This window comes from Xyrauchen texanus, chromosome 8 (assembly GCF_025860055.1).
Source record: "Xyrauchen texanus isolate HMW12.3.18 chromosome 8, RBS_HiC_50CHRs, whole genome shotgun sequence".
NCBI classification, from domain to species: Eukaryota; Metazoa; Chordata; class Actinopteri; order Cypriniformes; family Catostomidae; genus Xyrauchen; species Xyrauchen texanus.
The window spans coordinates 1,875,204-2,152,253 of record NC_068283.1 but is presented as its reverse complement, the minus strand read 5'-3'; the positions used below and the strand labels follow the sequence as shown (position 1 = coordinate 2,152,253).

At 39.7% G+C, this 277,050-nt stretch overlaps 6 protein-coding genes and 2 long non-coding RNA genes across 14 annotated transcripts; 3 read left to right on the top strand and 5 right to left on the bottom strand.

Annotated features, from left to right (window-relative positions):
• Positions 1–10,183: 10,183 nt before the first annotated feature.
• Positions 10,184–11,045, top strand: LOC127647483 (neuropeptide B-like). Its single transcript, XM_052131743.1, has 2 exons — positions 10,184–10,576; positions 10,920–11,045. The coding sequence occupies exons 1-2, from the start codon at positions 10,184–10,186 to the stop codon at positions 11,043–11,045; spliced, it is 519 nt and encodes a 172-aa protein (XP_051987703.1).
• A 1,366-nt stretch (positions 11,046–12,411) lies between these two features.
• LOC127647482 (guanine nucleotide-binding protein G(o) subunit alpha-like) lies at positions 12,412–42,399 on the bottom strand. Its single transcript, XM_052131742.1, has 9 exons — positions 42,267–42,399; positions 40,207–40,298; positions 39,756–39,848; positions 36,386–36,546; positions 27,846–27,974; positions 19,118–19,247; positions 17,891–17,962; positions 15,535–15,622; positions 12,412–12,602 (listed from the first exon to the last, which is right to left on the bottom strand). The coding sequence occupies exons 1-9, from the start codon at positions 42,397–42,399 to the stop codon at positions 12,412–12,414; spliced, it is 1,089 nt and encodes a 362-aa protein (XP_051987702.1).
• Positions 42,400–43,029: 630 nt separating this feature from the next.
• LOC127648390 (ethanolamine-phosphate cytidylyltransferase-like) lies at positions 43,030–86,406 on the bottom strand. Of its 2 annotated transcripts, none has more exons than XM_052133055.1 (13): positions 86,143–86,406; positions 71,630–71,718; positions 66,730–66,891; positions 63,257–63,323; positions 63,085–63,169; positions 62,622–62,663; positions 59,661–59,799; positions 54,525–54,607; positions 54,317–54,394; positions 48,021–48,086; positions 47,843–47,908; positions 46,500–46,588; positions 43,030–45,309 (listed from the first exon to the last, which is right to left on the bottom strand). In XM_052133055.1, the coding sequence occupies exons 1-13, from the start codon at positions 86,238–86,240 to the stop codon at positions 45,207–45,209; spliced, it is 1,167 nt and encodes a 388-aa protein (XP_051989015.1). In that variant the 5' UTR covers positions 86,241–86,406; the 3' UTR covers positions 43,030–45,206. The 2 variants fall into 2 exon arrangements, with proteins under 2 accessions (XP_051989015.1, XP_051989014.1); XM_052133054.1 differs by lacking the exon at positions 86,143–86,406 and adding an exon at positions 72,557–72,884.
• Positions 79,202–88,212, top strand: LOC127648391 (uncharacterized). The gene is made up of 3 exons (XR_007971166.1): positions 79,202–79,411; positions 80,441–80,548; positions 88,001–88,212. It is a non-coding gene; the product is annotated as an uncharacterized LOC127648391 (long non-coding RNA).
• Positions 88,213–111,298: 23,086 nt separating this feature from the next.
• Positions 111,299–136,651, bottom strand: LOC127648369 (transcription factor MafG). Its single transcript, XM_052133026.1, has 3 exons — positions 136,534–136,651; positions 113,931–114,004; positions 111,299–111,739 (listed from the first exon to the last, which is right to left on the bottom strand). Exons 2-3 carry the CDS (start codon positions 113,964–113,966, stop codon positions 111,299–111,301), a joined length of 477 nt encoding a protein of 158 aa, XP_051988986.1. The 5' UTR covers positions 113,967–114,004; positions 136,534–136,651.
• A 1,341-nt stretch (positions 136,652–137,992) lies between these two features.
• On the top strand, positions 137,993–151,416 carry LOC127648238 (uncharacterized). The gene is made up of 3 exons (XR_007971147.1): positions 137,993–138,165; positions 143,326–143,388; positions 150,685–151,416. It is a non-coding gene; the product is annotated as an uncharacterized LOC127648238 (long non-coding RNA).
• On the bottom strand, positions 138,209–171,403 carry samd9l (sterile alpha motif domain containing 9 like). 6 transcript variants are annotated; one of them, XM_052132822.1, is made up of 6 exons: positions 171,332–171,378; positions 171,158–171,217; positions 155,021–155,261; positions 154,778–154,874; positions 144,880–144,929; positions 138,209–143,474 (listed from the first exon to the last, which is right to left on the bottom strand). In XM_052132822.1, exons 5-6 carry the CDS (start codon positions 144,881–144,883, stop codon positions 138,847–138,849), a joined length of 4,632 nt encoding a protein of 1,543 aa, XP_051988782.1. In that variant the 5' UTR covers positions 144,884–144,929; positions 154,778–154,874; positions 155,021–155,261; positions 171,158–171,217; positions 171,332–171,378; the 3' UTR covers positions 138,209–138,846. The 6 variants fall into 6 exon arrangements, 5 of the variants coding, with proteins under 5 accessions (XP_051988782.1, XP_051988778.1, XP_051988779.1 ...); XM_052132818.1 differs by having other exon boundaries at positions 154,778–155,261; XM_052132819.1 differs by having other exon boundaries at positions 154,778–155,261; positions 171,325–171,364.
• A 1,614-nt stretch (positions 171,404–173,017) lies between these two features.
• Positions 173,018–270,415, bottom strand: LOC127647465 (serine/threonine-protein kinase/endoribonuclease IRE1-like). Its single transcript, XM_052131725.1, has 22 exons — positions 270,213–270,415; positions 234,044–234,164; positions 218,606–218,639; positions 216,975–217,047; positions 216,526–216,598; positions 213,550–213,672; positions 213,091–213,192; positions 212,747–213,008; positions 210,290–210,368; positions 209,074–209,239; positions 208,686–208,801; positions 189,281–189,469; positions 188,919–189,177; positions 188,557–188,647; positions 188,269–188,458; positions 187,901–188,000; positions 180,500–180,699; positions 178,541–178,688; positions 178,329–178,456; positions 176,158–176,281; positions 175,966–176,033; positions 173,018–175,013 (listed from the first exon to the last, which is right to left on the bottom strand). The coding sequence occupies exons 1-22, from the start codon at positions 270,282–270,284 to the stop codon at positions 174,657–174,659; spliced, it is 3,075 nt and encodes a 1,024-aa protein (XP_051987685.1). The 5' UTR covers positions 270,285–270,415; the 3' UTR covers positions 173,018–174,656.
• Between the last annotated feature and the right edge of the window lie 6,635 nt (positions 270,416–277,050).

Sequence of the window (277,050 nt, the reverse complement as noted above, 5' to 3'; positions counted from 1 at the left end):
GGTGAACTCAATTTTCACACAGTGGAAATTATAATTATGTGGATGATTTAAATATTCAGTTATAACATGTACAGTAGGTTATGATACTTTGGTGGAATGAGGGCATGATGCACCCAGAAATGCTACCCATTTTGTCTTGGAGTTTAAAGATACAAAAGTGTAGCAAATAAATACAATAATGTACATTTGATTAAATGTGTTTACTCTTTACATTAACATTATATTAAAAATGACAAACAAGAAGATTAATTTGATTATTATTTAATAAGAATAACATGTCCCAAATATTTTAAAAGTACATTGTTACGTTGTTTCTGCGACAGCCACAGAGCTCCGACGATCAGTGTATATGTCAGCATCCAAATTCACTCACTCATTTCGTTCACTCACTGCTGAGATTTAGCGCACTCACTGCCATTCACTATATAGGAAATAGTGAACGAGTTCGGACACAGCCACTCTCCATGCCATATGATCACTGATATGCTGTCTGTTCATACTCCAGTTGTCAATCACGCAAATGGTAGAGCAAAAGGGATTTACACTTAACTTGGATGTTTACATGGATTTATACAGTTAATCAGCCCTTAGCTGCCATAGTTTCCAGTACCCCCATAAATAAATCATATATTAATTAATGATTTATTTGTCCATTCCCTCTGATAAGATTTCCTTTATCCAGTGTACACCGGTGCCTCAAAGCACATTCATCTGAGCAGAGCCGAAGCACAACTTACGTCATTACCAAAACAACATTCTTCCACAAGACACATGTGTTTTATTATTTAACCACTTGAGGGCCAAAAGTTGCATAGGCTGTCCGACATTTGGAAGTCCTTTCAACTTACTTCAGTGAGCGAGGTAAGTTTCTGTTGACAGACCCTGAACCCCTCGATTTTGACAGAGGGAGCGAGCCTACTCTGATGTATGCTTCAGGCAGCTCCATATCCCACAATGCAACTCGATTGTGACGTGACAGCAGATCACGCATCATCAAGCCCACCCCCACACAACTCTAATAATGAAAGTGAAGTTAGGTCAATTAATCAGTTTAGAAAAGTTATATTGTGACAGCATAATACTTGTAGCTAGTTTAAACTGTTTATCACAAAGTTATAGCCTATGTGTTCATTGTTATGTTACCATTTTCATTTTTGTAAACCTTGATCCTTCTAACATTTAATTATAATATTATATATATGAGATTTATGCATTTATACATACATACTAAATAATTCCACAAATTGACATCAGCTTTCAATGTGCTCCAAGTGATCAAGGGTTAAGGTTGTTCCAGTTAAACCCATTGCACAGGATCCACCAGTAGTGGACACTCGCGCCATGTAAGCAATGACGTACATCCTAGTCTGTGACACAGAGGGAAGTTAGCTTAGCGAGGGAAGGGCATACAAATTTGAAGTTGAACGCAGCCATAATGTAGCTTAAACGTATGCACAAACTATGGCTATATTCAGACTGCAGGCAAATCAGATTTTTTCTCAAATCAGATTTTTTCAGGCAGACTGTCCATACTATTAATTGCAAGTGATCAAATCAGATTATCGTGTTCAGACATAACCAACCTATCTGCATGGGTTGCTTTGGTAACGACGTAAGCGTACCCACGTGATGATGCTCTCAAAACAGTACTAGTACTCTGTCCAGTTGTGGTGCACAAGAAAAACTTGTGAATATTCGTAATATTGTGATGTTCTGTGCTGCAGGCACAGTCGTACAGTTTTACGTCGTAATTGTGCGTCAAATTCAAAATGTAAGACTGGCTCAGGAAGGAACTGAGACACAATTATCATTTTTTTTCACCGTTTTATTTTTTTCTCGATCATGCGGTTCAGGGCTTCCGTAGGATACTATCTGGATATGCAAAAAAAATCAGATTTTTAGTGGCAGTCTGAAGAAGGCCTAAATTCCCTTAGTAACGCAACTACGCCAGCAGGTGGAGATATTTGTCAGGTCTAATTCAGGAGGTCAAGGTTTTTTAACAGAATGTAAATGCAAAAAGGCAACCATATATTTTATCTCCAAGTAACATTTACATACAGTGCATCTAGTCTTTCATGGTATGATCAAGCAGTGTTGGAGTAACAGCCTGGAATATAATTACTAGACCAAATACAGTAACACTTTTTCTTTTTGCATTACAGCACAAACACTGACCACATGCCATTTTTCACATGAGATGCCTTTACCTGTCTAAAGACAAAATGCATGTAAAAATCCTGCAAACACCGTTTATATTTTCCACAAATAGTATGTGCCCTTACACACGTACATCTCCAAGATGTCTGTTTTAGATCTTTTCATTTGGAAAACATCACATTTTAATAAAGATCTATCTTAAAAAGATCTGATTTACAAACATTCTAAAACATAAATGTCACAAACTTATTGGCATCCAAGAGGAAATGTATTACAGACATATTGAAGATGAGCAAACAACATAAAAAAAATTATTCCAGATGTAAACACACTCTTTAAATAGACGACTGTGTGATTTACGTGTGCTATCAGGGTGAAGACAAGGATATATCTATCGTTCTACCAATTCATTAATTCATGTATTGTCTTGCTTATCTAAGCTTTCTGACTGAATAAAACTAACAAATCTCTAGGAGCGTTTTCTATAGTGTCACATCTGTCCTGTTCCCTGCCGATCACTTGCACAGGGGCAGGTTTACAGGTCTAAATGGGCAGGTTGCCGGGGTAGATTTTTAAAATTTTTGTTTTTAAAAAATGATATATCATAATTCTAAATTCTTCCTATCAAGGATTGTAGCTAAGTACATTCAAAATGTTTACTGAAATAAACATCTAGATAATCAATGCATTTATTTATTTTTTTTACAGTTTTTTCACAATATAGTAATAAAAAAAGCGATATTTACCTACATATATATATATATATATATATTATATATATATATAACAATTTGAACAGGGTGTGCAAAACCTTCTTCACCCAGTAACATATTGGAATTCATTTGTTATTTATTAATATTATAACCCACCAATTCTTTATTTTTGTCCAGTTTGTCATTATACTATTATACAGAAGGCTATTATTATTATTATTATTACTTTGAGGATTTGTTATATACAATAGTAATATATTCCTGTCATATTTACTTTACATTCACCTGGAGTTTATATTCTGACGCTGAGGTTGTTTTTTATGTAATCATCGTAGGCAAAATTAATAACTAACAATAAACATACACAGCATGGCGCCCCTCAGCACACTAGAGCAGAAGGGGCAAAAAACATTGCCGTTTATCAAGCGCTGAAATGTGCATGTTGCAGAACAAACTGGAATAATTGTAACAGTCCCCTCTTTGCAACCACAAAATCTGTGACACCTGTGCTAAAAAAAATCTACAAATAAAAAATCTAGACACCGTTCAAAGACTGAAACAGAACGCAGGTATCTCGGCATGCATTTTTGAAACCTGAAGCTCTTATTAACTTGACAGTGTCTAAAAATGTGCCGGTCCTGTGAGACACTGAAGAAACAGCGATATGCGGTGCAGCAGGTATGGACGGTCATCCATCGCGTTTACACAGGAAAACACTGGCAATACAGAGCAGACGCAGGAAAAAAAACATTCGGTGTGAACAGCCCCTAACGACTCGTTAGGAGGAGGGAACGAGTATTGCGTAAGTAGCTTACGCTAAGGGAAAACTCAGTTTCTCCAGAAATATTGAAGTCTTTATGTAAAACGCATTGCAGCTGCACAGCAGACAGCAATGAGCGAGGCAGCTCGGTCATTGGCTGTGCTGCGGCAACTTGCTCGAACCAATGACGGGGCGACTCTGAACGCGCGACCAATGGGCGCGCGCTTCGCGCTCGCGCGCTCAGAGCCCGCCAAGACGGGCGTGGCTTAGGGCTATATATTAGGCGCCCCGTCATGAGAGTTCTTTAGGTTCAATAGACTGAAGCGAACTGACCGAGCACAGGCACGGCAGCTTACGCAATACTCGTTCCCTCCTCTCAGGGAACCGAGGTTACGTTAGTAACCGAGTCGTTCCCTCTCGAGAGGTCTCTCCTATTGCGTAAGTAGCTTACGCTATGGGAACACCATGCAAAACGCAGTGTGTGCTGACTTCGCTCTATAAAGCCAGAGGCAGATGCCTGAGCCTTAAAGCAAAGTGATTATTCAACAAGCCGGCCAACAGCGAGCTATATAATGGAGTAATACAGAGCGCCTTTGCCCCATGGTGGGGCGCTCGTTGTAAAACCACAAGCACATATCTTATGTACTGATTTTTCTATGTACTGATATGCATGAAAAATCCTCTAAGTCAGTCAGAGACAGACCTTATAAGGGAGGAGATAATGCTCAGCATATACATACCCTAGTCCATTCTATAGTCAGGCTGATAGAATGTTGGAATGCAATGAGGGGACCTGTAGGTTATAAAACCTGATAAATGTTGAAGGCGAGGCCCAGCCTGCCGCCGCACAAATATCTTCAATGGGTATCCCACTCGACCACGCCCATGAGGAGGCCATGCTCCTCGTAGAGTGAGCTCTGATGCCTAAGGGGCATTGAAGGCCCTTGGCTTCATAAGCCAGTGCTATAGCATCCACTATCCAGCGCGATATTCTTTGCTTTGAAACTGCGAGACCTTTAGTGCGGCCGCCAAAGCATACGAATAATTGTTCCGTCTGTCTGAACGGGGCAGAACGTTCCAAATATACTCTGAGCGCCCTGACCGGGCAGAGTAAATTAGCGTCGCTTTCGTCTGCTGGAGACGATAGCGCTGCCAGAGTTATAACCTGTACTCTGAAGGGTGTAGAGAGCACTTTAGGAATATACCCGTGCTTTGGCCTAAGGACAACTCTGCAGTCGTTAGGTCCAAATTCCAGGCAAGCGGCGCTTGATGACAGCGCGTGCAGGTCGCCCACTCTCTTGATTGAGGCGAGCGCCAGCAAGAGCGCAGTTTTGAGCGAGAGCTGTTTAAGGTGCACGGTTCGGAGAGGTTCGAACGGGGCACTCTTGAGTGCATCCAGGACCATGGCCGGGTCCCAGATCGGCACCGAGGGGGGGCGAGGAGGGTTCATCCTCCTAGCGCCTCTTAGGAAACGAATGATTAGGTCGTTTTTCCCTAATGAGCGTCCCTTGTCAGGATTGTGTGACGCCGCTATGGCAGCCACATAGACTTTGAGCGTGGAGGGTGTGCGGCCAGCCTCCAGCAGCTCTTGCAAGAAGGCGAGTACACTTGGTATCTCGCACGATTTGGGGTTCAAGCTCTTGGTATCACACCAGTCACTGAACACTTTCCACTTTTGGGCATATAAGCGCTCAGAGGGCGCCACGCCTCAGTGATGGTTCTCAAAACTCCACTGGGGAGGTTCTCGGGAACCCGTTGAGGGGCCATGCATGGAGGGCCCACAGATCGGGGTGGGGATGAAGAATCATCCCGTTGGCCTGCCTGAGGAGGTCTAGCCTCAACGGAATCGGCCATGGGGCAGATTGCATCATCTGCATCAGTTCTGGAAACCACGTCTGGTTTTTCCAGAGCGGGGCTACCAGGAGCACTGCACATTTCACTTCCCTGATCCGACTGATGACCTGAGGTAGCATCGCGATCGGGGGAAAAGCATACAAGGGGCGGCTCGGCCAGATTTGGGCGAGCGCGTCCATGCTCTTTGAGAAGAAAAGGGGGCAGTGCGCATTTTACCTGGAGGTGAAGAGGTCGACCTCTGCCTCACCAAAGGTTTGCCATAACCACTGAACCGTCAGGGGGTGGAGAGACCATTCTCCTGGGAGAACCTTGTCTCTGGACAGCATGTCCGCTCCCTGGTTCAGGGCGCCTGGCACATGCGCTGCTCTCAGCGAGCGCAGGTGGTGCTGTGACCATAAGATGAGCTCCCTGGCCATAGAGTGCAGGGAGCTCGACCTGAGTCCACCCTGGCGATTTATATACGAAACTACCGTCATGTTGTCCGTTCGGACCAGGACGTGTTCGTTTTTCAGGTATGGAAGCAGGGCTCTGAGAGCCAAGGTGACCGCTTTCATTTCCACAGTTTATATGTAGGCGCTTTTCCGGGTTTGACCAAAAGCCGGAGACAGGCCTGCCCTCGTAAAGGGCCCCCCATCCTATTTTGGAGGCATCTGTCGTGATCATTTTTCTCCGTGTATTCATGCCCAGACTCACGCCGGTTTGATACCAGTTGACGGCTTTCCAGGGCGTCAGGGCTTTTATACAGCCGTGATTCGCTCTGATCAAAAAGTGGCCCGAGCGCCACGCGTGAGTGGGGACACGGCTCTTGAGCCAGCGCTGGAGAAGATGCATGTGCAACAATCCTAGCTGGAGTACAGCTGACGCCGAGGCCATGAGACCGAGCATTCTTTGAAATCGTTTCACAGGGGCGCGCGCGCCCGTTCTGAATGATGTTGCAAGGCGTCGAATAGAGAGCACGCGCTCTGATGAGAGGCGCGCTGTCATCTGCACTGAGTCTAGCACTATTCCCAGAAAAGAGATATTCTGGCTGGGGCACGCTCTTTGCAAAATTGATTCTCAGACCCAGGCATTCTAGATGGCTGATAATCCAAGATCTGTGCGTTGTTAACTGACCCTCTGATTGTGCTATGATTAGCCAATCGTCGAGGTAATTCAGTATTCACACTCCCCGCTGTCTCAGGGGGGAAAGTGCCGCGTCCATACATTTCGTGAATGTACGGGGGGCCAATGATAGGCCGAATGGTAGTACTATGTACTGGTATGACTGTCCCTCGAAAGTGAATCTCAGAAAAGGCCTGTGATGAGGCTTATCGAATGTGAAAGTAAGCGGCTTTCAAATCCACTGACAGAAACCAATCCCGGGCGAACTTGCGCGAGGATATGTTTGGTTGTTAACATTCTGAACGAGCGAATCATTAAAGCTTTGTTCAGATGTCTGAGATCTAGGATGGGGCGGAGGCCACCGTCCTTTTCGGACGAGAAAATAGCGGCTGTAAAAACCCGCCGGCTCATAGAGGGAGGAACAGTTTCTATAGCGCCCTTCTCTATCAGTTTGAGCACCTCGGTGCGTAGAACATGTGACACATCTTTCCTCACTTTCGTCTCGACCACCGCTGAAAAGCGGGGTGGTCTGCGAGCGAATTGAAGTGAGTAACCGTGTTTTATTATGTTCAAAACCCATTTCGGCATGTCGGGGATTTTTTCCCAGGCTTTTGCTCGCACAGATATGGGCTGAATGCCGGCTGGGGGCGTGTCGCAGTGACATATGGGCCCCACTGGCAAATTGCCTTGTGCTAACACTGAGTTTACAGCTCTCAGAGTTTACAGCTCTCGCAGGTGCGCGCTGAGCAGCCGTGTTGAGTGCCGAGTGCAGGGGTGCGTGTGAGAGTACAGGCACGCACGCTCTCTCCGAAATGCTTGCAGCATGAGTCGGAGACATGCTTGAAACTGTATGGACAGAGTTTTCGGGTGGGGGTGCATACATCGTAATAGGCACGCGCGCCACATTCATAAAGCTTCCCGCTCTTAGCGGGGAGTCTCTTGGCTCGTGCATCGCATCTGTGATGCTTGCGGCATGAGACAGAGAGCTGTTTGAAACTGTATGGGCAGCGCTTATGGGTGGGGGTGCATATACTGTAGTAGGCACGCGCACCACTTTCATAAAGTCTTCCGCTCGCGGCGGGGGTTTTTTGGCTATGCATACAGTGTTTGTGTGTAGGGGTGCATGCAGGACAGCAGGCATGCACGCTACATTTATAGTATTTCCCGCTTTTACTGGGGAAGTGTTTATAACTGTGGGAACAGTGCTTGTGTGTAGTGGTGCATACATGACAATAGGCACACGATCTACATTTATGGGATGTCCAGCTTGAGCTGGGGAAGTATTTGGCACTGTTTGGACAGTATTGATATGTGGGAATGCGCACTTTAGTGTGGACATGTGAACCCTTAGTGACACAGGCAGAAAATGACTCTTTTTCGTGATTTCTGTGTGTCGCCGTTAAAACGGCGTTTGATTGCAGGTGAGCGAGTTCTGTGACTGGCCCATTGACTGCTGTACAGACATTTCCAGCCGCCTGTAAGGGGACTGGGTAATGTTTTACATGTTTTAGAGAGAGTGGTCCGGCCTTTGCGAGACACGTACTCTCTCTTTTTCCATGGCCCGGCCGATGGATTGGCCGGTCGCCTTCGTGGCTCGCAGGGCTACGTCAGTGGCGCTGCGCAGGTCCTTGAAAGCCTCAGGTTCAGGTCCAGACTCGTCCATGGTGCGGAGAAGTTTGGCCTGATAAACTTGTAAAACCGCCATTGAATGAAGCGCTGACGCAGCTTGGCCGGCGGCGGCGTATGCGCGACCAGCGAGAGCTGAGGTGGATCTGCAGGGCTTCGAGGGATGAGAAGCTTTGACTTTCCATCCAGCGGTGGAGGGTGGGCACAGATGGTTGGCCACAGACTCCTCGAGGGGCGGAGTTCCCTCGTAGCCTCTTTCTCTCGCGCCGTCCACTGAGGAGAGCGAGGAAGAAAAAGACGGCTTCAGGCGAGCAGAGTGCAGGGCTTTCCACGACTTCGTGAGTTCGTCGTGAACTTCGGGGAAGAAAGGAGAGGGTCTCTGTCTAGGGGCCTGCCGGCGCCCCTGCAGGAACCACTCGTCCAGCCGGCTGCGGGCGGGTTCTTCCAGAGAAGACCAGTCGAGCCCGAGGTCTTCCACGGCCTTGGACAGGATGCGGACAATCTCAGAGTCCATGCTGGTGCCCGTGCTCGTGTCCGCTGATGTCGATGGCACGGGGTCGAAAGCCGAGCCCGGCCAGTCGTCGGATGCAGCGTCAATAGAGAGGCTGTCATCTTTTTCATCGTCGTCCCCTGACGCGCCGAACGAGACGAGACCCACCGCTCTGTTGGAGGGGTGCTGGTCCGCCTTCGTGAAATGGACTGGCAGCGGGGAGATCTCTGGTAGCGGTGAAGCACGCGGGGACTGGGCCGGCGTGACGTCACTGAAGTCTACATGCTCTGGCAGCCTCTGTGAGTGGCGCTTTTTCTTGCGCGGCTCGAACGGAGGGGGCGGCAGCACGGTGGAAGCAGGCTCGTTTGCGGCGAAAGAGGCAAAGCGAGCGCGCAGCTCGGCGAGGCCCAAGGAGTCACATTCGGGGCATCCGCCCTGAATGAGAGCAGCTTCTGCGTGGTCCGGTCCCAGGCAGCGAGTGCAAATGATGTGACGATCCCCGTCAGGAAGAGGCGCAGGCTGAAGGTATTTGCAACAACGCCTTGAAAATTGCGAGCGCTTGCAGTAAAGGGATATAGCGATGCGCGCCGGATGGCGTAGCAGAAGGCTCCGAAGGCGGCTGAAGGCGCCGGCGTCCTCTTAGCGGTCCTGCTGTAGGCTTTTCGACGGCGGGCGAAAGACTCCAACAATCCGGAGGGATCCAGCGAAGAGAAGGTCTTTGCTGAAGGAGATTAAATCTAAAGAACTCTCATGACGGGGCGCCTAATATATAGCCCTAAGCCACGCCCGTCTTGGCAGGCTCTGAGCGCGCGAGCGCGAAGCGCGCGACCAATTCAGAGTCGCCCCGTCATTGATTCGAGCATGTTGCCGCAGCACAGCCAATGACCGAGCTGCCTCGCTCATTGCTGTCTGCTGTGCAGCTGCAATGCGTTTTACATAAAGACTTCAATAGTTCTCGAGAAACGGAGTTTTCCCTTAGCATAAGCTACTTACGCAATAGGAGAGCCCTCTCGAGAGGGAACTCATCCGTTTGCGCGTATATGTGAGTGAGAGCGCATGCGCGAAACTATTTCGGACGGCCTTCTCCCAAACAGCTACTGCACATGCCTGCCTGATTTTCTCAGTGGCCTACCGTGCATCCTATCTTTTCCCATATCATGTTCATTTTAAAGAAGTTCTTCAATAAGCAAGAAAAAAAATCCTTTCGTGGACTGTCAGGAATACTAATTTATTACAATGAAAATGGCATAAGAATTTTTTTTTCTTTTTTTTTTATAGAAAAGTTTACTAACTTTCCTCAAGTGAATTTGCACACAATAACAGAACTTGCACTAGAAGGGGAATATTCACAGTGTTACTGCTCGCTCTAACCTACTGTACATATAAGGCAAGCATTAATACAATTAATATTTTTAAAGATAAATACAAAGCAATAACTAAGGTAAAGCTCTGCTTGTGGCGTCAAACAGAGCCAATACTCTGATGTATGAATCATCACTGATGCTGATGATCATACCTATGAGCGTTACCACAGGGATCTCCATATTTAAGCGTCCACAGACAGCTGAACACAACAGAGGAAGATCTTCAGCGAACACTGACAGAATAAACCCGTCATCATCACCAGTTATGGAGAGATTTGACAGACTCACACTTCTGCTCGTTTCTGCACTTGTCACTTGTAATTCAGTGGACGCGTGGTACAAGCAAGCGGCGGGACCAAGTTATTACTCCGTGGGCAGAGCGTCAGGATTGCTGTCATGGATCAGAAGATCTTCCCTCAAGAGATCAGAAGATGCAGAACCCGCTGACCCTCAGAAAAACATCAATGTGCTCTCACAGACACACATACCTCGAAAGTTCCTCAAAAATGTGGTGAGACTCGCATGTTCTTTACAATAGGCTACTAGTTGCCTTAGCTTTGATCTATCCTTTCAATCTATCATAGGCCTACAGTAATGGGAATGAAATGAGTCATTTAGAATAATAGATATTACAATGCTTGTCATGAAAATCATAATGAAAAAAAACGTAATTGTCTCAAAAAGGCTTTACTTTAAACAAACAAAATTATATATAATAACTGTAATATAATATAATATATATATATATATATATATATATATATATATATATATATATATATATATATATATATATATATATATATATATATATATATATATATATCATTAACTGATTTGATTTCTCTATTCAGCCTATTTGTGTGAAGGACATTTCTCCAAATCTTCAGAGCTGTGAGTTTGTGCAGGACAGCAGCTCATTTCAGTGTGAAGCTCGTGTGATCTTCAGCATGAACTCCAGAGACTGTCTCAATGCCTGAACATGGACACATTTATACTGCACATGGACATTATTTACTTTACATCTCCGTTAAGTTGTTTAATATACATTTGTGAGCAAGGAGAAAACAACAACTGTGGTCCCAATTCCTTAGTTTTTGATTCCAGCCAGAGCAACTTACATCTTGGAATAACATGGACAATCCCCAAAAGTATTTGGACAATTAAGTCACTTATAATGGCATTACAGTAGATCATTTAATATTGTGTTAAGTGTCTTTTCTCAGAATAACTTTACTCTTATTTAAAGGGATAGTTCACCCAAAAATCTAAATTCACTCATCTCATCCCAGATGTGTAACTTTCTTCTGCTGAACACAGAGTTTTATAATAATTTCAGCTCTGTTGGTCCAGTCAATGCAAGTAAATGGTAACCAGAACTCAGATGGTCCAAAAAGCACAAAGTGGTTTACTCCAGTGGTGAAAGCCATATATTCAGAAGTGAATAATAGGTGTGAGAGTGAGAAACAGATGAATATTAAGAACTTTTATTTTTTTTTTACAATCAATCTCCACTTTCACATTCATGCATATCGCCCCATACAGGGCAGAAAGGAGAATCTGTAGTAAATAAGGACCTATTGATCCATTTCTTACCCACACCTACCATATCACCTACAGAAGACATGGAATTAACCACTAGTCTCTTATGGATTACCTTTATGCTGACTTAGTCCTTTTTGGAGCTTCAGATTTCCCAATTCACTTGCATGGTGAGGACCAACTGAGCAGAGATATTGTTCTAAAAATCTTAATTTGTCTTCATCACTAGAAAGTCATACATATCTGGGATGGCATGAGGGTGAGTAAATGATAAATTTTTGGGTGAACTATCCCTTTAAGCACCTTGTCAAAGTCATTTTCCCTTTAAAATTCACTTTTTTGTTGTCATTCTGAACGGTATATCTATGGCCTTATTTATTTCAAACCTAACAAACTCCTTTGTGTAAAGTGTGCTTGTCTAAATAAATGTATACTTTATCACTAACATTCAGACATCTTTTCAGTGGAACTTCATTTGAGAGACATGTCAGCAGTAAGCAATCGGAGCAGGATCTGCCACATTTCCACCAGTAGTTTATTGCTTAATGGGACGATAAAAGCATGTGAAAAACTAAATATTGTACATGCATGAATTTAACCTGCATCTCAGCACAGTTTTACTGTGCTGTAGTTACAATGTTGCATTTAAAGTTGGGAAGTATATATAAAAAATAATAAAAAAAAAGTATACAAATATATTTAAAGTTTAAAAATATTTATTGTATAAAAATATTGATGACTAATAATCCACTAAAACATTTTTGACAGTCACGTACACAGAAAAAGCAGATACTTAAAATAAAGTTATAAAAGTGAGACTGTTTGAATGTTGTGTTTAGTAATGATGCTTGCGGCGATTTGAAAAGCATCATGCATGCGGTCTGTGTCTGTGGCGTTGGTGAAGTGAGGGTACACCATCTTGCCTGAGGTGGTGGCACATGACACAAACTGATCTGTCACATATCGCGCAGCAGAGTTCACATCACAGTCAGGACCTGCAGCCCGCAGAGAAACACAAACATATCAATCACTTATAAACAGTTTGTCATTTCAAAACTCTTGAATGTCATTTTAAAAAAAAAAAACACACACACACACACACACACACACACACACACACACACACACACACACACACACACACACACACACAACACTGCATTATAAACACAAGGTATTTATCACTGGGGTGTTGTGTAGAATTCTGAGTGGCAAGCATACTCTATACATGTAAAGTCACTTTACATGACCTCAACAGCTGCAAGACGTTGTGGTTGTGAAAATTCTACAGAGATTCAGTTATTTTTTTAAATCTTGTTTAAAACACAGTAATGTTTTGGTAGAGAAAAGACTGAAAGTATAAAAAAAACAATGCAGACATTTAACCAAACTGCTAATGATCAAAGACGATGCTACACTACTAAATAAAAAAACAAATTAGACGGGAAATAACTGGTGAATGTCATAACAAATCAGTAAAATAAATAAATATAAAAATCTCTCTCTCCAATATATATATATATATATATATATATATATATATATATATAAATATAATCACACATCACAATTTAAATACCAATTTATTTTGTACAAAAGACAATGATATATAAACATCTGATTTACCAGTAATAAGAATGAGATCTTTTCAGTACAAAAATTTTAATTTGGGGGTTTTAAATGTGCTTAATTGCCATGAAAACATCACAATGCAAATAGAGTGGCAAGTAGTAGTATGTGAACTCTTTGGAATTTCCTGCATATAAACTCAGCAAAAAAGATAATTTTGTAAAAAATCCAAATAAGTTTACAGATCTTTATTGTAAAGAGTTTAATCCGCAATAGGCCGCCGAGAGGCTGGACTGAGGGCTTGTAGGCCTGTTGTAAGGCAAGTCCTTACCAGACATCACCGGCAACAATGTCGCCTATGGGCACAAACCCACCTTCGCTGGACCAAACAGGACTGGCAAAAAGTGCTCTTCACTGACAAGTCATGGTTGTCTCACCAGGGGTGACGTTTCGTCGAAGGAATGAGCGTTACACCAAGGCCTGTACTCTGTAGCAGGATCGATTTTGAGGTTGAGGGTCCGTCATGGTCTGGGGCGGAGCGTCACAGCATCATCGGACTGAGCTTGTTGTCATTGCAGGCAATCACAACGCTGTGCGTTACAGGGAAGACATCCTCCTCCCTAATGTGGTACCCTTCCTGCAGGCTCATCCTGACATGACCCTCCAGCATGACAATGCCACCAGCCATACTGCTCGTTCTGTGCATGATTTCCTGCAAGACAGGAATGTCAGTGTTCTGCAATGGCCAGCGAAGAGCCTGGATCTCAATCCCATTAAGCATGTCTGGGAACTGTTGGATTGGAGGGTGGAGGCTAGGGCCATTCCCCCTCAGAAATGTCCGGGAACTTGCAAGTGCCTTAGTGGAAGAGAGGGGTAACATCTCACAGCAAGAACAGTCATATTTGGTGCGGTCCATGAGGACGAGATGCTTGATCCAAGTTACAATAATGAACAATCCGTTTTAACTAATAAAACGCAAACTACATTTTATTATTGTCCATATTGAAAATATAATTAAAACATTGACAGTGTAGATTTTAATAACATCAACAAAAGCTAATTATCCAGGAGTTGGCAAACCTAGTATCCAATTGAAGAAGTTGGAGGTTAGAGCTACTTGACAGAGGAAAAAAAAAAAATGATATCAGAAGACTTACAAATCAAGAATTGTTGCTTTGCATAAATGTTTACAAATTTATCTTGAAGAGCTTAACAGATGAATATTCTATAAATGGAGACGATTTTGTACCGCGCACACCACAGAATGCTTAAAAAGGGAGGTAAAAAAAAAAAAGAACCCAAGAGTGATGGCTAAAGATTTTAAGGAATCATTGGAACTGGTTAATATCTCAGTTCATGAGTCTACTATTTGGAAAACATTAAACAGGCATGGTATCCATGGCAGGACACCACAAAGGAAGGTTGCTTTCCAACTAAAACATTGCTACGTGCCTGTAGTTTGCCAAAGGCCAACTTGACACTCCACAACGCTACTAGTAAAATGTTTTGTGGACCGATGAAACCAAGGTTGAATAGTTTAAAAACAAGCAGCACTACGTATGGCATTAAAAGGGCACCGCATGCAAAGATAAAAACATCATCCCAACGGTGAAGTATAATGGAGGGAGCATCAGGATTTGGGGCTGCTTCAGGGTTTATCTCCTACAAGATAATGTCAGGGTGGTTGTGTGCCAGCTGAAGCTCCGTAGAAGTTGGGTGATGCAACAGAACAATGACCCTAAACATTGAAGTAAATTCACTACAGAATGGCTTCTAAAAACTAAAATCCACTTTTGAAGGGGCCCATTCAGAGCCCAGACCTTTACCCAATAGAGATGCTGTGAAATGACCTCAAGAGAGCAGTTCACACAAGATATCCCAACAACATGGCTGAGTGGAGGCAGTTCTGTGAGGAGACTGGTCAAATTCTTTCTGAACGTTGTGCAAGTCTAATTCGCAGCTACCGGAAACATTTGTTTGAGGTTATTGCTGCCAGAAGAGGATCGACTGGTTATTAAATACAAGGGTTCACTTACTTTTTCCACAGCAATGTGAATGTTTAATGGGACATGTTCAGTAAAAACATGAAAGATTGTAATTGTGTTGTTGAATGCAACATTGTGTTTGTCTTGTGACTGATGAAGATTAGATCACATTTTCTGACCAATTAATGCAGAAAAATATTTGATTTCATAGGTCTAACACACTTTCTTGCAACTGTATCTTAATGATTTTAAAAAATATGCTAAATTCTCACATAAAATAGCATTTATTTTTGGTTTTGGATGTTGTAGTATATTATGACCCAGACATTTTCTTAAAGTGTGAAATAAATGTGGGATAAATACAAGTGTTTACCTTTAAAGTCTGGCAAATAAAGTCGCAGGTGTCTCCCAGAATGCAAAATTTTCTCACCAAAGAGATCAATTTTGTTCATAAATAAAACCTGAGAATACAATTAAAAGGTTAAGAGTATAAAAACGGATAACATCTGAAACCATCCAATTTCTCATCACTTAATGCAGGACAAACATCTTCAAAAGTTTTGTAATATATTCAGACAAATACTTAATGACAAGCATAGACTAAATGCATTTCTCTTGAAATCCTACACCTGATTTTTAATAACGTACATGAATGTAAAAATTGTATCACGAAAATGACAAGGAAAGCTATAAAAATTGTATAGACCGGTTTAACCCTGTTCTACTGACGCACTGCATGTATCATATGATGGCATTGACGCATACCCCACACTTAATCTCAACGAGTCCAATTAAACAGGTTTGCTTCAAGAGCTCTTTGAAATAACTCTCCCCAGTGCATCACACTTAATATAGATACCACAGGCAATTATGTGATGTTCTGCTGAGGGCAAAAGGAGGGGTTTATGGATCCAGATCCTTTTAATGGATTAACAGAACGCAGGAGGATTCAAACTATATATATTTACACAAATACATTCAAGCTTAAAAACAGTTCTACAATTGTTTTGGTAGAAAAAAAAATACTTGGGTTATCCACATTTTGAATAACACATGATTATATAAACACAGGGTTAAGCATTGACATTTCATATACTCCGCATTAGTCATTCATCTGGGCTTGACGGGTTACAAGATTTCACGCTACTAATACAGTATAAAATTACAAAATACAGAACACTGTAAACATTATTTACAAGATTAATAAATTGTGAAATGCAGATTTCAGATTTTGGACTCTTTTTAGGCAACCTACTTCAATAATTTTATAAAATGTACACAACTATTGCAAAGTGTTGAAAGTAACAATGCTATGAGAAGTGTCACAATACTATACAGTGCATTCAGACCCCTTCATTTCACATTTTGCTATGTTGCAGCCTTATGCTAAAATTAGTTTCACATCAATCTACACTCCATAATGACAAAGCAAAAACAGATTTTTGCTAATTTAGCTAACATAAAAATGCAATATCACATAAATATTCAGACCTTTTTCCTATGGCACAAGATATTTAGCTCAGGTGCATCATTTCTCTGGGATCATCTTTGAAATGTTTCTACATTGTGATTGTGTCAATGGAATTTGCCACAGGTGGAACGAACACACACACACACACACACACACACTTCCAAGAGCACAGTGGCCTCCATAATTCTTAAATGGAAGTTTGGAACAACCAGGACTCTTTCTAGAGCTGGACGCCCAGACAAACTGAGCAATCAGGGGAGAAGGGCCTTGGTAAGAGAAATGACCAAGAACCCGATGGTCACTCTGGTTGAGATTCAGGAGATCATGCGTGGAGATGGGAGTAAATTGCAGAAGGACAACCATCACTGCAACACTTCACTGATCTGGGCTAAAAAGCACCTAAATGACTCAAGAATGTGAGAAACAAGATTCTCTGGTCTGATAAAATGAAGATTAAACTGCTTGGCCTCAATTCAAAGCATCATGTCTGGAGGAAACCAGGCATTGCTCATCCCCTGCACAATACCATCCCAACGGTTAAGCATTGTGGTGGTAGCATCATGCTGTGGGGGTGTTTTTCAGCAGCAGGGACTGGGGGACAGATCTGGTCAGGGTTATAAATCCAGATATATCCTTAATGAAAACCTGGTCCAGAGCGCTCCAGTCCTCAGACTAGGCTGAAAGTTAATCTTCCAACAGGACAATGACCCCAAGCACACAGCCAAGACAATGCAAGAGTGGCTTCGGGACAACTTGGTGAATGTTCTTTGAGTGGCCCAGCCAGAGCCCGGACTTGAAACAATCAAACATCTCAGGAAGAGACCAGAAAATGTCTGTCCACCGACAGTCCCCATACAACACAACAGAGCTTGAGGATTTGCAGAGAAGAATGGCAGCATACCAAAAAGACTTGAGGCTGTAATCGCTTCCAAAAGTGCTTCAACCAAGTATGAAGTTAAGGGTCTGAATACTAATCTTGTTTTTGCTTTGCCATTATGGGGTATGGAGTGTAGATTGATGTGTGAAAAAAAAAAAAAAAAGAATTTACAAGCATTTTAGCAGAAGGCTGCACCATAATGTGAGGAAAATGAAGGGGTCTGAATACTTCATGAATGCACTGTATAAATATGGATGTATTCAATTTACAGGGATTCAACAACAACAACAACATTATTAACCCAGGGTTAAGCATAGTTTGAAAAGACTTCATGTTACATTTTGTAGGTTTTACAGGCCTGATAACAAAAGTGCAGCTCACCAGTGAAGCTCTTTTGAAGAAAGTACTGTTACATATAGAGCTGAAGAACTCCATGCTTTCACGCAGACTGTTCTGTTGAAGGAGAGATAACGACAGCATTCAACAAGTGTAAAATCCCTCAAGCACAAAAAACAATACTTTAGCAAATATGGAATAACTGACTGTAAATGCCTGAGCCACAATCAAACTGCATAGAAACTAGTGTCAAACACTATATAGCCACAAAAGAAATCAGGGTCCAAGCGCATGTGAATAGATGATCAAAATGGCCAAATTTGCCAATAGATCTTGTGGATGTTTTTCTATATAAACTTAAACTGCTTTTATACAGTTGTCACATTTATACAGTTTTAGTGGCCCCTACTCTAGCATTAGAAAAATAATTTGGCACATTAGTCAAATGTTTTGTTGTCCGTTTGTACCAATTTTAAAGTTTGCAATATGAATTTGCTAATTACAGTATAGTGCCACTTTGTGGTCAATACTCACAACATTTGGTATACAGCTTCTTGTGAACTCCTTATCAAAAGGAGACTACAAGCTGTATACCAAATGTTGTGAGTATAAACAACAAGGTGGCACTAGAAGACAAATTCCTTGTAAGTGTATTTTACTTGGCTAATAAATTGATTACAATCAAATTGACTGATTGATTGTGAACTCATTGCTTTTGTACACAAAGTTTCATGACATCAACCATTTGCAATTACATTTTTTTGGTGCTGGAATATGATATGCTCCTGGCAGTAATTTTTTTGTTGATTTATCAAACCAATATTTTAAGGATATGTTAGAACTTGAAACAAATAAGATGCATGCCAATTCTAACTTCCTTGATTAAATGGTTATGGAGTAGTGACCTTTTAGTTATATTTCCCCCTATAGAATTGGATGAAATTTGGTATGCATTTTCAAAATATCTACATCTCAAAGCTTACCAAGTTTAGATATGTTTGGTCGATAAGTGAATATGGGGTCACACTTGGGAAACAATTCTTTTCTCAAAGTTCTTTTAATTGACAAATGAAATCCATGAAATGGAATATAAATTTTGTTCCGAGTCGAATGTGTGTATGCCGGAGTAGCAGTTGGGATTTGGGACCATCCTGCCAAGTGTGGGGTCTGACTTCCCATCTCTGACACACAAACACCATTAGGGCTTAAAGAGAATAATAAAATCAGTACAAACACAATAGTATTAGTGGAAGAATACACAATGCTACTCACCGTGGAGTGGTTTTCAGCAATGTTTTGATCATATCCACTAAGAGCCACCATAAACAGCACTGCCTGGACATTGTCGAAATGACTGAACCACTTCTTTCTTTCAGAGTGCCGAGCACCCACGTCATAAAGTCTATAAACAAAGGATTATTCATATAGACATTCATATAAAAGGCCACTTTACCCTAATAACATAAGACTAAAGCAGTATGTGGTAGAGGCATTGTGGTAATCAAATGTAAAAGGATTGGGCTTGCTTTTAAAAGGAGAGCATCTGTTTCTTTAAGAAGTGGTATGGCATGAAGTAATGCCACCAATGCACAATAAACTCAATTTGTGAAAATATCTTCCATGACAACCATTCGCTACATACATATTCCACTCAGAGCAGAGAACTTTTGATGGCAATTTGGTTTCAATGCCAATTTTATATTTACAAATCTGAACCAAACCACCCTTGTGATATGGGGGGGGGGGGGATATGGTTTGTGATATATTATGATCTTTCATTCATGGACATATTTAGAACATAAAAAGGCAAGCAAATGACAATTTTATTTTTTTGGATGAACTAACCTTGTTTGTTGAAAACTGTGGTCATTTGGAAGAATCTTAAAACAGGCCTATATTCATTTTGACTGCACAGTTGTTTTGGATGTGCTATGACAACATCAACACCTTACAATTACGATGCCAACTTTAAGCCAATCAAGATCCATTAAAAAGATGCCCAATTCAATAGGATTTCAAATGCATCTCAGGGGACTTTTTAATTTTGCATAAATACTGTTAATTATGCTCCCAGCAACTGCATGGCAGTGAACACCAAAAGGTCAATATGTTGGTGCTCTGGAACAACTGAATCCTGCAAGGAAAGAGACAATGATGGAAGATCTTCATTTGTCAACCTCTTCTTTTGCAAGAGAACGAAAGAGGAAATGCGAGCAATCAATATTTAATAACTTGAGCCATGATTCATATTCCCCCTCTCCAGCTGAGTGGAGACATCACGGCTGCCCCCCCCCCGTAGTGCCTGTCCAGTCTCACATGGTGCTCTGGATGAGATCAGACATTTAAATAGATGCATGAACCAGATCCAATATTTATTATTATATGAAGTATTTTATCAACACACATCAGATTTTACTGGGTAATTTGACTTACCTGCCCTGTACTGGATTTTAGCAGACCTAAAGTCTACATTGAAGCTATTAAATAATGTTTGTAATACTAGAACTATTTAATTCTACCATTAATCTAATATAAATTCTACACAATTTATCTGGCACAAAGTCAGTGAGTATCTCAATTAGGGTGACATTAAAACAAGTAGGATGGCAACATAAATAAATTACACTAACTTGAACAATTTACAAATCAATACAACTTGTAAAACCCTAGTTTACATTGCAGGGTCGAAAACAGACATTAACCGCTCGAGCGCCAAAATATTTATATATAAAATATATATATATATTTTTTTTAAAAAGTATCGTTTTTAAAACGATAACACCGTGATTTCTATGCAGAGGCTGATGTGAATCAGTAAAACGTTTATTTGAACTGGTTCATAACAGTCCCAACAAACCGATTCACTAAAATGATTGGGACTTGGAAATGATTTAAATAGTATTAAATGGGAATTAGCTTAATTTTAAATGTTACTTACAAATGAAAGTGCTAGCCCATGTCAAGTTTTAATTTGGATAATCTGAAATCTTTATCTAGGATGCCTTGAGTTTGTTTTTTTAAATATTTTTATCCAGAACTCTGTAAAATACATGTGGAATATTCCTCTCTTTAAGCCACCAAAAGAACATGCGAGGAACAAAATAATGATGATATATGCGGTTTCACTTTACTGACACAATATGTCAGTAAAATCCTGAAACCTGTGTTGTGTGTGTGTGTGTGTGTAACTGATATGCAAGGGGAACAAAAACGGCAAAAAAAAAAAAAAAAAAAAAAAAAAGGGGGGCCCATGGAAAGATAATTCTGTGTCCGTGCGCTGCACGGAACATGATCTCCGTTGCACACCCTCTACGCGTTTACATTTGCGATTCCTGCTCACTTGGTCTGGCAAACTTTGACGAGAAATTATGCTACAGATACCCATTCCATTGCAGTCAAGGGTTCCGAGGCTTCAGGCCAGTTAAGTCTGGTGTGCGGACATGTCAAGTCTACTGTGTTTTGTGGTTGTACAGATACTGTTCCACCTCTTAAAAACAAAACCGTGCCCAATTAGTGTTAATGCAGCCTAAAAAGCATAAATACAGAATCTGCTTTAACTCTATTCAGCAGAAGATGCAACAAATTAATCATAACAGGATCACAACTAGCCCATGGGAACACAAATTTTACCCATGATAACTAAAAATAAACCATTGTCATAACATAAAACGACATCAACATTAAACGGATTACCCAATTACGTTCAAATGTTATTTAACAACACCCCTTAACAGTCCCCAAAACCGGCACAGACCTACTTCATTGATTAAGTGAACAAGTCCCCAAGCAAAACCCACAACAGATGTTACAATATTTTTTCTATGAGGTTCAGTTTCACTTTCCTGACAGAATTAATAACCAGTGTTGTTAGTCACTGATTTGCAAGAAAACAATTAGCAAAATAATTACACTGTCACATTGACAAAAATACATTTAAATAACAATAATGCCAAATTAATTTGCATGACTTGTAAGAATTCATTTTTTTATAAATAATTTGATAGTTATAAATATTATAATTAGGTTAATAATTTATTTTGGACCCTAAATGTCTGTTAGCAATTTATGAATTGCTAAAACAACCGGAGACCTCATTTCCTGGCACCCCTCTCATTTCAGAGATCTTATGGTGACTTTGCCAACACAAGAACTTGTAAATTATTAATGTATGACATGAAACATTTTATATGCGTTTTTTTTTTTTTTTCACTAATTTATTGCTAGATTCAAATAATGTTGGTTTAAAAAAAAATAAAAATAATAATAAATAGTAGTGAGTAGCATAAATATAACAGTATACAAACCCCAAATTAATTAGGGGGCCCTAAAATAGTTCCGTTTCCGGGGCCCAACGTTTGGTGCTACGCCTCTGTATACAGTAACTGTGCTCGTCGACCTCAATGTGTAGGACACACGAGTTACTGAATGTTATATATTTTAATTGGAAAAATAAAACCTGACTGTTGAGCTCTACAAACGCCTTTACCATGCAAGGGAGAATTGCACACGTCAATACCAAAAAAAACAATAAGACAAAGCTGGAAAGTAATAGTACACAGAGCCTGCGGTCACAGGAGATGTGTAAGAAATGGCCCAATTACACAATCTAAAAAAAGCAGAGAAAACTTTCCACTGCATCGCAACACACACACACACACACACACACACACACACACACACACACACACACACACACACACACACACACACAGAATTTTGTTAAAAAAAAAAATCTAAATAACTTTACAGATCTTTATTGTAAAGGGTTTTTGTACAAGTTAATATGAATCTTTAGGGTCTAAATGAAAACTTTGTAATATACTTTTATTAAAAATTCTCATTAGTATTTTAAGACAACACTAATTTTACCTGCTCAAAAACAGCTCTGTTTTCAGCACGCCGTTTCAGTGCATATGACTTTAAATGATAATGAGCTTTGGTCACCCCGCCCCTCCGTTCTCTAATATAAAGGTTAATAAAACGTTACACTTACTTCTTCTGGAGGTGCAGAGGGAATATAAATAGTTGGTACCAAATCTTTTTTCAGCAGCAGCTTCTTAGCAAAACCAGCTTTATACTGACCCTCGTTTATAAAGCAGTCTGGTGAAAAATGATTCGCGCAAACATGAACGCATTGACGTTGCTCGTGGGGAATATTCCCATCATAAACAAAACTCAGCCACTGCGTCTTCAGCGGTTCAGATTTAGGAACATCAAAATGACTGCTGTGTTCGTTATTACACCGAAGAACAGAAAACCACAATCGCTTAGGCGCCATTCTGCTCCAGTGTATCAACAATGATGACGGACTATGATTGACAGCTCGCTCACGAGCGAGGGCGGGTCTGTGTTGAAACACTGCTGTCAATCAACAATCCTGGGAGGGGCGTCCGACCGTGTGACGTCACACGGTCGAACGGCTCGATTTGAGGCAGGGGAAAATATATAAGGAGATTAAAACAAAAACACTGGATGGATTTTTATCATAATAGGATGGTTGTGTACAGGCACAGCCAACACACATTTCAGTACAATCAACTTGAAAAAGTGCATGTACCATTATATGACCCCTTTAAACAATGTTTTCCATGTTTGTTCAATGAACCATAAACAATTAATGAGCCTGCGGAACGGTCGTTAAGTCATTAACAGCTTACAGACGATAGGGAATTAAGGTCACTTAGGACACTAAAGAGACCTTTCTACGGACTCTGGGTGAAAAAAATAAATAAATAAAAAAATTAATGATGCCCAGGGTGGTCCCTGCTCATCTGCGTGAATGTGCCTTAGGCATGCTGCATGAAGGCATGAGGACTGCAGATGTGGCCAGGGCAATAAATTGCAATGTCCGTACTGTGAGACACCCAAGACAGCGCTACAGGGAGACTGGAAGGACAGCTGATTGGCCTCGAAGTGGCAGACCACGTGTAACACCTGCACAGGATCGGTACAACCGAATATCATACCTGCGTGACAGGTACAGGATGGCACCAGAGTTACACCAGGAACGCACAATCCCTCCATCAGTGCTCAGACTGTCCACAATCGGCTGAGAGAGGCTGGACTGATGGCTTGTAGGCCTGTTGTAAGGCAGGTCCTTGCCAGACATCACCGGCAACAAATGTCGCCTATGGGCACAAACCCACCTTCGCTGGACCAAACAGGACTGGCAAAAAGTGCTCTTCACTGACGAGTTGCGGTTTTGTCTCACCAGAGGCGACTCTCGTTTATGGACGGAATGAGTGTTACACCGAGGCCTGTACCCTGGAGTGGGATCGATTTTGAGGTGGAGGTCCCATCATGGTCTGGGGCGGAGCATCACAGAATCATCGGACTGAGCTTTTTGTTATTGCAGGCAATCTCAACGCTGTGTGTTACAGGGAAGGCATCCTCTTCCCTAATGTGGTAGCCTTCCTGCAGGCTCATCCTGATATGACCTTCCAGCACGACAATGCCACCAGCCATACTGCTCGTTCTGTGCATGATTTCCTGCAAGACAGGAATGTCAGTGTTCTGCCATGGCCAGCAAAGAGCCCGGATCTCAATCCAATTGAGCACGTTGGGGACCTGTTGGATCGGAGGGTGAGGGCTAGGGCCAGGGCCATTCCCCTCAGAAATGTCTGGGAACTTGCAATTGCCTTGGAAGTGTGGGGTAACCTCTCACAGCAAGAACTGGTGTGGTCCATGAGGAGATGCACTGCAGTACTTAATGCAGCAAGTGGCCACACCAGATACTGACTGATACTTCTGATTTTGACCCCACCTTTGTTCAGGGACACATTATTCAATTTCTGTTAGTCACATGTCTGTGAAACTTGTTCAGTTTATTCCTTATGCCTCCTACACACTACACAATGTGCAAACACATTGGATCGTGGTACCGTTCATATTACACAACTGTCTCTTGTCATGGAAGTCGTAGAGTTTTCAAATTACACAAGGAATCGCGTCAGGGGAGAACATTACAAAACATTTCACTATTGACGAATCCCCAACGACTCTCCCTGGACTCCAAATTACATTTCACAGAGTAATGACAAGTGTGAAAAGTTTTTGAAATCTTTGCAAATGTATAAAAAAAAACTAAAAAACACACATCAGTATTCAGATTTTGCTCAATACTTTAAGCACCTTTGGCACAAACTACAGCCTCAAGTTTGGTGTATGATGCTACAAGCTTGGCACACCTATTTTTGGCCAGTTTCTCCCATTATTCTTTGAAGGACCTCTCAAGCTCCCATCAGGTTGGATGGGGAGCGTCGGTGCACAGCCATTTTCAGATCTATCCAGAGACGTTCAATCGGGTTCAAGTCTGGGCTCTGGCTGGGCCACTCAAGGACATTTACAGAGTTGTCCCATAGCCACTCCTTTGTTATCTTGGCTGTGTTATCTTGGGGTCGTTGTCCTGTTGGAAGATGAAACTTTGTCTCAGGTCCAGAGCGCTCGAGCAGGTTTTCATCAAGGATGTCTCTGTACATTGCTCCATTCATCGATCCTGACTAGTCTACCAGTTCCTGCTACTGAAAAACATCCCCACAGCATGCTGCTGCCACCACCATGCGTCACTGTAGGGATGGTATTGGCCAGGTAATGAGTGGTGCCTGGTTTCCTCCAGACATGAAGCTTGCCATTCAGGCCAAAGAGTTCAAGCTTAGTCTCATGGTCTGAGAGTGCTTCAGGTGCCTTTGGCAAACTCCAGGAAGGCGATCATGTGCCTTTTACTGAGGAGTGGCTTCTGTCTGGCCACTCTACCATACAGGCCTGATTGGTGGAGTCAAGTCAAGTTGTTTTTATTGTCGTTCAACCATATACAGTTAGTACAGTACACAGTGAAACGAGACAACGTTCCTCCAGGACCATGGTGCTACATAAAACATAGGACAAACACAAAAATCATATGAGACTATGTAGAAATATTATTTAGTCTGTGTGAAGTGCACGTGCAAACGTGTACCAAAAAAAAAAAAAAAAAAAAAAAAGTATGGGACAGTACAATAAATTACTAAAAGGAACAGGACAATAGACACAGTAAGAGACAGTGCAGTGCCGACCAGTACACATTTGTAATGAATAGTGCAAAAAGATGGCACTTTCAAAAAAAATGCCAAAATGTAAACATGGACATAGCAGTTATTGAGGTAGCAGCCAGGTAAAGTGACAATGAATTAAAGTGCAACTCTGGACATGTGCAAAAGTTGGAAGGTGTACAGGTGTGCGTGTGTGTGCATGTGCATGTGTGTGTGTCAGTCCAGTCTCCGGTAAGGAGTCTGATGGCTTGGGGAAAGAAGCTGTTACACAGTCTGGCCGTGAAGGCCCGAATGCGTCGTACCGCTTGCCAGATGGCAGGAGGGAGAAGAGTTTGTGGGGTCATCCACAATACTGGTTGCTTTGTGGATGCAGTGTTTTTTTGTAAATGTCTTTGATGGAGGGAAGAGACCCCGATGATCTTCTCAGCTGTCTTCACCATCCTCTGTAGGTCTTTGGGGTTCAAAACGGTGCAAGTCCCAAACCAGGCAGAGATGCAGTTGCTCAGGATGCTCTCAATAGTCCCTCTATAGAATCTAGTGAGGATGGGGGGTGGGAGATGTGCTTTCCTCAGCCTTCGAAGAAAATAGAGACGCTGCTGGGCTTTCTTGGTAATAGAGCTGGTGTTGAGGGACCAGATGAGGTTCACCGCCAGGGTAAGACCAAGGAATTTGGTGCTCTTGACGATCTCCACAGAGGAGCCGTCAATGTTCAGCGGAGAGTGGTCACTCTAAGCTCTCCTAAATTCAACAACCATCTCTTTTGTTTTGTCCACATTCAGAGACAGGTTGTTGGCTCTACACCAGTTCGTCAGCCGCTGCACCTCCTCGCTGTATGCGGACTCGTCGTTCTTGCTGATGAGACCCACCACGGTCGCGTCATCGGCAAACTTGAAATGGATGTGGTTAGAGCTGTGCATTGCTGCCCAGTCGTGAGTCAGCAGAGTGAACAGCAGTGGACTCAGCACACAGCCCTGGGGGCCCCAGTGCTCAGCGTGGTGGAGATGCGGTACCCGATCCCGACTGACTGAGGTCTCCCAGTCTGGAAGTCCAGGATCCAGTTGCAGAGGGAGGTGTCCAGGCCCAGTAGATTTAGCTTTCCAATCAGGTGCAGAGGAATTATTGTGTTGAATGCTGAGCTGAAGTCCATGAACAGCATTCGAACAGGAGTCCTTTTTATCTAGGTGGGTGAGAGCCAGATGGAGGGTGGTGGCAATGGCGTTGTCTGTTGAACGGTTTGGACGATACGTGAACTGCAGTCTAGTGAGGGGGGCAGCTGGGTCATAATGTGCCTCATGACGAGCCTCTTGAAGCACTTCATGATGATTGGTGCGAGTGCGACGGTAGTCAATGAGGCAGGACTCTGAAGACTTCTTTGGCATGGGGACAATGGTGGTGGCCTTGAAGCACATTGGAACGACGGCTCTGCTCAGAGAGAGGTTGAAGACGTTGGTAAGAACATCTGCCAGCTGGTCTGCACATCCTCTGAGCACTCTGCCAGGAAAGTTGTCTGGTCCAGCAACCTTCCGTGTGTTGACTATGTAGAGCTTCTCACATCTGCCGTGGTAAGACAGAGCACCCGGTCGTTGGGAGGAGGGGTGATCTTCCTCACCACAATGTCGTTCTGCGCCTCAAACAGAGCGTAGAAATAATTCAGCGCATCTGGGAGGCATCTTTGTTGTTCTGTAGTTGGTGATGGCCTGGATGCCCTGCAACATGCGCTGCTGTCCTGGAAGTGACTGGATTCTCTGGGCGTGTGAGCGCTTTGCCTCCGATGGTCCGGGACATTTTGGCTCTCGCTGTTCTTCGGGCCGCCTTGTCGCCTGCTGTGAAGGCAGAGTCTCGGGTCCGCAGCGCGCGCACGCACGCACGCACGCACGCAGTTTATATGGACATGGTTGGCACATAAAACAGAAGAACATAAGCATGACAGTAGTTCTTGTACACTAAAACAGTGTCAAGCATCATGGTGTTACCTGTATAGAGAGTCGTTGACTCTGAACTGGGTTTCGATGACTCCAGTGGTCCTCACTCGAACTCTCAGCACATCAGTTTCAGTCGGGATGTAGTTTGGGGCGATGATACGGCTTATATTCTCAAAGAAACTAGGTGTACAAGGAGGAAACTACTGATCAAAACATATCATTTCTCAGACAGACAGAACAAACTGCCTATTAATTTATCTTCAACAATAAATAAACTGTTAGAATATAAAAGGCAATAAAAAAAAAAATAATATATATATCTCCCGCAACAGTCATAACACTTGAAAATGGGAGTGCAACAGTCTGATTTCTCCATCTGACCATGAGCTCTGAGGTTGTTAATCAGTGGCATATGCTTCAGTTGAACCCATCAGTTCGCATTTAATTAACGCATTTAAATGGTGAAAATCCAGGTGAAAAACTACACCAACCATGATCCTGCAGAGGTCTCACTATACACTTAAACTACTTCTACATTTGCAAATAACGAAATATTAAATCATTTGTTATTGGATGATAAAAACTAAATGAATATTTATAAATTACTAAATACTTCTATACTTAAAATGAGAAAAGTTCCAACATTGTCAGTCAAGCAACATTTCATACAGGAAGATTGTTTACCCTATCAGAATAAATAACTAATCCACACCCACGAACAACCCTGAGATGAACCACGGAGAGAGAGAGAGAGAGAGAGAGAGATAATTGCACACTCACAAATTGGTGCATTTCTAGTGCAACGGAGAGGTCTGAATGACTATTGTATCATTTGTACCAAAGGACAAACATCATATAACACACTTCACATCATCCACAATCATTCTGACTACCATAATGAATGACCCCAAAAATATTGAAGAATTTTTACTGCAATGAATATGCCAAAAGACATAATACATGCAAAACGGGGAAAAGGGGGAACAAAATGGAGAATGATGTGAAGCAGGGAGACAGTGTCAGACTGTCAGAAGCAGGGTTTGATTTAATAAATCACAACAAGCAATTACAACCCCCCAATATTTATAGCATGATCAATGGAAACATGTAAATGCTTCACTTCACGTGAGAGACTCAGCAGGATTCACAGTACTATGCAAAAGTTTTAGGCACTTAAGATGTTTCACAAAAGCATTTGCAGGGCTTGACAAAAAGGACTGCCCGATGGCACGGGGCCAGTGTGAGAGAAATTCAGGCCAGCGCTGCCTTTATAACATTAGTGCGAGCAAACAAGCGAGAGAGCACAAAAAATACACGGAGCGAATAAAGTCTTCTAACCGAGGAGCGAGCGCAAGTATATTTATCTCGCAAAGTTGTGCAAATGCATAATGTACTGGACGTGCCAAGACAGTCGTTTGCATGCACAAGATCATGCAGACACTGAGCGCACTCTCCTAGCAATGTCCTCACTCTTTTCCAAGTGTCATATCATCAGATATTACCAATGTGTAGAAAATAGCAGGAAAAACCCAACTTAATGAATTTCGCATTGGGATTTAACGTGTTTTGCAACATTAAGTATCCCCGCATATTTCCTGTTCACAATGCCCCACATTTTTCATTTTACATGTTGGTGAAAATGAGTAATCCCCACATTGGAACACAAATAATCAACAGTTTCTTTCTATAGGACTGAAAATCCATGTCTCTCCATGCATAATGTCTCATCATCATCTCTCTCCGTGCAGCGTAGTCTGTTTAACATGCTTGTGCTCTCATAAAGGGACAGAGCGCTAGTTTTATTCCCACTGTAAAAAACTAATTTTCTCTCATTGATTCGCCTTTAGAGATGAAGCGACGAATGAGATATAATAAACTTTGTTAAACCCCAGTTATACACGTGTCTGGAAATCACAAGCACCTCAATATCCAAAATATAAGTATACATTTAATTAGGCAATATTTAAAACGTGAACATTAATTCGACATGATAATGGCGTTTGATATGAAATCAAGCAAGATCACTATGGCTATTAGGCTATAATTATCAGAGCTGTTCAGCTGCAGGGTGAAGATGAATATTTGAAACAGTCTACTTCATATCATTCTCATAAAACACCTGTTACATGTGTCATTTCTGGGCCATACAGGTACTTTTGTTCTTTGTATACAAGTCAGTGTTGGTCTTGTCTGATTTCATGTTATATAGACATTATTAATTCACAGATTAGTCCTGATATCTACCTACTGTACATTACACATCACAACCGATTTAGTAGCAAGTCTGTTCTCTCAGCCAATAATCACTTTGACTAAATCTTTGATCCTTCTTGTGAAAACATGTACACATGGGCAAAAGTTGAATGACTAAACGGGTGACCGAAAACCATCATCTCCTCCACAGAACTCTTGGCTTAGAAGCACATGTGTAAATGGCAGGACAGCGGAGGTTAATATGATGCATTTATATCTGTAAAAGCGCATAAATCACATCTTGCAAATTATAAACGAGTTTAAATTTTGGTGGACATTGCATTTAAAAAAAAAAAAAAAAGTGTGTCTGGAGGCTTCACGCTATTCTCTGCGGTATCCACGCACAATTCACCACACGCCCCACAGAGTGTGAACCACATTATAGTGACCACTAGGAGGTTACCAAATGTAACTCTCCCCCCCCTAGCAACTGGCCAATTTGGTTGCTTAGGAGACCTAGCAGGAGTCACTCACAGCCCTGATTCGAACTCACGACTCTAGGGGTGGTAGTCGGCATCTTTAGACACAGAGCTACCCAGGCCCATGGGGGACATTGCATTAAAAACACAAGATATGTAAAAAAATGCTTATCTTCTGACACATTTTTTAAAGCCATGATGGTAAAAACAGCTTTGTCATTTTGGTGTTGGGGCCAGTGAAAATTTGGCCATGGCCAGTAAAAATCTGAAGCACTGGCCCAACCAGTCCAGTACAAAATATCATTAGCTTTGAGCCCCGATTTGTCTTAATCGTCACAAGTGCCTAAAACATTTGCACAGTAATGTATCTCTCTGCTGAAAGCTGATGATTATGAAAATAAGAATTTAAAATTCATTTAAACTGTGCACAAAACATTGTTTTAAAATGTATTTACACTGCTCAAGAGTTGAGCATGAAATCATGAAGACTTAAAACACATGATTTATAGCTCAAGAGGACTGCTGCAAACAAATTCTTAATGTGATTTAAAAAAAAATGTCTGGTATATCAATGCCTAAGTGAACAATTATTTAAAATATTTTGTATTTATTTGAATTGAAAACTAATAAATAAATAAAATATATAATTAAAAACAATTACAAATAAATATAGGCTATTGATTACAAAACTATGAGGGACTATAAAGAATATTCTCCCAAGTTAATTTTCCTTTATCAAACTCTACCAGTTAGTAGTATATCAAAATTGTTTTTAGACAATTAAATAAACTACTTTGTAAACATACATGGGATAATAAGAAACCTAAAATTATTCTTAAAATTCTTAAGTTGTCAAAAAGGCTAGGAGGACTAGAATTCACAAATTGTATAAATTAAAGTTTTTCAAAATTCCTGACATTTAATCATAGAAAATATTCCCATCTTAGGTCAGTTAGGATCACTACATCATTTTAAGAATGTGAAATGTCAAAGAGTAGGGAATTATTTGTTTCAGATTTCATTTTTCATCACATTCACAGTGGATCAGAAGTTTACATGGGCTGGGCGATATGGCAAAAAATATTATCACGATATGCTTTCATATAATTCGATATTTAAATCAAATTATTTTGAATTTCCAAAAGCGAAAACTAAATCCTAAACAGTCTAAATAATCATTACAATACTGCATTGGGGCCCAGACACAGCCAATGCAGTGGTGTCTGAGGAATCTTCTAGGAACATATTACAATATTTGATAGAGTTTATCAATTGAGTGCAGTTGGATACAGTTTACATGTATTTGTATTGTTGTAATAAGTGCACTTATTACAGGGACAATCCCCCCCGGAGCATCCTGGAGTTAAGTACCTTGCTCAAGGACACAATGGCGATGAATGTGAGGATCGAACCGACAACCTTCTGCTTACCAGTTCAGTGCTTTAGCCCACTACACCACCATTTAACATAATTATTTTCATATTTCTTTACATACAGATATCCAGGTATAGGGGCATAGAAGCCCTTGTGACTGAGGAATGATACTGTATGGGTTTCAGTGGCATCTCCACAGAGAAACTTTTGAAAATGTAAAAAGGTCTGAATGGACCATTTTTCTACTTTCATTAAAGCGAGAAAGACTAGGCTACAAACTAGTAATTTTGTCTTTTATCCTTGTCAGAGATGAAGAAATCTGAATAATTTCACAAAATTAGAACAGAAATCTATGTTTATTATTAATGGCTTGGAATATGCTGATTAATAAAACTAAATTTTGAAAGAAAAGACTTTATGGTCTAAAAGGCGCTCTGGAAACACGCACCTCACGTTTACTAACATGTGGGGAAAAGAGGATGCGGGTGCAGACCGGGACAGGGCATCAGTGAAGCGTGTTTCAGTGCTAGAGAAAAATATTCAAGAATGCAGCGCAGAAAGATCAGCTATGATGTAACCGGCACTGTTGTTTCGTCACGCTGCTCACTAGAGACGATGAGAGGGCGTAACCATCGTCATGATGTCTTGCAGTCAAGATGGAATCAATCTGGGATCCAGAACGCGGTGACCCGCGTAGCGGGGGCAATAGCAACTGCATCCAGTCTGAGGGTGCGTTTCCACTGACCACTGAAGAAATCCGCACAAAGCCACTCCTAACGCTAGGGAACTGCTTGCCCCGTGCTGCTGTCAATTTTACAATCCACCTCATGAGCTAGATGCTCGGCTTCCATAGGAAGGAATTGAAAGCGCTCGCTCACATTTGCTCACTACGCGCCAGTGGAAACATAAGAAAGCCAAACTGCTAGTGTTTTAGCAACACTCATGTCTAGATGTAGAACAAAGGCTAAATATCGAAAATTACTTAAGCTTATCGTCGATATCATGGAGGTTTATCGCGATAAATATTGATATCGTTTTATCGCCCAGTCCTAAATACACTGTTAGTATTTGGTAGCATTGCCTTTAATTTGTTTAACTTGGGTTAAACTATTTGGGTAGCCTTCCATAAGAGTCTCACAATAAGTTGCTGGAATTTTGGCCCATTCCTCCAGACAGAACTGGTGTAACCGAGTCAGGTTTGTAGGCCTCCTTGCTCACACATGCTTTTTTTTCAGATTGAGGTCAGGACTTTGTGATGGCAACGCCAATGCCTTTCACTTCCTGGCTGATGTCTTGAGATGTTGCATCATTATATCTACATAAATTTCCTTCCTCATGATGCCAACTACTTTGTGAAGTGCAACGGTCCCTCCTGCTTCACTGTTGGGATGGTGTTCTTCAGCTTGCAAGTCTCACCCTTTTTCCTCCAAACATAACAATGGTCATTATGGCAAAACTTCCATTTTTGTTTCATCAGACCAGAGGAAATTTCACCAGAAAGTAAGATCTTTGTCCCCATGTGCACTTGCAAACTGTAGTTTGGCTATTTTTATGGCAGTTTTGGATCATGGGCTTCTTCATGGCTGGAGGAGCCTTTCAGGTTATGTCGATAAAGGACTTGTTTTACTGTAGGTATAGATACTTATCTACCAGTTTCCTCCAGCATCTTCAAAAAGTCCATTGATGTTGTTCTGGGATAGAGTTGCACTTTTCACACCAAACTACGTTCATCTCTAGGAGACAAAATGCATCTCCTTCCTGAGCAGTATGACAGCTGCGTGGTCCCATGGCGTTTATATTTGTGTACTATTGTTTGTACAGATGAACATGGTGCCTTCAGTCATTTGGAAATTGCTCCCCCAAGTGTGAACCAGACATGTGTTTTTTTTTTTTTCCCCTGAGGTCTTGGCTGATTTCTTTAGATTTTCTCATGATGTCAAGCAAAGAGGCACTGAGTTTGAAGGTAGGCCTTAAAATACATCCACAGGTACAACTCAGTTCAGTACACCTCCTATCACAAGCTAATTGTCTAAAGGCTTAACATCATTCTCTGGAATTTTTAAGTTGCTTAAAGACACAGTTAACTTGGTGTATGTAAACTTCTGACCCAAGACTTCAGACTGGAATTGTGATAGTCAATTAAAAGTGAAAATCAGTCTGTAAATAATTGTTGGAAAAATTACATGCACAAATGTAGATGTCCTAAATTATTTGCCAAAACCATAGTTTGCAAATATGAAACCTGTGGAGTGATTAAAAAATTTGTTTTAATGACTACCTACACTTATTTTTAAGTGTGTTGAATCGCAGCATGCAAGGGACTTCGGCGACGCAATGCAAGTGCAACGTTTTCATCAATTTAACGGTGAAGAGCTGCTAAGCAGTCAGTTTTTAATCATTTTCTCTCTTGTAAATGCGGGGGCGTAGATTCCGAAGCGGATGGGGTGGAGGTACCCTCCCAATAATGAAAATAAGCAATTACAGCTGAACAATTGTAAACTTCTAACTTCAACTGTAATATTTGTATTAAATGGTAGTTTTAAAATTTGGTTCGAGAGAGGAAAAAAAAAAAAAAAAAAAAGTTAAACTTAGAATGATAAAGTTAATTTACAAGTTACTAAAGATTCTGATTTCATGCCAAATAGATTAGAAAATACATTGAAGTTTTGGGCAGATAGGAGGTCTGAAAATATATCACCAACTGTTCACTGATTAAGGAATTGATACCTTTTCAAACACGGCAACAAATAGGAGCTTCAAAATTCACAATTATTTAAATTCACAGGTAAGATTATATTTATTAACAGAAATAAAAATATGGAAATGCATCCATTCATAAACTATATAATTGATACAATACAACTATTCCAATAAAATGTTATGAATTTTAAAGAGTGCACTTGAAAGAGATCCGAATACAATTATATGTAGGTGGGAGGATGAATTAAAAATAAAAATTAGTCAGCAAGACTGAAGAAATATCATATAATACATGCCATACTACTCCATCCAGTGTTTGGAGGGAATATGCTTGGAAGATACAAATTTGATTTGTTTTCCATTATTCAAAGTAAATAAAATAGCTGGTAAAAACAGTTTGTTGGAGAAATTATGGAGAAAAAAAAAAGGCACATTACAGATAAATTCTACAAGAGTGCTCTAAATTGACAACTTATTGGAATTAAAGTTATTAGACAGGTTTTAACTGCACAATAGAAATACATCCAGAAAACCTTATTTTGGGTCAAATGTCCTTATCCTTAATTTTTGTATAGGCTCAGTCTCAAAGACACACCCATCTGCTGGTGATGCCAATCTGAGGATGGAGATACGGCCCATGTTTTTTTGGTGGTGTGTTGAGATCCAGGGGTTTTGGATGAAGGTTCAGAGTGTTGTGTGTGAAGTGTTGGGCACTGATTCGGTTTTGCCCCAGACTCTGTTTTGGGCATGTCATTGATATGGGGAACAAGTGTGATGTTTTCCAGACAGACTGATTTGAGGGGATGGAAGTCAACCGGAGCGCCCCCATTTCAGGAGTGGAGTGCAGAGATGGGGAGGGTGGTAGCATATGAGATTATGATGATGATGATATTTTGTAGATTGGGTCATTAGATTTGTTTGTTGGGAAGTGGGGCAAGTGGATGTAATTCTTGGAGGGTTCTTGGGGAGAGGTAGCGGAGAGTGAGGTTTAGCTGTGGATGTGTCACATACACGCACACTTTTTGTGTGTAATATGAGCCAGTGAGGTGATGTGAATCTGCATCAGTTAGATTTGACATAAAACAGCTCTTTGAGATTGCTTGCATTACTACTAAAGCTAGAAAATACCTTTTAACGAACAACTTCAACATTACGGCTCATCACAGCTGAGAGACACAACAGACTGATTCATTACACAATGGTGTGGTTTAAAATGGTGGAGGCCATTGCAGTTTCTATAGTGATAGACTCTTGCGCAATGGCTACCGCTAAATAGGGAGAAATACCTCCGCTTGTATGCTATTGAGAAAGCTGACAGCATCTCTGCTTGGGAGTGGACACACACACACACACACACACACACTTTTGGGGGGTTGCGGTGGGGATTAAATGTTAATTCCATGTATTTATGTTTAGTTTTTTTGTGTCTTCTTTGGAATCAATAAAAATGTTCCAAAAAGCACATGTTAATTTTTTTTCACCACTAGAGGTTTACTTGGCATTCCGACCCCAGAAATGTAGAAAAGTATCCATGACTGCCATTTGTCAACTTGCATGTGATAAAAGCAGATATATCTGATTGTGCATGTCACTCATGAAGTCCTTCTGCTCAAAAGACTCACATGCACACACACACACCACATGGTGACGCTGTCATTTTGCCCACTTTATCCACACCACCTCTGTTGGGCAAGAAAATTATTTTTTTAAAGAGGTGGAAATGACGGCATCACGTCAATGTCATGTAGTAATTTCCTGGAAGTGGTGTTGTTCTAGAGAAACCACAGCCCAATAATACAGTACATCCACACATGACTGAGGGAGTCTGAATAAAAGGTTACTCACTAGAGTGCAGAATCATTGAGGCAGAAGTCGTGCCCTCTGGCTGCTGCCACCCTGATGCCCACATCTCCCCACAAACTACAGATGGCATGAGCCACGAACGGCAGCAGCTCCAGATCCTCTCCTACACAACACTCACACGACAGAATGGCACGTGCATGGGCCTAATGAACATTTAAAGAAAGCAAACAAAATGTAAACATTAAAAGACTGAATCGTTGCAAAACAGAAGCATCTGCAAATTTCTGAACCAATGAATAGCTCGACCAAAAATGAAAATTGTTATTATTTGATCAATTTCATGTTGTTCCAAACAGGTATGCCGATCACAAAACACACAAATTAAATTTTTTGGCTTCAAATAAGCCAAACCCCTGCATATTCTTCTCTACTGTGTTCTTCTACATTGAATTCTTTTGAAATCAGAACGATTTTTTTTTTGTGCAGATCCGAGTGGGAGAAAACTGACCAGGTCCCGAAACAAATGTTTAAAATTAGCTAGGTGTAAAAATGCCCTCTGCGAATAACGATTTCCATTTCGGTCGGTTACTCGCACAAAGCCGTCGTATGACTTCAGAAGAATAAAAAGTGCACTACTGATACTGACTGCGTTTATTACTACACTAATTTTATTAGTGCTTTAATGAGCTTGACATTCTTAAGACATGAAAAAAAAAAAATATGTCTTGTGAACTAGGAATGTTTATTAATAATAAATTATTAGTCATTAATAATTTGATCGATTAAAAGGAATATTGCGGGTTCAATACAATATAAGCTCAATTGCTAGCATGTGGCATAATATTGATTATCCCAAAAATTTATTTTACGATATGAATTAATTCATCCCCAGAGGGAAATTGAGACTTGCCCCTTTTCTTTAAAAAAGGAAAAATGTGTGTTCCACTTACAATAGAAGTTAATGGGGTCAATTTTAGAACATTAATATACTCACTGTCTCAAAGGTATATAGACACAAGACAAAGAATATGTGTAAATTATTCGTGACAAAATCACTTACTAACATTTTCTGTAAAAATTATTTTGTACAACTTTACAAAATGATGTAATGTCAACAAACCCCAAAACAACTGTAAAAAATTACAATTTAAACTTTACAGCTCAAATAATTCATGAGATTTAACAGAAGAATTAATGCAAGCACATTTATAAAATTATAAACTTCACATTTCGGTCTTTAAATCCTAAAAAAATTAGCCACATTCACTGCCATTGTAAGTGCCTTATTACAACCTTTTATAAAGGTTTTTTTTTAAAGAGGGACGAGTCTAAATTTTGTTTTGTGGTAATCAATATTATACAGTCGATTGAGCTTAACTTGTATTGAACTGGGATTATTCCTTTAAGCTTATCGCTCCTCAAATAATAATTTTCAGTACAAATTCGTTCAGTATCGTGCTGACAGCAGAAAGAGAAAAGACCATCTATACGGTCATCTGGTGTCACGTCCTTTCAGCAACACAGAATAATAACAAAATAATTTAAAAACGCTCATATTCCAGTTCCTTCCTTGTGCAGATTAAGTGCTCAACGGGAATTTTATCTATAGATTAACATTACATTTACAGCATAATCCATGGTAATGTGTTAAAGTACAATATGACAAGCATTGTTGACTTGCTGGACTCCCTATATCATCTACATTGATCATGTCAGTTTTGGCCGGAAAGCATGTAGGTACATTTAGCTGAAATCTCACAGTCACCAGTGTGGAAGTATTCTATAAACGAGGGATGTGCATGGTTACGGTTTTTAAACAATCGGTTACCCGCGGGGTTTTGTGGACGATTAATCTGTCTTTCGTTGGGAGAATAAAATAAATAAAATTATTGCAAATAGAATTTCCTCAAACACTTCTCAAAACAGCAGCAAATAAAGTGCACAGTGAGCTATCATAACAGAGTACATAGATCTTCAAATGTAAAATCTCACAAATGTAAAATCTCACATCAAACAAAAATCATATTGTCACTGAATGCCATGTAGTATATGCGCTCAGTCCGGAAAGGCGGACATCTCCGTGATGCAGAGAATGCAAATGTTATCATGCTCTGAGTGCTTTGATTTTTAAAATTTTTAAAAACAAAATTACATTGAACTTGTCAAATTATTGTATGTTAATATGCACACCAGGGCAAAAGGAAAAACACAGTCTTCCCGTTTATAAAGCGCTGAAACTTTCCTTAGTGGAAAAACAACCTGGAATCATGTTTAATGGTGTAACTGTCACAAAATACTCTTCTTCAGAATGCAGCACAATGAATGAAACGCAGGCGTTACCAGATGCGTTTATCTGTAAAGTAATTTTTCTTGGGGTCTAAAAATGTGGTAATCTTGCTCAAGATTCAGTGCAACAGTCAATTCTGTCCCACGTGTGTTAACAGTACATAGTAAAACAGCACAGACAGAAAACCCGATCTCAATGAAAATTTGTGCATAGTTTACGAGTTGGCTGCTTCCTATGCTCACGCACAATTTTGTTTGCATAAACACCTACGACTTAATCACGTTCAAATTCCAGGTTGTGTATTGCGGAATTTGCGAGAGTTTGGCGCACCAGGTGTTACTGACATGCTTAATATTATGCCCTTACCCAAACTTAACCAATCAGTAGAGTGTGTACTAGGAATGGAAGCATGATAGGAAGCTGTTGTGTGTGACAGAAGTAATTGTTGCATATTAGATGGAAAAGATGCCTAGCATTGTCATTGGCTGTAGTGAAAGTCGTTGGAATTCAAACGAATGCAGTCGGACAATATCAAACGAATTAGCCAAATTTAGAAAAGATGTACGAATCCTGACGGTTTCACTGCGAGTGTTGGACGCACAGAAAAGCATGTTTGAACAGCCCCTTGCTCGCCCTATACTTGAAAAACTGACCCAAAAGCATCAGTTTGTCAGAACTCGTAGAGTTGAGGACCTCTATTACACATGTAGAATAACAGAATAGTGATTTTAATATTCGAATAATGGCACAGAGCAGTTAACTGAATGTCGACCATTCATGCACATCCCTATTATAAACCGTACTCACACAACATGTAATTAATATTACTTCCATTTCAAATACAAAAAGGTCTGAAATATCCTATGTCTACAATAACAGCACAGGGTTTGGAACAACAGGAGCGTGTGTAAATAAGTTCACATTTCATTTTTATGTGACAGTTACACCATTAAACCTTGAATTCATATGGTTCAACAATGCAGGGTTGCTGATCTCAGCCAGGTTTGAGTGAAACTACGTTGTTTTGTTTTTTCCCAGGTGAATCAGGAATTGTATTTGGGTATAACAGAGCTCGTGTCTGGATCATACGGTGTCAGTATGAAGAGAAAAATCCACACGCCTCACCTTGTTTTTCCTGTTGGACAGATTGATACGCAGCATACCCATGCCATGCAGAACATACTTCATAGATGACAATAGGTTATCCAACACCGCAGGCTGTGCAATTGGAAGAAACCAAAGAAACCATTAAACCAATTGAATCTTGAAGCAATTCTGTGCTGCTTGGAGTCTGATGCAACTTCAAAATATAGGAATAATGCTTTGTGCACTACTCCTTTGGCTGATGGCTGCATTAGACTCAGCAGGGATGCCAAGAATTCAGGGATTCCCTGAAAGGAAATTTTGCACAAGAGAGCAGACTCTAGAGAAAACATTTATCACCACAAGACTCTGATGGCAGCATATAAATCACAAGGATGCAACAATACAAACCTTCCGGCACGATTCTGAATGGCCTGTACGCTACCGTATATGCAAGGCAAACAGCTGTCTATCACATAAAAGCTGACTGCACCTTGAAGCTGAGGAGTTCTTGTTTGGTAAAGCCATGACTGTAGATGATCTTCATTTGTTTCACTAATGTGCTTTTGCCGCTCTCTGGAGTACCTGCAGGTTTGGAAGAAAACACTCGTGCATTTCAGGATATTTGACTTTGAATTTGAGAACAAGTCTCCAACTGATGAAAAGTTATAAAAAAGCATTGCTTTGAAATACCAGCATTTACAAATTCATTATATGTATATAGTGTAAATGGATAGAATTTGAGGCATGGTATAGATTACCATACAAAATAATTTTGACTTGTCTCTCAGTATGCAAAACACGGTCACAGTAGTACAAAATACACATACCTTTGAAGTACAGGATTTAAAAGCAGAACTGTGAAGCTTGTAATGTTGTTAAGGTGCATTCATTCTTCAGTAATTCTTCAGTGTTTATTTTTTGTTTGTTTTTTTTTTAACCTAAAGTTGTCATTTTAGGTTATTGTTAGGTCACATCCCTAGCAAACATTCTTAAACAGGTACCATGTGAAGTAACCAGATTTACGTTTTTATCTGGTCATGACGAGATGAAAAATTGCGTATTTATTGCTTAAACGATGACTTGACTTGCTTGAAGTGCAGTACAACCATAATATGTGAACAAAATGTTTAAGTCTTCAATTCACCAGAAAGGTTTGAAATCACGAGACCCATACAAATGTTCAAAACTGACATTAGAATCTCTCCTGTATGGAGGCCCAGGGGTGCAGAACACAAAGATAGAAGCAGAAAACACAACGTAAATTATTTTTAAAAAAAATAAGAAAAACAAAATGGAAATAAGCCACAACAAGATGGCCCCTTTTCATAATTTTAAATTCTGTGCCATGACAACAAAATTAGCACATGTTTCCATTTAATTCCCTTGATAATATGTAGGATGATGCACCATCATACTGTACATGCTAAAAGTTTCTATATCTGTTACAATTTATAAGTAAATAAACATGTTCTTAAGGAGGGCGTCTTACACCATCTTACCCTAAAAAAAAAAAAACATTTAAGAGATACAAAACTAGAATTTCATATTTGAACTGTATCCCTCACTCATTCTCTTAAATGTACTGAAAAGGAGCATAACATTTTCATGTTAGTTATGCTAGTTGGAAGCTTTAAAAGACATAGCAAAAATAGGCCTACATGTTTGCTACTGTGGGTCGACATAAGTTTTCACTGTTCCAATCAACTTGGAAAATCGTATTTTCCAACTTCCTACTGGGAAAATTGCTATGGCACGCCACTTGAAGTCGTAATTCAGATTTGGTAAGTCCAATTCTGCCACAATTGATGTCACAATCATGTTGGCACCCAGGAAGATGTACAAAGTAAGTAATAAACGTTCATAAACGTTAAACAAACATTAGCAGAGTAGCATGTAGCCTAATCACACCACCCCAATTAGTTACACAATGATCAATGTTCAAGATACTGATCCCACCCAGTGTTCAAGACAAATCTACGCCCTTGGTAAATTATACACTCTTTTGATAATCCTACACCTGTAGAACAAATGCTAGTGTTGCAAAATAGTTTCGGAGTTGGGTTGCTAAAAAGATCAATTATATAAGAAGGCAACCTTCCTAACAGCGGAACACCAAGACCAGCTTCATAAGAAAGATCATGCTAGTCATCCGTCTTCAGCAGCTAGATTTTGCTGGTGAAAACAATGCTAGTACACCAGCTAGACCAACACCAAACCAGCCTAAACCATTATGGTCTTGTGGTAGGGTATCACAATTATCACAACATTATTTAACAATTATTTGGGTTGCTAGGAGAAATCTCTGATAACAGTCAAACACCGGCTTTAAAAGACGTAGCAAAAATACACATTTGTTACAATGGTCGACATATGTTGTGCAAGGTCGTGAGGTAGGATATACAGTACACTAGTTTTCAAGACTAACTGTTTTAAAGTTGTAGAACTGTGGAGCTGGGAAGGAAAGTTTTAAATAACCCAGTAAATTAGTTCACTACAGAAAAAAAAATCTGGGGAAAAAAAAAATGTGTGTTAATGATGAATAATAATTACCTAGTAGGAGTATTTTTTGCGCGTGCGGCTCGCGCTCTATTCGAGCATTCTGATTGGAGGCTCGTTTCTGTTCGTCGTGCGGATTCACACGCTTCTGCACAGCCGAGAGACATGCCTTCACCGCAGCAAACATTAACTGTCAGCGTATGGACAACATTTGAACCACAACTGTCAGCATTTCTGTTTTAAGTATATACTTACATGCAGGGATGTTGCAAGGTCCAAACACCTAAACATGTCTAAAACTATAAAACAAGTTAAATCTTTTTTTAAGACGCACACGCTTGATATTTGAATTATTTCATCACACGTGTCCTAAAAGCCGAGGCGTGACATCGGGGTTTAATTAGGCTCATGACTTTTTTAATTAAATGTGCTCTGTAATTAGCGCTGCCAAGACCTTATAATAAACTGGTGTGCAAAGTGCACTGCTTGAAAAATAAACAAGAATGGAATTTGCTTACTATTTGACATTTGTCAGATGTAAAAAGTCCAATATTCATATAGGTACTTAAATATTTAAGACACATTTGATCTCAAATATATATATATATATATATATATATATATATATATATATATATATATTAATGTTTAGATCTATGTGTGTGTGTGTGTAGGTTCAGACATGACTGCAATCCTTTTAGAAATAAAATAGACAATGATATGTTGTACAAAAAAATCTTCAATTAACCTGCACTTTTAAATGGTTACTATAAAACATGAATTTAAGAAAATGAAATGACACAAAATGTGATGTAGCTATTGCGGATTATATTTGCACAATTATGAAAGTGATTTGTAATTTACAGTATTTAATTTACAAGGACATACACAAAATATACATTTAAAGACAAGTGTGCCCTTGAAAGCACACTTATCTTTCTGATAATAACAGTAGCCTACATGGAGAATTACCAAAACTTTTCATTTTAATAATAATCCATAACCAGCCAGCATCATGTTATAGTGTTTCACATAATGAAGAATATTTCAGAAAAAAACTTTCAGTTCTGTTATCTTACAAAAAGTGAATGTAGTCCCTAAACAAGGATATTCGTTATCAATAAAATAAAAAAAAATGAAACGTTAAAATAAACGCAATACAATTTCATAAAGATTAGCTCAAAGTTCACTAACAACACTGTAATCCCTGAAAACATTAGAGATTTTACACTGACAATTGTATTAGTTCAATTAAAATTCTTCTTTCAAATATTACCCAGTAATTCATTATAACGCATTTGATATGATTGCCAAGAATTGATCTATGACAGCCAACCACATCTAAACAGAGTTAGTTGGTTGCTTTCAGTCCACTGTAGCTAACATCATTGGTTAATAAATATTGGAAAATTCCAACATCAGATTTTCATTGTCAAGAGACGGACCTCTTGTGGCTATAATTGGTAGCATACACTGCATATTCAGAGGAAATAATTACCATCTTTCTGTTTTAGGACATCTAAAATGTGATCATAATGTCTCAAGAAATATTTAGACATTTAAAAACATGTTCCAAGGATGGCTTACACACACAACATATGGTAAGTAAACACAGAAGCCTACCTTATGTGCAGACAGTATACTGGTATGACCATTAGGGAAATCCATGTGAATAACGTGCCTCAGATTAATAACACTTCAGTTTCTTCAGTCTAAATACAATATAAAACAATGAACAACTAAAACTGCATCAGCACTTTACCTCTGAGGGCTAGCATTATTCCTTTCAATCCATTTAAAACAATAAAGACATTAAAGATCTCAAGTTAATCATAGGAAAGTGACAGAGGGAAATCAAATCTATCTAACAAAAGAGCCATCCTGAAACACGTTCCTTCATAAGTGTGACCAGTTACATTGTACACAATATCCTTTCTTAAAGAACAAAGTTCACTTTGATGGAGTGCTTTAAATTGAGAAAAATATTTGATATTATAAGTAGCAGATTATAACTGATTAATATTAACATTATATTTTTATAATTTGACATCCAAAACTGCCTGGCTTGATGCTACGGTTGTTCGCTGTCAATGTTTGCCAAAGCATTGTCTATTGGGTTTTTGCCTATTTTATTGTTTGTCAGGTATATAGAAATCATAAATTTGATTGCTTAAAAAAATAGCCAACCTCTCACCAACAATTCAAGGTATCCTTCATTTCTTTATCACAAATGTTGCAGGATGATTTATGCATTGCATTTTCCAGGAACCCAGATTTTTGCTCTTTTTCTTCTTTTTCTTTTTTTACATTATGCCACATACTCTGTGGATTGAGCTGAACTTGTATTGAACCCAGAATATTCCTTTCATACTACAGTGGTTAGGGGTTTTGTTCAAATCACTAACCCAAAGTATGAACAGTAAATATAGTAATGCTTGCCTTAGCAAACACCACTAATTATAATGAATATACCGTATGGGGGAAGAAGACTGTAACACTCTTCCAGTTGATTGAGATCTTGAGGAGTGTTGGTTTCTCAGGAGTGATTAACATGTGGAGGTAAAGATATAGTTGATCACCTATGTCATCACAGTATGTAACAACATCCTGTACACTAGCACAGTCTAGCACAAACAACCCCCCCCTTTAAAACCTGCAGTGGACAGATCTGATGGGAATGGTCCTCTACTTTGAGATGGTACTGATGTAGAGGTACAAGTTGTATCAAGAGTCCATGGAAGTACCATTGAGAAGCACTTCTCCACTCTTCTTCTTTTCCGTTAGATGGGGGCTGTGGAGAATTGAAGAGGTTTCTGAAATCAGATGCCATTTAATTGGACACAAATCTCCCAAAACACAGGCTAATTAATTTTCAACAGCTATAAAAGATCTCCTGATTGCTGGTGATTCTGACAAACAGTATGTGAATCCAGTATGTGGACATCTATTGGGTTTTATCAGTCTCCGATTATGTATTCTTTTCTACAGCACAGTCTATGCTCTCTCTTTTGCCTTCTCCTCTTCTCGTCTCTTCATGGCCTGGATCACAGCCATCTCTTTAGCCTCTTTTTTCAGATTCCTCGCCTCAAAGAGCAACCTGGCAGACACAGGAAGGAAAAATGTTAGAATTACATTGCGGTCATTTACAAAGAAATACACAGATAGCTCCCTTCATCAGCTCGTTTAAAAAATCAGACAAAGCAAGAAAACGGTGTTTACATGAGCTTTGAAATAATCTATGGTCTAATGGTTATTCTTTGCTTTAAACATCAAACCTTGATGAGGTGCCGTGAACTTCGTACACTGGATAAGCCTATAAAAACATCGGTTAAGGTGTTTACATGCAACACAGAATTGGGGTAATGGGCAAAAATCTTTTTTTAGTAAGCCTTTTTTGACCTTGCACCAAAAAATTAAAGGCATTTAATATGTTTACATGACCACACATGTCATCGGTTTATTGAGCATAATTCTTGTATAATTTTATGCCATAAGTTTATTAAGAATGTGCATGCAAAAGCGCTCATTGATTTCATAGACAATGAGAACGTTTACATGCAAACCAATACACTGATTACTCTCTAAAATCAGCATATTTAAAAAATCAAAGAAAGAAATCCAAGTTTACATGACATTTGAAATTATTGTGTTATTCTCGTGTTTGACATCAAATCATAAAGAGGTGTGGGCTCAACATGTACATTGGATAAGCCGGTAAGAGCATTGGTTAAGGTATTTACCGGCCACGCAAAATTGGCGTAATGGGCAAAAATCTACCTGTGTCGATCGGTTTATTCTTACACCATTTATGACTTTACAACCAAGAGCGTAGCCAGGAAAATACTTTTGGGTGGGCCTCAATAAAAATGGATGGGTTAAGTTAGTGGCCAATTTGTTTTTTACCAAATTGTCTTTAACAGAAAAGCGGCACATTCAATCAGTTCTTTCACACTTTCAGAAATCAGAATTTGTTCTTTTTTTTACAATTTCATAAATATATATTTAAAGTCAAAGAATATTCTCTAATATTCTGGGTGGGCCTTGGTCTAATCTGGGTGGGTCTAGGCCTACTAAGGCCCAACATTGTCTACGGCACTGTTTACAATGATAAAGGAATGCTATTTATTGCATTTACATACCCACACACATTGTCGGCTTATTAAGCATAATCGTGTCAGAACGTACATGTAAACACCCTCAATGATGCTAGGTATGTCCATTTCAATTTACTTTCTAGGACACCCAATCAAACATTCAAACACAATTAATCAGAGTAAATTGCAACACCTGTTTTTGATGATCCTCTGTACAATGTCGTCAGTGGTGAGAATGTTTCCGCTGTCCACTGTTTGCAATATCCCCATTCTCCTGGGCACCTGTGAGTAGAAAACATGAACATGATCAAACCATCACACAGAAGCAGGTCTCAACAATTAGGTTGGCCGGAGGCAAGTGCTGCAGTTATGCTGTCAATTCAGTTTGTGCAAGCAAGGGTGTAGGTTTGGTTTGAAAGTTGGTTGGAACATATTGCGAGAGGATAACATTCAAAATGTAGGTATTGAGAAAATGCAAGTAAAATCAGTCTGGTAATCTAGCCAAAATGACATTTACTTCCATATATAACAAGTCTAATTTCCTATTTTTTTTCTATTATTCTGAGGAATAATGTGGTTTTAGAAATGACCACTATGGACTGCACGATATGGAGGAAAAATGTGATATGCCTCAAACTTGTTTTATAATGTGACGTACATAAAACGTAAATTTGCTTAAATAAATTAACTTCAAGGATTGGACATAAGATACAAATGGAAATCCGCCCATCTAATCTCCAGAAAATTATTTTTGAAAAATATTTCATAAGTATTTAATATTTCAAAAAGGACTGTGATTGTTGCATCCTGAACAGCGCTGAAAAAAGTAACAGGTGCCAAAACCTAGCTGCTGAAGATGGATGACTAGCATGGTCTTACTTATGAAGCTGGTCAATGCTGGTCTTGGTGTTTCCGCTGTTAGGAAGGTCGCCTTCTTATATAATTGATCTATTGTCACACATTATACATAATTGTTTTTTGCATATATACAGTGAAATCATTTTTTTCACATATCCCAGCTAAGCTGGGGTCAGAGTGCAGGGTCAGCCATGATATGGCGTCCCTGGAGCAGAAGGGTCAAGGGCCTTGCTCAAGGGCCCAACAGTGGTGTCTTGTTGGGGCTTGAAACCCTGACCTTCTGGTCAGTAACCCAGAGCCTTAACCGCTGAGCCAATATTCCCTTCAGGAAATGTCAAATGTCACTATGGTTACAGGCGTTATTCATGACTATGACAAAAATAGAATAAGGGATTGATTATTTATTCATACAGATAATATTTGATCCCCTACTGTAAAACTTGAGTCACGCCTGTTAGTAAATACTGTTTTCCAAACACTGAGTGAACGTAGCCTGTGACTGAATGGCGGTTCCAATATTCCTCTGTCAGCAATATTAGCTCAACCAATAGTGTGAGTTTGGGACTGTAGAAAGTAAAACTCTGAACTACTAGCCCAACCGGAAGCAGAACAATCCTTATTGTTGAGTCCTGAAAAGTGTATTGTGCTGCACTTAAAGAGGAGGTGAAATGTACTCACGGCATAAGGGTCTGATCCATCTCTGTCTGGAAACACTTCTGTTTTCCCATGGCACACCAGATCCACCTGCACCATGGAGACAGTAAGTGAGTTACTCACTATGTTGGACAGACAAATATCATCTGTCAACAGTTCTGCCAAAAGAATCAGGAATGTAAATCAATATGAGAATGTATACCTTGAAATGGTCCAGTAAGTCTTTAGTGACTGCGTATGGTGCCCCGATCACAACCTCAGAAACATACTGAAAGTGAAAGTTCAAATTCCATTGTTTATACATTCATATAATATAAAGACTTGAGACAGAATCAGTTCTATATGTTTTGTCTCTGCCCAAAAAAATTGATTTGACCTTTGTATATATTTCCCCTTCTGTCGCTCTCTCCACGTTGTGTCAGAGAAGCGACACTAGGGGTCTCTCTTGAGCGCCGATATCCACCTCTGATCTATGAAAAAAGGCCAATGAGAGTTGGCAACCAGTATTTGCATGTCCCGCCCCCGGACATAACGGGTATTTAAGCGGCGCAAATACGGGAGTTCATTCAGAAAATTTCTTCGGAGCCGATGGTCGTGTTTGCAGACTGCTGCGTATTACACACCGAGCTGTTGGCATGCTGTTGGATTCTACGGCGCACAACAGCGGCTTTCTCCTGTTTGCACGGCTGTGCACTTCCTGCCCCTGAGCGCATCGACAGTTGCAGATAAGAAAGATCTCTCACGAGTCTTTCATTCATAAAAGAGTGATTTTATTTAAAAGAGTAATTTCCTCAAAAGAGCAAAAACACAGCGGTGTTGAACGTCCTTTTAAGGACGCGTCTTTTTAAAGATGCCTTTCCGCCCCTGTGTTGTTTCTGGATGCGGTAGAGTACTCTCCGCTTCCGACGGCCACAGGCGTTGTCTCATGTGTCTGGGCAGTGATCACACCGAGGCTGCGTTTGTGGATGGTTCATGTTCTCATTGCGAGAACCGGACGCGCCGCTTCCGCCCAGCATGCCATGGCTCTCCTGCAGGTCCACCAAGCCAAGGCACTTCGCAACATGCACGGGGGTGGCCCTGATCCCGACACGCTGCAGGAACTGCGCTCAGCGACCGACCTCGCCCTGAGAGCGACGAAGGTCACAGCGCAGGTTCTCGGGCAGGCGATGGCCACCCTGGTGGTCCAGGAACGTCAGCAATGGCTGGACTTGGTTGAGATGCGTGAAGCCGACAAGACTCGCTTCCTCAACGCCCCTGTCTCCCAGTTCGGCCTCTTCGGCGACACCGTTGAGGACTTTGCCCAGCAGTTCTCCCTGGTGAAGAAGCAGACGGAGGCCATTTCGCACATCATGCCACGCTGCAAGCTTGCCGCCACGGCCCAGGCCCCACCTGCTCGCCGAGGGCGTCCTCCCGCGGCCAGAAGACCTTCTGCTCCGCCCCAACCTGGGCCCAGCTCTCAGCCCCGGCGTCGAGCAAACCGCAGGAAGCGTACGCCCCCTGCCTCACGGACCCCGTCGAGGACCCGGAAGGCTCCCAGGCGTCCCTGAGACAGCGGACCCAGAGGACGAGAAGTTAGCTCCGGAGATGGTAAGACCGCTCCGTCCCCCGGTGGAGGGCCGGGAGGAGAATCTTTTATTTTTTCATTTGCCGCACCCCCTGACGGGGCTGCGGTACCCAAATTCTCAATAAAAGAGCTATTTCCTTTACCTATGGGTCACATGGCCCGCAAATGCCGTTCTCACGGCACCTTGCTTTCAGGCCTCAACATTCTCGGCGCCCAGGATGCGGTGCTTCCGCCCTCAGCCCCACGACTGTTCCCTGGCTGGCCGGTTCAGACGAGTACAGAGGACGCCAGCATCAGACCTCCTCCTCAGTCACGAACCCGCCCACTGCCGGGTGCGCGGAACAAGGTAAGTGCTTTGAGTTTATTCTCAGCACCAGAGCCTCGGGACGCCACAGCGCCTCCCGACGCCGCGTTACCTGTTCTGCACCGCTGCGAAGCCCCGCCGGGTACATCCAAAATACTCGTCCCCTTGATGCCCCTAGCACGGAGCTTAGAGGCATGGCTTTCACTGCCCAGCTCGTCACGGTGGCTGCACTGGACCATCCGACTCGGTTACGCAATTCAGTTTGCCAGGTCTCCGCCCCCTTCGTGGGCGTTCGTTCCTCCGCAGTGCACGGCGAACATGCCCACTCCCTGCGCGAGGAAATCGCCTCCCTTCTAATCAAGGACGCGATAGAGCCTGTCCCTCCGACCGAAACGAAGAAGGGTTTCTACAGCCCTTACTTCGTTGTACCCAAGAAAGGCGGCGGCATACGACCGATCTTGGACCTGCGAGTTTTCAATCGGACCTTGTCCAAACTCCCGTTCAAAATGCTTACCCAGAAACAAATTCTGTCTGGTGTCCGGCATCTAGATTGGTTCACAGCGGTAGACCTGAAGGACGCGTACTTCCACGTCTCAATTCGCCCTCGACATCGACCCTTTCTACGGTTCGCGTTCGACGGCCAGGCGTATCAGTACAAGGTCCTCCCCTTCGGCCTGTCTCTGTCCCCTCGCGTCTTTACGAAGGAGCGGGCATACGCATACTCAATTACCTCGACGATTGGCTCATTCTGGCCTCCTCGCAGGAATTACTACGCGCACACAGAGACCAGGTGCTCGAGCACCTCGGCCGTTTAGGGTTTCAGGTCAACTGGGAAAAGAGCAAGCTCACCCCGGTCCAGAGCATCTCTTTTCTCGGTTTGGAGTTAGACTCAGTCTCAATGACAGCAGTCTCTCCAACGAGCGTGCTCAGTCAGTGCTGGAATGCCTCGCTTCTTTCGAACCAGGCACCGTGGTCCCTCTGAAACGTTTCCAACAGCTCCTGGGGCATATGGCATCCTCCGCGGCAGCCGTGCCACTGGGGTTGATGCATATGAGACCACTTCAGCATTGGCTCCAGACTCGAGTCCCGAGACGAGCATGGCGCCACGGCACCACGGCACGCACGGCGTGGAAGTTACCACTGCCTGCCTCCAAACCTTCAAACCCTGGACAGACCTCTGCTTTCTACGGGCAGGAGTACCCTTGCAGCAGGTGTCCCATCGCGTTCTGGTTACAACCGACGCCTCCAAGTTGGGTTGGGGCGCCGTGTGCAACGGGCGCGCAGCCGCAGGCCGGTGGAACCAAGGCCCGCTGCGCTGGCACATCAACTGCCTAGAGCTGCTGGCCGTTTTTCTTGCCCTGAAGAAATTTCTTCCATTGATTCGTCGCAAGCATGTCCTAGTCAGGACAGACAGCACCATGGTGGTGGCCTACATAAACCGCCAAGGCGGAGTACGCTCCCTCCATATGTCACAGCTTGCCCGTCGTCTCCTCCTTTGGAATCAGCAGCGACTGGAGTCACTGCGCGCCACTCACATCCCCGGCAACCTCAATGTGATAGCGGACACGCTGTCAAGACACACCTTGCCTGGCGGAGAGTGGAGGCTCCACCCCAATCGGTCCAGCTGATTTGGGACAGGTTCGGCAAGGCCCAGGTAGACCTATTTGCCTCCCAGGAAACCTCCCACTGTCCGCTCTGGTATGCCCTCACAGAGTCTCCCCTTGGGACAGATGCTCTGGCACACAGCTGGCCCACGGGGCTGCGCAAGTACGCTTTTCCCCCAGTGAGCCTTCTTGCACAGGTGCTATGCAAGGTCAGGGAGGACAAGGAGCAAGTCACTCTGGTGGCCCCCTACTGGCCCAACCGGACGTGGTTTTCGGATCTCACGCTCCTCATGACAGCCCCTCCCTGGCGAATTCCCCTGAGGAAGGACCTTCTTTGTCAGGGACGGGGCACGCTCTGGCATCCGCATCCAGACCTCTGGAATCTCCACGTGTGGTCCCTGGACGGGACGCGGAGGATCTAGCCGGCCTACCTTCGGCCGTCATAGACACTGTTAACCAAGCCAGAGCCCCTTCGACCAGGCATCTTTACGCCCTGAAGTGGCGTCTGTTCGCGGACTGGTGTTCTTCCCGAGCCAAAGACCCGCAGAAGTGCGCAGTTAGGTCAGTGCTCGTGTTTCTTCAGGAGAGGCTGGAGAGGAGGCTGTCCCCCTCCACCCTCAAGGTGTATGTTGCCGCTATCAAGGCCCACCACGACACGGTAGACGGCAAGTCTCTTGGTAAGCACGACTTAATCGTCGGGTTCCTAAAACGTGCCCAGAGGATGACTCCCTCCCGGCCTAACCTGTTTCCCTCCTGGGATCTCTCGGTCGTCCTTATGGGACTCCGGAGACCCCCCTTCGAACCGCTTGACTCAGTTGGACTCAGGGCCCTCTCTCTCAAGACCGCCCTGCTGATCGCGCTCGCTTCCATCAAGAGGGTCGGGGACCTGCATGCGTTCTCTGTTAGCGACACTTGCCTGGAGTTCGGTCCGGCAGACACTTTCGTGATCTTAAGACCGCGACCGGGCTACGTGCCCAAGGTTCCTACCACACCCTTCAGGGATCAGGTGGTGAACCTGCAAGCGCTGCCCCGGGAGGAGGCAGACCCAGCCCTTTCACTGCTGTGTCCAGTACGTGCCTTACTTATTTACCTGGACCGCACACAGAGCACCAGACGCTCTGAGCAGCTCTTTGTCTGCTTTGGGGGACAGCAGAAAGGAAATGCTGTCTCCAAGCCGAGACTCGCCCACTGGGTTGTCGACGCCATTTCCCTGGCTTATCACACCCAGGCCGTGCCCCCCCTTTGCGGGTCCGAGCCCACTCCACCAGGAGTGTTGCGTCCTCGTGGGCACTGGCTAGGGGCACTGCCCTAGCAGACATTTGTAAAGCAGCGGGCTGGGCAACACCTAACACTTTTGCGAGATTCTACAATCTCCGAGTTGAGTCAGTATCGTCCCGTGTTCTCTCAGGTACCGAGCCCGTAGAACTCGGTGGCACGTCCACGATCTGACCGGGTGAATCGCTTCCACCCAGCGCCCTTCCCCCTAACCAGGGGAAACAGTGTGCCTTCTTTCCCAGGAGATCCCAGGTTTGGGACACTGGTTGACTCCTCCCTAGCCCTCGTGGGTCGCAGTTCTGCGGAGGAACTCGCCGACCCAAACCACTGCGGGTACCACTAACTACCCTGTACTGGTATAGGTGCCCCACAGGTAAGGCCTCCTGTTCGGACTCCCCCTGTGTGTAAAACCACGGTTCTGTCCCCTCACGAGAGTTGACTCTTAGGCAGTTACAGCTGCCTCGGGTGCCGTGCTGTATGCTTCCCCCCTCTGCGAGGCTGGATCTACCACCGCACTACTGTTCCGCATAAGACCTAAGTATAGGCCATGCGATGTATTTGCCACTCAAAATTTGCCTCCCCTCCCGAGGTGTGGCCTCCGCAGGGTCTTCTCCGCCCTACTAAGGGCTAAGACCCCCTTCCTTTAATGCGTGTAAGGGCCCCGGCCGTAGTTGCTCTATGCGAGAAACATAGAGAGAAAAGAGGCCCAGCCAGGCTGGCCCGTTCCCATGTTGGCGGCCGTCACCTTGTTCCCCCCTCTAGGGTAATAATAAGGAATCCTGATGGCTTAAATGGGGCATTGGGGAAGGGTACGTGCAGCCTGATACAGTTGGTCGTTCTGCACGTAGGAATGGCTCGCTCCTGTATCAGCAGATCACGTACACGGCTCAGCGCATGGCTCTTTTTAAGTGGACCCCTAGTGTCGCTTCTCTGACACAACGTGGAGAGAGCGACAGAAGGGGAACGTCTAGGTTACGTATGTAACCTCCGTTCCCGATGGAGGAACGAGACGTTGTGTCTCCCCTGCCACGTCGCTGAGCCGAGCCCCTGTTGTGGCCGGACCATTTCCGGCTCCTCAGAAAAATCCTGAATGAACTCCCGTATTTGCGCCGCTTAAATACCCGTATGTCCAGGGGCGGGACATGCAAATACTGGTTGCCAACTCTCATTGGCCTTTTTTCATAGATCAGAGGTGGATATCGGCGCTCAAGAGAGACCCCTAGTGTCGCTTCTCTGACACAACGTCTCGTTCCCTCCATCAGGGAACGGCGGTTACATACGTAACCTAGACGTTTTATTTACATTTTTTTTCGCAGGGATTGCCCTCCACTGTATGAGCTCAGTTCAATTAATCCTTCTCTCTATAAAAAAAGGAGTACAAACCCATAATTCCTGTATAATTAATAAAGGGCACAACAAAAGTGTTAAAGAAAAACTTGATGTGTGAAAAACTGAATTGTCTGCATTTTGAGTGAGTTTGATACATGCGTAAATAATTGTTCATCATGTTCATGATATACATTTGCAGCAATTTATAAGCAAAGCTTTCCCCTGTAGAATGATTTAGCGGGCAAGAAAACTGAATCCTTTTCAAAATAAAATGAAATCTTATTTTCCCTAGCAACACATCTAATTTATTATCAGATTTTCAGTTGTGCAGCCCACCATTAACGTTAAAGCATTCAGTATAGGAACGCCTACAATCAATCAACAGATTGTGAACAAGATCAAAAGAGAAATGGAGTACTCACTCGGCAGGCCAGCACACTCAGTGTTCTCTCATGGATGTTCATGATAGGATAGTTTTTCCCTTTGTAACGATTCACCTCCTACAGTGATAACAGAATCAAACAATATAGATCTCTTCTTTCTATTCTATAATAATAAGAGGTATGTCCAATCAAGAAAATTACATTTGAAATATATTTCAAAGAGTCCAGCATCCAGCTTCCAGCTTACCTGATCGAAGTGTAACCCAACTATAACATATGGCTTGTCAGAAAGCTTGGACACTGCCTCCAGGAAATCCACATGACCAATGTCTGATGTATGTCTGGTCAAGGAGGACAACATTAACAGTATCACAAGAGACGTACACAAATAATGCTTTCATACAGTATTAGACGATGTCTGTTATTGGCTTTCGCCGATACTGAGGTGAATGGGAAATGCAGAGAAGCGATTAATCGGCAGATACTTTTAAATTAAATTCATTAGAAAAAAATCCATTGCTCGGATAACCTGGTCATTCAGTACATTCAGGTAGTCAGCTGAGTTTTTTGCCGTATAACGTTGCTGAGCCTAGACCTGACCAATTGAAGCAACCCCAGATCATAACACTTCTTTAAATCCAAACGGCGACTTCGTTTTTGGCCAGGAAGTGTTTCTTAGGATGCAAATAATCTGGATTCAAAGAACAACTTTTGTGTTGTTCTCTAACAAGTCAACTGTACCTGGGTAAAATGTTGTGCACTTAAGAAAAGAATCAATGTTACAGCATTTGGAACTCTGGTGGCTTTTATTGATCCAATTTTCCAAAAACCTCTTCTAGCAAGAAATTTAGGTGTTTTTTAAATGTTAAAACGCAAACATATCAATATTTCTTAAGCTTCTTTCAAGCTTGTTTGGACTGCCTTTTTTTTGATCAAATATGGATCAGAACACGCTAGATATCCAACCTTACGATCCAACGCATCTATGATCGTCGAGTCACATGACCAGATGTGGTATGCTACTGGCCACCTTTGCGTGTGATTGCATGTGCGTATGAGGTATAGTTCAAGATGTTGTATTTGGGCTTGTTTGAATCGGGATCACCTACTGCATGTTACAATGTGCCAAGTAATAAGTGAAAAACATGACAAAATGCAACATCATTTTATTATATACTTGTGAATTTGTGTGGATTTCATACACAAATACTTTCTGTAGTTTGGTCAGATGATTTTAAACAAATATGCTTTCCAATGTTATATAACATATTGCTATCTTTGTTTAATGACTTTACAGATTGTAAATTATATTTTTATGATCACTAATTTGTAAATTATGAAAACAAATGAAAAATTAAAGTATTATCTAAGAATCGGTTGCATCAATGACACAACTTTCGAACAACACCTATTTTATGAAGATCAAGCAAGTGGTTATTGGATTTATTTAAAGCATCTTAATGATTAAAGAACAAAGCAAGAATACAAAATAGAACAGAGATATGCAGGAAAGGATAGAAACCATTTTCTCACCTTTTCAATAACAAACATTTAACTCAATATAAAAAGAAAAATAGAAATAACATAATAAAATATATATATTTTTCCACATTCAGCCAAAAAGTATTTTGGACACTCAAGTCTGTTAGGAATTCCTTGTCTTGTTTCACTGTTGCCCTCTGTCTGCCATTTTTGTCACCTTGCATTCCATAGTTTTCACTTTTGTCCCTTGTTTAGCTCCACTGTCTCACTTGTCATTGTTTAGAACTACACTTCCCAGAATCCACCTGCCATCATCACTGCCATTTTGTTCATTGTTTTCACCTGTGTCTCATTCTGTCATCACTCACTGTATTTAAGCCCTGCTTTTTGTTCACTCCTTGTCGTTCGTTGAATGTTGTTGTTAGCCTGGTATGTGTTCCCTGCCCGTGTTTTCTAGTTTTATGTTTATTTCCCCATTGAGGGTTTTCCTTTGTGTTTTTTCTTGCTTGTTTACTTAATAAAGTTGAACTGCGATTGGATCCGCATCTCCTCGTCTGCTTCGCTGCCTCCATTCGTAACAGAACGAACAAACTAAACATGGATCCAGCGGTTTGTAAAGCGAGCTGTCAGCTGCTCAGCCTTAGTCAAGGAAATCGTCCGGTGGAGGACCACATCCGCGATTTCCTCGCGATTGCGAGTGCCACCGAATTCCCTGACTCTGACCTGGTGGGGTTTTTCCGGGCGAGCCTGAACAGTGCGCTCAAGGAGCGGTTGCCACAGGCAACGCGCGGCTGGACGCTCCACGCGTTCGTGGAGGAGACTCTGCTGGCCTGCGGTTCATCGTTTACTGTGGGCATCATCGAGGAGAACCCTGCCACTCCTCCCACAGTGGTAACTCTCCCTTCTCCCGTGGTTCGTCCCTTCATGCCTACCACGGCCAACGAGCCAGCGTTGCCAGCTTCGTCCGCCCGGCGGAGGAGGAGAAGAGGAAAGGCTTCTGCTCCCCAGTCTCCGCCTGCCACGGTCAGCGAGCCAGAGCCCTCGTCAGTACGGTCAGCGAGCCAGAGCCCTCGCCTGCCCCGGTCTGCGAGCCAGAGCCCTCGTCAGCTATGGTTAGCGAGCCAGAGCCCTCGCCTGCCCCGGTCTGCGAGCCAGAGCCCTCGTCAGCTACGGTCAGCGAGCCAGAACCCTCGCCTGCCCCGGTCTGCGAGCCAGAGCCCTCGTCAGCCACGGTCAGCAAACCCAAGCCAGCGCGTACCACAGTCACCCAGCCAGAGCCTGTCGCCTCAGAGGTCAGTGAGCCAGTACCTGTCGCCTCAGAGGTCAGTGAGCCAGTACCTGTCGCCTCAGAGGTCAGTGAGCCAGTACCTGTCGCCTCAGAAGTCAGTGAGCCAGCGCATACCACAGTCAGTGAGCCAGTGCCTGTCACCTCAGAGGTCAGTGAGCCAGCGCCTGTAGACTCGACCGTCCCTGAGCCAGCGCCTGTAGCCTCGACCGTCCCTGAGCCAGCGCCTGTAGCCTCGACCGTCCCTGAGCCAGCGCCTGTAGCCTCGACCGTTCCCGGGCTAATGCCAATAGCCTGGACTGACCAAAAGCCAGCGCCAATGGTCATGCCCGTCCTAGAGCCTGTGCCCCTCGAGCCTCCCGAGCTTCCCAGAGCTCCGCCTCCCGAGCTTTCCAGAGCTCCGCCTTCCGAGCCTCCCGAGCTTTCCAGAGCTCCGCCTCCCGAGCTTCCTAGAGCTCCGCCTTCCGAGCCTCCCGAGCTTTCCAGAGCTCCGCCTTCCGAGCCTCCCGAGCTTTCCAGAGCTCCGCCTCCTGAGCTTTCCAGAGCTCCGCCTCCCGAGCTTTCCAGAGCTCCGCCTCTCAAGCCTCCCAGGGCTCCGCCTCTCAAGCCTCCCAGGGCTCCGCCTCTCAAGCCTCTCGAGCCTCCCAGGGCTCCGCCTCTCGAGTCTTCCAGGGCTCCTCTTGAGCCTTCCAGGGCTCCGCCTCTCAAGTCTCCCGAGCCTCCCAGGGCTCCGCCTCTCAAGTCTCCCGAGCCTCCCAGGGCTCCGCCTCTCAAGTCTCCCGAGCCACCCAGGGCTCCTCCTCCCAAGCCTCCTAGGGCTCCGCCTCCCAGGGCTCCATCTCTCAAGTCTCTCGGGTCTGCCAGGGCTCCTCCTCCCGAGATTCCCAGGGCTCCGCCTCTCGAGCCTCCCTCGGCTCTGCCTCCTGAGCCTCCCACGGCTCCGCCCCCTGAGGCCTCTGAGCCTCCCTCAGCTCCGCCTCCAGAGCCTCCCTCAGCTGAGCCTCCCGAGCCTCCTGCGGCTCCGCCCCCTGAGCCTCCCAAGCTTTCCATGGTTCCTCCTCCCTCGGCTCTGCCTCCTGAGCCTCCCACGGCTCCGCCCCCTGAGGCCTCTGAGCCTCCAGAGCCTCCCTCAGCTCCGCCTCCAGAGCCTCCCTCAGCTGAGCCTCCCTCGGCTCCGCCTCCCGAGCCTCCTGCGGCTCCGCCTCCCGAGCCTCCTGCGGCTTCACCGCCAGAGCCTTCCAGGTCACCGCCTTTGTGGCCTCCTCCCAGGCCTCCTGACCCTGTTCCCGTCCTGTGGCCTTCCCCCAGGCCTCCTGACCCGGTCCCTGTCCTGTGGCCTCCTCCCAGGCCTCCTGACCCAGTGCCTGTCCTGTGGCCTCCTCCCAGGCCTCCTGACCCTGTTCCCGTCCTGTGGCCTCTTCCAAGGCCCCCTGACCCAGTCCCTGTCCTGTGGCCTCCTCCCAGGCCCCCTGACCCAGTCCCTGTCCTGTGGCCTCCTCCCAGGCCTCCTGACCCTGTTCCCGTCCTGTGGCCTCCTCCCAGGCCCCCAGACCCAGTCCCTGTCCTGTGGCCTCCTCCCAGGTTCCCCAAACCTGTCCTTGCCCGGTGGCCAGCTCCCTGACCACCTGAACTTGCCCTTTGTGCCCCCTTGGACTTCCTGCCTGCTATCTGTGCCCCCTTGGACTTCCTGCCTGCCATCTGTGCCCCCTTGGACTTCCTGCCTGCCCTTTGTGCCCCCTTGGACTTCCTGCCTGCCCTTTGTGCCCCCTGGACTGTCTGTCTGCCCCTCGTTGCCCCCTGGACTGTCTGTCTGCCCCTCGTTGCCCTCTTGGTCTGTCTGCCCACCTCAAGCTCCCCCCCAGTCATGGACATTTTTTGTTTTGTTTTATGTCACTGTGATCATCTGGAATCCGATCCTTGAGGGGGGGCTATGTTAGGAATTCCTTGTCTTGTTTCACTGTTGCCCTCTGTCTGCCATTTTTGTCACCTTGCATTCCATAGTTTCAATTTTGTCCCTTGTTTAGCTCCACTGTCTCACTTGTCATTGTTTAGAACTACACTTCCCAGAATCCACCTGCCATCATCACTGCCATTTTGTTCATTGTTTTCACCTGTGTCTCATTCTGTCATCACTCACTGTATTTAAGCCCTGCTTTTTGTTCACTCCTTGTCGTTCGTTGAATGTTGTTGTTAGCCTGGTATGTGTTCCCTGCCCGTGTTTTCTAGTTTTATGTTTATTTCCCCATTGAGGGTTTTCCTTTGTGTTTTTTCTTGCTTGTTTACTTAATAAAGTTGAACTGCGATTGGATCCGCATCTCCTCGTCTGCTTCGCTGCCTCCATTCGTAACATAGTCAAACTTAATGTCTGTATATCATGACATTAGATTACATAATGTCAAAGCAAGTGGCATTTGCAATAAATAAATAAATGCTGCTAGAGCTTTTCTCAGAACTACTTCACATTTCTGAGTCATTATTGAAGTGCACTACTTTTATGGTGCTTTTTTGTCAGCCCCTGTCCTTATTATGGAAAAAATTGTAAGAAAATTATGACAGAATTTTCATGTTTTGGGTGAACTATTGTTAATCTGTATAATCTTAAGCGTGAAAGGATACGGAATAGGTCAAAAGCTCCAGCCACATAGATGATGGTGTCTCCTGGCTGTGGCTCCTGCCCTGAGGCAAACTGGATGATTTTTTGGGACGTCTGCAGGAATTGTGACACTCCTGTCCAGGGACTGTGGCCCTTTGGACCCTGTGTAGCAGTACAGAAATGATAAACTTCACAGCAATAAATTAAAAGGCAACATGATATCAAAATTGATACTATTTATTTTCTTAGTACATGTTCCTGGTCTTATTGTGAATGATTCATAAGTGCACATTAGTCTAAAGAAAAAAACATTAGTCTTCGTGATGTCACAGTTTGCACCTCTTATTATTCAACCAGCTGTCATACTGAGACCACTTTTCACCATCGAGTCTATCTATAAATCCTACCCAAATAGTTTTTCTTGTTGAATGTCCTGTTTCACACAGAAATGCTTCACATTATGGAAGTAATATGGATTGTAAACCTACTTTTATGTTGATGTTTCACTGGCAACCCATTGAGGGAACCAAACAGCATGGCAATAATTTATTACTGTCAAGTGTACACAAAACTTTCTTGTGTAACTGAGGCCATCACAGCACTGCTCTTTCTTCATTTGGAGGCGCTGAGTGGGAAGTGCTTAGTCAATGTTAAACTCAGGCACAGAGGTACCATTCATGGCTTTGATTATGGACTGGGACCACAATAAAGCTTTTCATGTGCCAACTTGGCAGATTCGCGTGAGGGCAGCACTAGCCGCAGGAGGACAAGAGAGCAAAGCAGAAAAAACAAGTGGGAACCCTAAATAGAGAAATCTGAGAATGACATTGCAATTTTCTGATCCATTTACCTTTATGCATTTGGCAGACGCTTTGACCCAAAGTGACTTACAGTGCACTTATTACAGGGACAATCCCCCCGGAGCAACCTGGAGTTAAGTGTCTTACTCAAGGACACAATGGTGGTGACTGTGGGGATCGAACCGAAAACCTTCTGCTTAACAGTTATGTGCTTTAGCCCACTATGCAACCACCACTCTATATCCATGTTAATCCATCTCAGCCGATTACGGACAGTCTGAGCACTGATGGAGGGATTGTGTGTTCCTGGTGTAACTCGGGCAGTTGTTGTTGCCATACTGTACCTGTCCCGCAGGTGTGATATTCAGATGTACCGATCCTGTGCAGGTGTTGTTACACGTGGTCTGCCACTTCAAGGCCAATCAGCTGTCCTTCCTGTCTCCCTGTAGCGCTGTCTTAGGTGTCTCACAGTACGGACATTGCAATTTACTGCCCTGGCCACATCTGCAGTACTCATGCCTTCATGCAGCATGCCTAATGCACATTCACGCAGATGAGCAGGGACCCTGGGCATCATTCTTTTGGTGTTTTTTCAGAGTCTGTAGAAAGGTCTCTTTAGTGTCCTAAGTGACCTTAATTCCCTATCGTCTGTAAGCTGTTAATGACTTACGACCGTTCCACAGGTGCATGCTCATTAATTGTTTATGGTTCATTGAACAAACATGGAAAACATTGTTTAAACCCTTTACAATAAAGATCTGTAAAGGTATTTGTATTTTTACAGTTATCTTTAAAATACTGTGTCCTGAAAAAGGGACGTTTCTTTTTTGAGTTTATATACACACACACAATATAAATATATATTAAATGTAATGTGGTGTAACTATCAAGTAAATTGTATTAAAATACATTTATTGCAGCTTAAATACAGGAAAATGTATGCAACTTAATCATTAATTTAAAAAAAGGGTTTTTAAACATATCTTTCTTATAAAAAATGTTCTTTTACTAATATCAGGAATTTTTTAGTCACAAGTAATAAGACATTTTATTGGTGTTACCCCATTTGACCTGAACAAAATTTGCCTTTTCATAAAATAAATGCAAATATCTGATTTTTTTTAACAGAAACAGATTTTAAGGAGTCCGCTCTGTTTTATGCTTTTTTTTTCTTTCTTTCTTGTCACATAACAAAATGGCTACCTACATGTTGGTTACACCACAAGACTTTTGGTGAACAAAATATTTTAAAAATAAATATTATTCTGCACTATTCCAGCCAAAATTTCTTTTTTCAATTTACAATATTTTTTTTTACTGTCTCTGGATGGTTACACTAGAAAACATGTTCATAATATTAGAGGTGCATTCAATTGATTGTCTAGTCTTAATTTTAGTTTTAATGTATTTTAAGATTGTATTTAAGACTTTGTATTCACGTCACTGACCCTTAAAAGTTTTACAGTGACAAATAATTCATGGAATGTCTCAATTAATATATGGCCATAGAAACTGTTTACACAATTATAATACAAACATTTTATAACTGCTATTTAAAGCAGTTATAGATGCAGTTCAAGATCAGGACAGATCAAGTTTCCAATAGATACACTCCCATAAGCTGCAGCCACACAAATAAGTGCAGATTTGACTTATTTTATGCATATTAATGCTGAAAATCACTTGTTACGTGGAGGTGTCACACTTCAGGGCTCAATAAATGAACATTTCAAATTTAATTGGAGGTAAAACTCTAACTTGAAAATAACTTTTTTCCTTTTTGTTGAGGTCCTGATTAGCAACATTTTCAATGATCCACAAGAGATTGGCCATTTATAAATACTGTGCAAAATAGAGTAAACTTTGTCCAGTCCAGTTCAAAATGTCCAGTCATTTTTCAAAATAGACCCAATTACATAATGTCAACATATTTAAACAGTATTTCCATCCACATGTTTCTCTATTTCAAAGTTCAGTCATACGTCAGGACAACACATTTGACTTAAAATTGCTGAACAAATTCAAACACAATTTTATTAGTTAAGTAAATGACCTTTTTGTTGTCCACCCAAATGATAAGAATGAGAGAGAAAAAGATTGACCGTTTCTGTAAAGTCATAAAATGACTTGTCATGTCAACTGCCCTGCTACAGATAAGAACAGCGGAGGGAAAATAGTACTCACTCTTCCAAAGTTGTCTGTGTGTTGTTGATAGTCTGAACTGCCCTGAGGAAGGAAGATAAAGAAATCAATGTCCAATTTGACATCGAGTGAGTAAATAAAAACAGAGAATTAGGTCAGAAACATACTCGACACAAGTACACACACAGAACTGACTGTCTATGCCATTATAGCGGATGTGTTTTTATTCAGGTCGCTAGCCAAAAACATGCCGACAGTTTAACTAACTTTAACTCGCTCAGCAAGATCTTCAAACTGTTGCTCTGCCGTGACAGTTGACCTGAACAGAAAACTGACCATAAAAGACAGTTTATAATAATGTCCACCACTGCGCCCCTTGTGTCATCGCTGAGAATGCAACGTGTATTTGCGGTTATGATTTACAATCGGAAACATTTCAGAATGCAACAATTATTATCTGGAAGCATTTGCATGCGTACAGTATGTTTTGACGACAGCGTCTTACCATGTTGCTGTGATGAGCTTTAGTCATGAGCAGCATGCGGCCGACTAGGTCTGTGGTGGACACACCTTGCGTTCTCTTACACTCTCTGTGAACATATCCACTCTGAGTGAGAACCAAATTAAACAAATGAACAATATTAGCATCATGAAAGTCTGGGGTGTTTTGGGCTTACCTGTACCTACCCGACTCTTTCACTTCCTCATACGTGTCTTTTCCATCCACAGTGAGTGTGATGTCATCTGAGTAGATCAGACCAAAGGTATGGTTATGAAGATAAAAACATGCATCAAAGTCGGCCCAATGTTGCTTCCAAATCAAGAGATAAATGAATGTGACATTTCAAGCTACATGCTCTTCATCAGATGAAGATGTGTGATGAAGAGGATGTAGCTCGAAACGTCAGCTCTCTCAATTGATTTGGGAGTGAACCGTCAGTGTGCCGACTTCGATGCATATTTTTTGGTTGTGCACCTGGATACATACTTTTTATGATTTTGGATGGTTATGAAGGTGTCAACAATGAACTATAGTGCCAAAAAACTTCAATCTAAAGTCAGAGATTGCAATATGAACTAAATTCTTCCAAGACCAAATGATCTGAGCTATGCTATCTACATATTTTCGTTTTATATTACTCTATAATCTTACTGTCACGGTTCCAACGGTCAAGGAAAACCAGGAAATATCTGGGAATTTTAAAACTGTGATTTCCAGGCCTGGAAGAGTCATGGAAATTAATAAAATCTTCAAAGTCATGGAAAAGTTGTGGATTTTTTTTTTTAAATTGTTAATATATTTTTATTTATTATGCTCCTAAATTATTTCATCGGGGTGTTACATTGCACTGGATTAAAAACACATGGTGAAGAGTTTAAATATATCATCTTTAGAATTCCTGACCGATTAGAGACAATGATGTATACGATTAATAGCCTTTGCGATGATCTTTAGCCTCAGAGGAAGTTCTGACATTGTCGAAAATGTAGCATCGCAGCCGTATAGTCATAGTATGACTGTCAGTTGAGGAAGTCCGCTCCTCTCTCGCACCCCAATTCACTGTTTTCAGCTAATCCCTCTGAGTATGCGCCTTGGAAAGAAACCTGCTCCACATTTGCACCCCATAGCAACCTTTTACTTTTAATAAATTTACTTTAAACGTCTGTAAACTTCTTTAGTTAAGATTCACATCAATCCAAGTTTTAATCCAAATCAGCATTTACAGTTTGATACAATTATAGAAATCTATGTCATTCTAACACAACCCACCTATTTAGTTTTCTCCAATGTGAACACAGAACTTTGTCATTTTTCACACCACAAGTCTTTTTATTTCCACAATAAATCTTTGCTGGTAGAATTGTGGCTACCTCCCCCACTCACGTTCATTCTCAGCATCAGTCATTTTCTGTATTTGTGATCAGTCTGTCTTAATATATAGACCTATTTAACAAAATCCATCGTTCTTTTTGTGTTATGCTCGTGATGAAGTTTAAAATTAATTAAAATTAATCCCATTTAAACTGACTTCCATATCAGATTAAATATATTTACATGTTCTCAAATAGATACATATTTTTAGCAAAGGCTTTCTTTAATCTCATTCTTAGTTTCATAGATGGAGGGTAAGGCTATATGCAACCACCTTAGAGGTTAGTAAAAATTAAGAAAATTCTTGCCATCTGCAGCCATACATTGAATACAAAAGATTTTTCAAAGTAATAATTCTTTTGGCGACTCAAGACTAGAGCAATGCGTGATTTACAGTAATAAGCACTGTCATTCCAAAAGCAGCTAAATATGATTAAAACGGTTAAAGCACTTAAAGCACCATCATAATCATAAACGGTCCAAACCAACAATGTCATACAGTGATAACTTAGTTAATGGGTTAGTTCACCAAAAAAAAATTCTCTCATCATTTACTCACCCTCATGCCATCCCAGATGTGTATGGCTTTCTTTCATCTGCTGAACAACAAAACGAAGATTTTTAGAAGAATATTTCAGCTCTGTAGGTCCATATAATGAAAGTGAATGTGACAAAATTCCACTTAAGGGCAACTTAAAAGTACTCCTGACAACTCTGGAGGTCAAATCCATATCTTCTAAAGTGACATGATAGATGTGGGTGAGAAACAATATTTAAGTCCTTTTTCTTCACTTTCACTTTCACATTCTCCTTCTTCTGTTTTTGGTGATTCACATATTGGTGTGTATCGCACCCTACTGGGCAGGGAGAAGAATTTATGATAAAAAATTACTTAAATATTTATATTTTTCTCACCCACACTAATGGTATCATGCCAGAATACATTAAATTAACCACTGGAGTCTTATGGATTACTTTTATGCTCCCTTTATGTAGATTTTGGGGCTTCAAAGTTTGGTCACCGTTCAGTTGCATAGTTTGGACCTACAGAGCTGAAATATTCTTCTAAAAATCTTCATTTGTTTTCTGAAGAAATGCACAGCTGGGATGCCAGGAGGGTGAGTAAATCATGAGAGAATTTTCATTTTTAGGTGAACTATCAGTTTAAGATAATATCCAGTGGAGTGAGTCTGCTTCATATGTTTAAGGATTGTGTCATCTCAGAGCTGGCTCATTTTGAGTTTGATTGGGACGCTTAAATCTTTTGATTTAAACGTGAATGGATTTCAAGAAAAAAGGAACATTACAAACTTGGATGAACTCGTTTTCAGTGCAACCACGATCTAATAAATACGTTTTAATCCAAGAATTACACTTCTTTCATTAATATTTGTTTTAAAAATAAGAATTGAAGATACCTTGCGCATTGATGCAGCGGCCGCTGCCACTCAAACAATGTAAGGTGAATGTGGCCGCAGCCACTGATCTAGAGTCAGCTTTTCCCTTCTCACTACTGTGGTATTCCCAAAGCAGTAATCGTAATTCCATATAGATACCTGTATCCATTAATCAATGCATCATGCCCACGGCCAAGGGAAGGCTAAGCCTATGCTAACTTTCTTAAAAGGAATTTACCAGGACAGGTAGTGAGAATAAACTATTTTTGCAAAGCTAGGCCTTAGTCACCAAAAAGAGGCTCCTAACAAAACTTCTTATGCTAGTAAAGTATAAATCTGAATTCACATACTTTTAGAGTATGTACTACATTTTATGTTGAACTTATTTCTTGTCCATTAATAAATTACATTCTTTAGGTATGCAGGTGAACAGTATAAATACATACCCGGAGATACTTCATCCAGGAACGTGGACATTGTCTCGTAACCCCAATATATGATGTAATAACAACAACTGCAAAAATAATCTACTCTGGTTTTGTTAAACATGCACCATTTCACTACAAGGAACAACTTTCAGTTTAGCCATTACAGTTAAAGGAGGCTTCTGACTAACAGTTTCCGGAATTTTTTCCCTTCAATTTAGCGTTTTAAATCCGATGGCTACTTACGTCTTATAACTTACATGCCATACTGTTTTAGGCATACTTCTGTATATACTAGGGAAGTGGGCATATTTGGACGTGGGGCTAGCGTGCTAATTGCTACAACACATATTGATTAATACCTAAAACTGACCCTTTAAAAGACATCAAGGACATTGTGAATTGTTGTCTCAGTATGATTGTTTTTGCACAGGTTATCATGTTAAAGGTCTGACCTCCATGAACACAGAAGTCACAGCAGTATTTGTCCAGCGTCTCAAGCGTGGTGACGTATGGAGCTCCTTCCACGATCTCATCCACCCACTTGATGGCTCGCACCATCTTGTATCTCTCTACTTGCGTGAACACTGGAGGACCTTTGTGTTTAGAGATCTCATCTGCAGGAGGAGAGAGACTACATTAGCATCAATCTCAGAATATTTAATTTTTAACTTCTAACATTTGTTGGATTATTTTATTTACAATTAACACTTTTTATTGATTCACACTATATATATATATATATATATATATATATATATATATATATATATATATATATTGTGGCAACGGGAGTGTGGTCAAGCGTCCGTCCAGAGAGAGAGAAATAAAGAGCCTTACTTGACTGCATCATTGCTCTCCATCTCCTCCCTTCCATCTCCGAACATGGAGTTCCTACACTGGTGCCGAAACCCGGGATCTGGAAGTACGCCCCATGGAGTCCTACCAGTTGGCCGAGGACCTCCAGTCCCTCACCGGCCGACATCAGAGCCACCAACAATCCCTGCTTGAGCTGTGCCAGGACCAGGATCGCAGATTCTTTGAGATCTTGCGAGCTCAAGCAGAGGACCGGAATTCGATCCGGAGACTTCTTGGCCAGGAGAGAGCCCCAACTGTGACCCCGGACAACCACAGCCCCCTGCCCCCACCCACACTCCTGAAGATAAGGGCAGAAAATGATGCGGAGGCGATCTGTTCAAGCAGACCGCTGAGATCTGGAGCTGGCCACGTGACCAGTGGGCGGCCCGGCTCCTTACGCTCTTGTCCGGGGAAGCCCAGCATGCTGCTCAACAACTACCGGCGGCTAACCTCCTGGCCTATGCGACCTGAAAAAGGCCATCCTACAGCGGGTGGGTCGGAATTTGGAGAAGTACTGGCAGTTCTTCCGGTCCCTGAAGCTGGGGAGGTCCGACCGCACATTTGCCTTCACCCAATGGCTCCGAGACGCGTGCCAGAAATGACTGCTGGCGGTCAGTTGGTACTGGAGCAGCTAATCCTTCGTCTGCCAAAAGGAACGGCGGAGTGGGTCCAGTGCCACCACCCAGCATCGCTGGAGGAAGCTGTCCAGCTTGCGGAGGACCATATGGCGGCATACCCGAGGACGGAAGAGCCCTCTTCTTCTCTCCCTCTCTCTCTCTTCCCCCTCCCCCTGTGTGTTTCCCCTCTCCTCTCACTCTGCTCTCTCCACAGGGCCTGTTCCTGCCCCCAGGAGGCGAGGAGCTCCGCCACCACGGCTAGTTCCCCGCGCAAGGTGATGGGCACACCCCTCCGCATTTACAGTGCCCCGTCACTCTCCCCCTCAGGTGGAAGTGTCCGCCGATGCAGGTGCGGGCATGGCGTCTGGGCCGGCTTGCTGGAGTTGCAAGGATCCAGGGTACTTCCAGGATCAATGCCCCATGATGGAGCTGGGGACAGTGGTCTGGTTCCCCAACACCCCACAGGCTGCCCCCCAACCGAGCCGGAGCATACCAAATACCAGTAAGAATCAAGGGGGTATTCGCCAAGCTTTGGTGGACACTTGTTGTAATCAAACCACTATCCACCAACACTTGTTTCAACCGAGGCATTGGGCAAAGATAAAATGGTGAGGGTGAAGTGTGTGCATGAATTTTTGACAATATTTTTACATTTAGCTGGATCAGGGAAATTGGATGGCTTACACTCCATTGGATCTTTGTCCTTTGTGGCCTATGTAGCTTAGCAAGTAAAAACACTTACCACCACACCAGGAGTCGACATCTAAGATGTGGAGGCAACTGAGATTCGTCCTCCGCCACCCGGAGTGAGGCAAGTCACTACGCCACCATGAGGAATTGGGCATTCCAAATTGGGGAGAAAAGGTGAAAAAATACCCCCCAAAAAAACTAAGAAAAAAGAATCAGATTGATCCGGGCTTGTGTTGTGGTTGGCGGAAGCTTTCCACTCTTTAATGATTCCGTATAAACTTCTAGCAAAAGTGGAGCCAGTTCTGTAGCATAAGATCTAAAAAAATTCAGTGGCAAAGCCATCTGGCCCCAGAGCCTTGCCATGTAGGCAAGGCTTTAATTACCTCGCAACCTCCTCCAAGGTAATCTTAGAATTAAGAGAATTTGTTTGCTCAAATGGCAGTTTAGGAAGTTCTAATGCTTTCACAAAGTTTCTAATATCTTCTTCAATATTCAAAGATGTGGAAAAACATCCATTGTTAATACCAGCGGTCGAGATAAATATTTCACCACCAGCAGATTTCAATGAGGAAATGGTAGAAAAAGACTCTCTCTGTTTTATTTATCTAGCCAGAAGCTTCCCTGCTTTGTCCCCCCAACTCAAAGTATGACTTGTCCTGATAAGTCTTGCCCTGATTAGCCAAAACTCCACCTTCCTTGACGAAATAGTATTATATCTGTGTTTCAATCGGGTCAGTTTTCTGAGGCCATTAGACGACATTCGGTGCTTCAGCTCTGCGTCGGCATATTCCCATTTGAATATTTTATTTTAATATTCCCTTCCAATTCCACAAGTTCTTTTGGTGAATGCAGCATAATGTACAATCTGGCCACTAAGAACTGCCTTAAGTGCCTCCCAAGCCACACCACAGAGGATACTGAGGACCAATTGGTCCACCAATTAGATATTGATTTCAACCTTCAGCATTCGTTGGAATTCTGGATTTTGCAAAAGGGATCCATTAAAGCGCAAATTATATGATTTCCTTTTCTTCATATGTGGCATCACCTCTAAAGACACAGGGTGAGATCTGAGACTAAAATGCTGCATTAACCCCGCGCATGACAGCGCCAACTGACATCCATCCCTCCAAACTCCAGCCAGTAGCAGAATAAGCACAAAGAGTGTGTAGCTTTATCCATAAAACTGTCCTGAAGGTGTGACACTCTACAAAGTAAACTCCAGCTGCTATATGGAACCAGCACAAAAAGAGCATGCTGAAACCTCAAACAGTCAAGCAACTTTTCAGTAAGCCGTGCCACTCAGCTGCAATGGGAGTACGACAAGATGACCCACTCACTCCATTGACTTTGCCAAAAATGCTCCACATAACAAATTCCAGCCAACAGGAGGAACAAGCACAAAGAGCGTGTAGGTTCATCCATAAAATTGTCCTGAAAGTGTGTTACTCTACAAAATAAAATCTAGCCGCTAGGCAGAACCAGCACAAAAAGAATCATTCCTTTACTCCTCGCGTAACACAAGATCTTTATTTAATCGATCGGGGCCTGTCTCCCTCTGCAGATCGACGAGCAGGAACCCTGTGAGCTTGCCCTTATGGCCTGCTATGTCGAGCAGATTTGGAAAGAGCCCATCCAGGAATTTCACCATATCCTGTCCCTCAGCTCCCTCAGGGATTCCAATGATACGGACGTTATTCCGCCTGCTATGGTTCTCCATGTCTTCCAATTTCTCCAGACACGCTCCAAATCCACCTTGGTCACTTGCGGATTAGCAGATAATTCCCTCTCCGATGACTCCAGGTAATCAATTCATTTCTCAACATCCCCCACTCTTGTAACCACATCAGTGAACTTCACCTCCTTGGCAGTGATCGATTGACATATCACAGCAAGATCCTCCAAGTCAGCAACGACCTTCTTTAGCATTGCTGACATGTTCAGTATCTCTTGCCGCATTTTCCGCACTTCTCCATCTAAATCGACTTCCAGGCCTGCGGCCTGCTTGGGGGCATCAGCTTGTGCACTTAAGTGTCTTTTAATGACTCCAGAGCCCAAGGATTTTGAATTCTTTGACATATTGTCCTCCTAGAACAGTTATGGAACAGTGTATCGAATCTCACCGGTTTATGTAATTAAAAAAAAAAAGTATAAAAACTACCAGAGTACGCAGAGCTCGCCATTCACACATCTGATCCTTGCATGCCGTCACGTGATCTCCTATTTGTTGGATTATTAAACGAATGTTCATATCTTTGATCAAATTGGAAACATGGTTACATCCATGTGATACCATTACTGAAATATAAAGCTCTAAATAGTCTAGGCCTTTAGTGATCTTCTACAGTACAATCCATTAAGAAGTTCAGGTCGTAGGCAGAGCCTACATGTCTTTTAAACTTTTGCTTTCCTGCAACGATTTGCTTTCCTGCCAATGTTACAAATTCAGACATGTAAATTCTATTTCTCATGACATTACAAACCCGTATGATAATAAATATCAATAAATATTTTGGTCCAGGTTTTCAGTACAATGGTAATTGATAGTGACTCACTCCAAAGCTTTGAAAAGCACTCAAAAGTATCGTAAAAGTTCTGAAGGCAAATCGTGTCATTTTTCAGTGAAAATCTTGACGTAATCAGAGAAACTTCACACCAGAACCTGCATTGTTTAGCGCTATTAAAAGTATCAAAAGTATGAAATACTTTTATAATTTTTTGGGTCCTTTTTTAAGCTTTAAAATGAGTCTCTATGAACTGCCATTGTATTGAAATTTATAAAAATTATCCTTTTGTGTTCCATATAAAAAAGAAAGTCATGTAGGTTTAAAACAACATGAGGGTGAGTAAATTAAGACAAAGTTAGTAGATTAAAGATAAACAGCTTGTAGTTGTAAGGCACTGATGTCTGTAAAGGTGCTTGGGGACAATCTGCATTGTGAAAAGTGCTATAGAAATTGAACTGATTTGTAGTTTTTATCTGAAAGCTCAATTAAATATCTATTGTGATTTCTATATAATTATAGTTAGTGAATGTGAGTGCTTCTCAGATTCAAAAAGAGAGTGTGTCTGGTTTTTGAAAGAGCTCTTGGTCTCAAACATGTTCATCTAATCTAAATGGGATGAACTGATAGAGACATTGTATTGATAAAGCAGCACTGTCACTTCTATTTTGTGTGTCTATCCTCACCATCAGTGTGCACTCCAACAATGAGGTAGTCTCCCATCGCCTTGGCTTGTCGAAGCTGATTGGAATGACCGTAATGGACCATGTCATAACTAAAAGTAGAGTGTAAAGAAGATAAAGACAATTATTAAAACAGGGAGGAGCATTAAAACAATGGTAACCAGCTAACCATATGAGCTTTAATTGGAGTCTATTGCATAATAATTAGCTGATAATACATCTTACGTGTGTGGAAACATGTATAACCCTTTATTAATGTGAAACCTTTATAAACGTGAACATATATATATATATATTCCCAGTAAATTCACATATACATTTTTATTTATAGTGGCCACAGAAAGTATGTGAACACATAAAGGGACAGTTTGTCCACTTGTTGATGTTGTATTTTGTTGTATTTGTGTATGATCTTCGTGTCTTGTCTAGTCTTTGTGAAAGTGCATGGCTCGTCCTTTAAACGCTGTCATGCATTCTATTGTCTTGTTGGTTATTGGCACGAGTACATTGCTCTTATGTCATTCTTGCAGCATGCGAGTCAATTGTTTTGTGTTTGTCTCTTGTGACCTCGGGCGTGCTTCACGTGGCACTCCGGGTTGCGATCCATTGTCATTTGTGCTGGTGTTCGGCCGCTTCGTCTTGGTTGCCTGTGTGGCAGCGGGGGCGTGGTCAAGCGCCAGTCCGGGAGAGAAAGCGGTAAGGGCGCTTACACCTGAGCTAGACTGTGTCTAACACCTGTGTCTAATTTCAGTAAGCCTGGGGAGAGCGGCATAAAAAGGCAGCAGCCACAGAGCCTCGAGAGAGAGTGTGACACATCAGTCCAGTGTTGGCGTGTTCCCTGAAGTTAGAGAACTTTGTGTTTACTGTGTTACTGAGAGTTTTGTTATTTGTGAAGCTGTGAGCACTGCTGTGTGTCAATTAAAGCCTTACCTCTGTTTTGGAAGCCCTGTTCCCAGTGTCCTCCTTCCCTCCTTAAAGACGAGCTTTACACTGGTGCCGAAACCCGGGATCATATTATCCACTTCATGGAAGGAAGTCGCCCCATAGAGTCCTCCCAGCTGGCGGAGGTCCTCCAGTCCCTGGCTGCAGTACATCAGAGCCACCAACAGTCCCTGCTTGAGCTCCGGCAGGACCAAGATCGTCGATTCTTCGAGGTCATGCGGGCTCAAGCAGAGGACCGGCATGCGATCCGGAGTCTTCTCAGCCAGGGGGCCACTCCAGCCACAGCTGCGACCCCGGACCCCCGCGCCTCTTTGCCCCCACCCGCGTTACAGAAGATGGGGCGGCAGAGTACCGCCGAGATTTGGGGCTGGCCGCACGACCAATGGGCAGCTCGCCTTGTTCCTCTTTTGCCCGGGGAAGCCCAACTCGCGGCTCAACAACTGCCGGCAACGAGCCTCCTGGCCTATAAAGACCTAAAGAGAGCCATCCTGCAACGGGTTGGTCGGAGCCCGGAAGAGAACCATCAACTCTTCCGGGCTATGAAGCTTGAGAAGACCGACCGCCCGTTCGCCTTTGCCCAACGGCTCCGGGACGCCTGCCGGAGGTGGCTGCTAGTGGGGGACCACGATATTGAGGGACTAATCGACCAGGTGGTGCTGGAGCAGTTCACATAACGCTTGCCCAGAAGAACAGCGGAGTGGGTCCAGTGCCACCGCCCAGCGTCGCTGGAGGCAGCCGTCCGGCTCGCGGAGGACCACATGGCGCCGATCCCGAGGGCGGAGGAGCCCTCTCTCTCTCTTTCTCTTCCCCCTTCCCCTGTCTTCCCCTGTTCCCTCCCCCTCCCCCCTGCCCTTTCGTTCTGCTCTCTCTCCAGGGCCCATTCCTGCCCCGTGCAGGCGAGGAGGGTTCCAGAGACCAGCTTCCCGGCCATGGGAGTCTACACATTCCCTGTCCTTCAGCCGCCCTCCCCCTCAGGTGGGGGCACCCACCGACACAGGTACGGGCGTAGCACCTGGACCGGCATGTTGGAGATGCGGAGACCCGGACCACTTCCAGGATCAGTGTCCGCTGATGGAGGTGGGGACGGTGGTGTCCCCGATATCCAGCAGGCTGCCCCCGATCGGGCTGGAGCGTACCGGATTCCGGTAAGAATCAAGGGGGGTACTTACCAAGCATTGCTGGATACAGGGTGTAATCAGACCACTATCCACCAATGCTTGGTTTAACCCGGGGCTTTGGGCACAGCTAAACTGGTGTGGGTGAGGTGTGTGCATGGGGATGTTCACAAGTATCCTATGGTGACCTTGGTGATCAAATTCTGGTGGGAAAAACATAGAATGGAGGCAGCAGTTAGTTCCAGCCTCACTCATCCACTGATTTTGGGGACTGATGGGCTGGGCTTAAGAAATGTATTAGAGGGAATTTGTGCGGATGGGTCCTGCACTAAAATAGGGAGATGTGCGATGCTTTTGCAGGGGAGGCGGAGTCGGGGCCGTCCTCGACCACTTCAAGTCGGAATGACGAGGGAAGGGGCAGGGCTACCACCCCTCCCCTCAGGGACGAAACCCTTAAGCACGCCTTTGACCAAGTGAGAGTAATCGATGGTCAACAACTCCAGCCGGGCATCGCCATTTCATACCCTTATTTTACCATTATAAGTGACCGGTTATATAGAGTGACACAGGATGCTCAAACAAAGGAAAATGTAACACAGCTGTTGATTCCACGGAACCGCCGGGAAATGGTTTTCTAGGCGGCTCACTATAATCCCATGGCAGGTAACCTAGGAGAAAGGAAGACACTGCTCTGTCTAATAGCCCGTTTCTATTGGCCGGGCATTGGCGGCGACGTCCGCAGGTGGTGTGCGGCATGCTGCGAATGTCAGCTGGTAAACCCACCGGCCACCCCAAAAGCGCCATTGCGCCCCCTTCCACTGATCGAGGTCCCCTTCAAAAGAATTGGGATGGACCTCGTCGGGCCATTAGAACGGACAGCACGCAGACATCGCTTTGTATTAGTCCTGGTGGATTATGCAACGCGATATCCGGAAGCAGTGCCTCTGAGCAACATCTCAGCATGTAGTGTTGCAGGGGCACTTTTCAAGATAATCTCCCGGGTGGGGATTCCGAAAGAAATCCTCACCGATCAGGGCACAACGTTTATGTCATGTACACTTCGCGAGCTTTACGAACTGTTGGGCATTAAGTTGATTCGCACTAGCGTGTACCATCCACAGACCGATGGCCTAGTGGAGCGATTTAATAAAACGCTCAAAAATATGATTCGTAAATTCGTACACGAAGACACTAGGAATTGGGATAAGTGGCTCGACCCCCTGTTATTCGCAGTACGAGAGGTCCTGCAAGCCTCCACTGGCTTCTCACCATTCGAGCTGCTGTATGGACGGCGCCCGCGCGGAGTGCTTGACATCATCCGCGAAGCTTGGGAGGAGGGACCTTCCAGTAGTAAGAATGAAATTCAGTACGTTCTTGATCTTCGAGCAAAACTCCACACACTGGGGCAATTAACACAGGAGAATTTGCTCCAGGCTCAAGAATGCCAACGCCGGCTGTATGACAGGGGTACTCGGCTAAGGGAATTTGCACCGGGAGATAAGGTACTCGTATTACTCCCAACATCGAGCTCTAAATTACTCGCCAAGTGGCAAGGGCCCTTTGAGGTCACACGACGAGTAGGTGAACTCGATTATGAGGTTAAATGTACCGATAGAGCACGTCAAATATACCATCTCAACCTCCTGAAATTGTGGAGGGAAGAGGCGGTCTCTGTGACGTTGGCTATGGTAGTTCCAGAGAGGGCGGAGCTCGGACCAGAGGTAAACAAAAGCCGCAATCTTAACACCCCGGTTACTTGTGGAGACCACCTCTCACCGCGTCAACTCACAGAGGTTTCCGAATTACAAAAGGAATTTGTAGATGTGTTTTCCCCTCTACCGGGCTGTACAAACATCATACAGCACCACATCGAGACCGAACCGGGAGTGGTGGTACGTAGCCACCCCTATCGCTTACCCGAACATAAAAAGAAAATAGTGCGGGAGGAATTGGATGCGATGCTCAATATGGGCGTAATAGAGGAATCCCACAGTGATTGGTCCAGCCCGGTTGTTCTTGTTCCCAAGAGCAACGGATCTGTACGATTCTGTGTGGATTATAGAAAAGTCAACGCGGTGTCTAAATTTGACACGTACCCAATTCCCCGTGTTGATGAACTGCTTGATCGGTTGGGTACTGCTCGGTTTTATTCGACCTTGGATTTAACGAAGGGTTATTGGCAGATCCCCTTGACACCAATGTCCCGTGAGAAAACAGCCTTCACTACGCTATTCGGGTTACACCAGTTCGTGACGCTTCCTTTCGGTTTGTTTGGGGCCCCAGCCACGTTTCAATGCCTCATGGATAGGATCCTCAGACCTCACGCAGCTTATGCCGCTGCCTATTTAGATGATATCATTATCTATAGCAATGACTGGCAGCGGCACATGCAACATCTGAGGGCCGTCCTGAGATCGCTGCGGCAGGCGGGGCGGGTGCAATTAAACAATACAATTAAACAATACAATACTTTATCATTTAAATAAAATATAATTACTTTTTACATTAAGGTAATTGGAATGACATTTTAGTATCAGGGTAGAAATGACATTGTTGTGGAAACAATATAACAATGCAAAAAATATTTAGTGTTACAATTATTAACTTCTAAAAAGTTTTTTTTATTTCTGTTGATTTTGGGGTGAAATATGAGCCGGAAAATGAGATGTCTTTCCCCCTATAATATACTGCTTTGTCAAATCAATGCAAAGTTAGTTTTGGTTTTAAGTTTGGGTTGTATAAAACCCACTAGAATGTTATTAGGATGTTTTAGATCAAATGGACAGCCAGTACTAGATTCTAGCTTCTACTGTTTGATTTTACATGACGTGCTTGCCTCAAGGAAACTTTCCATTTTGCCTTGTAATACAGGGCCATAGCTAGTGGGGTGAAAGGTGGTAATGATTCTAGGGGCCCAAAGGTACAGGGGGTCCCACAACAATTTCTAAACTGTATTTTTTAATAGGAAAGGGGCCCAGAGTAATATCAGAAGTCAGGGGGCCCAGATTACCTTGTTACGGCCCTGATAAAGGGCCTAATGTTACACTAACAGTCATATGATCGGACACTGATATTGTAGAACAAGAGGGTTTGTGGAGCAGAGCTACAGACGAGAGGGGATTGATCGGCCATACGGCTTACATAACACAACAAGACAGGCACTTTGTCTGTGCATCTGCTTTTACTGGTTAAAATGTTGAAGCCATTCCTGGCTCTGCTGCATCTTTAAGAGGATAGAATAACAACAGCACTGCCGAGGAGCATGAAATATTTACTACTCGAGCTGCTTTGCATTTTGCTGGCACCCAAACTGCAACTGAGCTCTGCATCTACTTGACCGGGGAAAACAATATCACATGCATGCGCCAACATGTGATGTTGTGCACTTATATGGGTGAAACAAATTCTGAATGTCATGAAAATTCCCATCACAGCGGGACCAGTAGATGTGCTGGAAGCGATTCCAGCACATCTCAAATTCTGTATTGTGTTTAACAGAACTCGGTGCTGGAAATGATTTTTTATGTTTTTGAAATAAAATGGCTGACTTGAGACTAATTTTATGGCTAACATTTAATGTATCCTAAGTACACACAATTAAATAATATTTATAACACTTTTTGCATAATTTGTCAAACTTACAGCTTGATTGAAAATGATACCCAGTAAAACTCTTCTGCTCACATGTGATATTTTCTTCAAATAAAACTTGCGGAAATGCGGAATCAAATTATATCATATTAAACCCTCATATTAAACCCAAATCTTGGGTAAGTCTAGCCCACATTTGTCAATCGGCCTATGTAACTTAATGAAAAGTAATCTGGGACATTTACCATTACAAATGAAGGACTTCGCTATGCTATCAAATAGTTGACATCTATAGGGAGAGACTGTAGCAGGTAGTTGAATTTTGGAATACAGTTCATTTTAATAACATTAATCTTCCCAATCATCGATAAATGTAATGAAGTCCATCAGTCCACATTGCTCGAAAACCTTTTTATTAAAGGGTAAAAATGAACTAAATCACACTAATTTTCTGCATTGGGTTTAGACCAATTCACTCTTTATCATGAGAACTTAGATATTTAATTAATAATTCTGTGGAAGCAAGGCATAGATCTAGTGGAGTCGGAGACAAATAATAAAATATCGTCTGCGTAAAGCAAAAGCTTATGCGCCACACCTCCCACCACTACCCCTGGAAAATCAATTCTTTAAAAGCATTATTAAAATCAATGGCCGAGGTAAATATTTCACTACCAGCCGATTTCACTGAGGGAATGGTAGAAAAAGACTCACTCTGTTTTATTTATCTAGCCAGCAGTTTCCCTGCCTTGTCCCCCAACTCAAAGTATGACTGTCTTGCACTGAGGCAATTCAACGTCATTTAGTGCTTCAGATCTGCCTCGGCACTTTTAATATTCCCTTCCAAGTTCTTGTGCTTGAATTTTTTGGTGAATGAGGCATACTGTATGATCCGACCCCTAAGAAATTGCCTCTCAAGCTACGCCCACAGAGGATACGGAGGACCAGATGGTCTCAATATAAACATTGATTTCAGCCTTCAGCATTTGTTGGAATTCAGGATTTTTTAAAAAGGGATACATTAAAGCGGCAACAATATGATTTCTTTTTCTCCATATGTGACAACACCCCTAAACATACCAGGGCGTGATCTGAGACCAAGATGTTTCAAAGATCAAAACCTGAACATCCCTCAGAATCATTTAAACAGAAAAAAGAAAAATGTGCGCATTAACCCTGTGCATGACAGCACCAACTGGCATCCATCCCTCCGAACTCAAACAGTCCATGCACGCTTACGAGAACCCCCGCGACAACTTTGTCATCGGACTGCTCAAGTCCAGTGTTTCTATACAAATTTTGTTATACAGAATTACACAACAAAAGATCATTTATAAAACATACTCCACTGTAATACTGTAATACAGTAAAAGAAATATATATAATACTGCTTTGCAGTAATGAGAATAAAATATAAATAATCATTAAGTCATTGAGTATGGCAATGCAGTGAGAAAAAAATGAAACGTAAAAAGTTATACATCTGGGCATATTATGGTAATGAGATTAAGATTTTATATTTTGTATTTTTGCATTACGGTAAAGAAACTTTTGAGTGAAATGTTTTTAAAAATGTTCATGGTCTTAAAAATAGGCTTAATTTTCTTTACGCAAAATAAAATATGGCCTGTAAATATTTTTTCCAGGGTTTCACCCGTATGATTTAGGTGCATGTTATATAAACTGAGATTCTCAGTGAAGCACGTTACACATTTTAGATTTAGTGATTGATTGACCAAGCGTCAGCTGATCAAGCCTGCCTTCTAACCGTGTCATGTGGTTCATCCGTCAGAGGTTAATCAGACCATGTTATATCTGTTCTGCTCTGTATGGCTGCATTAACCCTTCTGTCATGAGATACACAACACTGGCCTTCAGTTTACCGTAATATCATGCCTGGAATATTCATCCTCCTAAAGGATTTCACTGTTCATCTCAAGTGGAATCCACTCTGACGATTGCTCAATGTTGACATGACGGGTTGTTGGCCTGCAAACATCACATCCTGTTGCCATCTGCCCTCATCACAACATGTCACGGAAGAGTTACATGACATGGTAATGGACTTTGACATGGACGTCATAATGTTTCAAGGCTGATGAGGGACTTTGATCACAACATTCAGCAAGCATTAAAGGTACAAATATGGCAATACGCAGTACAACAAATACAACTAGATTTGTATATTTTCAGAAGAAAGTGAGAGTAGTGTTTGCCCATTCAAAACTCAATGCCACAATGCAACACTGTTGTGGTTGGTTGCCAGGACGTTCCCATGTGGTTGCTAAGGTGTTTTTTAGTACATTGCTATGCAGTTACTTAGATAAGTTACTTGATATAGCTCCAGACTTTTAGGCCATGTCTATTAGTTTAAGGTCATCTATATGCTATGTACTTCTAAATGTTGACTAAATTCGCTTTTAGCAGATAAATGCTTCGAAGAGAGCACAAGCCTTGCTGTATGGTCATCCCAAACAGATATTTCAACAAGAATCACTTGAAAAGTTAGTTGTGAATGACAGTTATCACCTATCAGTCCTCAAAAGCTCTCACAGAGGATGATTATTGTCTTCGAAGGGAATAGAGAAAATCACTTCTGAATGGAACGCGGGAGTCGGATGTGAAGAAAGTGGCTGCAGTTTATTCATGTTTTCAAACAGACATTTTTTGGGATGTACAGCACAAGTTAGTGTTCTTTATTTTGCATGTTTAGTGTTTTGTGATTCAAAACATTGATATATTGAGATGTGAATCTGAATTGGAATGCACAATGGCTCCAGCCTCTTAATTTTACCTGTCCTAAATAATTCTTCATCATACTGTTAAAAACAGCACATGATGGCTTAAAGACACTGAATTATATGACTTAAAATGATGTTCTCAAAACTCACAAGACAGCATTTTTGCTTTCTCTATCCGTCTAACACTAAATATTATTTACAAATACCATATGTGTGAAATGATTTACATGAATTTTATTCATTACAACGTTTGACGGTTGCATCAAAACCAGGTTGTAAAACCATAAGGACGGCAAACTGAAAATTACTTTGGATACTAAGCTGTTTTAAAACTTGTAAGAGTGGTAAACAAAGACCACTTTGTGCTGTTTGTTTGTGGGCTGGTTATGTAGTAACATGGTCATAATCACTGTTTTGTTCTCAAGTCAGTGGAAAAGCGGCCCGGTACTGAGAATGCCTCTCAGTTTCCCCGGCTAAACACGAGAGAACACAGCTCTGGTGCGAGAAGCAGCACTATTTCTGTCGAAAAAGAGGTATGTGTATGTGTGTAGCTGTGATGTGAACTACATTTACATTTACAATTATACATTTGGCAGACGCTTTTATCCAAAGTGACTTACAGAGCACTTATTACAGGGACAATCCCCCCACTTTGCTCAAGGACACAAGGGTGGTGGCTGTGGGGATGCTTTAGCCCACTACGCCACCACCACTCCGGTCTAAAGCCTACTGGCTATTTTTAAAAAAGGGGACAAGCAATTTAACATGTCCTGACTCAAATTCCTGTTTCAGTAGGAAATACATCAAAACACCAAAGAAAACTTAGCTTGTCAAGGCACTTCAATGGGACATTAAAGGCATATTCTGGGTTCAATACAAGTTAAGCTGAATCGAGAGTGTTTGTGGCATTATACTGATTACCACTCATTTTGGGTTGTCCCTCATTTAAAAAAAAAAAAGCAAATAATAATAATAATACATTTTATTTAACAGCGCCTTTCTAAGCACTCAAGGTCGCTTTACAGATAATAAAACAAGTACAGGGAACATAAAAGTATAAACAAACAATTATAAAAAAGGACAAGAACAGTGCATTTACAAATAAGCAAGCTGGAACAGGTGGGTTTTGAGTCTGGTTTTGAACAGGGGGAGAGAGTCGATACTGTGGAGGTCAGGTGGGAGTGAGTTCCAAAGCTGGGGAGCAGAGTGGCTAAATGCTCTGCTCCCCATAGTGACAAGTCGAGCAGAGGGTACAGTGAGGTGAATAGAAGAGGAGGATCTAAGGGAGCGGGAGGAGGTGGCGATGTGAAGGAGGGCAGATAGATATGAAGGAGCAAGGTTATGGATAGCTTTGAAAGTATGCAGAAGGATTTTAAATTGTATTCTGAATTGAACTGGGAGCCAATGGAGCTGCTGAAGGACAGGGGTTATATGATGAAAAGAGGGGGTTCTGGTGATGACACGAGCTGCTGAATTCTGGAGAAGTTGGAGTTTATGAAGAGATTTCTGAGGGACACCAAAAAGAAGGGAGTTGCAGTAATCAAGGCGGGAGGTGATGAGGCTGTGGAAAGGATGGAGGCAGTGTGAGTGGTAAGGGAGGGTCGGAGGTGGTTAATGTTGCGTAGGTGGAAGTATGCAGACCGGCTAACATTATTTATGTGTGACTGAAAGGATAGGGAGGAATCGAGGATTACACCCAGACTCTTGACCTGAGGGGAGGGGTAGACCAAGGAATTATCAATGGGTAGTGTGAAACTATTGATTTTGGAAATGGTGGATTTGGTGGCTACGAGGAGGAGTTCAGATTTATCACTGTTAAGTTTAAGGAAGTTGAGTCTTTAATTTCAAATAAGCAGTTGGTAAGGGACAGGGGGGGGGGGAGCGAGGAAGTGAGTTTGCTGGATAAATAGAGCTGGGTGTCATCAGCGTAACAATGAAAATGAATATTGAATTTACGGAAATATTGCCAAGGGGCGATATAGGTGATGAAAAGGAGGGGGCCAAGAACTGAACCTTGAGGGACACCAGTAGTGACAGGGGAAGAGTGAGATGTGAAAGATTTGAGTTGAATAAACTGAGTGCGGTATGAGAGATATGAGCGGAACCAATCAAGAGGGGTGTGTGAGATGCCAAGAGAGGATAGTCTATTCAGGAAATAGAGTGAGAAATGGTATCAAAGGCCGCACTAAGATCAAGGAGGATGAGGATGGAGATGAGTCCGGAATCAGCAGCTATGAGTAAATCATTGGTGATTTTTATTAGGGCAGTTTCAGTACTATGGGAGGGGCGAAAACCTGACTGGAAAGGTTCGTAAAGACTGGAGTTGCATGGAGTTGCGCAGACACTATTTTTTTCAAGTATTTTAGAGATAAAGGGAAGATTTGAAATGGGATGAAGATTTTTATAGTTAGTGGGATCTAAGCCAGGTTTTTTTAGAATCGGGGAGACAGATGCAGTTTTGAAAAGTGAGGGGACAATACCAGAGGAAAGAGAGGAATGAATAATGGAAGTTATGAAGGGGAGGAGGGAAGTGAAATATATACAATTATAAGCTTCACAATTCTGCCTTTAAACCATCCAGAAATTGACCCCATTGACTACCATTGTAACGCCCGTTTCACACATACTCCGTTTGCAGTGCGTATGCGGTACGTATATGGTACAGGAGTAGCACGCGCTATAGTGCTTTCACATATGCTGCGTTTGCAGTGCGCTACTGATCCGCAGTTTCTGTGTGCGACAAAATCAAAAATGTGTTAGTAATTTTGATTTTAAATCCAAATGTTAAATTTGAGATTGTTTAAGGCATTGAAACAGTATGAAAATTTATTTTAATAATTGTGATTCTTTGTTTTACATGTAGTTCGAGTTGTTGACAGAAGAAAACCTATCGCGCTATATCTGTTGCTAAGAAGGAGAACAACGAGACGCATTTGGGTTCACTCTGTCTCTTTTTAGGGTAAAAAATTTTTGGGACTATAATCATACTTTTTTGTTTTTCTTGACCCTGTAATTTAGTAACTGTAGAACACATTAACTGAAATTATGCGTATATGATGAAATTATTACAGTTTCTTGTCAATTTATGTCTATTTTAATGTGAACAATGCGCTGCCACTTTAATTCAGTGCGGTGCAGCACAGCAAAAATAGACTCGTGCGGAAACCATCGCTGCACTGCTGTATACGCACCGCAACTGGAACGGATCGACAGACTGCATCCGCGTGCAGTGTAAAAGCTCTAACCTGTTAACATGGGGATGGAAAAAAATACGCACTGCATATGCACTGCAAACGGAGTATGTGTGAAACGGGCATAAGTGCCTCATTGTAACCTCAATTTTTGCATTTAAAAAATTAAATAAGGGATGAGTCAAAATGACTTTTTATGGTAATCAACATTATACCACAAATCCTGTCGATTATACTTAACTTGTATTGAACTCGGAATTTTCCTTTATGAGGAGTGGTTTTCTGAACCAATGAGAGTTCACAATGGACGGGGCTAACTGATGCATTTATATATATAAACAAAACGGTTCCCAAAATATCCTGTCCCTCGTCGCAGCTGGTTAGGACAAAAACTCTGATGAACATGAAGTGTTCCCAGATAGCACACATAAATCTCCGAGGTATCTGTTCTAGATCTTTTCATCTAGAAAACATCACAACCTCAGTAACATTTGCTAAACATCTTAAAAAGATCAGATTTACGTGACTCCAGTCAGGCTTCCTCAGCAACCAATTGTCCCGGTTGCTATGGAGGGTAGAGTCACAGGGGGTAACCTCCTCGTGGTCGCTATATTGTGGTTCTCGCTCTTAGTGGCGTGTGGTAAGTTGTGCATGGATGCCGCATAGCATGAGCCTCCATATGCGCTAGGTCTCCGTGGTAACACGCTCAACAAGCCAAGTGATAAGATGCACGGATTGACGGTCTCAGATGCAGAGAAAATCAACACAAAAAAGATCAGATTTACAAACATTCTAAATTAGAAACGTCTCAAACTCATGCGCTGAATGTCTTATTGACATCTGAGATGAATTATCTCATAGAAATATTGTAGATGAGCAAACAACTTATGTCTTCCACATGTAAACACACGCATCAAACAGACGTCTGGGTGATGTACGAATGCTATCAGGGTTAGCTTTTAACTCTTGACGCTTTCTCGCATTGCATCTGGTTAGAACATTGTATACGTTTGAGCAATAGTAATAGTGATGCTTGTAGTTTGAGGGTCAGACATTGTCTCATAATGCCGCAGGGTGTGTTAGTGGAAGACTAATGAATGGGCAGGTGTGGGCGCAGGGTTTGAGGTGTGTGTAGGGGGGGTTTACTGAGTGCTCTGTGTTTACACTGTTCACTCCACTTGACTAATATACTGGCATCGAAAATATTACGCTCTATGTACTCCACGTACAATTCAAACACATTTTTTAGCCACGTACACATCAGAAAGTCTGACGTTTCTTACATCAGAATTAAACAATACTAATGTCCACTAATCATAGGTCAACCCAAACTTATTCCCACAATAATGGCCAACTTATTAGCACTCCATCTGTGTCTATTAGCACAAAGTCAACCCTGCTCAGTGAATAACAGTGAAGAAAGGCTAAATCTTAGGGAGTTTTTCCATGCAAATGTCACCTTTGGCTTGCTCACTAGGGTTTTATTTTTTTTGGCCACTATTTGAAAAGCTGCTTTGGAACAATAGGCCTATGTATTGTGAAGAGCGCTATACAAATAAACTGAATTGATGTGAAATTGAGAGCACAGTGATAAATAACAGATGGTATTCAGGAGTCAAAGCAGATGATAATGTATTTCAAGGATGGTGTGCATGTTTACGAGATGTAAAACAGAGCAGCATATTTAACAAGGATATTTCGAAACTGACTAAAAATAATTTTGCTAACTAGCACCGAAATACCTTTTCAAACACATTTGTGCAGTGCAGATGGCCATGCAGCTTTTCCGGTCTGTGCACTCACTGATATCTTACAGTACCGCCCTCCAAAGGTTTAAGTTTGGTTTGAGGGCAAAGAAAAGTACATGAAGACAGCAGATATTATTAAAGTAGAGAAATTATTCTCTAGAAATTCAGGAAATAGTTGGGTGATTCTCCTGAAACCTTTCAAGTAAATTTCCTGGTCATATTTAACCCCAAATCAATAAATAAAATAAAAAAAACTATTTAAAAAAAAAGTAAACTATATTATGAATTAAGGGAATGAAGCCTAAATTTGGACCATTAAGATTTTTTGCATTGTAACATTATTTTCAGGACACCTTTTACCCACTAATTCTCAAGCACCCGGACATTTGACCTTTATTGTTACTATTGTTTTCCATAATGATTCATCAGCAAAAATGAAGTGCAGTACCAGGGAAGCACTACTATAATGTATAATACTTTACAATTTAAATACTATATATTTTTTTATCACATTGCAGTAATGAAAATATCATAATATCATTAATGAATCCTTAATGAGGATTAGGGAGTAAAATGTGTGTAACTGTCATGAAAATAGTCACAATGTTAAAAAATTTATTTGAAAATAAATAGGTTTCATTTTGAATACGCAAAATGTTATTTGTTATGTGTTTGTTTTTTGTTGTTGTTTTTTTATTTATGTTTTTTTTTTTTTTTTTTAGTAAGGCCATTTTCTTTTCGTTTCTTGAGAATCACCCTGTTATTGTCAGGACTCCTCTCCTGGAAACTACTCATAAACACCCCAAAGAAACTAAACCTTCATCTTCAAATGAAATAAATAAATAAATATACTATTACTGTTAGAATTACGTTTACGTTTAAAATAATAATAATAATAATAATAATAATAATAATAATAATAGGTGCTGACCATTGCTGACCATGGTTGTTGTTATTATTATTATTATTATTATTATCATCATTATTATTATTAATGTGTATATTATTAGTAGTATTACTATTATCTGGAAAGAACTTGAGCAGTCCAGTCCAGCTGTCCAGTCTATAGTCCATTACAGCGTTATTCTTATGATCTCATGTTCATTTAAATAGGGTTCTATTAGCAATTGTCGAGAATTCCCATTTTGATGGCAATGTCGTGAAAAGCGTTGTGGTGTGTGCACTCACCATCCATCGCACCAGACGCGGACAGTGCGCCTCCTCTTCTCCGGACTGCAGGCAGCGGAGGCCGGTGCGCTGCTCACATGATGCCCATTCTTTATCATTTTATCCACTCCGATTCACAAGCACTGAAGCACAAAGCGGCGTGAAGACGCTTATATTCACATGTATTTAGCGTGAAGGAGAACACGTCTGTCCTTTTGCAGGGAAGCCGGTTTCTGCATTGGATGAAGGTGACGCTGTAATGCGGGACAACGCCTCCTCTGCCGGCCAGCGAATTTACGAATCCTATACTTGTGAAGGCTATGCTCATTAATATTAATGACGTAGCGGAACTTTCGGCCCATGAGCCTAACCAAAGATTTTTTATCAAGTCATTCCACTCGGCAGCCAACTTTAGAACGCTCCCGTGCAGCTATTTTTCTACTTTAAGAAGCGGCGTACAAGTGCAGCTCCTATCTACTTGAATGGGGAAAGACCGATATCTCCAAAACGGTTGGTCAAGATTACGATCAAAGAAAATAGTTCAAATTAACAGTAAAATCTGACAACAATGGTTTAATAAATTAAGCTTCGTTGATTCAAATATCGCTAAAAACGACATTTTCCTAGCTTGTATGGCTAATGCGCATGCGCATTTTCGAGTTGATTGAAAGACGATATCTGTATCTAAAAGGTGATTGGCTCTTTTACCTTAAGGATGGGACTTCCTTTCCATATACGTTGACCGTTCCAATTTCTCCCATTTATTTTAATAGAAGTGACCAGTCTCTGCTAATTAGTCTCTAGCCTAACTGATATACTGAAAGGCGGGCGTTAGTAAGAAGGCGTTGAGAACAATTTCTCCTCCTACTGGTCATGGTATGGCTTGTAAATATTAAGTAGGGTGGCGTGCTGGAATCTCTGGCTATACTATGAACGTTACCGAACAACGTCAACTTGATCAAATTAATATTTATGAGCCAAGCCTTTCCCATAGTAGGATTGGTAAACTCGCTTCCGGGGAAGTGTCGTCATGTGGTATAAGTTGTCCGAAGAGCGCTGATGGCGGACTGTTACATAACCACAGCTGAAGCATTGCGTTCCACAAGGCATGAATGATGTCTTTACAGGACACTATGAAGGGAGAGCTGTCTTGTCAGCGGAGTTACAGAGTCGTTCCAGACCGAAGTGTTAACTTTAACAATTAAATGCACGGGCGTTTCGACAAACATTATTACTCTGGTATTTAGAGACTTCGCACGTATATCTATCACAAATAAATCTACAAAATGTCTTGATAATTTCACATTTTCAAAATATTTTCAAGACAATTAAAAAATAACAGAATAATGCTCTATATTATGTTATACTTTGATGTTTTATTTTTCATATATAAAATAGATGATGCAACAAATATAAAACAGGATTTATTCCTTCCACACTGAAATGTCATGAGACACAAGTGGCTGTCAAACACATACTGAGCGACACATAACACATAAGAACACATAAGATACGCATATGTATTTTCTCAGGCACATATTGAGTCAAAACAGATGTACAACTTATATCATTTTAGTAGTACGTGCAAGTGACAATAGCCAAATCACACTGTTCATGTGTTAAACTTGCTATAGTTTACATCCATGTTGAGTCTTCATCAAATAGCAGCCACCTTGAGTATGAAAAAGCATGTATAATATGTATGTGTAAAAGCATATGGAATACTTATTATTTACTACTGTCACACAAGAAAATCAATGTAATATAGTAATCATTTGTATGAATATACACTTGTACTCATACTTGTCTTGTAATCCAATTTCTTGAGCAACCACTGGGTGGCGCCATGATGATTCTAATTGCCTGTTTTCTGTTTTAGGTCTCAAGAAGCAATGTTAAAAACTATCAAAACCAGCGGTCCAGATGAAGAACAAAAACTATTTACATATTGGTGTAAAAATGAATTTCAGGCTGAACTTCGTGTCACTAAAGACCCGAGGTAGAAAAGGGTTGAGAATATATTCTGTAAAATCATTAGAGTCATTAGAACGATTTAATCTGGACATTCACTAAAGTTGTTCCTATATTTAACAAAAGGAAAAGGAAATAGAAATATAAAAAGGAAAAGGAGATAACCTTTTTTTAATGCCCTTATTCATCTTCCATTTGACATGAAATGTCTCAATTTAAGGATGAAAATGAAAATAAATTTATCCCTAAATGTCTCAATCGTTTTATTTTATTGTTATGAATATCTTATTTAAAAGAGAAAAATATAGGATACATTATTGATCTGTTTTTGTTACTAGGAAAATATTATATTCATCAGACTATAATGTGCAGCAATTTGAAACCCAAGCTTTCCCATTTCAGTACTGAGATAACAACGTGGTTCTATCATTGGAGAGAGCGTAACGGATAGTAACGTCAACTACCATGTTACGACAGTGAGTTACTGTGTCTGAAATCGCCCCCTATCCACTATATAGTGCACTATTTTGGGTGTCGGCTATTTTGTAGTAGTGTACGAATTAGTTCCCTATATTTGTTCACTCATTCTTACCCATAGTGCAATCTGATTTCAAGTTTACAGTCGAGATGCTTTCCAATCGACAGTTAGGGTCCTCCGAAGTGGACTTCACATGGTATTCAGCCATCTTAAGGAAGATTCCAATCCAAAGGGAACATTTATGTTCAGTTGGAAGCATTGGCCATATCCACATATATGCCGTATTAATACTTTTTCCCAGGGCTGTTTGTGTATAATGAATTCTAAGAATCAATATTTGCGTATACCCTCGGTATACCCACTTGTTTTGCTGCTTCAGAAGTCTATTATCTACTGTCATGTTAGTTTCCCTTTAACTTTATTGGATGCTGTTTTGTGAAACTGGAGATTCTTTGTTGTAATTGCTGCATTATCACTTGAATTCTGCCATACCCCGCCCATGGCAACCGTTGTCCCACCATCATCGACTAATTTATGGCAGTGAGTGGAGAGAGAGTCACCCTTACGCTGAAGCAGTATCAGGTCAAATTAATTAACAAAATAAGCCAAACTCCTGTAAAATAATGAATTGCCCCGTAATTAAGGGAAAAAATTACGTTCCGTCAGGGGTGGAAAGAGTACAGAAAAATAATACCCAAGTACTGTTAATTCTTAAAAAAATAAAAAAGTATCTGTCCTAAAAACTACTGAATTAAGAGCAAAAGAGTAAATGAATGACTTCCGGTTTAAAGAGTTGTGAAAGCTATGCCCCTTTATAATAAAAATCTGATGCCGCAATTTAAAAATGTTGCACACATACCATAATGTACATTCCCTTTTATGGCTATTTTCTATTATAGGTTGGGTGAGAAACAGATCAATATTTAAGTCAATTTTTACTATAAATTCTCCTCCCTGCTCAGTCAATCTCCACATTAACTTTCACTTTTCTTCTTTTGTTTTTGGTAATTCACATTTTTCATGGATATCGCCATCTACTGGACAGAGAGAAGAATTTCTATCAAAATTGGACAAATATTAATATTAATCACCACACCTATCATACATTTCTGAAGACATGGATTAAACCACTGGATTCATATGGATTACTTTTGTGCTGCCTTTATGTGCTTTTGGAGTGTCCAAATTTTGGCATCCATTCACTTGCATTGTGTGGACCAACAGAGCTGAAATATTCTTCTAAAAATCTCTGTTTGTATTCTGCAGAAGAAAAAAGTTAATGATAAGAGAATTTTAATTTTTGAGTGAACTATTTCTTTAAGTAACACATGGGGGGGCCACATTGCCCTCCTTTTGAGATACAATGTTCCACATTGATTTAGTTATTGTATATTTTAAGCCCAGAAATAGTTGTGTACTCATTCTAATGCATGATGCACAATTTCTGAAGTTTGTGACCGGTGGAATGTTCTGCTGAAACAACTGTACAGTTGTTGATACTTTTCTATCAGGCATTAGAAAAAACATGAAGAAGGCTAAGCATAATTATAAATTAATTTATCATCTCTACTTTCCCGGTACTTTATTATACCAGACACTCTCTACATCTGGGGTTTGGTATTATTAAAAAATATTATTATTAAAAATGTCACTGTTTTATTCTATTACATGAATACTTTTAAAGCTACTCAAGTTATTCGGACAAAAGTAGTGATTGATTTTCTCGTTTCCTTGTTATTATTGTTTGATTAATAGTCTTTATTTGACATAGCCTACGAATAGTGCTCAATTCGGTTACAAGTACTCTTCAAGTCCAATATTTTAATGCAAATACGCTTTTTGTCCCACTATTTCAATTCACTTTTGACATAAACGACTGTGTTTACATTAAATCCTCATCAAGACGGGCATTGGCGGAATTATGAAGTGTATTTGATCATTTGGGCAATAGCGCTCAAACATTAGCACCTGTCAATCAAACATTAGCACCTGTCAATCAATCAGCGCGCAGCTATACATCAGGAAATAAAAAGTCAATCTTTTATATTTTATCTAGATCAACCAACCAGTGGTTGTCTTGCTACCGCGATCGATGTAATAAACATCCCTGTTCTAGATGTTGAACATAGGCTCAGTAAAGAAGATTACTCAAAAGTGTATCATCGATATTGCGGACATCTCTCCTTTTTTTTTCAGATAAACATCAAGATTGTTTTATTGCCCAGCCCTATTGATAACATTGCCTTAATCTCTCACATCAATCCAATAATCTCAGTGATAGATAGTTAAATTACAGGCTACATTATTCTAACATGGACTCATGGTTGAGTGGGATCCATGTGTGGCTTTATTAAACACAACAAACTCAGTACAGACAGGCAAGTGTCGAATAATCCAGGCAAACATTAATATCAGAGGCAGGACAGAATCTTAGTGAGACAGGCAGAGGTTCAGGGCAGGCAGCAAACAGCAATTTCAGAAATCCAGGCAAACACAATACAAATAAATACGCAAACAATCGTAAACGGTGGGATATAGGCAGAGTCAAACATGGGTAAACAATACAGGGAATGATATACGTTCAGAAATGTAGCCCGGGCAAACAAGACTCGCAATGACAGAGAGTGAGTGTGAGATTTAAATAGCTGGCAGGATTAGAAACAGGTGAACAGGTAATGAGAGTCAGTACAGGGGTTATGGGAAATGTAGTTCCAGGTAGAAGTTCAATACTCGGGTGAAGGCGACCTCCGGTGGCTGATCGAGGGATCTTCACCGGCGTTCGTGACAATTATAGGCACACAGAATCTAGTAAGAAGTAATCTAAAATTTACCTCGATATGTTTCTTAGAATTAGAATCAGGATTAATGCTGATATCTGGCTTGAGCAAGTTAAACTCACTTGACACGATCAAGCAATTGGCCTTTTTCACTGCGAAAAGCCCTTCCAGGTGCAGCCGAGATGTTCAGGTGATGAACTGTGTTTGAGGCATCCTGCACACACATAATAGATGGCGCCTATCTGCAGCTGCCGTTCAAGTTTTTACGTGTGATTTGATGGGATGGGAGTCACAAGACTCTCTCTAGCCAATCATGTTGATAGATAAAAATAAAATCAGGACAAGGAAGTTGCGAACATAGACGGTGGGAAAATAGCGCATTAAAAGTAGTTACAGCACATAAAATGTACTCAAGTAAAAGTATACAATTTTAAAACTACTTTAAAAAGTACTGTAAAGGGATAATGGAAAGGAGGAGGCAAGAACCGGCTTGACAATATAAATAATAGTTTTAATATAAAACTGAAACATTTAAGACAAACACACAAAGGTGTCGGGCAGCTGTCCGTAAATCTCTCCCTCTCTCGCACTGCAGCTTCCAGTCGGCCTTTATCCCTCTCTAACCGTGCGTTCAGACCAGAGGCGTCGAGAGCGTCAAATCGGAAGTCATTCATTTTCTATGGCAGCCAGCGTCTCTCGGCGGCGAGAAGCGGTGCAGCGAGTCTTGGGCGGTGTGGGCGTCAGAGGAAAGTTCAAGTGCAGCCAACATTATGGTAATGAGCTTTGACGCGGTTCGGCGGCAACCTATTGGAATATAGAAGTGCTCCGCTCTAGCGAAGTCTAGAGAACACAACCGTGTAAACTTTAGTTCCATCCAAACATTAGTTCCGAAGACAAAATGGAGGAGAAACTGATTATTGCCGTGGCGGGTTTTCCCATAATATATGTATGATCTGTCACTGTTTGCTTACAGGTATATAAATAAAATTAAAAAACAATGCGTGGACAAAGGTGTCTGAAACTGTTGGTGTGCCGGGTGAGTTGATGAAGTGGATATTATGGTTTATATAATATTATATTAAAATATTTCATGAGGATAAACACTACTTGTGATATGTCATCAAAAAGATACTCGACATGTCTGGATGTTTTGAGGCCCCTTTAAATATAGTCCACAAAACCATGCATTCTCAACAAACGTTGCCGCCTATTTCAAATACGTCAGAGTGTCCACGAATTTTCGATAGCGTTGTTGGCAGGGCAGCCAGAGCGAATTTTGACGCTCTCGCCGCCTCTGGTCTGTACGCACGGTAAGGCTTGATTAGCTTGATTAGGGGCCGGGTGTGCAGAATCACGACCCCCCAGCCTGAGAGAACGAGGTCCCTGATCAGGCTAATTAGCCCTCGAGAGGGATAAAGGCCGACCGAAGATGGCAGTGCGACAGAGAGAAAGATTTACGGACTGCTGTCCGAAACCTGTATGAGTGTTTGTCTTTTTGGTTAAGTTTATAATTAAAATATTATTTATATTGTCAAGCTGGTTCTCGCCTCCTCCTTTCCATTAATCCTTTTACATCCCATCTTTTAGTGTCACACATCCAAACTGCTGAGAATGTTTCACAAATCGAGAGAAATTGACCTGAAACACACACCTTTCGCATGAGTTGTGTGAGATATTGGCTGTTGCTTTACACAGATGATCAGTGACAATCAGCACGTGTTTTCTGCCAGAAGCAAGATCATTTAGTCAAAATCATATAGCATTCGAGTGCATGTTAATTGTTTCCCCCATTTGGATTTTAAAACACCAGTAAAGGCACCTATTCATGACATAAAATGTTATTGCATATGTCAGAGCTTGTTTACATTTATGCATTTGGCAGACGCTTTTATCCAAAGCGACTGTGGCAGGGCGGAGGGCGGGGCCGGGTCGTGATCCTACACACCTGGTCCCGTATTAGGCTAATTATGCCTCCGTGAGGGTTAAAGGTCGACTGCAGAGGATCGTGCGGAAGAGAGAGATTGTTAATGGACATGTCCGTCATGTGCGTGTTTATGTTGTCTTTTGAGTTTATCATTCAACTATTATTTATATTGAAAAGCCGGTTCTCCCCTCCTCCAGCGACTTACAGTGCACTTATTACAGGGACAATCCCCCCTGGAGCAACGTGCCTTGCTCAAGGACACAATGGTGGTGGCTGTGGGGATCGAACCAGGGACCTTCTGATTAACAGTTATGTGCTTTAGCCCACTATGCCACCACCACGTTCTGGTAGAGAGAGAGAAAGGTAATTAATGCATTAATTCAAAATAAATGTTCAGTAGTACAGGTGTAGTTAAAACACTTAACATGATTTTCTTACATTTCTCTTATGATAAACACTATTTACTGCCAAAACAAACTAATCCAATGAGAAATACACTATTTTCATGTTAAGCCTTTCTCTCCCTTTCTCTCTTCTTCCTGGTCATTGTATTAAAGCATTTTTTATTTTAAGTTTAGTAGGGGTCGTTCACAATGTAGTATTATACATGCAGAAGAACTGAAACGATATGACTTGAATCTAGGGTTTTTAACCTTTGCAATCCTGGAATTCTTCACCGTCATTAATCAAAGGCCCAGGCATCTTCATTGGTCAGAAAAACACCTCCGCAGCCTGACCTCCTGATCTTCCACACAGAGTTAAAGCAGACTTCTCTTTGAAAGGCTTCCAAAAGACCATCAGATTTGCACGACTCGAATACCAAGACATTTCATCTTAATCCAGGAACATTTTACAGTCACAATACTTTACCGATTTAGCCCTCTAGAATGTACAGAAAGCATTTAAATCCATGATTTATACAAGACCTAGTCTTGCTAGGTAATTCTGAAATTGCTTTGAATTGTGGTAACTTGTATAACTGACAAATGAATGATTATAGACTGATATACCTTTTTAAAATGTGTGTAATGTTTCATCAATGTTGCATAACCAGTTAATTAACCAGTATTATTTTGTAACCAGGGATTTTCATGTTTTATTACCTACACGTATAACATCCATGAAAAAAATGTCATGTTTAGTATGTGAGCGTTCACTGGCGTATGCAGAGAAAGCTGATGATAATGAATATCATGTCTCTTGTACCATTCTCAAGATATAAAAGCTCATGATTAAATATGCACTATTTTGAGTGGGAATTTTGTTAAAGAATCTGAAACAAAGGACCATAAATCAACTGTTGGAAAAGACAGCCCAGTTGACCATGTGACTCTGAAAAGACACCTTTGGGGATGCGGCCAATTTCAGTTCAAATATTTCCAAATAGGAAGAACACGCTCTCTTCATCCTCTCTTCTCTTGCCTCCTTCGGCTCTGCACACGCCACGCCAATCATGCCATGCTCCAAATCACTGAGATCACATTTTTCCCCATTGTGATGGTTGATATGAACATTAGCTGAAGTTCCTGACCCGTATCTGCATGATTTTATGCACTGCACTGCTGCCACATTATTGGCCGATTAGATAATCACATGGATGATTATTGGTGCCAGAGTGAGGGTCAGTTCTGTGGACAGAAATGTCTTGTTGATGAGAGAGGTTGAATTGACAACGTCTACGGTAACTCAGATAACCACTCTGCACAATTGTAATGAGAAGTATATCATATGATCTCGCCCATAATCCAACATGGGGAGGACTGACGTGCAGAGAGAAAGTGGGGAATTTTTTATTTCACGCCGGCTGTAGTGTTTTACATTTTGACATATAAAACCTGATAAAATATAACATGATAAAGTATAGCGATCCAAAATCGTAAAGATAAATGTAACAATTTATCATTTCTTTGTATAGATGAAATATTTTACTTTTTTTTTTTTTTTTATCATTTTGCCATTAAAATGCTGAGTGATTTCTTCACTAATTCACTGAGGTGATATTATTGTTAACTCAGAAGACTGCATACAGTTGAGACATTATTCATATATTCGGTTCTCACATGTATGTATTTGTCTAATAATCAATGGATTTTGTTATTAATAACTTAAGAACTGTCTTACAGTCGCATGAGGGCACTATGCGCACATGTCCATCTCTTCTCGGTGCTCAGAAATGCTGCCGAGTTTGGATGGGAGAGTGTCAAGATGGTAAAGAACTTAAAAATATAAATACAATAATGTATGCTTATACAAATATTTGTATACTTGTTGGCAGTTTTTAGCAGTATTTATATTTTAATCACTATGGAAATATATATCAATGAGTTAAACAGAATCAGGCACTCACAGATATCTACTATATAGGAAATAGTGAATGAATGAACAAGTGAGCAATTTTGGATGCAGCATTTGGGGATACCATACTAATGAATGGGGAGAGCCGTAAAGTGACACCTACCTGTCGCAAAATCATCTGTGACTTCTCTTATAAAACATCAATGTATAGTAGGAAACTCCACACATAGTTCTCTCCAAAAGGATTGGTTAGAGTAAAACATGTTGAAGATTAGCTGAAAGACAGCCAATTCATCAAATGTGAAGCATCTCCTCCACAGACATCAATTCAAAAAGAACAGCCTCTTGTTCTCTTTCATCATCTTGTGTTTGATCCACCTATGCGAAGGACATACTCATCTGACATCTGCCGAAGCATCCAATTGCACAAAGTCAGGCTTGACAGCCAGGAGCGCTTGTTCAATGCTGCTGTAAGGTCCCGCACTTACCCGAGGGCATAAAAGGACCTATACGCACTACTTTCCTCAGTTGACAATAGCTTCTTGCTACCTCTATGCGGATTACTATTCAGCCTGCAAGCCACTAATGCTGGCTAGCCTTTGTGTTTCTTTAAAGCTGCCCGCCTTTCCTCGTCTCCATTTTCCGGAGTGCTTATCACAGAGATTCTCATTCTTTCTGCATTGTGTGCAAAGGATTCATGGTTGCAGTCCAAGTGGAGTGGTGGTGGTGTAGTGGACTAAAGCACATAACTGTTAATCAAAATGCTGCTGGTTCGATCCCCATGGCCACCACCATTGTGTCCTTGAGCAAGGCACTTAACTCCAGGTTGCTCCGGGGGGGATTGTCCCTGTAATAAGTGCTCTGTAAGTCGCTTTGGATAAAAGCGTCTGCCAAATGCATAAATGTAAATGTAAATGTAAATGGATTCAAACACAGGGAGGAGGCTCTCTTTGTAGCCATTGTATGTCCTTGCCAAGGAAACTCCTGCACCGTAGGCTCAAAGTAGCTGCTACCCACGGCAGCGAACTCAAGTATGACGACTTGGACAGGGGAAATGGTGACGATGTTGCAACTCTGGGGGCCCCGCCAGATGCACAAGCACACCCATGGCCCAATGTGCTGCTTTATGCGTTTCCCCCACTCAGCTTGATTTTTCCCACTCTGGCCAGAGTGAAGGAGCAGAGCTTGACACTAATTCTCATAGTGCCCAAATGGCCCAAAGCAACGTGGCAGGCAGAGATAATTCATCTCCTTTATGCCCAGCCATGCCTGCTTCTGTTTCTCATGGACCTTTTGTCTCAGGCGAAAAGAGAAATATACCACCCTCACCCAGGCAGAGTGGCACCATGGGCCTGGCCCGTGAGAGGTCCAACCTGAACACATTGGGGATTCCCCCTGGGGTGGTTGCCACCATACAAAATGCCAGGGCCTCGTCCATGTGGTCTTTGAATGACTGTAAGTGGCAAGTGTTTGAGAAATGGTGTAATACACATAATTTGGTGTCATAACAGTGTTCAGTCACTGACATACTATGCTTTCTACAAAAACTTCTGGACAAGGGTAAATCCTAACGCCTAGCGCTGCATCAGCCAGGCATGTCAGTGATCTGCATGCCTTATCTGTTCATTATTCTTGTACAAGATTTTGCCCAGGCATGGAGAATGTTTCTCTATGCATAAGTGCTTCCCTAAATTTACAGGGGAGGTGTTAGAGCTCAGCGCTTTCCACCCACCTCTCCTTTCACCTCTCTGGAACATGAGAGGCTGAATGCTTTGTGTCCTGTGTGTGCACTCCACATGTATTTGCGGAGGACTGAGAATATCAGAAAGAGCAACCAACTCTTTGTCTCATGGGCTTCCCCCCACACCGGTAAACTTATATCAAAACAATGTTTTTCCCATTGGCTTGTGGAAGCAATATCTATGGTATATAGCTCTAAGGGGCTTCAGCCCCCCTTAGGCCTTAGAACCCACTCCACGAGATGCATGACTGCTTGCTGGGCCCTGTTCGGGGAGTCTCGCTGCAAAACATTTGTTCAGCTGCATGTTGGGCTTCCCTCTACACTTTTGTCAGGTACTACCAACTTGATGTCACCAGAACCCCAGTAGCACACGCGGTTTTGGGTGTGGGTTCTTCATAATGGGTTTACCCATATCCCTTTCTCCCTCTCACTGTGTACGTGTCACCCCATAGGTTTCACATCAAGAAATATGCACTGCCTCTTCGCCCTTCTTTGTAATGTGTATGGGTTATAGAGACCATCCTTTTTGGCTGACATCATCTCCCTGTAAGTGTATAGGGCAACATGAGATCTCGAACATGAAATGATGAAAGAGAACGATTGGTTACTATTCTGTAACCCCGGTTCTTTGAAACATCAAGTGGAGAGATCCACCAAGCTTGCCCCGTTTGCATCACGAGAAGTGAATATGCTCACTGAGGAAAGTAGCGCTTACAGGTCCCATTATGCCATCGGGTAAGGGTGGAGCCTTACAACGGCACTGGACACGCACTCCTGTCTGTCAATCCAGACTTAGTGCAATTGGATACTTCTGCAGAGGTCAGATGCGTATGCCCTTCCCATAGGTGGATCTCTTCACTCTATGTTTCAGAGAATGGGGTTACAGAATAGGTAACCTGTCATCTCCTTGCCTGTGTACCACCCATAGAATATTTATGGAATGGCTGCGTTACACTATTCGATGCTGCTAACCTTGTAGGCTTCCCAATCAGAAGGGCTTTAGGTGCGTACCAAGCCGTACACTTCTGCAGTATTCTACGACATTTTGTAGTGAAAGTAGTGCAAGTAGTACGTTTACACTGAAAATGCAGCAAAAATAAGTGTACTTTAAGTACCCAGATGATGCACTTTTTCATCCATTAAAACAGAATGTGGAATGCCACCTTACAAATGTGAGTTGAATGCTTTACCGTCACCCCAAGCTGTGTGAATATGTTAGATGTTTTAGGTGCAAGTGTTGAGCTGATGTTGGTTAACGTGCTAAAGCTTGCAGCAACACATCACATGCGTTTGAAACGTCACTTCCATCAGCTATTAAACAGCGAATGCTTCCGTGTAGTAAACATTTTTTAAGTGTTCTATTTGGGACAATACTACACTTTGAAAATTCATACACTACATGGCTGATATGACACTGCATATATGCATAGTATATATTTTATTTAGTGCATATATTTTTCATTTGTGACACAGCTTTTTTGGAACATCCAATATGCGGACAGTATAAATTTACTGTCATTCTCTCAACAGCTCTAATTGAAACCCCCTCTGTGTTCTGCTAAAGTGAGAAATTCATACACATCCAGGATGACATATGGGTGAGTAAATGATGAGATATTTATTTATTTATTATTATTATTTTTTTCATTTTGGGGTGAATTATTCCCAGTGTAAAGCCCAATGTGGCCCCTGTACCAAACAACTTTCCCACCCCAGCTCTACCTCCTCTATTCTGTGGGACATGACAAGCCACGTGACCCTGTTTTTTAAGCATTCTTAGCATTGTTTTGAACATGATTTACGTGCAACAATAACTCGCTTTGTCTGCATTAAGGGCATTTTAGACCCTACACATAAATGTTTGAATGCCAGGGGACACACAGAAGAGGTGCTTATGACAAAACCTGTAAATCATGAAGAAAACAAAAACAAGCACAGAAAGACAGCTAAATCTGCTCCAGAACTTACTGATAGAAACTTCCTCGAAATGTGACTATCTTTAGTGGCACTCTGTATTGCAAACAAAGCATTTTTTCTGTTTTCAGAATGAACATTTATACCGAAGTGCCTATTCACTAGTGAGTGAATGATCCTCACCTCACATACAGTCTTGTTCGTCAGTTTTTGATGCCGCCTTCTGGAGATGTATAATAGTGTAGTTGCATGTCTACCCTTTATCCAGCAGAGGGCGCCACACTACTCTTTATGTGAAGCACATCATCTGTTTCTCTCATTACATTTCATTGTTGGAAAAATACTGATGTAAAAGCGAACCAAGAGCGCTACATGAATCATACATGCTATGTATTCTAATCTGCTTCAAGCTAATATTTGCTTAGCATACTCCTGTTTCTAAGTAATAGAATATATACCTAGGGTCCTTAATAGCGTAGACATCATTTGACCCCAAATCAATTCAAATGAACAGCAAACTACCAATATTGCCGAGTTCATTAAATAGTTGACCCATGCCTTAGTGGTATGGTTTTATTGTGTTCACACGTTAACCCAACAGTTATTACACAAACATGATGAAATTGTATTTTGGAGGTCAGAATTCACAAAAACATATTATCTGAGAGAGTTTAGAGGAAGGTGCGAAACCAAACTACAAAACCACTGCTTGAGAAAACACACATTCTGTATTACTTGACTTTAACTCAGAATCTCATATTTCTGTCCTGTGCCCCTTGTGACAACTTCCCTGTGTGACATCTAGCCCCAGTCTCCACTAAACTGTGCAGTAGGTCCATTTACTAAATAATTAAGATAGTATTGCATTCTGAACGCACACACACACATGTTGTGTTTCCATGTTTTATGGGGACTTTCCATAGACATAATGGTTTTTATAGTGTACAACTATATATTCTATCCCCTAACCCTCACAGAAAACTTTCTGTATTTATTTTTACATTTTCAAAAAACATAATTTATAAGCCGTTTACCTCATGGGGACCGACAAAATGTCCCCACAAGGTCAAAAATGTCGGGTTTTACAATCCTTATGGGGACATTTGGTCCCCACAAAGTGATAAATACACATACAAACAAACACACACACACACACACACACACACACACACACACACACACACTATATTCCTCCCCTTACAGTTCAGCTAATATCTTGTGAGATATGAGAGACGTTGTAGAGTGAATGTTTCATAGATGGCGTATGAGCTCCATTAATTGTGCGGCTGGCTCCAGGCTGAGTGATCTGGGGCGAGCACCTGCTGCAGAAGTGGGTGAGAATGACGAATGCTGTCCTAAATCCACCATCCGCTCACCTCGTCCTTCCATGAGCCAAATTACTCACATCCCGAGGGCACACAGAGCAGTCTGGAGCAGAGTGCATTACGGAGGACGTCCTGATGGTTTGCAGCCAGTTCAGGCACTCTGAGTGAGTGTGTATCTGTGTGTATTAGAGATGTAGGGTAAATGGATACATGGATAAAGTAATAATTAACAAAATGATGAAGTGAGAGACTTATTTCTTATTTCTATGAAAGATGGTTGTCTGGATTATGGGTTACACATTACTATTATATTCCTACAAAAAAATGAATGTGGTGTTGGCACTACAATGTTATAGATACAAACGTGATGCCATGGGTAATTCCTGTTATGTAGTTCCTTTTCAACTTTTTTACCAAAAACAAAACATCAATATACATGTGTTGTAATTTAAGGATGTATGGCTGCAGAAAGGTTCTCTGGATGAATAATCTGTGTTGGGAAAAACTATTGATTACCAATTCAATTGTATATAATATTATATATATAATAATATTATTAAGAAAATGTATTTGAAACATTTCTACTAGAAAAAAGGGAACAGAATGTAGAAACACCTGGATTATTTCTTAATTAAATTCCTTTTTTTCTATTATTATTTAAAACAGTACATAGAACAAAAAAAAAGCAACATCAGTTCAAATAAGTAATGTTAATGATTAATCAATAATCGATTAATCATCGTAAATATTTTGATTAATATTTTAATCAATTATGCTTATTTAACATTCGTTAATTAATTTCAGGACAAAGGCATACAGTAACCATGCCCAGCAGACTTTGATAAGGCAGGCTATACAGTCATCCGCTGTAACAGGGTGCATGTCATGTCTTGTCCGCATGACAGATGAAGAAAGGCACAGATGAAGAAAATGTAATCATTGTTGCACCATTTCTCACTCCACAGTTTTCCTGAGCAACCACTGGGCAGTGCCATCCATCCTTTTTCTATAGCCGCTTGTCCTATGTAGGTTCAAGGGTTGTGTTGGAGCCTATCCCAGCTGTCTTGGGATGAAGGCAGGGAAACACCCTGGACAGCTGGCCAGTACAACACAGGGCAACACACACAGACATACACATTGAAACTCTCACTCACACCTACAGGCAATTTTGGGTCTTCAGTTAACTTTTTATTTGGACTGTAAGGGAAACCAGAGCACCAGGAGGAAACCCACACCAACATGTGGAGAACGTGCAAACTCCACACAGAAAGGCCCAGTTGAGCAAGGACTCAAACACGGGACCTTCTTGCTGTGAGCCACCGTGCCACCCTGGGAGGTGCAATGATGATCCTAATTGCCTGGTTCTAATTTTCTGTTTCTGGTCTCAAGACACAATGCAAAAACATCCAAAACGAGAGATCCAAATAGAGAAACACAACCATTTAAATTTCTTAGGAGTAAAAATAAAATTCAGGCTGAACTTGTGCTGTTGTTGGCTGTCGTAACATAACAACAGTAACTAACCTCACAACATCACTTCATGTCAGCTCGTATAATGTCAGTTGAGACAGTCAATAAAAAATGGCCATCTCTATTGTGTGAAGTATCGGCAGTATATCTGCATGTTTTTTGATAGTTTTTACAAAAGTAATACTTTAAACATTACAATACCTGCTGAGAATATATATACATTGATGCGAGTGAAAACACTGGAGACCGGATGTCGAAAACAGTCGAATCGTGGAACACTTCCGCATTCGGGAAAAAGGTGGATAGATGAACATTATGCTTCCTGCATACACCGCGACAGTGTGTTCAAGTACAACACGACAAGCACTTTTGATATGCTAGTCTCCTTTTTTTTTTATCCCAACCTACAATTACGTCAGTGTAGTGATGTCAGAATGAATGTTTTCCTTGCTCAAATGTATCTCTCATAAACACGATCGACAGGGCAATTAAAATGACTAAACTCAAATCTGCAACTCTTGTTTGAGTTATTGCTGAACTGACTCGATATCAGTTACAGCCTACATCGAACACTGATTCAGAGTTTCACTTTGGAATCAATGCCCCCTCAGTGCAACCGCGAAACATTTAGAATCTGTTTAGAAACAGTATGATGTAACAAATCCTCGTTTGCTAAAATCACATGACTTAAAGTGAAGCATGGTTCAAAACAAATGATTCGTAAAGGGTTAGAAGATGCATGAAGCAGTGTTTTAAAAACGTCCATCACCATGTCAGTGATCGGCGGGAAAGCAGCGGACATCTGAAATTGTCTGAAAATGAACATCACTAGTTCACACCAATCTAGCGTTCACCCCCAAAATTCACCACGTGTTCACAGATTGTGGTATTGTGACAAAAGACAATGGACAAATATTATAAATATATTGACAAAACTTACTGCTTTGGCCACTGGGACCAATTTTATCTAAAAAAAAAAAAAAAAAAAGGCTACCTACTGTTTCCGGGTTCACTGCGTATCCAAAAACATTCAAAAGATGATGAGAAGTGAAGAAGCTTTTGATGTTGGATGTTGCATTTTCTCTTTTTTTGAAAGAATTGTTTGGGTCAGTGAGCACGACTCTTCAAGATGGAGGCAAAAATGCCTTGTCTGCTTCTGACCCAAATGTAGGACAGGCACACCTCAATATTGCTCATGACTCCAATGTTTTACTCGCATCAGGCCAAAAATATGTCCTCAGAGGCTGCTTGAACTAGGTCAACAGACAGCTTTTTTTGGATCACAGAGAGAGAAATTGTGCCATCTGAATGATAGCGGTCTCCTAAAACCAAGATGAACAGCAATAAGCCTTCCATGCCAGTTTATTTTTACAACTATCGAACTGGGTCAATGACAATGCCAGGGAACATGACCAAAAATAAAAGGGAGACTGGGGCTAGTTGTCACATTTTACTCCCATTATTATTGCTCAGGGTGGGTTTATTTTTGAAAGTCAATTTTCTTAAATCTTGGCTAGAAAAAAAAAAAGAAAATTTTCACCATTATTTCCCAGGAAGTTCTTTTAACACACATTCACACTATATGGGGTAAGTAGTCACACTGGAACCAGTCATAAAATATGCCTTCAGCTAAAATATAAAAGTTAACATCCAAAAAACATTCTAGCTATTATTTTGGCCAACAAGTTTTGTAATTAATATATTGATCACATTTTAAAAAACATGGTTCAACATTTCTACTTTCATTCATTGACCCTTGTCTAAATGTATGCTAATGCGGATGTATTGTGTCCACTACAGCTTTTACAAAAATATGATATTGGGATTTTAGTTGAGGATAAATACAAAAATATTAATATTTAAACTAGGTGTTTGAAACCAACAACTACTGGAAGAGAGAACGCATTTGTGCAATTGGACTTTTGACTCAGCTGGGGAATAAATTAGATTTTCTCAAAACATTTTTATTGGTCATATACAAAATAAACGAAGCTGTATTTCAACAAACATCCATTATATACAACAGTACAACAATAACTTAGCCACATTTAAGAAATGGTTAACTGCATGGTTCAAATCCACAGTTGTTAAATATGAATACATCAGATCACTGGTGTATTTAGATTGTAAAAGTACAATAATTTAATCAATAAATAAGATACAACTCACCCATTTTTACTGTGTTTCATACAAAGTACTGCAATATATCTTATTACAACCCATTGATAAAAATAATGAAAACACAATCATAATCATCATAAATTCACATTTCATAGCTTTATTTTCTGAGACAAAGATCTATTCAGAGTACCAGATATAAAAAACCTGCACTGTCACTTGCTCACCAAACACTGAATACGATAAACCATTAGCCTAATTCTCCATAAAATTGATATTCATGTGCTTGTGTGCATTGCTCCATCTTTCTTGAATGTTTTTTTTTTTTTTGCTTTTGATCAGTCACTCATGAAAGATTCATTTAGACCCATGACCAGGCCTGTTACATTACCTAATGATAAATTACACAACATTTTACTCACAAGATTGTGATAATATTGAGTAATAGTGTAACTCTGTTTCAAAACCTATGAGATTCTCACGGTCTCTGTCTACATAGGCAGATCCACACTAATCAGTTTTCACTTGTAAACTCCAAATGAAAACTTCAGTTTCCTAGCGTGATTGTTTTCCAATGTGTGCTGCGCTCGTGCCTTAAACGGAGTGACGGTTACATTTAAAATGAGAAAGTTATGTCAAGTTTATATTATGCTGTGCAAATGCAGCCCATTCTGTCTTAATTGAACTGATTTGAATTTTTGATAAGTTAAGAAAAATTATGACTTAGTTCATGCAATACTGTGAATTTTTGAAAAACATCCCTAGTGAAACCGTTGTAACACGCTGAAAACGCAACTGATTTCGCTAGGTTCATGCCTCTCATCCAAAGTAGAATGGCGTTGTACTCCACTGCATTTTCTAAGCACTCCATCACCGCATACTTTGACATTAAGAAACTGAAAAAGTAGTTTTCAAACAAAAACTGATTAGTGTGGACTTGTAGGTAACTTATTTAAAAAAAATGCATTGATCACTACATTTATGCCTCTCATCCACTCTAGATCAGCATTTTCGTCCACAAAAAAAGTTGTGTTTAATATCACTGCCCATTAATGCATAATTTGGAGAAGGATGATTTTAGAAAATTTAGATATGATCTAAGGCTATACGATGAGAACAGTTTTCCTCCACAGAAACAGCGTTTCAAAAACACTTTCGACATTTTCGAAATGCACTTTGGAGAATGACGTTAGGAAACTGAAAATAGATTAGTTTTGATGTAGCCTAAGGCAGCACCCTAACAGTAATGGAGACTCAAGTGGAATGCTCTACATACTGTAGGCAGCAACTTGTGCCCAATACCAATAGTGTTACTAGCGCATAAGAGACTCAAATCACAATGAATTCCAATAGAGTTTGGTGAAATCATGTTGCTTAGTTGACAGTATGATATAAGCTCCAAGCATAAAAATACATACAGTAGCACACTCAAATACTGACTGATTGAAGTAGTCAATTTAAATGAAAAGAAACTATTTCTATTAATAATTTTCGCTATTGAATGAAAAAGAATTGTAATTCTCTCGCTTCATCCATCATCTTGGCTGATGTTTTACACTGAACTTGACGCAATACATATTTGCAACATTTTCTCCACAAAAGATACATGCAGCCTTAGAATTCAGCCAAAGTGAGGTATCTTATAAGGCAACATAATGTTGCGGCCTACTTTTTGTAACAGCCTTGTGCACCTTAAAAAGCTGCCTAGAGGTATCTCACTAGGTTTTTGGAAAAGAGATAATGAATGCACCATTTTGCCTCACAGTAGTGACTGTGAATTTTTCAATAGTGCTATTATAGAAAGTACCACAAACATCATTGGTCGAGAGAATTAATAACTGGTGTGCACATTGGGGTACAGTGTGGCACTTATTCACAGACTACACTGAACATTACAGAAAAGTGTCATGTGGATTAACTGTGCTAAAAACCACAGAGAAAAGATGCTACTAAAGATGCTTTCAAATGGAGGGTGAAGACAGAAAGAAAAGAAAGAAAGGCGACTGTTAGGATGTGGTGAGTGAATTATCTGAGCAATCAGCTCAAAAAACTAACAAGTCATCACATTTCTGAAAGCCTACACCCTAAACAGCTGAAACCTTACGCAGCATATTTCTACTGTAGCAAAACCTTTTTAAGAATACTGAAATAATGATTGTTGGGGCCTTGAAAAAGAGTTGAGAGGGCAATGCATTCATTTCACATTCTTTCAATGAGAGCACATTTCAGTGTTCATTTTATCCTTAATGGAATAATTCATCCAAACATGTATGTTCTATCAACATTTACTCACCCTCAAAATCAGTCCTGTATGATTTTTCCCAAAACTTCAAGCTGCTTCATTTCTATTCATTGAAAGTCGATGCAGATTTTCTTTTTGCCACGTTCAAAGAGGACAAAAGAAAGCATCATAAAAGGAATCCATATGACTCAAATACTACATTCAAGGTCTTCTGAAGTCAAACAATTCCTTTAAATCCACTGCAGTCAATAGCTACGTTTCCATCCAAGTTGTGAATTGAATCCATGCGAAAAATCGAAATATCACAAAAACAATGTGCGTATAAGCCTTTTTTTCCACCCCTTGCTTTCAAAAGAACAAAATCGTCACTTTCGGGGTAATCGTAGCGACTGCGACTCTTTAATTAATAAGATACTCGTGGTTTAGGACGCGCAGTCAAAACACTTTAATAACTCGTTTCATGAGTGGAAATGACTCTGTGTGTGTGTGTGCATTCCTCCATCATGACTTTGTGGTGTGGATCTATAAGATATTCTTTAAAAGTATCAATAAACCTGCTCTTCGGGAAAAAGTGCATGTTTGTGTTTAAATTATTTGCTCTGCCAACTCTATGCAGGCTTTGAATTTTTAGGACACCGGTATTTCAGAATGACCAGGGCAACAATTCAGATGCGATGATTGGTCCGCTGGATCGTTCAGTAATGAATGCAATATACAGACACATGATTTTTCTGATGGGCATCTTGCAGTCCTGTTAAATTGAATAGGAATTTATTCTGTAAATGTGTTTCCATCACTTTATGCGCATTTCTTCTTACCGAAAAAAAAACGTATCAACCTCAAGCGTGCGTATACATTTTCTCTGCGCATTTTGGAGATGTTATTAGCATCTTGTTGTTTCCATGCAGCAGATTTTATGCAATATCCTAAAATAAGTGTTGATGGAAACATAGCAAATGATTTGAGAGTTTTCAGTGTCATTAATACTTCAAACCTTTGCACGGTTATCCATGACAGACAGTATAATCCATTTCCCCTCACAAAAACCTTCAGCTGATTCTCACAGCTCGAACACACGTCAGGGCTTCAACATGAAATAATTTTGGTGATTTTATTACACTACTGAACAAATGACAGGAAAGGGCATACTGCATCAAAATAAGCCCAATTCATCAGAGCATTTACTTGCTGTCTTGAAAATACCCTGATCGTCTCTCAAAGTGTTCTCGTCATGTGTTTTGTAGGCCTGTACACTGAGCTCTGCTCTGAATCCATAGATGACATGTGTCCATTAGACACACAACATATCACTGACAGGATCAATGAATGAACTTCATATCTAAATATATTGGCTGTATTCGAAAACACATTGAGCTGCCTAAGGAAACTTAAATGGAACTTCATACATTAAGTGAGCAAATTGAACCACTTCACAGAGGCAGCAACTCATAGCTTGGGAAACTTGACTCACTATAGAGCACAACTGGTTCCGGAAGTAAAAAACGTATAAACAAACATAACTTATAAACCTTAGATTTGGAGGTTCTGACCCTCATCCCAACTGCTTCAAACTTGGCCGCAAACCACCCAAGTGCGTGCTGGAGGTCACAGCATGACGATGCCATCAGGACCACATTGTCTGAAATAGCAGGGATGCAATCCTGAGGCCCCAAAATTGGACACACTCCACAACTTGGCAGAGCCTTGAAATCCTGTTCATGAATATCACGAACAGGATTGGTGACAAAAGACAACCAGAGTCCAACGGCACAGGAAACAAGCTTGACTTAATGCAGAGGTTGTGGACACAGTTCTTGCAATGGTTATACAGGGACCAAATGGCATGCACTAAAGGCCATGATACCTCACTCTCCCACAGCATCCCTTACAGGACACCCCAAGGGACATGGTCATATGCCTTTTCCAAGTCCACACAACACATGTAAACTGGATGGGCAAACTCCCACACACCCTCAAGGACCTGTGCTAAGGTAAAGAGCTGATCCACTGTTCCACGACCTGGACGGAATCTGCATTTTTCCTCCTCAATCCAAGGTTCGACAATCGGCCAGAGTCTCCTTTCCAGGACCCTGGCATAAGCTTTCCCATGTAGGCTGAGAAGTGTGATCCCTTGAGAGTTGGAACACACCCTCGTCCCCCTTTTAAAAAAAAGAGGAGCCAGACGAACAGCAATTTATAATTCCCCTATGATGTGACCACCTGGAAGTAAAGTGACCTCATCCAAAACAGGGAAAACTTGGCGCTCTCCGGGAGGGAGGCCTGGGAGAGGAGCTAGCAGACGAGTGCCTGGTAGCCGGGTTTGGACCCATGGGGCCATGCAATGCCCAACAGGTGGCAGGCGAAGGCAGGTGCCTGTGTGGACTGGACTTTAAATCAATTGGTTCATATTTTTTTTTAATTTGTATTTCATTACGTCATTCACAATGCTTCATGGGATTGTAGTTCATTCCCTCATTAAAGTACTTTTTTTCTTTAAATAAAAATTTGTAATGTTGTGATTCACCTCAGAGCTGGTTGGTTCGGTTCATGGCTTAGCACTCTTTTATAAAGGATTTTAGGAAATCCCCATGGAAAAAAGAATGGGAAAATACTTCCGGAACCAAGAGCGCTGAAGAAGTGGGCAGGCACTGTTGTGCTCTGGATTTTATGTTAGCATGTTGCTAAGCTAACACAATGAAACTCTAATAAGCATAAAAAGTCATAGCACACATTCATATTAGGTTCAAAATACTTATAACATTTCAAATGATTTCAATTGATGTATTTCTCTGTGAATTGTAGATGTGAATATATTATTGTAATACAAGTCATTTGTAATTTTCTTGATTCATCTGCCAGCTTTGATGGATTTACTAAGCTTGTTGCAGTGCATTCTCAATGAAGGATACTGTACATGAAATGCTAACTTTGGGCAAAAGGAAAGTACACTCATGCTGACTACCTTTCGAAACAGACTTGACCTTGGGAGTGTGCCTATGATGCCTTAAAATGCTGCCTATTTAGGCAGCTCACTAGATTTTGGATCAGATCAATAAAGCTATCGCTTTAAATTGAAGTCTTGCCATTTTTGTGATAGTCCTGAAATGTTGAGCCCATTTAAACATGTCGCTTGCCAAACATAATGGGTAAATTGCATTTTACAAAAGTTTTGCCCATGTTTGCCAATTTGGATTCTGGCTTCTGTACATGGTCTATGTTACTTTCTTAATATTCAATTAAAGAACAGCAGGACACATATACAGTGAACAACACTGTCACCTGACCACATACAGTACACGTTACGCCACGCGCTACCCCACTGCACGCGCCTACTTACTAGAAAAGCAATCAGACTTCAATAATAAGCCACTTTTGGTACAACTGCAGAATTTATATCAAACAATGTTGCTGTTGTTTTCTTTGTTTTTTTTTTTTTTTGTTCATATTCAGAAAAGAAAGAAAAAAAAAATTTTCTTCAGACAAAGACATCAGAGACCATTTGCTTACGATAAAACAAAGCTTGCGTTGGGTTGATTTTGGAAATGAATTGCGACCAGCCCATCCACAAATCACAAAACAACTAAACTACAGCTCTACGACTCTGAACAAAGTGATAATGATCAGTTTTAACAACAAGGTTGACCGACTTAAAATATTTCCTAAAAACACATCAATGCCTCCTCTCTTTCTGACTGCTAACAGAACTCCTTGTGTTTTTTTAAAGAAAACTTTCTCATAACTCTTGTCCGCAAAAGATGAACATCACCTGTGCTGTACAGACAGCTCATCTATCTCCTTATGCATAAATACAGTAGTTTATTGCCTCTCCTGGTCATATTCCTCGGAATACAGCTTGTAAACATCATTCCACTAATGGAATTGAACAAAATAGGAAAGAAAATTGAAAACTTGTTGAGAGCTGAAGAACTTTGCTTTGTGAATCACACAATCCAGATTACTAGGGGAACGTCAATAACAGAGAATCTCTTTAGTTTTACCCATCATTATATTAGTCAGTGGATAATATCAAGCACGGGTATCTGATTACACTTTCCAGTTGGACTTAAAAGGAATATTTCAATATTGACAACAAATTACTTCTTTAGAACTGTAATCAGATTACTTTGCCAATTACTTCATAGGAAAAGTAATCACACAGCTAATAACTTTAATTTTAATTTATTTTCTAAAACAACTTTCTGTTCGACAAATTAAAAATGTCTATATCCTCATTCATCTATAACTAATTAATAAAGTTTATGTTTTAGATGCATTCTACATATAAATATTATTTTAGAAATATGTGTAACCATAGTGTGTGTGTAATCGAATTACAAGAATTTGACATTTAATGTAGTTAGACTACAGTAACTAATTACTTTGTAATTGGATTTCAAGAATTACAGCGTGGACATTCTGCTAAACATTGACTTTTTTGTTCCACAAAAGAAAGAAGGTCATATGGGTTTGGAACAACATGAGGGTACAACATTTTTGTCTTATTTTCCAGTAAATGTATGTAAATGTCCTAAAACAAGCAAAAATTATTTGAGAAACAGAGTTACAAAATATTTTGTCATGTTTTTGAGAAATGTAACAAAATTTGGTCGGATTTATGCTTAAAACAAGAAAGAAAAGTGTATTTTTTCTTACCCCATTGGCAAATAGTTTGTTCTTGTTCGAAGCGTAAACATTGCAAAGTTTTGTTAGATTTCTCTGAAAACAAGACAAAACATGTTGTGTCAATCTGCTTTAAGTAAATTTGCCTTGTTTTAAGAATGTTTCGATATTTTACTGGAATCCAAGATCAAATTCTCAGTAAGAAAATGTTTTTTTGCATTGTCATGCTCTTTATGTTCAGAGTAAGCATGTACTTGATGTATCCACTGACCAACATACGTACAATGTTCCCCAGCTGTGCATTATGTTTTGGATTTGACAATGGTGATGACGCTGGTGGCAGCCACCTTGCCGGGTATAAGGGGCCCTATGACAGACGTGATGGGGCCCCTTGCTGCGACCACAGGGCTGCGGGCCACAGTCCTGGCAAAGCTCTGCAGGGCCTCGTATTTGGAGCGCAGCACGTCCAGCTCCACTTTCATGCTGGCATTCTCGGAAGCGAGCTTCTCCACCTCCTGCTGAAGTTCCACCTTCTGCTTCTCCAGCTCCTCCTTCTGTGTGACACGTTTGACGCGGCAGCTAGCAGCGTAGCCGCGGTTCTTGAGCGTGCGCCTCCGCTGCTTCAGCTGCAGGATTTCATCTTTGGTCAAACCGCGCAGGTGCTGGTTCAACTCCCGCACAGACATGGACACCAGCTCATCATCTGTAAGACTCGTGCCATTCTCACCCGGCTCACGCTTCACCTGGAAAGAAGAGCATGAGTTTTTCACTCATAATCAAGCCAGATTGATGACACTTATCGAGTGGAGTTTTCTCTCTGTCTAAGAAAGAGAAATGAGTTTTTCACTTTGTGGGAAACTGTCAACAAAATACTGATTTTGAGATATAAAAGGCATTTTTGGAATACCAGTTTTGATGCTTTTGAATTCAAATATGTATTTTATCTTTAGATTGTTGATTCCAAATGAACATGAATGAATGGCAGATTCTTACTCTACTATACAATTCTTTACTATGGCTGTTAGATCAGGAGAAAATTAAAACACTACTTATGAATTAAAGGTTGAGTATTTAAAATATGTAATGAGCATTATTTTACTAAGCCCTTAAACTCGCTGTATAATTTTTTATACACAAATTTAAAAGCTCGCCCTACACACGTCCAGTGGACTAATTGCAAAATAATGGTCTAATTTTTAAGCCCCCCCATTATATATTTTTTTTTAAAGAATCCAATAATTTACAAGTAATATTGCATATGTTAACATACATATAGTCACAGTGCTGTGAAAAAGTATTTGGCCCCATCCTGATTTCAGTTTTTGTATATATCTCATACTAAACAATTTCAAAATATCAAACAAAATCTAAAATAAAATAAAGGCAATCTGAGTAAACACAAAATACAGTTTTTAAACGATAATGTTATTTACTGAAGCAAAAAAGTTATCCAATACCAACTGGGCCTTTGTGAAAAAGTATTTGCCCCCTTAGTTACTAAATCCCAAATCTATAAAACTGTATTCATAATGGGGTTCAGCTGGACTAGAAACACCAAATCAAATCAACACCTAAATAGAACTTTTTGAGCAGCATGAGCTGCTAAAAAAGTAGCACGCTATGCCAAGGTCAAAGGTAATTCTAGAAATCATATAGGAAAAAGGTGATTGACTTCTTCCTTGCTGAGCAGCCTTTCAGGTAATGTCAATATAAGTCTTGTTTTACTGTGGATATAGATCCTTGTCTACCCGTTTCCTCCCACTTCACAAGGTCCATTGCTGTTGTTTTGGGATCGATTTGCACTTCTTGCGCCGAACTACATTAATCTCTAGGAGACAGAATGCGTCTCCTTCCTAAGTGGTATGATGGCTATGTAGACACATGGTGTTTATGCTTGCGTACTATTGTTTGTACAGATGAATGTGGTACATTCAGCCATTTGGAAATTGCTCAAAAGGATGAACCAGACTTGTGGAAGTCCACAATTTATTTTCGGAGGTCTTGGCTGTTTTCTTTGATTTTCCCCTGATGTCAAGCAAAGAGGCACTGAGTTTGAAGGTAGGCCTTTAAAATACTTCCACAGGTACACATCCAATTCAGTACACCTCCTATCAGAAGCTAATAGGCAAATTATCAAAAGAATTGACATAATTTTGTGAAATTTTGCAAGCTGCTGATTAACTTAGTGTAAGTAAACTTCTGACCCACTGGAATTGTGATATAGTCAATTAAAAGTGAAAAAATCTGTCTGTAAACAATTGTTGGAAAAATTACTCATGTCATGCTCAAAGTAGATGTGCTAAACGACTTGCCAAAACTATAGTTTGCTAATATTAAATCTCTGGAGTGGTTAAAAATCACACACAGATCAGCCACAACATTTTCACACAAAACGGTCTCTAGAATTTACAATGAATGGTGCCAAAAAACATCCAGTGAGCAGCTGTACTGTGGAATACCTTGTTGATGAAAGAGGTCAACAGAGAATAGTCAGACTGGTTCAAACTGACAAAGTCTACGGTAACTCAAAGCAGTTGCTCTGTACAATTGTGTTGAGAAGAATATCATCTCTGAATGATGATTAGGTTGGCACAGTTTTGGCGGCACGAGGGGACCTACACAATATTAGGCAGGTGTTATAATGTTGTGGCTGATTGGTGTGTATATACACACACACACACACACACACACACACACACACACACAACACAATACAATATATATTGTTTTTTTAAATGAACGCGGGCCCGACAGGCTTTTGCACTGGGGCCCGTAAGATCCAAGTTAAGCCACTGGCCACACATATGTTTCTCATACCAACAGATGGCAGGTAGACTTGTAGTAGTCTGTGAGTTACAGTATAAGGGAACATGCCAATGTCTCCCCTACTTCAAAGAAAAGCTGCTTATATGTGCAGATATCATGTGACCTTACCTTTAATGCTTTGTTTCCCTTGTTTGTAGTAGTCATACCACGAGAGCCGCTCTCCACTGGCCTGCTCAACGGGTCTGTGGATACAGAACACAACACATCAGGACACACATTTTCATTACATTTATACAGTACATTTTCATTTTCAAGTTTATGTGTGATCCTTGTGCTACATTATACAGTCTCCGACATGATATACACAGTGCCTGATGAGGCGTTTCACATCACAGCACTTATATTGTATAATTTAGTACAACAAGGAAACAATATCAATCAATCAGAGACCAGGACTGCAACTCTCTGTGTTTAAGCTTCAATAATATCTTCCCGTTTGAATTCAAAGGGAACAAATGACAAGAAATGTGAAAGAAAAAATAGTTATAGTTTAATTTCCAATTTACACGAACATCATTTGGGGTCTCTGGGGTCCCAAACTTAGATAGTAAATTCAATCTCAAGAGAACATGAAGGTTAACTTTAATTGTATATTATACTGTTATTGAGCTCATGCAACAAAACATATGTCAGCAAATTTGCAGCATTGCAAAGATGAAGATGCTCTGCCTGCCTGCACACGGTCCAATCATCACAGCAAAGCAGAGATGATGCCCTGAGTGAGTGTGTGTGTAGATCTACATAGTTTGGGGATGAAATTATCCACAGAAATTAGTTACGAAACCTTGCTTTAGGAACAGTTGAGAACATCCTCAATTGGAAATTTGATTCATAAATAGCATAAATAATCTTTGGTTAGGGTTAGCCTGTAGTCATTACATTTAACTTCATACAAAAACAATAGAAGCCTATAATATGTCCCCCTGATGGAATGGAAGCAGCTGTGTCACAGTGGGGATGTTGTCACACACACACACACACACACACACACACACACACACACACACACACACACACACACACGCTGGGTCAGCAGTTTCTTGTCACCACTGGCAGTGTAGCTGGCAGACACACTGACGCACTGCTGAGATCACCTGCTTGTGTGTGTGTTTGTCTCTTCACACTCCTCCAGTGACTGCCTAGAAGTTCAAAACCAGATAAATGTACTACTGTATTGAAATAAACTGAGAGTTATGTAGTATCGGATGCTCTTTGGGATGACACAAAGCATTGGCTACAGTAATATTATAAAAGATTCCAATGATCAAAAAACAAGTACATTTATAGTTAATAATAACAACTATAAATCACAATAAATTAGCAGCTTGGTTTAAGCATGAATTTCAGTTTAATATTTGGACTTGATGTGCAAATTCCTCCCATAAGTCACCTGATTACATTAGAAGAAATGTATTTCAAAGCCATTTCTGCATTAATACTGTATTGAACTGAAGTGCAGTCACGTGGACTATTTTACAGTGCTTGATGCCGCTTAAAGATGAACTTCTATTATTCCGTTCTGTGACAACATACAGAAAGTAAAAGCTCCAATAACAGCAGAAAAAAATAAATATCTTATGCAGTGTTGTTTCTAAAACAATATTAATCGAATTGATCTTGTTTTAAAGATTGTTTTATATTTTTATAGGAAAACAATACAAAAATTATCATCAAGAATATGATATGTCTAACTAGAAAAAATTTATTATGATCTAACCTGAAAATATGATCGTGTCTGGTAACATGTGCATGTATAATATCTAGAAATAGCATTTTAGCTTAGCGTAAAGCTGACAATTTACACAAGGATTATTTTTATTTCTTCTGCTCCAAACTTACTTCAAACTTACTTCTCTGTCTGCTCGTATGAATGTAACGCATCATAAGAAAGTGTTTCACCGCTGTTCAAATGCACTTTGGATCACATCATTTATATGTAGAAATGTTTTCCATCTGAAAGGACTAAATATTAAATGAAACAAATGACAATAAAATGCAAAGTAATCAAAATACTTTTTGAATGCAACTGTATTCTAAATACCAATTATTTCAATTGTAACTGTAGTGAAATCCAGTTACTTATATTTAGTATTTTAAATATGTAATCCTGTTACATGTTGGCGAGTAAATATGAACATTTTACTCAGCAGTGATTGAGTTCTGTGTCGAAGCACTGAGACCTTTTACTGAATAAAAAGCAGGTGATTAAGAAGCTGGATTCAGCCTCATCTTTCCCTGCATGCTGTGTCTCACGAGCATGCAGGAAAATGCTTTTGTGTTTCATTCAGTTGAACAACGAGGGTCTCGTGGAACCGCACTGCAGACATCGCAAAGATGAACTGTTTCAAGCGTGCTGATGCGCGCACCGTTTACAGATGCTCACGCTAAACTTCCGTGAAAATATAAAATAGGTATTAATTTAATAGTGAACGCAAAAGCACTCCAGTTTTACTTTAATGACCATGTAATGCAAATATCTGTGGTCATTGTGGGTTCATTCAGTGTTAATTACATGCAGTGACACAGAAGAAATGCCCATCTACTCTATTTCTGTGGAGATGCTAAAATGCAAGAAACAGAATCTCAGTCTTACTTCAGCAGAAATAAGCTCCTGTGATTTAATCAGAAAGCTTTAAAATAATGTGTGAAAGTGAAGAATATAAGGCAGAGATATTTTACTACTGCATAATATAATATAATATAATACAGGTTGGCTGGGTTCCCTCCAAAAAAGTGTGAAAACTTGGACCAAGACTAAATCCGACAAAAATGAAAGAAAGAGATAGGAGTTTGCGTTGAAAGGAGTCAGTTGAGAGATATTTTAGTTATTTAGAAATATTTTCATATTTAAAATCTTATTTTAATAATTTTAAAATTAAACTTTTAATTTGATTATCATTCATACATTTTTGAAGCCTGTTTAGTCATCAAATTGCAGTAATAATTTTGCACATGCAGAAATTGTTAATATATTAAGAAGAATGAAATAACAGTACACACAGTAGTCCAGCAACCATGGATGGCATGTCCTCGTTAGCAATCGCATTTTCTAAAAAATACCAAATCAAACCAAGTGCACATACAGTGCATAGTGAATAAGACATTTACTTATAGCACAAGTGAAGCGCATTTACTTTGAAGTTGCTCCAGAGACTATTGGGAAAAATCGTAACGCTCAACCAAGAAGCTCTCGCGCCCAACAGTCAAAGGATGTAGATAGTAAGTCCCGCTTTACAGGTAAAAGAGCCAATCACCTTTTAGATACAGACATCGCCTGTCAATCAACATGAGATCGCGCATGCGCATTAGCTATTAAAGCTGGGAAAATTTTGTTTTTTAGCATAATCTGAGGTAAAGAAGCACCGTTTATGATACCAGTGTTGTCAGATTTTACTGCTGATTTGAAATATGTTTTTTGTTCGTAATCTTGACCGACCATTTTGGAGATTTTGGTTTTCCCCATTCAAGTAGATAGGAGCTGTACTGTCATGACTGGAAATAGCCTCCCAAGAGCATTCCAAACATGGCTGATGGTGAATTGACTTGCTAGAAAGACTTTGGTTGCACTCACGTGCTTGTGCGGTTCCAGCGAGCAGCAACAATCTCCTGATAGTTTAAACGGCCTGGATCACCTGTTGGATTCATGATTTGTGAATAAGAGGAACTTTTGATCTTGATCCTGAAGTTTGATTTTGGCTGATAGAATACGCACTTCAGAGGAATATAATATATGAGCCTTCGATGGGAAAAAAATGCTCTATTTTCATGAGGTTTGTTAATTACATCCGTTTAAACGAGACATCTGCATATTTTCAAATGGTATAGAAGATTAATATTTATTAGAAAAGAAAGTTAAAAGTGACAGGGAGAGTGAGGATGTTAGATTGAGCACTTTAGAGGTAAATAAATGAGCGCTCCACAGGATGCTGGATCTGCTCAAGTTTTGTGAGGTTTGTTTATTTCATCTGTTAAAATGAGATATGCGTGTATTTGAAGACGGTATATGATATTAGTTTTATTGATATTTGTCTTTTTATCATTAGAAAATACAGCTAAAGGTTACCGGGAACTGCTGAGGAGAGAGAGGGAGAATGAAACAGACGAGCACTTAAACTATTATGAGCTCAAACGCGTCTGCTGTGGCTCTATGTGGACCGTTTAAATGAGACTGTGTTCCACACTGGTCTATTACTATGTAAAATAGTAAAAGTGGCCATTGTTGCCGCACGTTCACACCAAGTTAATCATTAGTGGTGTAAGTTTGCCACAAATCAATAGGTCTAGTTTTTCAAGTAATAGCAGTAAGGTGAGGGGGAACCATTTTTTATAGCAGCAAACTGCTGAACCACTAAAAAAAACTGACAATCAGAGCTGAATATCTGGAGAGGACCGACAGCAGACTCACAGGAGATCAGAAAATGCTGAGTGAGGCCGCTATGAGAGAGAAGTTGAAGAAGCAGAGATAGAGACAGAGCGAACAAATAGAGCGAGGGGGTGTGGAAGGTGCTGAGGAAACAGCCTTGTAAAAAATGCACCCTCAACACATTTGGGCGAGCTTGCAAAGTGAAGGGTGAAAAAGGCCTGATCTCAGCAAGGACCCCAACCAAGACCAATTAGAGAGTTGTGAAACTCAACTTAAATGACCACGGCAATCATTTGCAACCTTCAAACCCTGCCAGCATTCATAAATCTAGAGGGCGTTTAGGACCCGCAAGGTCTAGAGATACATGCGTTGATAAATAAATTATCTAAACATACGATACATGCGGAGTCAACAAAAATGCAGTGGCTTTGCGTCCCAGTGTCAGTGTTAATGATGACTGCCTTCCTTTTCTGAGGCCTCAGAGAATAATCTACGGCTGGACGCCACTGGGGTGGGCTATGCCAAAAAGACAGTGGTCTGTTCTGTATACCTGTCTTCTAGTCTACAGCACAACGTGACCCACCAGCACAATGATACAAGCGCATTTCACTGCTCTAGTGGCTATTAAAGAAGTTTATTGTATGGCTCTCTGGAATACTTGATGGTTATTAGTTAATAGCAGTGCTCGATCGATCAACACCATTGTCTGGAAAGCGGTTTCCTACATATGTAGTAGTATAATACTCCAGTTTCAATTCATGCACGCTTTCTTCTCACATAATAAATACAAAAGAGTTGAAATTATTTGATTTATTTGGCAAGTAGCCATGTATACTCTAGTGTGGTCAAAATACTGGTACTTCGGTACAAAGTTGGAACTAAAATAAAAAACATGCAACAATGCCAGTGTTTCTACAGAACATAATTCGTGTCTGACTGACACGCAACTGGGTTCAAATGCTCACACACTTATTTGAATGTGTTAAAATTAAAATTGTGATATGTCCTAATAAGCTAAATAAAGCAAAAATACAACATTTTGTCCTTTTAAAGGTTATAAGGCCTTTAATTCTCCATCAAGCAGCTCAGTAATAAGATAAACAGGCTATAACTGCACACAAAAGCAACCCATCAACTGCTTGACTCCAAATCACAGTTGCACTTGTTCCCTGCATACTAAAAAGTAAAACAAAGTCATTGAAAATCAAAGTTCATTATCTTTGTTACAAAAAAAACAGGTGCACAATTGATAATTGCAGTCAGAGTTAATTTCGGTACAAAGGTCTGGCTTAAACTACACTATTCTTCATGATGAGCCAAGATGCTTGCTGATGTTTGATACCATAGTCATACGCATCAGAAATATCCTTTGTCTGATAATGAACATCCTTTTCATAATATCATTTGCCTTTATATTGGATAAACATAGTGAAGAGCAGGCAGAACTTGAACCTGCATTTCCCAGGTGAGCACCATGTGAGGGGTGGGGATGTGCAGAACTTGCATAATTAGCATTCCAATTCTGTAGAAATCTGCACAGCTTTCTGTGCTCGTTAGCTGGGTTTCCATCCAAATATTGTTATGCACATTTTGAAATTGTGCATTAGAAATCCTGAATGGAAACACTTGAAATGCGAATAAACTTTCTAAATTTGCTTAAAATGTTATGCGCTAGGAGGAGGTGGATCTAGAGTTTAGCATTAGTTAAATGCGCATTAAGGTGATGGAAACTATGAAGAGTTTTGACTATTCGTACATGTGTTATGAGCGTGCGATAGCTTGATGTGACTTGCCCAATGATACGTCCGATCTTGGCACACAATTCTTTGAAAATAAGCCTTGTCATTCAGAAGTGTTTAACCCAAAGCTGGACGATAAAGTGGGTTCTCAAAATCCAACAGAACAGTTTTGAGTGCAGGCGCTCCCAGGCATGCGGAGACAGCGTGTGGACATCACAGCAATTTCATCCCTCATTACATCAGATATTTTTATTCTGCGGTGTCTCCTTGCAGAATTTAATAAAATGAGGTACAATTGTTTCAATCCTGTAAATAAAACTCCCTGAAGAAAGCAGGTAAATTCAGCCGCTCCATCATGAGGCAGGCTTCCTCAAGTTAATGCTAATTACGTAGTGGATGGAAACGCACATCAATTTGTATTTTCTTCAGTCAAATCTTTGTAAAAGCACTTACAAATGCGAAACATTTGGATGGAAACCCAGCAACTGATTCCATGTGGGCCTGACTGTTATTAAGCCATTTATAGATTGATTTCCTCAATGAAGTGTAAACGTTGTGGCTCGGTGATGCTTTCAAAACATGAGCTGCTTGACTGAGCAGTGCGAAAAGTCAACCAGTGGCGTGAGTTTGAGGCTTAATCAAATACTCGGCCTGGCTCTCACCTACCTTTTCATGTATTAGCTAAATGGTACTAATGGGTGATTAAACGGATAAAAACAAATTCCAAAGAGTTCTGTTTAAGGAGAAACCTGAGTGTGGAAGGGCTGAGGGCGGGGCCGGGTCGTGATTATACACACCCGGCCCCTTATCAGGCTAATTAATCCTCCGAGAGGGATAAAGGCCGATGGCATACGGTGGTGCGACCAGAGACAGTTTACGGACATGTCCGTCATGTGTTTGTTTGTCTTTAAGTTATTCATTAAAATATTATTTATATTGCCAAGCCGGTTCTCGCCTCCTCCTTTCCATTAGACTACAGAGCAATATCTAAAGACCAGAATATCAGAGACTTGGAGGACTCCTTTGTTTTGGCCAGTATGTAACCACCCCTTGGAAACTGCTTAGCAACACGCTAAAAAACACTTCGAACGCAATGTGTTAATAGCACTGTGTTATCGATTGCTCATTAATTAAAATGAGTGTTAAAAATAACAAATATGATGTGTACAAATGTATATTTTGTTTTATTAACAAATGTTACCAAGAATGGTTTCAAAATAAGATATCTTCTGATTAACATTTTTATTGGTTGATTCTCAAACATAACACAGAACAAGGCAATATATATACATGCTCAGAGTCACCCATTATCCCCCTTAATCTCCAATAATTCCCTATCCCCCTCCCAATCCCCTACTCCACCCCAACCCCCAACAAACATTCCGGTGGTCTGAGTATACACATAAAAACATGGAAATAGAGAAAAAACTTTTTTCTCCACATTGCCCTCACGTCATGTATTTGTCCCATTTCTTTCCGTATGCATCTAATCTGCCAAGCTGTTTGTATGACATCTTTTCGAATGCTTCCACCCTGCCCAATTCGGTGAACCATTCTTGAAATGAGGGAGAACCAATTGACTTCCATCCTCTAAGAATTATTTGTCTGCCAATCATTACACTAGTTTGGACCCAGCTTTTTATATATTTGTCATCTCCTTTAATATCCACCCCATCACCCAATATACATAGTCTGGGGCAGAATCATATTCACAGATACAATTCTGGCCTTTTAACCAGAATTCTTGAATCTTTTCACAGAACCAGGTCTCCATCCTCCAGACATTGGCAGCAGATAGGTGTGTCTTATACACCAAGCCTAAACAATCTAGAGGGAGTCCAATAGAAATTATGCAAAATCTTAAACTGAATAAGGCATACCCCTTGCATCCCTAGACATAGTTTAACATTTTTTTTCAAATTCTTTCCCACTCCCCATCCTCCAATACCAAGTTTAAAATCGCTTTCCCATAATCTCTTAAAAGCTGTTAAGGCCCCATCACCAAGACTAATAATACACTGAAGCTTCATGCCCCTTTCCAAAGGCCATGAGCACCATACAAAGAGTGTCTGCAGCTTTAAGGGGTTGTGTACTACCACCAAAAATAGTACAAAGTAAATGGCGTAATTGTGAGACCTAGAAATCCCAAATTGTTGTGTTATATTTTCAAATGATCTCAAAGCTCTGTTTTCATACCTTTCACCCCTCTCAATCCATTCTTTCCAGCAAAAGGGGGAGACTTATTAATACATAATTTGGGGTTCAGCTATATGCTTGAGGAAACATTTAGGTAAGAATCAAATTTAACATGCAGGAATCCTTTGTCCATACTGAATATTTGAAATAATGAGATGCATTTTTACTTCTCTAGGCAATTTAATAGAAAGATTTTGCAATGGTGAAATTGGGGCAAGGACTGCTTGTTTAATGTTGTACCAGGGAGGGGCTCACTCAGGTGGAAGAGACTGATGGGCCAAGTGTCTAAGATTAAAAGCATAGTAATAAAACCAAATTTTGGGATGGCCTAAACCTCCTTGTCAATTGGTCTATGCAACTTACTGAAATGCAAACAAGGTAATTTATCATTCCAAATGAAATACTTAGATATTCTATCAAATTGTTTAAAATAAGAAAAAGGAACTTCTAGAGGGAGAAACTGCAGTAAATAATTGAATTTGGGGAAATAATTGATTTTTATAACATTGACCTTCCCAGCCATAGACAAATCTAGTGATGCCCACCTATCAGCATGACACGATAACTTTAAAATGATCTCAAATAACTAAATCTCTCAAATTTTCTGGAATAAAAAGCCTTATACCTAATGCCTTGCTTGGGCCATTGAAAGGTTCCAGGTTGGAAAGCTATGGTAGGACAATATACTGTCAGAACTTCCAAGAGCTTCCAATTTAGACGGCAAAAAATGTAAATGTTATATTTGATAGCAATCTAACCTTTGAAAAACACATTTCCAATATTTGTATACTGCATTCTTCCACCTCAGAAGTATTGCTAATTTACGACAATGAAAAACATTAAAAACAAATTCAAGCATTCATAGATTATTGTAATACCTTAAGGTGGATGTCCTGCAGGTTTAATAAATAAACTTCTGCTGGTTCAAAATGCAGCCGCTAGAGTGCTAACTAGAACCAAGAAATATGATCATTTCAGCCCCATTTGGTCTGCGCTACATTGGTTACCTGATAAGTATTCATTTTTTAATTCTGTTAATTACTTACTTAGCTTTGAATGGTCTAGCTCCAAAGTACTTAAGGGAACTTCTATCATGTTATAATCCATCACGCACACTACGATCACAAAACTCTGGACTGTTAACAATACTTAGAATATCAAAATCCACAAAAAGAGTAAAAATAATTTCATATTTGGCACCTAAACTATGGAATAGCGTTCCTAGCAGTGTTTCAAACTCAGACACATTCTATCAGTTTAAGTCTAAACTAAATACTCATCTATTCAGCCTGGCATCCACCTAATTTATCCTTCAAACTTTAAAGTGAGCCTGCCAGATCTATCTCCGGTCCTGCCTGATGTCTGACTCCCACTGCAAATTGTGCTGAGAGATGATGACCAACTGCAGCATGTGCCAGGCAGACTTCATTTCAGTCTACCAAGATGGACTTCACAGGGAATGAATTGAAGGAAACTCAATGTCCTGGGATTCTTCATGAGCCACTGTCTGAAGCATGGACTCAGAATGGAGTTTACCAAAAATTACCTAAGCTTCCAGCCGGACTGAGATGCTCCTCACTGAATGATACCTATATCAACTTGGTCAAAGGAGGGCCAACATTCCCTTAAATAATGAACTTTATAGAAAATGAATTAACCACTTACAAAAGGCCTTTATCAGCCAAAATCAATGTCAATGTATCATAAATAAAATGTAATGTACATGTATTTCCTAATTTAATTCGGGATGACTTCAAAGACTTTAACACTAAAACTTTTAGTTCATTCAAAATCATTTTGTTTAAATCATTGACCCACAACACTTACTTAGTTTACAAATTGTAACCACTAATAGTTCTAAACATAAATAACTAATATTGGCATTATATTCATACATTTTCTGTTTATAAAATGTCTAGTATTCTCAGAAGAACTACAACTGTGAATAAACCCCATTTTATTCATGGGGATACTCTGCTTAATTGATTAGCCAGAATTTTAGACAATATTTTTACATCTAACTGGATTAGAGAAATTAGATGATAACTTTTACATTAATTTGGATCTTTATCTTTTTTAAGATTGAGACTGATCAGGACTTGTATCATGGTTGGTGGTAGTTCACCTTTCTTTAACGACGTGTAAACTTCTGACATAAGTGGAGCCATTTTTGTAACATAAGATCTAAAAAAATTCTGCGGCAAAACCATCCGGCCCTGGTTCCTTACCTGTTGGTAAAGCTTTAATTACCTTAACAAGCTCCTCCAAAGTAATATCTGAGTCAAGAAAGTCATTTTGATCATTCGTCAATTTAGGAAGTTCTAATGGCTCTACGAAGTTGCTAATATCCTTATCGGTAGAGTAAGGCTATTTTAATGTATCTGGCAAGATTTTCCCTGCCTTGTCTCCTGACTTAAAGTATGTCTATCTTGCCCAGAATAAGCCAAACTCTACCTTCTGTAACAAAATAGCATTATACCTTCATTTTAGCTGAATCAACTCTCTGAGACCATTGGATGACATTTGGCATTTCCTATGCTTTGATCTTTTTAATGAATGAGGCATTTTGTATGATCTGCCCCCTAAGAACTGTCTTAAGCAACTCACATGTCATGCCCACAGAGGACACCGAGGACCAATTGGCTTCCACATAAACACTGACTTCTGCTTTTAACATTTGTTGAAATGCTGGGTCATGCAGAAGGGATGTATTAAAGCGCCATCTATATGTTTTCTTTTCTCTATATGCGGCAACATCTTTAAACACACCAAAGCATGATCTGAAACTAAAATGTTCCCAATTGAGCAGTCAGTGGCAAAAGGAATGAGTGACTTAGATATATACAAAAAAATCTATTCTAGAGTAAATCTTATGAACTGATGAAAAAAGGTGTAGTCCCTCCTAGATAGATTCAGAAGTTTCCAAATGTCTGTAAGACCAAGATTTTTACACTTCCTCTGTAGTGGCAACGTTGCTCTAAAGGGTCTACACACTTTAATATCACTATGATCAAGGACCGGATCCATTAAAAATATTGAAGTCTTCACCCAAAACCACATCATGAAGGATCCCAGCTGCTTGTAACTTTCCCTCAAGATCTATAAAAAGTTCTGATCATCAGCGTTGGGTGCAAAGATATTAGCCAAAATAAGATTTTGCCCCTGTATTTCAGTCAAAACAATAATGATTATTCCTAAATTAACATTAATCTGTTTGAGACAATTAAATTGTAAATGCTTACATATCAATGTAATGACTCCCCTGCTCTTCCTCGAACCAGCACTGCAAAACGCATGCCCACCCCATGCCCAGCCAAGTTTTTCAGCTTCTTGTGCAGAAAGGTACATTTCTTGAAGGAATCCTATACATTTTCAAGCTTAAGATATAGATAAGTCCTTCTTTTTATAGGGTGCCTCATCCCTGCCTCTTTGGACCTGGGAGGGTGACAAGGGGAGGGAAAAAAACAACAACAAAAGAACGAGAGGGAAAGGCCAACACAGAGTGACAGAGGGAGAGAGAGAGGAGAGAGAAAAAAAGAACGTACTCGCCGGTTCTCAGATACGCGGAGTAGCCTCGGCCACTCCTCAACTCTTTTGTGGACGGCAGCCACGCCTCCCCGGGTGGATCGGAGGCAGTCCTCCAGCCCCTGGTGGACAGAACACTCTGCCGCATTTTCAGTGGACGGTAGGGGTCTCCCCCTCCCCTGGAAGCACTTCTCCCTCCCCACTCTCAGGCGGCTGGTCTACTCTGTCCTCCGGCGGATGGCCACGGCTGCTTCGTTGGGGTGGATGGTAGTGGCGAGGACTCTACTACGGCACATCCCTCCACCTTCCCGGATTTCGGCACCAATGTAACAAAGTTCAATGGAAAGGAGGAGGCGAGAACCGGTTTGACAATATAAATAATCTTTTTATAAAACAAAAAGGCAGCAACACAACCCGGCCCTCTTCCCTGACACACAAACCCTCTCATACCGCATCAGCACAATGCATGATGAGTAGTCCATACCGCTGATTCAGCGCAGGCAAAGCCACCTACTCACTCCACTGATTTAATGAAGGCCATAGCTTATTGTGGGCATGTGAAAGTCTTACATCCATCCTTAGCATCAATTTTCAGTTTAGCCTTAAAAAGCAAAGCTCACATCCTGTGCATGAAGTAAATTCTTACACTCTTTAAATCTTTCCTGTTTTGCTTGCGTAACACTGGCATAGTCCGGAAAACCATAATGTTGTAATCCTCCCACCACAACTTTCCTTTATTCCTCGCCACACATAAAATGCCTCAGTCTGCCAACCACAAGAATCTTGCCAGAATGGGGGTCTGTCACCCCCTTTGGGATGCTGACCGAGAGCTCTGTACGCACGCTCTTCTTCCAGAAGATGGCCCACTGTGTCAAATAAATTTGGAAAAACCCATACAGGAAATTGACCATATCTTGACCTTCCTTTTCCTCTGGGATACCAACGAAGCAAACATTATTATGTCTGCTCCGATTTTCCAACACCTGATCCATATCAGTTTTGTTGGCCAGCGGGTTAGTCTGCAGCTCTTTTTTGGCTGCTTCCAGAGACTCGATCTGCTTTTCAGCCTCATCCAGGCCCTCCATGTTGGTCAAGACTTTTGTTAGCCCTGCATACATTTGACTTAGAATACTTCCACATCCTACACTCCCCACGCAGTTTAACAATCAAAATTAAATCAGTTCTCACCGAGTAATGTTAACTGAAAGGATAATTGTAGCAACGTGTAGCGGAGAAGGCCACAAGGCTGCTTCCACTCGCATAGCTTCACGTGACTCCCCAAAATAAGCTAACTTCAACAAACTATGCTTTTATTTTTTGAAAAAATTAAAGAAAATATGCATTCATAAATTGTTTTAAAAAAAGAATAAAAAATACCAACAAAAACATTTGCACTTCACTGGAGCTTGCATTATTCAAGCATTAGGATAATACACAGATATAAAAAAATCAGCATTTCTAATGTTATTATTATTATACCAGTCTGATTAGTTTCTAAGTGTCTCATACCTCAATGCACAAAAGAAATCAATTTGCATTACTCAATTGGTTTTAATAGTCGACTAGCTGGTGCAGAACGATTATGCGATTACTCGTACAAATCCCTAGTTTACATAGAAAACAATGAGAAATAAGTGCAGAAGGACAAGCTATGATTCTGTGTGAACGACCCCTTGTGCTGCCAGATGCTGATAAGAGAGTGAGACACAACTACCAAAGACCTCCACCTAAGTTGTCTGTGCTTGGCATACAACTAAGTTCGAATGCACAGTTTTTGCATTAGCATGTGCATTTTTATCTTAAATTTGAAATAAAATTGAATTAACTTAATAAGACAGCTTTATTAAACGTGTAAATCTTTACACTTTAAAATTTCAATCCAGAAACGACATTTTCAACATAGAAACTAGTGTGAATTTGAGTTAGCAGTAAGTGATCATTATGGGATCAGGCATTCTTGTGTATTTTGGTGAAAGCCACCAGGTGAGTCATTTTCCAACCTGCAGACCTCTCAGAAGCCCCTTAATGAAGACAGACCAACTGTGACTGTCTGAGAAACTCTGCAGTTCATTTCATGCATGATCAGCAGCTGATGATAACATGTCGCTCAACCCTTCTGTATCAGCCTGATCAAACACAGTGAGAAAAGAGAAAATGAGTAGTCGTATGCAGATCTAATCACCCCCCAACAGAATCAAGTAAATTATCAAACAAGCCGTGTGTGTCGACCGCCGTTTAACAGCAAATTAAAAAACAGACTGCACCGTGGTTGCGTTTCTGCGAGACTGGCATCAATTTATGCACAGAGGGCAAAGACAACATAAACTAGTGGCTTTTCAGGGCATGAAAAAGGAGCAGAAAATTATTTGGATGCTTTCAACAGCAGTGAAGAAGAGATGGTGTGCCATTAATTGTGAATAACCCAATGCCAACTCTCTTGACAGGACAAACCGTGGTGGTGGATGAGTAGGGCTGACCAAGGTCTCAAAGTATTTTGACACTAGTCAAAGACTGGACCACCCACAGACCTCTCACTGACCATCTGATGCATGCTATACACAAAACTGGAAAGCATTTGTGAAACTAACAAGCCCAGAATGCACAGGTTTATATCAATCCATCTGGAAACTAGTAGATACAAAGAGCACTTGTGATAAAGAACTCACACAAGTTTGCCCAGTTCATAGTTTTTAAATCTTTGAAAGAGATTCACAGTTTAGTTTCAGATGCTTTGTAACCAGTCAAATAAACCACATTTCAGAAACTTCCCTGGCTAGTAAATTTGTTTTGGTAAAAAAAGATTGGTGAACGAAATACATAAAAGATGATTAAAGCCAAAATATGAATTATATTAATATTTACAGAATTATAATGTCTTTTTGTAGAGGAAGATCAAAATGACCATTTTTGCCTATAATTTGGAGCAAAACTACAGGCAAAAAAATTACCTTAGAAAGGTGGAAGCACCCTTATTTTAATTTTACACAGATATATAGGTCTATTACTAAAATCAGTTGACCTCATGTTGCTTTATATGCCAATCGAAAAAGGGTATTTTTTGTTGTTTCCCCCCAGTTGGAGTGCCTATTACTCCAGAAGTATTACAGATATCTTAATATCCATTAAGGTTCTGGTTCAGAACTTTCCTTTTTGTATCTTCACATTTAAGATCCTATATGGTTAAATCCCAGAGATATGGGACTCTCGGTGTGGCTGCATGCATAAATTAAAATTTGACCTATATTAAAGACTGATCTCACAGTGAAATTGGAAACAGTAGGTTAACTTTTCTTTTGCTTCGTTTTCTTAAATTCGAAACACTGCCCACTGCCAAAGCGGTAAGTGTTATGGGCGTATGGGCACATGTGAGGTCTATGTTCTGGGTGTAATGTCCACAGAGGGGTGCCAAATATGAGTTGTAAAGTGAGTTGTTTACAGCTGCACAGGCTGTAAAACAGTGAAGAGGAATGCATATTTTCTAAACTTCACCTGCCCACCCAAACCTAACCATCAGTTAAGTAAAAATGAAAGTCTTCTGACTCGCTCCGGGTCATGCCAAAGGGGAACACGCTGGAGCCAAATAAAAAAAGTCTGATAGGAGATGGTGCTAGTTGGCGACTCTGCATAATGTGGCTGATCCAATGGCACTTTTCCACTACACGTTACTGTTCGACTCGACGTACTTTTCTGATCTTGCTTTCCACTGCAGTTTAGTGCAGCCTCAATGTGGTTGGGATTATAGGCTCATCGTCATAGTTGTGCTGTCTCTACTGCCGTGACATCATCTTAAACGCGACACAAACATACAAGAAAGGAGCAATGAATTAATAGCGTTCTTGATTCTTGGCATGTGGCTGTTTTTCACAGCAAGACGACAAACTTTGTTTCAAAAGAGGCTGACTGCAGCAAGACAAAATACAGCTAAAACAAACAGGAGAGTTTGGGAAATCATACACCAAAGCGCAGACGAGGACATCACTGTGTTATCTCAAAGACGACAAATGAGGGTAAGCTAAACTACCATCTAGCTTATAGCAATGATGCTGGTATTGAGAATTTTCTCTGACCAATCAGTGATCTGCAGGGTTTTAACATCACATTTATTATCGGCTCGGCTCGCTTGGAACCTCAACCAAGGTGGTATTAAAAAAAGTACCAGGCACTATCCACAGTGGAAAACCCCCAAAAAACAAGCGGAGTCGAGTCGTACCATGCAATGAAAAAGCCCCACTAGTGTACCAGAACTCTCGAAAACAAGATGCCGACTTGTGTGACCATGTAGCATTTTCAGTGGTCGAAAACCGAATCTGGGTCACCTGGAATAAGGTTAGTTTTTCATCCCAAAAACATTGACAACATTTTTTATTTTGACTCCTCTCTACAATATAATGGATACTTAGTAAATATTGATCCATGGCATTTAATATTCTGGCTTTCATAGTCATTTATGCATGTCTTTAACCAGTACAAAATCTCTGAGTTGACACAGAACGACCCTATAATTTTTGGACGGGCAGACATTCTGAAAGTCTACAAACAAAAATTTAAGATTTCACAGCATTATTTCCATAATTCCAAAACCATGGTTGGTTGTCTAATTGAAGGTTTTTAGCCATAAACAGCTGCATTGTGACCCAGACTTTATGATGGTGATCAAAAGTCTTGCAAGGCAAGACTAAGTCAACCTCACTTACACTTCAGGAGTAAACCATAAGCAGTCAGTTGTCATTGCTGTGGAGTTTAATTACTGGGGAGAGATTGAATTTCTTTGCTAAATGAAAGCCCCAGCTCAAGGTAAATTTGATATTGACATTTGGAGTCAATCTCTAACATTGTAAAAAGATTAGAGACTCTTTCTAATGCCATATTGATTTTTTTTGCAGAGGGTAAAACACATGGGTAAAGCTTCAATTACAAAACTGGAATGAGAAAACCAAGCTTTTTATAAACTTACTAACATCTTGGTTCAGAGTTAAATATAGTACATAGGTTTTGAGTAAAGCTATCAAAAATAAATGACAGGCCAAATAACTGATAATGGAGCCCAAACAATCTGAATGCACCAGAGAGTTAGAATGAAGAGTGCAGAGGTAGGGCTGTCGCGGTTAAGAAATTTCCCTTGCGGTTATTATGGGTGGCTCAATAGCGCGATATGCGGTATTACCGCCGTTTTTTTTTTATTTTGTTTTTTTTTACAAACCTAATTTATCCTGATTTTACTGCATACAAAGCTCTATTGCTGAGTTATGTAGTATATATTGTTACTTTGTAACTGACAGAGAGACACGTTTTAAAACATTTTTGTTTATTGTTAAATGCCAAACAGCAACAAGAACATGCCTTTTCCAATTAAAAAATGAAAGAAATCAAAGAGTTCTAAAGTATCACATGAAAACAAGTAGCCTAATAAGAAAATGCCTTTTTCTAATTTGAAAACGAAAGAATTCTAAAAGTAGGCTAAGTGAAAATACAGAGAATAAACTTAAGCCTTAACAAATGCGATTTAGGCCTGGACTATCATGTCCTTGTTTCGCGCTAGGAAAACCAATACCTTATAGAAAACCTTATGTGGTTTCAGGGAGGATCGCATGGGGGTAACAATATTCCCCGCGGCACTGAAAACCCTTTCCGACGGTGTGCTCGTTGCACAAATACACATGTATTTGCACGCGACTTTGGACAGCAGCGGAAATCTAGACTGATTATCGCGCCACCAGGACAGTGGATTCGCGTTGGTGTCGATGCACTCCTCATGCAGATAGCGCGTGAGCTCGTTATCTGCTCGCGCTCTCTTGGTTATGGGCGCTGACGCGGAGGTTGTCCGTGACTTCAGCAGGTCTCCAAGAGTCTTTTTCTTTACTGCAGGTGGCACTACCGCTTGCTCTTCGTCTCCAACCTCTGACGCACGGGCAGCGGTCTTTTCGTCCTCCACTCCCACCATCTCTTCGATGAGTGCGGATTTTGTCTCCGTGTCATTGATATGGTCGCCCCTATATCGATGATCTAAACAACACGCCTTTGCCAAAAGTTTTTGTAAGGCAGCTGGTTCATACTTCCCATGTAGAACACCACACATTTTGTGCTTTATGTCCGATGTTAAGGTGGTATACTCGGATGATGGTTTAAGCCAACCCGTTCGGTTAGCGAGATGACACCTCAAAATAGATGTATTGCCGCGTGGAACCTTTTTGCCGCAAATTTTGCATATCGGCTCATCTAAATTCGCTGGCTCACCCTTTTCATTGGGTTGAAAGCCGAAATGTTCCCAAACTGGCGACGTGACATTAGGTTTTGGGACGAGCGCGACTGCCATCGTTTTAGTAGGCCTATTCAAAATAAACGAAACACCAGATAGAGCTACAATGGTTCGTGGGAAAATGTCGTAACACTCTTGCATAATTATTAATTTATTTAACATTAAATGCACAGTGACAAATTGTAAAACAAAAAGGCCACAGCCTTATGGAAGAAAGAAAAAAACTGAACACTGCGATTGCTGCGGTTGCTTTCCTTCCTCTGCGGTTGGCTGGTCAATAGCGCGGTATTACAATATTGCGGTTATCGCGACAGCCCTATGCAGAGGGACACAAGAGGAAGTTTCATAGAGTTTTGAAACACATTGCTTGAAGCACAAGATTTAGGGGATAGTCCTGAATAGCAGAGTGCTGAAATATGAAGCTTGACAAAGGGCGATGCACCCTGAAAACTGCACCATTAGAATGTTTTTTTTCTGTCTCTCGTAAAGGTAAACAAGTGAAAAATGTCAACATACTGCATGTCCAAATGATTGATGCCTGTCACACAAACATGAGCTCATTTATGTAATTAAACATAATTCCGATTTTTTTATTCCTTTACTGCTGGTCGGAGTCTATCGTAAATATTTAGTTCATTCGTAATGTTACGTCCTACCTAAGTTTAATTGTGCAACGGTCAAATAATTAGTAGTGCGTAAATTGTGACTTAGTGCCCATTTATGCTACTACTAGGCTAAGTTGTAACTTACGTATAGCTGGTGCAACAGACCCTTGGACCCTGTTTACACCTTGTATTAAGATGTGTTTTGGGTGATCACAAGTTGTCAACATTATACAGGTGTAAACAGGGTGCAAAACGTTGTGTGATCGGATCACAAAAACCACATACTAAGGTAGTCAAAATGCATGTGACCACATCGCATTTGTGGTGTAAACGCTACTCTGTAAAAGAGACAATTTAGCAGAGACAGCCCACTTCTACTGAAATGGAAGAAATTGGAATGCCCAAACATTCAATGGATGTAGAAAGGTAGTACCGCCTTACAGGTAAAAGAGCCAATCAGCTTTAAATCAACTCGATAAAGTGCATGCGTATTAGCTAGAAAAACTGGGAAAATTGTGCTTTTAGCTTAGTATGAGGTAAAGAATCACAATTTTGCTGCACTGTCATGACTGGAAATATCATCCTGAGAGTGTTCCAAAGATGGCCGACAGTGGACTGATTGCTATAAAGACTTTGTCTTTAATACACAAGTACTCACTAAAACTATGGATCATTTTGCACAAAATGTTGATTTTGTGCTTAGATTGAATTTTATCATCTGGAAGAAACAGCGAGACGGTTTTATTAATGTTCGCATATTTGTCTTTGTTTATTTATTTTTTCAGTGGTTGTGGTGACATGGGGAAAAACAATATAAAGGGGTGCTGTAGTTTATAAAAGTTTGAGAACCACTGTCCTACTGGATGGTTAATTCAATGACCTCAATGAGTGGTATTTATGACTTTAAACCCAATAGATTTTGCTATTTAAAGTAGATTAAATAGATTAACATTTTTAACATGCCGATTTATTAATCAAAATAATTTCAATTAATTGCATTTATATTTCCTGAGAAAAAACAAACAAAGATAATTCAATATAAACAATAGATAATAGGCCAATTCCAATCATTCTAACTATAATTTCTCTTAGGATATTATCTTTGGTTACATCTGTGCAAATTGTAATTGTGGTCTATGCACATTAATGCATCAGATTGATGCTTTTAGAGCATCACACTAGTATCCAGCATCATAAACGGCACATTTTAGGATGTTGTGTCAAGTTAAAAGTTACTTCTCAAAGAAAGAAAGAAAGAAAGAAAGAAAGAAAACGCATAGCAACAGCAAGCAAAAGACAATTTCTGTAAAAAAAAAAAAAAAGAAGACACCCTCTCTTACACTGAGTTTCATCATCGACCCCCCCTCCCAACACTCTCCAAAACCTTATTGATCTCTTCTGGAGTCGTGCGCTGCTGTTGGCACTCACAGTCCTCCATATACAGATAACGCAATACTTCTAAACGACAATCCACACTCTTCCAGGAACTGTAATTTCTGCAGAGACGGCATTAGTAACAAGATATGATGAAGAGCACCTCCTCCACTCATTAAAATCTTTCTTCAGGTTGCATCAACTGCATCAGCAGTCAAAGCAGCCAATGAGTGCCAGAGCACACATTACAAAAAAAAAAAAACACACAGTCTGTATCACAGGCAAAAGGAACAGTAACAGGGTCAAAAATTAACCAGGGCTCGAGGCAAATGCCACTGAAAATGATACATTTATATTTAAATTGTAGGGAATAGTAGTGAATTCATTTGTTTTTTTTTAAATGTGTTACCTGACATTTTATATATTTTGATAATATTCTATTTTATGATTGAGTGCCTCTAAAACAGGAGGGAGCTATATAATCCAACATGTCTAAAATCTCATGACATTCTCATGACTGTGGCAACATTTCTGCAAACCAAAATGATGTGCTGTATTACACGTTTGTCTGCAGTTTCCAAGTGAAATGTCCAGCGGAGGGCACCAAAATCGAGCGAAATTATGTTGTAATCAGAAGAGGTTTGTAAGGAAGATTTTAGATGGAGGTTTAAATTAGTAAAATGTACCTCCCTAACCTAAAGCTTTAGCCTAAACCTAACCAATAGTTTCCAAAATACAACACAGACAACCTTATCCAACACCTATACCTAACTGATTTGGCCTAGTGTTTTAAAAGCAAATTAAAAGCCTATTTTTTCTTATGAAACAAGCTCTTAATTTCATTTCAATGTCACTTTGGTTTTATTTTCACTTTCGTTTCGAGCATTCTAGACTGGGCTCAAACCGCAGTCTTCCGAATTCAAAGTCAAACACACACTAATCAAGTTGGAATAAGTATTTAAATGAAGGCGAATCTGTCACACAAGCATTGTAACACAAATGATTTGTATTAAAAGTGTTTGGATATCATAATATAGCAGTATGTGAGTAATAGTGCAAAAAAAAAAAAGAGCACAGCTGTTGTAGCACCTGTAGTAGCACCTGTAGTGCTCATTTCACCAGGAAACTGCAGAAAAACATGGTAAGCAACAAGTAAAAGTCAGTTTGCAAAAATGTAGTTATAGTAATGTTCATTCTATGAGACCACAGAGACAAGCCAATTATTGAAAATATAGGACTGTGTTTATTGTGTACATGAGATATCTTGGACAATATTTACACCTACTTTTGTATCTCATGTTGATTTTATAAGTGATGCCCATAATTGTTTAAATTGACAATTTATTAATTAAATTGATTCAGTTCAAAAGTATTTGACATAAACGGGAGGACATATATGTTTGTATAAGGTTAGGGTAAAAATTCCCCCATACATGTAAAGAAAAGCCTCTGAAAATCAATATCAGTGTGCCAATATTGCCCCCTAATAAAACAGTTCATTTCTGGTACAGGGCATAGGAGTAACAATGCGTGTTATTGTGCAATTCTCTTGCAAAAAGTACTGTGAAGGTTACTTTAATACCTACCATGTTATTCCGAAGAATACCATATGTGGCAGCGGGGGCGTGGTCAAGCGCCCGTCCGGGAGAGAAAAGCGGTAAGGGCGCTTACACCTGAGATAAATTATGTCTAACACCTGTCTCTAATTTCAGTGAGTACGAGGAGAGCGGCATAAAAAGGCAGCGAGAGGGCCCCACGAGGGAGAGAGATGACAAGCGAACTCAGTGTTTGGCATTGTATGTGTGATAATTGTACGAAGCAAAAGGGGATTAAAAACCTTACCTTGTGGTGAAGACCTGTTTCCTGTGCTCCTTCCTTGGGAAGTATTACACCATTGTTCTGCCATGATATATGTCCAAAAACGTACCATTACCACATGGTACCATGCCCAAAATGCATATACATAATAAACAATACCCAAATCAATGGTACAGTGAAGGTATCAGATGGGACTACCATGATACACATCAAACAATAAAAAGAACAACACCATAGTAATAATAAAATATGTACAAAGCCAAGTTCGAGTTGTGACCAATACTTAAGACATATACTGTCAAAATCAAACATGTAGTAATGCATCTTTTTGTTTAGCAGAGGCAGGGTATAAATCCCTATATAATGCACGATATTCAAAAGCCTTTACATTTTAACCATCAGCTCATGCCAATCAAGAGTGCTGTTGATGTCTCCAGATACAAGATACCTGCTCCTTTTTAAGATAATTCAAACCACAGAGAATAACCCTTCAGATCATTCTTAAAATAATCAATATGGTTCAAAATTGCAATTTCATTTAACAGAGATATCAGAAGCTACACTGCCCTTCAAAAACACGAGCATTCAAACAGGTCTTTTTGCACGCGCGTAAATGCACATTAATGAATCTCAACAAATAATTGAAATCACAATAAGTAAATACAAATCTCCTGTTTCCATACTGTATAACACACAGATTATCAGGTGCAGGTAAAGGTGATCCGGACGGAGATGAAACGAGTATCGTTATGATGAATCAGCATCTGTGAGCCGATTTAAACTCAACAAAGCGATTTGTCGAACAATTAAACATTCATTTAAATGCGACATTTACCTGTCGATGGAACGATTCAATAATAAAAGAATAGATTCCGCTGTTCAGATATGAACAGATGAATTAAGCCACATTGCAATGAACGAACACTCGCGTCCGACCTGAAGCTCGCAGCGTCCTTGTGATGAAACAGCAGCTTTGTGCCGCCGCCGCCGCCGGTGTGTGTGTGTGCACGCGCGCATTTCTGCACATCCCCCTAGTTGTCACTATAAACAAGGATTCCCCTCCATACAATGCGCTGCGCTACTGTCATTATAATCCATATTCCATGTTTATTAACTATGCACACCAGCTCATTTATAGATATGAATTAGCATATATGCATGTGTGATTATAAAGAGATTTGCTTCAGATGACATTATAAACGTGTGAGTGGAGGCACGCGCGCACACACACAGAGAGAGAGAGAGAGAGAGAGAGAGAGAGAGAGAGAGAGCGAGAGAGCACAAATGGCGTTCACTCACCTGTATAACAGATGCGCTTCTGTTTGAGTGTTTGTGAAGACACTCAAGTGAGTTTCAGTGAAATCAAACGTGTTGGAGGTGCTGATTTTGTTCGGATTCTCTTTCTCTTGTACTAAAAATCAGATGACGTCATATGATGTTTGATCACGTGGCTTCATTCATGAAGGATCTACGACACCGGACCGTTTAAAGGAGACGTTATTAATGAAATGATATAAAATAATGCGTATAACAGAGGGTAAAACTGTTAAATGTACATTTTTTTTATTATTATTACCGGATTTCAAACGCCTCACAATGACCGTTATGAAAAATGTCTACAAGTGTTAGTATACTGAATGTTTCTTCATAGGTTGTTTTATAAATAAATGTACACTAATCTATTGTACTAAACACTAAATAGTATAGTTTCGACTTAATCGTAAGAAATACCTTAACCTTTGTAAATAAACAAGGTTATAGCATATACAGACAAACACTGTATTGTGAGTTTTGAACAAAATAAGTCAGCTCTATCTACTGTACTTGCTAAGAATTATAAAGTGTCACGGCGATGTGAAAAAGCCAAAATTACAAACAGTGCTTATCAAACATCACAATCAGTTCAATAAGGCGAGAAAAATGACTATTTAAGCAGCATAAAGATGCATTATTTTTTGAAGGGGGTATTGCTCTCCGGAGAGCTTTCAATATTGTTAGTTAAACAAGGTGGGAGCACAAATGTTCTGCATTGTTTTCTCTCTCGGTTTAAATTCAAATGTTTTAAGGATTTTGTTATTGACAACATAATTTAGCATGTATAATAATATATTCTGACGAAAAAGTGTAAAATTTCTCTCTCTCTTCAGATCACGCAATTTATTGCCCAAAGACTCTTAAAGTGACATGAACTTTTTCGCTGTTGGTTTGCTGCTGGCTTCTCCTCATCACCCGAGCAGAATGAGCGATTTCTTTTTTTACTAAGTACTAAGTGCTAGGAGTAAAACAATACATATGCAAAATTAAACCAATCTTAAAACAAAAATTCTAAAATGAAAAAACTATTAATACTGTATTTTTTTTAATGAATTATTCTTCAAATATTATAGTTTTAATTCAGGCCACTCTTTGCTGGGGAAGATTCAAAGATTTCAACATGCTACTTTGAAAGTTCTTCACATTCTTGCAGGTATGTAAATAATCACTTTCTGAACACTTTCTCATTTTTTTTATTCAAATGCCTTTATTCTTATACAAAGCATCAACATGCAATAAGATTTTATTCCTCAGAATTCATATTTGGGAAAAAAATGGTAACCTAGTTAAATAAGATAAAAATGGAAACTGTTATCTGCATGAAGAGCAAAATAGTAAAATGTCATCTTCCACCTTTGAAGGTTTTTATTTTCTCCACAGTCAGTTTACAGAAAACATCTCTCCTAGTTTTACACAGAAAGACACATCTCAATAGTAGATACATATACATGTACCTAAGCATAATTTTTTTTTAAGTCTTAATATAGTCCCATATTTTTACATTTATAGCCTACATAATATTTGACAGAAACTATTTTCATTACTTATTTTGACTAAAAGTTAAAGAATAATTGCTAGCGATGAGAAAGAATAAAAACATGATAACTGTCAGTAAAATTACACTACATAGAATAACATTAAAAAAAAAAAAAAAATATTAGATTTTATAGCATTCATTCCTTTTTATAGCAATACTGAAAACAACTCCAGGCAAACATGACTATACTTGTTAATCTACAATCTTAAATTATCTTGTCTTTAAGTGATTTGCTCAAGCACTGATCCCCTGAAGACAGATCCTAGGCCATTAAAGTCAAAGCATCATGTTTGTCAACTAAGAACTGTAACCATGTTCTTTCTCATTATGGCGTACTTGCAGCTTTGACTGTGTTCTTACTGTAATGTTGTATGCAACCGGTCCTCTCAGAGTGAAGCCCAAGTAAAAGGTGACATTCTCATTGCTGTGGGGTACTGAGGATATATTAAGAGCTGGGATGCGAAACCTTGTTTTGGGACCCTCTAGATATACTCTTTCATCCTCTGTCCAGCCTGTGACACATCTGAGCATTTTAGAAATTTCTGGCATTTTCCAAACTTCTCCACTTAACCACTTCAGCCGTTTCTCTGAAACGGAGGGTTGCTTTGTGATCTGTTCAACCTTGCTCTTGTGGACATATTTTTGAAATCCAACCCCATTGCTCAGGAAGAAATGAGTGTATATTCTTTTTTTCCTTTGCGGGATATCCTTCAATTTCTTGTCGTAGTTTCTCTGGAGGTGTTCAACAGCAGAGAGAACAGTTTCATACTTGTGTTCTTTCTCCAAGTCATTGTCATGCTCTTCTGGCCACCAAAGTAAGACGAGTAAGAAAAGAGCATTGGACAAGCATCTCTGTCTGTCATTAGGAAAATGGAGACTCAGCTTCTGTAGATCCTGGAATGCAGCTAACTTAGAAGATTGAGCCGAGACGCAACTTAAGGCAAAGTGTGATGCTATGTAGTTGACAATGTCACCCTGTGGCATATTTGCATTCTTAGGATTGCTTGGGTAAAATGAAATAATGCACTCCAGGCAGTGACTGACAGCATCACTGTCTTTCTGGTCTGTTAGGTGGGAAAAAATGGTAGTAATGTTTCCACCACCATGTTGATAAATCATCATCTGTTTCATGAGAGGAGTTAAGCTGGCTTGGCTTTGGATATTGCAACGGTAAGCATTGCAGAAATATTGGCCATAAACAGAAGACTTACTAACTAGCCAGCGCCTGGGATTCAGTATGGTCCTCTCAGAGGTCTTCTCCTCATCTGTGACCTGGTCAGTCTGGAAGTAGCTCAAGTCTTCAGAAATCCATTCCAAAGCCTTCCGCATTATGACTCGAAGGTTTTTCAGCTCACTATGAAACTGTTCCCATGGTTTTTCAATCTCTTCAGGGACAAAGTCTGTTTGCAGGTATCTTACAAATTTTGAATAATTTCTGTTTGAGAACACGTGAAGAGAGGCAATTAGCTTTAGCAAGCTGCATCCCACTTCGATGACTCCAAAAAACCCAGCGTTGTTCATTGTCTCATTGTCTGAAATCGCTGCCTCCTCACATGCCTTAAAGCATTCAATAGCTTTTAGAGCAGTTTTGACAGCATCTATTGTGTTTTCAGGAGTTTTCTCAACACTGTCCAAGGCTTTGCATTTTGCTGTGAACCACCATCTGTACACCTGGCCTCTGGTATCAAGGATGTAGGAATTCTTTGGCATTTTTGTTGCTGCAATTTCTGCCCAATACTCTGCATCTTCGAATCTTTCATGTCTGTAATTGAGACGAGCAAGTTGTTGAGCAAAAAATGCATCCTTGTCAAATCTTTTGTAAGCCTCTTTGAGAAGCTCAATAGCTTTATCTGAACACTCTTTGTCTACCACATGCTCAATGAGGGGGGAGAAGAAGCTGTCATGCTTATCACCTTTGATGATTTTGCAGCGTCTCATGAACAGATCTCGCAAAAACCTCATGTAATCATATTTACCAAATCTGTGCCCAAAAAGCGCCTCATTGTTAAGAAGATCCAACGCAATATCACTTTGTTGCTGTTTGTCATCCAAAAGTTGGTGGAGGATTTCTTTGGCAACCAGTGGGTGAATGATTCTGATACACTCAATGTGGGACTTTTCATCTTTCAAGTGTATCAATACCAATTTAGCTTGATCACTAAGAGATGTCTCAAAGGCATGTTGTCGAAATCTATCCACATGGATGGACAGCGCCAACACCTCTTCGCAATGTGAACGAGAGATAAAAGAGTTTTGCACGTAAGTGTTGAGTAATGCCACGTACCGCACAAGCTGAGTAACAACAGATGCGTGATCAATGCCTTGCAGTAAATGTGTGACAAACTTTTTAACATATGCTGCAATTTTGTTGCTCTCAAATTCCTCACTCATCAGGACAAATGTCAGAATAAATTCTGGCTGGAATTGTTTTTCAAGCTTTTGCCGTTTTGCTGAAAATTGCATTTTCTCTCGCTTTGAAAGTTTATGAGTTACAGCAACATTCTGTAGAGGTGCTTTCTTGCACATTTTCTCAGGATTGTGGCATCGTTGACAGCACAGTATAATGAAGCACAGGGTTCCACGTGCAATTTTCTTGGTATTGACAGCCACTTCCAGTTCATTCTTTACATCGTATAAGTACTCTTGATCACAGTCTTCAAATAGCAAGAGCACCGGGAGGCATTTTTGGGGATCTTTTTCTTCGTACTCACGAAGCCAAACAGCATCTACTGCAACAACAGGTGCTGGGTAGGACGTTTTCACAACTGCACACCTCAAGTCCTTTCTGTTGTTCCATAGTACCTGCCTAGCCACTGTACTACCACCACTGCCAGGATGATGGTATATGTTGATGCAGCTGATGGGAGTCTGGTCCAAACCCCATTTGGGAGAATCTTTCACAAATTTGGTGACTTCATGAAAGGCATCTCTTTGAATAACCTCCCCAATGTATTTTTGTTCTGCAAGCCAGAGGTTCATCCAAGTTACTTTGCCTCCATGGTAAAACTGCTGCTCTATCTTGTCTTTCTCAGAGTCAACAAATTCAGGACTAGTTTCTTCACAGTGGTTGACACTCAAAATCTCCAGTGAACGTCTCATTTCCTCCTCTCGTGTGTCAAGACAGCACTCCCCTTTAACATAGATTGGTAACCTCTTTGTGGACCGAGTACTGACAGGCTGGACACTTTGAAGGGTTGCATTTATGTGACTTATTTTCATACCCACAACACTGGAATTGTTCACTGTCTCCAGGTCACAGGATTGTAAAGCAAAGGTCTGCCATTTCTTAAAGTTTGTTTCTGATTCTGCAAGGCAGGTGATGTCTTCATGTCCTTGCATGTCAGTGACGAACTCGTAGAAAGTGTTTAGGAAAGGTGTGTCAACCGGGGCAGTGAGAAGGAAGATCACTTGAAAGGTTCCTTTGGGCAAGATATCTTTGCAGATCAATGACACACAATCTTTAAGGAGGGTTCTTTTTGTTTTAACCCAAGTCTTCTCATCACAGGGAGGCTCATTGCCTTTAAAATCACTTCGCCCATTGCAAAATATCCAGCTGGTTTGATCAAACAAATGCAAGTGACTTTCAAATTCTCTGATACTCAAACCACTGGGAATTTTGTAATTCTGCAGGAAATGGAGGTTTACTGCATGGTGTTTTTGGTATTCGTGGCATAACCCAGACACCATGGAATCTGGATCAAAGTCAAACACACAGAACATGTTCATGTTCAGCAGGAAATCAATGCGTTGTAGATCCTTCTCCAGAAATGTGTTTGTAACAAGTATGTGCCACTTGTCCTTGTCCATTATTTTCTTTCCGTTTGTCATGAGCATGATGAGCTTTTTCCCCAGGTCCTGGCACAGTTCTGGGGCTGTAAAAGTATGCCTTTGCTCTGCCTCCTCTCTCTGAGTATCTCTGAACCTGACCCGTTGGTAGAACTCATTCATGTCATCCACCGGTTCTGTTTTAGATCCTACTCTGCGATAAATTTTGTCTTTTTCATAATGAACTTTGTTTGCCTTTTCATTGAAGTTTGGTAGGCAAACAGAGAACACCTTATTCCTCACTATGCTCACGGAGGGCTCAACGTCAACCTCCACAACATAGTGCTCCTCGTTGCTGTTTGAAGAAACTACTTGAATGAACTGAGGTGGATGAATACATTGTCGTACAAGTTCTTTATCTGACTTGAAACTCTTTTCGATGTGATCTAATGCATCAGTATACACATCCTTTTCCTCAACTGGAACGCCAATGATTTCACCGTGTACATATTTAGTGCCATCTCTATCTTCTCTGCTGTCCATGATACCAAAATGTATTGTGCCATTTGAACGAATGTTCATACACCCCGTAGCAAATGCGAACACTTCGTTTGCAAACTTGGCCTGTAGTCTTTGGCGGTCCAATGTTGCTGCAATTGCAAATGACTTGTACTCATGGCATGGATTAATGAGATCAATAACCCCTGATTCTGGGAAGAGTACATCATTTTTTACATATGTAAAATCAACACCTTCCTTGCCAAAAGGTCTTGGTTTTGAATCTCTCTTTGTTTTTCTAACAGGAAAATAATCTTCTTTAATTTTTTCCTTGATTTCAGTTCTTGTGTCATCATCATGTGTAGTCACTCTGTGGTCTTTTTTTCCAGTAGTCTGTTTGTGTGAATGAACATATTTCTTGTTTTTCTGAGCTCTTTGTAAATTAATTAATTCATCTCTTTTTTTTATTATTAAAAGTGCTGGCCCAGATTTAATTCCAGTCTCTCTTTTCAGAAATTCCTCTGAGATTTCAAGAAGGATTTGACCATCTACTTCCTCTTCATGAAGTTTTTCAATGTATGTTTCTTTAATTTCTATTGACCTTAACCAGTCGCTCACCACAGACTCAGTCCATGTTTCAATTGGAGAATCCTCTGGCTTTTCTGTAAACCAGAAAAAACAATAGATCAAGATGAGGTGATGGCAAAATATATTAATCAAAACTACTTTTTTAAAGAGCACCTTTTTATGGTTTTTCAAATATTACCTTTCATGTAGTGTGTTATATAGCTGTTTGTGAATGTAAAAAAGAATGCTAAGTTAAAAAAATGAGATAAAAAAATAAGACAAATGGAGTTATTGACTCCCAAAAGAAAGAACCGATTCTGAACACCTGAAACGAGTCGTTATTAATTCCAGACTTAAAACCCGCCTCTGGTCTTCATTGGCTGCTCGCGAACAGCTTTGACCTGCCCTAAAACACTACACTAAGCGGTAGACCAATCACCACAGACTGGGACATCTGACCAATCAGAGCAGAGTAGGCTCTCTGAAAGGAGGAGTTTAAAATGAAAGCTTTAGAACGGATCATTGAACGAGTCGATTTTGACACTGGGAAAAAAGGTAATCCTGCTATTTAAATTATGAGCAAATTAAATGTTTTTTTTAGGCACGTCTAAAAACCATAATAGGTGCACTTTAAATATTAGTGCTGTCAGTAGATTACAATTTTTAATCGTGATGAATTAATAATTTTTATAGTTAAATCACAATTAATTGTAGATTTAGAAAATGCTGAAATTTGAAAAATTATTTTCCTGTCAAAAGAAGTATATATATATATATTTTTTTTTTATACATTTTCATTTTAGCAAAGAGAGCAAAACAATATGTAACCATATGATGGTTTATAAACATTTTCCAAACAAAGCCTTCCACATTATAAAGATAGAAATGCTGCAAAATAGCACCAATTCAAGAAACATTGAACATTTCCCAAAGTCTAAGTGGGAAATTGACTTATTGAAAGAACTAGTGCACACATAGGTTGCTTATTCATTGCAATAGGCATTCGATTACTTAAACTCTCATCCTCCACAATATTAAACAGCAGGTAGACTGTGGCTATCCACTTTCCTACAGCAACTGTGAAGCTGCATTCATGATTCGCGTCAAAGTGTCAATATCAGCATTAAACTCCACTTTGAACTCCAAGCTTGCAGAAAAAAAACATCTCATTATGCGTTTTGGTGATAGTTAAGGCTTGACGTGCTTCTGTGGTAATTAAAACACACATTACATAGGTCCCATATAGGCTTTTTTCTACATAAAATAGCATTAAGTGTTCGTTTCTCCTGTGTGTTTGTGGTGTGTCCGTCAGTGTAATGCCTCCAACTGGACACATTTAAAAGTTTCCGCCCTCCCAAGAAGTGTTGGTTAATGCTGTATTAATGGTAAATGTGTTAATTGCTATTAAGAAAAATTAACATGAAAATTAATTGCATGCGTTAATGCTGACAGCACTAATAAATTCTCTATATAAGAACTGAAAAACAATGTTATACTTACCCATTATTTATTAGCTTCTAAGAATCATTTACAAATTTAGACATCTTCCACTGAAAAACAGAAATTACATGGTTAGAGTAGATCTTTATTGGAGATGTCAAGGATCTATTCATCTGTATTTGATCTGGTATACACTCCCAAGCAGCAAAAAAAAAAAAAAAGACAAAAAAATTGACCACCCCCAAAATTGGCAAATCATTAAGATTTTAATGGTCTCTACAACAAATCTTTGGTCAGGAAATAAGCAAGAATTAAAGAAATGCACTACTGGTTTACTTCTGTGCCACCATTTGCTCATTAACTTTTGCTGTAGTGAACTGTTTGGGGAAAAGCTGGAAAAAGGGAAATTCACTTATATAGTCTTCTTGTATGCAATTGTAAAATCATGATAATTATTAAAATGTTTGGTATAAAATTAAAACTAACACATTTCTGGGTGTACAACATTTTCCCAAAATGTCTTCTGGATTTTTTTTTCTTCCTTAAAATATTAGTCATACTTCATTAGTCATGCATGATGCAGCACACCAAAGGCCTGATAACAAGCTCATGAATGGAACCAGGAGTGATCAAGCAGGGAGAGATCTACAATGTGCAGTGTTGTGAGTCCCAAGGTAAAGGAGAGAGAAAATCTGCAAAAAAATTAATAAAATATCATGCAGGGATTGCTGTCAGAAAACACATAGCTGGTCTGCGTCTGGCCAACTGTAGCTATTCTGAAGTTGAAAAGACCCTAAATGACAGAGAAAATCTCTTAATATCTGATAGAGAAATAGGGAATAGGTCAACGCTTTGAAACAACAGGTGATGTTGCCCGAAAGAAAGGATATGGAAGGCCCAAAGCCTCTTGGCAGGGATGAACACCTGGTGAAATTTACAGTTCTCAAAGACAGGAGAAAAAGCTCTCACAAATTCAAGACCTTGGAAAACAAGACTCTCTCAAGAAGAACAATAACCAAAAAGGGTTATCTAACGCAGGTTTTGGATTCTGCTGACAGTTTAAGACTTTTTCCCTGTCTTTGAGAACTGTAAATTTCAGCAGGTGGGCATCCCTGCATGAAGGGGCTTTGGGCCTTCCAGATCCTTTCTTTCGGGCAAGGCCTCTTCTCTTTCTCTTTCTCTCTCTTTTTTTTTTATTCTTTTCATGAAAATGCATTATTTATACCAATCAAATACAATTCATTTGAAATTTCCTTTACATTTCCATGATCAGAAAGGAGCAGATGGAAGAATAATATTCTTATATTTATCTGCCCCCTTTATAGACATCAGTAGTAAATGGCATTAACATTGTTCCCTCCACCATCACCAAAAATGTATTAACATACATAATAGATATCATTAGCACTGTTCCCTCCACCATCACCCAATCTCCAACATATCTGATATTTATTTAAACTTTTATACATTGACCACATACAGTCCAATTCAAAATTCAATTTGATATAATTCAAGTTGTTTCTTTTTATAACTCTTTTTAAATTCCAAAATATTTTTACAACTTTTTAAGTCTTTCCTTAGAAGATTCCATGCTTTTACTCCAGCAACAGACAAACACATTTGTTTCAGGTTTGTTCGTGCTATTAGATGTTTAAAGTCATACGACCGTCTGTGATTTCCATCTTCCAAGTAATAACAAATAACTTTTGTAAGTCATGAGGAAGAGCTTTGCTTCTAGCTTTAAACATCACTAATAAAGTTTGTAATTCTACAATGTCTTTAAGTTTTAACAAACCTGACCTAATAAAGAGTGGATTTGTGTGATCTCTATATCCTGCTTTGAAAATAATGCTGAATGGCTCTTTTCTGTAAAATAAATAAAGGCATAATGTTACTATGATATGTATTTCCCCATATTTCTACACAATAGTTTAAATAAGGCAAAATCATTGAACAATATAACATTTTCATTGTATTATACGGTAAGCTGTATTTAACCTTATTCAAAATAAAAAGGCTTTTTGCCATCTTATTTTTAACATGCAATATATGACTTTTCCACGTCAATTTTTCATCTAAGGTGACTCCTAAAAATCTAATTTCAGACACCTTCTCAATATTTACATTATTTATAGATAAGCTGACTTCCTCTTTTCTTTTATTGTTGAATATCATAAACTTCGTCTTATTCAAATTTAAAGATAATTTATTTACATCAAACCATAATTTTAGTTTAACCATTTCATCTTCAATATTATTAGCTAACGTTTTCAAGTCATTCCCTGAACTGTATATATTTGTATCATCTGCAAATAATACGTAGTGTAATTTTTTGAAACCTCACAAATCTCATTTATATATAAAATAAAAAGTTTGGGTCCTAAAATTGAGCCTTGTGGAAGTCCACATTCAATATTCATACATTCTGACCTATGACCATCAAACTCAACATATTGTTGTCGCTGATGTAAATAGCTGGTTAACCAATCCAGTACAACTCCTCTAATTCCATACGTATATAATTTAGAAATAAGAATTTGATGATCTATAGTGTCAAATGCCTTCTTCAAATCAATGAACACTCCTATTGTGTATTTATTTCTGTCTATTGCGGTTGTTATGTCTTCAATAATTTTCGCGATAGCCAAGCCTGTAGACCTGTTTGACCTAAATCCGTACTGATTTTCATTTAATAATTCATGTTTTTCAATAAAGTTATCTAATTTATTAACAAAGAGTTTTTCAAGCACTTTGGAAAATTGAGATAGGAGAGATACTGGTCTATAGTTATTAAAATTATGTTTATCTCCAGTTTTAAAAAAAGGTATTACCTTAGCTATTTTCATACTATCTGGAAAAACTCCTTCTGTAAAAGAATAATTAATTATATAATTTAATGGTTTAATAATGCAATCAATTGTGTTTTTTATTATTTTCATTACCATTACTATCTTGAGGTCTTATTTTTTAGCTTCCGAACCACAGATAATATTTCATTTTCAGTCACCTCACCTAGATACATTGACTGCATGATCCTATTTTCCCTTTTCCAGACTCCCCCTAACTGATCATTAGATATTGGTATTTCGTTTGCTAAGCTAGATCCTACATTTACAAAGAATTGATTTAGTTCATGGACCATTTCATCTTTTTTATCTATTACCCTATTATCCTTTTCAAAATATTTAGGTAGTTCCGTTCGTCCAGTCTTATTCCCAATTACCTTATTCAGAATATTCCATGTAGCCTTTAAATTATTTTTATTTTCATGTAACATTCGATTATAATAGTCCTTTTTTGATTGTCTCAATATATCAGTCAACTTATTTTTGTATTTCTTATAACGTTTTTCTGCATTTTCTGTTCTTGATTTGATAAACTCCTTATAAAGTCTATTTTTCTTTTTAGAGGCATTTTTTAATCCGTTTGTTATCCAAGGTTTACTATTTTGCCTTTGTTTAGATCTGCATAGGATCTCAGGACAATGCTTATTATACAATGTGAGATAACATTTAAGAAAAGAATTATAGGCATTATTCACATCATCTGTGTACACCTCTTTCCACTCTTGATTAATTAAATCATTCCTAAACTTATTAATATGATCAGCACTCCTTTTTCTTTTATATATTTGATGGTATACTGTTTTTTTAGGCAACTTATAGTCAATTATTGCAAATATAGGCAGATGGTCGCTTATATCATTTATTACCAACCCACTAATAATATGATTATCCAAAACATTTGTAAATATATTATCTATTAAAGTTGCACTAGTTGTGGTTATTCTGCTAGGCTTCATTATTAATGGATACAACCCGTTTTTATATATTGTCTCAACAAAATCTGAGTTTTGTATATGTGAATCTACCTTTAGAAGATCAATATTATAATCTCCACAAATTACAATATTTCGTTTGTTATTTAAACCGTGAATCATTTCTTCTAATTTATCTATAAAGATTTCCATTTTTTATCCTGGTTTTCTATGCAACAACAATATTCTTATTTTGTTCTAATTCTATTTCTACAGCCACACTTTCCATTATATCATTAATGGCTGTTGTCATGCATTTAACTGGTCTACATTTCAATTCATTATAGACATAGAGGGCCACTCCCCCTCCAGTCCTATTAGCTCTGTTGGTAACATATAAATCATAATCCTTTAATTTCAGATTAACCTCCTTGTCTTTCTTTATCCATGTTTCAGATAAAGCAATTAACTTAAATCTTCCTTTAAGTGTCTCCAAAAAATGTTTGATTTCAGAAAAATGTTTCGATAAACTTCTACAATTGAAATGAATAAAAGAAAATGCCTGTTCTGTTTGTACCTCCTCAAATTGTTCTTCAGTGTAATACTGACAAGAATTCCTAATATTATTAAACAAATTAGTCTCTGGATCCACATTATTTTCAAAATCATATGTATCACGTTCTATATCATCAACACTTGCCGCAAAGGCTTCAGTCTTATATGAAAGAGTCACCTGTTGTTTCTAAGCGTTGACCTATTCTCTTAATAGCTTATAGAGAAAAAGGGATCTTCTCTGCCTTTAGGGTCTTGTACACTTCAAAATGGCTACAATTGGCCTGACACAGACCAGCTTTGCGGTTTCTGACGGCAACCCCTACGTGATTTTTGCTTTTTTATTTATCGTGTTTTCTCGCTCCTTTACCTTGGGACTCACAACACTGAATATTGTGATCTCTCCTGGTTCCAGTTAAGAGCTTGTTATTAGACCTTTGATGGGCTGCAACAGGTATGACTAGTCTTTTAAGGGGAAAAAAAACATCCCAGAAGATATTTTGGGAAAATTCTGTACACACAGACATCTGAATTTTATATCAAATATTTGAATCATTATTTTACCATTGCATACAAGAAGACTATTTTTACGTCCCGTAATGTGCAGTTTTGGCTGTGCTGTCTCTGTTCTTACACTCTGTCTGTGGGTGTTTCTTTTACTCCAAGTGTCTGCAGGTGCTGCTGAGTTGCAGATTGGCCGTTTCTGATTGTGAGCCTATAAATTCTCTGTGCTGCCTTTCAGACGTGAGCTGTTGTGACTTCGGGTCGGTCACACTCCTCCACGCTCCCCACCAGCTGCCAGACCAATCCCTCGTGTTCTAGAGCTGAGTGTGTTTTCAGAGCTATAGCAGTTATGTTTGTAGGGGTGACCTGTCCTGTTTATTTGATGTTGTTCGCTCTGTTTCTGTTAGTGAATTCAGGTTAGTTATTTTCTCCTTTTTCATTATTTTGGGCCAGGGGTCATCCTGAACATATTTAATACTTTATCTACATCCAGTAAAAACAAATATTGGATCTATAATCTTGTTGTCATGGGTTTTTGGTCTGACGGTTGTATGGGGAGCACACCTCCCTTTACTTTGTTGCGTCCTACCCCTAGGGGACGTAACACCATTGTGGCAGGGCGGAGGGCGGGGCCGGGTCGTGATCCTACGCACCGGTCCCATATTAGGCTAATCAAGCCTCCGAGGTATAAAGGTCGACTGCAGGGTGTCATGCGGGAGAGAGAGATTGTTTACGGACATGTCTGTCATGTGTGTTTATGTTGTCTTTTAAGTTTACCATTAAACTATTATTTATATCGTCAAGCCGGTTCTCACCTCCTCCTTTCCATTGAATACTTTACAACCATATAAGTGAATTTCCCTGTTTCCAGCTTTTTTCCCAAAGAGTTCATGATCAAAATTTAATGATCAAATAGTGGCACAGAAGTAAACCAGGAGTGCATTTGTTTAATTCTTTCTAATTTCCTGACCATTAAAAGCATAATGTTTTGTCTTTTTTTTTGTGTGTAAACCTGAACGATTTAATAATAATAATTCCTTACATTTACATAGTATAGGGGGACTCTCCTCAACCACCACCAGTATGCAGCATCTACCTGGATGATTCAACGGCAGCCATAGAGCACCAGTACACTTACCACACACCAGATATTGGTGGAGATGAGAAAGTAGACTGATACAGCCAATTAATTAAAGGGGATTATTAGGAAGCCATGATTGACAATGGCCAATGGGGGAATCTGGCCAGGACACCAGGGTTACACTCCTCTTTACGAGAAGTGTCCTGGGATTTTTAATGACCACAGAGAGTCAGGACCTTGGTTTAACATCTCATCCAAAAGACTGTCTTTTTACAGTATAGTGTCCCCATCACTATACTGAAGCATTAGGACCCACACAGTCCCAGCTGGCCTCACTAACACCTCTTTCAGCAGACTCAAGATGGCGCCGAATATGGCTGCTGCATTGTGAGATCCGACACAACACTGCAGTTTATTGTTTGTTTTGTTTACATTTTTTGTTTTTTTTGTATTGGATGTTGTCTGCCTTATTGTATACGACAGACAAACACTTTTGGACACTGGTTCAGCAATTACACACCGTAAAATCACTTGCCTAAATGACTGCCGTCCTGTTGCTCTGACCCCCATCATCAGCAAATGCTTTGAGAGGTTAATCAAAGATCACATCTGCTCTGTGCTGCCCACCTCTCTGAACCCATTGCAGTTTGCCTACCACAACAACCGCTCCACTGATGTTGCCATTGCATCTACAATACACACTGCTCTCTCCCACCTGGAAAAAAGGAACACATATGTGAGAATGCTGTTTGTAGACAACAGCTCAGCATTCAACACCATGCTCAGCATGCCCTCCCAGCTTGATGAGAAGCTCTGGGCTTAAACAGCTCGCTGTGCAGCTGGATCCTGGACTTCCTGTCAGGCAGACGTCAGGTGGTTAGAATGGGCAGCAACATCTCATCACTGACCCTCAACACTGGAGCCCCGCAGGACTGTGTTCTCAGCCCACTCCTGTATTCCCTGTACCCACATGACTGTGTGGCAACACACAGCTCCAATGCCATCGTTAAGTTTGCTGATGATATGACGGTGGTAGGTCTGATCACTGACAATGATGAAACAGCCTACAGAGAGGAGGTGCACACTCTGACATGCTGGTGTCAGGAGCACAACCTCGCCCTCAACGTCAGCACCGGTGGAGAGAGTCAGCAGTTTCAAGTTCCTCGGTGTCCACATTACTGAGGAACTCACATGGTCCGTCCACACTGAGGCCGTTGTGAAGAAGGCTCACCAGCGCTTCTTCTTCCTGAGACGGCTGAGGAAGTTTGGAATGAACCACCACATCCTCACACGGTTCTACACCAGCACTGTAGAGAGCATCCTGACTGGCTGCATCACCGCCCACAACCGCAAAGACCTGCAAAGGGTGGTGCAAACTTCTAGACACATGCCAGACACCTCCCTCCAGGACATATATAACAGACGGTGTGTGAAAAAAGCTCGGAGGATCATCAGAGACTCCAGCCACCCGAGTCATGGGCTGCTCTCACTGCTACCATCAGGCAGGTGGTATCGCAGCATCAGGACCCGCACCAGCCGACTTCATGACAGCTTCTTCCCCCAAGCAATCAGACTTTTAACACTCTCACGATCAACAGTCAGAACTGCACTTTATTAATCTTCATCTTATTATCTCACACTGGACTGTCAAATATATTCTCCACAATATAACTACTGGATATATTTATTTTATATACTCTTATTTATTTATTTTTATTGTATGTGTATTCTATATTGTGTGTATTGTTTACTGTACGTTGTATATTATTATTGTGTACGTTGTATATTATTATTGTGTAAGTATATGTACAATTGATATGTAAATTGTAATTGGTATATGTCTCGTCACTGTCATGACTGCTATGTTGCTCGGAACTGCAAACAAGACTTTCACCTACTGTTACACTTGTGTACATGGTAGTGTGACAATAAAGTGATTTGTTTGATTTGACCTTTAGTTTTCCCCAGGAGGTCTACCATCCAGGTACTGACCAGGCTCATTGCTGCTTAGCTATAGTGTGCAACCAGGCAAGAGCTGCAGGGTGTTATGTCTGCTGGCATTTCACACTACTCATCAAACAATAACATTTTCCAACCTGGCTGTAGAACATCAAAGTTTGTAACACATAGATTTGCACCCTCATGTTCTATATACTGATCTGATTAGTTGTGATAAATGAGATACATTTTTAAATGAGAACATTTTCTGTTAGTACTTCAGGCTTACTTCATTCCATATTTGCAAAAGTATGGAGTACCAACCATGGTTGTGCTAACCTGTTAACATACACACCATATGGGGTACTTCCAGAAACATTACACTGCTAAAAATTATTACACGTAAAATAATCTTGTTGTAATCTTGGTGGAACATTTCTATTACATTATATATATATTTTTTTGTCAAACCAACAAGCATAGCAGGGAGTTATTGAGTTGAAATTGGCCTACTCAAAATGTTTATGCGGTTCACTCCCATTTGCCCTACTCCCCTTTTCATCACTTGGGGCATGAATAATATAGTTACATTGTTTAACCATTTGTACTTTGTTTTTATAGTGCTGTAGTTAATTTTGTTACGGCTATTTGTTTTTCTCCATTAAATGTATCCATTTGTTGATTGTTACCCTTGTTGTGTTTCATGAATCAAGTATTCATGTATGTTTTGTTTTCTTCTCATAAGTGTTCAGGTTGTGGGTAATTAGTTTAAGATGGAAAGCACGTTGTTCTCCATGGCATATGCATTTCTTATGGAAATGTACATGAGATACCCATAATATTAAACAGTTAAACAAATATTTAAATAAAGGAAGCAATTTTCATAAGACTTTATTTTTAAAAGTTGACAGAAATTAAGAAATCCTTTTACAGTTAATCTAAATAGGTTGTTGCAATTGTGGTAGATTTTATGTCATGGCAGCTTGACATTTAGTAATAAAAATTAAAAAAAGAAGCAGCATGCATACTATTTACACATTACTTTGTACAGTATTATTAATTAATAATAAATCTAATCAAATATGTTTGAAATGCCACATATAAAAATTTGTATTACATTTAATTTACTATATTTAATACATTTCCATTTTCTGGACCATTTCTGGAATGCTCTATTAAATACATTACTTTTTAAATATTTATTTTGAAGTTATCTACAATCTTGATGGCTGTGTTCATTTGAATTTATTCTAATTTATATTTAGAGAAATATGTCTAATAATAATAATAATACAAAAGATTCTACCTATCGGGGAATAAAAAGGCATAATTGGTCAAAAATAATAACTTCATTATTTATGTCACATAAATAATTGTGTTGTGTGACTTACATTTCATAAATTCCACATACTATTCACATCACTATATTTTGATTTGAATTCCAATTTTCAGTTGAGTTTGGCTAATTCAATTTAAATTCCAATTCTGATACTCTGAATTTGCACCCTGATACAGAATGACAGCTGCATTTGAATGCTCATTTTTATGCACTCATATGCTCTGCGAGTGATCGCGCATTGCATTAATGCAGTTGTTATAAATAGGGCAGGGAATCATAAGGAATTTGACTACTTGTCAGTGTAAAGTAGTCAATGGAAAGGAGGAGGCGAGAACTGGCTTGACGATGTAAATAATATTTTAATAGTAAACTTAAATAGACACACACATGACGTACATGTCCGTAAACAATCTCTCTCTCCCACACGATCCCCTGCAGTCGACCTTTATCCCTCATGGAGGCTTGATTAGTCTAATACGGGACCGGGTGTGTAGGATCACGACCCGGCCCCACCCTCCGCCTTGCCACATTCCTCCCTCGTTCTCTCAGGCTGGGGAGCTCCCCATTTCCCTCCCCATTTCCCTAAGCCCCGTCTGCCGGCAGGTCATCCCCGTCTACCTGGACGAGGGAGGGGACAAGGGGAGGGAAACAGAAATAATTAAACTGGGGGTACTCCCTGTAACAGTGTAGTACCCCCCAAAAAAACACTGTAAAATTTAAAAGAGAGGGAAAAGGCCAACGCAGAGCGACAGTGAGAGAAAGAGAGATGAAAAAAAAAAACTCTTACTCGCCAGTTCTCCGATACGCCGCAGCTTGTTCCTCGGCCACTCCTCCACCCTCTATCGGATGACAGCCGCGCCTCTCCGGGCGGATCAGAGGCAGACCTCCAGCCCCTGGCGGACGGAACACCCCGCCGCGTTCTCGGGGAACAGAAGGGGTCTCCCCCGATACGCCGCAGCTTGTTCCTTGGCCACTCCTCCACCCTCTATCGGATGACAGCCGTGCCTCTCTGGGCGGATCAGAGGCAGACCACCAGCCCCTGGCAGACGGAACGCCCCGTCACGTTCTCGGTGAACAGGAGGGGTCTCCCCCGCCCCTGGCAGCGGTTCTCCCGCTCCAGGTGGCCGGTAGGCGACTCCTTCACCCCTGGCAGTCGACCTTTATCCCTCACGGAGGCTTGATTAGCCTAATACGGGACCGGGTGTGTAGGATCACGACCCGGCCCCGCCCTCCGCCCTGCCACAGTCAGTAACTGCTGGAGTCTCACAAGCCTGATGCACAACATAACATAACAAACTTGCACATCAGCCAGATTAATTCAGTAACGCTCAGACTGATGCATATTTTTAATTCACTAAAACATTCTTTTGGGAACAGCACTGCACTGGTCATGGTCTTTTTTTATTTATTGAAAACCTGGCTCACAAGCATCATTTGTTAAGGAATTGGATTACATTGGTAGCGCAGTATGCTGTAGATTCAAAATGCATGGCTCATTGGAGTCATTCGTTCAGGTATTTGACTACATGAGTCACAAGGACACAACACCTGCTGCGATTATGTGCTCAAATAGTGTGATACTGTTAAACATCATTGCGGTCATACATAACCTACAGCGCTCCAAGCAAGAATCTGCCCCATACTGTAAAATGTCATCATGAGCCACAACTGCCAGATATTATTTAGTTAGTCAATTATTCAACTAAATTGTGAAAATGCACTATAGAATATTTAGTATTTCACATTAAGTGACAAAAATACATTATTAAGAATGATATCAGATGTATTTCATACATTCTTGTAAACCAGATGACAGCTGGGACACCATTACCCTGGGGGGCTTATTGTCTCAGGTAAGGAGTCATCAGTATTAGGGTAAAATGGCCCCTTTTCATAATTTGTTTTATATGATGCTATGTCAATGTAAAGGGATTAAGTGAAAGGAGGCGGCAAGAACCGGCTTGACAAAATAACTAATAGTTTAATAAGCAACTTAAACAAAAAGACAAACACACAAAGATGTCGGACAGCTGTCCGTATATCTCTCTCGCACTGCAGCTTCCAGTCAGCCTTTATCCCTCTCTGAGGCTTGATTAGCCTGATTAGGGGCCGGGTGTGAGGAATCACGACCCGGCCCCGCCCTCCGCCCAGTCACATACAACTAAATTACTTTGCATTTACTTCCCCTAATAATATGTTGGACGATGCATCATCATTCTGTACATGCTAACCTTCTGTCTTGATATGTTATTGATGAAAAATGCTTCCAGATGATTTCACACGATAAGAGAATTTACATAAGGAATGATGTAAAAAAAAAAAACAATGTATCTAAATATACCGTAGATACTGTATTAACTTTGTATTATCTAACAGATGAAACAAGAACACGAAAAAACAAGTTAAGGTTAATGTAAATTTAGAGTTAAATCAGACACCTCTGGTTTGAGAGAAGTCTAAAGATATGCAAGTAGTGCATAGGGGGCCACATTGTATTCCATTTGAGATACAATGTTCTGCATTGATTTGGTTTTTGTAACTATTAAGCCCAGAAATAGTTGTGTACTCAATTTTCTGAAGTGTATCTGTGAATAATGGGACTATTCTGCAATTGCCTAAAGTTTTATATTGCTCTTCAAAGGTAGATACATTTCTATCAGACATAAAAAAACTGAATAAAGGCTGAGCTTATAAATTCTACTTCCCTGTTAATTTATTATTCAATTTAACATTCTCTACATCAGGGGGCTGTTTTATTAATAAAAAATAAAAAAATTTAATGTCTGTTGCAAAGCAGGCAAGTTTACATGCTAAAAGTGTCATCTCCTCGATGGTTTGAGTGTCAGCACACAACTGAATAACACAGACTGCATGACTATGATAAATAATTACTGCAAGGGTTAGATTAACATACAGGTGCGAAGGGACTTCAACATTTCTAAATTGCACAAATAAAAAATAAATTTACATATTCGTCTCTTGCTTGCTTTTGCACGCATTTCAATGATGCCGAGATCTACTTTTATATTTAATTTAATCACTGAGAAGGTTTACCTGCAAAGTAGCACCAAACATCACAAGCAGCCTCATCAATGGACACAGAGTAGCCAAATAACACTTTTCCTTGAGCAGAATATTGCACTACAGATCGCTAAGTTTGTTCAAAGTTTGTTGAAAGACAGAAAAAGCGCACTCGCGTACATGGTTGCCAGCTTGCACAAAATAAGTATAACAAAATCCAATTTGCGCAAGAATAAATCTCAAACTGGGGGTGTTGCATCTCTTATCTGGCAACCATGAGCATGTCCCAATGCAAGTTAACTGAAATATCCAATGAAAAAAAGTGGAACTCAATCTACACACCCTTGTTAAAACAGCAGGTTTTTGTGATGTAAAAATTTTTAAAAAGATAAATAATATCAGACTTTAATGTAAAAAGTACAACCTGTGCAATGCCACTGAAAACCAAAGTGACAAATTTCAGAGCGAGGAGAAAAAATTTAATAAAATAACAAAAAAGAAAAAGAAAACAACAATATCCTAACCGGATAAGTGTGCACATACTTTTATAGTTGGGTATGTGTGTGTTCCGAATTAACCAATCATCAAACTCATGTGAAACAGTACACACCTGTCTTCACCTGAAGTGACACTGATTAACTCCAAATAAATCTCAGCTGTTCTTGCAGGATTTTTCTGACATCTTCTTGGTTGCATGCTATTACAAGAGCCATGGGCCACAAAGAGTTTACAAAGCATAAACGGGATCTCATTGTTGAAAGGTATCCCTCAGATGAGGGCTACAACATTTTTTCCAAGGTATTGGAACACAGTAATCAACAAGTGGAGAAAGTGAGGCACAACAGTGACATTATCAAGAACAGGACGTCCCTCCAAAATTGATGAGAAGACAAAGAGAAAACTGGTCAGGGAGGTTGTCGAGGCCTACTACAACATTACAGGAGATGGAGCTCTTTCTGGCAAGTACTGGTTGCTCCCTACATGTGACCACAATCCCCAGTATTGTCTAGGCCATGGGACAGTGGCAAGACCAAGCCTTTTCTGATGAAAAACAAAAACAAAACATCCAAGCCTGCAAAAAACGGTATCCAGACTCTCAAAACCATGTTGAAAAATGTGTTATGTTAATGAGACCAAGATTGAACTTTTTGCCCAAAATTGTAAAATGTATGTTTGGTGCAAACACAGCACATCAGCAAAAGCACACAATACCCAGGACGAAGCATGGTGGTGGCAGCATCATGCTTTGGGGCTGCTTTTCTTCATCTGGACCTGGGTTATATTGATGGTGGAGTGAATCATGAATCACTCCAAGTTCCAGTCAATTGCTGGTCAGCTAGAAAGCTGAAAATGAAGAGATCTTTCACATTTCAGCGTGACACTGATCCAAAGCACACATCCAAATCAACAAAAGAATGGCTTCAGCAAAAAAAAAAAAAAAGATGAATGTTTTGGAATGGCCCAGACCTGAATCCTATAGAAAATCTGTGGGGGGATCTGAAGAGGTCCATACACCGGAGATACCCTCGCAATGTGACAGATCTTGAACGCTTTTGCAAAGAAGAGTGGGAAAATATTCCCAAGTCACGATGTGCCAAGCTAATAGACTCTTATCCAAACAGACCAAGTGCTGTAATAAAATCGAAGGGTGCTTCAACTAAGTATTAGTTCAGGGATGTGCACATGCAGTTAGTTTATTCTATGTTTTTTATTTTTTCTCTGAAATGTGTCACTTTGGTTTTCAGTGGCATTGCACAGGTTGTACTTTTTACATTAAAGGTGCAAACATTCTGATATAATTAGTTAAATTTTTTACATCACAAAAACCTGCTGTTTTAACAGGGGTGTGTAGACTTTTATATCCACTGTATATACACCGATTAACCACAACATTAAAACCACCTGCCTAATGTTGTGTAGGTCCCCTCATGCCACTAAAACTGTGCCAACCTGCATCTCAGAATAGCATTCAGAATTGTACAGAGTGGTTATCTGAGTTACTGTAGACTTTGTCAGTTCGAATCAGTCTGGCCATTCTCTGTTGACCTCTCTCATCAACAAGACATTTCATCCACAGAACTGCCCCTCACTGGATGATTTTTGTTTTTGGCACTATTCCGTGCAAATTCTTTAGACCATTGTGCGTGAAAATCCCAGGAGATCAGCAGATACAGAAATACTCAAACCAGCCCATCTGGCACCAACATTTATATATGTGATTATCTAATCAGCCAATCGTGTGGCAGCAGTGCATAAAATCATAAAGATACAGGTCAGGAGCTTCAGTTAATGTTTACATCAACCATCAGAATGGGGGGAAAAATTGTATCTCTGTGATTTGGAGCATGGCATGATTGTTGGTGCCAGACAGGCTTGTTTGAATATGTCCGTAACTGCTGATCTTCTGGGATTTTCACACCCAACAGTCTCTAGAATTTACTCAGAAAGGTGCCAAAAACAAAAAAACATCCAGTTCTGGCAGTTCTGTGGATGGAAATGTCTTGTTGATGAGAGAGGTCAACATAGCCAGACTGGTTCGAACGGACGAAGTCTACAGTACCTCAGATTACTATGTACAATTGTGGTGAGAAGAATATAATCTCGGCCATTTTTTAGAATGCTCCCGTGCAGCTATTTCCATGTAAACAAGCGGCATACAAGAGCAGCTCCTATCTGCTTGAACGGATAAAGACCGAAATCTACAAAACTGTTGGTCAAGATTACGATTAAAGAAAATATTTCAAATCAGCAGCAAAATCTGACAACACTGGTATCATAAATTGTGCTTCTTTACATCAGGTTACGCTATAAAAACGCAGTTTTCCCGGTTCGAATAACTAATGCACATGCACGTTCTCTAGTTGATTGACAGGCGATGTCTGTATTTAAAGTGTGATTGGCTTTTTTTACCAGGTGACACAAGGTGCGTACACACTGCCAGCGACATCGCGCGCGACAGCGACTCCATACCATTAATTTTCAATGAGAGCACAGCGACTTCCGGCGACACGAGCTGTCGCGACCGTTGGCGACTAGATGTGGGCGTGTCCAGCGACGCGACAAAGTTGAGACAAGTGTCGGTACACGATCCGTTCCACCTGCACGATCCGTTCTACGCATGCGGAGTAGACGCAGTAGAAAACGCACATGCGCAAATGATAATTCTGTTTTGCGATGCTGATTTTGATTTACGACACTGCACGATCTGTTCCACGCATGCGCCAATATAGACTCCAATATTACATGTGTATTACAGACTGACATACCATCTATTCGGAAGTGGTGGTGTCTCCAGATTCTGGAGAAATTCTCGATCGCAAGGTAGGACACATTGCAAGCAGTAAAACATTGGTCTGCTTTACAATTATGCTACATTAAAAGTACCATACTTTTGAATAGGCATGGGCAGAACTTCGGGCAGCGCTTTGCCTTCTGGACAGAGGAGGCAGAACAGCTGATGGCAGGCACCCTACCACCTATTTATAGGATTTCTCGACCCCAAATAGTCAAGGTATGACCAAACTAACCAGACAACCATTTTCACGTATGCATTCTATACAGGTAGGTCTAAAAAAATTTGAATATTGTGGAAAAGTGTGTGAATTACTGAATTAAATGTAAAACTTGAAACTGATACATTATATAGATTTATACAACACGTTACGTCACGTGATATATTCAAAGATCGTAACAAACAGTTCAAGTCAAGTGGGTTTATTGTTATTTCAACCATATACAGTACACTGTATATAGTGAGACAAAACAGCATTTCACCATGGGTCAAGTGGTGTTACATTTTTTTTTTTTTTTTATCCTTTATTTTGGTCACAGATTATACACACAGTTTTTTGCATATATAGAGTGAAATTTATTAGTTTTCACATATCCCAGCTAAGCTGGGGTCAGAGTGCAGGGTCAGCCATGATATGGCACCCCTGGAGCAGATAGGGTTAAGGGCCTTGCTCAAGAGCCCAACAGTGGCATGCTGGGGCTTGAACCCCCATCCTTCTGGTCAGTAACCCTGAGCCTCAACCACTGAGCCACCACTACCACTGAGCCACCACTGCCCCTAGAGCCTAGTTGAGCCAGGACTTGAACCCAGGACCTTCTTGCTGTGAGGCAAGAGTGCTAACCACTGAGCCACCGTGCCACTATTTTAAGGTATATAAGAAAACATTTGGGACAGGATACATTTAGTGCACACAGGCTAAAAAAACACCAATAATGCGATTATTTCCAATGATCAGAGTTAATCGCAGTAAGATGTTTACATGACTGGAGCAAACCTCTTCACTCCTACATAAAGTTTTTATTTTCTGATTATTCACACATAGCCCAATGCAGAGCACAAATGATGAACTCATATACTGTCCACTGTTTTAATTTACGTATGTTAAATAACAAACGGGCTCTAATATTATGTCGGTGCCTGTAACAGTTTTATACACTGCTGTCACGTTATTTGAGCTGTTTCTGGATGAAGGCAGACTGCTGACAGTGAGTCGTGTTGACAGAGTTCAGGGAAAACTTCCTAATGTCAAGTTTAAAATGAATACGCGCTTAAGGTGCGTGACAAAAACACACGCGCACTTCAGTTAGTGCGATTAAAGTGTTTACATGGCCGCGTACTGCTATTAAAAACGCCGTACGCCACCTGTTTTAATACTTTTTTATAGTTGATGCGATTATGAGCTTAATCACATTATTAAGTATTGTGTTTACACGAGGTAAAGTATAATCGCAATATTGCTAAAATCCCATTATTTAAGAGGGTGCATGTAAACGTGGTCAATGTTTCACCCTTCGTTACATTGCAGCCATCTCCTAGAGACATTTGTTAATTTTTTCTTCTTCTTAATCTACACTCAGTACCCCATAGTGACAGAAAAATACAGAATTGTAGATGTTTTTGCAAATAAAAAATAAACTGAAATATCCAGAATTTCAGAAATTGGAACCTGCCCACACTGCCAAAAGTACCAATACCTGGTTTAATGACCAAGGAGTCAACGCGCTTGATTGCCCTGCAAACTCGTCTGACCTGAACCCCAAAGGGAATCTATGTTGCATTGCCAACAGGAAGATCGGAGGTACGAGATACAACAATGCAGGTGAGCTGAAAGCTGCTTTTAAAGAAACCTAGGCTTCCATAACACCTCAGCAGTGCCACATGTGGATTGTCTCCATGCCTCGTCACACTGATGCAGTATTTCAAGCAAATGGAGGCCCAACCAAGTATTTAGTGCATATACGTGTACATATTTTTCAGAAGACTGACATTTCTGTATTAAAAATTCTTGTTTTTTTATTGGTTGTATGTGATATTCTAATTTTGTGAAATACTGAATTTTGGGTTTTCTTTAGATATAAGCCGTAGTAATCAAAATTAACATGCATAATAAGAAATATTTCGCATTAGTGTCTAATTAATCTATATAATGTATGAGTTTCACGTTTTACATTTGAATTATTGAAATTGACAAACTTCCACAATATTCTAATTTTGTGAGACCTACCTGTATTTACTTTGTGCATGTTATGGTTTATATGAGTTAGCAGATGCTTTTGTCCAAAGTGGCTTACAAATAAAAACAATACAAAGGTTTGCAATTAAGAGCCTAATGAAAATACAATAATATACAAACCATAACTCATAACTATTTAATTTATGCTGAAAATATGTCTTTAGGCCCCTTTTGAAAGACCCAAAACATCTTATGTTGTAGTGTAGTCTTAATTTATGGTATTTTACTTTATCATAGGAGGAACAGGTAGAAGTGGAGGAGCTGCCCCTCACATTGAAACATATGTACCAGGCAGAATACATTGTGAGGAACAGTCTTGGGCTTTTCACTGGCCAGGTGCAAGAACCAGCATGCATGTTGATGGATCATGATGACCAAATGAAAGCGTGGAGGGTGCTGAAGGAGTCAATGAAGTGCTATGCCATGGAGCCTTTCACGTTCATTTTTGAAAACATCCAGGACATGGAAACCTTCGTGATTTTTTGCAAAGACACCCTCAACCTGAGAGTAAATGCTGGAGTTGGGGTGCACAGTCACCCATATACATTTTATTAGTGTGAGTGTATCTGGGTGACTGTGCACCCCACACTCTGCGTTTGTTTGTGTGTGAGAGAGAGAGAATTTTTTACTCTTAAATAAAGATACTCAAAAAGTGTACTTCACTACTGTTCACCGCTGGTCTCATGTCACTTCTGTGTGTACACATGCTTCTTTCAAGTCATTTCCATTGTCAGTTTGAAATACTCTATAACGTATCCCCAGACTTGTTTGTAGTTCTTTCTTCATGTAAGTGCAGATAGTCTAGGCAGAAATGCATATTATGTTTCTTATAGTCTTCTGTAAACAACATTGAAGGGATTATTTTCATCATTTAGATTATATAGATATTAGCCTATATAGACCCATACTAATACAAAATTACTCAACTTAAAATGTAATAAATACTAGCAGATTTTAATTATAAAAAATTACACAAACCGTCTTTGACAGTACTACTGACCTCAGACCAAAACACGGTAAGTTAAGCCTAATACCATACAGCAATGAATCGCAAAGGAGAGTATGGAGGAAACTGGCCATGTATGTTCATGTAACAACTCACAACTCCTTCATTATTTTGGATTGGCAACCACGTAAACACATCGTAATGCATAGCGTAAGCTACATTTAAAAGCATCAAAATAGACCCGCTGTGAAATGTTAAACACAATACAACTAAGGGCCCTTTCATAGTCAACGCATCGGTACGCGTACGCGTCTGAAAGGCTACGCTTCGGCCGCCATTAGGGCCCTTACATAGTCAACGTGAGCTACGCAAGCAAGCACCGCGAGTGACGCGAGCGACGTGCTCCCTTTCATAGTCCGCAAGCAGACGCACGTGTCACGGGCGATGCGTGAAATGCAATACACCGCTCCCGCAACAGGGGGTAGTACAGTCTGGTGATATTAGTAGAGTCGGGTCACGTCATATTCAGACCAAAATGGCAACTGAAGAGGAGTGCATATTGCTGATTTTATATAGGCGGCATCAAAGGCAGCGCAGAGATAGACGGTGGTATGTTCGCCCTTTAAATCAAAAAAGAGATCAGGATGGTGAGTTTGTGTCTCTGGTGCTTCCCATGCGAAGCATGGACGAGGAGAGACATTTCCAATATTTTAGGATGTCGAGCCAAAATTTGATGTATTGCTATCAAAAGTCGTCCACTTTCTCCCGGACACTCACCTAAATCACCGCTACCCGATTGGAGCTTCGCAAAGGCTTGCAGTGACTTTGCGGTACCTCACAACAGGCATCAGCCTGCAGGCACTCTCTGCCAGCTACAAAATGGGCACCAGCACTGTTGCGGGCTTTGTAGAGGAGATGTGTTGTGCCATCTGGGATGCCCTTCAAGGGGAGTTCATGGCCTTTCCTTCGCGCAGTCAGTGGCAGGACATAGCGGAGGAGTTTTGGAGACAGTGGCAGTTTCCCTATGTGTCGGGCCGATTGATCGGGAAGCATGTTCGCATCAGAGCACCACCACGATCAGGCAGCGACTTCTACAATTACAAAGGGTTTTTTCTATTATCCTTATGGCAGCTGCTGATGCGAACTATAGATTTATTTACGTCGATGTTGGCGCATTCGGTCGTGAGAGCGATGGAGGTGTGTTGGGCGCAGTGCGTTTGGATCCAGACTGGCAGAGGGCAATCTCAATCTACCTGCTCCTGCTGTTCTACCGGGAACCACAACGCCCAGTCCTTATTTTTTCCTGGGGATGAGGCATTTCCCTTACAGGAGAACCTGATGCGACCCTATTCAGGTGAGAATAAAAATAATTGATAACAGACCTGCTCGATAAAATAGCCCAGAAAGTAATGAAAAGACAGCGTGCACTGGTCTTAGCTCGTTTATAGATTGTTTTATATTTATTGTTAATAACATTCTGCTTCTGACCACGCACACACACTGTGCCATACGCACAGTGTGCGTAATTGCGCCAGCCAAGTCATCTGTTCTGTCTAGTTACTGCACTGACACTTATTTGTTTTCTCATTAAAAGGCACGAACCTGCAGGATAGGAAGCGCATTTACAATTACCGACAGGCCAGGGCGAGACGCTGGTGGAGAATGCCTTCGGTATATTGACTGCGCGCCTCGAATTTTCAGCCGCCCGATTGACTGCAAACCTGAAAAGCGGTGAAGCTTGTGAAGGCGCGCGTGGCTCTCCACAACTTTCTGGCATCCACTGAACGTGCCAGATACATGCCCGCCACCTTTGTGGATGCGACGTCTGACACCGGAGAGGTCCAGCCTGGAGAGTGGAGGCAGCACGCTGTGGGGACCGGAACATGGTCGACGGACCACGGTGTTCGGTCGGCAGCAGCAGACCCTCCCGAGAGCGGCACTTGTCAGGGAGCAGCTGGCTGACTTCTTTTTATCAGATGCGGCGTGTTTCCCCACCAGTACAGTGTGCTACGATTGGGTAGCACTGACCAATAAATTGATAAAAGGTCGCTTGGAAGCATGAGTTTTTTTTATTAGTTAACACTTCACACATTTTAACTAATTTGGTATTATGTGAAAACCATTAATTCATATCCATATACAATACTAAAATTATGCCTTCTGAACGTACAGCCTAGCCAACATTGAAATGGTGACAGAGTAATTAATTTTCATATTAAGGCTACTGAATGTTGTTAACATGTTTCACACAGAACATGACCTAACAAATGTCAATAACAAATAACGTCAGTAACAGCATGTAGCCTACAATATTGGAAGACAAATAGTCAAATTAAAAGGGCTCATACTGCCGCATGAGCTGTTTGATATCGCGCATCAAAATTGCGCTTTGTTCCTGTGGGAGATTTTGTAGAAAATGGCACAGGTAATTACAAAAAGGGGTGTGTACGTCTCTCTTTTCGCTTTCCCTCTCTCTATCCTGCCGTATTTCCTGCAGCCTATCGAGGAGCGTACGCTCAAATGTATCCATAATCGGCCTGTGGCTTTTAGCTTCCTTTTACCACCACGGAGGCTGATGATGTCGGGTGATAGGGGATGAGATGGTGTAGAAACGGTCGAAGCCACTAGTGTCGGGGTAGTGGGAGGGTCAGATAGAAGTGGGGAAAACTGGGATATGGATGAGTCGGGATTGGGGGTAGATGAAGGTGCCTGATCTCCCTGCGCAATAATGCTTTCCTCCTCCTCCTCCTCGTCTCCCTCACCTGCCTACACAGAAAGAAAATGTAGGCCTACTCCTGTTTCAAACGTCCTGACCAAATCAGTAGCCTACCATTCTCAGTATAATGACAGCTATAAAGACATAAAAATATTATAACTTAAATTTAAATGTACAAATTGAATGGATTTGAATGCACGCCCACACACACACACACACACACTCCTATCTCTCTCTCTCTCCTGCCGTAGGCTATTTCAGCCAGTCTCGAGAAGGGCACACGACTGACTTCTAGATAGGCTACGCACACGACGTTGTTTACATACCGAAAAATTTTACTCTGTACTCCTATGCTTTATGAATTCACTCAACCAGCTAAGTTGAGTCAATACTTTGGGTAGTCGAAACTTAGCTGCCCAGCACCACTTCTGCACGCCACCTTCCACTTTTTGTAGCCCTAGTAAACTTGTCACGGTGATTTTTCCAGTCCGCTTTCACATTCTCTACGGTCTTTCCCATCACGGTTGCAACCTCCTCCAGGCATTTTCCAACGCTATTTTATTGGAGTGTAATTGCGATCGAACTGTAGTATAAATGTGGATGTATGCGTATAAGCTCGCATAATTTTTCCTCTTAGCCGCCATTGTAATCAAATCTTCTTCTGTAAACATAATATACTTGAATTAATGTACAATACTTGCAATGTCGCCTCCATCGACATCGCGTAGTATTAGCGCGATCGGTAGCGTAGCGTATCAAAAACTAGGACGACACATTTGGCTACGCATCGACGCATAATGGCGGCCGAAGCGTAGCCTTTCAGACGCGTACGCGTACCGATGCGTTGACTATGAAAGGGCCCTTATGCGTCGATGCGTAGCCAAATGTGTCGTCCTAGTTTTTGATACGCAACGCACCGATGCGCGCAATACTACGCGGTTAAAAATTATGCGAGCTTATACGCATACATCCACATTTATACGACAGTTCGTCGCAATTACACTCCAATAAAATAGCGTTGGAAAATGCCTGGAGGAAGGTTGCAACCGCGATGGGAAAGACCGTAGAGAATGTGAAAACGGACTGGAAAAATCACTGTGACAAGTTTACTAGGGCGCACAAAAAGTGGAAGGTGGCGTGCAGAAGTGGTGCGGGGCAGCTAAGTTTCGGCTACCCAAAAGTATTGACTCAACTTAGCTGGTTGAGTGAATTCATAAAGCATAGGAGTACAGAGTCAAATTTTTCGGTATGTAAACAACGTCGTGTGCTTAGCCTATCTAGAAGTCAGTCATGTGTGCCCTTCTCGAGACTGGCTGAAATAGCCTACGGCAGGAGAGAGAGAGAGAGAGAGAGAGATAGGAGTGTGTGTGTGTGTGTGTGTGCATTCAAATCCATTCAATTTGTACATTTAAATTTAAGTTATAATATTTTTATGTCTTTATAGCTGTCATTATACTGAGAATGGTAGGCTACTGATTTGGTCAGGACGTTTGAAACAGGAGTAGGCCTACATTTTCTTTCTGTGTAGGCAGGTGAGGGAGACGAGGAGGAGGAGGAGGAAAGCATTATTGCGCAGGGAGATCAGGCACCTTCAGCTACCCCCAATCCCGACTCATCCATATCCCAGTTTTCCCCACTTCTATCTGACCCTCCCACTACCCCGACACTAGTGGCTTCGACCGCTTCTACACCATCTCATCCCCTATCACCCCGACATCATCAGCCTCCCGTGGTGGTAAAAGGAAGCGCAAAAGCCACAGGCCGATTATGGATACATTTGAGCTGCACGCTCCTCGATAGGCTGCAGGAAATACGGCAGGATAGAGAGAGGAGAGGGAAAGCTAAAAGAGAGACGTACACACCACTTTTTGTAATTACCTGTGCCATTTTCTACAAAATCTCCCACAGGAACAAAGCGCAATTTTGATGCGTGATATCAAACAGCTCATGCGGCAGTATGAGCCCTTTTAATTTGACTATTTGTCTTCCAATATTGTAGGCTACATGCTGTTACTGACGTTATTTGTTATTGACATTTGTTAGGTCATGTTCTGTGTGAAACATGTTAACAACATTCAGTAGCCTTAATATGAAAATTAATTACTCTGTCACCATTTCAATGTTGGCTAGGCTGTACGCTCAGAAGGCATAATTTTAGTATTGTATATGGATATGAATTAATGGTTTTCACATAATACCAAATTAGTTAAAATGTGTGAAGTGTTAACTAATAAAAAAACTCATGCTTCCAAGCTGACCTTTTATCAATTTATTGGTCAGTGCTACCCAATCGTAGCACACTGTACTGGTGGGGAAACACGCCGCATCTGATAAAAAGAAGTCAGCCAGCTGCTCCCTGACAAGTGCCGCCTCCGGGAGGGTCTGCTGCTGCCGACCGAACACCGTGGTCCGTCGACCATGTTCCGGTCCCCGCGAACGTGCTGCCTCCACTCTCCAGGCTGGACCTCTCCGGTGTCAGACGTCGCATCCACAAAGGTGGCGGGCATGTATCTGGCACGTTCAGTGGATGCCAGAAAGTTGTGGAGAGCCACGCACGCCTTCACAAGCTTCACCGCTTTTTCAGGTTTGCAGTCAATCGGGCGGCTGAAAATTCGGAAGCGCGCAGTCAATATACCGAAGGCATTCTCCACCACGCGTCTCGCCCTGGCCTGTCGGTAATTGTAAATGCGCTTCCTATCCTGCAGGTTCGTGCCTTTTAATGAGAAAACAAATAAGTGTCAGTGCAGTAACTAGACAGAACAGATGACTTGGCTGGCGCCAATTACGCACACTGTGCGTATGGCACAGTGTGTGTGCGTGGTCAGAAGCAGAATGTTATTAACAATAAATATAAAACAATCTATAAACGAGCTAAGACCAGTGCACGCTCTCTTTTTCATTACTTTCTGGGCTATTTTATCGAGCAGGTCTGTTATCAATTATTTTTATTCTCACCTGAATAGGTCGCATCAGGTTCTCCTGTAAGGGAAATGCCTCATCCCCCAGGAAAAAATAAGGACTGGGCGTTGTGGTTCCCGATAGAACAGCAGGAGCAGGTAGATTGAGATTGCCCTCTGCCAGTCTGGATCCAAACGCACTGCGGCCCAACACACCTCCATCGCTCTCACGACCGAATGCGCCAACATCGACGTAAATAAATCTATAGTTCGCATCAGCAGCTGCCATAAGGATAATAGAAAAAAACCCTTTGTAATTGTAGAAGTCGCTGCCTGATCGTGGTGGTGCTCTGATGCGAACATGCTTCCCGTCAATCGGCCCGACACATAGGGGAAACTGCCACTGTCTCCAAAACTCCTCCGCTATGTCCTGCCACTGACTGCGCGAAGGAAAGGCCATGAACTCCCCTTGAAGGGCATCCCAGATGGCACAACACATCTCCTCTACAAAGCCCGCAACAGTGCTGGTGCCCATTTTGTAGCTGGCAGAGTGTGTCTGCAGGCTGATGCCTGTTGTGAGGTACCGCAGAGTCACTGCAAGCCTTTGCGAAGCTCCAATCGGGTAGCGGTGATTTAGGTGAGTGTCCGGGAGAAAGCGGACGACTTTTGATAGCAATACATCAAATTTTGGCGCCGACATCCTAAAATATTGGAAATGTCTCTCCTCGTCCATGCTTCGCATGGGAAGCACCAGAGACACAAACTCACCATCCTGATCTCTTTTTTGATTTAAAGGGCGAACATACCACCGTCTATCTCTGCGCTGCCTTTGATGCCACCTATATAAAATCAGCAATATGCACTCCTCTTCAGTTGCCATTTTGGTCTGAATATGGTGACCCGACTCTACTAATATCACCAGACTCTACTACCCCCTGTTGCGGGAGCCGTGTATTGCATTTCACGCATCGCCCCTGACACGTGCGTCTGCTTGCGGACTATGAAAGGGAGCACGTCGCTCGCGTCACTCGCGTTGCTTGCTTGCGTAGCTCACGTTGACTATGTAAGGGCCCTAATAACGTTACACAAATATGCCGCAAGTTGTGCCGCCTGGCCGTCAAGTGTTTCATCTCATGCGTGGTACCGATAGTGTAGGAAAACCGTGACGTTTTCTACTACGTATTTACGCGCATGCGTAGAACAGATCGTGCAGGTGGAACGGATCGTGTACCGACAATTATGTCCATAGACATATGATTATGTCTATGGTACCGACAACAAGTTCAACTTTATTCAAATGAAGAGCGACTAACGGAAGCGACAGAGAAGACGGGAGAGCTCACGTGATCCTCTCTCTCTCAGCTCCTACGGAAAGATGGATGGAAGGCTAATTCTTGCTGTTTGCAATTTTCCAGTGCTCTCTATGATATGTCTCTTCCCACGTGCAAGGACATTTTTAAGTAAAATACTGCGTGTAAAGGTGTATCTGAGATTGCGGGGGTTTTATGGACCCAGACAGACCGGCATTTGCATTTTCGCCGCAGATAAACAGCCACTATGGCAAACAGCAAGCGGAACTTCCTTTGACCGTCCAATCTTTCCAATTCATTATTATACAAGTGCACCTCTCTGCTGAAGTATCTAGAGTTCATCGCGCAACAACAGACGTACAGAAGAAACCGCAACATTTACGTGCGCAACTCGTACAAATTTCTTAAAGGCTACTGAACGGAAAGAAGAGAGCAATCCTCTATATTTCCCTTAAAAATGTAACCAATTTGAACATGAACTGCGTCACTGCCCGGACTCCATCTACCATTTCAAATGCATCTATAAATGCTGTAACTGTTGCGTACAGCTACTGTAGCTTCTTGTATTTCCTCTCGGAATACGGTGTCGCAGTATACTAGGCTGCTAATGTTTATTACGAGATTAACGTTTAGCGTTTTAGAATGTCACGCTCTATCTTGTCCAACTTCAACATTAAAGTTAAAGACAGAAAGTTCCCCTATTCTACAGTGGCAAAATATATGAAGTGGCGATTTAAAAAAAACCTACTCACTCAGTTTCCGTTTGGGGTTCCGAAGTTCAGAAGAAACCGCCCTCACATACACGACACAAACTAGGAAAATAAATATTCCAAATTGTAACAAACATTTGAATAATGTGTACATGCCAATGTTCATCAAATATAACACAGTCAAGTGTAAGGTTATTTGTATCTCACACCTCGTACCCAATAAACGAGTTCAGTCATTGTAGATCATCAAAACTCTGTGCAGCTCTTCTCGACTCTCACTGCTTATGCAATCACGTGTGAGCTCATAACTTTCGTTTTCCTGAAGATGAGAGTTATAATTTCCCGCATATTTTTTTTAAACTCTCATAACGCCAGCCTTTTAAACGTGACAAGCCATAGAATGTCATAATAGTGGAGAAAACGGAAATATTTATAAAAAAATATTTGAGCAAAAACGTACTTTTATGCTGCAGTGATCCCTTCGCCCTGCGGTGGGGCTGGTAAAAACCTCTACTTTTTAGAGCGATTTCCATTTTATTTTTGAACATAACCATGTTTTAAAATTAAGACCATGTAATTTAATAGAATGTATAGGCCTATTGGCTACTTATTATTTAAAGTAGCTTACATTTAATCACAGTTACACTGGACAGACTGTCCGGGACAGTCACACCATTTGATAAAGAGCATATTTCAAGCAAAATATAGATTTTTATTATCATTATTTTAGATATTTTTCCGTTCAGATTGCGTGTTTGGCAATGCATGTGGAGGTGTGGTGCTGCAGTCTGATTGGATGGTGATAAGCCCGAGGGCACTGATTGGCGTGCACCTCCTCAGGTAACTCCGCAGGGGATACAGAGGGAACAAAATGAGCAAAACTGTGTCGAAGACAAATGAGTTTTCCCCCGTTTTTCATATAAAACACTGGAAAATAGTTTGTTAGAGCTGATGCGTGTGTATATATACATTTATATGTATATATATATTAGAAATAGTCCCACCCACTGTCATATAGCTTGAGATTTTTTATTATTTGGTCTGAGACCTTCATCCGTAATTTTAAGTATTTTGTTAAAGAATTATTTTAAACAACAAATCATTTAATAGCCTTATTGAAATATTTAACAACATATTGACTAGTCATATTTATATTTGTGACTTTGTACACAAAATTAGACTGTCATGTCAGTCACCTAATTTTTTTTAAGCTACAGCAAGTATAGAGCACCCAAAAGCTCATATCAGCAAAATATTTATTATTTTAATTAACACATTAAATTGACAGCCCTGATAATTTCTTCAGTCCACTAAAATACTACCCATGCAGGAGCTTTTATTTTTTTCCAGAGATGTCTACATATAATGTAGAAAAAGTATCCAATGCTTTACTATCATAGATGTTCATGTGTTATGTTCATCTATAATGTGTACGTCCAGTAAATAAGTCAGTTCACTTATTGTAAAGTCTCTTCACATAATCTATACCAGACCTTATAATAAATCGAAAATACCACTCCAAAACCCCCATTGCCCACCATGATCCCCTGGCTCAAAAATGCTAATGTTTTAGAACAAATAGAACTGAAAACAGTAAGTGAAGAGTTAACAGAGAATGATTGACCCATCTGAAATATAAGCCTGCCATATTTTTATAAGGTTCACCCACTACACTGCACAGCTTAATTTCTTGTGTCGTCTTCAGATGCTCGACAAAAAGATTTGTCACCTTCCAAATGTGTCCATGCTTTACAAAGCACACCATTCTGTCTTTATGTACTCTATAGTAGGCTGCAATGGCATAAACTAGAGCCTGTGTCAGGTGTATTTACAAACTGTATGGTTTTCCGGATCATTCCATTGGTCAGTAAAAAAAAAAGAAATTAGAAAAAAAAGCATGGATGCATTGCACAATGGCAGCGTTTATTAACACATGTAAAAAAGCATCAATGTATTTTAATCAATTTTCTCCAAATGTGCCATTTATAATATATATATAGAACATTATAAAAACATGTTACATTATAAAAGCTCTATTTGAAATCTTTCAATTCAAAACTGAATGTGGTTTGTTACAATGCTTGGTAAGATAAAAATGAATTATCTTGATGGCACTTTGAAGTAAAGCCTCTCTTATGTATTTCCTGACAGCAGTTCATAGATTTGAAGTTCATTATCTATTTGAAACAAAACAAAAATTTTAATTTTTCCATGTATTCTTATAAGAACTATTTCAGAGAATCACCCAAAAGCAAAAATGCAACAATAGCACTATCCAGCATCCAAGGGCATGAATTCACCCAGTTTGCCATGTTTTATTGAAATAAAGTAAGCCAACATATAAAGGGCTTAACTGAAGTTATAAGCATAGGATAATTCATTTAGTCATAATAGTATACCTGGAACTTGAAAAGACAGCCCACCTCTAATGTGACCCAGTTGATTCTGATGTTAACAGCAGCAAATGCAAAGCAAACAACAGCCTTACCTCAGGACCAAAACACACCACACAGTGTCATTTAAAAGGCACAATGGCCACTTCAATTAGCAGTGATCAAAATATGTGCAAATTTATCAGTTCAATAGTACACTTTCTCAGGTTGAAAAGAAAGGTGAATTTAACAAAACATATCAAGACAATACTTCAACCCCAAATAACAAGAAATAAGAGAAATTACATTTAGCATAAAGGATATTTAGTCTATTTTAGGACCAATAAGATTTTTGCACTGTGACATATTTCATGAGTTAAGTACATTTCCCGCCAAATTCTCATTAGTGCTATAAAAAAATTATAATAATTTAAAGCATTTTTACATCATGGTGGTATTGTTGTTCTGCCTTTAATTTATGCTTAAAAATTAAAACAATGATTGTAAATTAACTTCAATTATAATGATTTTACATAATGATACATTTGAATAATAATTATAAAAGATAAATAACAAAATAATTGCATTACAATAGTGAAAATCTTTTGAGCATAGAGAATAAAAATAATTTTGAACTGTTTAGGTTTAAAAATAAATGCATTATATTAATGAGAATATATTGGGAAAATGTGGATAATTTTAAAGAAAATAATATCACAAGGCAAAAATTGTCCTAAAATAGTCTTAATTTTCTTTATAAACTTTATTTTTATTTTAGGGTGAAATATGAGCCTTTCATTTTTTTGTGAGGTTCACCCACCAACATTGCCAGCAGAATTTGTTACGTTCACTTCGTGTTCAACAAAAATATTTCTCGCCTTCCAAATGTGTGCAACAGTGCCCATATTTTACAAAAGTCTTTAATGTTTTAAAAATGGAATGACTACATCAGCGTTCAGTGATCACATAACAGGCCACTCAAAGTCTCCAGCGTCGTCCATATTATCTTCACAAAGAACCTGCAGGTCGCTCACACAAGAGCTGCTGTCTGAAACGAGCACATAAGGCACTTCAGATGGGACGTTGACCGCTGCAGTGACACAGCCGGGGCACTGCAGACCCAGACGGCATCAAGGTAGCGAGACGGATCATCCGGGGAACGTGTCCATTTAAACGAGCCCATCAGTCATTCTGTGCTCCGTGCTCAGCTCAGGTGACACTGACTCTTCAGATTGTGTGTTTGGTAATGCATGTGGAGGTGGTGCTGCAGTCTGATTGGATGGTGATAAGTCTGAGGGCACTGATTGGCTGGTGTGCTGGGAGGGCAGAGTCTGTGTGCTGTGTGTGATCAGTTCAGAGGTGTGGTAGTAAGGCAGGAAGGGGCGCTCCACCGCACAGGAGCGCATGGCCAGGTGTGTGTGTTGCAGGAGGAGAGGGAAGCGGGAGGTGAAGTAGGACACAAAGTCATCTGGAATGGAGCCCAGCGTCTCCTGCACCTCCTCAGGTAACTCCCTGTAATGATGCTTCTGCAGGGGATACAGAGGGAAAAAAAATGAGCAAAACTGTGTTAAAGACAAATATGAGTTTCTCCTTTTTTTTTTTTTTTTTTTAAAACACTGCAAAATTGTTTGTTAAAGCTCTATTAGAGCTGATGCATAATCAGGGTTCTCACTCTTTTCAAAGCACAATTTTCCAGGACATTTTATGTCCCCAACAAGTGTAATATTTAGGCAAAAACATGCATCCATTTAAATCAAGCTTTTATTTGGACATTTCTTGGTGGTTTTGACTGCAGTTTCTCACATCCAGAAAGGTCGTTTCCTACATGGTTCAGTGTGATTATTAATGTGATGACTTTTCCATGACTGGAAAATGGCACTAGAAAATTCCAGGTTTACAGTGCATGTGGTATTACTAACTGGCAATAAATCAATTGCCAATTATCTTATTTAAATATTAAACTTGTTTATATCATTGTTTTTATTATTTTGTGCCATTTTATCTAAAAATGTTTTTTGCACTCACTAATTTATTCAATTTGTCTAATAACAAAGTCCAAAAGTGTCTGTACATGCGTCACAGGAGATTTATGTCATTCAAGTCATGAAAATTCACACCACAGTGTCATTTCCACCACAGGGCTTATACATGCACTGAATAAAAAATAACTTTTTCCAGCAACAAATTCAAGGAATTTATGTAAGTGAGAACTTGGCACTTTCCATCTTGTACATTATTAGTGACGTGAACGGTATTTTCTAGTCAGAAACTCTAATTACAGGAATTCCAATATGGTAGCCAGGACTAGTAATGCGCTCTATTTATGTACATCTTTTTTTTGTCATAAGGTCGATGAGGTATCACATATAAAGAATGACTCAAATAAGCCTTTCATGCCACTGTATTCTGATTGTGTTGCAATAATCACATGATGTTTGTGGTCAAAATCAATAAACTGATGCGATTTAGTAAACTCACCTTATTTCTCATGGCACGTAAAAGATCCCTGACCGATCCACCTTTGTATGATCGAAATTTGCGTAGATCTGAAAGAAGAATCCTTGGCATTTCAATCACATGATTTGCAGAGCAAATATTGCTGTTTAAAGATTAAAAGAGAAATAAAATCATGAGAATGGTCAAGAATAATTGAAATGTCAGAGTGCTCACCAGTCTGTAGAGGGACTGTGATATGATCCCTCCAATCACCTTTCACCACAACCCGCCCCCCTCTCTCCAGCTGCCTCACGATTGGTCCATCTAACGGCTCCTTCTCTATTCTATCACTTACATCCTATAAGACAGTGTAAAACATACAAACACGTCACCTCACAACTGCCACTGAGCATTCAAACTGAACGTTGTGAGATTCATTTTAGATGAATATCGCTGTGATTTGTTGATAACACAACACTGGACATTGGATTGCTCCCTGTGTTTGCACAGAACTGGGGAAAAGAAAAACTTACAAGGGTTGTAACTAATTCATAAAAACTAATTAAATTATTCAAATTAAATAATGAAAATAGTCTACAACTGTCATTATCAATTAGTTGGGTCTGTGCTCTTGTCTTGTACTCATGTCTTTTTTTTGTACAATGTACAGTATCTTTTTTTTGCAGCTGTGGTTTCTCTATTTGGAAGAGACCCAACACTTGAAAACATGGGTCATATGATAAAATGACACTAATGGAATTTGTTAATACTATGTTTAAAATGCTAACAAGTACTTAAAAGCAGATCAAAGTTAGTAAACGTTTTTTATTCTATGTCGGAATGAAGCTGAAACCTCCGGTGTATTTAGGACAACTTCGCAGCACCCCTCATTTTTCCAATGGAAATCTGTAGTGAAATATGGTACAAGTCTTCATTGAGATGCATTGTGGCAGAAATTAATTCACCCTGCTTGCTTCTAAATGTAGTGCCAAGCCCAAGCTAACTATTGTGTTCGTGTGCGGCAGCAGCGTGACAGTCTGCATGGCGAGCATTACCGATGAACGTTGAGTGGAATAACATGCTTTCTTTATGCCATTAATCGACTTATCAATAAAATAATCGACAGATTAATCTATTATCATTTAGTTGCAGCACTACTTAAGATTGTCTTTGCTTGCATCATCAGATGAATTTATATAGCGCTTGTAAAAAATGGTTTGTGACCATTAAAATGCTTTTGGCTACCGATTTTTTGTTTGTGTGTAGTTAGTTTCATTTTTTTGCTGCCTTCCTGGCCAGGTCACTTTTACGAACGAGATTTAAATCTCAATGTGTTTTTTACCTTGCTAAAAATACACTGGCAGCCAAAAGTTTGGAATAATGTACAGATTTTGCTGTTTCGGAAGGAAATTGGTACTTTAATTCACTTTAATTCACCAAAGTGGCATTCAACTGATCACAAAGTATATTCAGGACATTACTGATGTAAAAAAACAGCACCATCACTATTTGAAAAAAGTCATTTTTGATCAAATCTAGACAGCAGCATCACTCCAACACCTTATCCTTGAGTAATCATGCTAAATTGATCATTTGGTTCTAGAAAATCACTTTATATCAGCATTATATCAAAAATAGACTGGCATATCTTAAGGTCAATATTAAGTCAAGAATGGCAAAAAAGAAACCGCTTTCTCTAGAAACTCATCATCAATCATGTTTTGAGGAATGAAGGCGATACAATGCTTGAAATTCATACAAAGGTGTAACTACAGTCATCAAATACAAGGTTCGGCTGAAAATGTTTGGTGGCCGAAATTCCGGAGCATCCCTAGTTCTGAACATTGTTTTCAAATTGGAATAGTAGTTTTTCATGTTATTAATGTCCTGATTATATATTGTGATCAGTTGAATGCCACTAAAATAAAATTTTAACCATCAGAGTAAATAAATAAATACTAACTAGTGTGAAATTGATAATTTCTGAAATGTAAGCTACTGATTTCAAATTATAACTAATCAATATATTACATGTAATCATTAACAATAAGTAATCTAATTTAATTATTTTTGCATTACTTTTAGAAATACCCATTTTGACAATACATTAAAATTAATTATTAGATTTTTAAAGTACAAATGAACGCCCCTTTCATTAAACATTATTAAACATAGTCAACTTTTTCCTTTTTTTTTTTTAATTAGTCACAGAATAAATCAAAGGTGATTTAAGGCTAATTTAAAACACTTTTTTACTACCATTAAACTTCTTTAAGCTTTCATTTACTAAAATTAAAAATAAACAAAAACAACTCCGATATCCACAATGTGCATCGTCACTTTTTTGATCCGCGATCATGACACGATAAACCGTTACACCCCTAGTTACAACCCAACCAACTAACCTGGAAGAACTGCAGCTGTTTTTCCAGGCTCCAGAAAAATGGATGTTTGAGCACTCTGTCTGCTGAGGGTCTCTTCTCTGGCTCCATACTCAACATCTGCTCAATCAGGTTACGAGCAAGAACATCCTCTGCATGAAACGGCATTCACACAATCAAACGGTGAAATCACAAATGCTTCTGATGCTTCTGATGTGAACATGCACTGGTCCTACCATGTCTGTCGGGCTGTAGGTATTCCAGCAAGTGTGCACCCTGTAAGATGTTTGCCTGTCGCTGCAAGGACTTTCCAAAGGGGTGATGACCCTCAGATACCACGTAGTAAAACACACAGCCCGCAGAGAAGATGTCTACCAAGCAGGTCTGAAATATCAGAGAGAAGTGTGACTGTCTGACCACTGAGAGTAAACAATCTGGGCTAGTTGCACACAAGTATGAACGTTTTGATATGTCTATGTCTTGTCAGGGCAATAGAGACAGACAAAAATGTGGTTTAGAGAGAGAGAGGCAGGAATAGAATCAGGATATGAAACAGGCCATTTTTATTTTCAGTTACATAAACTCAGCACTTTTGTGGCCTCTTTAGTCAGCATTGCAGTAACTTGTGTGCTAGATTGTGGTTGACTATTGGGAACGATGTGGTTACCCAACATACAACATTAAAATGACCATGTTAACATGCACTTAAGGAAATGGGTTATTCCAGGGTTTTTGGAATAAGTAATGTTCTGAAACATGATGTGAACACTGATTTTCTTATGCCGCTTAAAGGGGTCATGTCATGGGGAATCAAGTTCCTTGATATTTTGACATATAAGAGGTCTTTCTACTATAAAAATATATTGTACATTTTAACTCAGAACTTAATCCCCAATGCAATAAAAGCATTTATTGAAACCAAGTTGCCAAAATGCCTCCTCTGGTACATTTGCTTATTTGTGATGTCACAAAGGGTACTCATTCTTTAATAACTGCTTCTACAGCAAAAACATCAACACCTGCTTTACATCCTCACACACTTAGCCCCGCCCACTGGCGGGTCAGGTCGTAAAGAGCAAGATATAGGCCTACTGCTCTGCCTCTTGTTGTTTTGTGCATAAACTGCTCAACAAACTGTTCTTTCACCCAGCTGTGCTATTTTTAATTGTTGGTGTATGTAAACATGCACTAGATAGACGTCTTTGACCGTTTTTATGTGTTTCTGGTGATGTGCACCTTAGTGCAGGATGATATTGGAAACTGGATGTGTTTTTCTTCAAAGTGCTTTGGACAATGTACGAGGTAATGTGGATGTGCAAGCTGGCTTTCCCCGTGTGCGCACACACTGGCATCCTCGCAGGTCCAGGAGCAGAGTGGGGAGGGCACCGGCCGGATTAGATGCGCTGCCGGACTCTCTCCCTTTGAGAACACTGGCCGCCACAGAAGCCTAGGAGGTGAGCGCGTGCGGCCGTCTGACCCATCTTTGGACATTTCATGGACAATCCCCCTTCCTACACAAAGCCCCGATTGACCGTGAGGGCACCAGATCCCTCTTTATTTTAAATACTTTTTTCCCATGAAACATTAATTCCCTTTCTTGAGCATTTTATGTTGTTTATTGTTTAAAATAAAAGCCTCTCCCAGGCTGATGCTACACCCACTGTGTCTGTTTCTTGCTCACCTCACCACAGGGGGGTTTCTGTAAAGTAACACCAATAATTTGCAATAATTTGCACTGTGTGTGAGCAAGGTGAGCATTTAAATTTGTGTGAAAAATGCAGGAGGCAGCCACAATATGCTGCAGAGTCTAAAGTGTCAGCTAACTTGCTCAGCAAGATTATCTTCCAACCCCAGCATGAGAGTGGCTGACCAAAAAGATAAAACTGATGGTAGATTGAGGAATTTTTTGCACCCTTTGTGGCAACACAGAGAGCACAATGTATACTAACTGACATTGCTAAAAGAGTCTGTGTGCAATATACAGGTATAAGGTGTGTTTCAGGCCTTAGAAGCGACATATGTTTGGCTTTATTATATAAAACAACACTTGAAATGAAAAACAATAAATATTAATTAGTATTCTTAATAGTATTGTTATACTAGATTTTTGCCATTTCTTGTGCGAGTTAGAAAAAGTGTGGACCTTGTTATGGTGTAAAATCTAAATCTATACAAGTCTGTATTTGAGCTCTTACAGGGTTTGGCTTTGCATCTTCACTGAGCACCTCCGGTGCAATCCAGCCCTCTGTGCCGGGGACCCCTGACCTCCGACTAAAGCTGTGTCTGCCTACCGCCAGCTTCTTACAGAGACCGAAGTCTGAGATCATCGCCTTCACTCTGCCATGTGTGTTCGGCATCGATACCAGGATGTTATGTGGTTTCAGATCTCTGTGAACTACAAAATAATTAGACCGTCAGTGTCAATATTCATGTTTCCGTACAAGTTACTAAGCCTGTCGTTGTTATTAAATAACTGTCTGATAGCGGTTTTAGATCCAACCACGGTTATTTGAGACAACTGTGATTATTGGACATTCAAATTCCAATCACATTTTAATGCCCAAAAAAGGGAATTATTAAGTGAATATACAGTTTTTTTTATTTTTTATTATTAACTATTTTTATTGATTCCAGTCACAGATTAAATAAACATGACAGTAAATACAAAATCAAATTATATGAACTTAAAAACCCTTCCCTCCAAACAAAATGAAACTTGAGTGCCCAATACATCACACATAAAACTCTGAACCCTCAACCAAAATTCTTGGATCTTAACACACCACTAAAAAACATGGGTTGTGTCCCCATCTTCTGATTGGCATCGCCAACAGGTGGGTGTATTTTTGAGACCAAGCCTATACAATCTAGAGGGGGTCCAATATAATCAATATTTTTAAGATTTTACATCAGACGCACCCTTGCATCTCTAGATGCAGACTTGATGTTTTTAGAATCCCAGCCCACACTCCCTCCTCCGATACCAAGTTTAAATCTTTCTCCCATAATCTCTTAAGAGAAGCTGAAGCTCTGTCTCCCAGACTCTGAGTTAACAGGGAGTAATACCCTGATGCCTCTTGACCTTTTCCAAAAGCAGTAATAACCACTTCCAGAGTATCTGCCGCTTTAGGGGGGTGTATGCTACTCCCCAAAACAGTACAGAGCAGGTGGCATAGCTGTAAATACCTAAAGAACTGAGATCTGGGAATCCTAAAATGTTGAACAATATTTTCAAAGGATCTCCACACTCCACTCTCATATAGGTCACTGAGCGTATTAACCTTTCTCACAATCCACTCTGACCAGCAGAAAGGGGATTTATCAATACATAAGGTTCAACCATATGCTCGAGGCAACATTTAAATAAAATTAAACAAAAACACTCTGGACACTTTTGTCCATACGTGTGCAAATGCGAGATAACAGGTGTGACTTCACTTCTCCGATTAGTTTGAGAGAAAGGCTTTGTAATGGCAAAATAGGGGCAAGAACTTCCTGTTTAACACAAAACCAGGGAGGTGGAAGCGACCAATGAGACAAATGTCTAGGACTGAATGCATAATAATAAAAAAAGAATCTTGGGTAGGCCTAGCCCACCTTTGTCAATTGGCCTATGTAACTTATTGAAATGTAATCAGGGACGTTTACCATTCCAAATGAAGGACTTCGCAATGCTCTCAAATTGCTTGAAATAAGAGAGGGGGACATCTACAGGGAGAGATTGTAGCAGGTTATTGAATTTTGGAATACAACTCATTTTAATAACATTAACCTTCCCAATCATAGATAAATGTAATGAAGCCCACCTGCCCCGCATCGCTCGAAAACCTTTCTATTAAGGGGTCGAAATTAACTAACTAAATCACACAAATTTGCTGGGAAAAAAGGCCAAATACTTAATGCCCTATTTGGGCCACTGGAAGGCACCCGGCTAAAAAGCTGTTACTGGGCAGTACGCTGTCAGAGCTAAAGCTTCGGATTTAGACCAATTGACTCTGTATCCTGAGAACTTGAATGAGAAAGGAATGAATAATTCTGTGGAGGCAAGGCATAGATCTAGTGGGGTCGGAGACTAATAATAAAATATCATCTGCATAAAATAAAACCTTATGCGCCACACCTCTCACCACAACCCCTGGAAAAATCATCTTCCTTTCTTATCGCAGCTGCTAATGGTTCCAGGGCAAGACAGAAGTAAAATTAATCAATTTGTTTGTACCGCAGCTACCGGGTGTTTATAAAGTAACTTAAGCCATCCAATAAAAGTATTCCTGAACACATATATTTCCAAAATCTTAAAAAGATAATCCCAGTCTACCATATCAAACTCCTTTTCAGTGTCAAGTGATATATGGAGTCTGATAATTTACCACTTACCACATGATATTGATGAAACACCTAATATTATCAAAAGAGCTGCGGCCCCAAATAAACCATACCTGATCTATATGCATGTAAGAGATGTCATAACTTTACTTAATCGGTTAGCCATAATTTTTTACAATATTTTTAAGTCAATATTTAGGAATTTGGATGGTAACTCTTACACTCTTTGGATCTTTGTCCTTTTTAAGAATCAGACTGATCCAGGCTTGTGTCATGGTTGGTGGAAGCTTTACATTCTTTAATGATTCCATATAAACTTATAACAAAAGTTGAGCCAGCTATTTAGCATAAAATATAAAAAATTCAGCGGCAAAGCCATCTGGCCCTGGAGCCTTGCCAGTAGGCAAGGCCTTAATTACCTCACCAAGCTCCTCCAAGGTTATCTTAGAATCAAGATATTTTTTTTGCTTAGTTTAGGAAGTTCTAACGGTTCCAGAAAGTTTCTAATATCTTCATCAGTAGACGATTATGTGGAACTATAGAGAACAAGATAGAATTCCTTAAAGGTATTATTAATATCAATAGCCATGGTAAATGGTGGAAAGACTCTCTCTGCTTTATATATCTAGCCAAAAGCTTCCCTGCTTTTCCCCCCACCGACTCAAAGTCTTGCTCTGAATAGCCAAATGTCACCTTCCGCGACATAATAGTATTATATCTGTAATTCAGTCAGGTCAAGTGCTTCAGCTCAGCACTTTTAATATTCCCTTCCAACTCCACGAGTTCTCATGCTTTGGATTTTTTGATGAATGAGGCATACTGTATGATCCGACCCTTAAGAACTGCCTTAAGTGCCCCCCAAGCCACACCCACAGAGGATACGGAGGACCAGTTGGTCTCCATATAAACATTGATTTCAGCCTTTAAAATTTGTTGGAATTCAGGATTTTGCAAAAGGATTACATTAAAGCGGCAACATTATGGTTTCTTTTTCTCCGTATGTGGCAACACCTCTAAACTCACAAGGGTGTGATCGGAGACTAAGAGGTTTCCAATTGAGCAATCAACAACAGATACAATTAGGGACTTAGATATATCTAAAAAAAATATCTATTCTAGAAATAAATCTTATGAACTGATGAAAATAATTTATAGTCCCTACCAGATGGGTTCAAAAGTCTCCAAATATCTGTAAGACCACGATTTTTAAACATCCTGTGAAGCGTCAATGTTGCTCTAGGTGGCTTACACACTTTTGCTTCACTGAGTCCATCAACAGATTGAAGTCTCCTCCCAATATTATATCATGAGGGGTGCCAGTGGCTTGCAACATCCCTTCAAGATCTATAAAAAAGCCCTAATCTTCAGCGCTTGGTGCGTAAATATTAGCCAAAATCAAACTTTACCCCCTAAATTTCTGCTAAAACAATAATGACTCTTCCTAATGTATCTTTAATCTGTTTGAGACATTTGAATTGTAGATGCTTAACAGTGTAATGCCTCCCCTGCTCTTACTTGAGCCAGCACTAAAGAAAACATGTCCACCCCATATCTTCCCAAATTTTTCAGCTTCCTGTGGTGAAAGATGCATTTCTCGAAGAAACACTAACATATTTATGTTTAAGAAGAGAAATAACCTTCCTTCTTTTAATGGGGTGCCCAAACCCATTCACATTCCATGTGGAGAGAGACAATGCACTCATATTAACATTTGACATTGACATATTAGAAAAAATAGATTGTGTGTCAAAAAAAAAAGATAACTACAACATTCCAACATTAGTGCAACAATCAAACCCCGATATTCCCCCCAAACCAAACAAACAGAAAAAAGACGTGCGCATCAACCCCACGCACGACAGCGCCAACTGGCTTCTATACCTCTAAATTCAAACAGTCCATGTACACCTACGAGAGCCCCTGCGACATCTTTGCTATCGGATTGCTGAAGTTCGGTGTTCCTATACAAATTTTGTGAGACAAAATTACACAATAGAAGATAATCTATAAAACAATCTCCAGCCAATAGGCGGAATAAATACAAAGAACGTGCAGATTCATACACATTACTGTGTTCCTCCACAAAACAAACTCTAGCCGCTAGTGGAACCAGCAAAAAAAAGGCTGTTCAGATTCCTCGGACAGTCAAACAAATGTATAGTGAGCCGGCCCATTCGACTGGTACATGAGTGCAACGAATGTCCCAATCACTCCAATGTCTTGCAAGAAATATTCCACAAAACAAACTCTAACCAATAAGAGGCATAAGCACAAAGAACATGCAGATTCAACCACAACACTGTCCCGAAGGAGTGCTGCTACACAAAACAAACTCCAGCCACTAGGCGGAACCAGCACAAAAAGAAACAAAAAAAGGTGCTTCGTTTCCTCGGACGGTCAAGTGAATGTTCAGTAGGACCACTTGGCTGCAACAGGAGTACCACAAAATTACTTACTCAGTCCATTGACTTTACGAAGGACATAGCTTGCTGGGGACATGTAAATATTTTATGGCCATCCTTAGCATCTATTATGGCCCATCTCAATTTAGCCGGGAACATCAGTGCAAAAGCGGCTTTCCGTTGATGTAAGAGTTTCTTGCATTCCTTGAATCGATCACGTTTCTCTCGTCGAATTCGCAAAGTCTGAGAACAAGAAAATGCTGTGGTTCTTCCAAGAAAGCCTAATTTTACTCCTCGCGCCTCACGTAACACAAGATCTTTATCGGATGATCTCATAAATTTGATCAGAATTGATCGGGCCTGTCACCCTCAGCGGATTGCAGAGCCAGAACCCTGTGAGCTTGCTCGATTTCCAACGTATGGCCTGTTATGTCGAGCAGACTCGGAAAGAGGCCGTCCATTTCACCAAATCCTGACCTTCTTTGTCCTCGGGAATTCCAACAACTCATATGTTATTCCTCCAGTTATGATTCTCCAAGTCCTCAAACTTCTCCCAGACGCGCTCAAAATCCACCTTGGTCGCTAGCAGATTAGCAGCTAATTCCCTCTCCAATGACTCCAGATAATCTATCCGTTTCTCGACATCCCCCACTCTTGTAACAACCTTAGTGAATTTAGTCTCCATGGCAGTGATGCAATGACCTTCGACAGTGTTGTCGATAAGTTCAACAATTCTAGCTGAATTTTCTTAACTTCTCAGGCCAAATCGGCTCACAGGTTGCGGCCCGTTCGGGGGCGTCAGCTTGAGCACATAAGTGCCTTTTAATGTCTCCAGAGCTCGAGGATTTTGAATTCTTTGAGATATTGTCTTCCTAGAACAGTTAAGAATCAGGGTGTAACGAATCTCACTGGTTTATGACATAAAAAGTATTAAAACTAGCAAAGTGCGCAGAGCTCGCCGTTCACACGTCCGAACCCCGCATGGCGTCACGTGACTGTGAATATACTGCATTAATGATATGAGCTATCTATTTCCTCTCATATAATGACATAATTGCAACACAAATTCAATGCAATATTTTATGTCCGCTGGTTTGTAGCAATGTAATAAGCAGGATAATGAGCACTGAATCAGTTGTGACAGGGTGATAAGGATTTAGAAGATTTAATAAAGATTTATTTTGCGATAACAACTGGCAGACTGTACATTATCTCTTAAATATAGTCCCTTTAAAGCAAGTCCGTTCACTCTGCAACCATTTTAGTAATGCCCCAACAGTTATTTCCAGTCATACAAACAATTCCTTTCTACTTGAATGGGGAAAGACTGACATCTGACAAGTTTTTTCTTCAAATAAATATGCCAAATTACCAATAAAAACTGGTGTCCTGAATTTAGATTTTATATATATATATATATATATATATATATATATATATATATATATATATATATATACACACACACACACACACACTCACCTAAAGGATTATTAGGAACACCTGTTCAATTTCTCATTAATGCAATTATCTAATCAACCAATCACATGGCAGTTGCTTCAATGCATTTAGGGGTGTGGTCCTGGTCAAGACAATCTCCTGAACTCCAAACTGAATGTCAGAATGGGAAAGAAAGGTGATTTAAGCAATTTTGAGCGTGGCATGGTTGTTTGTGCCAGACGGGCCGGTCTGAGTATTTCACAATCTGCTCAGTTACTGGGATTTTCACGCACAACCATTTCTAGGGTTTACAAAGAATGGTGTGAAAAGGGAAAAACATCCAGTATGCGGCAGTCCTGTGGGCGAAAATGCCTTGTTGATGCTAGAGGTCAGAGGAGAATGGGCCGAATTATTCAAGCTGATAGAAGAGCAACTTTGCCTGAAATAACCACTCGTTACAACAGAGGTATGCAGCAAAGCATTTGTGAAGCCACAACACGCACAACCTTGAGGCGGATGGGCTACAACAGCAGAAGACCCCACCGGGTACCACTCATCTCCACTACAAATAGGAAAAAGAGGCTACAATTAGCAAGAGCTCACCAAAATTGGACAGTTGAAGACTGGAAAAATGTTGCCTGGTCTGATGAGTCTCGATTTCTGTTGAGACATTCAGATGGTAGAGTCAGAATTTGGCGTAAACAGAATGAGAACATGGATCCATCATGCCTTGTTACCACTGTGCAGGCTGGTGGTGGTGGTGTAATGGTGTGGGGGATGTTTTCTTGGCACACTTTAGGCCCCTTAGTGCCAATTGGGCATCGTTTAAATGCCACGGCCTACCTGAGCATTGTTTCTGACCATGTCCATCCCTTTATGGCCACCATGTACCCATCCTCTGATGGCTACTTCCAGCAGGATAATGCACCATGTCACAAAGCTCGAATCATTTCAAATTGGTTTCTTGAACATGACAATGAGTTCACTGTACTAAAGTGGCCCCCACAGTCACCAGATCTCAACCCAATAGAGCATCTTTGGGATGTGGTGGAACGGGAGCTTCGTGCCCTGGATGTGCATCCCACAAATCTCCATCAACTGCAAGATGCTATCCTATCAATATGGGCCAACATTTCTAAAGAATGCTTTCAGCACCTTGTTGAATCAATGCCACGTAGAATTAAGGCAGTTCTGAAGGCGAAAGGGGTCAAACACAGTATTAGTATGGTGTTCCTAATAATCCTTTAGGTGAGTGTATATATATATATATATATATATATATATATATAATTTTTTTAGCTGTAATCCTGCTAAAAACGTTTTATAACACATCTAGTGATGCATTAAATGTTCTCCTTCTACTATTTTCTCTGGCAATATAAAGAGCAATACATTAAAAGATGAATAATGTGTTTTACTGATGTTTACCTATACTAAGAGAATGCAAATGCGCCAGTCCAGACATGGTTTGTTCTAGCATCGTCACCGGCTCCAAACCGTGGCGGTTAAAATCCTTTCGTTCAACATACTGAAAAGAAAGCACAGGATTTATAAATTAACCATGAATCATGCCGATGAACTCTCAATATGAGGTAAACTATTAGGGTTCAAACCCCAATGACTTTTCTTTTGCCTAAACGATAACAGAATTTAATGATCTGGGGATATTCGATAGACGTTTTGTCATTTTTGTATAAAAATCCAGCGATTACATACAAATCTAGTTTTATTGCAATCTTAAATTTGTGAATGTTAGATTAAAGTGATCAAACATCAGGTTGTGTTGTCTGTGGTACCTCCTGTAGCGTGGCGCTGCAGAGCTCTATGGCGATGTACTGAAACTGGCGATCTCTCTCCGTGCAGAAGTAACGAATCACATTGGGATGCTCGTCCGACTCACGCAGCAGCTGAACCTCTCGATCCGCAAAACTGAAGCATTCCGGGAGAATTCTCTTCACAGCAACTGGGCGGTTATCAAACTGACCTCTGAAAATATAAAGAGAAAAGACATTAGACTGGATCTGAATAAATCAATGCACCATGAATAATGTTTGAGATAGCAAAGTTCACTCTTTGGCTCTTGCCTGTAGACGATCGTTCCCTCTGCACCATGACCCAGAACATCTCTGGGATTGAATGTTACGTTTCCAATTCGTACAATGTTGATCTCTTCCTCTGGAACGAAATGACAAAAACAGTCAAACAACAGAAAGTAAGGGCAGACATGTTGACTTTTTTACAGTTTGTCATTTGGTGTTTGTTTGACATTGATAGCATACAAATTGTAAATAAAAAATTGTGTATTTTAAAAAGGAGTTTATTGAAGTCCACAGGGCCAAAAGTGCCCATAGTTGAAGAAACACCAATTGTACATACAAAGTTATAGTAAATTAGTGTTGCACATTAGAGGCAAATTAGGCAGAATGCAGCTCTGAGCTGATCTCACCTGCGTCCTCGTGCTCATAGGCTGAATTTGCCATCTCAGACAGGGACATGTTGGAGTGGTTTGACGCCCGTGGGGTGACATTAGGACTGCTGTGGGTGGAGCTCTCAGAGCGCGTGCGGGCCGCCTCCAGGAAGTCAGTGTCGGGCGGTAGGTCTGCAGGCTGGTGAAAGATGAGCTGCTGCTGCTGCAGGAGCTGCAGTTTCTCCTCCATTTGCTGCTGAAACTGCTGGTGCTGCAGCTGCTGCTGCTTATGAACACTCTGAACACAAACCCAATGACACAATACATGATAGTATACCTTTCTGATCACAGCTGTAATTTAGTAGAGATGGCGACCTCAGAGCTCGTCAGAGTGTGTTTACCTTTGGGTAGGTGATGACGAAGGCCACCCATCCGGCCAACAGGAAGGTGCAGAAGATGATGGTGGCCATGTCCTTCAGCATAGAGTCCACAGGTGTCTCCAAACGAGGGGGCCGGCCGGGGTTCTCCTGCAGAGAGGAGACGGGTGGAGGCAGTGTGCTGCCGTCATCCATTCCACTCTCATTCACCTTCTGAAACACAGCACACACTCACTGTAAGACACAAAATGCTCTCACATGTCACAGTTTAATCAGATCGGTTGAATGCAGACATTGTGATTAATATTATTGAGCCCAACAGCCTACCTGCAGTGACGGACACTTAGCTGCAATCCACACGAGATAAGACGTGAGCAAATAGAGAATTCCTCTTTGACTATTCTAAGTTAATGTTGTTAATCAGATGAAAACATTTTACATTTGGTCATTTTAAATCACTGACCTCTTTATTGTTAGTCTTTTTCACTGAAACACTGAATGACCAATAATGTCTCATGTACAACCACCAGCCAAAAAACTGAAAGGGGCAGACATTCTGGATTTCTTTTCTAGAGTCATGTGTATGACAACAATATTCTAATGCCATTATATACTTCTAAAAAATATATTTTACTTTGACTTTTACATGTTTTTTGTTTGGCTATTACAGTTGAAGTCAGAAGTTTACACACACCGTAGCATTTATACAATACAAATACATTTAAACTCAGCTTTTCACAATTCCTGACATTTAATCGTAGAAAACATTCCCTGTCTTAGATCAGTTAGGATCACTACTTTATTTTAAGATTGTGAAATGTCAGAATAATAGTAGAAAGAATTATTAATTTCTTCACGTTCCCAGTGGGTCAGAAGTTTACATACACTTTGTTAGTATTTGGTAGCATTGCCTTTAAATTATTTAATTTGGGTCAAACTTTTTGGGTAGCCTTCCACAAGCTTCTCACAATAAGTTGCTGGAATTTTGGCCCATTCCTCCAGACAGAACTGGTGTAACGGAGTCAGGTTTGTAGGCCTCCTTACTCGCACATGCTTTTTCAGTTTTGCCCACAAATTTTCTATCGGATTGAGGTCAGGGCTTTCTGATGGCCACTCCAGTACCTTGCGTCTAAACTTCCTGGCTGATGTCTTGAGATGTTGCTTCAATATATCACATTTAAAAGTCTACCTGTTTCCTCCAGCATCTTCACAAGGTTCTTTGCTGTTGTTCTGGGCTTGATTTGCATTTTTCGCACCAAACTACATTCATCTCTAGGAGACAGAACGCATCTCCTTCCTGAGCGGTATGATGGCTATGTAGACACATGGTGTTTATACTTGCGTACTATTGTTTGTACAGACGAATGTGGTACCTTCAGGCATTTGGAAATGGCTCCCAAGGATGAAACAGACTTGTGGAAGTCTAAAAAATATTTTTCTGAGGTCTTGGCTGATTTCTTTTGATTTTCCCATGATGTCAAGCAAAGAGGCACTGAGTTTGAAGGTAGGCCTTTAAAATACTTCCACAGGTACACATCCAATTCAGTACACCTCCTATCAGAAGCTATTTGTCTAAAGGCTTGACATCATTTTCTGGAATTTTCCAAGCTGCTTAAAGGCACAACTTGTGTATGTACGTTTCTGACTGACAGGAATTGTGATATAGTCAATTAAAAGTCAAACAATCTGTCTGTAACCAATTGTTGGAAAAATTACTCATGTCATGCACAAAGTAGATGTCCTAAATGACTATATAAACTATACTATCCACACACATCCCACCGAGAGTGAGAACCACATTATAGTGACAACGAGAAGGTTAAGCCAACTTAACTCCATCCCCCCTAGCAACCGGGCCAAGTGGAAGCATGACTGGTATCACTCAGCACGCCCTGGATTCGAACTTGCGACTCCAGGTGTGGTAGCCAGCGTCTTTACTTGCTGAGCTACCCAGGCCCCCATTCTATCTTGTTTCTGAACCACAATCTAAATTGAGCAATTCTGTGATTTGGTGACTAAATACAGCCATTTGGCTCTTTAATGTTTTCATTTAGGAGTCATCGGCTCTTAAGTCATTTTTTTTGTCTGGAGTCCTGAGATGGAGTCCCTGCAAATACTTGGGTCACGTGACTTTGTATTAAACTCTGTCATCATTTCACAATCTTATTTTTAAAGAAGCATGGCAGCATTGTTAAATCTTAAATCTTTAAGCCATCCCAGATGTGTAAGACTTCAGCAGAAATTAAATGAAGATTTTTTATAAGCAGATTTCGGCTCTGATGTCCATCCAATGCATGTAAATGGGTTCCATCAGGCTGCTGACTGTTCGATGGTCCAAAAGGCATCTTTAAGCAGCATACAAGTAATCCACATGACTCCAGTTGATCAGTTAATGTATTCTGAAGCAAATTGATAAGTTTTTGTGTAAACTATTCCTTTAAGCCCAAAGTATACTTCAGTCAGATGCGGACACTCACAGGACGCATAACGCAAATCTCGTCATCAGCAGAGTACTGATCTAAATGGAGTGCTGTAACTTGAAAGTGTGGCGGAAAGGTCTACCCCTCCAGGTCGTCATTGTCGCCTCACCTCTTAGGGCCACCCTTCAGCCAGACTCGCAACGGGAGTTGGGCAAGAGAGCGAGAAGAGGTGCATAATTAATATGCCTCGTTCTGACAGCGGTGAATGATGCACACCTAATGTGAATAATACTTAAATTGCTGCTGTCTTTAAAATGCAAAGCGCACCACTTCTCTGGGAGCCGGCTTCAAATCTCCATGTGTGCACACACTGGCATCCTCACACTGCCAGGACCAGAGCTGGGAGGGTTCGGACAAGATGATGCGCCGCAGGACCCGCACCTCCACCGTTTGAAAGTAGGCCTTAAAATACATCCACAGGTACACATCCAATTCAGTACACCTCCTATCAGAAGCTAATTGGCTAATTGTCAAATGGCTTGACATAATTTTCTGACTGAGAGGCACAGTTAACTGTATGTAAACTGTATATGTAAACTTCTGACTTCAACTGTATATTCAATTTAGATTAATGGTAGTGGTGATGTGTGTGGCATATCTATTTCGGAAAAAAATTATACAATAATTCTTCTGTTTAATATGCACATTTGCATTCATACATGGTTGCTACATTTTAGTTTTGATTATGTCATTTTGGGGTGTAAAAATGCATCAATGCACTGCAGTGCATCAATCTAACAAAGACATTTAGATGCATCGATTACAGTGATACTCTTGATAGTGAATGTTACAAAGAATAGGGAGCGATTTCAGACTGTTTGATTTGATTACAGTCACCTGTGATTGGTTATTGACACGCGGCAGCCACGAAAAAATTCTTAAATGTTTTTTCTAGTAGTTTGATCCAATGCGACCGAATTCTCATAAGCGAGCTTGACCAGCGGAGGCACCTCCATTTAGCTGCCTACCTGGCACCTATCTCTCGATCCTGAAATGAACTCACCATTACCACATCCCATGTATAACCACCTAAAATGTATATTTTTCATTCTATGACCACGGTTTACCATCTGTTTGTGTGTGTTTGCATCAAGTCATTATGTTGCATTAGACATCATGTTATCTTTCATTCATTTTGGATATATATAACACATCTATGTATCACGTTATGTCTATTTGTAACATATTCCTATGAATAATGCATATCTCATACTGGCTCATACTTGTATATAAGGCATTAGTCGGCCAGCTTCCTCAATATATGAATAGCTTAATAACTTTTAATATTCAAGGGTATAATCTACGTTCAAGTAGATATATTCTTTTAAATGTTCCTTTAATGAAGACAGAGTTTGGAAAAACTGCTTTTATTTATAGTGCATCAGCTGCTTGGAATGAGATCCAAAGTTCATTGAAACTTGATGTACTTATTGAGTTCAAGTTACATTTAAACAAATTATTCAAATCTGTCTGCACTTGCTCTTAACGTTTAATCTTGTTTTATTGTTGTATATGTGTGTGTTGTGTAATCTGTTTTATGTAGTTATGTATATTGTGTGTTCATACCTTGGCCAGGGCTCACTTGTAAATGAGATATTTATCTCAATGTGATTATTTCCCTGGTTAAATAAAGATTAAAGAAAGAAATATCATGCAATGCATTTTGTTAATATATGCAGCCACACATACAAGTCAAACCTCCTTGGTCAATACATCAGTGACTCTAGCGCTATAGTATATTTTAATATTCTAGTATGTTTTTATATATCATTCAATATTTTAGTATGTTTTTATATATCAAAATACTTATATGAGTTTCCAGGCCTTTGAGTGAGCCAGGAGAGAGCATATGAGGTTACTAAAAGTGTTGATACTGCAGAGAACACAAAGAATGGTATTTAACGCCATGGAAATCTAGGCCCGCGGACGGGCCCTTAAATGTACAAAATAAAAGTATGCGATAAACAAAACAGCTGTGTGTTACATTGGTACACATGCCACATATCTTTGAAAGCTACATTTCTTGATTTTCTATTGATAGAAACCATTTTAAGATACAATCACAACAGCAGGTACAATCTATATCTTAGTCAGACCACCAACATATAAACAACCAATAACAAAATTTAGGCAACTCACCTATGATGCCTCATAGTTGTACACTGAGCCATAACTTCCCGACAAAAACGGTGTTGTTTCATTGTCAAATGTCCAAATGATCAAATCAAGTAAAATGTTTAGTCCAAATCACATTATTACATCAATAAATATCCACAGACTCTTGTTGCATAATTTCAAAGCACCTGGCAGCTGTGCCTAATCTTTCACATATTACCGTAATAACTTCAGTTCAGATGTAAACATTTCCTATATCCGGTATCAAAATGGAAGCACGCACTCTGACCTTTCGATTGACACCTCATTTGACCCAATAGGAGCTTCCATGTCCTGTCCACAGCCTTCAATACCCAACCACCATCTGTGTCGAGTGTAAGGGCATACCCACTTTCCTTTGTTTACTGATCAAACCAATTACATTGAAGAGTGGAAATGACTGACGCATCGTATAGCCAATGAAATTCTGAAAACAGTGATATGTGGCTTTAGTGGAACGATTAGAGGACGGCTCTGTTATTCCTGTGCGCAAAGTTTCCTCGAGTTTACCCACTGCTGTAGCCTCCACGCGTAAATGCATGCAGAGCTGCTTTGGAACTGTTTACACATTTGGCGATTTAAATATGGTGAAACGGACGCGAAAAACAGGATTTTCACCCCAGGATGTGATATAAGAAGGCATTCATTGTCAAAATTCTGAGTTTGGAGATGAAATTTCTGAAAACAATACGGATGATTCAGAGGCAGATGGAGAGATGAGACATGGCTCTGGACAAGTAAGTGTTTTCTTGTGTTTATAACATATATTACTGTATATTCCGCATAAATAAGCTTTAGTTTGAATAATGAATACACATTTTGTAATTACCCTTTGTCGTGTGTTTCCTCAGTGAGTGTTTGAACCGTTTGTGGGTGTTTTTAGTTCATTGTTTGTTTCAGATCTATTGACATGCTATATAGATGTTTTGTATAGTTACTGTAAATATATATATATATATAGTAAATAAATCAATAAATATAAGTTGAAAATAAGAATATATGTTGTGTTTGAGAGTCTACTTGTTACAATGCGGGGAGGTGGGGGAGGTGGGGGAGGTGTAGGGCCATCTATTTGTTACAATGCTGAATTCATGGGGGAGGCGTAGGCCCATCTCTTTGTTCCATAGTACATTGGCAAAGTATACAGTATTTACAGTAAATATACATACAATAATACATATTTACACACTCGAAAAGAAAAACTAATATATATATATATATATATATATATAGAATACAGAAAAGATGGAAAAGTTGTGTCTAGCTTTGTAAATTACATTTATTTATTATCCCCCACTCAGCAAGCGGCCACATAAAGTGGAGCAGCAGGACAGCACCTCATCAAGAGAGGAGGGCTTTCAGAGAGACACTTGCTGAGGAGCTGGCAGAGTTGGGGTCTCAATCCACAGCCAGACCCGTATCTCCTGCTCCACGTAAGAGCACATCACAGGCCGTTGCACATCACCAAATCTTGCACCGCTGGTCGTCTGAAGTGCAGGCAGTGTCATGCAAAGACACCAGTGAAGTACTCTCCTGTGTTGTGCCTATGTGCTTTGTACACAAATGTGACTGCTACAATGACTGGCATGTTGCTAGAAACATGTACAATTTTATAATGGTTTGTAAATACTTTATGTAAAAATTAATGTAAATAGTTTGTTGTGTATTTTTTATATAAACAAATTGTCCACCATAGCACTAGTTTTGACTCTTTTATATGCACAACATTTAGTTTCAAGAAGGGAAAAGGCACTCTAATGTGTTTATGCATCAGTTACTCTGTGTCAGCAAAACTAATAGTGGATCTGGATATGGAATATGATAGCTCTAAGTGTCATCTTTCATTAGAGCCCAAAATTATGACTGTACGTTGAAGCGTTCAAAAGTTGCAGCCTTTTTGTCCTAGGTTTCCAAAGTGTCCTTTTGGAGTATCCAAAAGGCACTTTTGTAAAACGCCTGGGTGTACCCTTAGAAAAACATGTGTAAAATATTCATTTTTTATGATATTGTTATAACATTTGAACTTGGACTAGGTAAGGCTTCATGCTGTGATCCCATTGTGTTCTCAAGCTAATAGCTACAAGTTATAGTCATCTGCAGGCATCTGTATGCAAAACAAATTTCAGGCGGAAAAAAAAAACTTCTATTTCATTGTGTTCAAACTTCTATTACTCAGAATCAGTAGCACTTACAGTAATTCTGACTGCTGGAGAAAAAACTTCAGAGTGTCCCCTTTCAAATGTGACCAAAACCATGCATGTACTCCAAACGGTTCAAGAACAGCTTTAAATTTACTTTGGGTATGCCTTGATTAGGCGTTTTAGGCTAATTTTACAGGATTGGGAAGAGGATAACCTTGAAAAACAAGTGTATTTCTTCAAAAACAAAAAGTGTTTCTGTTAATCAATAGTACACTGATGAGAATCCTTGGTGTGCTGGTATGTATCTTTTCAAAGATACTTTTAATCAGTTATATGAATGGTGTCTTGTTTTAATAAGCTAAATGTATTATAATTTTGCAGCTGGTGTTTTCTTTCAAATAACAATGTGTATGAACAAACAAGGCTGCCCATTGAGAGAATGTGCTGAAAATGCAGGAAAAAGATAAAAAGTATTTGATGGAGACATGGCTGTTTACGCAGATGTTTCTAGGAGTTGATGTACTCTGTCCATGAACTGTAACATGAGGTCAAGTTATGAGAGGCTACCAAAGATATATGTTTCTTTTTCTTTTTAATAGATAGACGAGGGATCTCCCACCAATATTTAATTAACAAAGGACGTAGAACATATTGGTGGGAAAGAGACAAGGCAGTGACCTCATGCGTCAGAGACAGTGGGTAACAAGATAACAAAAAAGGTATATAACTGAGAACTTAGAAAAATGAGTCAGAACGGACAGCTGGTCGGTCTCATGTTTGTTGGTGTTCAATAAACTACAATTTTGGCATCTGGAACTCAAGACTCAAGAGTTTTCTTACAACTTAGAGAGATTCATCGCGATATTCCACGACATATCTTTGGCGCCCAACTCGTGGGGCTGGCATTGAGGTCAAGGGGGCAGAGGTCGCTGGTGGAACGGCTTGCACGAATCGCACAGAAACACCGGCGCCAGAAACTGAGGTAAGCATCTTTGCTTAAGGTGTTTTTGTGTGATCTGTGGTAGCGAGTCCCGGTAAGTGGCTTCCCTAAGACTTTTGCCAGTCCGAACATAGAATAATTAGAACTAATTGGCTAAAATAGAGATGAGTTCCAGATTTCAAAGAATTTGGGGTGGGAATGTTATTTAAAGAAGTCGAGAAGCGACTGAATGTTTTTTAAAGAAGTCGAGAAGCGACTGAATGTTTTTTAAAGAAGTCGAGAAGCGACTGAATGTTTTTTAAAGAAGTCGAGAAGCGACTGAATGTTATTTAAAGAAGTCGAGAAGCGACTGAATGTTATTTAAAGAAGTCGAGAAGCGACTGAACGTTATTTAAAGAAGTCGAGAAGCGACCAAAAGTTATTAAAAAGTCGAGAAGCGACTAAAAAAAGAGTTGAGAAGCAACTCTGGGCCTGGAGGTGAGTCGAGAAGCGACGACGCGTGAAAATTCCCGGTTAGGTGCATTTATTCAAGGTTTGGCCAAGAAGTGGCAGAGAAAATCCTGTACAGGTGAAAATCCTAACTCGGGTGGTTCAAATTCGCGTAAAATTCCTCCAGGTGTTAGATTTAGTTATTTATTGAAGTGTTTGACGGAACCCGGACTGTGTAGAAAACGGGGAAATGTTGAACTATGTGCATGTTTGAGATAATGAATAATGTGCATGACTAACTATGTTGTTGGTGCATGTGTGCTTGCGGTACTAAACGCGCTGTTTTTGTGTTTATTCAAATGCATGATTGCAGTGTTGATGATGTATTGTGTGCAGAGGCAGAATAATACAGAGAATCAGGTGCACAAAGGAAATGCTAAATGAGAGCAAAAGTGGAAAATTAATTGAAACAGTGAATTGAATAAAACAATTGTTGAAAAAGTATAAAGATGCAAAATGGCACCTGCTTCTCTGACATCTCCTTGCCTTGCTCTCACTCACTTGTCAGCTGAACGGACAGCTCTGTGAGTGAGGGGAAGGGGAGCTTAAGAAGACAAAAAATAGAATAATTGGGAAAAAGATAAAGAAAAGGCAAAATGTTTTCCATTGCAGTGAACAAGACTAGAGAAAAATGCAGAGACAAGCGAGTTTTGTAAAGTCTGGAGATCAACGCAGATCTGAAGAGTGGGAGAGAGAATTGGAGAATACACTGATAGAGTCAAAAGGGGATCAGTGATCATTTTTGGAAAGAATCAGAGTATATGTATTATACAGGGCAGGGGAGGAAGTTAACTAAGAGAGAGAAAAAAAAAAGAAAAAAAAGGAACTGGTGAAGGGTCTGATTAAATAGTAAACTTAGCGGAGACCGTACAAGAATGGCTGTTTGTTGAATGGAAAGAAATTGCAGCAGGTAACATTTCTCTCTCATACAGTACGCTAGAGACTGAGTGCTGTGAAGATCTGTAGGGGAGGGGCTGCTAGAGCGAGAAATGGGAGCTGTAAGGGGAGGGCTGTGAGCATGCACAGTAACAGAGAGACTTTTTTTTCCTTGTCTCAGTTTTCCTCATGAAACAGAAATCATAATGTGGAAATAAGCTGTTACTGAATTTGAGAGGAGACTAACTGAGAGGAGAAAATAAATAGAATTAAAAAGATTAATAATAAAAACACAGGGAATTAGTGATCATTTCTGGAGTTATGAACAAATTAAATAAAGTCCAACATTTAAAGGTGAGTTTTAATAGAGAAAGGAGAATTAGCACCCATGTAGAAATTGTCTTGAACAGAGACCCAAAATGGGTGTGACAGCTGTGGGTGGAATATAAAAATAATTAACAGATATAGCAATCAACCGCTGTAATTAATGAGTGTTTTTATGGAAATAAAAGTGAGAGAGGCATAATAAGAGGAGAGCAAAAGGAGGGGCAGAAGTAATAGGTTTGTTTTAGAATAGTATTTTTTGAGAGCTCTGTGTTTATAAAGGCCTTGTGTTTGTAAAAGTGTGAAATGTTCTGTGTTTGTGAGAGTTTGTGTGTCTGTGTGTGAAATTATGGGAAGTATCACTGAAGTGTGATTACGTATGGATGTGTATATGAGCCCTATAAATAAAGGGACACAGAGTGTATGTTGTATGAGCCCTATAAATATCCATCCAGATAGAGAGGTTGATCATTTGCTGCATAACTAATGAGGAGTATGTATGAAATTTACATAAAAGAAAATCTATTTAGACTATTTTCATCAATATAAGAGGCAGAAGAGATCTGATGATTAAAAACAAAGAGGGAACTTAATAAATATTCTGGTTGTAGAATGAAAACTAATGATAAAAATATATGTGTATGTCTGTGTAAATGTGTGTGTGTGTGTGTGTGTGTGTGTGTGTGTGTGTGTGTGTGTATGTATAAGGATAAATATAATACAGTATAAACAAACAAATAGCTGTAAAACAAAAATGTGCATGAAATCAAAAAGTTAACTCTTAGCGGACTGGACAATGTTTATTATTGGGCTGTTTTTTTCATGCCATGAATGAAGCCTGCAGTAAGATTAACTAAACTGAGAGCTGTTGAATGGACATGTGTCAGAACATAACTCTTTTCATATCAAAGTGATGAGTAAGAATATTTAGATTATAAAAAAGTGATCACTTTAAAGTGATTGAATTGCATTTGGGAAATCACATTATCTGGACAAACAATAAAGCTTTGAGTCGAGTGTATTGCGTTAAACTAAAGTTAAATAAGTAATTGTATTTTAAACCAAGGTTGTATTTAAGATAAGTGTTGTTATATTCAAGCAAATGGCAAAAGAGGACCAAAGATATGATAAAATAAGAAAACTATATTTTGTATCTTATGCAGTAAACCTTAAATGTGAAAACTTCATATTCGTGTGTCCGTTTTATGTTCTGTCTGGTCCAGTTTATGAGAGAATAATATTTTAACATTATTAAATTAAACACTAGAAAGTTATTTTTGATTTTTCTATGATTTTAAAAATGTCTGGAGAACAATTTAAATGTGAGTGCAGCGTTGTCAGTGTAAACTTGATCAACCAACAAAAGATAGGCAGAGATTTGTTATTTTTGTTAGGGACTGTCTGATGAAGGCATTGAGGATGACTTTGAGGGGAAACAGGCCTCTCTTGATGTCTTCAGACAGACAGAAAGGGGCCCCGACTTTAGAAAAAGACAGATAGCAGATAGATAGATATTTTGTTTTTATTTTATTTATTTTTTGTTTAGTATACACAGAATAGGTCTTGGTTGATCGTGGATACACTGAGAAGCTGCATTTGAGACTAAAATTAAAGGAAAATAAATTTAAGAATGATTTGGATCATTTAAACATTGGTCTTGGGGGCGGGTGAAGCCCATGGAGAAAGGTTAAGATTAAATTAAACATCATAACTTCCTCATATATGAATGTTAATAACTTCATATTCATGTGTCTATTCTGTGTTTCATTGGTTATTATTATGTGTGTTGTTTCACTATCTCATTCTGGAACTAGTTTCTCCCCATTGCAGATGGCTGAGAAAGATGATTTTATAGAAGTTACTAATGCTGCAGGAGGAAATCAGGACACAAAGAAGATTGAAAATGATGTGACTGATCTGATATATCCTCCTGTGCTCATTACTGCTGGTAATCATTATTGATTTGCCATTTATAATGTGGATTCAAATTTCTCTGGAAAAGTTTATTTCAGTCCTATACGATCACTTTATGATTTTCCAGAATGCCATCAATGGGGTTCAATGCCGTGTCTAAATTAATGCCATCAATGGGGTTTAATGCCCGTGTCTAAATTGTTCTGAGGGTCTAAATTTAAATCCAGCAGCTAACCACTGATTTATTGATTTGAAGAGTAAATATTACAAACATATGGCAAAGTTATAGAGTTACCTATTGGATTGGTTACTCCCCCAAATTTTCCAGAGAGTACCCTCATAATAAAGAAATAAAAAACAAAAGGAGCTTAGTGGGTGCTACAAAGTGCTGATTGTCTATTTCTATTACTACTATTTTAGTTTGCCATAGTTAATACATGAAAGTGTAATTTTAGAGGTATAATAGTGATAACTGTTAAAAGATGATGAAACATTTGGATAAAAAAAAAAAATAATAAATAAATAAATAAATAAATAATGTAAGAGTCATGAGAAATTAAAAGTACGTAGTGTATCTTACTGAGTAATTATTTCAAAACACAAGAAAAGAGATATGTTTTTAGATATGTTTGTCTTTAATACTTTATTATGTTTAAACTTTTACTTACTTTTCTGTTAGTTTAAAAACTTGATTTATATTATTTTATTAGATAGAATGGAAGTTCCTTCACCTGAGAAAGTGTAAGAAATGGAGAAAGTAGTAATAATAAATTATTACTTAATAATAAAAAAGGGATTATAATATATTAATAATAATAATAATATAGGTGTTATAAATGTAAAGCTCTGCATGAATAAGAAGGCTAGAATAAGTTGAATTGATTATATAGAGAATATCGAAAAAGACATTGTGTTCTGTTTTATGAAAGCTTAGAAGGTTATTTGTATGTTGTTTGAATGAAGTAAGTTGAGAGTATTTTTTATTTTTTTTGTTTGTTTTTAAATGGTGTGAGATGAGAAAGTTTGAAAGCAGTTAATATAATCAGTTATTATAAATATCACTATTTTTACTGTTGAAGAATAAATTAAATATATTATTGTGAGATTGTAAAATGAAAAAAAAAAAAAGAAATAGCTGTAATGAGATTAGAAACAGTGTGAGGGAGAGGAATGCCCCCTTCTCACTCTCAGTCTAAAATTGATGTGTCTGCTTGAAACAGAAACACAAGAGCAGATTTTGAAGAAATACCTATAAGTTGTTTTATTTTATTTTGATTTTATTTTTATATGTAAAATTATGTGCCTTGACAATAATGTTAGATAGAGTGATACGAAGGAGTTCAAACAGCTCTCCTCATCAATGATTAAAGATTGTAAATATTCAGATGGCAAACTAAAGTTAAAGGTTTATACTGAAGACAACAGATTAAGTTGAAAATTCATCTAAAAGAATAAATGTAGGTTCAAAAACTATCTAGAGACTATTATTGAATTAAGGTGATGTTTTTAAATTAAGCTTCCTAGAAGCTTGACAGGGGTTTGATCTGATGTTAGTCCCCACCATGATACATAGTTTTGTGTAACATTTGCTAAAGTAGCAGAAATAAAACCTGAATGGAAATTAATTATAATGAGTTCAATTTTAGCATATTTTACTTTTACTTTGGACAATTTTAATAGATTGATGAATTTTTAATAATGCTTTTTTTTTTTTTAATTTAACCATGTTTTGAATTGTCTCCATATTTAAGCATTTGTAGATGTTCCATTGGCTGTGTCGGTTCTCTGGTGATACTCCCTGAAAAAGAAAATATCTGTTTACTGATACCAAATTATTACGGATTGAGGACTGACCAGTATCAAGACCAGGGGCAAGAGGTGACGACCCAATGACGGGTAAGACTTGACAATGGCGTCACCGCCCAAGAAGGTTTGAAAGGGTTTTAAGGGGTGGATAAATGCTGCATTTTAATAACCGCTTTACTAAAATAACTTATCACAGTGTTAAATACCAAGCATTCTGTCACTGTGTTGTCAGGGATCATACCCTGTGTAGAGGATTATTTATAGATTGGTTTTGGGGGTAAAGTTTTGAGAACCGTTGCAGACAAAGGAGTGCTTGACTTTATATAGAAGTATTAAACAAACATGGGAATGTTTGTATGATAATGAATTTAGACTGGAAGATGATTTATTACTTTTACTTATGCTTTAATTGAACTCATGTACATTGTAAAAGTAATGAAGAATGGAAAAGATACATGGTGGTGACTAAAGATTAAGATTGCTTGTCTTGTTTGTTTGTAACAATATAAATGGAATTAATTAAGAAATAGGGTGCAGGGTTGGCTACAATTGGTATAATAATTGAAAAAACAATTCTTGAGAGGGAATAATATTATATTGTGTGTTACCATTGATTAAATAATTATGTAAAAAACCAGATGAAGTACTGATCAATGTAAATGGCCCAATGCAACAGAAAGACCAAACTGGGAGGAAATTGATTCCTCCAATGATATGTTATATATTTGATAATTCTTTTTTGATTTAATATTCTGAATTACTCTGATATAGTCTGAAACTATGAAAAACAGCTTAGCTTGCAGGGAAAATTAATTAATGTGATACAGACATTGAGAGTCCTTGGGAAACAGGAGGAAATGAAATGTATGTGATAAGTGAATGAGTAGGGAGTTTTAAGATAAGGAACACCTGTGGTAGTTTACCTCCTCTGTGGAGAATTATAGCCTTTTTGTGAATTACCCTTTCTGTGAATGACCATGAAAAATGTTGTGTATAGATAATAAAGGGATGATCTAATGTTTTTAATTGGAACAAAGTCAGGCTATGCCTGGCTCCTGCCTGGAGGAGGCAGAGGACCCATGTGTTATTTAGTGCTAGAAATGAGATGCAACAAATGTGTGTGTAGCAAATGACTCTAATAAGGGAAATCATTTAATATATTAATCAAATGAATGCAGAAAGTAATGATTGTTAGTTAATATAAAACATGTAACCATATGAGGTGATTACAGTGTTCTTTATGCATATAAAATGAAATGGTCATGCTGGTGCCATCATTGAAGCAAGTTAGGACAGGATGACCCGCTGAAGGAGAGAAGGTGGAAAACAATTGCGGCCTACAATACCAATGAATAAGAAAGACATAATAATATGGATGTTATTACTGACATACTTGGGACAAGTGTTGCCCCCAATGACGGGGCCTACCAGAGAAACGTCCCAAGGACCAGGATCACCAGATGAACAATTCTAAGAAAGCATACTGCAGAGTGGGTTCCCTACAATCAGCCTTGGGGATCTTGGATGGCCTTTCCAATGAAGCTGACCTAAAATGAAATACTCCAGAATGTGAATTAAGAAAGTACAGAGCACTTGACGGACTGTATTGAAGAAACTATGAATATGGACTTCCCAACGATGAATACGAGGCAAGATTCAGACAAAGAAGAGCAGCAAGCACAAAAACAAGAACCCGAGGAAGAAGAAGATCAGCAGGAAACGGCTACAGAATCTGAAGAAAGTGCAGAGGAGATAGAACAACGACAAACGAACATAGGGGAAGAGCACACTGAGGAAGAGGCAGAAGGACTTGCCGCAGTAGAGCAGGAAAGCATAGAAAGTGAGACGGAAGTACATGTCACAGAAGAACAGGACCAAGAAGGTGAAGAAGGAGAAAGACAAGAAGAAAGTGATCGTCCTGCTGAAACAGATTCAGAAGCAACTGAAGGAAATGAAACAGGCCAACAAGCGCAGTTGTTCGAGGAAGAGTTGTGGCACATGGAGAAAGAATGGAAGCTCAAGGAGGTACTAGTGTTGATGATGCTGTTACTAACATATTTGGGACAGGTATTGCCTCCTATACAGGGCCTACCGGACAGGCAATCAAGGAAGGCCCAGACTCTCTAGGTGAAGGACTGTCACAACGACTATGGTATGATGAATTTCCTACAATTGACATCTCAGACCTTCAATATTATTCCCCCGAATGAGCAGAGACTAGATAACATAGCACGAGAAATCAGAAAGAAGTGAACGCCTGGATCACTAAACAAAGGTGAACCCGAAAAGCAAAGAATCTGGATAAGCAATTTGGCTAAGCAGAACAAACCGAAGAATCGGCCTCAAAAGACACCTGTCAAAATAATCACCCAAAGACTGAAAAAGCCAATAAATTTAGAAAATGATATGGAACCCATAGAGTCAGCAGGAACAGACGAACTATTACAATATGCAAATCAAAATGACTGGTATAAATGGGCCAGATATAAAGCTAAGCAAGCAAAAATGACAAACTGTGTAATGTGCTCACCCACTCCATTGAAAAAATTTGTAGTAGTCCAAAATCAGTATGATTATAAGCATTGCGCTGAGTATTATGCCAAAAAATGTGGTAAAACAGGGAGAACAGTGTTCTGCCCAACAGGATGTTTAGCATTATTGGGTCATCCGGAATATGATAAATATAATAAGATGATATGGTGGGGAGATGAAGGCAGAAAATTAGACAAATACGTGTGGATAATGAGAAAAAAGAAAGCCCATTATCATATAAATAAATCGTCAACTGGAGTATGAATGCTTTAACAAAACTAAAGAATGTAGGACAATTTAAGGGTAATTGTGCAGTAATATGGCATATAGATGATGAAATGTTTTTAATAATAATGCGATTAGGTTTAGATTTAGATTGCTGTACATACATACCAAATAATATATCCCCAGAAGGACCTTTTACCCAGGCTGATGAGGAAACTGCATGACTTGAGAAAGGAAGTTAAATCTAATGCAGGGAGAGATCAGCTGTTTGGACAATGGTTTGATGACCTTTTTGGGTCATGGAAGATTGGGCTAATGAAAATAGGTATAATGTTAGTAATAGGCTTGACCCTATTTGCTTTATTGTTTTGTTGTATTATACCCATTCTGAGATCAATAATGACTAGAACCGTAGCTAGAACCGTGGCTAAACAAATGGTAACTGTTTCAATGCTACCACCGGGGACAGGGCTAGAATCTAGATATTGTACCATTGGGCCAGGATTGGATGAACTTGATGAGATTTACTGAGAAGCAATCAAGAAAATAACAATGTAAGGGGAATTTTATTTTTGAACACTTTTCTCATGTTTTTGATAGTAAGGGAGACAGCAAGACTATTGTACTTTCATTTTACATAACAAAATAGGTAGCAACTCAAGAAAGGAGTTAGAGGGTGTTTTGTTTGTTATTTTTAACATGTTCCCCTATTACTCTCAATGTAACCAATTACTTATTACTTATTACTTATAATGATTGATGAAGTATATCTTTAGTACAATGTATCTAATCAAATAGAAGTAGTATTACTGATGATTATGTTTAAGCATAATATAACTATGAAGTAATTGCCAAGAGAAGACATGTGAGGGAGACATTTGAAGACAGGAGCGACGAGCACCTCAGTGCTTGGCTGCAAGAGCAAATAGACTCAACTGGTGGTTTAAAAACCAGCTGTCTGCTCCAACACATCACCAGATAGCTCCAGGCTACCGGAATTGTCTGTGAGTTCCTCTGGCAACGAAGGATGAATATTACTATGTTACTTTTTCTAGTGTTTTGTTAAGCATATATGTATACCTTCTACTTAATGGATAATCAATTGTACTCTACATCACGCAAGGCTTCACAGTTGCATGCATATGCTTATTACAAATGAGTTGATTTCTGTTTCCCACCCCCAGGAACAGTGATAGCTAGAGGACTGGGATCTTTTACTCTTTCCTAGTTAAGTGTGGAGGGAGATGTTTGGTCCCAAGTCCTGCAGAGTGCAGCCCCATAAAGATGGCATTGGATAGTGGACTGAGTAGCCTACTTTGGCTACATGATGATATGGGACAGGCTGGCTTGTGTGACTGCACTCTGGTTTGAGGAAAATAGAGTGTGAGACTTTTTTAAGTCTCAGAGGTGGGAATATATAGTATATTTTAATATTCTAGTATGTTTTAATATATCATTCAATATTTTAGTATGTTTTTATATATCAAAATACTTATATGAGTTTCCAGGCCTTTGAGTGAGCCAGGAGAGAGCATATGAGGTTACTAAAAGTGTTGATACTGCAGAGAACACAAAGAATGGTATATAACCTTGAAAAACAAGTGTATTTCTTCAAAAACAAAAAGTGTTTCTGTTAATCAATAGTACACTGATGAGAATCCTTGGTGTGCTGGTATGTATCTTTTCAAAGATACCTTTAATCAGTTATATGAATGGTGTCTTGTTTTAATAAGCTAAATGTATTATAATTTTGCAGCTGGTGTTTTCTTTCAAATAACAATGTGTATGAACAAACAAGGCTGCCCATTGAGAGAATGTGCTGAAAATGCAGGAAAAAGATAAAAAGTATTTGATGGAGACATGGCTGTTTACGTAGATGTTTCTAGGAGTTGATGTACTCTGTCCATGAACTGTAACATGAGGTCAAGTTATGAGAGGCTACCAAAGATATATGTTTCTTTTTCTTTTTAATAGATAGACGAGGGATCTCCCACCAATATTTAATTAACAAAGGACGTAGAACATATTGGTGGGAAAGAGACAAGGCAGTGACCTCATGCGTCAGAGACAGTGGGTAACAAGATAACAAAAAAGGTATATAACTGAGAACTTAGAAAAATGAGTCAGAACGGACAGCTGGCCGGTCTCATGTTTGTTGGTGTTCAATAAACTACAATTTTGGCATCTGGAACTCAAGACTCAAGAGTTTTCTTACAACTTAGAGAGATTCATCGCGATATTCCACGACAGCGCTTGAGCATTTGCTGTCTAAATTAGGAATGTTCAGTAAAAACTTTGAATCTTTCTTTGGAAGATCTTTGAAAATAATTAATTAATTCATAATTCCAAAATAATCTAATCCTGACCAAATTTCAGATTTCACAATGCATTGTAATTGTTAGGTACCGAATCATTGTCAGAGTGAATCGTTGCACCCCTATTGAAGCTCTATCATAAAAAATGCTGATATTTCTTAAACGTTCAGTTGATTTGCTTTCTTTCAAATTATACCACATTCTCAGAAATTCAAGAGAGGCTGATGACATTTAGAAAGCGTAGATATATTCTGATTGTTTCTACGCCACTGCCTTTAATAATGATTTGGGCCGAATATAATGGAAAAGTATGTCACTCCATGGCACTGCAGAGTGCACTGTCATAGCTGGGTGCTGCTGACAGTACAGATCTTTCTAAAAAAAATTGTTTCTAATTTTAGAACATGCCATGTCACCTGCCAGACGAGTCTGGTGCACAACCCCCTTTAATGTACCCTTACGCTCACACTTGACCAAAGTTGAGTTGAGAAATATGTACTGTATTAAAGATACATAAAGATTCAAAGACTATTGCGCAATGATTAACCCTATTTACGGTATATCTGAAAAAAATAAATGCTGATATAGATCGATTTCATCTGGACAGTATTTTAATTAATCGATGCTTAAAAAAAAGGCCAAGCCTAATATAGATATTAGCATTTATCTGAATATTTAGCAAAAAATTTAAAACATATTTTCAAAAACTTTTTTTTTGAAAAAAGTTTGATTACTTCGAAGTGTGAAGATAACCAAGGAAAAATACTTCTGGAATGCACTAATAATGGAGCACATTGGTGCACTCGATAGCCAAACGAAACCAGGCTTCATTCTCGCCACTAAGAGCTTTAAACCACAATGCGAAGAAAGTAAATGTAGCTCTTATAATAACGCACAGCTCGTGAGATGAAAATAATCATATTTTCTTTGGTGGCCTCTAAAGCCCTGACACTCTCTCGACTCTGTAGCGAAGTGTCTTATGTGTCATGGGGCATGTGCACTGGTGATCAGAGTGTCCAAAAGGGAATAAAAATAAATAAATCAATACCTCTAACAGAGACAGGAAGAGGCACAAAGCTAAATTCCCAAACATGCATATGCCCTGCATGAAGCTGAATCTGTACATCAAGGATTGAACTGTACAGCCATCTAAAGATTCATAAATAAATGAGAACATGTTCATCATCGGACTATCACGGACAACCATAAGCAAGCAAGGATGAGTGCTCTCACCTCTTCAATGGTCTTATCTGTGGTGGGGGGAATGACGTTGCCGTGCTGGCGGGGGAAACTTTCCGGAAACTTCTCCAGCATTTTATTATGAGCGTCAGGTGGCGTCTCGTGGTGACCTACCCCAGAGAAACACTGATGATGAGTGAAAATAAAACTGCCTTGTGTGATATATTCCCTCCGCTTCCATTTGAAGTAAACAAAAAAAAAAAAAAAAGTTTTCTACGTTTTATGGATATCTGAACATGATTGTAAAGAAAATACAATTTCGTTAGCATTATAAGAGTGAAACTATTCAAGACAGTGAATGCTGCCACATGGCTGCTGTATGTGTGTCTGCACTAGGGGGCAGCAGTGGCTCTTTTATGACTCCATGAATGTAGTGCATTACCAATGAGCAGCAGGGAATTCCTCATGAAGTTGATGTGGTTCCTCTCCTTCAGCGCGCCACTGAACTTCACGGTGGTGCTGGGAGTGATCACACACTCCTGATCCTCCTCCACACTCCATTCCTGGTTACCGGGCCCTTCCAGCAAAGGAAATGTCCTACCACGAGGCTGACACATGCACACAAACATTGATCATTCATTTACCTGTGGTTGTAGAAATCTCTAGGTTTTCCCAAACACTTTCGAGTCTGCTACCTGCAGATTGTTTTTCTGCAACATCAGAAGTGCACAGTGTATAGGGAACATGGCTCAAGAGTTGAGTTTGAAACACTTCGTTCAGCTCATGGATATCTGGTCTACTTGCTACTGCTTATACCGTTTCTTATATATGCGATTTCAGATAAACCTGCCTCTTCAGCATCACATTCAAAATAAGAAGAAAATAAACAATTTATGGTTGTTTGCTTAACAGATCGTTCAGACGGTCTCTCTTCCAGCCTAAAGCCCCGTTCATACTGTCAGCGATTTTGGTGCTAGATGTCGTAATTCTCTTGTTGCTATTGGCCGTTCCTACTGCTGTCGCTCTTATGTTATTGGTTAGCTGCACAACTGGCCATAGGCCTGTAAACAAATCTATCATTCTTATAAATCATTTGTTTTGCCTCTAATATGAACATTCTTCAGGGAGAGTGCTTTTATATAAACTACAGATGTGCTCGACGCATCCTATCATGAACAAGAGGAACAAATGATTTAAACTCTCAATGTTGACAGTTTCAGAGAAGCACGATATAAAACGGTGAAATCGATGACAATAACTCCTCCTCCATTACCTCACAGGAGACAGATGGCGTGAGAACTGGATTTTCTCATTGGCTGTCGCTGCGTGATATCGCTCTGCATTTGCCTCAACTTGAAATTTTTTCAACTTTGTCTCATCGCTTGACACACCCACATCCTGTCGCCAACGGTTACTGTCGCTCGTGTCACCAGAGGTCACCAGATCTCATTGAAAATCAATGATCTCCTGTCGCAAAACAGCTGACAGTGTGAACGGGACTTAAGCGAGCGATTCTTGCTCAAAACAAGCTGCCAAGTGGACCAGACTTTATGTTGATAGTCAAAATTTGTCTACCTGAGGCATGTGTGACTCCAGTACCCTCCAAAGCTAAAATGACTTAGTTAGGAAATCATGTTTCAATGTGAAATATCACTCACCACAACAGTAACCCCATCATGCACCAGTGAGGGAGAAGCGTACAGGCCAGAGGAGTGTTTCCCCACATACAGAGTGGACCTGCAGGAATAACAGCACAAACTGCACATTAATCACATTTTGGTGTTAAAAGTGAAATACATTTAAATTGTTACCATATAAACAGACTGAGGTCTAAGTTGCATACAATGGTACATTTGAATTTATTCAGGCAGTAATAAAAGTGATTTGCACACTGAAAGTCTTTCGGATAAAGATAACTACATGAGTGTTGAGATATCTGTGGTTTCATGTTGAGTTTGATCTTTCTGCCATTCGTTTTAGTTCATAAAGTGATCGGCTGAGTTTCAGCTCAAAGCTTGTAAGCATTATAGAGTGAATCTGAACAGAAGTTCAGCTCAGGCAGTCTCTTTACAAGCAGTTCTTTCCAACATTTAAAGGAACACCAGACAGGATGTGGCATTAACATCGGAGATAAAACATGCAGCGCTCAGATATCAAGATACATCGTATGCACATAACAGTGAATTTCAGAAAAAAGCTTTAGGTCACATTTCACCTTAAAATCAAAAGAAAATCATAAAAATCATATTTTGCATAAAAAACAAACTTTAAAATATTAAGGGTTTGTGTGTGTTGAATTATTTGCCTAACAATTAAGCACATTATAACAAAACATAAGTTTACTCGATTATGAAAATAAAATACAGCAACAAAAAAAAATTTATAAATTAATGGCAGCATAACAATTACTATCAAGATAAAATGTATTTTTTAAATTAAACTTTAAAATATACAATTATATGGCATTCACACACAAATTATAATGATTATTTTAATAATCGATTAATCTAACGATTATTAGAACGATTATTTGACTGTTCGGTGACAATGATTAATCATTATCTCTTAACCGATTATTCAGCTTGTGTCATGACTTAAAAAGTTGTATTAAACGTGCTTACTAACAATAAACAGGACAAAATCATCTTTTAAAAATACCTCTAAATGACATTCACTGAATTAAAGGGAATTAAACACTTTGTTAACTTTAATCCAGGAAAGAAATTCACTTAAAAAAATGTTTTATTGTTATCAAATGTTTTTGTCTTATTGTCCATTTAAAATCATTTAAAAATCCTTAAAACAAGAAACATTTACTTGAGAAGCAGCATATAAGATAATTACACTTGCTTTAAAAGAATAGATCTTAAATAAAGTGTATTTTTTTTCACATGGTTATACTTCTGTGAGTGCAGTAAAGACCAAATATATTCATGGTCTATTCTCTAAAAGCAAGTCTTAAAAAAGATTCAATGAAGCAGCATATGAGATATTTAAAGGATTTTTATATATTTTAAAATATTTGTATTGTTAATATTATATTCATGATTTTGTCTTCTGCAGTATAGTTCCTAATGTAAATGTACATTGTTTTCAATGAGTTTTAGATATTTTTATTGGAAAACAAGCCAAAACAAATCTCTGCTCTACCCTCTCTCACCTTTCTGTTCACTTCAATCCATCTTTAACTCACAAATAAACAAACTCTCTCTTAAAAATAAAGCTGCATATTGCCAATTTTCTTCATGATAAGAAATGCACAGTGACACGTGTATTATGATTCAATAAGTCGTGAGCCATCATGTTATAATCTAGCTGCATTAAGTGTGCGTGCTCGAGGGATGAGCATCCCTGTGACCGAGTGTCTCTGAAGAACGGGACCGCAGTTTCATTCTCTCCCCCTTAGATCGGGACATTCGCGATGCTCATAGAAGAGGCGCTGACCGCACAGAGAAATGCCAGTTTATGAGTTTGTAGTTAACTACAAGACCTGCTTCCATATAAAGCTATAACACATTAAATATAACTACATTTAAGATGTAACGGCAGGGTGTTTCCTTTAAAGACCTCCGGCTCCACTTATTCCACAACGAGAGTGCTTCTGTATTTACTTATTGGATATTTCTGCATTATAATTCCCTCATAATTTGTGATGTACATCACCTGAAGCTGTTTGTAAAGTTTAGAGTTCATCTGATCTGTGTAATTCTTCCTCTCATCAGTCAGTCGTGAACTGCAGTGCTGCTCTCACACGTCATCATCATTACAGTTTATTGTGATCTCGTGTTACGTTAAATGACATCAAACGACTATGCGACAACTAATCGTTTAAGCCCTCGCACAGAGTAATGAGAATCCAATTAGAGTCACCATTAATGCAATGATATAAACGATAAAGGGAATTAAAAAGAAACCTCAAAAGTTAAACTTCTGGACAGCTCTTCATCAATCGTCCTAAAACAGGGGTTCATTTTCTTTATGCAAATCATTTGCCATTTCTTTCTTTAGGTTTTGGGTGAAATATGACTCAGACATGTTTTTTGATAGGTTCCAGGAGATTAACCCATAAATAAACATAATCTGGATTTTGGCATGTTGTTTGAAGGAGTGCTTACATCAGCTTATCTTTGGTCTTCTTCTCTCGGGGAAACGGATACTTCCACTGTGTGATTCGGCCCACCTCTCCCGACATGAAGGTGAGATAACGCAACGTTTCCACGGCGACATTAGTGTGCGGGACCTTGCGCAGTCCCTCACGCTGCCAGATATAAATGGCGACCACAGGAGACTCGTAGTTCTGCACCCACTGCACGTCACCGGACTCGCTGTCCACCGTCACCACCAGACCGTCACTGTTCGATATAAAGTGAGCCATGTCTGCAAACACAAAAAAATTATATTCAAATAAGTGATAATGAAGAGGATGAAAGTTGAAAATGGGAAGCGGGTGACGACTCACTATATTTGGTGTCGTCGTCAGGCAGGGTAAAGGCATAGTCGGAATAAGTGGCGTTCCAGCGCAGCTCTCGGCTCTTAGTGTCGTACATGGTGATTGTGTACTCTGAGAAACAACACAATCAATTGATGACATACAACATCATAACATCAACCACAAGTTTACGATCAAATTCAGAGCAATTGTAAAAGTTAAACAAGACAAACTTTTTTTTTGTAGAAAAAAGTTGCCATCATGATGCTGGTGTTTGGATTTGAGGTATAATTTATATTTGCAGGTTCAAATAATAACAGCAGTATGATCAACAGTCCATGAAATGTCTTGGTTGTTGCGGTGCCAACATTCTGCCATGAAGTTTCCATCCAAGAGCTACTTTCCATGAGCCCCAGTGTCTCCAGTTCCAGTACTGGCATTCTCTGTTCAGAGGGCATTTAAGATCTGCGGTCAGAACTCAAGTGTTACCTGTGCGGCCGAGGTAGATTAGAGAGGATGATGGGCAGAGCATCTCAGCGTAGGAGGAGGTCAAAGTTTGCTGCTTCTCTCCAGTCAATAGATCCACCACATACCACACATCCTGTTTCTTGCCTACAAACAAACATAAATGATGACGAGATAAGCTACTAATACTCTGATCTCAGCTACTGCAGCATGTCAAACTGCAAGCTAACAAGCTTTCACAAAATATGTTTTATTATAGAGAGAGAGAGATCCATATAAGTGTACTCCAATTGCACCAAAATATTTTACATGCTGTGTTTTATATTTTACACGCTTTAGGGTTTCTCTTCTCATGAAAAGCGTGAGGTAAATGCTCTTTATCACCCTAAAACCAAGACAACAATAACTTCACTTCTGGCAGTGAATTGCAATGTCTTAAGCTTTTTTTTAACGCTTCTATAAGATTCAGTGAAGTTTTTTTGCACTGTTACACTTGTTTAAATTCTCGGAGAAACTCATCTCACTCTCTCACACAGATGCGTTTCTGATTTGTTTATATGTTTCTCTTGACTGCATGAAGATATTTTTCTCAAATCTTTCACTACCTTTAAATATACAACTTAACTGGCTAAAGCATAAACATGACGGGATATACACTAATGCAAATAGATGGTAATACATCTTATTTAAACATTTGTGACGGGCGTGTTTGTCACATTGTTCCAACCGATTAAGGTTACCTTTAATGTTAGCGTCCTCTCAGCATGGTCTGCAAACATTCTGCTGTTCTCTATTAATGCAGCATCTATTCAAGAAATTAATGACTTTATAATATGACAACGTGTACTGTATACATACCTTTTAGTTGTTGGTGTTTTAAATCTCACGTGTCAAAACAACCACCACGAGGAATCAGTGATAGTTTTTATTTCACCTCTAGAGGCCGCTCTCATACTGTATAACGACAGCGCGCCCTTCACAGCCGCTCCAGCACCGGACACAATGGGGGGAAATATCGGTGTGGATTTTTGTTTGTGTCTTTTGTTCAATGGAAAGGAGGAGGCGAGAACCGGCTTGCCAATATAAATAATATTTTAATCATAAACTGAAACAAAAGACACAAACACAAACATGACGGACAAGTCCGTAAACGATCTCTCTCGTTGTTTTGATGCATAGCCAACATAAAGAATATAGCATGCAACTGCCCCACACATAATAAGTATTTTAACGTCAATTCTAATAATCAAAATAAATAATCGGCAATTATGACATTCTAAACAAAACTAATAAAAACAAAAAGTGATGGTTTATAGCATTCAGTGCAGGGTTTTCCCATGTGCTTGCGGTTTACACATGTGGACTACAAACACCCCATTTGACCCTTTATCAACTTAAAGTCCAAAGATAACTGATGCAGCATGGGTAAATGTGCTCGTCACTTCACACACACCACATGTTTACACTGGGAAACGAGTGTGCTCATTTTCTGTCATATTCAACACAATACGATTTAGTGCATAGTGCTAATGTTTAACTGTTGATACATCTCCTTTAGAGGGATTAACATGTAATGGTATTAAGTCATTCTTAACTCAGGTCTGTAGACTGATTTAATCAGTGTTTGGCCTACTTCCCTGGGCAAGGTTGGTGTCATTATAGGTGTTGCTGTGCTCTGTGATTATGCTCCCCTGATGGTTAAAGACTAGGAGTGGTTCAGGCTGCTTCTTGTGGTGTTTGCGGTGAAATTACAATGCCCACCCACAAAGCAGTCGTTAGGAATGGGTCAGTTCCTCAAATGTGTGCCACCCCTGATGACAATCAACACAGACTCGACATAATAACTGTGTGCCTGACAGAGAGTGCGAAAAAAAAACTTTGTTGTGACAAATTTGAGTGTCTTTAACTGCAGAATTATCCTTCAGACATTTTTCCATTGTTGGACAGAAAAACTGGCTTCATACTATGTGATCCACATTGGGTTTTTGACCACTGAAAATGGGTAAAATGTAAAAATATTCGCCTGGAGCCAGAGCCCTGAAAAATGAAAAAAAATAAATAAATAAGCGGTATATAATAAGAGATGATCGAATCTAGGGCAATCTATCAAAAGTGAGTAAATGTAAGAGTATTGTGGGTGAGCAACATGTAGCAAGTTTATTAAAACAATCTGTTGTCTGTCAAATGCCCCAACATAAAGAATCGGCAACAGATTCTACAACATGTGGACTACGCGAAATAATGGGAACATTGCTCACAGCAGGCAAATTTAAGTCCGATAATGACTCAAATTTACATTTATTGTTGAACGTGATAAATTTGTACAGAAGAAATGCTTTAAATAATGAGGACGAAACTTTTCAAAGCTGTCAGCACGCTTAAACATTACAAAAAGTGTCATCTTTTAATTCATCACTTTAAACGAACCACAGCTAAAATATGAAACGTACTAGTTTGATGTTGGACGACTAGGAGCATCCTGTCCATTTGTAGAATGTGTTTCTTTTGATGACTTCTGTCTGCATAATTTACATCCGTCGTCTTCAGTCAATCATTTAAATGCTCCCTAACAGACCATTTAAGACGCTTTTTTTTGGTGGATATGGGTCTAGTAGATCAAATTCCTCCATTATAATTTGGAGTTTGTGTGTAGTAGCCCCAGTTTCACTTGAATTGAAAGTGCACGTTCTGTCCACGACACCTGACCACTGTCTGTAACCATAGTAACAGCTCCAGCACCCACACAGGCACAAGAGTTTTCACATTTAGGCTCACAAAATCTTAGGAATAACTCTTTTAATTCATATATTTATACATTATGTTTATTATTTTTGCCACATCTAAATAGAGCATAAAGTATTAAAATACTAAATAAGCGTTTGGTTAAAACCAAAGATTTAATCATGGATTCTACATTTTTGTGGTTAATTAACCATGACATTAATTGCAGTTAAAATAATGAGGTTCGAGTAGATACTTTAACTGAATTGAGTCTCTCACCCATGTATAAGATGCCATCAGAACTGCGACAGGGTGAAGCTTGCACCAGCTCAGGTATGGTGAACGGCAGTTTCTGTAACAACAATATCAAATAATGTGTTGTAATGTCTGTAGCTACAGGTCAGCATATTTTTGCAAACTCATAAAAAATAACCACAACAACCCTAGGTGTTTATTCAGTACTGTGGATAAATTGGTTAGGAGTAAAGCATCGACTGAACCAGATATTCCATCGCAGCACAATAATAAATGACTTCATGACTTTCTTTACTGATAAAATTGAAATACAATTCCTGATGAACTTCTACAGACCTCATATGAGGTTAATGTTTCACTTCAACCTGAAAGTGATCATATCCAACACCACTGTTACTGAAAATATCACTGTCAGCTTCCAGAGAAAGAGGAAGCATTTCATGAGGAATAAAAATGGCCACGCTCTCTCTCACCGTCAGTCCTTCATTATTTTTCCCTCCAAGAGAGTACAGACTGCCGTCATGAGGGTCCGGGAGAAACGCAGGCCTGTCAAAATAAAGACTAGACACTCAGACACTTTGTTCAGGTTTTTAGCTGTATGACTGAGGTGTTAAAGGGATTGTTTGCCCAAAAATAAAAAACTCCCCTAATGTCATTCCAAACTGGTTTGATTTGTAAAGGAAACATTATGAAGAATCTTAATTCTCTTTAAACTCTTTTCCATTTGAATTTGTTCATAGTAACCACATCGGTCAAGGTCTTGAAGGGGGAAAAAGAATCACCATAAAGTATCATAAAAGTAATCCATATGAGTTATGCGCTATATTCCAAGTCTTCTGAAGTCATATGAGCGTTGTTTTAAAGACGTTCTCAAAATGTAAGGAGATCATCAGTGACTACCGACTTATACTTTTATCGGTTCCTCATTCAAAGCAACTGTGTAGCTTCTGAAGACTTGGAATATAGCACACTAGTTGTACGTAGGGCTGGGCGATAATATCTCAATATTTATTGGGAAAAAAAAAAATGCTCTTATCGATAACGTAATTTTTTATATTTACCTTACTGTATGTTGTACATCTGATGATCAGATCAGGTGTGTGTCACTAAAAATGCATCTAGCCAACTGAATCCCATTCATGAAATCAGACTGTTAGGAAATATTAGCTGGCTAGCGGCAACCTCGTCCTGCTGACATTGAAAAAAGTAATGAGACAAGGTAGCAGCTAGCTAGCTATACGGATAATATGATATCGCTCTGTACTGAGCAAGACAACACTGACAGTGCAATACAACTATCGACTGAACACAACAACAACTCTGTTGCGGTTTATTTATGTACAAGTTACAGTAAACGTTTTTCATGATCAATAGTGCTGTCATATCTGCTGATGTTTTGACACAGGCCAGAAAGTCTTTCAGCGGACATAATGACTTTTAAGCTACAGCAATTACGTCATATACAGGACACGTGGCGTATCAGGCGTCGGGCCAAAACTAGAAAAAAGTTGAATGACCATGATGAGATTCAAACGTCTACTGAAGATGATGAAATTGTGGCCAAATACTTCAAATTCAAAAAGCTAGCTTACCTTGTGGACTTTACTTTTTTAACAAGCAAGTTATTCATTCTTGAGGTCTAACAAACATGTGTAATGCATTTCCTCCCCTGCGATATGTGCTATAGAATGATAATACAATTTTTTTTATCATGATTATACTTTTGGCCACATCATCCAGCCCTAGTTGAACGGACTACTTTTAAGATACTTTTATAGTGTTTTGTTTTGTTCCTATTTTGGGGCTTGACAGGCCCAGTCCCCATTCACTTTCATTAAATGTATATGAGCAACCAGGATATTCTTCAAAACATCTTTTGTGTTCCATTGAAGAAATATTTTGGGGTTGGAACATGAATCAAATTATAATTTAATATCGGAGTGCACTATTCTTTTAAACAGGGTATATCACACATTTTATCAAGCGGGTGATATCATGAACAGGAAGGATCGTGCTTGCTCAGCAATTTGCTCGGTTCCTGTGGTTTGACTTTCTCCAGGTACAAAATGCTCACAAGCACTTGCGTAAACAGAAAAACACTCACTCAGAAATGTGCGTCGGGACTTGCAGAACAGGATCTGTGTCAGGAAAGACAATGTGTTTCAGTTATGAGTTAAGAACACTATCACAGGCAAATGAAGGCTTGTGCAAACATAAGACAAGACAAAGATGATGAGGAGCTGGCCGTCAAACCAGGAGCTGTAAGACTCAAAGATTTAAAGGAATATTCTGGGTTCAATGCAAGTTAAACTCAACCAACAACATTTGTGGCATAATGTTGATTCCACGTACACACACGCCATAGCCATAATGTATTTTATACTGTACAAACTATATATTCCATCCCTTAACCCTAATATAAAACTTTCTGCATTTTTACATAAAAAAAAAAAAACAGTTTAGTATATTGTTTTAGCCTTTTATAGCATAATTACATGTGTATAATCTAGAATAGTGCAAGTGAAAAGTCCTCGCAAACCATATATACCTGATCGCACACATGCACGTTGGTATTTGTGGTTTACTAGGAATCTCCATAGTCATAATGTATTTTGTACTGTACAAAATAAATACATATTCTATCCTCTAACCCTCACAGAAAATATTCTGCATTTTTACATTTTCCAAAAAACATAGTTCCGTATGGTTTTCGAGGTCACTTGAGGTGTCTTGGCCTCTGAGTAGGATTATGTGCCCTGCCACGCTGCAAAAATCGTTCAGGAATGGTTCAAGGAACATGACAAAGAGTTAAAGGTGTTGACTTGGCCTCCAATTCAATTGAGATCTGGGGAATTTGGAGCCAGATTGGCTGGTTTGAGTATTCCTGTAACTGTTGTGTGTGAAAATTCCAGGAGATCAGCAGCCTCTAGAATTTACTCCAAATGGTGCCAAAAACCAAAAACATCCAGTGAGTGGCAATTCTGTGGATAGAAATGTCTTGTTGATGAGAGAGATCCACAGAGAATGGCCAGACTGGAACTGTTAAAGTCTACACTAACTCAGATAACCACTCTGTACAATTGTGGTGAGAATTGTTGATGGCGTTTTGGTGGTACGAGGGGAACCTACACAATATTAGGCAGGTGGTTTTAATGTTGTGGCTGATCGGTGTGTGTGTGTGTATGCATGTATGCATGTACACACACAGTATCTCACAAAAGTGAGTACACCCCTCACATTTTTGTAAATATTTGATTATATCTTTTCATGTGACAACACTGAAGAAATGACACTTAGCTACAATTTAAAGTAGTGAGTGTACAGCTTGTATAACAGTGTAAATTTGCTTGCCTCAAAATAACTCAACACACAGCCATTAATGTCTAAACCGCTGGCAACAAAAGTGAGTACACTCTAAGGGAAAATGTCCAAATTGGGCTCAAAGTGTCAATATTTTGTGTGGCCACCATTATTTTCCAGCACTGATTTAACCCTCTTGGGCATGGAGTTCACCAAAGCTTCACAGGTTGCCACTGAAGTCCTCTTCCACTCCTCCATGACGAGATCACGGAGCTGGTGGATGTTAGAGACCTTGTGCTCCTCCACCTTCCGTTTGAGGATGCCCCACAGATGCTCAATAGGGTTTAGGTCTGGAGACATGCTTGGCCAGTCCATCACCTTCACCCTCAGCTACTTTAGCAAGGCAGTTGTCATCTTGGAGGTGTGTTTGGGGTCGTTATCATGCTGGAACACTGCCCTGTGGACCAGTCTCTAAAGGGAAGGGATCATGCTTTGCTTCAGTATGTCACAGTACATGTTGGCATTCATGGTTCCCTCATTGAACTGTAGCTCCCCAGTGCCGGCAGCACTCATGCAGCTCCAGACCATGACACTCCCACCACCATGCTTGACTGTAGGCAAGACACACTTGTCTTGTACTCCTCACCTGCTTTCCGCCACACACGCTTGACACCCATCTGAAACAAATAAGTTTATCTTGGTCTCATCAGGCCACAGGACATGGTTCCAGTAATCCATGTCCTTAGTCTACTTGTCTTCAGCAAACTGTTTGCAGGCTTTCTTGTGCATCATCTTTAGAAGAGGCTTCCTTCTGGGACGACAGCCATGCAGACCAATTTGTGCGGTGTATGGTCTGAGCACTGACAGGCTGACCCCCCCCACCCCTTCAACCTCTGCAGCAATGCTGGCAGCACTCATATATCTATTTCCCAAAGACAACCTCTGGATATGACACCGAGCACGTGCACTCAACTTTTTGGTCGACCATGGCGAGGCCTGCTCTGAGTGGAATCTGTCCTGTTAAACCGCTGTATGGTCTTGGCCACCGTGCTGCAGCTCAGTGTCAGGGTCTTGGCAATCTTTTTTAGATCCTCAGAGAGTTCTTTGCCATGAGGTGCCATGTTGAACTTCCAGTGACCAGTATGAGGGAGTGTGAAAGCGATGACACCAAATTTAACACACCTGCTCCCCATTCACACCTGAGACCTTGTAAAACTAACGAGTCACATAACACCGGGGAGGGAAAATGGCTAATTGGGCCCAATTTGGACACTTTCACTTAGGGGTGTACTCAATTTTGTTGGCTGTGTGTCGAGTTATTTTCAGGGGACAGCAAATGTACACTGTTATACAAGCTGTACACTCACTACTTTACATTGTAGCAAAGTGTCATTTCTTCAGTGTTGACACATGAAAAGATATAATCAAATATTTACAAAAATGTGAGGGGTGTACTAAATTTTGTGAGATACTGCACACACACCATGCAAAACCACCTGCCTAATATTGTGTAGGTCCAAATGTACCAAAACATACATAACATATATATATATATATATATATTTCTGATAACTTTCAAGACAGATAGTTTCACTTTTAATTGACTATATCTCAATTCAAGTGGGTCAGAAATTTACACACACCAACTTAACTGTGCCTTTAAGCAGCTTGGAAAATTCCAGAACATTATGTCAAGCCTTTAGACAAATAGCCAGTTAGCTTCTGATAGGAGGTGTACTGAATTGGGGGTGTACCTGTGGCTGTATTTTAAGGCCTACTTTCAAACTCCGTGCCTCTTTGCTTGACATCATGGGAAAATCAAAAGAAATCAGCCAAGACCTCAGAAAAAAACCTCCACAAGTCTGGTTCATCTTTGGGAGCAATTTCCAAATGACTGAAGGTACCACGTTCATCTGTGCAAACAATAGTACGCAAGTATAAACACCATGGGACCACACAGCCATCAAACCACTCAGGAAGGAGACGCATTCTGTCTCCTAGAGATGAATGTAGTTTGGTGCAAAAAATGCAAATCAATCCCAAAACAACAGCAATGGACCTTGTGAAGATGCTAAAGGAAATGGGTAGACAAGTATCTATATCCACAGTAAACTTAGTTCTATATCGACATAACCTGAAAGGCTGCTGAGCAAGGAAGACGCCACTGCTCCAAAATCGCCATAAAAAAAGCCAGACTACAGTTTGCACATTGGCACAAAGATCTTGAAATGTCCTCTGGTCTGATGAAACAAAAATGTTACTGTTTGGCCATAATGACCATCGTTATGTTTGGAGGAAAAAGGGTGAGGCTTGAAAGCTGAAGAACACCATCCCAACCTTGAAGCAATGGGGTAGCAGTATCATGTTGTGGGGGTGCTTTGTTGTGGGAGGGACTGGTGCACTTCACAAAATAGAGTGCATCACAAGGAAGGAAATATGTGGATGTATTGAAGCAACATCAGCCAGGAAGTAAAAGCTTGGTCGCAAATGGGTCATCCGAATTGATAATGACCCCAAGCATACCTCCAAAGTTGTGGCAAAATGGCTTAAGGACAACAAAGTCAAGGTACTGGAGTGGCCATCAGAAAGCCCTGACCTCAATCCAATAGAACACTTGTGAAAAAGCATGTGCGAGCAAGGAGGCCTACAAACCTGACTCAGTTACACCAGTTCTGTCTGGAGGAATGGGCCAAAATTCCAGCAACTTATTGTGAGAAGCTTGTGGAAGGCTACCCAAAAGGTTTGAACCAAGTTAAACAATGTAAAGGCAATGCTACCAAATACTAACAAAGTGTATGTAAACTTCTGACCCACTGGGAATGTGATGAAAGAAATAAGTCATAAATCAGCTGAAATAAATCATTCACAATCTTAAAATAAATTAGTGATCCTAACTGACCTAAGACAGGGAATGTTTTCTACGATTAAATGTCAGGAATTGTGAAAAACTGAGTTTAAATGTATTGGCTAAGGTATACTGTATGACTTCAACTGTATTATTTTCCAGTGATTCCTTTTTCCAGTGGTCTCCTCATTCTGAACAACTTTGCATCAAGAACCACTGGTGTAAAACAAATCGGTCATTAAATATTTGAGATTATTTAAAAAAATTAAAAACAATTCTAACTAGTCCTAGGCCGTTCACCCGATTATAACCAAACCAGTGCAGAAGGATTCTCTGGATTCCCAATATTAATAATTATCAAAAGAAGTTGGAACGTATGGAATGGGCGTGGCCACTGTAGGAGGTCAGTCTGAGGACACATGAAAATTGCCCACCTATAGCTCTTGGTGGCGCTGTAAAAATCAGGAATGTAAAAAAATAGCATATCTTTGTGCTTCCGTGATGTTTCAGAAAATTACGGCACTTTATAATTGTTTTAGGTGCTAACAGACAGTCTAATACTTACTATCTGTTACATATGTACTTAAAGGACCTTAAAGGTTTGAACCTATAAGGTTAAACATGTCATTATTTCATGAATTACTGCTGCCATGATCAATAGAAAATGTACAAAAATGTCTTTTAAATAAAATTTAACTGCGAGTGGTTAGTAAATAAGACACATGTTTTTGTCCTGAAATACGACAAGCAGAAATTACACAAATGTTTTAGGAATTTGCTCCTGTGTGTCTTGTCTAACGGCACATCCTCTCACACCTTATCAGTCCTTATAGAATATCTAAATGGAACTGATGTGCGGTCACAGGTGTGAATATCTGCTGTTTTACAAGCATTCAAATGTTGCTCGTCCAATAAGATTTTAGATTCAAAACTTTCTATTTAGTAGTAGAAAGGGCAGTAACCGCATCTCTGAGCTCTGAGACTCGCTCTACCTGTGCATCAGGTTTCTGAGACACAGCAGGGTGAAACGCAAGCTGCTGCAGCCGTGTGATTTTTTTAAAAAAAATTCTTAAAACAACAAGCAAATATATATATATATATATATATATATATATATATATATTTATTTATTTGTGTATATATACACACACACAACATTTAAACCCCACAACCCTCCCTCCCCAATCCCGCCTACCCTAAAAAAACAATCCTGTGGTCACACATAATATATACATACACATATATACACACACATAATAATCATACTACCATAAAACTATACTACAGTACTCTTTCCACACCCCACCTGAGAGCCCCCAAAAATTCCAAATACCTGCCATATTTCTGGACAAACAAATGGAAATCACCCTGTCTTCCCAATGACATCTCCTCATAAGCCACCACCCTCCCCATCTCCATACATCACTCAGGATATGGGGGCGCACCAGCTAACCTCCAACCTCTGAAAATAACCTGCCTGGCGATTATCACTCAGGTCAGAACCCATTTCTCTATATGGCCATCCCCCACATCGACGACCGCCCCATCGCCCAGAACACAAAGTCTGGGGCAAAACGAAACTTGAGTGCCCACCATGTCGCACACAAAATTCTGAACCTTCGACCAGAATTTCTGGATCTCGACACATCACCAAAAGACATGGGCCATGTCTTCATCCTCCATTTGGAATCTCCAGCAGGTGGGTGAGTCTTTAAGACCAAGCCTATAAAGTCTAGTGGGGGTCCAATAAAATCTATGTAAAATCTTTGCAAATTCTGAATTGTATAAGACGCACCCTTGCATTTCTAGATGCAGACATAATGTTAAGAATCTTAGCCCACGCTCCTTCCTCCAATGCCAAGTTGAAATCTTTCTCCCATACTCTCTTGAGAGAAGTTAAGGCTCCGTCAACCAGACTCCAAATTAACGGAGTAGTACAGTAATAAACCTTTTCCAAAAGCCGCAATCACCTCTCACAAAGAATCTGCCTCCTTAGGGGAGTGTGTGCTACTCCCAAAAATACACATTTGGGATACACAGGTGGTGCTGTTGTAAATACCTATAAAACTGAGGTCTGGGGATCCCAAAATGTTGAACCAAATTTTCAAACTGTCTCAACACTCAATAAATAAAAAAAGACCTGATCGTCAGCATTAGGTACGTAAATATTAGCCAAAATCAGACTTTGAATGACCCCTGAATGACTGCTAAAACAATAATTACTCTTCCTAATGTATCTTTAACCTGTTTGAGACATTTGAATTGTAGATGTTTATTTACCAATATAATTACTCCCTTGCTCTTACGCTTGTTCTCTAGCACTAAAGAAAACACGTCCACCCCATATTTTCCCAAATTTTTCAGCTTCCTGCGGGGAAAGATGTTTCATGAAGAAACACTAGATCATATACACTAGATCAGAGAGAGATAGTACACTCCTATTAACATTTGACATTTTGATATAATAGAAAAAATAAATTGTGTGCCAAAAACAAAATTATGAAGACCGCATTTCAACATTAATGCAACAATAAAACCCCAAACGTCCCCCAAACAAAACGAACAGAAAATTAAAAACATGTGCATTAACCCCACGTACGACAGCGCCAACCGCCGTCGAACCCTTTAAACTCCAAGAGTCCATGTATGCCTACGAGAGCCCCCACGACAACTTTGCCACTGGATTTCTCAATTTTGCCTCACAAATTTGTAAGGCAAAATTACAGGTCATAAATGTATTGTAAAACAAACCCCAGCCAATAGGCAGAACAAACACAAAGAACATGCAGACTCATTCACAGAACTGTCTCGAAGGTGTGTTCCTTCACAAAACAAATTCCAGCTGATATAAAGCTGTTCCGTTTCCTTTGACAGGCAAACGAATCTTCAGAGAGCCAGCTGATGAGTGCAGCAGATGTAATCATTCCAAAGGCCCACGAAAAGACTCCACAAATCATACTCTTGCCAACAGGCGGCATAAGCACACAAAACTAACAGATTCATCCATAACTGTCCCAAAGTAGTGTTATTTAACAAAACAAGCTCCAACCGCTAGGCGGAACCAGCACAAAAGGATATAAAACATGCATCCCGGTTCCTCGGATGGTCAATAGTCAATTCACACAGAAGCGGCATAAAAAGTATAGACCATGACTTACACAGTCCGTCATATTTATAAAAGACATCCTTTGTGTGGGCATGTAGATATTTTGCGGTCATCCGTAGTGTTTATACTCAATCTGGCCGGGAACTTCATTGTAAATGTGATCTTCCGTCAATGCAAAAGGTTCTTTAAGGAGAAGTGTTAATTCACAACACAAAACAAACTCCAGCCGCTTGGCGGAGCCATTGGAAAAAGAAACAAAAATGATGCCCAGCTTCCTATGAAAGCCAAACTACAGCGAGTCGATCCACTCACAAGACTCACCATTGTTTCTATAAAAGACATTGCCTGATTGGGACATGTAAATACTTTGCTGCCATCCTTGTTGTTTATTCTCAGTTTGGCCAGAAACATCGGAGCAAAAATCGATCTTCATTGATGCAAGAGTTTCTTGCACGTTCCTTGAACGTTTTGCTCGTTGCGTTCGCAAATTCCGGGAACAAGAAAATATTGTGATTCTTCCAAGAAAGCTTTCCTTTGCTCCTCGCCTTGCGTAACACGAGATCTTTATCGGATGATCTCAGAAATTTGGCCAAGATTGATAGCGGTCTGTCTCCCTCAGTAGATCTGCGAGCTCGTGGCCCGCATTGTCAAGCAGACTCGGGAAGAGATCATCCAGAAATGTCACCATATCTCTGCCTTCCTCATGCTCAGCAATTTCAACAATCTGTAAGTTGTTCCTTTGGCTCAGATTTTCCAAATCTTCCCATTTTTTAAATTAATCCACGTCTATCTTGGACGGATTAGCGGATAATTCCCTTTCCGATGACTCCATGAGGAGTCTGCAACTACCTTTGTCAGTATCACCGACATGTTGGATAGATGATGCTGGATCTCCTCTCCTGCCACACCATCCAAATCAAGTCCCCGGTCCACAGGCCTGTCTGGGCTTTCATCTTAAACATGTAAGAGTCCTTTAATTTTTGACTTTGTCATGTTTACCTCAAACAGCAAATGTGTAACTGGTTGTATCAAATTTCACCAGATTATATCATGAAAATAATAATAAAAATGTGCAAAGTGCGCAGGGCTGTACCTCACACGTCTGCCCTTCACAGAGCTTCTTGTGGGACCTCCGAAGCCGTGTGATTATTGAGAACAGAGTGGCTAATGTGCAAATGATGGCAGCTTCCATTCAATGCATGTTAACTGCTGAAGTGGAAGAGTGCTTTAGCATGCATTGAATCTCCTTCATTTGTTTCTGGCTTTGAGTTAAAGCTCAAGTGGAAATTATGTAAACTGATGTTCCACTACCTTGATGACACAATGTTTGTTCCCTGCAGTTGCTGGGTTAATGATTATTGAAACACTGCAAGGAAATACTACACATACAGTCCATCTGCAATCTGCTGTCAGTCCAAAACGCATGCTGGAAACAAGAACATAGTCACCTCATTTCATAAATGCAGCACAAATAAGTTAAGATTTTTCCAAAGCAGATATGACAGATGGAATGTCTATTAATGTACTTAGGGCAAAACTTCTTTAGTTGGTTATTTAGCCCACATCCATTTTTTATAAAAAAAAAATGATTCTAGATTGGGGGAGTAGCGTTGCGCCATGCAAGGGTCGGATGTGTGAACAGCGAGCTCTGCGCACTTTGCTAGTTTTTAATACTTTGTGTCAAACTGGCGAGATTCGATACACCCTGATCCATAACTGTTTTATGAAGACAATATGTCAAAGAATTAAAAATCCTCTGTGTCTGAAGACATTAAAAGACACTTACGTACTCAAGCTGACACCCCTGACCGGGCCGCAGACCAGGGACAATTTGGATGGTGCGGCGGGAGAGAATCAGCATCAACCGTCTAGCATGTCGGCAATGCTGGTGAAGGTCATTGTGGACTTAAAGGGTCTTGGTGTATGTCGATCGATCACTGCCATGGAGACGAAATTCTCGGAGTTGGTTAAAGAATGGGGGGTGTTGAGAAATGGATAGATTTTCTGGAGTCATCGGAGAGGGAATAAACTGCTAATCTGCTAGCAACCAAGACAGACTTTGAATGCATTTGGGAAAAATTGGAAGACCTTGAGAATCGTAATCAGTGAAACAACATGTGAATTTTTGGAATTTCTGGGGACGAAGGTGGCAGCGATTATGGTGAAATTCCTAGGTGAGGTATTCCGGAGTCTGCTTGACATAACGAGCCATAAGCTAGAAATCAAGTGAGCTCACAGGGTTCCAGCTCAGAGATCCACTGATGGAGACAGGCCCGGATCAATTCTGGCCAAATTTCTGAGATCATCCGATAAAGATCTTGTTACATGAGGCAAGGAGAAAAGGAAGCCTTTCTTGGAAGAACCACAAAATGTTTTATTCCCAGACTTTGCGAATTCGACAAGAGAGAAACGTGATTGATTCAAGGAATGCAAGAAACTCCTACATCAACGGAAGGTCGCATTTGCACTGATATTCCCGGCCAAACTCAGAATAGATACTAAGGATGGCCGCAAAACATTTACATGCCCACAACAAGCACTGTCCTTCATAACGTCAATGACTGAGCAAGGTATTGTGTGATGCTCTTGATACAGCCAGTGCACCTGACTTAATGAACTTTCACTTGACTGTCCAAGGAAGCTAAGAACGTTCTTTGTTTCTTTTTGTGTTGTTCCGCCTAGTGGCTGGAGTTCTTTTTTTGGAGGAACACACTTTCAGGACAGTTATGTGGATGAATCAACACGTTCCTTGTGTTTATCCAACAGTCCTCTTGGTCTTTACACTGGCTCCCAGTTACATTTAGGATTGATTTTAAAGTATTATTACTGGTATATAAATCACTCAATGGGCTAGGACCTCAATATATTGCAGATATGCTCACTGAATATAAACCCAACAGATCACTCAGATCATTAGGATCACATCAGCTAGAAATACCAAGGGTTCACTCTAAACAAGGAGAGTCTGCTTTTAGCTATTATGCCAGCTGCATGTGGAACCAGCTTCCAGAAGAGATCAGATGTGCTCCTACATTAGTCACATTCAAATCCAGACTCAAAACACATCTGTTTAGCGGTGCATTTACTGAATGAGCACTGTGCCACTGTGTGTCCAACTGTTTGTACTGTATTTTATTTTATTCTAAACTGTTTCAATTATTCTTATTTTTTTATTCTTATTTTAATCTCTTCTATGTAAAGCACTTTGAATTACCATTGTGTATGAAATGTGCTATATAAATAAACTTGCCTTGCCTAATGCCTGGAGTTTGTTTTATAGATTATCTTCTGTTGTGTAATTCTGTATTACAAATTTTGTATAGAACACCGGACTTCAGAAATCCGTTCAGCAAAGTTGTCATAGGGGCTCTCGTACGCATACATGAACTGTTTGAGTTTAGAGGGATAGACGCCTGTGGCAGGGCGGAGGGCGGGGCCGGGTCGTGATCCTACACATCCGGTCCCGTATTAGACTAGTCAAGCCTCTGAGGTTTAAAGGTCGACTGCGGAGGATCGTGCGGAAGAGAGAGATCGTTAGCGGACATGTCCGTCATGTGTGTTTATGTTGTCTTTTAAGTTTCTCATTAAACTATTATTTATATTGAAAAGCCGGTACTCCGATACGCCGCAGCTTGTTCCTCGGCCACTCCTCCACCCTCTATCCGACGACAGCCACGCTTCTCCGGGCGGTTCAGAGGCAGTCCACCAGCCCCACCGCGTTCTCGGGGAACAGAAGGGGTCTCCCTCGCCCCTGGCAGCGGTTCTCTCGCTCCAGGCGGTCGCCAGTGAGCCCCTCCCCGCTTGCAGTCGGCGGTCTTAAACCCTGCCGCGTTTCAGCGGCCGGTAGGAGACTCCTGCGCCCCTGGCAGCAGCCCTGACCGCTCCAGGTGGTCGGTTAGGAGCACCTTCTCCCCTCGTGGTCGGTGGCCATCGTCCTCGTTCAGGCGGCTGGGCTCCTCGTCCCCCGGCAGATGGCCGCGGCTGCTCCGTTGGGGTGGACGGTGGTGGCGAGAACTCTACTACGGCGTATCCCTCCTCCTTCCCGGGCTTCGGCACCAGTGTAAAGGGATCAATGGAAAGGAGGAGGCGAGAACCGGCTTTTCAATATAAATAATAGTTTAATGAGAAACTTAAAAGACAACATAAACGCACACATGATGGGTTTTTTTTTTCAGTTCTAGAGAAAGTTTGGGGGCTGATTGATTTATAATTTTATTTTTGACAAACAATCTATTTTTTCTAATATGTCAAAAGTTAATATGAGTGGATTGTCTCTCTCCACATGAAATGTGAATGGGCTGGGGCACCCCATAAAAAGATTGAAGGTTATTTATTTTCTTAAATGCAAGAAATATGAAATAGTGTTTCTTGAAGAAACATATCTTTCCCCGCAGGAAGCTGAAAATTTTGGGAAGATATGGGGTGGACATGTTTTCTTTAGTGCTGGCTCAAGTAAGAGAAGGAGAGTCATTACAAGTGATAATATTGATATAAGTAAACATCTACAATTCAAATGTCTCAAACAGATTAAAGATAAATTAGGAAGGGTCATAATTGTTTTAGCAAAAATTGATCTTTACGCACCTAACGCTGATAAGGGCTTTTTTATAGATCTTGACGAGATGTTGCATGCTGCTGGCACCCCTCATGATATAATACTGGGAGGACACTTTAATCTTTTGATGGACTCAGTCCTTGATCATAGTGAAGCAAAAGTGTGTAAGCCCCCTAGAGCAACATTGACACTTCATAGGATGTGTAAAAACCTTGGTCTTACAGATATTTGGAGACTTTTGAAAAAACATTTCAGTCTATAAGATTTATTCTAGAATATATGTTTTTATTTTTTTATATCGAAGACACTCATTTCATCTGTTGCTGATTGCTCCATTTTAGTCTCAGATCACGCCCAGGTGAGTTTAGAGGTGTTGCCACATATGGAAAAAAAGAAATCACATAGTTGGCGCTTTAATGTATCCCTTATGCAAAATCCTGAATTCCAACAAATTATAAAGGCTGAAATCAATGTCTATATGGAGCCCAACTGGTCCTCAGTATCCTCTGTGGGCGTGGCTTGGGAGGCACTTAGGGCAGTTCTTAGGGGTCGGATCATACAGTATGCCTCACTCATCAGAAAATCCAAAGCACGGGAAATCACGGAGTTGGAAGGGCATATTAAAAGTGCCGAGGCAGAGCTGAAGCGCTGAATGGGGGACAAAGCAGGGAAGCTTTTGGCTAGATATATAAAGCAGATAGTCATTTTCTACCATTCCCTGTGAAATCTGCTGGTGGTGAAATATTCACCTAAGTCATTGATATTAATAATGCTTTTAATGAATTCTATCTTGATTTCTATAGTTTCACATCTTCGTCTACTGATGAAGACATTAGAAACTTTGTGGAACCATTAGAACTCACAAATTTATTAAGGAGCAAAAATAAAATTTGAAAAACCTTGGAAGAGCTTGGAAAGGTAATTAAGGCCTTGCCTACAGACAAGTCTCTGGGGCCAGATGGTTTTGCCACTGAATTTGTTAGATATTATGCTACAAAATAGGCTCCACTTTTCTTAGAAGTTTATACGGAATCATGAAAGAATGGAAAGCTTCAAGGGGGCCTGGGTAGATCAGGGAGTAAAGATGCTGAATACCACCACTGGAGTTCGCAAGTTCGAATCCCATGGCGTGCCGAGTGACTACAGACAGGTCTCCAAAGCAACCAAATTGGCCCAGTTGCTAAGGAGGGTAGAGTCATATGGGATAACCTCCTCACGGTCGCTATAATGTGGTTCAATCTAGGTGGGCCACGTGGTGAGTTGTGCGTGGATGCCAATCCGCAAACCATAACATAAGCCCGGATCCGTCTGATTCTTAAAAAGGACAAAGTGAGTGTAAGAGTTACCGTCCAATTTCACTGATACAGCTAGATGCAAAAATATTGGCAAAAATTCTGGCTAACCGATTAAGTTATGATATCAGTTAATCATGTAGATCAGGTGGGGTTTATTCGGGGCCACAACTTTTCTGATAACATTAAGGATATCATCAATATTATGTGGTCGGTGGCTGACGATCAGACTCTGGTCGCTTCAATCTCACTTTATGCCGAAAAGGCACTTGAAATCTTTTTAAGATTTTGGAAATATGCAGGTTTGGGAATATTTTTATTGGATGGATCAAGTTACTTTATAGACACCCGGTAGCGGCGGTACAAACAAATTGATTAATTTGTAGATTATTTTACTCTGGATAGGGGCACCCAGCAGGGTTGCCCTCTTTCCCCATTATAGTTTTGTCTGGCCCTGGAACCATTAGCAGCCACAATAAGAAGGGAAGAAATATTTTATTATTCGTCTATAACCCCAATACATATATGCCTTGCCTCCATAGAATTATTAATACATTTTCTAAGTTCTCGGGATACAGAGTCAATTGATCTAAATCCAAAGCTTTGGCTCTGACAGCATACTGCCCAGTAATGGCTTTCCAGCCGGCGCCTTCCAGTGGCCCAAACAGGGCATTAAGTATTTGGGCATTTTATTCCCAGCAAATATGTGTGATTTAGTTAAGAGTCAATTTGATCCCTTAATAAAAAGATGTTTGAGTGATGTGGGCAGGTGGGCTTCATTACATTTATCTATGATTGGTTAATGTTATTAAAATGTATTGCATTCCAAAATTCAACTACCTGAGATGTCCCCCTCTCTTATTTTAAGCAAACTGGTGGTCATAAATTTGGGGGATAAACGTATACAAAAAATGAAGTTCTGACCAGTATCATGATTGTAAACAAATTATTTTAAGGGGCTGGAAGTCGGACGGAACACCATCATTTCTGGATGGTGTGTGGAGATGAGGAGGGTGGCAGCTTTCGAGGAGGTGGCAAGTAGAAGGCTGGGGTTTGGGGACTTGTTTGTCAGGAAATGGGGTAATTATTTAGCATTTTGGGGGGACTCTCGGGGAGGGGGAGAGAGAAGTCCAGTTTAATTATGACTTTAAAAAGACTTAAAAAATATCATGTGGTGGGGGGGGAGCTCAGTGAGTTAAGATGCTGACTAACACACCTGGAGTCACGGGTTTGAATCCAGGGCATGCTGAGTGACTACAGCCAGCTCTCCTAAGCAACCAAATTGGCCCGGTTGCTAGGGAGGGTATAGTCACAGGGGTAACCTCCTCGTCGTGGTCGCTATAGTGTGTGGTTCTAGCTCTCGATGAGTCGCGTCGTGAGTTGTGCGTGGATGCCACGCAGAACAGCGTGAAGCCTCCACACGCGCGGTCTCTGCGGTAACGTACTCAACAAGCCACGTGATAAGATACGTGGATTGACGGTCTAAGACATGGAGGCAACTGAGATTCATCCTCTGCCACCCAGATTGAGGAGGATTTAGAGCGCTTTGGGAATTGGGCATTTAAAATTGGGGAGAAAAAAAAAAAAAATCATGTGGTGTAACCAAGTAAAATTATTTTCATAAATTTTACAAATACAAATATGTAAAAATAAAATATATAAAAATGTTTAATAAATAATTACATTTTAAAATAAAAGTGTTTCACTGCTTATTTTTGTTTTTTAAATAAGTGTCTATTGTTCCAAACTTTCTTTTTCAACAAACTCAGCTTTTACTGAGACTTCTATTTCTTTACTATTATTTTAGTTTTAAATGTTTTACTTATAGACATTTGAATTTTTTTTTACTGTTTGTCTTTTATTTGTATTCTGCCTTTCTATTTTTGATTTTCCTTTTGCTTGTTTGTTATTCTTTCTATTTTGTAACATAAATCAACAAACAATATTTGTAATTACTGTTATATGCTGCAATAAAAAACAAATGCAGTTAAAAATTGTTTAAGATGGAATCCCCAAAAACTTTTCTTGTCTACTGCCAATATGCAAGTTGCTGTGTGTTACCACAATAAAATCTCTATATGTAGTGTATAACAACAGTCTTTAAACATGTAAATTCACATAAAACCACAACCTCTAATGGCTTATTGCTTTAATACTTATTACTTTAATAATTTCATAAAATTGCTCATTCATTTAATAATTGTATGGTAATGAGCAATTATCTCTATGCAAAATGAAATATAGTTTAAGTGTAGGGGACTAAAGTCTCCTGCGATCTGTAAGATAATAACATATACTGCAGCAGACAACAGTGAGCTGGTGTTGACTTTCACAGGTGCGCTGGGCATCACTGCAGTTTACCACTGTGAGACGTGTAATCTGAACTCATGATAAACCTTTGAGAACTAAAACGGAATGGTCTGGCAGGAAAACATTGTGTGTACCTTCTTTCAGGGTCCATTTGATGCTTCCAGACCTCTTGCTGACGGCATGCAGGTTTCCGTTCAGTGTGGACACAAAGAGCAGACTCTCTGTTACAGACACCGTACTGCTGCTGCAGAAACCCTGCAAACACACACAACAACACAGAACATGAGTTTACTTTGAGTCACTAGCAAGTAAACTAGATACCTGCCACTTTGCTTTCAGAAATAGGCACTTCTGTTCACAGTCTACATACATTTTCTGTTCATTTCTTTAGCATTGTTTGTAAAATCATTCAAAGAGACTGCTACACTATTGTTAAATGTGGAGTTATTTCCACACTTCATACAACACAAAATTGGGCAGTTACTGGGCATAAAAATGTGTCAATATGTCAAAAGTTCGCCAGGGCAATTAATTTTTCCCATTTATGTTAAATTCCAGCATGATTTTGTCAGATTATCGTCATCAGGTCATAACTGTACCAGCCTGGTTGATTCACAATGTGTTAGTTCCTTAGTTAGTTTTTATGGTTCAATTGTAGATATATGGGGCTCTCAGTGTGGCTTCATCCATGAATTGTTACATTTTATGCGTTTACACACCGATAACCAAATGTGGGTCACATGGTATGAAGCTAGTATTTCTTGTCCAACAAAGGTCTGAAGTATAAATAATGTTGAAACTATAAATGTCCATTCATTCATTCATTTAAAAACAATAATATCAAAATCTTGACTTTCAAGAGTCCAAAAATACACTATTATTTAGAATAAGTAGCTCTTCGGTTTATGCAATCCTTTGTTTAATGTATTCAATGTTATGAGTAAGTAAATAGTGTGCATAATTTTAAAATTATATTTAAGCAATTCAAAGTTATTTGATTTCTACAATTACCAAATGTGTCACTTGTCATCATTAGTGTACTGTATCACCCATAGTGTTCTAGATATTATCACTGGCCATTAATAACTCAAGGAGAATACAGAAGACGCACAATAAGTGCAGTCATTAGTGCAGCTACAGGCCAAAAGAGCACCTGAAAGACTGCTTTAGCTCACTGTGACTTGAGTCTGTATAACTGGATATTAGTTCCATTACGTTTTTAATGGATCGGGTATCGGTCCAATGAGTACGTTCCAAATTCGATACGGTGCGTCAGTCATGATCGTTACGGTCAAGCTCCAAAAATGAAATAAAAGAACATAAAAGAATATAAAAGCGCCATTACAGTTGTCTATATGACTCGTGGATTTCACTGAAAGTCTCTTGAAGACATACAAGCTTAGTGAATCACAAAAAGCTGCATTAATAAATATACGGGCTTAGAACATACACCGAGATCGGAACCGGGGGAGCACATCACCAGATTTTGAATGAGTTCCGTCAAAATAAAAGCCAGAGGGTTTTAAATTTAAGAAACTACGACTGAAATACATCACTGTTTTATAATTAAAAAAACTAATTTAATAATAATAATTATAATAGAAATTACAACAAGATTTAAGTTTACTGGGTTCCAATCAAATTAATGAATGAGTATTAAAGTAAACAAAAGGTCTGATAAAAGTTTAAAAAAATCACTTATTTTTGTTGCAGCATTATCTAGTAGATAAGCTAACAAAGATTGTATTAATAGTCTACCAATTTTAATGCATTTTTATAAAATCACTTTTTGTTTTCTCAAATTTTTACTGAAATAAAGTGTAGTTAGTGGCTTGTGTTTCTTTCCATATAAAAGTGTACCCCACATCAGTTCCACACAGCGAGGTATGAGACCGTCTGTTAGGAGTGGGAACTAGTCCTGCTGGTTTAGATGAAAGGAGAAGGAACACAAGAGCAACAGGGTGGAGAAGAGCCTTTTGGTCCATCAATCACCACAGCAACACTGAGCTGAACACACAACTTAAAGAAATGATGTGCCTTTATTTTATTTAGCATATATACTCGGTGGAAGGGTGGGGTGTTATTGCAGAATATTGTCAGATATGCAACTGTCGTTTCCCCTTCTCTCCAAAAGGGAAGGGTCAACAAGTTAAACTAGTTGACTAACAAATATATCATGGTGCTTTAGCATGCTGGGAGTCGAAATGTAACCATTAGTATGTTAACACCCTCTCAAAGAAGTTGTCTGTAAACCAATGCCATGTTATTTTAAGCACTTCCTCTACAGACATCAGAGCAGTGCTTGTGTAAAAATGTCACCAACTTTAACAATATTTATTTTAATTGCTGTCCGACCTCAAATTGTCTACTGTGAGTAATGTTCAATCTGTTTTTGTGAGGACTATGATAGTTTTGCACAATATGACAGCTTTTTAGCCTATTTATTTGCTGAATATCTGTCAGGTTCATAAGAGGGCTGTACTTAGAATCCATTTATATTATGAAATACAGATCGACCAATAGTGGATTTTGCAGATAACGATAATCAGGTGGTGGAAAAGGATGTTTTAAAAACTTCTCTTACGAAGAAGAGCAAAGACAGAATTAATTAAAATTAATAAAATCCAAGATGCAGTCTCTTTTGCAACTAAAATCCAAATAATAATCAAAAATATTTTTATTTGAACCCTAATGTGGGACAATGAAAGAGCCCAAAAGCCCATTTCCGGACTCTTATTTTGAAATTATGGAAACTTGGTGCCATAACTATGCTCTATTTTTAAGCATATACCCAATCAAGCTTTTTATAGCCTTTATTAGGGCTGGGTGACGATACACACCCATCAGCCACAACATTAAAACCACCTGCCTAATATTGTGTAGGTCCCCCTTATGCTGCCAAAACAGCACCAACCCACATCTCAGAACAGCATTCAGAGATTAAAGTCTTCTCACCATAATTGTACAGAGTGGTTATCTGAGTTACCGTAGACTTTGTCAGTTTGACCCAGTCTGGCCATTCTCTGTTGACCTCTCTCATCAACAAGACATTTTTATCCACAGAACTGACCCTCACTAGATGAGTTTTGGTTTTAGCACCACTCGGAGTACTCTAGAGACTGTTTTCTCAACATATTTATAAATTCAATATATTTAGGCAATCTCTTTCCTTTGTGACTCATTGCAATGAACAACGTATGCGTTTGTCACAACACTGAACATATGATGAAAGATGATTATATGTATACAATTATAAAATGAATGTATCCTATATAAGTTTACATTTTGCGCGTAAGTGTATCCTTTCACAGTTATAAATGTGACAGCACCATGTATTTACACTTTATTTGATACTGTCATGCGTTACTCAGCATTTGTAAAACACGGAAATGTTTCTCCATTGGAAAATGTCCCAACTACTTAAAAAGATACACACCGTTGTGTAGTGTCTTGGTTTAAACAACAATAAAAGAAATAACTATTACACAAATAGACAAGTAAATTACAGTGATTACTTAACAAGCTGTCACAGACTGCAGTATCCGTGGTGTTTGTGGAGGGGTTAATTCGGGATCAGACTCTGGCTCAAACATGTATGGATGAATTCCTCCGGTTGTCAGTCATTTTTTTAACCATCCTAACTTTTCAAAACAACCCCACACACGTGTAATGGCAGGGGTATTTACACTTATCCACATTCAAAGATGTTACCCAATCACAGCAGTGGGCATTTACACGGAAGTCTTCAAAGACACGCCCCATAAAACGGGGCATTTGAATCAGAGGCACAAAAAGTGGATAGAAAATGACCAATTAATCCTAAATTATGACTATGTTTAATGAAAAAAAAATCACACGTACATTATAAGTGGACCTCAAGGAACATTATAAAATAAAATAAATATCCAATTCATGACACCTTTATGGTATTACATTTGTCAAAAAAAACATGCTGATACTTCATAGAGTCGAGATGTTTTCTTAGATAGTGCCTCACCTGAGTGTGTAGATGACATGAAGAGATCCTCAGACATAGACATGTTCATATATATGGAGGACTAAACATGCAAAAATAATAAATAAATACATAAATAAATAAATGTAATAATAAGAAAATAAATAAAGGATAAATGTCTTGATAAAACAAATATAATTCGTTTTTAATGAAAGTTATTCCTGAATTTATTTTTGTATGACTTTTTTTCCCTTTATATATTATATTCTCTTTTTATTTTTATTCTTTAAAAAAAAAAAAGAAATCTTTCATTTGTTTTTGTTTTTTTATTATTTATTTATTTATGCATTCATTTATTTTTACATTTATTTATTCCCACATGTATTTATTTCTATATTTAAATATTCCCACATTTATTTATTTTTGTATTTATTCTTACATTTCTGTCTCTTGTATGATAATTATGTGGGCGGGTCCTGCTTACCATTGGCTTATTGTAGATTGAAGCATGTGCTCGATTACTCTTGACTTGTTTTGATGTGACGTTAGGTCATAGCCATATCGCGTGTAAACTAAAGCTATCTGTGGGGCTAAAAACATAAGAGCTTAAGTCAATCCAAGATGTATTGGTTATACTACAATTACAAAATAAATGGGGAGCTGTTTCTTCAACAAAACCACAAAATGAGCAAGTTTCATAAATGATATGATTTAACCTTGTCCTTTTCTTTTTTTTTCTGTGTATATAACTTCATATTTTGATATCTGCAAATCCATAATAATGTTTTCTGTTGTTATGATTGTTCATTGTAAAAGATACAACCATGCTTAATTTCCCTGATCGTTTATGTATGTATACGTTTGCAATAAAAAAATAAAGAAATCTATAGCTGACTCTAAACATATATCTAGAGAGTTGCGCGACATGCGAATGAAGTGGATAACCACGCATCAAATGACTGTTTCATTTAAAGTAGAGGTGCTTATTGATGGTTTAGGAGAGCTGTATGCCGGTATGAATGTAGAAGCACATCCTGGATTGTTAAACTCTCTGCAAAACGTTCCCCTGCATATTCAAAATCTGTGCGAGTCAGGGGGTACTAAGGTGGGACGTCCATCTGCTTCTGATAAGTACTATTGAGCTCTCATCCAATGATGCACTGGAGCTCCGCAAGGACCGCCTCCCTCATTTCCATGTTGCACACAGAAAAGTAAAAATAAATACATGTATAAATAAATAAATATATATGGGAATATATAAATATGGAAATAAATATATGTGGGAATAAATAAATATAAAAAGAAATTAACACATAAATAAAAAAATATGCAAAATAAATGAATAAATAATTAAAAGCTAAAAAGAATAAAAATAAAGTTAAAAATAAATATAGAAAATAATAAAGGAATAAAGCCATACAATAATAAATTCAGGAATAAATTTTATTAAAAACTAAATATATTTGTTTTATCAAGACATTTATTCCTTTATTTTTGTATTACATTTATTCATTTATTATTTTTGCATGTTTAGTCCTCCATACATATATGTTATACATCTTTGGATGCTGCATTGAGTCTTGTTTTTCCAGTGTAGGTTGTTATACCTACAACCCAATTATAGGTTGTTATTAGGTAGTCTGTTACAATTAGTGTTGTCAAAAGTACCGGTACTTCAGTACCAAGTCGATAAAAAAATAAAATAAAAAAAAAGTAACGAAACCATTGTTTCTGCAATACCGGTAGTACCGAGCACCGACTCTATCAAGTACTAGAACGCAGTGTAACTGACACACGACAGCTTTAAATGCTCACAGGATCTCTCCTTAACAGTTCCCTGTAACATTTAACTGTCTTATCGAATGATAAAAAGGCAACTATCAATGAAACCAATATCATATACGGTCTTCAAATATGCACATATCTCGTTTAAACAGATGTAATAAACAAACCTCACAAAACTTGAGCAGATCCAGCTTCCTATGGAGCGCTAATAAATATTCCTCTGAAGCGTGTATTCTAACAATCTCTCCTCAACAGTTCCCTGTAACTAATCCAATGATAAAAGACAAATATCAATAAAACTTCTATTATATACTGTCTGCAAATATGCAGATGTCTCGTTTAAACAGATATAATTAACAAACCTCATGAAAATAGAGCATTTTTTCCCCATCAAAGTCTCAGTCTGGTTGATAGAATATGAACTTCAGGAGGAATATAATCCTCTGAAGTGCATATTCTATCAGCCAGAATCAAACTTTAGGATCAGGATCAAAAGTTCCTCTTATTCACAAATCATGACAGTCAGTCTGTGACAATCCAAGCAGGTGATCCAGGCCGTTTAAACTGTCAGGAGACAGTTTCATTTAATTTTGTGCTGAACATGTTTTTATAATCTAAAAAAAACAATAAAAAAATTGAATGCTGCTCAGATTGCAGTTTGTTGAAGAACAATGACGAAGGGTAATTTTTTCTCATGTAAACAATGGAGAATATATCAATATTTCTCAGATTGATCACTTTTATGGACAAAAAGTGCTATTGGATGTTTTTCAATGAACGCTTGTTATGGACGATTGACCCAAGTGTGTTGAACTGGATTCATAAAGATATGCAGTCCCGTTTTGATATTGCATGTTTTCATTTGTACTCCTGGCACAAATAACTAAATTACTGTTTCTGGAGCATTGCTATCGTGAAACAGAGATCGGATATCAATGTTGAACCCTTAGAACTTTGAAAAGATGTATCATTTATTAACATTAATTACATATATAGATCGTAAATTATATATTAATTGTAAACAGAGTGACGTCACTCCCAAGTGCGAGCGATTGCACATCAACAGGTTAAAATACAAATATATATATATATAAACATAATTTTTTTTTTTTTACAAAAAGGTAAATTTTAGTGTGAAATTTAGTAAATATAGTGGTAAATAAACATTATATTTTTGCTATTTTATGTTATTCACTATATTAAATTGTATGATACATCGACATTGTATCAGCCTATCTCGTTCACGCAGAAATAACGTTCACGCAGAAATAATATCTGGAGTTTCAGAATTCTGGAAGGATGCGAAGGGAATACTGTCCAAGAGCTTCAAAACAGAGTTGTCACTTGGAGACTTGGACCTCAAAATTCAACGGAGTCACAGAGTGTTTGAATCCAAGCCACCCGCTGATGAATACCCCAGATCAGTGGTGGTATTTTTCCTGGAAAATAAGACGAAGGACTTGGTTCTCTGCTCTGCATGGAGGAAGAGAGTGCACCGCAACGGAAAAAGGATTTTCTTTGACCAAAATTATCCACCTGAGATCCAACAGAAAAGAAGGGCATTCGCACCGATCAGGAAAATACTAAAAGAGAAAGGAATCAAGTTCCAGACGCTACCGCCGGCAAAACTGAAAGTCTTTCTGGAAAAGGCCGGTTACGTATAATACGACGATGGAAGCGTCAAAAGACTTAAAAAAAAAAAAAAAAAAAAAAAAAAAAAAAAGGGACCGATAAGTAACGAAGAGGCAACTGGAATGGGCCCTCCTGAAAAAGCGAAACAGAGGTCTTGGGAAAAGGTGGACGCAACATCAAAGAAAAGTCGAGCGAAGATTCGGGAGAAACTATGTGGGTTTCAAAGAGACAACACAAGCTCCGCCTGAATGAATAGATGAAGTTGATAAACCCTACCATAAAATTCAGAAATACTGGTGAGATCTTTACATTTGTGGATATAATTTTGATGGTGGATGCGTTCATTTAATTCAAATATTTATGACGAAAGGGCACATGCACTTTATTTGATCTGCCTCATGTTGAAAAGGATGAACAGAGGACACATGTTCAGAGTTGAGTTACTACCAATTGTTAAGTTGGTGTGAGAGGACTATAATTTATATAAAATCAATGCTGTTATTATAGAGGATAAAATAAGAAAATACTTGTTTAACTTGTAAACCTAGCTGAAAACACAAGAATATAGGACCAGTCATTATGGGTGCTGAATAGATAACAGCTTTTATGCAATCTGCACAACAGAGAGGGGACCTTTAGAGAAGGAAGGCCTACCCCGCACATTTGGAAGTTACTCAAAACTTCAAGTTTGGAGGTCAGTTCACTTTTCTATGTGGTCCATGTTTTTGAATTTGATGTTTTGGTCACCTCAATTTTTAAAACAATATTGGCTTAGATTACATGCTGAGCCGCCGAGAGACGCTGGCTGCCATAGAAAATTAATGACTTCCGGTCGATTTGACTCTCTCGACACCTCTGGTCTGAACGCATCATTACTAAGTCCAATTAAAAGATGTAAACTTATTGCTAAAATGAAGAGAAAATCAACAGATAATCTTCAAGCAAGAGACTCATCTTTCACATGAGAACATGGAAAGTTAGGGAAAATGGGATTTAGAGCATTTTTCTTATACAATAATGGCTGTAAATGGGGAGTAACAACATTAATAAAAAAAAAAAAAGTTAATTTTCAGTTGCTTTCTGAAATTACTGATAAAGATGGGTGATATATCATTGTAAAAGGGACTATTGACCAAAATGAAGTTACTGTACATTAGTCAATTTATCTAGACCGCCTGGAGAAGACAAATCATTTCTCAAAAAAATATTTAATACCATAACTGAGGAGGCATCTGGGACACTGATCTGTGGGGAGATTAAAATGTACAACTTCAACCTATACTTGATTCGCCCATCAAGAAAATTAGTCAGGAAGCTAGACAAATAAGAAAAATGATGAAAGAATTAGGTTTAATAGATGTGTGGAGAGATCAACAGTATATCCTTCAGAAAAACTGCTCATGTCTCCGTCTTTCTGAACCAAACATAAAAAAGAATCAATTCTAGACTGAGTAAAGGACTTCTCAGACCACTCAGGAGTTTACCTGATAGTGCTCATGGACAGTTAACCTAAAAAGACATTCCGGCGACTCAATGCTAACTATTTAAATGATTTGGCATGCAAAGAATATGTTCAGAAAGATCTCTGATTATTTAACAGATAAGCTTGTACCCTATTTGATGTTATGATAGGTAAACTTATAGTGTGAGCATCACAGAAAAAAAAGAAAAACAGAAACATTTAAAAGATTTGAACACACTACTTAAAGAATTAGAGACTAAACATGGTAAGGGAAATGATCCAACTATTCTGAAAAAGATAAGAGGTCAAATCAGAAAATAATAAGATTTATGATGAGGAATTACAATTAAAACTTACATTTATAAAGCAGAGGATCTATAAAAATTAGGGATGCACCGAAATTTCGGCGGCCGAAATTTTTGGGCCGAAAATGGCACTTTAGGTTTTCAGCCGAAAGAAGAAAAAATGAAAATATGAGCCGAAAATATATACCTCCTCGCCCCGCCCCTCAGTGCTCAGATTTCACTCTGGATCGACCTAGCCCTTATCACGGCGCTACCGAACAAAGGCCGATCATGTCAGCGGTGTGCAAATTCTTCAAAGTTTCTGATAAGGACATCACATTTGCGATCTGCAGTGTTTGTTCAGCAGAACTTTCAAGATATATATATACACAGAGTACAGCAAGAGATTCTACAGGAAAGCGCCCGATCCATAGCAGTGCCACAACTAGCGCAGCTACACAACAACTTGAGACGTATTTAATTGAACTACGCCAGAAGCGGCAATCCCCTTGACTACGGGCGATAAACTAAGACCGCTTTCCTTTGCTTGCGCGGATTGTGCACAGGTATTTATCTGCCCAAGCACCAGCACAGAGAGTGAGAGACTGTTCAGTGCAGCATCTCATGTTCTTGATGAGCTTTCTGACAGGAGAGACTGTCAGAAAATTTAGCAACTTTTGTTCTTGAAGAGAAACTGGTCACTTGTACTTAAATAGAAAGCGGTCCAATATGATGTGTATAGCAATTACATTACACTTGTTCTTCACTTGAGGATACATCAGTCGTTTACAGTTGAGGTTGGATTTAGTTCAATTACTGCTGTTTTGCACAATAATGTTCACTTAAAGTGTACATACGTTTACATAAACAGAATAGAGCACGGATCTATATATATATATATATATATATAATTATATATTATAGTTATATATAGATCAGTGGAATAGAGGCCCTCTGCCATTCTGTGTTCTGCCTGTTGTTTTAATTAAAATTACTGTTGCATATTTAAACTTTTTGAAAGATGTTAGCTAAGTTTATTACTTGACTCTTGTTTTGCATATAATAGCTTTCTAAAACTTTACATTATTTGGATAATTGTTAATAAAATCTGTAAAATTAGATTTTTACAGAACTGAAAGAAGAATAATATTTAATATAGTTTTAATATATTTTTTGTCCAATTTTGGTGCTACTTTCAATAAAAGTGTGATTTATTTTATTGGTTTGTAGTTTTTCAATTCAGATTCATTAAATTCATGAAATTAATGAAAAAGTATAAAATTAATACAATTATACACACATTTATTTTTATTTTTTTAAATGGGTAAAAATTTCGGTTTCGGTTTTCGGCCAAGTGCATCCTGGATTTTCGGTTTCGGTCCAGAATTTTCATTTCGGTGCATCCCTAATAAAAATGGTCAAAAAGCAAATAAGCTCATGGCTTGGACAATAAGGAAACAGCAGGCAGAGAGGGGCATATTTTGAAAGGTTTTTGAAAGATACTATAAAGAATTATACATTCGAAAAATGATATCAACTCTGCAAGCATACAAAGATTCTTGCACACGTTGGATTTACCAGCAATCGGATCAACACAAAACAAAATATGAACTCAAAATATAACTACAGAGGAAATATATAAGGCTATATCAGAACTTAAAACAAATAAAGAACCAGGAACAGATGGTTTTTCTGAGGAGTGGTATAAAGCCACTGATGTCAATGATTCACGGATGTTTTAACTACACCTTACAGGAAGGTAAGGATCCCCTAGATCCTAAAGGGAGGTGGTAATATCTGTAATTCCAAAAAGGAAAAGATCAGATGGAATGTAATTCGTATAGACCTATTTCAGTTCTAAATATTGACTACAGACTTTATGCATCCATAATGAATAAACGATTAGAACACATTCTTCCAGATTTCATAGATACAGATCAAACAAAGACAGATATATGATAATATATGGAGAAAGAAAATACGTAATGAATACACATTTAAATGGAATACATCTTCCATTAAATATCTTGGGGTTCATATCCCTGCTAACCTATTAACCATCTCTATAATTAATTATTGCCATATTACAGAAATCATAAAAACGGACCTGAATAGATGGTTTCTACTACCTTTAGATCTATATAATCGAATAGAAATAATAAAGACGAATATTTTGTCACGATTCCTTTTTCAAGCTTTACAGTGGATATACCAAAAAGGCAATTTGATGAATTGAAAAAACAAATATCTTGCTTCATTTGGAAAAATGGGCAACCTAGAGTGCGATTTAAAACTGTACAACTCCCTAAAGATTCGGGTGGGAGAGGTCGGCCATCATTAGACGATTATTACAAAAGCAGCACAGCTAAGACAATTGGTTTGCTGTTGTATTGACAAATACTGCTCAAAGTGGAAAGAATCTGAACAGTCACGACATTAATTACCCTTTCAAGTGTTGTTGGGAGATAGAAACTTTCAGCAAACACAATTACATAAATTTAACTGTTGGACAAAGATTTCCTTGGAAATTTGGTATAAGGAATTAAGAAATTCTAAAATTGAAAGACAAGGAAGAATACTAAGATGTGTTGAGCATAACTTACAATTTAAACCAGCAAAGCTGGATCTGAGATTTAAACAATGGAGTTCACAAGAAATAACATCTTTCTGCTTGATCGCTACTGAGAGTGGACTAGAGAGCTTCCAACAACTTTCCCAGAAATACAATTTAGATAAACAAGACTTTTCAGATATCTTCATGTTACACATTACTTCAATAAGATTATACAATATGTGGAAGATACTGGATCCTCAATAGTACAGATATTTGTAGATACATATAAAAAGAAACTTGGATCAAGAATTTATTCCTGTTTAATGTCAAAAAAAAAAAAAAACACACAAACACACACTCAAAATATGTTAAACAAAAATGGGAAAAGGAAGCCAAAATAAGTATAACAGAAGAAGAATGGCTAACTAGGAGTAAAACACAGATGACTACAATAAATTCAGATTCATGGAGGGAATTAGCTTGGAAAAATATAATAAGGTATTTCATAACCCCCAAAGTAAAATATCTGCAAACTGGGAAACAAAAGGCTGGCGAATGCCTGAGAAAATGTGGAAATGTAATGGATGACCATTTTCACATCTTTTGGGACTGTAACATTATTCATACCCATTGGCAGGATCTGATTAGAGCGATAAATGCAATAATGGGGTTTAATCTTGTGTAACTTTAAAACAATGTAATTGGGTATTTCTCCCTCAAAAATAACAAAGGACATGTACCCTTTTTGAAAAGATTACACCGGTTACCTAAGGTTTTAAAAAAAAAAAAAAACCCCATGCCATGTATATATGATGTAGAAGGCTGGAAAAAGGAACTCTTTAACCCATGGACTATGTCAGATGGGTAACCCTTAACATAACTTTGTACGGCAGAATTTGATCGAAATCTGAATACTCATGAATGTAATATAAGTTATACTCTGTGACCGTTGTATGTATGTGTTGTTCTTTAGAATCTGTACACTTTTTCTGGATTTGTTTGAAAAAAAAAAGACAAAAAAAAAAAAACAAACAAAAAACACATCGGTTGATCACTACAGAAAACAACAGTTATTGCAATACAATAAATAAAAAAAAAAGATTGTCTTCTCATTGGCCGACATTGCTTCAGACACTCTGAGAACCATAAATATCGGGCTTACATGCTTACTATACAGTGCAGATACACGTTTTATAATTTTCTTTTCTTTTTACATTAAATTAAAAGGTTTTTTGTTTTGTTTATTTCTTCTTATGGCCGTTTTGATAAAACATTCTTTACCCGCAAGGAAAATGTGGTCCATAAAAAGTCTGGAGAACTTCCATCAAGAATAAAGGTCATGCATATTTTAAAGAAATTGAGAAAAACTCGATTCTCCTCATCAGTCCAAGAGTACCTCTCCCCTATGCTGTTTGTTGTCAGGATGTGATGTAAATTCTTTAACACTACATTTTTGCATTAATGCCAGTAGGGATGTCCCGATACCACTTTTTCCACTTCCGATCCGATTCCGATAACGGAAATCTCAGTATTGGCCGATACCGATCCCGATCCGATACCAGTGTTGTTTTATTGCATAATGAGTTTATAATATCTTTACATTATTGTGTGGAAATAATTGGGTGTACTCTTTAATATGTAAAGAAACACAAACCTTTAACTACACATTATTTCAATATAAATGTATAGCTTATTAAGAAACACTTTATTATTAACTAGCATACTGGATACTGGCACTCCCTGAGTTCTGATTACACGCACCTGCATATCATTAGTGGCTAATCAATGACTGCATAAATACCCCGCGCGCACGCGCACACACTCACTCTCTCTCTCTCTCTCTCTCTCTCTGTGCCTGTTCTCATCGATAGTAGAAAGTTCTGGAGTCTCAGAAATACTATGTCAAACATGTGTCTTCATTATTGCCTGCAAGTATCATAAAATTGTTGTAAGTTATCTCTTTCATCGTGTCTATACACTGTCTGGATATTACTTACCTGCTGTTTGCCACTCTGCTTAACTGGATTTACTCACAATGTTTACATCACTTTTTCAATCCTCTGCTCAATAAACCCTGCAGAGTTCATATCTCTGCTGTGAGTCTCTCCATGACAGCTTTAACTTTTAAACCCTCACCCTTTTTATTCACAGTTTAATTTAATTTGCTTCTTATTTATATTCTGGTTAAATGCATCTCCAGTGCCGTTCTAAGTCCATATTATAAGTGAACCGAACTGCTGAGCATCTACATCTGAGATGTTCGTTTGTAGCGTTCAAATATTGTGCACGTGTGAAGGCTATAAATAGCCGCGACTGTGTGTGTGTAAACTGAAGCCCCATTCACTAACGGGCTGAAGCTGCGCGTGCATTTATATGTTTACTTATTAAACGCGTGTCTTCAAGTGGCTTTGAATAAAATGCACGAGTCATATGAACCGCTTGAATGGTGTTTTAACGGTTCTTTTATGTCATTTAAGCTTGACCGTAACGAACATGACTAACACCGAGTATCGGATTTGGGTCGGGCTCGTCAGACCGATACCCGATCCGTCTAAAACCGTCAATATCGAAGCCGATACCGATCTAGGTATCGGATCGGGACATCCCTAAATGCCAGTTTATGGTAACAGTTAAATAGAAAAAGTTGATGATGTCTACACGTTTCCATCAGCCGTTTTTTTTTGCGTTAAACTTATTTAGCAAAAAACCCTTGGATGGAAATGTCTTACATTTCTTATGTTTTTTTTCTGCATGTGCAGAAAGGAGATTTAAACGTTTTCAGATGTTTCAGTGTGGACGAACAACTATTGGAAAAGTTTTGAAAACAGCGTTGTCAGATTTATTAGGTTTAATGTGAACATAGCCCAAGTCTATCCCTCTCAACTCTCAGCCTCATTTTCAATCCAGTCAAAAAATAAATATACCACTAAAAGATCTATTGCCAAGTTTCATGTCTGGTGATATAACCCTGCCTAATTCCACAGGACACCCGAGACAGACAAGTCATTATGTGTTCAGACAACTCTCCTACAGGTAAGATCTGAAAAATATCCCATCTCTACCCCAAAGCTTTATTATTGTCACACCATGTCTGCCCTGCGGTGAGACAACAAAACTATAGTGCACCCATTAGAAATACTCACAGCAGTCAAGTGCTGCAATCATTTCTTTCCATTTCTGCCTTTTGAAAAGTGTATTATATCAATCAAATAATGCTTCAAACGACACCCAGGATTTATGGAATCAAACAGTATCGTTGCAAGGATGGAAACGCAGGAAGAGTGATTCAAAATAATCACTAGACTGGGCCTGTGCTGTAAACCTGACCTCCAGACAGACAGTTCAGCTCCATTAAATGACAGCACATTTCTCAGAAATACCCAACCTGGCTCTCCTAGAGAAACGAGTCTGACTCCAGATTAGGCGTGTGTTAATTAAACAAAGAGACTTTTAAAAATACCTCACATTCTCCTTGATCTTGTGTGGGAGTGAAAACCATTTTGTTTTTGCACGTTTGACTGTTTTAATCTCTCGTTCATCCAGTGCAAACACTGCACACCTGTCAGCTCTCTCACAACCTCTCATGGACCAGATCACCCGTCCAAACACAGCCTCATGCTCTCGGTTTCAGGAGAGAATAGAAAACATGCACAACATCTGCTGGAAGCACAGCCGCAACACCCTCACCACGCTCATTCCACACTCCGTAGACTGAAAATATGATTTTAGTGGTCAGAGAGCAGTTTGCATACATTTTAACTTTCAAGTTTATGATCCAAAACAACTCAGCAAACCAAACTCAGCCTGTATCAGAAGGGTCTTTTTAATCTGTGGTGCACAGCTCCAGACAACATTTCTGTTCCAGTTTGATGTGGTCACTCTAGTGATCCTTACTGTATTTGTGCCACATAAATGTCACTCGGTTTCTAATTCATTCATCATATTACAACGAAACCCTGTTCTGAATTTGTATCTTCATTTACACTGTCATGTGAACAAGCAGTCAGTAATTATACATCATCCTCACAGTAATAGTTCCATGTTGTGATGTCAAAAGTACCGGTAATTCGGTACCAAGTCGATATAAAAAAAGATGTCATGACACCTGTGTTTCTGCAATATCGGTCACTGAGGACAAACTCAATTCGGTCCCCACGGTCTTAGAGGTCGACCGATATTGTTTTTTTTTCAGGCCGATGCCGATCTTTTGAAATCCGGGTCGGCCGATGGCCGATTAATGCTGCTGATTTATTTTGGCCGATATTTGGCCGATATGTTCTTGTTTTTAACCTCTTATTTGAACCTTTTATTTGAAAGATAAAATGTAACACAAATAATGAATTAAGATAGACAAAATTTCTCAACAAATACATTTATTGAACACTTGACCAATCTGCACTTGTACACTTAAATTAAAAATGTATAATGTAAAAACATATTGTATAAATAATGTATAACAAATATATTAAATAAACAAAGCAGGTGTTACGAACTGCTCCGAGACACGAAGGTTGAGATCCAAATGCAGCTTTAATTAAGGGGCAATCCAGACACGTAATCCAATATTCAGAGCATCCAAGAGAAGCACAGGCATAACTAGGGGTGGTTATCGTTAAGGTTTTAATGGTATTACTATCTTACCGATACTGCTTATCGATCCGGTACTTCAACTGTATTCTTAACGGTTCTTTTTGTATATATATATATATATATATATATATATATATATATATATATATATATATATATATATATATACACAAAGATAAATGTTATATAGGCACAGTGATTTAATTTCAGGAAGGTCTACTAACATTACTGTTCAGGTGTGGTCTAAAAAGAAATCTAATAAAGTAATCAATTGTAAAATAACACTGCATAGTTTATCATAGATAGATTAATGCTTATTAATGCAGAAGTTATTCATTCAGGAGCTGTAAGTGATTTTCTCTTTGCCTTTTGTTGTTTGATTCGCAGTAATGGCTCAATCGTCAGCATGTTTATTAGACAGCTTCCCCTTTAAGACCGAGTTCAGATCTACATGCAGCATATTTTCTCCCAACTATTTCCATAACTACGTCCATTTAAGACATAAACTGTGTTTAAGTGAATCTCCAAGCCGGTCGTTTTGACATATTTTTGTGTATAGTTGATCGTGAAACACAAAGTAGCCTATACTTTGCTAGTTTCGTTGAGGTCTGTTTCGGAGCGCGCGCCGCCTTGGGAAAGTTATCTCTTACGCTCTTTTTATTATTAAACGCATCTCGCAATTTAGCAACAGTAGCTAGACTGCATTTTACAACAATCACCGATCGTGCTGATTCTGACGTTAACTTTGAGTTTTAGGGAGAAATGTCAGTGCACCGCTGTGAAGGGAAGGAAGTTGTGCTAGACAGAATGCGGCTTATGTATAAATATTCTTTTTATAATCTTTGGAAGGCGAAATCTAAAATAAAATCAGACTAATCACAGATCTAAAGTGTAAACAGGCTACGTTTGAATGTTTAGTTCTGTCACTCATTAAGCAGGGCTCGTGTTGTGCTCGCTGTGGCGCTGCGTGAGCTCTCTCTCTCTCTCTCTCTCTCTCTCTCTCTCTCTCTCTGAATAGCTAAATTGCATCACAGACAAATGGTTTCATATTATTATACATAGAAATGGCTGGCGAGATAAAATAACTTTCTCTTTATAGCAATAACAAATGTATTTTCTTAATTTCTCCAGTACCGACAGCAGAACCGTTAACGTCCGAGCTTACCAAACAAACAAACAGAACAAATAAAAGTCTCAGATTCACTGTCTGTAATTGCAAAAATCTTGCTTACTTATTGTGACATAATATCAACTACGCTATCAATATCCAAAGTAGCCGAACGTCGCATTTTTTCTTTGAAGTTGGCAGTAACATATCAAAAGTTTTTAATTAAATCTAAAGAAGTTATACAAATTTAATCCTTACTGTTTTCTCCAAGGAACTTAGCTCCTTCCTTAGGCACTGGATGAGGTCTGCTCACTCTGCTGGAAAATGACTCTAGGGGCAGTGTGCGTCGAACACGTGTTCCACAACAACACTAGGCTGCCCACAGATGCGCCTGCCTAATAATCGGCTTGATATGCGTGGATATTGGCCGATGCCGATTATGTTAAAAAATGCAAAAAACAAAAAAAACGGCCGATTAATCGGTCGACCTCTACACTGTCTGACTGACACACGGCTGCTTACAAATGCTCACACACTTATGATCACGTGCCATTACTCCTTTTACACAGAAATGGACAACTAATCAAATTTAAATTGTGAGATGTCCTAGTGCGATTATTAAACCGCAAATGGGTGTGATTTCATAAAATAAATATATATTCTCATGGCTCTACAGTGTGAGTATTTCACTCGCATTTGCCCCTAAAAATAGAGCAAAATTATTTACGAGCACAGTGTGCGATTAAAGATTACAAACGTTACACCCCCATTTCATTTAAAAAAAAAAAACAATTTTTTTTAAGATAATTTTTTACAAATTACAAGACCCACATTCCACAAGCATGCCAACCACAGTAGAGTTTTCTGTGATGACACAGTCCAGTCAGAGAGAGAAAGGTGAACATCACTGGAAAAGTATCGGTATAGTCTATAAGTTAACGTGCAGACATCGCTAAACATGAAGCACATTCAATTTTATTTTAAGCGAAAAAGAGACGAAGAGAAAGAGGGATTTGCACGGTTCAACTAATGAAGTCTCTTCACAAGGTTTACCTGAGGTGGCTAACGTTGTCATGGTGGCTAACATTAGGGATGCTGAGAACAACGTTAGCGAAGCTACCGTGATCCCAGCTGTCACTTCAACATCCACTGTTGCCCGTGGAGGGAGAACATATAGATTCAATGCAAATTGGCTCAAAACATTCGCATGGCTAGAGAAGAAAACAAAGCCATGTTCTGGAAATATTGTAGAGGGCAGAAACAGGTGGGCATCTCGTCATTCGTGTCAGGAAACACGCATCTGAAATAGTGATGGTCATTTGCGAACGAGTCGTCTCTTGTAGGTGAACGTTGGGAGCCGGCTCGCATATCAGAATCTATTTATAAAAGTATTTTTTTTTTAAATTAAGATATGAATAATCAAAAGATTTAAAAATAACAAAATAATTAATTAAATAATATAGGCCTCAATGCTCAAGCGCACACATTAGTTCTGACTGTCACCTGTTGTTCCTGTCAATCAGACACGCAGTGTCAACCAATGAACCAAAAATGCGTGAGGGAGGGTGGAGCCAACTTATGTTGTTCAGATTGTATTTGAATTGTAACATTTATATGCACTTTGTTATGTACATTGAAAAGTTATACTTTAAATGCACACGTGAAATAACATCCGTCTTTTTTACATTTATTTCAATTTGTGGGATGCTGCAGTTTTGCAAATTATTTATTTTTCTTTGATATGGTGTATTATTCTGTTAACAGTACCGCCACTACCTACATACATAGGCCTACTACGCAGTTTGCGTAGGGCATCAACTCCCTAGGGGGGGCACCGTCTTACCCTAGGATGGCACCAGAAAGTCCACCGGCTGCCCTTACTCGTTCGCTATACGTTATTCAAGGACCCCAAAACAGTTGCGGAACACAGACGATCGCTTCACGCTCATATCACGCGTAGGGCATCAATTTGTCCAGCGGTGGCCCTGTCTATTATGCTGTTCAGACTGTATTCGTTTTGAATGGTTAGATTTATATGCACTTTGTTTATATACAATAAGTTATACTTTAAATGCAAATGTTTAATAGCATTATTTTTCATAACAAATCAATGCATTTTTAAATAAATGGTGGTTAAAGGTGGGGTATGTGATTTGCAAAACGGCCGGCAGATTTTGAAAATACACAACTCTAAGGTCCTACCTTCTCTCCTCCAACGCTGGCCCTGACTCCACCCATTCGAAAAACATGGACGCGCAATCATGCACGAGCGAAAACTCAGATGTGCAGTGTTCTAGCAGTGTTCTAGACTCACTAGTCAAACAGTGCATTCACCTGTCAGACAATTTTTCAGAGCAAATTGTTGACACAGCAGGAGGAGGGGGTCGCATACCACTCTTGAAAGGTGTAGAGCTGATTTTCTCATAACTGTAAAAAAAAAAAGAACATCGCCAGCGTCTGTACAGCGGTCTTCTATTCAAAACAGGATTCATAGAAATGTGGAACAACCCCACTAGCACTATAAAAGCTCTATTCTCCATACATAAATACAATCGCTTCCTGTTACTGGGTCACGAGCTTTGAGTATGCGCACGAACGGGACACGCAGCCAGGGTGGTGGGGGAGGGGGCATGGTACGACCGTTTGATTGACACATTTTCTGTCCAATGATTCTAGATGGTCTTGAAAACGATTGGCTGGAGTTTTTCGAGTCCTGCCCGTTCCACAGATGATTAAATTGCTTAATTTTCATTTCAGTGATTCTAATTTACAGCCAGTAAGTTGGTTAGGAATAGGATTTTAAGTTATTTTGAAAAAATGGTCAAAAAAGAAAATCACATACCCCACCTTTAAGGTAGAATATCATTTCATTTAATAATTTTATTAGAATTGTTTTAACACCAATTATGAAGAGAGCCAGAATGCCCATTGCTAATCTGAAAAGAGATAGTGTAGCGAAACATAACATCTCACGGCGGCATATCCAGTGGTAGGTAGGTAGGTATACTTTATTGTCCCACTGGGAAATTTGTTTTGGGCTCACGAATACAACCACTGCAACACCAGACAAATAAAACAAACATAATAAAAAAAAAGATTTACAATCAAGTAGTTGGCCTCACTCTACTCTACTAAAAATTTAAAAAGTTAAAAACATTACACAAATACCATGCTTATACTAATTATTTCTGCTTGGTATTATTTAATAACTTAACTGCTGAAGGGATAAATGAATTCTTAAACCGGTTTAGTCTACAGCTAGGCATTCTTAGTCTTCTCCCCGATGGCAGCATTACAAACTCAGAGTACAGGACATGTGTTGTATCGTGCATAATCTTATTTGCCTCCCTCAATGTAGATTTTTCATAGAGGGTCTGAAGATAAAGAGGTTCTATTCTGCCCATGACCTTCATGGCAGTTTTAATAAGTCGACTAAGCCTAGATTTCAGATGTACTGTTAAATTACCGTACCAAAGATGTAATCCATAATTGATTGTGTTCTCTAATACAGCCTGATAAAACAACATCATAATCCTACTACTGACCCCATAAAGTCTGAGCCTTCAAGGAATACAGTCTTTGTTGTAACCGAGTGCACAAAGTATCTATATGAACCTGCCATGTAAGAGAACAGTCAATATAAACACCCAGATATTTTTCTGAGGACACTTGTTTGATAGGAACAAGTAACATAACATGAATATATATAGCGCTATTATTTTCCGATTGACTTAGGATCAAATATCATCTCCTCCGTTTTCTTCACATTTACAATCAGGTGGTTAGCATCACACCACTCTATAAACTGATTAATCTCAGAGCAGTAAGACAAAATGTCCTGATCTTTATATAACAAGCTAAGAATCGCAGTATCATCACTAAATTTCACAATATAGTTATTAATATTATTCCTCACACAACTGTTTGTATACAGTGTGAAGAGAACTGGGGAGCTCACACACCCTTGCGGGGCTCCTGTACTGATTACATGAGAATCGGAGATCTTCCCATTAACCTTAACCTGTTGGGTTCTATTTGTTAAAAAAGAGAAATACCATCTAATAAAAGGATTTACACCCATCAATTTTAGTTTTTCCAGTAATAAATACGGTTGCAAGGTATTAAAAGCTGAACTAAAATCTATAAAAAGTAGGCGCGCGTATGCTTTTGAATCCTCCAAATGTTTGGATACTAGATGAGTGATACTTCCTACTGCATCATCCGTGCTTCTGCCCTGTCTGTACGCAAACTGCCATGGGTCTAGTTTTGACATAACTTCATTTTTCAATAAGGACACAATGTACTTCTCAAAGCATTTCATTATTATTGATGTCAATGCTACAGGTCTAAAATCATTATTCTCGGACGGGTGTGGCTTTTTTGGAATTGGAATAATCACTGCTTTTTTCCAGAGCGCAGGGACTGTATGTGAATCCAATGAGCGTTGAAAAAGTGTACACAACACTGGAGTAAGTTCTGCAGCACAGGTTTTCAAAAGTTGAGAAGAAATCCCATCAGGTCCCTTAGATTTCTTTGTACATAACTGATGAAACATTAATTGCACCTTAGAACTATCTATATGTAATCTACTGCCCATATCATCCTTCAGAGAGTCCATAACAGATCTGCATTTATCAGAGAAATCGTGATTTTGAAACCTCAGAAAAAAATCATGAAGCTCATTAGCTTTCCGTAAATTGTCACTAGTATTTATCGAATTTCAAGTGGAAAACTGACGCTCAATAAGATCTTTCTGTCGCCCCCTTGCTTCTTTTAGCTTATGATTAAGCTCTTTTTGTATTGTTTTCAACCCAGCAAGATCATGGTTTTTAAACGCAGCATTTTTCCTGTTAATGCAACTCTTGATTTCTTTAGTTATATAAGTACTTTAGTTATATAAGTTTGTTATTTGGATATATAATAACATTCTTTTTAGTGAGTACATTGTCCACACAAAAATTGATATACTACGTTATTGTCTCTGTAGTCATATCAATGTCCATATCATTAAAAATATGTGCTCTGGATGAGACAGGAGAAACCATCAGGCTCTGTGTCAGCAGCCATGAGGAGGCAAGTGCTGCAGTCTGAGGAGGAGAAGAGGAAGCAGCTGAAAATAAAGATAAACATCGCATACTTCATTGTGAAAGAAGAACCTTTCGTCAAATTTGGGCCGCTTATCAGACTCCACCACAAAAACGGAGTTTACATTAATCCCACATACGACAATGTGTGGGATCGGTCAAATTGCTGACATAATGAGAGATCGCTGGCTGACCTCTAAGTATGCCAGCTGGACAACTGATATCCTTTGATTCTAGTAGGCATGGGTCAATGTGTGATTTTTGGTGGTATGTGCTGTTCCACAGATGTGTGTCCCTTAGTACAGGCACACACTCACACTCACACTCACACACGCAGTATAACTATTTATGTAATAAATTGTTTGTTAATAAGCTCCTAAATTTCTTTGTGTGCTTCTACATTTCTCATTTAGGAGCGCATGTACTCCTTGGGAAAAAAGTTAGCGTAGAGCCCTGATTCTGCATGTGCTGCAAAGTGAATGTGTGAAGCGTGTAATGTATCACACCTGCTAAATTAATCTGAATGATCATTCCTGACGTTCATGTCTTCAGCTCAAAACGCACTTAACAAGTGTTTGAAATAACATCGGACTTCGATCTGATGTGGATTCCGATCACAGAATGAAGCAGAATTACATTCATCATTGAGTTATGTGTGATGCTTACACTTACGCATACTAATCACTTTCATACTAAATATACTTTTTACAAAAACCAGAGACCGCCTAGACAAATGTCTTATGTGCTGAGAATGTGCCAACCATAAAATATAAATCAAAGTTTAAGAACCACTTCATGGTTAGAATGGCGACCTTTTGAATCACTCACACGCCAGAGAATTATTGCACCTCGACCTGCAATTGGCCAAAATGCTCTGTTCGACTTTTCCGAGACCCTCTACTCTTCCCTGTGGAACACGGAAGATTGACCTCTGACCCACTTTCTGCGGTTTGAATTTTAGAATATTGAATTTGGTGTTCTGAATTTCTTCTTCATCTTGAAAACTTGAAGCCGCGTTTTTTTAAACGGGATATTTACAGTGTAAGAATTCAAAACCAAAAATTTGTTGTTTGAAAATAAATATTTATAAAATTGTGCCATAAAAAAAATGTTGGTTAAATATGAAATGTCCAGGATTGGAGTTTAAAAAAAATTATAATTCAAACCTATGTAAAATACAATGTAATATTTCATTTGGAAAAATCACACTTCTAATTCAAATTCAAAAGTCTATAATTCAAATTTACACCATTCTAATTCAAATTGTTTTGTCAAATTTCTGGCTCCATACATATGCCATTGCCTAAACCTTGGATATAGGATAGATCTCACAGAAATGACCTGCCGATTGAACTGTGATGCACCTCACTGATCTCTGGCTGAATCACCACGAGCAAATGATGGACTACACTCTTGAACTGGAATACATAGACTACCAAGGAAATTAAACTGAAACCAATTAAAAAAAAAAAAAAAAATCAATCATTTTATCATCCGTTTCCATAGTGGTTAATAGTACATATAAAAGCACAAAGCAGATTGTTGTAGGTCCAGTAATTTGGTGTAATAACATAATTTTATTTAATATGGTATATACAGTATTGAAATTTAAAAACATAAAAGCATCAAAATGACAACGGCCTGTGTAAGTGTGAATGCCCAGAAGAAACTGGGTTATTTTTCAAGCAGTACTTTTTGATCCAGTTAAAAAGGTTTTGAGCTTAAAGAGTATTCAAGTGTGAAAACATTAAACTGACAAGAGGGACTCATTCAAATGCTTAAAAACAAGTGCCTTATAATGCTTAAGAGACATTGCATCAGCGTATTGCATAACACTACACACACACACACACACACACACACACACACACACACACACACACACACACACACACACACACACTAACCAACACATTGCAAAAAATTTTTAGCAGAGATCTGACATCTTTCACTTTGCTGGCTCAGCTCTACTCGTGCCATGCGTTCACAGATGTATAAGAACCAGTGCTGTCCGCTGCAGGCTTTATCAAACATGTAATTATCAGGCCCACCCCATCGATCGTAGACTTCCACATCCTCATTCTTCTGCTGCTCAGCAGAAAAGGGAAATGCAAAAAAATATTTTAATACACAATGTGACATGAGCAGGGCTGTCGAAATTACCAACTTCCTTTGTCCACTTCTGGAAGAATTCATACGATTTTAAAAATGTCGTTTTGCAGTAGTGCAAAGTTGTAAAAGATGTATTGGAAATTGTAGCAGCCACATGAAATGACAAAAAAGACCAAGCAGAAGCCAGTGCCAATCATTAGATGAAACATCCATTTAAAGAACATTTCAGCTTTAGTAATTACATGACGATTACCTAGTAGTCCTGACTTGTTTGCTGAAAGGCAGACGTTGGTAACGTGTCTGCAATTCACAAGTGGTAAGCTAGAAATGTTGGCTTTGGCCACCCTTTCAATCAAAGCTACTTGAAGACACACGATAGCTCTGTGAATCACAAAAGGCTGTTTAATAAGTAAATGAAATGCACGTGCAGCACATTAGTGAATGCGTGCAATATTTGAGCGCTACTCACGAACAACATCTCAGATGTAGATGCTCAATAGTTCAGTTCACTTATAATATGCATTTAGAACAGCACCGGAGGTGCATCTGACCAGAACTTGAATAAGAAGCAAATGAAACTACTGTGAACGGCCTACAAACAGACACACTTACAGGACATCCTGGAGAGTTCAGAATGTCAAAATAAAAGCCAGAGGTTTTTAAAGTTAAAGTTGCCCCCCCCCTCTCTAAAGTTTTTCTTAATAAGCTATACATTTATATTGAAATAATGTGTAGTAAGAGGTTTGTGTTTCTTTACATATTAAAGAGCACGCCCAATTAGTTCCACACAATAAAGTAAAGATATTCAAACTGATTATGCAAAAACAACAACACTGGTATCGGATCGGGATCGCTATCAGCCGATACTGAGATTTCAGATATCGGAAGAGAGGAAAAAAATTAAATAATAAAAAGTAGCATAGGTGCATCCCTACACAAAAATGCATTCCTCTTCACAGCATTACTGCCTGAACAGCTGAAAACAACTCGCATCACAACTCACTTTTGGTGCCCCTCTGTGGACATTACACCCTCAAAATAGAGCTTACGGGTCCATATGGCAACAGCACTTACCACTTTGGCCACTGTGGGAAGTGTTTCACATTTCAGTAAACACAGACTGATTTTAGCTAAAGAAAAGCCAACCTACTGTTTACAATTTACCTGTGTGATCAGCCCGTCTCTAAAGTGTTAACTTGTGCTGACATAAGCTTTCCTTAAGACTTTGAGCTCAGAAGGCAAGAATCTCAAGATAAGCGAACTGGAAAAGGCAAAACAAATCTTTATATATACACACGCACACTCAAACTTTTGATACTTTTGATAACATAAAACAGCATATTTATGGACACTAGGCTGCAACAATTCATTGGTAAAATGCATCATTAAAATTATAAACTGAAAAAAAATACAAATAATGAAAAAAAGGACAAAGCCAGAAAACAGTGCTTACATGAGATTTGAAAAAAGTGGGTTATTCTCTAAGGAATATGTTACTTTCTTTTGTTCGTGCCATTACATCTTGCGTTTAGTCGAGCACTGAGCCATACGTTTGACTCATTTGCAACCAGACTACTTTGGGATACTTTATAGCATAGCCAAAGAAAGGTGCATGCACCGATGATAAGGAAAGATGCGGACTGAGATAAAACAAGGTCTAGAAAAACAAAGTGGCACATATACAGCAAGTACATAATGTGCTGATGATAAAATTAGAATCACCATACTATGCACGAGTGGCACAGGTGTTTACATGCAATGTAAAATCAGGGTAATGGGCAAACCTATGCATGTCGATCGTTATTATTATTATGACCTTACCCATGGCTCTACGTAAACAATTTTGTTTAAGAGCACTACATTTTTGGGAGATCGGTAAAAAATTAAGGGTTACAGTCAAAGAAAAAAGTAACAACATTTGTAGAAGCAGGTGCTGAAAAATATTATTACTCCACAAATCAAAGAGGCCTACATGATAAATGACAAAGCAGCATGCAAACGTTTTCAAGTCTATACTATTAATTTCACACTCGCCATGATCCAACAGCAGAAGTGCCTGATCACCTTATGAAAATCTGTCAAACATAAATGTATTGTAACGCATTACAATAACTTTGATTAGTTGTAAGCAAACTTTCTATATTGCCGAACAGATCAGTTAATTAACATATGAATATACAAGGAAATGTTAAAAATGTATGATATTTATAACTATTGAATGGATTTAAAATAATTATCTAATTACCGTAATTTCCGGACTATTGAGCGCACCTTAATATAAGCTGCACCCACTGAATTTTAAAACAATTATTATTTTGAACATAAATAAGCCGCACCGGTCTATAAGCCGCAGGTGCCTACCGGTACATTGAAACAAATGAACTTTACTCAGGCTTTAACGAAACACGGTGTGGCAGCGGGGGCGTGGTCAAGCGCCCGTCCGGGAGAGAAAAGCGGTAAGGGCGCTTACATCAAGTGCTGAAAACTGTCACACTGGTGCCAGTGTGACAGTTTTCCCAAGGAGGACACGTGAAGCAGGGCACTTGACGTTCCAGGTAAGGCTTTTAATGGCCACAGCAATGTTTCCAATCAATTTTATAAAGTTTCTCAATTCTTGGTCTTCTATGCGCCAACACTAGACTGACGTGTGTTTGTCTGTCACTCACTCTCTCACACTCTCTCTGCTGCCTTTTTATGCCGCTCTCCCCACGCTTACTGAAATTAGACACAGGTGTTAGACATTAGCTCAGGTGTAAGCGCCCTTACCACTTTTCTCTCCCGGACGGGCGCTTGACCACGCCCCCGCTGCCACACATGGCTTGTAACAAAAAATACAAAATTTGCAGTAAACAGTAGCCTAGCAAGAAAGTCATTGGTCACTATCTTCCTCCTCTTGTGCACATGAAACCACTGAAGTCATCTCCTTCGGTGTCGGAGTTGAATAGCCTCAGCTTTAGTTGTCTTTTTGCACTGAGTCAATTCCTCACGCTGCTGTTTCCAACGTCTCCCGTGCAGCAGCTCTATTTCCTTTTCCAACAGCCAAATCAATCGCCTTCAACTTGAAAGCTGCATCATATGCTCATTTTCCAAATGAAATATTACGTTGTATTTTACATAGGTTTGAATTATAATTTTTTTTAAACTCCAATCCTGGACATTTCATATTTAACCAGCATAAGCTCCGTGTCTTGAGGGTGACAAAATGACTACCGTAATCAGAATGATGGGAAGTTTGAGCGCGCTCGATTTAATCTAAACAGTAAACAAAAAAGTTGTTTGACCTCAACCCGTTCGGCAATTTCATTGGTCTAATGAAAGCTTCATGCCGCCAAAAAACTGAGCACGTCACAGAATGTGTTTTTTTTTTTTTTAAATTTGAAAGCGTGAAAAATCCATATATTAGACGCATCGTTGTTTAATCCGCGAGGTTCAAAGCGTGGGAAAAAAGTTGCGGCTTATAGTCCGGAAATTCCGGTATATAAAAAGTAATAATGCTTGTTAATGGATTAGTTCACCCAATAATGAAAATTCTCTCATCATTTACTCTCATGTCATCCCAAAGGTGTATGACTTTCTTTCTTCAGCAGAACACAAAGATTTTTTATAAAATCTCTCATCTCTGTTGGTTCATACAATTGGAAAACAAGGTGACCAGAACATCAGAAGGTCCAAGTATCCATACGACTCCAGTGGTTTAATAAATGTCTTCTGAAGCAATCCAGTTGGTTTTGGGTGAGAACAGACCAAAATGGAACTCCTTTTTCACTGTACATCTTGGCATTGTAGTCTCTAGGCACCATCATGATTTCAAGCTCGATTACACGATTACATGTCTTACACATAGGTGTAAGACATGATCTTCTCCCAAAGACCCAGAACTCTTTTCTCCACCATCAACGCAGTTTTAAATCCCATTACAACTATTTTTCCTGAGACATCAGTGGATCTATGTGAACATTTTTGAAATGTCTTTACTGAAAAGGCTACCAGTATTCGATCTCAGCTGCTGCCTGATGTTCGTGACCTGGTTGAGACTCCATCCTGTTCAGCTGAACAGCTGTTTGGAGTGAATTTGAGCCTATTTCTATCCAATTATGCAGAGAATTCACTGAACATCTAAAGCCTACCTCATCTCCAAATGATGTCGTACCACCACGCTTTTTCAAGCAAATATTTGACACTATTGGTCCAGATTTACTGTCTGTTTTTAACACTTATCTCTGCACTGGGAGTGTCCCGACGTGCCTTAAACTTGCAACGGTGACACCTCTCCTTAAAAAAAAAAACACTTTGGATCCCACTATCTGTACCAATTTTAGGCCTATCTCTAAATTGCCTTTCATTTCGAAGATTATGGAGAAGGCAGTTTGAACCCAGTTGCAATCACTTTTAAATATAAACTCTATACTTGAACCTCTCCAGTCGGGTTTCAAAGCTTTACATAGTACAGAATCTGCTCTACTAAAAGTACTCAATGGCATCCTAATGACTACAGACTCTGGGAATGGCCCTGGTCCTCTTAGATCAGCATTTGACCTGGTTGACCACAATATCCTTATTTCACAACTTGAGCATTGTGTTGGTATTCGAGGTACGGCTCTGGATTGGTTCTGGTCATATCTATCAAATAGGAGCTTCTCTGTTGCAGTGGGCCAGCACACCTCCTCTGTGGCACGGCTTACCTGTGCTGTTCCGCAGGGCTCGATCCTCGCTTCTACCCTATTTTCTTGCTTCCTATGGGCGCCATTTTTAACAAATATGGGGCGTCATTTTATTGTTACACTGATGACACACGGATCTAAGAAACTATTAAACGTAATGACAAACAAGCTCTTGACCCTCTCTTAGCTTGTCTGCAGGAACTCAAAACCTGGTTGACAGATCATTTCTTTAAAGAGAATAAAACTGAAATGATCCTGTTTGGATCAAACGTGCTTAAAACAGTGAACAACATTGACATAGGTATTCTCACTCATCTCATTCTCACGCTAAGAACCTAGGCCTTTTCTTTAATAGTAGCCTTATTTTCGACAAACAAATTAACGAAGCGATTAGATCTAGTTTTTTCCACCTACGCCACCTTGCTAAAACAAAAAAAAATTCTATCAAGGAAAACTTTTGAAATAGTGATCAATGCTTTTATTTGTTCATGCATGGATTACTGTAATTCTCTGTAATCTGGCCTGCACCAATCAGCTCTATCCCGCCTGCAGATTTTCCAAAATGCTGCGGCACAACTTTTAACGGGCAGTCGTAAACATGAACACATCACTCCCATCCTGATCTCCTTGCACTGGTTGCAAAATGATTTCGAACTGATTATAAGATTTTAATATTTGTCTATAAATTCTTAAACAATCAGGCACCCCATTATCTCTGTGAATTGGTTTGTATGCATAATCCAACCAGATCACTCAGATCCGGGGATTGTGGACTTCTGTCTGTTCCTAGATCCAGGATGAAGCATAGAGGTGATCGCGCATTTTGAATCACTGGCCCCAAACTGTGGAACAGTTTACCGGATTACCTGAGGCCTGCCTTCTCTCTATCTGTTTTTAAATCATTGCTTAAAACTTTCTTATTTTCATCAGCTTTTAATTTTCCTTCAATCATGGTTAAGAACCACTTGACTTGAAGCTGTTAAATTGTCATACTATTACCCATGTTTTATTTCTGTTATACTGTCTTGCCTGTGATGCCACTGTACAAAATTTTGGTCAACCATGGATTTGTGAATTATGAATTTGTGCTCTGTGTCATCAGGGCAGGGCGCCCTCCGCCTGGGCCTGCTACCCCTCACGTGTCAACACTACACTCACTGCACACATCACTCTCACACACACACACCTGAGATAAGAGATGAACACAGACCTTTACACACGCCCACACACAAACTGCATTTACGGTCAGCTGCCATGTGCTCACTCACTTCCTCTGTGCCACACATCCAGACACATTTGAATGGAGAAATGTGCAGTATGAATGACTCAATATAAAACAAAATAAGTAATGACATTTTTTTTATCATTCTACTTTTATTCTGTCATAAGAGTACGTATGTAAATATATGACAAATTATAATGCCAACACAACATACAGTAAAAATCTTTGTTTGAAAATCTGGTATCAATTCTTAAACTTCTGGGAGGTTTCCTTTACTCTTAGCGCATGCAACCCTCTATACTGCGAGTAAAACACCCACAAATGTGACCAAATTTTGCGCTATTTGACTAAAAATGTGATTAGCACAACATCATAAAGTAAGCACATCTGTGATTAGCCACTGGCTTGTAAATGTTTAGATTTCACTCCCCATTGATTGAGTTGTATTGAGGAGAAGTTCAGCACAGAGATCTTTTCAATGCTTGTTGAGAGTAAGAGCCAAATGAAAAGTGCAAAGAAGAGATCCACACAATCTATTCATCATTGAATAATGGCTCTTTTAATACCCTTTCTGCTCTTTGCAGTCAATTGTTGATCAAAAATATAAATATTTCACTGTAAATCACACACAGCACGAAAGCAGTAAAGAAACCATGTGATTCCACTCGTTAATATGTGCTTAACCAAAACACCTCAGGAGACGCACGCTGAACTGCTGCCATTCTTAAAGAAACAGTAACGTTTCTGCACTTGTTCTACAGGTCAACATAAATACTTTGTAAATAATATAAATAATGCAAGTAAACTATTAAACATGTGACATATACATATATAAATATTTATTAGGGATGTAACGGTTCTCTGTAATTGTACGGTTCACCACCCACGGTTCGGTAAGTATTTGCATCGCAGTTCATCTCAAGTTTAATGACGCATCTGGATCCTACAGTTTGGCGAAGTAAATAAAGCACCAGATAGCCATGCACAGTTATAACCTTTGCTAATGCACCGGAATCGCTCTGTAGACAGGCTCTGTCTGTTTCACATGGGTCAACTTTCTACAGGCAAAATCTGTACTATTAACTGCAAGTATGTTAAATCAGTTGATGACATCATAGTTCTGCATGCATTAGTGTGAAATTGAAAATGGCAAGCTGAGAAAACAAGCCGCAAGATAGAAGCCCCTGCGTCATTCAAGTCTCCTGTCTGGGAACTTTTTCTTTTTGCAGTCAATCACAAGAGCGATGGTCATTAAACCTTTACAAAACAGGCACTGTTTGCAGATATTGTTTGACGTGAGTGCCGTATACTGGTAATACATCACTGTTTGATTTATTTACACTGATATCACCAGAGGACAGATAGCGTGAGCCCGACACTGCACACAGACACAATCCCTTCCGTCTTTAAGGAACTCAGTGCTAGTTTGGACAGACATATAACAATAACTAAAGTGCTTGAAGTGTTCATTGCCAAAGTTATGTTGCCCTACTCCGTTGATGAAGATGTGGGAATTCCGCATATGATTAAAACACTTGTGTTGCATTACGACATCCCTTATAGCATCCATTTTAACAGCAAGGTTAATCATTCTATAATGATGTACAGATTCCAATCATTGAATATATGTGGAGTATGAAATGCAATTTTTTGATACAATTAACCATTGTTTTACAACAGTAACATTTTAGATTCACTACCACCCCTGGAGTTCGAGAGTTCAAATCCAGGGTGTGCTGAGTGACTCCAGCCAGGTCTCCCAAGCAACCAAATTGGCCCAGAGTCATACGGGGTAACCTCCTCGTGGTCGCTATAATGTGGGTCGCTCTCGGAGGGGAGCGTGGCGAGTTGTGTGTAGATGCCACGGTGGATGGTGTGGGCCTCCAAACGCGGCCCACACCTGTGGTAATGCTCTGTGGTAATGCGCTCAATGAGCAACGTGATAAGATAGGTGGGTTGACTATCTCAGACCCAGAGGCAACTGAGATTCATCCTCCACCACCTGGATTGAGGAGAGTCACCATGAGGACTTAGAGCAAATTGGGAATTGGATATAACAAATTGGGGTAGGGTAGAAAGGGTAGAAAAAATAAAATTAAACAATACTGTAGATTCCATATAGTAACAATGGTTTTACTATAGTATTGTAAGCATGACAGTAACCATGATAATATTGTGGTTACTATGCTTTTACTTCAAATACCATGGTTAAACTATGGTTACTGCAGTAAAACTATGGTGATTTGTAGTGAGGGCATATCTATTGAAGTGTTTGTTACCAAATAGAATATTTTTACTTTGGATTTGGCAATAATTTAGTTTTTTCTGAACATAAATAACAAACCATACCGAAACAGTGACCCTAAAACCATGACACAAACAAACAAACAAACAAACAAACAAACAAACAAACAAACAAACAAATAAACAAACAAACAAACAAACAAACAAATAAATAAATAAATAAATAAATAAATAAATAAATATATATATATATATATATATATATATATATATACACACACACACACACACACACACACAAGTTTTGAATAACGCACAGATTTTGCCATTTCAGAAGGAAATTGGTACTTTAACCTTATCCTTGAGTAATCATGCTAAATTGCAAATGTGGTACAAGAAAATCACTTTTATATCAAATTGCCACAGTATGCAATAGACTGGCATGTCTTAAGGTCAATATTAGTTTAAAAAAATTGCACAAAAAAAAGAAACTGCTTTCTCAAGAAACTCGTCAGTCAATCGTTGTTTTGAGGAATGAAGGATATAGAATTCTTGAAATTGCCAAAAAACTGAAGATTTCATACAAATGTGTAACTACAGTTTTCAAAGACAAAGAACAACTGACTCTAACAAGGACAGAAAGAGATGTGGAATACCAGATGTACAACTAAACAAGAGGAGAATTACATCAGAGACTCTAGTTTGAGAAATAGACACCTCACATGTCCTCAGCTGACAGCTTCACTGAATTCTACCTTCTAAACACCAGTTTCACGTACAACAGTAAAGAGAAGACTCAGGGGTGCAGGACTTATGGGAAGAATTGCAAAGAAAAAAACACTTTTGAAACAGAAAAACAAAAAGAAAAAAGGTTAGAGTGGGCAAAGAAACACAGACATTGGACAACAGATAATTGGAAAAGAGTGTTATGGATCTTAACCCCATTGAGCTTTTGTGGGATCATCTAGACTGTAAGGTGTGTGAGAAGTGCCCGACAAGACAGTCACATCTATGGCAAGTGTTACAGGAAGTGTGGGGTGAAATGTCACCGGAGTATCTGGACAAACTGACAGCTAGAATGCCAAGGATCTGTAAAGCTGTCATTGCTGCACGTGGACATTTTTGTGATGAGAGCTCTTTGAAGTAGTTTAAAAATGCTAATTTTAATAGTAATTTTTCATGTTATTAATGTCCTGGCTATAAATTGTCATCAATTGAATGCCATTTTGGAGAATAAAAGTACGAATTTCTTTCCATAAGAGCAAAGTATGTACATAATTCCAAACTTTTGGCCACCAGTATAGACACACACACACACACACACACACACACACACACACACACACACACACACACACACACACACACACACACACACACACACACACACCATTCAAACCTGCTGTGGCAGGGCGGAGGGTGGGGCCGGGCCATGATTCTGTACACCCAGCCCCTAATTAAGCCCAAGACCGGAAAGGTGACCGGAGACGGCAGTGTGACAGAGTAAATTACAGGCAGCTGCCCAACATGTGTTTATCTTTTTAAGTTAATCCTTAAATGATTATTTGTTGTCAAGCCAGTTCTCACCTTCTCCTTTCCATTGAACGGTGTTACACCTACCTAATATTGTGTAGGTCCCCCTCGTACCACCAAAACAGTACCAACCAGCATCTCAGAATAGCATTCAGAATTGTACAGAGTACTTATCTGAGTTACCGTAGACATTGTCAGTTCCAGTCTGGCCATTCTATGTTGACCTCTCTCATCAACAAGACATTTCCATCCACAGAACTGACCCTCACTGGAAGTTTTTTGTTTTTGGCACCATTCGGAGTAAATTTTAGAGACTGTTGTGTGTGAAAATCCCAGAAGATCAGCAGATACAGAAATATTCAAACCAGCCCATCTGGCACCAACAATCATGCCATGGTCAAAATAACAAAGATCATGTTTTTTTTCCCCATTCTGATGGTTGATGTGAACATTAACTGAAGCTCCTGACCCATATCTGAATGATTTTAATGCACTGATTCCACACAACTGGCTGATAAGGTAATCACATAGATGATTGTTGGTACCACATATATTTATGAGAAGAATATCATCTCAGAATGCTGTTCTGAGATGCAGTTTGGTGCTGTTTTGGTGGCATGAGTGGGACCTACACAAAATTAGGCAGGTGGTTTTAATGTTGTGGCTGATTGGTGTATATGCAATATAACATACTGTATGCAATTTTAAGAGAACCCATTTATTTATGAAATATATGACATTTTTAAAATGCTAAAATGTAACACAAACGGTAGCAAAAATGTTATAATGAAATGTAATTTGTTAAATTAATACTTTTGTAATGTACCAAGTAAAAAGTTTACCTTTATAATTAACTGCTTTATCTGTAGAGGTGGGGAAAAAATATCTATATTTTAAATTATGGTGATATTTTTCCTTGTGATGTTGTAGCAATATTTGCACACAAAATATCAATATTATTAAACATTTTCCACATTAATATTGTGGTGATGGGATTTTTTTTTTTATTGCATTGTACATAGATATTTGGAAATACACTGGCTTTGTTTTGTAAACTGGCACTTTTATATTAATTTAACAATGTATTTGGTGATTTGGATATCAATTTCTTAAGTCCGATGAAGACGAATGAGAAACATTGAGTGAAATATCGCAATATATTGTAGTTTTGAATCGCAACACACCAAAAATAATCACAATAATATTGTATCGTGATCTAAATATTGATATTATATGGAATCGCCTGTTACCTTGTGATTCCCACCCCTAAATATTTAGCTGATGGAGAATTTCTTCAAAATGTGAATAGAATCAAGACCTTAAGAATCAGAATCCAATCAGGAAATCTGTAGAAATTACCCAGCACAACAAACTAAGTAACTAGTTTGTAATTGACGTATCGCTTTTTATTTAGTAGTTCGCTTATTACAGATACAGTCCTCCTGGAGAAACCTAAACTTCAGTGTTGTGATCAAAGCCACAATGTTGATAGTTCAAGAGTCAGCACCTGTGGGCTTTGAACCTACAACCCCTATCAGTTAGTGCATGCTATCAGATTGAGTACCCTGACTCTGTGATATAGAGTTCTAGTCCTGTCTAATACTGATCGTGACACTAGTATAGACAGACACATGCTCGTGAACTGACATGAGAACTATAATGTGTTGCATAGTAAAGTAGGTCAGATGATAGGACAGTACGGTATGTGATGTGACATAGTACTGTACATTAAAACGGGCACAACTGGTCGTTTATAAAGTTGTGAACGTGCCGTGTCACATAAGGCCATTTGCTTTATGTTTCTGCTCAGATCATGTGTAACAACAGCACCGCGTGTTTCAATCGAAACATATCTTTACTGTCTTTATATTCCGATTACATCACATCAGACATTTATTCAATGACACAGCCATGTTCTAGACTTAAACTGCAACATGTCAAAGCGAACAGACATCAGGAGTGTGATCGATCAGTATGATTGACCAGCGATTAGCTGCTATTACACCAGTATGAAATAAATAATCTCATGAAAACTAGTGTTGTTAGGTCAGGAGGAGGGTAAACAGTTTTCACTCACCATCATCAGGCAGCATAAAATCGCCGTGATAATCCACACAAGAGCTCTACTACACACGCCCCACGCCATCATACACACATATACACGATATGATCCACAGGGAAACGCGTCAGATGTGTGTGCTTTATAGCGATGGTTCACTCATTGTGCTGCCGCAAGACTGATCATCGGTCGTGCTCAAAGCGTTTCTCAGCACTCTCCTGCACAAGCGCACAACACGCAGATGGCGGGGCTGTGAAACACGTCACTTCAGCTTAGACCGGAAACGGGACTTTTTTGTTGAAGTGAGGAGGTCTGTATCTATGGCTATCATCAGTGGCCGCTGAGAGAAAGGTATTTTTAATTCAATCAAACAGTTTATTATATTCAGTCATGTTGAAAACTGTGTGGAGCACAGCGTTTTAGGATATCACAGTGATGCAGAAAACAGAGATTTTGTTTGATATTTCAGATTTGCATGTATTTTTTTATTATTACGCATACAATACATTTTTCTGTGTTTATAAAATAATTAGGACAGATTAAAATAAAGCACACTGTTTTAAGAATAAAGGATTTATGGAGGTAAAGTTTGGTATTATTGTAGATTCACAACTCACATTTGAAAAACATAAAGAAACTTTAAAAAAATTAAAGATGAACTTAAATAGTTTTAAACTGATCAGACAGTACATTTCAACAGCTCAGCTTTTTATGCATGCAATTATTTTATCTCACATTTCTTATTGATTTAACTTTGTTTGGATTCAAAAGTGAATCCACAATACATCACGTCAGTATGTAATCAGGCTTTAAAAATAATGGACAGTAAACCAAATCGATGGCATCATTCTTATATTTCAAAACAAATACAACAGCAACAAAAAACAACAACCTGCTTAGTTTTCAAAGTGTAATATACTTGTCATATACACTCACTGAGCACTTTATTAGGAACATCTGTACATGTACATATTCATGTGATTATCTAATCAGCCAATCATGTGGCAGCAGTGCATTGCATAAAATCATGCAGATACTGGTCAGGAGCATCAGGTAATGAATGGCCAGACTGGTTCGAGCTGACAGAAAGTATATGGTAACTCAGATAACCACTCTGAACAATTGTAGCGAGCAGAATAGCATCTCAGAATGGACAACACGTCAAACCTTGATGTAGATGGCTACAACAGCAGAAGACCTTGTTACGTCCTGTGATGTATTGTTGCATATACGTGTTGCTGTGTTGTCCTTTTTGTTTCGTTCTATCCCTGCATTGTTCTCTCTCTCTCTCTCTCTCTCTCTCTCTCTCTCTCTCTCGCTCTCTGTTAATGGAAGGTTTTAATACTGTAATATTTTTTTAATGAAGAACACATTCGAAAGTTCCCCACCCTCTTCACTGTGAAGACGGGGCTTTATGTATTTATATTTAGCCCTTCTAATAAATTGTTTTATTCTATACATTTCATAGAATAGAATTATTATAGCACCCACATTCTATTTACAGTTTCTTCAGTCAATGAATATTAATGTTATTTATAAAATGACATTCCATAGTATCAATATATAGGTAATTAAAAGCTTAAGCAGTTGATCACTCGTTATTCTTCTTCACCAGCTAGATAATATGTGATCATTTCACAGACCACAGATATAGAGGTTAGAGATTGTATTTCTTATCTCTTTAATTCATGTAGGCTACTGTACATATAAATGCACATATTTCCAGACTTGTTCGTTGTACTCTCTTTATTATCTGAAAAAATAAATGAGACATGCTGTCATTTAGTCTCCCACAGGGCATTTGTTCTTAGCATCTGTTTCCATTGTGACTCGTGGATTCAGCGATCTGCTGAGAATGCCTTTGAGTTCACCGTGAAAGCGCACAAACTCTGAGTTTCAAATGCATGGTTGAGTGAAATTATGTCTCTACACACTACACGACTTTCAAAGACATCGGATTGTGACGTTCATATTACACAACTGTCAGTCTTGTCATGGAAGTCGTAGAGTTTTCAAATTACACGAGGAATCTGCGACGGGTCGGCGCTTCTCCCAGATCGTGTCTTTGATAATTCATACATTGCGTTCGTCGCTCAAGGAAGCGAGCACTGATTTGCCTATGATTTAGGGCTTTTGTTGCCGATCTCCACAAAATTGTTGGCGAGTGAAAAGCGGGCCTAAAATCATGTAAACTCGGCATAACCCCGCGCAGGTGCTCTGGAATCCATATACCGCGAGTAAGCAAGATTTGGGTTAATCAACCGAGATTTCATGTTTTATGTCATGGTAAGATAACCTTGCTTTCTGGAATACACCTCTGAAGTTGTTGCTTCCACTCAAAAAGACTTCATTTTGTGTTCCAGTTTTATGTTGCAGCCTCACTAGACATGGTCGTAACAACCACGTAATTGCAGAATTGACTCATTGAAGGACACGAGCAAAGGGCTTTGGGCTGTAAAGGCTCTCAACTCGGGAACACGTTACCAATTGAACTAAAATAAATAGAAGATATAAAGATACATTTATTTTCCAATTGTGTTTAGTTTCGTTTTGGTTCTGTGGACCTATGGACCTGAGACATGCAAATTAGCCTGTGTGATCATCTCAATGCACAACACATCTTTCCAGTCTTTGAGCTGAAATCTGTCCAAATAAATATTTTTTTTATGTATTAAATTATAATGAATTATTCAATTAATAATAATTATAAAGAAATAATTGAATCATATATTTAAATAAACAAAACAAAAAAGTTAAATGTTCAAGATAAATGTACTTCGTGGACAAAACCAAAAGCATGTCTCTACAGAAAAGTCGTTCAGTCTTGACAATGGCTTTGTTGTCCATGGATACATTTACAAGGATACATTTACTTCAGTTTGCTTGTTGTCTATGGATCATGGTGAAACAAATGTTTGTTGAAAAGTGCTGTAAGGTAAGTGATGTTCTGGAACTTCCTCCCTTTTTAGCCTTCGATCTAGATACACCTCCTTTTCCCCAAACCCCACCCTCTAAAGGTACTGGGTCACAGAGTAGCAGTGCTTCTCTGTTAGTTAGTCTGCACTACATCTAACAAGGTGATAAAAAAATTCAGCGGACACATTAGAAACATAATTGAGTCTTTTCTCTGCTATCATTTAAGTGTATCTATTTTATATTGTTAATTTATTTAAACAACTTGTTCTTATTCATTTTTTTACTTTGATGAATTAGGCTGACTCTGCATTCTACATCCCCTACAATGTATCTTTTTTTCAAGATAAAAGGCATAAAAAAAACAGGGGTATTCCAGAAAGCAAGTTTTACCATGACATAAACCCTGAACTCCCGTTTGATTAACCCAAGCATTGCATAAGTTGTTGCAGGAATAACATAATGGTTTAAAAAAAGTAAAAGATTTTAGCTTGCACAGTAGTCCAACACTGCTCGGCAATGTCATTTGAGATAGCCAATCAAATCAATGAAGGCGGGACTCAAGTTCAAGAAGCTAGGTGGGAACCAGAGTTGCTGCTTTTTATTAAGTCGCTTGAACAAATCACGGGTTGCGGTTTTTCGGGCTTGTTTTAAGAAATATGGTTACTTGTTAGGAAAATCTGACAAACGACTTTGTTTTTTTACATTTATGTTCACTGTTTCCTCCAATGGATTGATTGACACTGTCTACTCACAGCCTCACAATAATATCAGTGCTGTTGTGTAATTCGTCCACCCACAAATCCCTATCCTACCCCATCCTCCCCTTCATTGGAGTAAAATCACGTTGTATCCTAACAGCATGTATTTGTCACGAGCCGGTCTCAAACCCGGGTCTCTGGTGAGAGAGTGGCACTGACTATCCACTGAGCCACAGAGCAGTAAGTTGGGCCCAGAAGGAAGACAAACACAGCACGTAAGATGAGCCAAAAAATGTAATAATAAAAAGTATTGTCCCATAAGAGTCAACTTGGCACAAGGGGAAAAAACAGAATACAAATCTTCTCAAACCAACATCTAGTGGGCAAAAATGGGAATTACAGGTAAATACATGACAGGACCCCCCCCACTAGGAACGGCTCCTGACGTTCCCCACAGGACAACCCGGTCTGCGAGCGCGGAACTCTCGAATCAACTCAGGGTCGAGGATGTCTCTGGCAGGAACCCCGGAGCGCTCCTCAGGACCGTAGCCTTCCCAATCCACCAGATACTGCAAGGACCGTTGTACCCGACAGGAGTCCAGTATCCGATGGACTGTGTAGGCCGGCTGTCCATCAATAATACGGGGTGGTGGAGGAGGTCTGTCTGGGGGGGCAAAGGGAGAAGACAAAACAGGTTTTAGGAGAGACACATGAAACGTGGGATAATGACCTAGGTAGGTACAACCAGTAAGTAACTGGGTTGACTTTCCTGGCAATGCGGAATGGTCCGATGAACCATTGGGAGAGCTTACGGGATTCCACTTGTAATGGCAGGTTCTTCGTGGAGAGCCATACTCTTTGACCCGGGCAAAGGGAAGGAGCAGGTCTGCGATGGTGATTGGCCTGTCGCTGATAGGTTTGCGAGGTCCGGTGAAGTTTGGACCGGGCCTTCCACCAGGTTGACCGACACCGCCTGACGAATCTCAGGGCTGAAAGGACTCCAACTTCTTCTTGCTCAGGAAAGAGGGGGGGCATAAATCCAAATTGGCACTCGAAGGGTGACATGCCTGTAGCGGAGGATTTCAGGGTGTTGTGGGTATACTCGGCCCACTCAATGAATGACGACCAGGAGGATGGATTGCTGGCAGCCATGCACCTCAGGGTTGCTTCCAGCTCCTGGTTAACTCTCTCCGTCTGTCCGTTGGACTCAGGATGGAATCCTGAGGACAGGTTCGCTGTCGATCCCACCAGCAGACAGAAGGCTTTCCAGAACCGGGAAAAAAACTGGGGTCCTCGATCAGAGACAATGTCCTGGGGAAAACCAAAGACTCGAAAAACATGTTCAATGACCAATTCAGCTGTCTGTTTAGCGGAGGGTAGTTTAGGAAGTGGAATGAATCTGGAAGCTTTGGAAAATCTGTCTATAATGACAAAAATGGTGGTATTACCGTGGGATAACGGGAGGCCTGTGATGAAGTCCATGGAGAGATGAGACCAGGGGCGTCGAGGGTTAGGAAGTGGAAACAGAAGGCCCTGAGGAGCACGGTGAGAAGCCTTGCTCTGGTTGCAAGTGGTACAGGCCTTAACAAAAGTCTCGGTGTCTTCCTTAATCGTAGGCCACCAGAACCGCCTTAGGAGAAACTCGAAGGTGCGACCATAACCCGGGTGACAGGTGAGAGGAGATGCATGAGCCCACTGGAGAACTTGAGCGGACAGAGTGGGGAACGAACAGACAGCCAGGGGGGCCATTGCCCGGATCAGGTTCTCAGACTTGAGCCTGTCTGACCACATCCACGATCTTCCACCGCACCGGGGCCACAATCCTGTTTCCGGGGATGATGGATCTTACAGAATCTTCTTGGACAGAAGGGGCAAAGATTCGAGACAGGGCATCTGGCTTGAGATTCTTGGACCCTGGACGATAAGTAAGCGTAAATTCAAAGTGGTTAAAAAAAAAGTGACCACCTGGCCTGACAGGGATTCAGACGCTTAGCTTTTTGTATGTACTCAAGGTACTTGTGGTCCATAAGAACTTGAAAAGGATGAGTAGAACCCTCAAGCCAATGTCTCCACTCCTCCAGTGCAAGTTTTACTGCCAAGAGTTCCCGGTCCCCCACATCATAATTCATCTCGGCTGATGTAAGGCGATGGGAGAAAAAAGCACAAGGGTGAAGTCGCTCATCCTTTCCTCTCTGAGAAAGCACAGCTCCCACTCCTACATCTGAGGCATCCACCTCCATGACAAATGGAACTTCAGGGTCAGGCATAGAGAGAATGGGTGCGGAGGTAAACAGATGCTTGGCGAAGGCGGCCTCGGCTCCTGGGGTCCACTGGAAACAGGTGTGGCTTGCCTTGGTGAGTGCTGAGAGATCTGACGCCACAGAGCTGAAATTCTTGATGAATTTTCGATAAAAATTGGCAAAGCCGAGAAATCGCTGGACCTCTTTGACTGAGGCTGGGGTGGGCCATTCTGACACAGCCTTGACCTTGCTGGGGTCCATGAGCATATGGCCGGGTTCCACTATGAATCCCAAGAATTGCACCTTAGTGGTGTGGATCTCACATTTCTCTGGCTTGACATACAAATGATTCTCCAGAAGGCGTTTGAGCACTAGTCGAACATGCTCAATGTGTTCTTGCAGGGAACTCGAGAAGATCAGGATATCATCCAGGTAGACAAACACGAAGATGTTGAGCATATCCCGGAGAGCATCATTAATCAAGGCCTGGAACACCGCTGGAGCATTGGTCAGGCCGAAGGGCATCATTTCATATTCATAGTGACCGGTGGGTGTGTTGAATGAGTGGAAGACTGCATCGCCTTGCCGGATGCGTACGAGATGGTAAGCGTTGCGCAAATCGAGCTTGGTGAAGACAGATGCTCCCTGCAACAACTCGAACGCTGTTCCCAGCAGTGGTAAGGGGTACCGGTTTCTGATGGTGATGCTATTTAATCCACGGTAGTCAATGCAGGGCCGGAGACCCCTGTCCTTCCCCACAAAGAAAAAACCGGCTCCTGCAGGTGACGTGGACTGACGGATGAAACCAGCAGCAAGGGCCTCCTTGATGTACTCATCCATAGCTGCACGCTCAGGAGCCGACAGGGAGAAAATCCGGCCTCTGGGGGGACAGGTACCAGGGAACAAGTTAATAGCGCAGTCATATGGGCGGTTGGGTGGCAGTGTTGTGGCTCTCTGCTTACTGAATACCAGCTTAAGTTGATGGTACACACTGGGGACTCG

Excerpts from the sequence above, each read along its gene's own strand:
- LOC127647483 (XM_052131743.1), top strand. The coding sequence starts at position 10,184 with ATGTATGAATCATCACTGATGCTGATGATCATACCTATGAGCGTTACC. Across the intron at positions 10,577-10,919 it reads GAAAGTTCCTCAAAAATGTG|CCTATTTGTGTGAAGGACAT; the intron begins GTGAGACTCGCA and ends TTCTCTATTCAG.
- LOC127647482 (XM_052131742.1), bottom strand. The coding sequence starts at position 42,399 with ATGTTTGCTGCGGTGAAGGCATGTCTCTCGGCTGTGCAGAAGCGTGTG. Across the intron at positions 36,547-39,755 it reads TGTCCAACAGGAAAAACAAG|GCCCATGCACGTGCCATTCT; the intron begins GTGAGGCGTGTG and ends AATGTTCATTAG. Across the intron at positions 27,975-36,385 it reads CTCAATGATTCTGCACTCTA|TTTCTTTGAGAATATAAGCC; the intron begins GTGAGTAACCTT and ends TTGTACACCTAG.
- LOC127648390 (XM_052133054.1), bottom strand. The coding sequence starts at position 72,810 with ATGCCGGTCCTCTGCTTGAGCCCGCATGACCTCGAAGAATCGACGATC. Across the intron at positions 71,719-72,556 it reads ACAGGGCTTCCAAAACAGAG|TTATGACATGGTCCATTACG; the intron begins GTAAGGCTTTAA and ends CTCTACTTTTAG. Across the intron at positions 54,608-59,660 it reads TGGAGCTTTTGACCTATTCC|ACATTGGTCATGTGGATTTC; the intron begins GTATCCTTTCAC and ends GACATACATCAG.
- LOC127648369 (XM_052133026.1), bottom strand. The coding sequence starts at position 113,966 with ATGACTACTACAAACAAGGGAAACAAAGCATTAAAG. Across the intron at positions 111,740-113,930 it reads AGGGAAACAAAGCATTAAAG|GTGAAGCGTGAGCCGGGTGA; the intron begins GTAAGGTCACAT and ends TCTTCTTTCCAG.
- LOC127647465 (XM_052131725.1), bottom strand. The coding sequence starts at position 270,284 with ATGATGGCGTGGGGCGTGTGTAGTAGAGCTCTTGTGTGGATTATCACG. Across the intron at positions 213,193-213,549 it reads AATCTACCTCGGCCGCACAG|AGTACACAATCACCATGTAC; the intron begins GTAACACTTGAG and ends GTTGTTTCTCAG. Across the intron at positions 176,282-178,328 it reads AACAGCTGCAGTTCTTCCAG|GATGTAAGTGATAGAATAGA; the intron begins GTTAGTTGGTTG and ends ACTGTCTTATAG.